This window comes from Equus asinus, chromosome 13 (assembly GCF_041296235.1).
Source record: "Equus asinus isolate D_3611 breed Donkey chromosome 13, EquAss-T2T_v2, whole genome shotgun sequence".
NCBI lineage: Eukaryota > Metazoa > Chordata > Mammalia > Perissodactyla > Equidae > Equus > Equus asinus.
The window spans coordinates 42,221,811-42,467,851 of NC_091802.1; the positions used below are offsets into that span (position 1 = coordinate 42,221,811).

Below are 246,041 nucleotides of genomic sequence, written 5' to 3' on the forward strand. Positions count from 1 at the left end.
CTCCCTCTGCACCTCCCCATAGGAGCTGGCTGTCTCCAGTTCTCCTTAATTTTCTATTTGCCCAGATTCATTTCTTTAATTTTCTCCTTGTTACAGGCAGATTTACAGGCAGTTTGAGGGAGCTGAGCATCAGTGAAGTGCGGTAAAGGGGCCTCAGCCATTTTACAGTTTTTGATAAGCAAGCCCCATTCTCTCGTGTTTCTGTGGGCAGACCTGCAATCCCCCCTCACCCTGCCCTTCTCTCTGCTGCCTGCCTCTGGGGCTGCCCTTATCTGCTCCTCGCAGCCTTCACAGGATACATTCGGGGCAGCTTGACTCCTTCCGCTCCAACTACCCCAACACTGATTCCTTTCTTTTCCTCCTGCATGTTTTTCAGCTGATACTTTGTTGATGATTCTGGTAGCATTTTTTAGGAGGGAGATAATCTACTGAGTTCTTCCTTAGGCCCCCTCCCTGTGCCTGCATGATAATCCCTCCTCTTCTCCTTCCTTTCCAGTTCCTTTGCAGAAGTTCAATTTGTGAAATAAGATAAAGACAGCACAGGAATAGTTCCCAAAATGCTGCTGTGCCCCGAGAGGGCTGAAGATTGTGGGATGGAAAAGTGGGAGGACATTTTAGAGCTAGAGGTCAAAGGAACAAGTAGATTTACTCCATCATCAGATAAGACTCTTAAACGCGGCCAAGGATCATGAGGCCAGGGCCAGAAGTTGACTTGGGGGAAAGGCTATGCAGAGCTTGAAAAACAGATGGCGTGGACATTTGTTGGGAGACCTTGAAAGACAATTACAGAAAACTTTTTCATGTGTTTTCGTCATCTCTGCTTTCACCCAGGATTACTAGGAAGGCAGGCTGTACTAGATGACTCTTGCTTTTTCTATTAGCCCATCAGTGATGGGGGCAGCAGGCTGAGGCCTGGCTCACTCCCAGGATCCAGTAAGCCATAGCTTGTCACTGGAAGTGAGACACTGGCACTGAAGACCAGGCCAGCAGTACTTCTCCTTGCTTCCTGCCTGCCTTTACTGCTAAGAGGGAGACCCACTGACTCCCTGCGAGGTAGACAGGGAGCTGGCACAAACTCTAAAGAGGTCATGTTGTAGGCGAGGCTGAACTGGAAGGTTCTGACAACTGAAAGATAAGCAATCATAAACTGGGAGGCGGGATGGGAGTGGTAACAGGAGTAGCCACGATTTAATCCTGAAAATCTTTTGCCTAGGCCTGCTTTCCCATAAAAGAAGCTAGAGAGTGCTAGTTCCCCTCACAACCCATTCTTCTCCCGAATTCCCTTGATGCTAGAACTGGGGCCTTCTGACCTAGGGCCAGTGACTGATGCAGATAGAAAGCTAAATGATGGGATGGAAAAGGGCATGGGTTCAGACTTCTGGGTTGTCATTTACTAGCTGTGCAAACTCTGAGCAAAATCTTATATTTTCAGTTCCCATTCTTCAAATGAGGTGACAAATACCCACTTCATCGGGCTGTGATAAAGACCAAATAAGAAAAAAGTGTAATAATGGCAATTAGTTCAGTTTTCTCTACTCTTCCCTCACCCACCCACCCTCTTTACAGAAAGGGCAATACTGAATTGTGTGAGGATTTCATTCTCTTTGCTTCAAAGAGGATTCTAATCTCCAAACAGTGCGAAGACCAAGAAATGATGATACAGACCATTATCTGTGGATTAACCATGTTAAACAGGAGTGGTTGTCAGAATTCTAAAGATGTCCTCCCTCGATTTCTGTCCCCTGGTCATTCAATTAAACGCTAATCTAGGTACTGCTGTGAAGGGACTTTGCAGCTCTAATTAAGGCTATGGACCTTAGGATAGGGAGATTACCCTGGATTATTATCTGGTGGGCACCTCTAATCACTTGAGCCCTTAAAAACAGAAATTTCTCTGGCAGGAGTTAGAGATGCAGCAGTCAGAGAAATGAGGCAGAAGGGGAAGTCAGAGAGATTCCAAGTGTGAGTGAGAAAGACTTGACTAGCCTATGCTGGCTTTGAAGATGGAGGTGGGGGATCATGAGCCTAGGAATGTGGGTGGCCTCTAGAAGCTAAGAATGACCTCTTGGCCAAGAGCCAGCAAGGAAATTGGGATCTTAGTCCTACAATTGTAAGGAACAATTTGGCCAACAACATGAATTGAACTCAGAAGTGTATTCATCCCAGAGCCTGTAGAAAGGAACACAGCCCGGCTGACACCTTGATTTTGGCCTTGTGAAACCCGAAACAAAGAAATCTGTTGAGCCAACTTGGACTTCTAACCTACAGAACTGAGATAATAAATGGGGGTTGTTTTAAGCCATGAGGTTTGTGACAATTTGTTATGGCAACAATAGAAAATGAATACAACAGGTACTGAAGTCACCTCAATCACCCTAGGAGGTAGGTACTATTATACATAACCCCATTTTACAGATGAGACTGAAGTACACTGAAAAGGCTCTGAGAAAGTCTGCAGGTGTGAGCCTTAAGAACAGCCATACTCGGCAGAAGTGTTTGCTACTGAGTTTATTTGCAGACAAACAGCACAACACTTACAAAATGTATTCTGTACAATCATGTCTTCACTGCCCTCACACCCAGGGGGCTAAAGAAGACCTAGCCCTTCCGACAGCAATCAACAGTCCTGGATAATGAGTTTATGAAAAACACTTTCTCTTCCTTCAGCAAACAAAATTATTTATGAAACTGTGCAGTTCAGCAATAGGGAGCAAGGGGAGAAGAATTACCTCAAGGAAAGCAACAGCTCCTTTCCTGGTGGGATCCGTCATTTTGCAGACATGAAATATTCATATCAGAGATCTTATATTTCAAGAGGAATGGGTTACATACTAGAGCTACAGCACTAAACATTTTATTTATTACTAATAGAGAACTGGAAGACTCTCTTTGGACATTAGCTCTTGAAAAGATTCTGCTGTTTCAGAGCACGTCAGTGCTAAAAATTCTTTAAAAAAATTTTTTTTTTAATTAAAAAAAAATTCTTTAGAAATCTAGCAACTATAGCCCAGACTTTTGGAGATCAGGGTCAGCATGACTCCCATCTCCTCTAATGAACCCTCGAGTTTCATATTTATATCCATTTCCTGCCTCTGAATTCCCTCCCTAAGGCTCCACTCCAGCATTTGAGCACTGCCCAAGAACTGTTTTGATTTGAAGCCACATCACAGATCCCCAAGTACTCGCCTTCCATTGAAGGGTCTGACTTTTGGCCCTTGTGAACACGGGGTTTTAGAGAAACCAACTTAGGGAAAGCAGCTATTCTCCTGAGGCCCGTGACTTTGTGCCTCCAGCTCCAAGCCAACAGCCCCAGTACGAGGAATAGGGCTGATAAATAATGAATCAGCATCTTGCTCAGTTGGTGGAGTTTAAATGGCTTTCAATTCTTTCAGGTGAAAAATTACCACAATTTTGTGCTCATTGCCGATTTCAAAGGGACACGAAGCAGAAAATCTTTAAAGGACCCTTGCATTAGCCAGTTCTTTTCAGGCTGATATACATAAAATATTTAGTAATCGGGACTGTGGAAGGACTGAAGAGGAGCTTCCAGAAAAAAGGCCATTTCTTAAGCTCATTCTTGGGGTCCTGAGGAGACAGGCCCTATACCTATGGCTGGCTGGAATCAGCAGCAGTTCTAGGGAACCTGGGGTATGAGGTAGGTGTCCAGCTCCTGGCACTGGTAGAGGGCTACGCTGTCCAACACCCACTCTCGGGTCACCACAGGTGCCTCACACATCTGCCCAGTCACTGGGGACAGAGAACACAAACAGAGATTAGTGTCAATTCCCGTTTCTCCAGACCAGATTCTAATCAATCTATTCTGGGGTCCTGGTTGTAAGAGTTCTTAGGGTTACTCAGGTAGGAGCAAAATTGTTGATCTTAAGCAATGCTTCAGGACATAGGACCTTACTCAGGAGCCTGAGGAGTGACTGCTGGTGAAAGCCTACAGCCTCCGGCAACTTTATTAACATGACCTCCAATCTGTTAAAGGAAAAGTCACCAGAGAGAGCAAAACAGTATTGCAATTTCATGATGTGGTAAAATGTTTGCAATATCTTAAATGAAAAAGCAAAACACTATGATAAGCCTGATCACATTTGTGTAAAATACATATGTGTACATATATACACACACATGCCTGGAAGAATTTTATGGTAATCATCTCCAACTGGTGGGATCACTGGGGTTAGTGTATTGTGTTTGTGCTCATTTATATTTTATGTGATGAACATTCATATTTAATCCCTCCCCTCAATGGAAACAGTTCATTCATTACTTTTATAATGCAAAACAAACAAAAAAACAAACAACTCATCCCGCAGGACATCATATGACACAGGCACATGCTTGTGGCCTTCTGAAGCCCCACACAGGTGCACCATGCCCTCCAGTTGATCTAAAAGGGCATTTAAACCTAAAATCAGCAGAGCAATCTGCACACCTAACCTGGGCCCTCTATCCCATACTCCTCTGGACGAAGGCTTACAGCAAGACTTACTATGGAAGCCACTGTCCTCTGTCCAGGCGTCCGGTTGCACGACCACAACTGGGTGAGTACCCTGAATCCCCAGGAAGGAAACAGCATTGAGGATAACAGAGCAGGACTTTTGGAACAGTCACTTCACCATTTCTCAAAGGTTTGCTCAAGTAAACTACTCTGGGGGCAACCACAGAAAAGAGCGGGAAGGGCACATACAAAAAGGAAGGGTTAGGGGGCCGGCCCCGTGGCTGAGTGGTTAAGTTTGCGCGCTCCACCGCGGCGGCCCCGGGTTTCACCAGTTCGAATCCTGAGCGCGGATGTGGCACCGCTTGTCAGGCCACGCTGAGGCGGCACCCCACATGCCACAACTAGAAGGACCCGCAACTAAAAATACACAACTATGTACCAGGGGGCTTTGGGGAGAAAAAGAAAAAATAAAATCTTTAAAAAAAGGAAGGGTTAGAGCGAAAGAGCCTTCCCTCAGTATATTAATACTTGTAGCTCTCAAGTCCTTACTCAGCTCTTACAGATGGAGTCTTCTGGCACAGGTACATGGTCAGGGAAGGCTTGGGGTCAAGAGAGGCTTCTGAGGCCACAGTGAGGGGGCTCATAGGGACTGATGGGTACTGCCTTGCTCAGTCACAGGAGAGAATATTGCGTCCTCTCCCGCTGACAGGGCATCAAATGCTTACCTCACTGAAGGTGAACGATGAAGGCTCCTTCACCACAGAAGCCCCACAGAGGCGCACCATCCACTCTAGTTGATCTAAATAGGACATTTAGAACTAAAAATCACCACAGTAAACTGCACATTGGACCTGGGCCCTCGACCTCATACTCCTCCGCCTGAAAGCTCACAGCAAGACTTTTCAGTGAGACTCCCTGTCTCTCTGCTCCAAAGAGACAGAAAGGCTTTAAACTAGAATCTATACTAAGGGTATGGATTCTAAGTCAATTTGCCACTGATATGCTACCTACTGTGGTTATCAGTTCCCACAAGGCCACGTGGTAGATAAGGTTTGATAGTCTTTCAAACAGAACACTTAGAAAGAAAAAAAAATCCAAGATCTAATTTCTATTAATTTGCTAAATTGTTGGCTAAGATGCTGTGAAAAAACACCCAGCTGCCTCCCTCCCTCCCTGCCCAATTCTGTGTTGGTAATTGATAATCAAGGCCACTGAGAGCACCATACTTGGTGGTAATTACTGTAAATGTCAAGAGATGGGAAGATAATTCATTCAGTAAAAAAATACACATCCTCCTGGACAGAGACTCAGCACATCAGCGGGGAAGGGCTACATGCTGAGCTGGAATCAGCACACTCAGGGGAATAGAAATCAGACGGGATGGTAGAGATGTTCCACTCGCACCCAGAAAATCAGCTGAACTGACCAGTGGGTGGCTTCTGGGCCCCTCGGGGTGCTCTATTCCATTGGCCTACTTCTGGGGATTGCTGAGGCGCTCCTGTTTGTCTGAGTGAACTGAGGTCAACTGACTCGCCTCCAAATGATTCCTGCTAGAGACCCTGGGTCTCTGCACACCACAGTACAAAACACTGAGAAATCCTTCAGTGGCAACTGGAAATTTCATAGAAATCCAATCAAGAACTAATAAAGAAGACAGAGCAAAATTACTTTGCCAGGCTCCCTTGCTGCCACTCATCTGTCCCTGACCAGATGCCAAGGCCATCTTCAGAGGAGTACAGTGTCTTCTCCCTAATTTATTTCTCCCCTTTCTTAGACCAAAGGGCAGTAAGAGCAGCTCGACCGCATCTCTGCATAGAACATACTGTGTCCTAGATCCCAGCTCTTCACTGCCTTCTTGCTCTTGAGAAGGGGCACAGGGCTAGTTTTTTGCTATACGGTAACATTTAGGTGCAGTTTTGTCTGATGGACAGTAAAGAAACAGAATAACTTCTAGAACATCTCACCAATTTGAGGGACCCCCATGAGAAGATCTCTCCTATAACACTCCACAATGTAAGGGAAAGGCTGGTCCTGGACTCCGCACTGCTCCCAGCCTCTTACCTGTGGGCATGTTGGTAAATGGCCCATAGCAACAGATTTCTAGGCCCCTGAAGATCTGGGAAAAGAGAGGGACAGAGCAACAGAGAAACAAACATTAGTTATAAAAGCGTATAGGTTTTATTAAAAAACAATATAAAGAGACTCTCAAAAATGAAGAACTTCCCTTTTTCTTTTCTTTACCCCCACCAAGTTCTGCTGTCACTTCCCAGAGACAATCAGGCCAATGTTCAGAACACTGATGGATTTTAGAAGACTTCTTTAGAAGTACGTATGTAGTTGATCTACTCTACAGTCATTCTTTGTCATTCAAGGGCTGAGCATCCACCTTGCCACCAATCAGGCCCAGGCTCCTCCCTGATAACTTCTGCAGGTGACTTCACTTCTTGTTAGAGACAAGAAGAAAGAAATTGGTCCTTCTTTATGTTTAATAAAAGGCTGGCATGGCACAAAGTTCAAGCTGTTAGCTGAAGTTTGATATTTATCCAGACTCGGTACATCAATACTAACCATGACTCTGGGTGGCAGAGAGTCCTATGTTTATTCTACGTGTACATGCTCCTTTTCTCCTGATTTTCTTCTGGTCCCCGAACCTGTTTCTGCCTTCACACTGCTCTGGGAATGGCCGTTGTTCCTTTAGGCAACCTAAGTAGTTTTAAATCTAGAAGTGAAGCCTGGTTCTGCCTCTCCTCATGGAGCTGATCTGACTGCCTGGTTTCCAGGAGATACGGATCACACCACACCTCCTAGGGGCCTCTTCCGCTTCCTGTGCTCAATAGAACGGTCTAAAAGAGCTTTCTGTGGTGATGGAAATGTTCTATATTTGCATTAATAAGGTAGTCATGAGTCACATGTAGGTACTGAGCACTTGAAATGTGGTTAGGGTGAGTGAAGAACTAAATTTCATATTTTATTGAATTGTAGTTATTTAAAATTTAAAAAGCCCCCTATGGCTGGTGGCTACTGTGTTGAACAGGCAAATTCTTACACATGCATTGGCACAGGTTCTTAGCAAAGGACTAGGGTATCATTTAAAAGAAGAAATCTAAATTTTTGTCAGTTGGCTGGATATATATCATTTGGGTAACCATTGTTCTCTTGACCCTCTTTCTCCCCATTCTACTATAAAGAAAAATGCCTGGGCCTAGAAACTCCCCTCGCTTCAAATAAGAGACTGGATAGAGAAAAATCAGGAAGCTAAGAACACATGGTGGCCTTTTAGGAAATGGCCCCTCACCCCCTACACATTTCAACTACAGTCAGAGGAATAAGAAAGGACAGCAGGATAAGTCTGTTTCTGTTTTAAGTGACAGCCTCCATCTGTGCCATTCTCATTATGTGTATGAATAAACTACATCCCCAACCTGTTGACAGGACCTAGATGCTCATAATGCTAAAACTTCTCCCCAGGCAGTCAGCTGGAGTCAAATATTGCTGTGAAAAGTACAAAAAATAAGAAATTTTTACATCCAGGCTGATACTCACTGTTGAGGATGTCTAGTTATAAGATAAGAAATTTGAAGTTTTACCTCTACAAATACAATTCTCTTCCACAGGAAAATATTACGGTGACATTTAGTATCTTCAGAATGTCATTACTTTGACCAGGCACTTTCCATCATTGCCACCCCAAGTATAGGAAAAACCCCCAAACACTGGAATTTCCTTTGAAGGAGGGAAGAATCTGGTGCTTATTCTGCCTTGCATACAGTGGAATAAAAGCAAATGGCTGGCTCACACAGAACTCCCCTGGGGTGAAGGTGGAAGCAGAAATAGAGCTAGCAGCTTTTCTTGGCACCTGGAAGTTACTTGACAGGCTCAGCGGGTGAGGGTGGTGGACCCCAAGGGTTCAGAGGGCCAGGGCTTGATTTGTGATCATCTCCCAAAGCTGTTTTCCTTAGAAAATCACTGCTGCTGGTTCTCTCTCAAGTTCTATAAAGGGACAGAAGGTGCTCCATATGGGGATGTTCTGAAATCCTCAGCAGTGCACACGTGAAAAAGGAAGAAATGTAGACCAGGAAACTAAGCACTTGTCAGCGACCTGAGAAAGCAGCCAGCTCAGGCCTGACAGGCAGGTAGGAAATCTTGCCTGGACTTTTTTCCCTGAAAGAAGGACAGTTTTGGCTGTATCATCTGCTACAGTATGATCTGGGGAAAGTCACTGAGTCTTCCTGGGCTTCTCATCCTTCATTTGTAAAGTTGTTAGAATAATCTATTTTTCTCCTTTGTGAAATCTCCTATAACTTTCCAAGAAACTATGGTATTGTCATTAAGAGCTCAGATTCAAGGGGGCCAGCCCAGTGGCGCAACGGTTAAGTTTCCCATGCTCTGCTTTGGTGGCCTGGGTTTTGCCAGTTCAGACCCTGGGTGCAGACCTATGCACTGCTTGTCAAGCCATGCTGTGACAGTGTCCCACATATAAAAAAGTAGGGGAAGGGGGCTGAGCTTGTGGCTCAGCAGTTAAGTGTGCACGTTCCACTTTGGCGGCCTGGGGTTCGCCGGTTCGGATCCCAGGTGGGGACATGGCACCGCTTGGCAAGCCATGCTGTGGCAGGCATATAAAGCAGTGGAAGATGGGCACGGATGTTAGCTCAGGGCCAGTCTTCCTCAGCAAAAAGAGGATTGGCAGCAGATGTTAGCTCAGGGCTAATCTTCCTCAAAAAAAAAAAAGCTCAGATTCTGGAGTTAGACAGCCTGGGTTTAATTTCTAGCTGTGGGTTCAGAAGTAGCTGTGTGAGCTTGGGCAACTTACTCTCAGTCTCTCTGAGCCTTAATTTTTTCAACTATAAAATTGGCATAATTATAGGACATCCCTCATAGGGTTGCTATAAAATTGTTAATTAGTTAAAATATGGTTGAGTGCTTAGGGCGGTCCCTGGCATATCGTGAACATCAGATAGATGTTAGCTATTGACTATCAATCACATTCTCTTCTGTGCTTCCACAGGCAGCAGTGTGTACATCCTCCTCACAGCACTTACCACACTGCTTTAGAGAAAGATATCACAATGCAGTGGAAAGAGCAAAGGCTTTAGATTCACGTTTGTCTCAAATCCCAGCTCTGCCACTTAACAGCTGAGATTTGAACCCTAGAGTAGAAATTATATGGATTCTCTAAACCTCTAAGTTCCTTCATTCATAAAATGGAGATAATACTTATTTACCTTGTTGGGCTAGGAGAACTAAAAAAGAACCTATAAGGAAGGACCTAGCTAGCGCTCTAGCAACGAGTATGTAATGCCCCTTACAAGATGAATGAGACCATCTCCACGAAGAGGGCAGGAATGCAAAGGGGTGGGTGGGTGTTTGTCAGCATCGGGTAAAAGGGCTTTACCTTTCTGTCCTGGGATTCTCTTGCTCGCTTTGGCCCTTGGTGGTTTCTTCCATTCACAACATCTCCTCTGACTTCAAAATCATGCTGAAAGAAACCAAATCCAAACCACAGGGGTCAGAGAAAGGGAAGACCCCTTCAATGGAAGCAGAGTAGATACGTCGTATTTAAGGAATTCAGCATTGCCAGGCAGAGTTTTGACCCCTCCCTCCAAAAAAATCATTCTTTTTGGTGGACTGGATGAAATGACCAGCATCTCAGCTGCTGAAATCAATTCACTGAAGCACATCATTGTGGGCAGAAATTAAGAATTGGCTTTTCACCTCACTGGGACTCAATGTATTTTAATTTTCAACATCTCCTCTCAAAACATTCACTTAGCATTTAGATTAAACTGCTAATACTGTGCTGTTTGAAAGATAACCGGAGAATTCCTGATCTCTTAAACCAATTGTGCATTACCATCTAAAGAAATAAGGGCTTCTCAGATTTCCATTGAGAGATTTACAGTTAAGGAAACCAAAATGATAAAATATACATTTAATAAACTAAAGAAAGTTAGATGTTTTTCATAATCACTATTTTGACTGGTCAAGGACAAGGGAATAAAGAAGAATGAGATTGTAGAGGTTAGAGCTTTTGGGACAATTTTTGGGAAGAATGCTTAGAAACAATTCTGACTGAAACTCAGATTGTAGGAAAGACCACCTTTGTTTGCCAAGAGTATTATGAAGGAAAATAGTCACGAGTATAACCACAGGCTGTTATAAGGAGAAAGAACACTTAACATTTCCTAGACACGCGAGTGACAAGAATCTAGTGATAAATATGTCATCTATTTGAAGATGACCCTCAAATTCATAGTCCTGATTGCACCCCACTGCCTACTTAACCTCTCTGCCCAGATGTCTAATATAAATCCCCAAATTCATGCATCTAAAACACAGCTCTTCATTCTATTCCTATCTCCCACTCCCCTAACCCCAGAATGTGCCTCCTCCGTATCTTCCTTATCTTATTTAATATTACTGACATCCATTCAATTGTTCACGCCAAAAACCTACGCGTTACCCCTTCAATTCCTCTCTTTACCTCATCCTCAACATTTAACCTATTAGTAAGTCCTATCTCCACATAGATCTCAAACCACCCTCCTCTTGCCATCTCTATGCCTCTAATTACCCTACAAATACAATTCAAATTCCTTACCAGGACTTACACCAAATCCTACCTGATCTGGCCCTTGTCTATGACCTTATCCACCCCCTTGTCTAACTTCTGCTCCCTACATATGATTCACTAATTACTACTCTCCAGCTACACTGGCCTATTTTTCTTTAGTAAACCAAGCTCATTCCCACCTCAAGATCTTTATGTTTGCTGTTCCTCTGCCTATAACATTTGTTCCCTACATTTTTCAAGGCCAATTCTTTCTTATCTTTTAGATCTCAGCTCAAGCTTTTCAGAAAGCCTTCCGTGGTCTCCTTAACTAAAGCAGTCAACTTCTCTCCCCAGTGAATTGCTGGTCTGTTGTTCTATACATTTCTTCATAGTATTTATTGGTATCTTACATACACCTTTATTTACTGTGTGTCTCCCCTCAATAGAACACAAATCCCACCAGAACAGAGAACTGTCCGTCTTGTTTACCACTTTATTCCTGGTGCCCAGCACAGAGTAGGCTCCCAATAATATAAGTCACTGAATGAAAGTTAAAACCAACAAAACATCATTTAATTAATTATGAATATCAGCATATTCATAGTAGTGCATAATAGTCTAGAACTGCTTTCACTAATTTTATTTTGCCTGATTTGTTGTTATCAGCAGCTCTTAGCTGGCTCTGTTCTAAAATTATTCCTCCTCCTACACTCTATCTTATTTACCTCTCACTGTTCTCAGTATCATAAAGATTCCTCTTTGAAGGAATCTGATTTCTAAACAGAAACATTTGCATATTAATATGAAGGATTTTTGTTCAACAACAGTGAACAACCAGCTTCCTACAAAGGTGTATGCGTGTAAAATTTAGGTGGGCCTGTTTCTCATGCTTATGAATCTTGTCTTCCGCTTTATAAATTCCTTTTCCTTCCTCTGAGGAAACGATTGTTTCTACTGAACTTAAATAAACAAGTGAGAACACAGAATTTCTTTTTTTTTTTAAACATTGGGACCTTAGCTAACATCTGTTGCCAATCTTTTTTTTTCCTTCTTCTTCTTCTCCCCAAAGCTCCCCAGTACATAGTTGTATATTTTAGTTGTGAGTGCCTCTGGTTGAGCCATGTAGGTTGCCGCCTCAGCATAGCTTGATGAGCGTGCCATGTCTGTGCCCAGAATCCGAAATGGTGAAACCCTGAGCCGCCGAAGCAGAGCGTGTGAAGTTAACCACTCGGCCATGGGGCCGGCCCAGAGAACACAGAATTTCTTGATTTGCTCTGCATAACTCTTGATGACCCACATTTTCAAGGAAAATCTTTGGAAAGTAGTACAAGGAAGGAAGCAGATAACTTTTCAGTGCCTATGTGACTCAACAGCACCAAGTCTTTCTGATTAGTTTATAACATCAAGTACCTACCTCATCCAGCACCTTTCTTTCTTTAATAGACTGGGTCACCCCTAAAGAGATCACAGAAAAGAGAGGTCATACAAGAACAGAAGAACATGCTCTTTTCCTGGAGGAGGATGGTGAAGTGATTCACACAAAAACACAGGAGGAATAACACTAAGTAGAGACCCTCTCTCTATAAAGCCACAGCTCCTTAACAGATTTCCCTCTGGAGACACAGTTGATGCTTAATTGAAACATTATAAAAGTGACTGCTGCACATGCATTTCTGCCCACTATTAAATAAATCCCTAGTTCATAAGCTAACATTGCTAGGAGGACGATTAGGTCCTATTAGTTATAAAAAGAAATCCATTTCCCCCAACATCACCAGCTTATCTGAACAAAGAGATATGCATTAAAGATAAAGCTAGCTTAGTGTTACCATTAAAGACCTTTCAGTAATTCAGATTCAGCATCAGCAAAAATGTTAGGTGTTAAAATGTTAGGTGTAAAAATGCAATTCTGAAGTGTTAAAGGGAAGAGAGGGGGAAATTATACTGTACTTACAGAAATAGCTAACTACCCATTTTCCTCCTGCAATTCCCAGAAAATATTTCAGTGTCCGTTCACACACAAATTCAGCATCTGCAGAATGAGGAACATCCGAAGGATTAGTAGAAGCTGAAAACAAAATCAGGAAGTGATGCCGTAAGAAGTAAAAAAGCCCCAGCTCCTCATGCTACTTGAGACCAACCTGGATTGATGTTTCCAATACCCCTGGTGGTAGAATCAGAGGTTGCACCCCTAATTATAGCCAGCTGGTGTGGATCTTGGAAGCCTGGAAAAGGCTGATACGAAGTTAAGACCATAGGAAATGTCCGCTCTATCTTCTAGACGCCAAGGCTACCTAAGGATGTCTGTCAGTGTGTTCAAGGAATTATCCATGTCAGTAGTTCTGATATATGTGGACGGGGACAATCTATTTTACTGAATGGCAACATGTGAAAGAAGAAAACAGTATTGTCGAAATCCTAAATCTGAAATGTCAATGTAAGTGACAAATTTTCACCCTGAGAACTTCTACCTGGGGAATCCTAACCCCCTAATTCCTAATTCCCCTGAGAAGGACAGGAAAATAGAGTATTTTCATAGCTTTTCTCTTTTCTACATAGGTATTTCAGAAAGCAGTAGCTGAATAATCACTTTTGTTTATTTCCTAGTGTTTCAAAGGCCCCTCTGAAGAACTATGCAAACTGAGGAACGAACACTTAGTTTTAAACAGAGAAATGTATTTAACTAAACCCTAAACACAGCAGGCCATCTGCCAGTAGTAGCAACAGCTATTCTCCCTCACAGAATTCTTGACAAATTTTAAAGCTTTTTGTTTAACTGCTGTGAAAACTGATTTAATAATATGCTTTAAACTCAGAAATTTTAGCTCATTTTTAGTTTAAAAGTAGCAAATGTTGTATTGCCCTTGAGTTTAAAGACTAAATTACTTTAGATTTAATTTGCATTTTAAAGTTTTCTTTTCACCATTCAGCAACTTTGACCCAAACCTACAGCTTAAGACATATTAAATTTTAATGACATTCATCTCTAAAATAGTACCCAGCTCATGGTAACTTGTTCCTGGTTCCTGTGAGCATCATCCCCTGACCCTGTGTGGTATGACCTTTATGTTGTAGAAACCTAAGATCTTAGATGTTCTAAGGCAATATGTCCCTGTCAAGAAGTCTGGACTATGTGTTTAAGCATCTGCAGCTGTGTGAACAGAAACATCCTGGAGAAGACCACTATACTTCCAAAGAGTCAATTTTGTTAGAAAGGTTTTAAGGCTTGAGCTACAATCTGCATCTTCTGTGTGCTGCATGTACCAGCCTTTGCTTTCTGGAGCCCATGAGTGAGACTAACTCCTCTTCCAGATAACAACTCTTCAGATATTTGAAGACAGTTGTCTTGTTCCCATAAGTCTTCTCATTCCTTCATCTGTTCATTAAATTACATTGCTTTGAATTCCTTTTCCTCATCCTCATCGTCTAATCCTGGATGAGCGCTCTCTAGTTTGTCAGTGACCAGCTTAAAGAGAAAGCATGGTGCTCCAGACAGAGCACTTATCTTCCAGGCCTATCACTCCAGCAGAGAATGTAGTGGGGGGTCAGAATCTCCACTTCACTTGCTCTGGATGTTACACTTGTATTAATGAGGCCGAATTCAAATGAGCTTTTTTAGCAGCCCTGAAATATTTACTCAGCTTATAGTCAACTAAAAGCCTCTGAGATTTCCGTTATCATGCAAGTCATAATTAAGATTTAAAAAGGGGAAAGTGTAGGACAAATGAATTTTCCCCTTCTCTTTTTCCTTTTTAATATGCTAGGCTATCTCAGAGCTGATATTAGACTTGTTTCCTGAAAAACAACTCAAACACATAGTTTGAGTGGAGCTAGGACATGGAGCTAGGGTTTCCAACTGCCCAGATTTTGAGCGAAGACTCACTTCCTCTCATTCCACCTCTTTGCCCTATTTGTTGCTCCAGGACTTGGGCTCTGCCTTACCAGAAAGCCCTTCACACAGTGTAGTCCAGGCAGGGTAGACTAGAAGTGGGTCATCATTCTGGCTCACCACTCTCCAAATCTTAACCCAAAACAAAAGAGGGTCAGGAAGCAGCAACACTATTACTTTTCTTTCACAAAGTAGTAAGTGATTGATTGTTGGAAGACTATCATCCATGCTATGCTTAACAAATACTCCCATTTCTTTGTGTAGTTTTATGCAACAGATGCAACATATTCTGTAAAGGGTCTTGGTATACCTGTTTTCATAATGACATGAGTAGTCTCTTCAGTAACTAGATTAGTTAAAGTGATGTGGTGTTTTCTGGCAAACTTGTGCACAAGCATCTGAAATCAAATCAAATATTACATTATAATAAATTACTTCTAGTACACAGTTTAGAATATTAGTTATCCTAGCTTTGAGTCTCTATTTTTCTCACAAAAGCTATACATCCTTTTAATTCTAACAAGCCTGAAGTCTCAAAATAAATACTAATTTAATAAAAATTATGTACAAATTAGAGGAAGAAATTCTAAAATAGTCAATGCTGGCAGACATGAAATTAAACCAAAGATTCAAAATAATATTTCTTTTCCCTTTAATAGCAGATATCATTTGATTCCCTAAGACAGTTTCTTTGCAGAGTGACACTCTACTATACTATAGTTTAGATTTATCAGCCTACAATTTATATACTGAGAGGTAATTAGCCTATACAGAAAGCTATGCTACAGATATGTGGCTTAAAAACAAGATTCAACACTGATTATTACAAAACATTCAAGTCAAGATGCTTCTTAAAGGTCAGTGCAAAAACTATCAATTCCTCTTAAGGAAAAAGATTGGAAGAGACTCATATTCTTCCCAAAAGAAATCTAGAGCCTTCTAGCTATTTTCTATCAACTAAATAAAAATCAATAGGCAGTAAAAGAAATTAACCAGACCCTTTATAGACATAGTTGACATAATTAATAGCTACTGTTTGGTAAATAACTTTCTTTACCAAGGGCCATCATCTACTAGCCATCACCACCCATGCCAATATTTCCGTGGTGCACAATATTGCACTGGAGATCAGGCCATCTTTCTTTCATGCTGCCTCACTCCATACTGCCACAGGGTACTGAAAAAGGCGGGCTGGAGAAGCTAATGACATCCTCCCCCTTTTGCCACTGCCCTCTGCCAGGATCATTAGCAATTCTGAACTGATTAATTGCTGAAATCCCAGCCTTGAAACAGTGTTCAGTTAGAAGAGCAACTGCTGAAAAGATCATCTTAATATGGGCTTCAGAATTAATTATGTGTAATACAGTCAGCAACTTTCATAATAAATTTACCGCACTTCAGCAAGTCTGAACAGAGCTGAAAAGTTTTCCTCTTTGCTTGTTTAAAGACAACATGTACCCAAGCCACTTATGGTCTAATCTGCAGCTTAGAATTGCCCACAGCAAGAAAGACTAGATCATTTTAGCCTTCTCCAAAAAGCTGAACTCACAAAACAAAGGAGTAAGGAATGCTCATTTTCAATGAATAAATGGGAATTCTAGATGTATAGGCAAATAATCAAGAGCAATATAAACAGAGAGGTATGAAATTTCAGAGCAAATAGCTGATCTGGGCACATGGCTGTGAGATGAGAATTCTAGTATTATTGATGAGAAGTTATTCATTGTATCTACTAGGGTAGACACAGTTTACTTTGCCCTTTTAGTAGTGGGACACGTCTGGCCACACAGAATGTTATGCTGAGCCACTACCTACAGAGAAGTTAGGATGAGAAATGGTTCTTATCCTAGGAAGGATATATTAAGAAATATACGTAAGAAAGACTGGGTCATCTCTCACTGTCAATAAATGGCACTCACTACTGAATCCATTCACTACTCTGGTGTGTTATCTTATCATGGTTTAAAGAAATATTCATTCAACTATCTAATCTATCTATCTATCTATCTATCTAGTCTATCTATCTATCATCTATCTATCTACCTATCTAATCTATCTATCATCTATCTATCTGTCTACCTATCTACCTACCTACCTATCTATCTATGGAAGATTAGCCTTGAGCTAACAACTGCTGCCAACCCTCCTCTTTTTGTTGAGGAAGAATGGCCCTGAGCTAACAACATCCGTGCCCATCTTCCTCTACTTTATATGTGGGATGCCTGCCACAGCATGGCTTGATAAGTATTGCATAGATCTGCATCTGGAATCCGAACAGGGAAACCCCGGGCCACCAAAGCGGAACATTTGAACTTAACTGCTGCGCCACGAGGCTGGCCCCCAATGAATTGTTTTATTATGAAGTGATACCATTGGTGATTAATTACAGAAGAGGTAAATTTCCCAGGACGTCTGAACCTGCAAACTCAGGCTGCTGAAGCAGAGTGTGCAAACTTAACCACTATGCCACCAAGCCGGCCCCAACTAGGATATCTGAAATCTACACTCAGCCCAAGTAGAATCAAGGTTTCAGCGGTCTTAATATCTTAATGGGTATTTTCCCACAATGTAAAATAATTCCTATTTCTGGCATAAGGGCCCCAAGGAGATATAAAAAATCCTAACAGGGAGGGGGTCTTCTAGGGCAGAAATGATAGGACAAGCTACTGAATAACTATGTTATAAGCCAGGATAAGGATAAATAAACACCAGAGAAATGCCACTATCTGGCAATATGCTTGGAACCAGTTTGGATTTAGTTACTCATGCTGGTGAGTTCACTCCGATGTGAACCAACGTGGGGAAAACATGCCTTTTGGGGAGTAGAGCTACACCTACTTGCTTTTTAAGCTAAAAAGAAAATTAAAATTAAAAAGCTCTATATGACACCCAAAACTATAACTTTTCTGCCAAAATTTAATAATTATTTTCTTAAGTAAATATATGCAAAATAATCCATGCTATAGCTTTATCTAGCTCCAAATTTTAAGAAATTAGTAATGGAAATTAAATTACATGGAATTGTGCTTATTTCCTAGATTTATTCCTATAGGTTGTTCATGACTAGTACCTATTTAAAATTATTTGAAGTATGTTAATGAAGTCTGTCATTAGGGAGATAACATATGTATACACTCACAAATTCTTTTGGGGTCAAGCCTGAGGCCACCATGGATATTCTTCTGATGACTCTTTTGGTCGAAGATATCATTTCTGGCTTCTCCCTGCTCACACTGTCTTCCTTCACATTAGACCCAACAATATTAGTAGTATGAGCAGCAGCTGGACTCTTGGCAGATTCTTCAACTCGAAATTGGAGTGATTTCATCGCAGAGGTTGAAGCCGGCATGCTGCAAACATGAGCTGCCTCTAGAGCTCTCTCTTCAGAGGGATCAGACTCAGGCTCATGAGAGAACAGGCTAATTCCAGATTCCAGGTAAGGGGTTGCCTCTGAAAGAAATGAGGGAAGAAGTTAAATCCATATGACAATGTATCTTTAATTACAATGTCTATTTTCTGCTAAGAATCAAAAAGATCAAGTTAGATTAAGAGAAAAAGGGGTACATTAATACACTGTTGGTGGAAGTGCAAAGTGGCTTAACTTTTCTAAAGGACAGTTTGGCATTATGTTCCAAAAGCCTTCTGTGTTCACACTTTTGGGCAATAATTCTAGTTTTAGAAATGTATCCTAAGAAAATAAAAGGTGTATGCAAAAGTTTAGTCAGAGGAATGTTCACTGCAACACTGTTTATAACAGTTAAGTTTTAGAAACAACCTAAATGTACAATAGGAGATTAAATAAATTATGACATATCCATTCCAGTGGAGTAGTCTTCACCTATTACATTTAATTACAATAAAATGGAGAAATGCACACACCCATATTCATTGCAGCATTATTCATATAGCCAAGAGGTGGAATGTCTATCAATCAAATGTCTATCAATGGATGAATGGATAAAGAAAATGTGGTATATACGTACAATGGTTTTTTTTGTTTGTTTGTTTTTTTAAAGATTTTTTTATTATTTCCTTTTTCTCCCCAAAGCCCCCTGGTACATAGTTGTATATTCTTCGTTGTGGGTCCTTCTGCTTGTGGTATGTGGGATGCTGCCTCAGCGTGGTTCAATGAGCAGTGTCATGTCCGCGCCCAGGATTCGAACTGACGAAACACTGGGCCACCACAGCGGAGCGTGCGAACTTAACCACTCGGCCACGGGGCCAGCCCCCGTACAACGGTTTTTAAAAAGCTACTCAGCCTTTTTTTTTGAAGAAGAAGATTAGCCCGCAGCTAACTGCTGCCAATCCTCTTCTTTTTGCTGAGGAAGACTGGCCCTGAGCCAACATCCGTGCCCATCTTCCTCTACTTTCTATGTGGGATGCCTACCACAGCATGGCTTCAAGCAGTGCCATATCTGCACCTGGGATCCAAACCGGCGAACCCCGGGCTGCCAAACCGGAATGTGCACACTTAACTGCTGCACCACTGGGCCGGTCCCAAGCAATATTTTATTGCTGATGACAGAAACACAGGTAATTTTAAATATTCCTTTTTATTACCTATATTTTCCAACTGTTTGGCACTGAACATACAGTACGTTTGTAAGGAAGGAAAAAAAGTTGAAAAATGAGACAAATACTGGAGTTTTGGTTCTTCATCCAGGATGATATCATTACCTTTTTCACAATAAATCATCAGATATCATTACCAAATTAAAAATAGGAGATCAACTCTGAAATATTTCAAAAAATGTAACTCCATCAGGAAGCAAAGCCCAGCTAAGTAGAACGCATGAGATTCCTAAAATGACCCTAATGAAGATGGCCAAATCCCACAGTTAGATGCTAAAGAGCACCTTTTATGATAATGTGTTTTTGAGGATTAATTTAAAACTTTCTTTACTGATTAAAACTTTGATTTACAAGCCATAAAACACACTATTCATTTAAAATGATTTATTAGGCATAAAATATATAGTCATTTATATTCATTAATTCATAAAATAAAAGCTTACTTTGGAGATTTGACTCAGTTTTCAACAAAGGACAGGCCTAAACCTTTACTCTAGGAGCCTAAAACTCTTAACAGCTGAAGTAAAATATTACAGCGCACCAGGACTCACCCACCCTCAAAACTGTTAGAGTTAAACCAACATAGACAGACTAACAGCTGCAATAATTTTCAAGTAAACTTGGATTAACAGTCAAGCTATTTTTCTAAAATGGGTTTACATACAACAGATGCATTCATGATAGACTAGTACATATAAAGGTGATTAACCAGAATATCTTTAGGTAAATTTCAGAGTGAAATAAAAGCGTTCTCTCTATCAGAGCAGATGAAATATTACCTAGATCTTGTCTTGGCAAATAAGACTGCTCCATTAAATCTTGGGCCTCAGATTTTGTCAGTTGCTGCTCCTCCGCATCAACAACCTTAATGAGCTCCTTTTGAGATGGGCAGTTTCTGTTCTGAAGACTCCTTGAGTGACTGTGCACACACCACCTATTATCTAACAACTGGGATTTAGAAGGGGAAGACCTAGAAAGGAGGATGAAAAAAGAAAATCATCACCACAGCTTGTGAAAGGACTAATCATACTTCCCAGGCAGCCAAAGTGGAAGTGAAACAGCTCACTGTGAGATTGGGAATGACCAGTAAAAGACAACCCAAGTAACGGCCTAGAAGTCTGGATTCATGATGCCTGCCAACCTGTCAGGGCTGACAGATAACATCTCCCCTTAGGGTCTGGTCTGAAGCAGTATATCTCCTAGCTGTTTAAAAGCATGTCAGTAAATTTCACCGAATTATCTATTGCCACTCACTCAAATTCTATACACTATTCCACTTGAGTCCAAATGGATTTTAGAATCAGATCTCTCATGAAGAGAGACAGTTGATTAATTGTGACATCACTACACTCATTCTTCCTACTCAGTTTTGGCAAAATTCACAGAATGATCCCTACCTCCTGCCTTTTCAATGTCCAAAGTCATTCTAAACACAAACATCAGCTATAAAACATTGTTAGAAGAGCAAATGCACCCATAATTGTTCTACTCATTCAGGTGTTTAGAATTTTGCTGAATAAGATATTTATTAACAGATTTAAAGGACCTCAGAGATAGCTAATAAATTCAAACAATTATTAGGTGTTTACTATGAGTCAGTCAGGCACTGAAGATAGGCCCTGAGGATTAAAGATGAGCAAGACCAGAAGTGCTGCTCTCAAGTAGTCTAGTAGATGGAGGAAGTTCAACGAATGAGTAGGTTCTCTAATAGAAGTCTCTATAGGGTACAGTGGGGAGGGGGAGGAGCAGGAATATTTAGTCTGAATATTAAATGGATGGTTAGCTCAATTGGTTAAAGCATGGCAATAAGGTCATTACCTCTAAACATGGGTCTAGTGCCTGTGGAGGCCAGATCTTTCCATTCTCTGTCACAGCCACAATGCCAGTACCCCAGCCTTAAAAAATATATCCTCAGTCTAGTCCAAGAGGCTTGGAAAAGATGATGTGATTAAATTATTGACAACTTGTCACTACTCCCAGAAAGATAAGTAAAAAATGTACACACACTCAGTAGGAACTCAATAAATATGAATTCCTTTTCCTTCCTAGAGTGTGAGATGTGTGACTCTAACGGCTCTGAGACTCTTTCCTGAACTATCAAATAGGAATAATAGTCCAGGACTCATCCTTCTACGCTCACTGCTGTTGTAAAGAGCCAATGAGGAAGTAGGTAAAGTATTTTTGAAAATATAAAGTGTTATACAGTCTTATTTCAATAGTGACTTGAAAAGACATCTCTGAAAGATATTCTGAATATTTCCTGGGGTAAATCAAGTTAAACTTTTTCTAGAAAGGCAAAAACTTCAATTAGGGCAAGGACTGCCTTGGAGGAGTCAACTGTCAGCCTCCAGCCTTGTTTAGCTTTCAGTTCTGTATTTTATTCTGACCTCCAGAAGGAACAGATCTACTGAGCATTTCTCATGTTGTAGCTCATGCCTTATTACGTCCAAAAAGCCATATGCAATTAAACGAAGTGTCCTAGAGCATTGAGAGGTTAGAAATGTCTGAGTACAGAAAACTAGAGAAAGTAGGGTAAAAAAATTTAACACTAAGAGTTCAATATAAGTAAAGGTATTACTTAGATACTACAACTTGACGTTTATTACTTCTTACCTTTCCATTTCTGGTTCTCTATTTTTACTGGTGGAACTATCCAGAGATATTTGAAACTTGTCAGCAGAAAGGTTTTCTGGATTCTGGCTTATAGGATATTCACTACTTTTCTCTGAAGTTAATACTGCTTTAAATGGAATAAGAAAACAAAAAATCAATTTTACTGCCTTCTCCTAATGGTGATAATTCAGGTGAAGATAGCGATTTTTTCAAAAGCGGCAATCTGTGACAATCAAATTGGTTTTTAAATAAGTATGTCCTACGGAATTTTACAAACACAAGTGATGTAGCACCAACTGGAACTAAATAACTGAAAAATAATAATGACAACAAAAAGGAACACTTTAAGACTGAGTAAATGCAGATACCTAGCTGAGATAAGGTTGAAAAAACCCTATATTTATATTTTTTGGCCCTGAATAAGGAAACAAGAATAGGAAATGAATTTTTATCTTTGCAGCAAAATAAATTATACTCAGATCGCTTTAGATAATAGGAAAGAGAAAGTACTGGAAAACGCAAAGGCACATTTCCTTTTCCATCTCTATTGCCTCCACATCAAAGACTGGATAGGACAGGGGTTTGATCTTTTGCACATGGGGGGATACAAGAGGGGCAGAGTCAGATGAGAAAGAAAAAACAGGTGACGTTTTTCTTCACATTTTCAATTACTAGGAAAAAAGCCAAGAAACCAATACACACAAAAAAACCAAAGTGCCAACTGATAAGAAACCTTGAAGTAATACATGGAAATAATGATAAAACAGCACAAAAAAGGAAAACACACAAAACAGACCCAAGGCAAAGTTCTGGCATGTTAGTACATCCTTTTTATTTATTAATTCCTCCAAATGTATTATTGTGCCACTGCTTTCTAGGAAGTGGGTTAAAGACAGAAATACTTAAAGAGCAAAAACAAGTACTTAAAAATTACAAATGTCATCTATCCATTAAAAAGTCATTGATGACTAATTTATTTTGAGCTTTTATTAGAAAAGCTAAAATCCATAAATTGAGGCAGAAAATTTTAAACAAATGGCTAGCTTAATTAAACTGTTTTTTAAGACACTGGGTAGCTTGGGGGAAATAATCATTGATTTCCTGAGTTAATCCTCAAATGCATTATTTGTAGTTTCCTTTATGCTCATCTTTTCTGGACCTGAGTTTCTAGGAACACAAGAACTCTGCCTGGAGCTACCAGCTGCTGAAAGGAAGCAGGGTCTAACCCTGAACCAGCAGATTTTTCTTTCAACAGGGTATGTAAAGCCTTCTAATATAGGCACCATTTCCCCCCAAATATAGGGTGATAACTCATAAAAGGTAATGTGCAGTCTCTGAGGAATCACACCAAAAAGAATTAACCACTGGAAAGGGTTTAAACAAAAAGTGAAAGAGTCGGGGGAAGCCTCAGACAAAGATATTAAAAAGTCATTCGATCAGAGGCTGGCCCTATGGCCGAGTGGTGAAGTTTGCGCGTTCCGCTCCAGGCAGCCCAGTGTTTCGTTGGTTCGAATCCTGGGCGCCGACATGGCACTGCTCAGCAAACCACACTGAGGCAGCGTCCCACATACCACAACGAAGAATATACAACTATGTACCGGGGGGCTTTGGGGAGAAAAAGGAAAAAAATAAAATCTTAAAAAAAAAAAGTCATTCGATCACCTGAATGCTTAGCAGATGAGTTCCCCTTTTCACTACAGTGGGGTTCAAGCTACTTCCAGGAAGAAGATAAGATAAGCTGAGTTAGGATTCAGTAACTCAATAGCACCTAAAAAACACAGGGCAAAACTTTTCTGCTCTTCTTTTTCCTTAATCCTTATTTCATAGATGCAGGGATCTGGAGCCCCAGTACTGGAACAGTACCATAGTCCCCCTTAAATCATTCTCTCAGCTGGTGGTCTTAACATGTTATGTTCTTCATGGGTAGGGAATATGGGCCAGACCAAACATTTGATAACTCTTCTGCCTATTAGCTGCTAAGCACTGTGCAAAGTATTCGGAAGAATCAAAGGAAAAGACACTGGGGATGAAGGAAGGAGATATTAAGAAATGAAAAACTATAAAATACAGAACCCATAATGAAATTCAGCTTTAAAAAGTGCATAACTCCCCCACCCCAACTGATTCCGAATTTCCAGGGGAGGAGCCTAGGAATTTTTAACAAGTGCTTCCAGGAATGAGCATACTGCAGAACAGAAAAGCTCGGCTGTTTGCAAATCACTTCCACTTAACAGGCTATGATCTTACAAATGCTAATGTTTGCTTTATGAATGACAGGTAATCCAGGAGAAAGAAAACAACAAAGTGCCTGATGTGAAATAGCTTTACCTGCAGAAAGAGGTACACATAATTTATAACAGGTAAGTATATACATTTGCACAAAAGTATTATGCAGGCTTGGGAATGACCCTTAGATAAACAGTAGGGCAGATCTATGCTGAGGGCAAGACATTGATGTAAAGACCCTAAAAAAAGGGACTTTTGTCATCTTTAAGAATACTGGATCTTAAAAAATAAACATTAGTCAACTATGACTTAGCCTCGAGTTTCACTCGTTACTAGTAATGTACCAATGTTGGTTTCTGCTGACACAAGTGCCACGGTAACCAAGATGACAACATTAGGGGAGACTGAAACTAGGTAGGGGGTAGAGTCCCTGTAGGAACTCTCTGTACTATCATTGCTCCTTTTCTGTAAATCTAAACTTATTCAAAAATAAAAAGTTTATTAAAAATATATGTCATTAGTACAGCTGAAGGTAAACAAAACTCCTTTTCCAAAGATTAAGAAGTTTGCTTGAGGGGCCGGCCTGGTGGCACAGTGGTTAAGTGCGCACGTTCTGCTTCGGCAGCCCGGGGTTTGCCGGTTCAGATCCCAGGTGCGGACATGGCACCACTTGGCAAACCATGCCGTGGCAGGCGTCCCACATAGAAAGCAGAGGAAGATGGGCATGGATGTTAGCACAGGGCCAGTCTTCCTCAGCAAAAAGAGGAGGATTGGCAGCAGTTAGCTGAGGGTTAATCTTCCTCAAAAAAAAAAAAAGGAAGTTTGCTTGAATTTCAGTTAGACTCACACCAATTTAAGAGGGAAAAATGCACAAAACTTAAGTTGGTATTAAGTTGATGCTCAAAACATTTCAGAAATAAAGCCACAAAATTCCACAATCCATACCCAGAAATTTCCTTTCCGTAAGTCTGGGGTGGGTTTCAGAGTTTTAATCATGCGAATTAAAACATTCATTGAGCACCTACTGTGTTCCAGGGCCAGGGCTAAGGGTTCTCTGCCCTCATGGGCCTACATTCTAGTAGGAGGTAAAGAGGAACTCTAAACAATACAGAAAACAAATTACAGATTGTTAAAAGTTAATAAGGGCTGTGAAAAAAATAACAGTATAACAGAGTAAAGTAGGGCTGGAAAAGTCAGAGAGGTAAAAGTTACAACAAAAAACACAGCAGTTATGGTAGATCTCATTAAGAAGTAGCATTTGAACACATGTTCAAGTTATGCAAATACGAGTGGTCATGGAAGACACTCTCTATGGAGTTGCGAGAGGAGAACTTCTTTTTTTTAACCAGGAAATTCTCATAAGCCTCTCCTCCCTCCTCTCAGCATTTACCCACCTATCTCAGAACTCTGAGGATGTGACAATTTCATGAGAAAGTAGACCAATGAATAAGTGTACTACAAAGGATAGAGTAACAGCTCCTAACAAAAATGTTTTATATAGAGATTCAGAAGAAATTTTCAAAAAGGTTTTCAAATCCATAGCAAAATAGAATACATAAAAATAAGCACTTATGAAATTTAAAATTAAAAAGCAAGCAAGCCACAAAGAAACACTTTGTCTACAGATCTTCAGGAAAAAATAAACATATACACACCCCCAAAGATGAGACAGTAGATTTACACACACGTTCAAAACCAGACAATAACATTTTATAGCTCGTGCGTTAAAATCGAAAGACTAGTCTGCTTTTAGACTGAAGATGGTGAAAGCACCCCAAAGAAAAGAATTGTCTGAGGATGAGACTTTGGACTTCATTATTTGGGAGATGAATTAAATGAAGATATAGTTACAAAGAAAGCATTTAAGGAAATACATTTTTAATCACTGCCATAGCAACAGAGTTCCCAGCTTCTCATGCATGAGCTACTGTTTCTCGCTGAACATAAAAATACTGCAAGGCACACTCTGGGACCAAGGCCACTATTCTGAATAATTAAGACTTGAATTCCTAGAAAGACTCAAAGGAAGGCCCCATGGCCCCCAGTAGGACTGGGGAAGGGAGTGATGAAGAAAAGAAATTTAACACTAAGTTGTCTGAGTAGGCATCACTGAGAAGGTAGTGAAGAACACTTTGGGAGGGCTCACCAGACTTACCTGTTACTAAGCACCAGCTCCCCCTCTGGAAGCCATGCCTGTGCCTGGCCTCTCAACTACGTGCCTACGTATTTGCACCTATTTAAAAACCTGTCTGATGTGCTGCCTTTCACAAGGCAGCAATTAAAAACTCAATTAAAAACTCAAATTTCCATCTCACTTTCCTTCATTTATGCCATGTTATTCCTCAGCTCAGTGCTCACTTCTTATAGGAAGACAGTTCTGATCAACTCCACCTGCCTGACTACTCCAAATGCCTCCTCTCAGAGGTACATGTGACGTGTTGATAACTATAATGTTGTTATAGAGCACCTGGCTACCGCACAGTTGGGCTTTCTGTGGATCGAGGTGCGGTTCCTAAAGTATAGGACAACTCTCCCTATAAACCAGAAAGCGCATTAAATAGGGCTTTGTGATCTAACACCAGTGTTATAAGGAATATGTCTGAGTGTTTTTTTATAAGCTTTCTAATATGATAGGGTTACCTATTTCCAATCTCCCCCATTACACTCAGCTTCCTATAGCTCTCCATGGCATCTCCTCACTGTAGGTACTCAGTCAATGATACTTAATGACTGTCTTCGTCCGTCTGAATGGTAAATTAGCTGTGAGCAGGGACTAGAACCAAGGCTCTAAAATTACCCACGGAGTGACTCAGCAAATACATGCTGAGCAAAGATCATAAAATGTTGGCGTTAGGTCCACACTTTTCAGGAGGAGAAAGGCTTAGGGAGGGAAGAATTTTGCTTAAGATAACATTGTTTGGCCAATATTACAAACCTCTTTCTGATGTGTTTTGTTCTGGATTTAGCAGGTCCTCAGAGGCACAAGAATCAGCTATGAGGGAAGGGGAGCGGTTAGAAGGCTGGCTCCCGTGCTGCTCTAACACAGCTTCCAGCTCGGCCATCTTCTGCTGAAGCTTTATCAGGTTATCTTGCATGGTATCCCTCTGCTGCAAACACAAGAAATGACACCAAGAAAGTTGCACTCTTTTAGAAACTTGCCAGAAAGCAAGAATATGTCACAACAATTAATTTTAGTATGGGAATTAAAATCATCTAGTATGGAATTATGAGTTCTGGTTGAACACCTTTTAATCCAAGCATATTCATGCAATTAATGCCCATGGAATTATTTCAGAATGTTAGAGGAGGAAAAAAAATTCCTCAAACTCTCCCAAATAGACTTGCTTTATTGTGATGTCCTTTTGAAAATAGTTATTTTCTTTTAAAGCTAAGGAGTGAAAAAGAATTATGGTACTTAAACACTTTTGATATTTAAAATTAGCATGATTCTGTTAACATTTCACACAGGCTGTGTTTCAAAGATTTGGTATTGTGGAACTCACAAGAGACTTTGGTTAGTCTATATAAAAATGTCTGATTTCTGGTTTGTGAGGACTCTTCCTTTTCTGGGAGTCTCTGAACATTTAGTTTCTAACGGAAACAGTAAAGAGCTAATTCATTAATTTATCTATTTGTTCATTCAACAGCTACTTGTTGACCATCTCTTAGATGCCAGGCACTGTCCTAGTGTTGGGCATACAGTTCTCATGGTTCTGCCTTTCTGGATGGGGACAGGGTACCTGGAGATCACAGAGCAGGACCTGCTAGAGGGAAGGATCCAACAGAAAGAGCCCTAGGAAAGCCTGTGAGAGCAGCTGTTGTTTTCAATTCAAGATAACGGGCTCTTCTAGCTTATGGGGCTCCTGAGGTTTATTTCTCCATTTTAAGAAAAACTCTGCTAAATCTAAGGGTTTTGATAAGCAAAGTATTTGGTAAGTAAGGAGCTTTCCAAAACATACACTTCTTCATTACTTTTAGAAGGAGCATCAGTGGTTGCCAGCAAACCCAGGGGAAACACAGATTGTTTCACCCTCCGTTTCTTCTTCTTCTGATCCTTGAAAATGACTTTGCCCACTACTAAAAACACCACGTACTTTCTCCTGCTACACTGAGTTCAGTTTTCAGGAGGTTTTTATGAGCAGAAAACGTATTCCCAGTTTCACAAAGGCTTCCACTGCTACCCTGAGACTGCTTTGCTGCCAAAGTCTGCAGCAGCGCCATTGCCACCACGTGGTGCTTGTGAGTAGTTCCTTCACTGATCAAACCCTAGCCAAAGGCTTGCCTCAGTAAATCTGGAATGACACCACACAGATTTCCAATAAGCTTCAGAAGCTGTTTTAGGCACTACTGTCAGGAACATCACATCTAACCTCTACATAGCTGTTCAACAGGTTAGAAAATCCAAAAATAGTAATGGGAGAATTATAGTTAGATAACTTTCCTTTGGGTTTCCCAGAGGAATTACTTTATAACTTAGACAAATTCCCCTGTAGGCAATCGGCCAGATACACTTGGGAGACCAAACCCAAATTGGTGACCAAGTTTTCTTGATTCTAATTCTTAAGTCTTTCTTGAATTAGCCCTCCTCTTCTTTTCTATTCCCACCATGCTACTCTGATCTCTACTTTTAATACAGCTACATTACTGTGGAAGTTCCCTAAAAGCCATGTTTATCATGTCTCTTTCTTCCATAAGGACCTTGGCGGTATGCCACTGCTCAGATAATAAGTTAATACTTTCTGAACACTATATAATTAGCACTCATTATTGCCCTCAGGATAAAGTCCAAATTCCTAAGCATAGCATTCAAAAAGCCCTTCATAGCCCCATCTTATCTCTTATTTCTCCCCAAAACTACCCATATGCTCTGTTTTCCAGTCACTCAGGACAACTCTGTGCTTTGTGGGCATTTCATGCCTCTGTGCCTTTGCCTCGATTGCTGCCTCCCTTCTCTTTCCAACTTGGAAAAATTCTTCTCATCTTTCAAAGCCCAGCTCGAATGTCTCCTTTGGAAGTCCTCACCAATACATCCCGTCAGAACAGGGGATCCCTCACTACTTCATTTATACTGCTCATGCGTTAGTATACTAAAGTGGAATATATGACCCTCCTTGATGGGAGGAATCTTTCCTTAATCATTTTTGTATCCCCAATACCTAGCAGACAGTAAGTACTCAGTAAATGTTTAATGCAGAAATGAGTTACCAAATGAATATAGTTAATCAGTCTTTGATAAAAAACAGATGCTAATGATACCAAATTAGGATTTCTCTGTCTCTTATATATACTTCTCCTCAGTTCTGTATAACAGAGAGGGAAAGATCCCACTTCATTCTGCCTGTCTGTGCTACTCTAGATTCAAGTTAGCCCTAATATCTGACTAGCTCTGTTTTGAGTAGATGCTTGATAAAAACACTTTGCAAAATGAATCTTGAACAAATAGACATATCTCTGGGAATAAGATCAGGAATATAAAAAACAAGGAGGTAGTTTATTGAATGTTAAATATAACAGAATATGGCTAAGGCAGATGGAATCAGAAACTGCTGATCAGGAACACTCCAACCTACTTTAAAACACAAAGGACAAAAAGGTGAAAGGCATATTGACAGAGCCCCAAATCCATTCCCAGAAAGAATCATAGGAATTGCAAACAGAGAAAAGGCCTCCTAAGTCTTTTCATTAATTTAGTCACCATGGCAATCCTGCAGAAGTGGAGAATACTGGTGAGAACTCAGGTACAGAACAGGCAGTCATCTCAAAGGTTTTCTCCTGACTCCAGCAGGCTAGAGGGATTTGCTCTGCATAGAAAATGGGCAGTAGAAGACAAGCCCTCTCTCTTTGTAGTCCTCATAGCAATGCCAAGATTTAGAATATTTTAAAACTGGATACCACCCAGTGTGGGCAAAGGTACAGGAAAATGGGAACTACCAAGTACCAGAGAGGCTGAAAGAGCACAGATTGGTTCAGGGTTCGTCAGTTAGGATCCCAAGTGCGGACACGGCACTGCTTGGCAACCCATGCTGTGGTAGGCGTCCCATATATAAAGTAGAGGAAGATGGGCACGGATGTTAGCTCAGGGCCAGGCTTCCTCAGCAAAAAGAGGAGGATTGGCAGGAGATGTTAGCTCAGGGCTAATCTTCCTCAAAAAAAAAAAAGACCAAAAATTCCAGTCCCAGGAATTTATACTAAGGAAATCATTGGGGATGTGGGCAAATTTTTAGCTATCAATATACTACTCCAGTGCTGTGCAAAATAGCAAACTGTGTCTCTGACTCTGATTGAATAAATCATGGTATATCCTAAAAATAAACTCATTGAAGAAAATTTAATGACATAGCAAAAACTACATTACAATGTAAGTATGTAGAGTATTATCTGAATATCTTTAAAGATAAGGTATACACATATACCCCAGTGCACATACAGGAAGAGTGGAAGAATATATACCAATAAGTTAATAGGAATTTTGTCTAGATAACTCATAGAATTTAATTTTTTAAATAGTTAATATAAGCGCTTGGTATAAAATTCAAGGTGCAAAAGGATATTCAGAGAAAAGTAAGGCTTCCTTCTTCCTCTTCTCTTCAGTCATCTATTTCCCCACCTGAAGGCCAATTATTACCCGTCTTCTGTGTATCTTTCCAGAAATAAATGCTAAAATTTACCAAACTATCCTCTTTGGATGACTTTATAAATTGTGATAAAATTTACCATTTTTAAGTATATAGTCAGTGGCATTAAATATTTTCACATTGTTGCCAACCATCATCACTGTCTCTCTCCAGAACTTTTTCATCATCCCAAACTGAAATTCTGTCCCCAATAAACAGTAACTCCCCATCTCGTCCCCCCGACCCAAGTACTATTCTACTTTCTATCTCTACGGATTTGACTATTCTAGGTACCTCTTATAAGTGGAATCATATAATATTTGTCCTGTAGTGTCTGGCTTATTTCACTTAACAAGGTTTTCAAGATTCATCCATGGATAATTTTTCTTTATCTGTATTTTCTAAGTTTTCTATGATGCACATGTATAACTTTAGAAGACTATCAGGCCTTTCTCAGTTTTATCTATCCTGGCACTTCAGGAAGTTCAGAAAAAATGTCATTCACTTGCTGGCAGCTGAAGATGCATTTAAGATTTAGATGAGAAAAAGAAGTCGTGGCAGGATGATTCAAGGCAGTCCAGGATTCTTCACTTTAAGAATGTGCCTATTACAGTTCAGAGAAGATAAGTAAATTGCCTAGAGTAACACGGCCAGGTATAGAGCTCTCACCACTATTACCACCAGCAATCACTGTGTGCACATTCTGAAAAAAATAAGCTGACATGGGCCAGAATTTTTGAATATGAGAACTTGGAAAATTTTGGTGCCACTTCTACAATATAAAAATTAGGAGACAGAGCCAGGTTCTACAAGGAGGTAACGTTAATTTTTAAATGTTATGATAGAGAACACTTTTTCTGGTAGACTATTCTCCCTAGAGTGATGAAACATTCATGTTACCAAATGTTGTAGATATGACAAAACTGCAATCCCCTTCAAAAGTCACCAAAACATTGGTCTTGACCAATGGGTACAGGAAATAAAATTGTGTACATTCCTTCTGAAGAAAAAAGAGGACTTATAGGCACTAAAGAACAAACAACCAGCAGATTCAAAAAGAAAAGATGGAAAGAAATATCAACAAAACAGTGAAAGGCTACAAAGTCTCTAATAGGAAGAGAACTCTGTAGGCTCCAATTTGGCACTGAGAATAAACACACCTCTCTCTTTGATACAGTAGTGCTTTTGTATATGTTTTTGCTATAGGGCAAATGGGTTTTGAAGATTTAGCTTATTCATTAAATTCAGTATTTTGTGTTCTGCAGTGAGCTACGTGGTATATGTATATGTATATGTGTGTGTGTGTGTGTACGCAATAAAAAGTAGCATAAGTTCCATCCAGATGCTTACAATCTAATTTGAGGAGACAAGGTACCACACACAACTGTTACACCATTAATTCTAAAGGATGATATAAGCAAATGTAAGAATGCGGAATGCATATTACTGAATGCAGAGGACACCAGAAGCACACATCCACACATGCTTTTTACCTGAGTGGTTAAAATATCACTCTGAGAGGAGAGCCCTGAACAGTCTTCCGAGAGATTTGTTTCACTCACATACCCGGACGCTACTTCATCTGAAATGATAATAAAGATGGATTCTGATGTAAAAACAGACAGCAAATACTGCAACTTGCTGCATCTGTTTCTTCCCATTGGCAGGACAAATTTCACTTTCATGTCACATAAAATGATTACCATCCTTGTTTTGGGACACCTGGATTTCTTAGAAATCATAACAATGAAAACCAGAAGCAAGTCCACCAAGAATCCGGGCATTAAATCTCATTCAAATAGAAAAGGTGTTCTAAATGAATGAAGGACTTTTGAGGAAAAGCACCTTAGGAGGAAAATGTTTAAAGTTTAAGAAGCAGTTACTTTACTTGTACTTGGAAAATCGTAAAACGTGCTGCTCCCCAAAAGGTATAAACATTTAGCTCATTTCTATAAAATAGACGGGGGCAAACATGAAAACCTGGTTCCAATACCTAAGATTGAATCCACACTCTGCTCTTCGTGGTGACTATCCTCTTCCAGGCCAGGTTCCCGTTCATCATCATCTGAAACCAATTCCTTGTCACTCACAACTTCGTGGTTTTCAGATTGTTCCCTCACTTGTTTGGAAGGAGGATCAAACATCAAGACAGGCTCCTGGGTGTTCGTATTAGCGGGCAAGTCTTCCAACGCACTGCACTGGGAAGAAAATAAGCTACCGGAACATCTCGCTTCCTCACTCAGGTGATGTTCCTGGCATGCCTCTGCCAACGCCACCTGGTGACTGCAGTCATCTAAGCTATTCTGCAATGATACTAGGCTCTCCTCTGTTTTCTTAGACAGACCTTCCGTGGCAGCAGCATGGCTGGTAGATTGAGAAGGTAGATTGGTTACTTTACCAAATAGTAAGTGTTGGAAGCAGGGAAGCTCTTCATCCTCACTAGACGTGTTCTCTTCTGAGGACTCTAATTTCCTGGCCCGTCTTTGGTGACCCTGAGCCAAACACGTACGGCCTATAGGGCTAGGACTCCTTCTGAACTTTCCTTTCTGGACGCTTTTGCTAAAAACGGCAGATCTTTCCTTAACGCCACTTTCAGCAAAGCTGATATTTTCCTTTATTTCGTCATCATTTAACAGGTCATCAGGTGTCTCAGAACAAACCTGAGAAGCACAACTACTTCCCATAGGTTGTTCTAGGTTATCTGAAATTAGACACGGAGAAAAGTCTGCGTTAACAGCCTGAACTACTTCATTTTCTCCTTGCCTTTTTATTTCCGGATGTTTACAATTACTTATAGGAAGACTTTGCTTATAGACTTCAGGTTGCATAAGACCTAATCTGAGAATAGCATTTAATTTAGGTCCTCTGTTTCTGCCTAGTTCTGCTTGAATGTGTTCACCACTGGAACCTACTTCATTAATACTAGAGCCTACTTCATTAATACTGCTTGAGCTGACTTCTTTCAATGTGCTTTCTCTAATGTTATTTTGGCTAATTGTGCTCACTGTACTTTGAACAATGCTCTCATTTCCCATTGCTCTTTCAGGTGACAGTGACTGTTCCTCAAGCTTTCCCTCTGGCAGGTTTTTCTGACATACAGTTTTAACAGATGACCTGATGGGAGAAAGTGATGGTATATAATATGGGTTTTGTGAAATTCCATGTTTATTTGCAGTAATAAGTTCAGTTTCGTTGCCTCTGAACTGAGATGACTGACAAAGCCTAGAGGCTTCTTTTGTGCTACATTTGACATAGTCACCTGGCTTCTTATCTTTCTGACAAATCACAGGAAAGCCCACAGTTGTGTGAACTGACTGCACATTCTTGATTTTAGACTCTTTCTTTCCCTCCTTTCCTTCTTTTTGTCCACATTTAAGAGTGACTTTTGGACTTCGTTTCCTTAAGGACCTGGAGTGGGCACTGACTGTTGCACACTTCTTTTCTGGACTTCCTGGATTTGAAAACAGAGCAAATGACTGACGCTTTGAAACCTTGAACATATTCTGTAGATACTGCGTATCAAATTCACTCTCTTCCATTTCTATGCTTGTCTCCTGAGTGTGGTTAACTTCACGTCTCAATGGATCCTTAACGCCCTGTGTATCATTTCTAGTATCCTTAGAACAATCATGGGTAAGTTCCTTGGGGTTTTCAATTGCTGCGCATAGATTTGCACATTGATTTGGTGCTGTTTTTGCCTTCCCTAGGGTGTCAGCTTCCAGCAGTGAGATACTATCCTGAGTCCCATAATCAGTATCAGGTACCAATGAAATACCGGAACTCTCTACAGATCTTTCAGCTTGCAAACATTTTCCTCCACTTAATATCAGATCTTTGGGGTCTTTGGCACTATTAGACAGTTGATTTGCTCCTAGGTTCTGTTCTATTTCTTCTCTTTGAAGGCTAGGATTGACAAACTCATGAAGTTTATTAGAACTTGAACAGTTAGTAAAAAAACCAGGTATGTTTGTTAATTTTAGCTCTGGAAAAGCATCACTGGCAAGTCTTTTATTTATTTGTTCATTTGGCTTGTTACTCTTTTCGGCTCCAGTGGCAGGTTCTTTATCTTCCATGAGTTGAAGCTTTTTGCTGTGTCTGACCGGCATTTGGTCAGAATTTTTTTTCTTCATCTCTTCACTACTAGAACAACTATCGATTTGTAGTTCAGTATGATTAGGTGGGCTTGGATTTTTACTGACTACTAGTTCAAGTGCATGAATCTGCTTGGTACAAGACTTCCTCCTCAGCCTATTCTTCTTAGGTGCTTTTGAACTGTGGATATTTAATTCCAGTTCCAGATTGCCTATGCTGCTGCTTATAGGTTCAGCTTTAGTTCTGAAAGCAGATTCTGTCTCCAATGATTCTGTTAGGTTAGCGTTTTTCTCGTTCTGAACATAATCGCCTTTTGTTTCATTCCCATGACCATTAGGAGTAATATGCATCACATGACTGTTCTGCTCTATTTGGTCAGTTCCCTCAATTATCTTTTCAGGAGTCTTTTGGACAACTGCCAAATCTACTTTCTTGATAAAATCCTCAGGATGAAGGCCTGATGACGTTCTCCTTTTATGCTTCAGTCTATTTGTGAGTGGACGCTCTTGTGTAATCTGAGGTTCTATAGCAGATGCCCCTATAATTAGATCTTCAGTTATGTGGCTCAAGTTAGGGAAGCTTGCCTTCCTCCGATAGGTTTTCCCAAATATTCTATCTTCAATATTATTCTCTACCGGTTTGGAGCGGACTCTTTCACTTTCACATATTAAAGCACTAGAAGGATCACCGGCCATTAAGTCTATTTTCTCTGAAGAACCAGAATATCCACGTACTTCATTTGGAACTTCTACTGCACCAGCTACTTCTGTATTTGATTCAGGCCCTCTGTCACATGAGTCATCAGAAGTTAACATTTCCTCACTTCTGGAAAACCACTCATTAACTTTCTGTATGCTACTATTCAGTGTTATCCAAGGAACATCTTGGGAGTCTCTAGGACTGTCAGAGCGTGGAGGTTTCTGCTTATTCAGTTCTTCTCTCCCATACAGCGGATCAGCATTCAGAACTAGCTTTTCCTCTGAGTTGGGGGCCTGCCTATCATTACATGTTTCCTTACTTTCAGCCCATCTGCTCTGTTGGCTCTTTGCTAAGCCAGGCTGTTTGCTTTTATTACAGAATTCAGCCTTTTCTACATTCATTCTGTCTTTAGTGAGTAATAAACTGCTGTTCTCATGCTGCAATGAGCTGGCATGAGTATTTGTGCCACATGGCTCCACATGCAAGTTTGAAACAGAAATACCCTGATACTTTTCTGGATGCTTCTCAGCTGCATGCTTCTCAGTGGTGGTCAAATCTTTATTACTGGATTGATGATGTTCAATATTTGTTATGGCCTTCTCAGAAAACTCACAAGCAGCTGAAAGTATACAAAAACAACAAGGTGCTTAAAAAGTGAATTATCATTGAAAAATATGAACTTAATACAACTTAAGGGTGGAAATGAAGCAACTCACTATTTTTAGAGAAACTAACCTCATAAACTACCAAGTATACTGAAGATGTAGCTCACACTCTTTCGCTTAATTCCTATTTATCTAGATTCTCATTATTTCCACTCAAGATAATTAAAATTTTAACTTCAGAATTCTCCCTACTCATAAACCACATCTCTTACTTTCCTAACCTCTAACAGTGAATTAAAAGCAAACTGTTTGGGCATCAGATATGCAGTACTCTGTTCTATCTTCACACTCATCCTCCCTATATTTAAATACCAGTATGCAAAAGATGAAGCACAAACATATCAATTAAAAATAAAAGGCAACAACCAGTCACACAGGGTACTATTATAATCACATCAGTCTAGTGCCATTGAAATAGATCAGGCTGTACCATGACATCTGAGAAAGAATGATATTCTAGCTCTGCCAAGAGATGTGAATTATAAATGTCCCAAATGGTCTTCAGAATAATCTAATTACAGTACTGCAACTAACCATTCTTTCTTCACTACCTGTTAAGTTGAGAAGATTTGCCATTACCCTTTTTTGTAGGATTCAAACTGGCTTCAGCCCTGGCTCCTTGAGGAGTGATTTGTAACAATTCGTGGTCTCCCAAACTATGGAGAAAAGACAGAAGCCTTAATGAGAAACACTAGTTATATGCCCACAGAGTTGTCAAATGAGCAAGATGAAGCATTCTAGGGCTGCAATAAGCGGATCAATTTGATTCACTTTTTGAAATCTATTCTCTCCTTTAGTAACTTCTAGTCAAAATGGAATGGTCAAAGACTCAGGACACACAGTCACAAAAATCACAGCAGTAGTGTAGAACATTGCTTTATGGACACACAAATGAGAACCAAAATTTAAATGACAGCTAGAAGACAAAGACAAAAGACAGTAAAGAAAAACCCAACAAAACTTAAAAGTATATCTAAATAAAGGGAACACTGGGATGGAGGAGACATTCCAGTGGAGGCAAAGAATGCACCACTTGCCAACACTGCCTTCTGCGCTTCTTTTCAGGCTAAAAACCATTTCCTTCTAATTCAAAGATTAGGAAAAAGCCATCTGCAAATAAAATCTGATTGGCAATGACACCATCATTGTTCAGATAAACCATCACAGATCTCAGGGTCAAACGATAATCCTATGGAAAGTAATTTGACAGGTAACCCAGCTGAGAGTTGTTTGTAGATTATCGTATAATTTATATAGACAAAGTTTGAAGGATAGATGGAATTAAGGAACAGAGGAAGGAAAGAAGTGAAAATAAGAGTCCTCTAATGTTTTCACCTGCCACAATTCCCACTGTGTCAATATTACTGTACATGAGGAACTAAGCTAGAGCACAACCTGCTACTAGAAGCAAGTCTGTGTGGAGTTCTACTGATATTTTAAGCTCTTACAGACTCTTTAAGAAATCAAATGGGCCAGCCCCATGGCGGAGTGGTTAAGTTCACATGCTCTGCTTCAGCAGCCCAGGGTTAGCCAGTTAGGATCCTGGGCACAGACCTATTCACCACTCATCAAGTCATGCTGTGGTGGCATCCCACATAGAAGAACTAGGATGACCTACAACTAGGATATACAACTATGTACTGGGGCTTTGGGGAGGAAAAAAAAAAAAAGAGGAAGACTGGCAACAGATGTTAGCTCATGGACAATCTTCCTCACCAAAAAAAAAAAAAAGGAACGAAAGAAAGAAATCAAACAAAAAGGGTGTTTTCTCAGCTATAAAATGAGCAGATGATCTTTAAGGTCTACTCCAATGCCATGATTCTAACCTAAAGAAATACCAATCCTTAATATTAACTAAATACAAAAATGCCAGCTTCATAGACAAAAGTCCTCTTTGACTCACCTGCAATAACTTGCCTTATTAACTGTATCTTCAGAAGAATCAGATCCTAAAAAAATTCCCCCAATACCCCCAAATAATAAATCAATAAAAGGATTTTTATTGAAAAGGTTAAATTAAAAAAATGTACTTTTTGCAAAACAGATATTCATTCAAGAAATATTTACTGAGCACCCACTCTATGGCAGTAGTGATACACATGTCAGGCAATACAGAGAAGTGGTTACAAGCACAGACTCTGAAGTCAGAATTCCTAGAAATTTCTTAACCTCTCTGTGCCTTAATTTCCTCATCTGTAAAATAAGTATAACAGTAACAAACTCAGTAGTTTGTCATGCGCCGTAAACGAATTAAAAAGTAAAGCACAACAGCGCATGGATTACAGTTAAGTGCTCCTAAATATTCACCCTTAATTATTTTGATTATTTTTATGACACAACATGTGTCATCTATGAACTTAGGATCTTAAGAGGAGAAAAGACATACAGATAAGTTCAAGAGAATCCAGTAAGTGCTGTAGAAAACATATAGTGGTACTTGGGAGCCCAAAAGAAGGGCACTATTTTCAATTATAAATATATTGTATAAGATAAGACAATTAGAAAGACTTATTTGAACGGAGCTCAGCTCTTCTTTTTTTTCTTTCCTTCAAAGATTTTATTTTTTTCCTTTTTCTCTCCAAAACCCCCCAGTACATAGTCATATACTCTTCGTTGTGGGTCCCTCCAGTTTTGGCATGTGGGACGCTGCCTCAGCGTGGTCCAACGAGCAGTGCCATGTCCGCACCCAGGACTGGAACCAACGAAACACTGGGCCGCCTGCAGCGGAGTGCGCGAACTTAACCACTCGGCCACGGGGCCAGCCCCTCAGCTCTTCTTAAAAGTCTTTCTAGAGGCTGGCCTGGTGGCGCAGCGGTTAAGTGCACACATTCTGCTTCGGTGGCCCGGGGTTTGCCGGTTCGGATCCCGGGTGTGGACATGGCACCGCTTGGCAAAAGCCATGCTGTGGTAGGTGTGCCACATATAAAGGAGAGGAAGATGGACATAGATGTTAGCTCAGGGCCAGTCTTCCTCAGCAAAACGAGGAGGATTGGCAGAAGATGTTAGCTCAGGACTAATCTTCCTAAAAAAATAAAATAAAAAAGTCTTTCTAGTCTAGGGACCGGCACCGTGGCCGAGTGGTTAGGTTTGTGTGCTCTGCTTCGGCAGCCCAGGGTTTCTCTGGTTCGGATCCTGGGCGCGGACATGGCACTGTACTTCAACTACCGCACGTCAAGCCATGCTGAGGCGGCGTACCACATGCCACAACTAGAAGGACCTACAACTAAAAATATACAACTATGTACCAGGGGACTTTGGGGGAGAAAAAGGGAAAAAAAAAATCTCAAAAAAAAAAAAGTCTTTCTAGTCTAGTACAATTTATCTTGGATCCTGCCAAATGCTGTAGCCAAGTCATCATGTTCTTTCCTATCCCTACTCTCCATCTTTCCAAAATATATTTACACATACTTAAAACCAGACAGCCTTCCTTTTGCTCTCTTTATAAAGTAAGGTTCTTCAAGGTGATAGCTGCATCTTTTACGTTATTTATAACACATCATAAGGCTAGTAAAATTATTTTATTTTCACTCTCCAAAGCTTCCTGCTGTTGTATAAATTACGACCAAGGTTTTTGGTAAAACTGTAAGACAAAGAATCCAGCAACCATTATTCTAAACTTACAAAATCTGAGACTCTTACCCAATTCAATGTAGATAGACTTATTCTGAGGTTGTATCTGTTGCTTTGTCCTCAGAGATCTCACAATTCCAAGGTTAGAGAGGTGGACACTAAGACTGGTTTCCTGCTAAGCAGTAAAGAATGATCAACTAAGTGTTAGCCAGTTCTGTGCTTTTTTTTTTTCCTGAAGGGAAACTTGAGGTCATGGACAAAACAAATAGACCATAATCAATTAGCTAAAATTTATGACACCTGGAAAAAACACTTGGCAAACTACACACCAAAATGTATGAGTTACGTGTGGTTTGAATATTTTTTCCTCTCTCTGTTGTTTTAAATTTTCCTAAACTGAACAGGTATTATCTGTAATTTTTTGAAGTATGAGAAAAGCATATTTGGAAGCTAATACTTGATGTCACAGTATAAAAAGGGAATGAGATTCATTTAGTACACATTTCCAATCACATGATAACAGGGTTGGCAACTAAGAGAAAATAAATTTTAAAAAAGGATGAATGAAAAGAATAAAAACCCAGCAATCTTGAGAATGTTCAATACGAGAAAGAATATTTTAAAACCCAACATTACTCTGATGAAGCTTTCCTTCTTCTTTTTGAGCACTTCAACATCTACTGAAAAATGAATGCTGGTTCCAAGAAAACTATTATTTTTAAGATCTCCATTATTCATTTATATACGAGTAACAACTGAACAAATAACTGCATTTTCTTTGACAATTATACCTTTTAAGTTGAAGCAATTTTCAAACATTAAAAACTGATTTTTCTTTTCCTCAGACAACTTTTCACAGGAAATTAGAAGATACTTCCTTATGCCTGGAGAATTGCCAGAAGATTGTTATTTTAAAAACTAGCAAGCTTAAAACCGTCAGTGACCAGGTGGCTATTTTAGACACACATCAGAATGGGGGAAGCAGGGGAAGGGCCTGCGAGGTCTCTCACCCACGTTAGGTACACGGACCCTCTCTCAACTCCTCTAACTCTTGCTCATTACAACACTTGCCTAACCACTTTATTTACCACCTCACCTTGTTTAGCGACTTTTTACATACACCCATCAGTATCTACCACATTCACTAATTCACAATGCTCAATGAAGAGATGTTACCAGAATAAACGAAAATGGCTTTACCAAGGTAGGATTTTCAGGTTCACTCTGTCGATGTCTTTTGGCACGGTTTCGGTAGCCCATACTTTGGATGATAGAAACTTCCTCCTTTAGACGCTCAGGAGAGTCATTTTCCTTTTTTGAAAAGCTATAACTATGTGCAACTATGAATTACAAGGGAAAACATTATTTTTGTCGTTAGAAAAAAAATGTGTTAATTGTAATCAAAGAACCAAGAGAAATCCTGTGTATGCTCTTTGTTGTATTAAGACAAAGCATTAAAGGTTTTTAAAAATCAACTTTGGAAATTCTACTTCTAGGAACAAACACACAGACTGCCAAAGTTATTTCTACTCCTTTGTTTCCACCTCAATACTAACAAATTTGCCTATTAATACCATATTTCACTGAATCTAAGATATCAATGATGTCAGATGGACTATCATTTTCTCTATCACTAAGAAAGAAAACATACAATTAAACAATGACACACCACTGATAGTAAATTGCTCCCAATTTTGGAGATGTTAAAATGTGAAAAATGTGCATCTTAGGATTGATAAAGTAAGATGTGAGACCAGTGAGAATGATTTAAAAAATAGATTACAGATTAAAGAACTAAAATTAACCTAGACCAAAAGTTCTTATCACCTATTCATAGAAAATAACTGCACAAACTTCCTGAGTTTTAATGGAAAGTCACTTGAGTATTGGCCCCTGGGGCTATGCAACACTTACACTGCAGTCCTGTGTCAAGTTCAAAAGCATGAATGATTCTCAACAGCTCTTCAACAAGTTGACTAAATCTTGTACTTTCTTGGAGGCTTCTGAAATTAAATTGTTTGAGAGACACTTAGCAAGTGATTATCAGCTTTTTAAGAATACTAAAATAAAGAAAGACATGTAAACAAATTTTTTAAAAGATACAGCAACAGAAAAACCATATTCAAAGAACAGAGCCATTAGTGACATTACACTATAATCAAAACATCATTGACATCAGAATAAACTGTGTGGCAGTATTGATTGCTTTTATAATTTTTTCTGCCATTTGAGTCTACCAAAAGCCTACAACTATCTAAAATACAATAGTACTCTGAATCCCTAGTAGATATAAATCCATTGCACAGAGAACTTACAATTCTTAACATTTGAACCCCATCCACCCAACCTCTCACTTTAACCTCTCAGTGATTTCTGTCAAACCACGATTATATTATTTTGAAAACACAGATAGATAACAATGTCCAAAGAGAGATTTCACTTAGGAAAGTTGTGATACAATATAATCCCTTTATTCCTTTAAATATCTGAGTGACTATTATGTGCCAAACACTGGAAAAACAATATTGACTGAGGCAAAGTCAGTGCCCTAATAGAGCTTACATCCTGGCCAGAGGGTCTCACAACATACATTGTATGTGTGTAAACAATTAAGTAGAAATAAATGCAAAGAAGAAAAATAAAAGCAGAATCAGGAGACAATGGGGGCAGGGTGGTACGGTTCTACTTTACACAGGACTGCAAGTGCTTGCACCATCCAGAAGCATTAGAAAAACGCAATGAATTGCCATATCTATATAAGGCAGACATACCATAAAACTTGCATAAAAATGACTTTAGAAATAATTTACCCTGTCAGCTAAAGACCCTTTTATACATTTTTCTGCTGATGAATAGTTTGATAGGAAAAGCAGCTGTCTTATTAAGGAATTTCTACTTTTTCCCGCTGTTGTTGCTTCCAACCTCCCATCACTACCCAAATTATATACCTTTTGGTTATATCATTCTTACACAAAGGACACTGTGAAGGCCCTTTCTTCTGGTTGAGAAGTTTCAGCATACAAAATCTATAAATCACACAGAATGAAAAGAACAATTCAAGTTACTTTTTTTTGTAGACAGAATATTCAAAAGGCAAGTAGCCATGAAAAGATAATCTCACAACTGCCCTTATGAGACACTTTAAAGGTAATGGCAGGTGAATTACAACCAATGTCTTCCTTTAATTGTTTTTAGATGCTGCATAAGCATAAAACCAAACTACATAAGGCATGATCTATGAAAACTGAACTTACATGCATATGGCTTACTGTTACGACCAAATAAAACTTATTAAAAAGTTAATATGGCACATTTAATGATATATTCATAATTATTTCATGCTGCATAATCAGACATGAATGGTAAGTAGTTCAATTACTTTAAAAACTCAGCGCCTCACTACAAACCTACAGTAATCAAGGCAATGTGCTACTGTCATAGGATAGACAAAGACATCGACGGAATAGAATTGAGAGTACAGAAATAAACCCATACGTCTGTGCTCAATTGATTTTCAACAATGGCAGCAAGACAATAAAATGGAAAAAGAATAGTCTTATCAACAAATAGTGACAGGACAACTAGATATCCACATGCAAAAAAATGAAGCTAGATTCCTACCTCACACAATACAGAAAATTAACTCAAAATGGATCACAGAACCAAATGTAAGAACTAAAACTATAAATCTTTGTGACTTTGGGTTAAGCAATGATTTTTTTTTTTTAAAGATTTTATTTTTCCTTTTTCTCCCAAAGCCCCCCGGTACATAGCCGTGTATTTTTAGTTGTGGGTCTTTCTAGCTGTGGCATGTTGGATGCTGCCTCAGTGTGGCTTGACGAGCAGTGCCATGTCCACGCCCAGGATTCGAGCTGGTGAAACCCTGGGCCGCCAGAGCATAGTGCACAAACTTAACCTCTTGGCCACAGGGCCGGCCCCAAGCGATGATTTCTTAAATAAATAAACACCAAAAGCACAAGCAACCAAAGAAAAAAATAGATACGTTGAACTATATCAAAAAACTTTTGTGCTACAAATAACACTATGAAGAAAGTGAAAAGACAATCCACAGAATGAGAGAAAATACTTGCAAATCACTTGATTCGGAACTTACATCCAGAATATATAAAGAACTCTTTTTTTTAATAAAGATTGGCACCTGAGCTAACATCTGTTGCCAATCTTCTTTTTTTTCCTTCCTCTTCTTCTCAAAGTCCCTCAGTACATAGTTGTATATTCTAGTTGTAGGTCCTTCTGGCTCTGCTATGTGGGATGCTGCCTCAGTATGGCTTGATGAGTGGTGCTACGCCCACACTCAGGATCTGAACCAGTGAAACCCTGGGCCGCCAATGTGGAGCACAGAAACTAACCATGGGACCGGTCCTATATAAAGAACTCTTATAACTCAATAATAAAGAGAGAAATAACTCAAAAAATGGGCAAAGGATTTGAATAGGCATTTTATCCAAAGGAGATATACATATTGTCAGCAAGTACATGAAAAGATGCTCAAGATCATTATTCATCAGAAAAATGCAAATCAAAGCCATAATGGGGTGTCACTTTATACTCACTAGGATGGCTATAGACAAAAGACAGATAAGTATTGGAGAAGATGTGAAGAAAGTGAAATTCTCACTCACTGCTGGTGGAAATATAAAATGATGCAGTCACTTTGGAAAACAGTTTGGTAGTTCCTCAAAATGTTAAACATAGAGCTACCATATGATTCTGTAATTGTACTCCTAGGTTTCTTCCCAGGAGAAACAAAAACTTAAGTCCATGCAAAACTTGTACACAAATGTTCACAGCAGCATTATTCATAATAGCCAATAGCCAAAAAGCAGAAACAATCCAAGTGTGCATCCACTGATGAACAGATAGACAAAATGTGGTATATCCACACAACAGAATATTATTCAGCCATAAAAAAGAATAAAGTACTGATACAAGCTACAATATGGATGACCCTTGAAAACATTGTGCTAAGTGAAACACGTCAGACGCAAAAGGCCACATATTGTATGAGTCTATTTATATGAAATGTCCCAAACAGGCAAATCTATAGAGATAGAAAGTAGATTTGTGGTTGCCTAAGAAGAGGTGGGAGGTGGGACTGGAGGGTAGATGCTAATGGGTACAGGGGTTCTCTTGGGGGTGATGAAAATGTTCTAAACTTAGATTGTAGTGATGGTTGCAAACTCTGTTAATACACTAAAAAAACCTGCATTGTACATTTTAAGAGTCTCATGCTCTACTGACTGAGCTAGCTGGGCACACATGAATTGTACAATTTAAATGAGTGAATTTTATAGCATGTAAATTACATCTCAATAAAAATGTAAAAAACAAAAAGCCTCAAGGCAGGAAGAAAACGTGTTCATTTTTATATTCACAATGCCTGATACAGTGTCTGGCATAACCACACTGCTCACTAGAAGCTTAAGGATGAAGAAGGCTACAGCCTTCTGAGATACTCGGGCTTTTAGAACAGCTCTGAATGTAGAACAATTTTGTTGGTTGTCTCAGACAATAGGTATGGCTAAGACTTGAAGAACATATGCAACATATTCTAAGTCAGTTTCCTTAACAAAGGAAAACACTGTTCCCATTGGCTTGTGATGTCTATAAAGATCCATGTTCCCTTAGGAAGAAGACAAAAGAAGACTGAAGAGAAAAGAAAGGTAGAAAGGAAAAAAGGGAAGAGAGCAGTAGAGAGTGCTGTGGTGATGATAATTAAACGCAGTGATTCACTCATACAACCACTATTTACTACACGTCCGTACTGTTGTAGATGCAGGGGATACAGTGGAAAAGCAAAACAAAATCCCCGCCATTATAAAGGACATAATATTCTGGTGAGGGAGGTAACTGGCGAAGGGAGTAGAGAGCAGACACTGACACTGAAGAGAGCCAGGAAGGAAAAGATTAAGGGAGCTGAAAAGAGAGTGGAAACGGTGAGTCAACAGACACTTACAGACTCCTTTTTACTGGCCATGCATTGCCTCTCTTAATCCACATAACAATTACCTGCATTTTACTGTAGAGACTTGTCTCAGATCACACAGTAATCAAGAGGTGAAGGTGCTACTGGATCTGGGGTTGAATTGCAGCAAAGCCCATGGTCTTTCTACAGAAAAAGTGAATGTAGGCAGGTATGGCCAAGGAGACTCAGGGGTCCTTCTTGTCCTATACGGATGCTTTAACTGCCACCTTGCACTCAACAACAACTCTGTAGTTTCGGGGACAGGAGTGTTAAAAAGCTACCTGCGCTGCGCTCCGCTGCAGGCGGCCCAGTGTTTCGTTGGTTGGAGTCCTGGGCGCGGACATGGCACTGCTCATCAAACCACACTGAGGCAGCGTCCCACATGCCACAACTACAAGGACCCACAACGAAGAATATACAACTATGTACTGGGGGGCTTTGGGGAGAAAAAGGAAAAAAATAAAATCTTTAAAAAAAAAAAAAAGCTACCTGCACTGTTTATAAATTCCCTTTAAAGATCCACAGAACAGAGGCTACCACTCCTTGAGAAGATGCAAATACCACCTGTACTCTATCATAATGGCTCTAGGAGGCATCAATGCATTACACTGGCAAATTCAACAGTTCAGAGTAGGGGTAGGGAGGGGATTCCCTGAACACAGTACTGCAGAATACAGTAGCTAAACTACAGCGACAAGCTAAGCTATCAAATGTTGTAGCCTGCGCAATGATTAGATAAATAACGCAGAGGAACTAGGTATGTAGAAATCAACCAGGATATGGATTCCAATCTTTCTTTATGCTAGAAAAAGAAGAGATGCATAAAAGCTGTTAACTAAATTCAAAAGAGAAAATGAACTTGTACATGACTTGAAAAGACTGAGTTAAGGAAAATATTGACAGATCAACAGAACACTGGCATATCTTTCAGGACTCAGAAGAATTTATTAAATTCTGTTTTAGAGCTCTGGGAAATCTATGTGATACGCTAATTAAATGAGAACATTTATAGATTATAGATTATAAGTTCTATACGAGGTTATCAGTGAAAAGGTCTGAGACAAGTTTTGGGCTTCTTGGATTTCTAAAGCCCAGACACTAAGGACAGGCAATACAGTTTTTAAACAAATGTAGTATGTTTTCTGAAGGGTGGCTCCAGCTTTTTAAGAAAAAGCTGATGGAAAATAGTAAAATCACAGTGCCACAAACTAATTTGGAGGAGTTTTCAGAGTACTCATTTTGAGCACATCTATACCCTGAGCGACTTAACAATGTTATGGAAACTCATCTAATTTTGAGTTGCTTGTTCAAGTCTATCCTGGCAGGAAGCAATAAATTAATAGTTCTGGGGCCGGCCCCGTGGCCGAGTGGTTAAGTTTGCTCGTTCTGCTGCAGCAGCCCAGGGTTTTGCTGGTTCGGATCCTGGGCGTGCACATGGCACCACTGGTCAGGCCACGCTGAGGCGACATCCCACGTGCCACAACTAGAAGGACCCACAACTAAAATATACAACTATGTACTGGAGGGATTTGGGGAGAAAAAGCAGAAAGACAAAAAAAAACGATTGGCAACAGTTGTTAGCTCAGGTGCCAAGCTCTAAAAAAAAAAAAAGTTCTAAGTCTAGCCAAAATAAAAGCAAGGTGACTTTTGGCTGGCTTCGCTTATATTGGGTACCCTGGATTCCTGTCAACAGAGCTAAGATTATGGACCAATATATGGTCCTAGTTAAAGGAAATAAAGGGAGCCAGCCTGGTAGTGCAGCTGTTAAGTGTGCACGTTTCGCTCTGGCAGCCCGGGGTTCACCAGTTTGGATCCCGGGTGCAGACATGGAACTGCTTGGCAAGCCATGCTGTGGTAAGCATCCCACATATAGAAAGTAGAGGAAGATGGGCATGGATGTTAGCTCAGGGCCTATCTTCTTCAGCAAAAAGAGGAGGATGGCAGCAGATGTTAGCTCAGGGGAAATCTTCCTCAAAAAAAAAAAAAAAAAAAGGAAATAAAGATCCCGAGAGCTCCACAGCTTACCATCTCAACATTCACTTAATGTTACTGGTCCCACTAAACCTTGTCAGTTTCTATAATAAAGCTCTGTTTTCTTGATCAAACCTCGTCTTACTTTAGATCCAACAATTAAGAATCTATCTCAAACTCTTCATCTGGGAGATTCTGCCTAGGTTCCTTGCCCAGTATCCCAGTCCCATGGGTCAAGGCTCCTGTCTCCTAGGGAAAAGAATCTTACCCCTAACCCTCAGCCTCCTATGGCTGGATCCCTACTACTTTTCTTCCCTTATAACCACCACTCTAAACTTCTGTTCATTTCTGCTGCTAGCCTCCTGAGAGACTATATTCAACCTACTTGCTAGATTATCCATCTCTTGCCTATTTCTAGATCTCTGACATACCGACTCATGGCAAGGGTCCAGAATTCCCAGATATCATGATCTAATGTATCTGGCCATCAAACCTCCCTGACACTGACTTACCAACTTATCTGGATCTCCTCAGTTAGCTGACTCCAAGACTTGCCTTACTGGGTCTATCTAGTCTTTAGACCTCAGCCATCCCCGGTCTGGTCCCTCTTAGTATCCTTCTAGTAAGTATATAGGAAAGTTATCATTCCAGAACACTGCTTCGCAAACTTTAATGTGCATAAGAATCTCCTGAGGATCTTGTTAAAATGCGGATTCTGATTCAGTAGGTTTGGGGTAGGGCTGGGATTCTAGCAAGTTCCCATGTGATGTAGTTGCTTCAGGCCCATGAGTCCCTCTCTGAGTAGTATGTTCCTAGAGCTGTGTTGTCCAATACAGCAGCCACTAGCCACACGTGGCTATTGAGAACTCAAAATGTGGCTAGTCTGAACTAAGGTGTACTGTAAGTATGGAAAAACACAGGCTGTTGCAGACTTACCACAAAAAAAGAATGTCAAGTATCTCATTAATATTTTTTATATCGATTATATTTTGAAATGATAAAATGGTCATAATTGGGTTAAAATATATAACTATAATTTCACTTTTTTTTTAGTAATCTATTAGAAAATTGAGGGGCTGGCCCTGTGGCCAAGTGGTTAAGTTCACGTGCTCCGCTGCAGGCGGCCCAGTGTTTCGTTGGTTCGAATCCTGGGTGCAGACATGGTACTGCTCATCAAACCACGCTAAGGCAGCGTCCCACATGCCACAACTAGAAGGACCCACAACGAAGAATATACAACTATGTACCGGGCGGCTTTGGGGAGAAAAAGAAAAAAAAAAAAAAGAAAAGAAAATTGAAGTTACATTTATGGCTCATATTATATCTCTTTGGACAATGTGGTTCTAGATCTTCCAAAAAGTATTACACATTTCATCAGTTGTTTGGAAACTGCAAGCTAATGCATGGAAAGCCTAAGTAATTTTTTTCTAGACAAGTACTATTATCTTTTCGTACATCTCATGAAAGATTTCAGAACTATAGGCTCAGCCTGGTCAGTAAAACAGTTTTATCATTAGCAATTAGAATTCATCCTGAGAAAACAGAATTAATACAATTTATGCTTGGGGTTTTTTTCCCCAGCTTTCTTATCATGTAGATCAAGGTGTTATTCAGGTTATAAAGGTTTTACAAAAGAGATATCATGAAAAAGTTGATCTATCACATGGGCACTATACTAAACTTGTAATTCTAATGTATCATTTAAACTATGGCTGGTTCTTCTGCTTAGGAGTTGCAAGCTTTTCTCACTCTCCCCCAGCTGTCAACTTTAACCTTCTCAAACTCAACAGATGTCTTCACCTCCAACTTCACCGAGCTCAAACCACTTCACCTACCCCCTGCCCTACCTCAAAACCTTTCTGTAGAATTACTCTCCTTTTCCTTCATGACTGTTTATAAATAACTATTTCTCTTTCCTGCATCCATCTTCTATTTCCAACCCTTCCACCTCCTCCTGGACCTTCTCTCTCTTGCGAATATCATCCTCTCTGAGGGCTCCTCCCTCTTCTAACACAACTCCTATGCACACATGCAAAGTTAGTTTCTTTTTGCTGGACATATTCTACTTTCTTCTCTTTGCACCTTTGCTCATATTATTTCCTCTGCCTGTAAATTCCTTCTTCCACAAGCTCTCAAAGTAATGAATGTTCATAATCTAATCTATTCTTTACTCACTATAATACTGAGTATTAATTACTCAAGGTGACAGGAAAGCATACAGTACATTTCAGAATGATTCTCATCAAGAAACAGTGAAGTCCCAGGATTTAAAAGGTTAATCTTCAGCTCTCTATAATTTTTTAAATACTGAGACTTTTACATTTTGTTTAACAAAAGTATTGATCTACAAAGAAATTGGTCTTACACGTTTAAGAAGCTTCCCACTAGAGGCCACAGAACTAAAAATTCTCCAAGCAGAGAGACAAAGCTATGCTGCCCTGGCACCTGACCAGAGAGAAAGGCCTGAGAAATCAGAAAGAAACTGTTGGGAACAGATCTAGGCCACTGGGGTGACATAGGAAAGGGGCAAGAGACAGTGGAAATGGGCTCTGGACCCTTGCTGGGACCGATGAATGGGAAGAATAAGGTAGAATTCTGAGGAAGGAAAGGGCCAGTCAGCTGGCAGACTTGTGCTCAGAGGATATGCCCTCAAAGGGAACAGGTTTCCTTCAGCTTCAGCCAGCCCTCATTATCTTTAACACAGAAGCTCTTCACATTTTTTAGATTATGGGAATATTCGCAGAATCTGATGAAAATTATAGATTGTCTTCCTAGAAAACTGCACATTTTTTAATACAACTGAATTTAAATTCAATATAATTCCAGGAAATTCATGAAAACCATTCACAAATCCTAAGTTAAGAACTCTTAAATTCAAAAATTTCTGAGAGGATAGATAAGAAATTGATAACTGTGGTTGTTTCTGGGGCGGGAAGGGAGAGACAAAGGTTTTGGGGTGGGAGGGAAACATGCTTTGCATTATATTAACCTTTTGTGCTAGTAAACTCATTACTATGGACATTGCTTGCTTTTTCAATTAAAAAAGAAAAAATACTTAAAAACAAATAAGTTGGCTTTCAGGGCAAGTCTTAATCTTAGCTTAACATCAGGAAAGGAGAAAACCCCCTTGTTTCACTAAATCACCTAACAAACTTTTTCTGAAATTCTTCCATCAAGAAACACTTTCTATGCAGAAGTCAAATTATAATATTGTACACCTGAAATTTATATAATGTTATAAACCAATGTTACCTCTATTAAAAAAAGAAACATTTTCATTTCAATGGGCAAGATTCTTAAAAATGTAAATACAATCTGAATCATTGGTATGAATGAATTTCAGCTTAAATATAAACCAATATCAGATCCTTTCCTATCTTCACAAGGATTATGAACCAGGCAAACACTGAATCTTAGAAAGGGGAAAGCAAAAGGACATGCAGAAATGAACAGGAAGGATGAAACAATTTGCTTGTTTCACAATTGTTTGCAATCTGCTTTCACCCATGGACACAAAAAGCAAATAGCTGTTCAAAGTGATTTCATACCCCACTAGATAAATGCGCCCATATTTTACAAGGAACTATGGCTACAACCAACTTAAGATGACTTTCTAAGTACTCTGTGAGGCAGAATGAAATAGTTAGATTTTTCTTTTTCACTTAATTGAAGAAGCTAAAGCTTTTACAAAGTTAGGTGTTTCCTCTGCTATGAATAAGCACAAAAGATAATAATGGAGCCACATAAAACATTCAAACTTACTTGCAAAATATGTGGTCACATTTTGTGGAAACGGGCTCTTTGATCAACTCCAGACTAGAAGGACAGGAAAAGAAAATAAATGAGGTTCAATAATTCATTCAAAAATAAATATATTCTTAGTAAATAAGTTCATCTTTAAACTGCTATAAAGGAGTCAAGATAAGGCTTTAAGTTTCTTCAGTAAATATTTATTAAATGTCTGCTGTGCTAGGAGCCAAAAATACAATATGATCCTTATCCTCACTGAGCTTTCAGACATCAAAACAGAATATATCAATTTTTAATACTCTATACTATCTTTAACATCTCAAAGATTAGCTGATATTACTCATATTAATTAGTTTTCACAGACACAGTTTTGTGCGCTATCATTGTAGATGCACATCCTATCTTAACTAAACTTTAAGCTCCACAAAGACAAAAACTTCTTGTATTTCTTTTGGATTCCTTACAGCAGTTTTCTGCATGTGATTGCCTTTTTATTTTTAATTTCTTAATATAAAAAATTAAGCACTTACACAAATAAAAGAGTAAAATGAACTCCATGTACCATCACCCCATTTCAAGAATTATCAACTCACAGTAACTTTATTTCATACATAATAACACCCAAAGTCCAGATTATTTTAAAATAAATCCAAGCCATCATATCATTTCATCTATAAATATTTCAGAACACATCTTTAAAAGATAAAGACTTTTTTAGCATAACCATGAAACCATCATTACTCCTAAAAAGTAATTTCCTGGGGGCCGGCCCCATGGCCTAGTGGTTAAGTTCAGTGTGCTCCACTTTAGTGGCCCACGTTCGGTTCCCAGATGTGGACCTACACCACTCATCGGCAGCCATGGTGTGGCAGCAACCCACATACAAAATACAGGAAAACTGACACAGATGTTAACTCAGGCAAATCTTCCTCAAACAAACAGAGAAAAATTGGCAACAGATGTCAGCTCAGGGCAAATCTTCCTCAGCAAAAAATAAATAAATAATAATTTCCTTAATATCATCTAATATGTGATTAATGTTCCAATTTCCCTGTCTCACAAAAATTTAATAATTAAATCTATTTAAATCAGGATTCGAACAAGATCCACACATTGCATTTGGTTGATATGTCTCAAGTTTCTTTTAATCTATAGATTTCCCCTCCTTTTTTCTCCTTCGTCATTTATTTTAAAAATACAGAATTTCCCACATTCTGGATTTTGCTAATTGCAACCCTATGATGAGGTTTAACATGTTCCTCCAGCCTCTGTTTCCTGTAAACTAGACCTACACGCTTGATCAAATTCAGGTTCAATGTTTTGACAAGAACACTTTACAGGTAGTACTGTGTACTTTCATTACATCACTTCAGGAGGTACATGATGTTTGGTTTATGATTACTTTGTAAAAACAATCTAACAAATACTCACAGAAGAAAATTTAGAAAATAGAAAATAGAAAAATTTGGAGAAAACACATCATGCAAATTCCCATCCCCACCCGTCTATCCACAAAATCCCAAGGCCTTCCTGAAATTCATTCATTTACTAATATAACAAGTATTTATTGAGTATTTACTAAATGCAAGCACTGTTCTTGGAGAAGGAAATAGAGTAGTGAACAAAACTGCCTTCACAGAACTTACATTCTAGTTGTGGGAGACAGTTGATTGAGAAATAAACAAGAACATATGGGAATAGTGCTAAAAAGAAGAATAAAGCAGGGTAAGGAGGATAGGGAGTGCAATGTGTGTGTGTATGCGGGGAAGCGTATACAGGATAGTCAGGAAAGGCCTCACCGAGAAGGTGACATTGGCAGACAGCTGAATAATGTGAGGAAACAAGCTGTGCAACAACTGGGGGAAGAATATTCCAGCAGAGGGAGCAGAGAAGACAGACTCTGAGCAGGACCATGCCTGGTGTTTCTGAAGGTTAGACTGACAGGATGGAAAGATCAAGGGGGAAGCAGTGGTAGAAGAGGTCAGGGAGGTCGCGGGAAGGCTGAGCAGGCAGGAACCTATGGGCTATTTTAAGCCTTTAGCTTTTATTCTGCATGAGAGCTTTAGAAACTGATTTTTAGTAAAGTTCAGGCAGGACATCAAAGAACAGGTAACCTGTGTGACAGGAATGTGGTTCTTTTCATTAAATGTTTAACTTTTTAGAAAAGGATCACAAGAAAAGCTGGGGACAACAGCCTCTTTGTGAAGGGCTTGGTAACACAACTCTTGTAATCATGTGGTTTCTGATGCAGCACAGCGCACCGAAAAGAAAAACACCAGAGTGAGTCAAAAGGCTGGATTTCTACTACCAGGTCTCTTTATTAGCAGAGTGACCTCAGGCCAAGCACTCTACCTCAACCTCAGTTTCCTTCTCTGTCACCCACTCTACCAGTCTCTTCAGGCTATTGTGAGAATAAAATTAAATGCTACTTGGGAAACTGTTCACAACTTGAGATGACTTGTACCAACGTCAGTATTATTATTGGGACTGAATGTGATTTTAAAAAGAAAAACAACCTGACAAAGAGAACTCTCATTTGTTACTAAGTCACTATTCCTGAGACAAGATAGACACCAAGGAAATTCTCAGTAAAAGAGAAACTGGATTTAGCTGTGATACCAGATGGCTTCCATTCTCACCACTGACTCACTTCTGAAATAATTATATTTCAGTATGGTAATTATAAGCCAAGCTATACAAACATACTGTAAACACAAATTTCAAACACATGAAAACTCCAAAACGTAAAAAGGTAATGACTGTTGAAGGAAAAGCTTGAAGAAGAAATGGGAATGCAGAGAAAAAAATTAAAATACTCCTCTTCCAGGTCCTGATGACAGGATATGTTTACCACAAAAGTGATTCAAATATTTTAAACACTTTTCAAACCAGGCAATATTTTAGGCTCACCGCATATCTGCATTTTGAGCTTCCAACATGGATAAGAGATTAGAAAAAGCAGCTTAAGTCAGGTTGGAAAAACAACCACCACCCACCAGGATGCACACTGTAGCAAATTCTTCTGAAACTCAAAAATTTTACGTCATGTAAAAAGTTAAAAGGAACCAACTACCAGAAATAAATGCCAATAGTGACTTAGAGGCCGGTAGAATGAATTTTAGCTTCAGAGACCTCAAAGAAGCTGGAAACCTATCTTACAGCTACCATATGCAACAGTGTTTCCAGTCACAATCAGGAATCATTTATTAGACATAAGTGCAAACTGTACTGTTCTGGGCATTGTAAAAAAAAAAAAAAAAAAAGTGAAGTAGGTATGATTCCCATCCTAGAATAACCTATTTAAATGAATTTAAGGTTTAATAATGACTAAGATGAACAGCTTTAGCTAAAAAACCTGTCTTTTTAATAGAAAACTGATACCAAAAAAACAGCTAGAAAACACACAATAGTTGACTGAAAATGAAGATTTAACATTAACTTTTATTCTTGTATCTTTAATTTTTATGTATCTGAGTTTTTTAATTGATGGTTTAATTTGCCAGAATGAAAAAGAACATTACGTTTTTATGACTAAGTCCCATGGAAATGTAAAATAAATGGACCCAAATCCCACACTATTGAGGAGTTTTTGATTATTCTTTGTAATTATCTTAAGTTTTATGCTTTTCCAAAAGCAATTTTTTTTCCCACATTGTTATTTCCTGCTTCTCTGGCTCTGATGTTTTAGGCTGTAAATCCGTTTAGCTCTTATTTTTGTTTAGCTGAAATGCTGAGGGGCAAGGGAGAGGGGAGTTACTTATAAATCTTGTATCTCTCTGAAAACACAACCTATATTTTCTGCGATGCTATTTACTTGATTTCAAATATGAAAAACAACTTTCATGAAACACAAAGGAAAATTTATGGAAATTTTTTTTCATGAAAAATTTCCTTGCATTTACTCTTCTGTTTTGAAGGCAAGGGCATACGGGCAGCTTTCCAATTTATTTTTTGAATGTTACCGACCACTAACCATCACCATATTAAAAACCACTAAACTATCAAAGAAGCAATTTAGTTTATTATTTAATACCTTCAACAAATGTTTACTGAGTGACTTCTATATCCCAGGTACCTTTCTAACTACTGAGGTTATGGAAGTAAACAAAACAAATAAAAATTTCCACCCCCGTACAGTTTATATTCTGTGGGAGTAGAGAAAAGGACAAATAAATTATATAGAAGGTCAGATAGTAACAAGAGTTATGGAGAAAAATAAAACAGGAAAGGTAGATAAAAAGTGTGTTGGGGTGGAAGTGTTACAATTTTAAATAGGGTTGTCTGGAAATGCCTCTTGGAAAAGGTAGTATTTCAACGAAGATTTGTCAGGGGAAGAACATTCCAGGCAGAGGGAGGAGGAAGCATTTCAACGAAGATTTGTCAGGGGAAGAACATTCCAGGCAGAGGGAGGAGGAAGCATAAAAGTTCAGAGGCAGCAGAACGTCGCATACCTGAAGAATAGCGAAGAGGCCAGAATGAGCAGAGTAAAGAGAGTAAGAGAGGAGAGATAAGGCAATAATTCTTCTAAACTTCCTTTCCGGCTTTTCACCAAGAGATTCTGAGCTATGGTTTTTAATTGATTTTGTGGATGTAAGATATACCATAGAGATCTAGTGTCTGCTTAGGGTTCATAACCTTTGTTGTGCCATGAACTCCCTTTGGCAGCTAATGAAGCTCATGAACCCCCTTTCCAGAGTAATGATTTTAAATGCATAAAATCAAAAATATGAAATTATATAAGAAACTAATTACAATGAAATACAGTTCTAGCCACAGGCCTCCAAGGGTTAAGAACTCCTGAATACAAGCAAGAGAACTTTCTTGGGTGACGGAAATGTTCTATATCTTGACTGGGTTACACAGATATATATACTTGTCAAAACTCACTGACTTGTACCCTTAAGATCTCTGCATTTCACTGTATGGAAATTATACCTCAATTTAAAAAAACCTTGAATATTCTAGTCCCCTCTTTATTTTATAGAGGAAGAAAACAAAAGGCTCACTCAAAAAGTCAGAAGGACTTGCCAAACGCTTTGATGACTTGCAGTATTCTTATTTAAATATATAGGGTTAGTTTCAGCCAAAGGTTCTCCCAAAGACCTACCCAATCAGAGACACCAATCATTTGTGATTTTATTTTGCCATTGTTAACTATGTCCATTCCAAGTGATCAAGCTGGTTTTAGAGCTGTATGAAAAGCCCACGTGCATTTAATTCAAACCAGATCCCTGCCGCATGGTGGAACCAATCAGGACAGTCTGTGGACTAGGAAAGATAGGGGGCTGTGCGTTTTGAGGCGGTAGAGAGCGAAGGGGAGAGGCAGAGTGGAGAAAAGGGAGTAATTTCCTATATTCCTAAAGCTCTTCAGTTAAGAAAAGCAGCAACTTTAATAGTCTAGTCTTAATACACATTATAACTTTTTCTTCTTACTGTGTGATGTCAATTCTATTCATTTGCATAGGATATAACCATATAAAGAATCTCAAATCAATAAACTCTTCTGTTGACTTACCAGATCGGACACTCTAAGATTTTCTGCATAGCATTGAGAACATTTTGTACTTCTTCAACGCGATCCGCAGATACATCCATGTCTTCCTGTTCCAATAAACTTTAACACATAAACTTCAATATACACATAAATAATTCACTTCAAAAGATTTATGAAAACAACAGCTTAGTTCCATTGTCATTTTCAAATAAGAGAAATGTAAGAGTGGAGTGCTTTAGAATTATAGCAACCACAGAACTAACGAAACAAGCTTTATTTTTAAAAATTCCAAAAGTTGTTTTCTGTAATTAAGACCACATAAATTCTGTTTTTTCAAATATAGCCTCCAAGCCACAGTGGGGTGACTTGACTTGGTGAGTGGTGGCAGCCTCAGATTGCTCCAATTAAAACCAAAATAAACAAAAACAGTGTCAACACCAACCAACGCTCCCCGCCAACCCCCGCCCTTTCCAAGTGTTTCCCACCGGCCTGCACTCATCTCGGGATCCTCCTCAGGCACATCCATGCCAAGAGCATCTGTGACTACTGACGCCCCTCTACTTCCCTCTTGTCCCTTCTCAGGAACGCATATAAATCCAGTTCCTAATGGCTCTCACTCCCACAAAATCCTGTCTCCTCTTCCCAAACCCATTCCTGCTCCCTTTTCTTCCTTGGGGTCCCCTTATCATATACACCAACTTGTCTTTTTATACTATGGTGTCCCCCTCAAGACACATTCCAGTTCCTATCATCAGGATTTCCCCTCGGACACACCCTGGCCCCTCCTCTATCCTCAGTGCCTCCCTGCTCGCGACCCACAATGTACCCCCCTCCCCAGGATTTCCCTAGACTCAACGTCTTAGACTTCTCAGGTTCCATCCTCCGCCCGCCCTTACCCGACGACAGCCGTCTTGGCTCTCCTTCAGGAGCTCCCTCTCCCCTATTTTCTCAACACTTATTTCCCGTCTGTCCCCCAGAGCGCCCCTTGCGCCCCCCTCCCTTCCCTAGGGCTCTCTCACCTTTACCCAGAGCAAAGCGTCCAGGCTTCCCGGCCTCAGAGGCCCAGCTACCTGAAAAACCTCCCAAGACCGTCCTCAGTCCAGAAAGCCTCAGCGCGCTCACGCCGCGCAGTCGCAGTTTCAACTTATCCGTAATTCCCGCGCTTTTCTGTTGCCACGGAAACCGGCCGCCACCACTGAACGAGAGCCTCTCAGAATGCGGGATCAAAACACGTTACCGAAGGGCGGGGCAGAAAGAGCAGAAAGTCTCTCGGGGCTCCCTATTGGTCATCCAGTCCTCCCCGCGTTACGTAATTAGAAAGAGACGGAAGCAAAAGAATTCTCCCGGAGTTTTCCATTAAGCGCCCACCTCCCTCAAGTTGCGGCTTATTACGTCATAGTGATTGCTGGCCTAGGGTCGGAATCGCTACCTGAGGCCGGAATGTGAGCGCAAGATAGTGCCTAAAACAGTCGCAAGAAGAGGCCCGTTCCCTCACCCTTTCCGCCGCAATGGAAGTCTCCAGTTTAGGTAAATAAAAGGATTGTGGGGGAAAAAACTACGATTTCCAGCATGCATTGCGGATCAAAGGGCCTTCGCCACAGAGCTCCTTGGAAACTGTAGTCATATGGAGAGGAGCTCCCCACACCGGAAGTGGGCACGATTCTCACGGCAACCAAGTTGATAAATTGAAGAGCTTCATGCGCTTGTCCACATCAACAGATATGGATTGGAGTGTAATGTTTTCGTATCTTGAGAGCGGAGAATAGGCTAAAGAACCAACAAGTCCTAGGAAGACTACAATTCCCATCCAGCCCTGGGAGTCTCGGGAAAGTCGTCTTCTAAGGTCAGTGACCTAAGGGAACACAGTGGGCGGCCGATTTACTCGGGAAGGGGAAATCGACACCGGCCCACGGCTGCGCACTCGTGGTTCCGCCCCTCTGCCCCAGTGTTTGTTTTTGTTGTGCGGGTCAGCCTGCTCTTGCCCCGCCCCCGCCAGTGCATCCTCGACCAATTAATGGGGGTGATAGTTTTGAGGGACAAGTAGTAAGAGCCAATCATCTTGGCGGAAACTCAAGACACAGGGGACTAGGCCCTGACTCTGTCCGCCATGATAGATTCACCCCGAAGGGGTAGCAGCAGAGCGGGCAGCGAACGGTCCTAGCACTGGTCTCCGGCGGCGCCCCCCGGGGGCGGGAAGCTGGTAAGGAAGCAGCTGCGGTTACCTAGGGGTGGGGTCACGTCGCCCTCAGAGGGCTTGGGGAAGTTCAACTGAGGGCTCCTGCAAAGAAGAAGGGAGACTTTTTCGTGTCTGGGCGCAGCCGATCTTTTCAGTGACCGGTTGAGAGAGCCGTTCATGTTCTTAGGGACCGAGGGGGCGGATACTGCCGGAGGCATGGAGCGTCCGTGGCTCAGAACGGCCGGCTTCTGCTTATGGAAGGCCGAGACTCCTCGGCACAAAGAGGGCCTAGGCAAAGAAAAGGGAAGCGAGTCCTCCGGAGGTGGTTAACACTGTCCTGGGGACATGGAGTGTTAGGAAACGATACCTGGAAGACTAGGATGAAGTCTGCTAGAAAGAAAAAATGACGCTACCCACACAGCCTCACCCCATCCGCCTGCGCTTTTTGAGAACCTCGTAAGGAAGTCTCCTTGGTCAGGGACCTCTCGTATTGGAAAGGCAACGTTTTTCCTTTTTGTCAAACACCCAGCTTTCAGATCACACATTTTAACGCCTGGATAGCTTGTACAGGCCGCTGGTGGAAACAGTAAGTAATCAAAGCTCAGGTTCCCAGATCAGCTTCATTAAAGGGACTTTTGATATCCTGAAAAAATCGACATAGACGAAAAGTTGACTTGTGCTAAGCAAAAGTGAGTAATGACATGAACTTATAATAGTTTCAGTTATGAAAGCTGAAGGCCTAAGCTCTAGCTGCCTGCCTCTACTGGCTTTAAACCCACAGGGACAGATGGCGCTGACCATACTTTGGCGTTTCCACAAGTTCAAGATTAATACTCTTGGTGAAAGAATTTTCACATATAAACCAAACAAAAGTAGGCCATTCTTTATGGAGACCTGGATATGGTCCAGCTAAGCTAGAATCCCCCACTTCCTCTTCTCTCCTCAGCTGACCGTGTACTCAATACATTAAACTAATTTCCATTTGTGTAATTTGAGAAAAGAGAAGGAAGATTGGTTTTCTTCTGGACTCTCAAAAGTGTGGAAGTGGGTTTCTCAGAAGTTGAAAAGTGTGAATGTGTTTCAGAATACCCACTTTTGGCAGACTGAATCAGTCACTTCATTTCCATCAGTTTTTGCTCAAGATTCTGGGAAGTTGACAGGAATTCTGTGCAAATTCTAAAGACCTCAAGAATTGAATTCCAAGTGAGTGAATACTCCATGTCAACAGGATTGGTGCTAGAAACTGTTATTATTTTGGTGGTGCACTTGGCTCTAGGTGGAAACAAAGAATGGAAAAAGGGGGACGGATAATTGTCTTTGGATTTAAAAAAATCTGTGATCCTCAGAGAGTTCAAGCTCCTTTTTAACGACAGTCTGTTTTTTTTGTTTCACAGAGCAGTGCATTATACAGTGGAAAAGAGGACTATTTTAGTTTCTAAATACCAATTATAATTTTATATTGAGTGATATTTTCAAAGAACTTGCACGCACTTTTTTAAAAAATTTTTTGGTGAGGAAGATTAGATTGGCCCTGAGCTAACATCTGTTGCCAGTCCTCCTCTATTTTGTATGTGGGATGCTGCCACAGCATGGCGTGATGAGGGCTGGACTTGCACACACATTGTTATTTGATCCTTATGATAACATTGTGATGTAGGCAAAGCAGAGAGATTAGACCTGTTTTACAGATTAAGAAACTGAAGCTCAGAGGTTGAATGACTTGCTCACAGTTAAATGGCTAGTAATGTGCCAGAGCTGTGTCTGGAACCCAACTCTTCTAAACTCTTGTGCTCCTTCCCCCATTAAACTCTAAACTCCTCGGGGTTTTTTTTCCAACTTGTGGTTTTATTGATTCTATTGTTTTTGTTTTTGTTTGAGGAAGATTAGCCCTGAGCTAACATCTGCTGCCAATCCTCCTCTTTTTGCTGAGGAAGACTGGCCCTGAGCTAACATCCGTGCCCATCTTTTTCTACTTTATATATGGGACACCCACCACAGCGTGGCGTGCCAAGCGGTGCCATGTCCGCACCGGGATCTGAACCGCAAACCCAGGGCCACAGAAGGGAGCGTGTGAATTTAACTGCTGTGCCACTGGGCCGGCCCCTAAATTCCTCGGATTTAATCTTGTTCATCTCCTGTCTCCTGTGCCTGAGAGCAGAGCAGAATGTGGCTATTTGTAGATGCTTATTAAAGATTTGTTGATGGATATATTTAAAAGCTGACCTTTTTCATCACAACTTACGTTTAAATTTAAACAAAATATTTTTTCATAAAGTCAGAGAAACCAGCTTAACCCATTGGTAAACAAAATCCTTAATTAAAAACAACTAACTGACCAGAATGGACGTTCAGTTAAGGAATTGTTAACTTCTTAGGCATGATAATGGTATCATGGTTATGTTTTCTAAAATTTTACCTTTTAAAGGTACAGACTCAATTTTATGGATGAAATGATGGCCGTCTGTTTTGATAATCCAGTAGGGAAGGAGTTTTGCTGTAGCAAGATTAGTCCTGAGTTGATGATAATTGTGGAAGATAGTTGATGGGTCCATCCATAGGAGTTCGTTGTATATGAACCTCTCAATCTCTCTTTTGTGTAAGTTTAGCTTTTCCCATAATAATGTTTTTAATTAGATTACTGTAGTTCAATTAAAACATTGACTACGGTCAATCCATATGGGGGGCTTTGGGGGATGCAGGGGTATGGATGAAATGAGGGTAGCCTTGAGTTGATTGTTGTAGTTAGATGTTCATTACTGTCCACTTTTGTGTATGAAATTCTCCCTAAAAGAAAAAAGACTACAGAAAAAAACACATAAACTTGGATGAAGGATGTTGAATGCTACCCCTGTGTAGTTTCTTGGCTAGTGTTTCCACCTGTAAATTGTTAAAATTGATCTAGTAGAGAACCTGGGTTGCTCAATTTCAGAAAAGGCTGCTTTTCTAAGAAAAATATGGAATGTTGCTTTCAGGTTATAAGAATGTCCCTGAGGGGGCTGGCCCCTGGTGGAATGGCTCAAGTTCCACATGTGGCCCAGAGTTCGGATCCTGGGTGTGGACCTATACCATTCATCAGCCATGCTGTGGAGGCATCCGACATACAAAAAAGTAGAGGAAGCTTGGCACAGATGTTAGCTCACATCTTCCTCAAGCACAAAAAGAGGAGGATTGGCAACGAATGTTAGCTCAGGGTGCATCTTCCTCATAGGAAAAAAAAATGTCCCTGAAGGTAGAAAGCTAATGTGTCTTGTTCATCTTGGTATCCTGCTATTAGCAGATATTCAGTAGGTATCTGTTTGATTAACTAATCATTATAAAGTTCCATAAAATCCTAAAGGGTTTTATAAATGTTAGATGATTTCTGTGGGTGTGGTGAAAATTTACATTCTCTCAGCAAACATTAACAAATTCGTTTTACTTTTTTATTTTTCCTCCTTCTACCTAAAGCCCCCCAGTACATAGTTGTATATTTTAGTTGTGGGTCCTTCTAGCTGTGGCATGTGGGACGCTGCCTCAGCATGGCTTGATGAATGGTGCAAGGTCCCCACCAAGGATCCAAACCGGTGAAACCTTAGGCTGCCAAAACAGAGTGCACAAACTTAACCACTCCACCATAGAGCCAGCCCCTACAGATTTGTTTTAACTGCCCATTAGATTATAAATAGCAGAAGAGCAGGGACATTATCTTCTCATTCATTGCCGTGTCCTCCTAACCTAGCCCATAATAGGTCCTCACGAATATTTGTTGATTGAATGTTTATGCAATTTTTTTTTAAAGATTCTATTTTTCCTTTTTCTCCCCAAAGTCCCCCTGTACATAGTTGTGTGTTTTTAGTTGTGCGTCCTTCTAGTTGTGGCATGTGGGATGCTGCCTCAGCATGGCTTGATGAGCAGTGCCATGTCCACGCCCAGGATTCGAACTGGTGAAACCCTGGGCCACCAAAGCGAAGAGCTTGAACTTAACCACTTGGCCACGGGGCCAGTCCCAGCAATTTTTTTTAAATTATTCCTTTTAATATTTCCAATTTTCTGTTTCATTTTATTTTATTTTAATTTTTTTGAGGAAGATTAGCCCTGAGCTAACTACTGCCAATCCTCCTCTTTTTGCTGAGGAAGACTGGCCCTGAGCTGCCCATCTTCCTTCACTTCATATGTGGGATGCCTACCATAGCATGGCTTTGGCCAAGTGGTGCCGTGTCCACACCCAAGATCCGAACCGGCGAACCCCAGGCTGCCAAGAAGCGGAACTGGTGAACTTAACCTCTGCACTACCAGGCCGGCCCCTGTTTATGCAATTTATAGAACCGTTTCTGATGTGTTTTCTCTCTCTCACCCATCCTCTCAACTCTAGCCCCGCAGGATGGAACCACAGGTTACTCTAAATGTGACTTTTAAAAATGAACCTCAAAGCTTTCTGGTTTCTCATCCAGAAAATACAACTTGGGCTGATGTCGAAGCTATGGTGAGTGTTACTTTGTTTTGTTTCTCCATCTTTCAAGCATATTTTTTCCAAAGGTAGCTATTTTTTAGCAGTGTTGTTTCATAGCAGTAAAATCTGTCATATTTACTGTTTCTGGGTCTTTTGGAAAATTACTATTTTTTTATTTTTTGCTGAGGAAGATTTGCTCTGAGCTAACATCTCTGCCGGTCTTCCTCTATTTTTTTGTGTGTGGGATGCCTCCACAGTGTGGCTTGTGAGTGGAGTAGGTCTGTACCTGGGATCCAAACCAGCAAACCTGGGCCTCCAAAGTGGAGCATGCAGAACTTTAGCCACTCATCCGTGGGGCCGGGCCCTGGAAAATTATTTTTGGCAAGGGTTCAGTATTCATATAGGAGATGTGCCCTGGTAAAGGGAACAAACAAATAAATTCCTTTTGAAGAGTTTAGAAAAGTGAATTCATTTTTTTAGGTGAGATAGGACTTAGAAAACCTGTTAATTTTAGAAACAGTCTGAGGAATGAATTGGTGTGGGCCCCACCCTAACCAGGCCCCAGGGGAATGTTCTCTTGCCTGAGAGCAGGTAGGTTGCTGTGGTTTGTGAACCACCAAGGATATAACTTGTGTTTTGCAAGAGCTGATTGATTGCTTTTATTGCTAGGTCAGAGGTTAAGTATCTCAGAGTTGGAAAAAAAAGAACCCCAGGTGCTTAGACAGCAGCTCATCCGTTCCTTTTTGTCGTTGTTGCTAATGCTTTTCCTCCTCTTGGTTTGCCCTTTGTACTTTTCTGGTTTTGTTTGGTTTGCAGTAGTGAATGTTTTACTTGCTGTGTGGCTGTCTAGCTAGCAAAACCCTTTGGTAAAAATCTACTTTTACCTCATTGATAAAAACCTACTTTTATCTGATTATGTGTTATGGTAACTATAAAGGAAAAGAAATGGCGTAGAGACCTCAAAAGATGATCTGATATAGTCCTGTCTTCCAGCAAATCTTTCTTTATACTGTCATAGACAGATGGTTATCCAGAAAGTTGCGTCTTTCTTGTCAAATGATCTGAAAATCAATCACAGTTATCTTTCTTTTCCTAGGAGTTAAATGAGCTGACAGCTTGTCTTTTTTCTTTATTGTAAATTTTAAATTATAAATGTGTAATACACACTCATTATAAGAAGTGAAACAGTCCAAAAATATATTAAAAAATATTAATATCCCTCTACTCCTGCCTCCCTCCATCCACTATTCCCACCTCTTGAGGGTAACCCATGTTAACAGCCCTGTATGTACTTACTCACATTTTCCATGTTCATACAGATATCATATTATAAACGTTATTCTGCAGCTTGCTTTTTTAACCCAACAGTATATTATAGGTGTAATTCTCACTGGATAGATAAGGATCCAAGCCTTTTTTTTTTTTTTTTAAAGATTGGCACCTGAGCTAACATTTGTTGCCAGTCTTCTTTTTTTTCCTCTTCTTCTCTCCAAAGCCTCCCAGTACATAGTTGTGTATTCTAGTTATAGGTCCTTCTGGTTGTGCTATGTGAAACATCACCGCAGCATGGCTTGATGAGCGGTGCCATGTCCGCACCCAGGATCCGAACCCGCAAGACCCTGGGCCGCCTAATTGGAGAGCGCAAACTTAACCGCTCGGCCACGGCCACGGGGCCAGCCCCAGGCTCATTCTTTTTAAAGCTATAGATTTTCTACAGTATTATTGGTATTGTTGTACCATAATTTAATCATCTCCTATTAAAAGATTGTTTCTAGTTTTATTTTAATTGAGACGTAGTTGACATATAACATATTAGTTTCAGGTGTACAACATAATGATTCTGTATTTGCTTATGTTGTGAAATGATCACCACAATAAGTCTAGTTAACATCCATCAGCACATAGTTACAATTTTTTTTCTTTCTTATGATGAGAACTTTTGAGATCCACTCTCTTAGCAGCTTTCAAATATACAGTACAGTATTATTAAATATAGTCACCATGTTGTACGTTACATCCCTAGGACTTACTTATTTTATAACTTTGTACCTTTTGAACACCTTCACCCATTCCACCCAGCTTCTGACCCCTGCCTCTGGCAACCATCAATGTGTTCTCTGTATCCTGAGTTCATTGTTTGTTGGTTTGTTTTTAAGATTCCACATGTAAGTGAGATCATACAGTATTTATCTTTCTCTGATTTATTTCATTTCACTTAACATAATGCCCTCAAGGTCAAAAGAGGGTTTTTTTACCATTATAAAATACTACAGGAGATATCTCTTTGTATATATAACTTATGATGCACTGTTCTATAGATAAAGTTTCTCAAAGAGAGATTAATGAGTCACAAGGCATGTGATTTTAAATTTTAATAGATACTGCCAGGTGCTTTGCAGAGCACTTGTAGCACCTCACAGAAATATATGACAATGCCCTGAATTTTTAACAACATAGGATGTTATGGCTTTAAAATGTTTTTGCCGTTCTGTTGAGATGACATGTCATTGCTTTAATTTGCATTGTTCTGACTGCCATTAAGGTTGAACATCTTTTCATATATTTGTTAGACGTATCTGATTTCTTCTTCTATGAAATTTCTTTACATTTTTGCCCACTTTGACCTGGGTTGTTAAGCTTATGATTAGTAGTTTTGCAGATGCTCTTTGTGTATTGCAGATATTAACCCTTCATCTGTTATGAGTTGCAAATATTTTTCCCAGTCTATCTTTTGACTTTGTTTATGGTGGGCTTTTCCTGTTACCATATAAAATGCTTAATTTTTATGTAGTGAAATAGTCTCTTCCTTTCTTTTATGACTTCTGGGTTTCTGTTACACCTGCCTGTTTGATATCTTGATCTTATAATGTGTACATTTCATTTGCAGGTAAAAGTTTTATTTGATCTGAACACTATTCAAATAAAATACCTGGATGAGGAAAATGAAGAGGTAAAGTATATTATGATACCCATAGCCAGGTATCCCATATAGGGATCTTATTTCTCAAGAGCAATGTAGGCCTTGAAAAGTTCAGAGTAGTGTTTCTCTCATGAGGAAGACTAGCCCTGAGCTAACATCTGCTGCCAGTCTTCCTCTGTTTTGCTGAGGAAGACTGGCCCTGAGCTAACATCTGTGCCCATCTTCCTCTACTTTATATGTGGTACGCCCACCACAGCATGGCTTGCCAAGCCGTGCCATGTCCGCACCCGGGATCCAAACTGGCGAATCCCAGGCTGCCGAAGCAGAACGTGCAAACTTAACTGCTGCGCTACCGGGCCAGCCCCTGAAAGATAACTTCTAAAACTATATAGTGATCTTCTTTTTCTTTTATATAGGATTATCTGACTATTTAAGTTTTTAATTTTTTTTAAGATTTTATTTTTCCTTTTTCTCCCCAAAGCCCCCCAGTACATAGTTGCATATATATTTTAGTTGTGAGTCCTTCTAGCTGTGGTACATGGGACGTTGCCTCAGCATGGCTTGATGAGCAGTGCCATGACCATGCCCAGGATTTGACCCAGCGAAACCCTGGGCTGCCGAAACGGAGCGTGTGAACCTAACCATTCAGCCATGGGGCTGGCCCCCTAATTCTTTTTTTTAAATCATCCCTTTCGCCCTGGTCTCTTCCCCCTTCCTCTCTGGTGACCACCAATCCAGTCTTTCTATGTCATTGTTTGTTGTTTTTATCTTCTACTTATGAGTGAGATCATATAGTATTCGACTTTTCCCCTCTAACTTATTTCATGTAGCAAAATACCCTCAAGGTCCATCCATGTTGTCACAAATGGACGGATTTCATCATTTCCTATGGCTGAATAGTATTCCATTGTGTATATATACCACATCTTGTTTATCTGTTCGTCCCTTGATGGGCACCTAGGTTGCTTCCATATAGAGTGATCTTTAGTTCAAATATATCACAAGCTGCCATTTAGTTTATAATAAAAATAATAATGGCAAACCTTTATTGGGTGGTTACAGTGTGTCAGACTAACAACAATACTATGTGTTAAGTACATTATTATCATCTGTTTTACCCACGAGGAAACTGAGGCACAGAGAGGTTAAGTAACTTCCCCAAAGGCACAAAAGCTTAGAAGTAGTAGAGTAGTGGTTCAGTCCATACCCTCTGGCTCCTGAGCCCACGCTCCTAACCACTTATTATGCTGCCTCTTCATGTACCTGAAATAAAGGAGGCTGTAGTAGTTAAGCAATAAAATTCCTTAATTATTATTCATAACTAGTTTATGATACTGGAAAAGCTGAACCCATGACCTGAGATTTTGCGTCTGTCCTGTGAGGCTGGTCCTAGTAACAGAAATGCTCAATTGCTGAGAGGTTTATAATTCACTGTTGCTTTTTTCCTTTTCTAGGTATCCATCAACAGTCAAGGTAAGTCCTGAGAGAACCTATTCAGCTTTATTTGAAAACCTTACTCTATTCATGGGTGTATGCATTTCCATTTACTCAACTCTTGTTGCGATATTCATTTTAGAATAGAATTTGGTATACAATAAATTGACGTTGCACTCACTCATCCATGGACCTTAGTTACATAGCACGTTTTTATTTTATAGCAGTTTTTTGTATATAGGTTGGTGCCTTTCATTGGACCCTAAGGACAGCTTTAATGGGAGGTTCTCTTATGTTTAAGGCTAATCATCTGAAAATATGCCTCCCAGTTCAAGACATATAACTTGTTCTCCTGGTGGTTGCATTTGTCCCTGAACTGTTATGTATGTTAATGTCAACTTATAAACAGGTGGTATTCCAGGAGCTTATTTGTAAGATGGTTGGTTGTTCAGAGCTTGGAGTGCATTTTCGTGCAGGAACAATGTTATATTTGAAGGTTAGGTTCCCAGGCTAGCCCCTAAAAGCTTATGTTAACCAGCTGAAATGACAGTGTTATCACTATCCATGATCTCCCTTGAGTACTGAGCTTTGCTAAGCCTAGCGTGAGGGGCTGGGTTGAGGTTTCATAACTAGAAGGCTCCAGTAGCACAGAGAGAGGGTTTAACGGGGAGAATTAATCTGTAAATAGCTTCTGTCTGCAGTGGGATGAGAAGGGAGTTTGTCAGCAGATAGGCTGTTGATGTATAAAGATTGTGAACTACGAATTCTTAAAAATAATGATTGACTGTATTTAATAGAATCTTTTGGGCTGGTGAAGAAATATCACAGTGTGTATTTTTTGTCGTTTTAGGAGAGTATGAAGAAGCGCTTAAGGTAATGTTTATTTCATCTTACTTTCAAATAATTTTTAAAATATTTATTGACTAAAACTTGAACCTGAATTGCATTAGCCATGGGGAGAAAGTAATGAGTATAAACACAGCAAAACCTATTTCTAGGGAGATCTTGATGAGTTGGGCATACCACTCAGCAAAAGGCAGCTCCTAATATAAAGAAAGGTTCTTTCCAGTTATTGTCCCATCTCATTGCTAGTCTTGGTGCCATCATCCTAGCATTTAAAAATACAAAGAACTCTCTGGAATGATGCTTCCTGGTTTACATTTTTCATCTCCTTCCTTTACCTTATTCCCCTATAGAATGTTACAGTACAGTATGGGAGAATTTTAAGTGTAAACCATCCAGTTACAAACCATCTCTTGTTTGTCAGTGATGAATTAGAGCATTCCTTGAGGCCACTTCTTTAACGTGTACCAAACTATCCTTTCATTACCACTTTTGTTATTAAAATGTTTCTTTAAAGTTTGACTATCCTTTATGAACTTCTAGTCCAAGACTAAGTTATTTTCCATGATCACTTTTGGTCTAGGGAAGGAAAGGCAAGATTTTTTAAATCACAAGCTGGATTTACTGTTTTTGGTTTCTGATCAAAATTGTTGTTCTGGGTGCCACTTGTTTCAGCAGTTTAGCCAGTGTCGTCTTGGTTTTTGCTCAGAAATCCTTGTTTACCAGCTAGTCTCTTGATTTTGGACATTCAGGCCCTTTCCTGGTTTCTCTTAGTGAGATGCCCTTCTCTGTTAATAATTTCTCATGCTTCGTAATTTCCCTCTGCTCCAGTTTTCATGTGGTCTCCTGTTTCCTCTTTGCTTTTATGCTGTTCTAACATGCTGTCCCCCCCACACCCCTTCACCCTTGTCCAACTCAGTGCCTTTTCGCTTTCCCTGTTCTCCCAAAGCTACAGTAATTTCACTGAAAAAGTCTTCTAAGATCTTCAGAATTCTTCTGCCTTTCCTACAGCCTCTATTAGTTTACCTATTCAGTCAGAAATCTCGGGCCTCAGGAGCCTAGAGTTTCAAGTCTATCTTGCCCCAGGAAGCAAGGCTTTTTATACATTCTTTAATGTAGTACCATATAATACTTAAGATTCCGTGTTTACGTTTTGACACATTTTATTATAGCCATTTCATGAGCAATTTTCTCCACAGACTCTACCAAACATTTTATGAAAAGCTTCTTGGTTTGTGGTCTCCAATAGGGATTGGCAAACTATAGCCAGTGGGCTGGCCATATGTTTTTATGAATAAAGTTTTATTGGAACACAGCCACACCCATTCATTACTATTGTCTGTGGCTGTTTTTGTGCTACAACAGCAGAGTTGAGTAGTTGTGACAGAAACTGTATGGCCTGCAAGCCTAAAATATTCTGTGACCCTTTAAGAAAGTTTGCTGATCCCTAATCTAAAATAATAGGCTTCAGACTTTTTGGTCATGGAACGCTATTTTTAAATGGAATTTTAAGAAGTCTAATATGGGGCTGGCCCAGTGGCATGGCAGTTAAGTTCGCACATTCCACTTCAGTGGCCTGGGGTTCACTGGTTCAGATTCCGGGTGTGGACATGGCACCACTTGGCAAGCCATGCTGTGGTAGGCGTCCCACACGTAAAGTGGAGGAAGATGGGCACAGATGTTAGCTCAGGGCTATCTTCCTCAAAAAAAAAAAAAAAGCCTAATATGTAAAAATAGATGAAAGGAAAACAGTTCTTGTCACTGGGTCACAAGGAGGGTAGCTAGAACCCCATGGACTTGACCCCTAATCTCTTCTTGGACACTGGCGTTCCTTTGTGGAACCTCAAATGCCCCTTGAAGTAGAGTTTTTTGTTTTTGTTTTTTTAAGATTTTATTTATTTTATTTTTTATTTTTCCTTCTATCCAAAGCCCTCCAGTACATAGTTGTGTATTTTAGTTGTGATCCTTCTAGTTGTGGCATGTGGGATGCTGCCTCAGCATGGCTTGATGAACAGTGCCCTGTCCACACCCAGGATCCAAACCGGTGAAACCCTGGGCCGCTGAAGTGGAGTGTGCGAACCTAACCACTCAGCCATGGGGCCAGCCCCTGAAGTAGACTTTTCTAAATAGAATTTTTAAGAAGATGCTCTTCAGAAAGAGGTGACCAATTAGGAGGCATCTTTCCAAAATACTATTCTTAGTGGAAAAGTAAACGCTTAAGTATAGGACATAGCTTTAGGTTTCTTGGGTTCTGGTAGTCTGGGATTAACTTTTTCTGAAAAATTGAAATCAGAATCCATAAGTGGAATCCTACATAAAAAACAGTTAAACAGAAAAGTGGTAACCCAGTTAATGAAAACATCTCACCTAGTAAAGTGCTACACTAAAATCCTCCTTTCCCCGATTTTAATAAAACCATTCCTAGTTAATATTCTTGGCAAAGAAACAGCAGGTTGAGTATTAACGTGGTATATGTTGTTTGATTTAATAAAATAAACATAAATTCTGATATTTTCCAGCATAATTCACCACACCTCTTCTGTTTAGGTGTCTTTGAAATTTCATTTGGGAAAGGAGAGTCACACAGTATGTTTTTATTTCATAATACATGCTCTCAGATGGCACTTAAGCAGGGGAACCAACTGCAGATGCAAGTTCATGAAGGCTGCGGCATTGATGATGAAGCCTCGCCCCCAGTTGTAGCAGAACAACGACCAGTTGTGAGGGCAGGGAAGAAGCCACTTGCACATTATTCTTCACTCGTACGAGTCTTGGGATCAGACATGAAGACCCCAGAGGAGCCTACAGCACAAGTATGAAGGGAATGGCCCTGTCTCTACAATTTTTCTAACCTTATGTCTCATTGTCTGTGGTCTGAGATTTGAGTATTCATCAAAGATTTGGGAGTTGTTATCTGGCTTTTTGAACTGGTAACTTAACTGTGGTTACTTTTGGAGAGGGGACAAAAAGGCTGACATAGAGACTTTGTTTTCCTTTTATACTCATTCATACTTTTTTTTGAGGGGGAGGATTAGCCCTGAACTTACATCTGCTGTCAATCCTCCTCTTTTTGCTGAGGAAGACTGGCCCTGAGCTAACATCCATGCCCATCTTCCTCTACTTTATATGTGGGACGCCTACCACAGCATGGCTTGCCAAGCAGTGCCATGTCCACACCCGGGATCTGAACCAGTGAACCCCGGGCCGCCAAAGCGGAACGTGCGCACTTAACTGCTGCACCACCGGGCAGGCCCCCCCCCCCATTTTTTTTTTAACCATGTATTTATATTATTTGACAAAAGGACCCTCTAATATGTTTCAGGAAAATTATTTTAAATAGAAAAAGCATAACCTTCAAGACCTTGGTTGTATTCTCTTGCAGCAGTGTCCACTTGCTCCATGTGATGCAGACCAACCTCAAGACAAGCCCCCAGACTGGTTCACCAGCTACCTGGAGACAGTGAGTATTCTCTGTGGCTTGGGTTATAGCAGCACTGTTAGCCCAGGTGGAATGTGGAAGAAATAGAAAGCTGCACCTGGATGGCTGCTGTCTCTGGTGTAGGTAACTGAAGAGTGGCAGCTAATAATTTCCAAATTAGAGCAGTTCCAGTCAAGGAAGTTCCTGACTTTTGCAATGATGTACCAGTAAAAGAGGGAGTTTAATTCTAAGGATGTAAGGGAAAGGGACAAATCTCTCTGCTTGAGAAGGAAAAAGTTAGAAATTTACTCCTCAAAAGGATTTCTTGTTATTTTCTTTGAACCAGTTTAGCTGTGGAAGGAATAGACCTTCCTTCGCCGCGTTTCTGTCCATTTGTTCAGTAGCTGTCAGCTATTTATTACGTTCTTCTGTTGTACCAGAGACTGTGAGGCTTCAGCTCTATTTGATATCTTTGTGCCTTTTCCAGTAGTGGAGCTCAGGGGGTTTTTTCCTCTTTTCCTCTCCATTCTAGTTCAGAGAGCAAGTGGTTAAAGAAACAGTGGAAAAGCTTGAACAGAAATTACATGAGAAGCTTGTCCTCCAGAACCCATCCTTGGGCTCCTGTCCCTCAGAAGTCTCAATGCCTACTTCAGAGGAAATGCTGTTTTTGCCAGAAAACCAGTTCAACTGGCATATTGCTTGTAGCAGCTGCCAAAGGAGGCTCGTTGGTGTGCGCTACCAGTGCAGGTAAGCAGTAGCGTGGGAATGAAGAGCTGTTCGTAGACCTTAGAGCAGGCCTTCTTGGCATTCTGGGTAGGTAAAGGGAAAGTGGGTGTTCTCTGTCTCTGAGCATCAGACATAGCAGCTCTGGATTGGAAACAAGCCGCTCTTAACTCACAAGAAAAAATTACTATTTGATGGATAACTATTCAGATTGTTGTGTTCATGTATACGTTTGAATTAACAGAGCCAGACAAAATTATGTTTCCTAAAATAAAATTAGATCACCAAGGATTGTCTCCATGTTGTTCCACATGCTTTCATGTCTTGCCTCCTCCCATATTGCCCTTTGAAATAGACATAGGTTAAGTGTTATTATCCTCATCTTATTAATGAGGAAAATTGAGACGTGGCATGGTCGGGTGCCTTGTTCAGGTTACCACCTAGCTGGTAATAGAGCAAATAGGGAAGTCTGCTCTCATATCTCCCTACCTCAGGTACTCCCACTGTGCCATTCTTTTCCCCATAGCCTATGCCCATCCTACAATATCTGTGAAGATTGTGAATCGGGGCCATATGCCCATGACTCCAACCATGTCCTGCTGAAGTTGCGGAGACCTGTCGCAGGTTCCTCTGAACCGTTTTGTCACTCAAGGTTCTCTACTCCTCGTCTTCCTGCTGCTCTGGAACAAGCCAGGTAAAAGCATGTATACATGGGATGCTTGTTCTCTGGTTGGCTTCTTGGTTCTCATGACAGGGCGTGAATCACAAAAGTGCAAAGCCTCTTTAGTTCCTGCTCATTCCGCTTAACGTGCAATGATGAGGACAGTAATCCAAAGCTGATGAAGTAGAAGTGAGAACTATAGAAAGAAGTTAAGAAGCTAAACTAGAGGCTAACACTGATGGAGACTACAGGTGGCTCAAAATAGCTTCTAGATTTGTTTGTAAGGCTAATTTTTTAAGACTTTGATTTGTTATCTCACAGGCTCCAGAAACAGGTTGACAAGAACTTTCTTAAAGCAGAAAAGCAAAGGTTGCGAGCTGAGAAGAAACAACGTAAAGCAGAGGTCAAGGAACTTAAAAAGCAGCTTAAACTCCATAGGAAGATTCATCTGTGGAATTCGATCCATGGACTCCAGAGCCCCAAGTCTCCTTTGGGTCGACCTGAGAGCCTGCTGCAGTCTAACACCCTAATGTAAGCCCAGGGCCAGGGTGGGAGCCAAGCCCTCAAAACCTGGAACTTCATCCTGTCCTATTGATTGGCAGCTGCTAACACTCACACTTCCCATTCTGTGATCCTAGTGTTTTGTTTATTCGTTTGTTTCTCTTTTTTTCACTGAGGAAGATTCGCCCTAAGCTAACATCCACTGCCAATCTTCCTCTTTTGGTATGTGAGCTGCCGCCACAGCATGGCCACTGACAGATAAGTGATGTGGGTCGGTGCCCAGGAACCAAACCTGGGCCACCGAAGTGGAGCATGCCGAACTTAACCACTAGGCCACTGTGGCTGGCCCTGATCCAAGTGTTCTTAAAGAGTGTTTGGTAGTTACTTCTGACCCTTGCTTTGTTGCCTTCTTCAGAAAGATGGAAACCAGTCAAGTTCAGAACTGGGTGGTATGAGCTCTCTTCACTTGAGTCAGTCTGGATTTGAAGCAAAAAGAGCAGATGTTTTAAGAGCCTGACTCCCAAGTTGTTTTATTTATGGACTCTTTTAGTTATCCTCCATAATGGCTTTTTAGCTCAGGAGTCAGATCTGTCCTCTGTTTTTACAAAATGTTTATTAGTAGTGTTTTTAAGGCAAATGCATTAGTACATCCTCAGGAGTCCCAATCAGTCTTCAAACCACAGTGTTGGATATTCAGAAGCCATTACACCCAACAGCAAGTAAGTATCTGAATTTCTGTTCAGGCTCCCTTTGCAGCCCTGTGCCACAGTTATGCCAACCCTCAGTGCAGCATTTGTGGATGAGAATTTGCCTGATGGGACTCACCTTCAGCCAGGAACCAAGTTTATCAAACACTGGAGGATGAAAAATACAGGAAATGTAAAGTGGAGTGCAGACACAAAGGTACTTTTTCCCACAAACTGTAAAGATGAAGTGATTTGAAGTGGCAGAGTGCTCAGCTGACAACTTACTTTCTCTTGTCACTGTTCTTTTCAGCTCAAGTTCATGTGGGGAAACCTGACTTTGGCTTCTGCAGAAAAGAAGGATGTTTTGGTTCCCTGCCTAAAGGCCGGCCATGTGGGAGTTGTGTCTGTGGAGTTCATTGCCCCAGCCTTGGAAGGAACATACACTTCCCACTGGCGTCTTTCTCACAAAGGCCAACAGTTTGGGCCTCGGGTCTGGTGCAGCATCATAGTGGATCCTTTCCCCTCTACAGAGAGCCCTGATAACATTGAAAAGGGTGCGATCAGCTCAAGCAAAGCTGATGATCTCACCTGCCAGCAAGAGGTGAGCATTGGAAAGGGTGACTGAAACTAAGAGAGTCCACTCACAGCTGATCATCCTCCCAGAAATTCTCCCAGAAATCTGGAAAGTCTTGCTTCTCCCCCCCAACACATCGATAGGCTGATATGGGGCCTAGTGCTTAGGGGCTGGTTTGCGTGTCCTTAGCATCTTGGTGTAAGCGTCCCTGAATGCTTTTATATCTCTCTGGGATGATGACCAGCCCCTTTGCTACACGAGGGAAAGCAGGGTGGCCTGGCCTGGCCTGTGGAACTGCTGGACTGATGGCCTTGCTTCTCAACATTCATGTCCCCTGTATATCTCTTATGTGTGTTCCCTAAATACTAATGAAGTCTTGCCCTGGTTGTTACTTGCTGCACACTTTTTTTAGTCAACTTCCCTGTATTAGTGAGGCGCTTTTTTAGAATGTTGACTGCTTACCCAATGTTAATGTCCTGGTTTTGACTTTTATTACTGTGGTAATCTAAGTTGTTGTTAGAGGAAGCTAGGCGAAGGGGGTAATGGGAACTCTACCATTTTCGCAACTTTTCTGTAAGTCTAAAATTATATCAAAACCAAAAGTTTTAAAATATGTAGTGGTGCAGCAATGTTTTTGTTCTATAGGAGGCAGTTGTCAGCTTGCCTTTGAGTTCTGTTGAGGGCTTAAAATTTGTCCCAATGGTTTGTCTCTACAGGAAGCTCTTCTTCTGGCTAAAGAAGAAATTCAGCGTGGTGAAGCAACTGAGCCGACCGAAGGGACAGAAACTGGCATCCCACAGAAGACAAAACATGTTGCCAGCGAGAGGGAGCTCTACATCCCATCCGTGGACCTTCTCACTGCCCAGGTGGGAAATCGAGCACTTAGAGGGGCAGGGGACAGAGAACGTTGGGAAGAGTTCTTACCTTATTGAAGAGAAAGTGGTATAGACATCGGTGTTGCCTAGGAAGTTAGAGAAATGCTCACTTTTAAACCAGTCAGATGCATTTAAAGCCCAGGAGATCATCTGTGGAAGCAAGTTTCTAAACTAAATGTTTCCTCATTGAACTGAGAACTCGATCTCGTGCTTCCCCACAACTTCCCTATAGTTGCCTCTTCATTTCTGCAATCTGGTTCACGTCCACCCCCACTGCATTTTGTCTTTTTCCTGATATTTGCTTATTTGAATGTCTAGTTCCCATTTAACTCTTTTTGTCTTCACTCAACTGGGGTGAGGCCTGAATTTGAACAGAGCTGAATCTAGGATGATGAGGAACTTAATGGCCTGCAAGTCCCAGCAAGACAAAACATGGGGGACTGGCCCTGTGGCCGAGTGGTTAAGTTTGTGCGCTCCGCTTCGGCAGCCCAGGGTTTCACCGGTTCGGATCCTGGGCCGAGGACATGGCACCGCTCATCAAGCCATGCTGAGGCGACGTCCCACATGCCACAGCTAGATGGACCCACAACTAAAAATATGCAACTATGTACTCAAGGGGCTTTGGAGAGAAACAGGAAAAAAATAAAATCTTTAAAAAAGACAAAACATGGCTTCAGCGTGCACCGCAGGTAGCCTAACATTGCCTTTTTTTTTTTTACAGGACCTGCTGTCCTTTGAGCTGTTGGATATAAACATTGTCCAAGAGTTGGAGAGAGTACCCCATAATACTCCTGTGGGTAAGAATGTCACTCAGCCCACCTTGTTTGTTTCATCAACAGGCACAAAAGGACTGCAGCCTAGACTGTGGTGGTTAGTATTTTATTCTGAGGAGATAGATGGCAAAGGTTGCTCCACAATGTGATATTAAGACTGCATCCATAGGTCTATTTTCCTTCTTTTCCCTGTTGTCTGTCAGAGGCAACAATACAAGTTTGTGCAAGGCTTCCCCACCGTAAAGGGACCCTCTTCTCCATTTTTCTCTGGACAGGTGTATCCCTTTGTTCCTTTACACTCATGATTCTGTGTCTTGGCCATGGCCTTCCAGGCCAAACAACTTTTCATGATCCTTCCTGTGTTGATTGATCTGTCCAAGATACTTTGCACCTAATGTTCTGGAGAATTTCTTTACAACAAGGCTTGAAGCACACCTGGGTTTATTTTAGGCCTCCAGGAGGCAAGAAGCCTGTGAGCTGCTGCTTCTGGACACTACCTGTTGCTGATGGGGTGCTTTTTCTTGGTTGATGGTTCTCCTGTCTTCATTCTCCAGATATGACTCCCTGCATGTCTCCTCTGCCACATGACAGTCCTTTAATAGAGAAGCCAGGCTTGGGGCAGATACAGGAAGAGAGTGAAGGGCCAAGATTTAAAGCACTTCCTGGTAAGGGGTTAAATATTTGTGAAGTATTTGCATCCTCCCCTTCCATACCACACCCTGGTTGTACACTACCCTTTACTAACCTTACCTTAGCGTGTGAATAGGTTTTCTGTAGTATCTCATTTTTTGAAGTTTCCTCACTTTCACAGGGCACAGATAGCAGCTATTCTTTGGCATAGTATCAGCATGGGGACATAACTGGAGAAAGCTCCTCAACACTTTAAACAGTAAGTGCAGACAAGGTTCGTGTCTTTCAGGTTCCACAGCATCAGTGAAGAGGAGGGCTGAGAACATTGCTTCAGTGGAGGAAGCAGAAGATGACCTGAGTGGAACCCAGTTCGTGTGTGAGACTGTAATCCGATCCCTTACCTTGGATGCTGCCCCAGATCACAACCCACCTTGCAGACAGAAGTCCCTGCACAGTGAGTGTCCCTGAATTCCCCCACCTAGCAGGGTGTGCCAGAATTGTGATTGCCAGCTCAAACAGGTGGAAGTGCTCCTCTTTCCTGAGAGTGGAGGGCAGGTGATCTTTGTTAGAATTCAGATCATGGTTATTTCTTTAGTCCCTCCGTACTCTATTTTAATTCTAGCATCAGGAGCAGAGCAGCCACCATAACTCCCTTGTGCACTTCCTCAGGGGCGGAATTACAGCTGCACGCCACAGAGGAACAGCAGCCGGTGGTGCTGCCTGGATTCTGCAGTAAGGAGTCTACGGGTAAGTTGACAGAGCTTCTCAATAGAGACCGCCATCGGCAGCTGAGTTGTCTCCTTTCTCCAAGGGCAATAGTCCAGGAAATGGTGGGCAGAAGCAGGAGTTCCAAACTAAGTTTCTTACAGTGAAATTCTGCTGTAATGAAGTTCTTTATACAGAAATTTCTAGCTATTAGGTAGAACCAATACCATGTATTTCAAGAACTATCCAAAAATTCAATTTCTAGTGCATCAAAATAATATGGGGGAAATCTCTTATATTTATTATAATGAAATTTGACCTATTTAAATATGACTTGTCTCACTTTTAAAATATACACATATATATTTATTTTTTCACATTTGTGTACAAATGCATAACAAAGTCTGGAGTGACTTACACCAAAATGTTCACAGTAGTTATGTCTGATAGGATTTTAAGTACATTTTTTATTTCCTTTTTTTCCCTCTCATCCATGTTTGGCCAATTTTCTACTGTGACTCCTCACTACTGTGCAAGGAAGAGGTGGAAAGTAGCATAGTACTGCAGCACTCACCACCTAACATTTTCTCTTTGTGCAGCACTGTTAGCTAGAATATCAGTTTTAATTTGAACCCTGTCTCAGTATATTAACCATCACATGAAGAGGAAAAGGGGTGGGGCCTCCTTGTTTTACAATTCATAGTGCTTCTCAGAAGCCTGGATGTTTCTGCTACCTTGTTTTTTTTTGGTGAGGAAGATTTGCCCTGAGCTAACACCTGTGCCAATCTTCCTCTATTTTTTGTGTGTGGGATGCCACCACAGCATGGCTTGATGAGCAGTGTGTAGGTCTGCACCCGGGATCTGAACCCATGAACCACAGGCCACTGAAGTGGAGCACACGAACTCAACCACTCCACCACTGGGCCGGCCCCTCTGCCTACTTTGTTTTTGTGTGCTTCAGTTCTAGCCAGCTTTGCACAGACTTCAAGAGACTTAGAATATGGCCATGACTATGGGTTCAGCAGCAGCCCTTCCCTCTGATTTGTCCCTCTCCTCTGGCTTTCATAATTGTAGCTCATGACCCACAAGGCTTTACTGAGTAAGGGTAGCACCAGGGGCTGCTTTTAGCTTATACCTTAAAATTGGTTGCTTTCATCCTTCAGTGAAATTTGCCTCGCCTGGAGAGGGACCACTTGGAGATGAGAGGGAGGAGATTGTCCATATTGCTGAGGAAGAAACTGTCGTGGAGGAGGAGGAGGATGAGCTCAAAGATGAAGTTCAGAGTCAGTCATCTGCTTCTTCAGAGGATTACATCATCATCCTGCCTGAGTGCTTTGACACCAGCCGCCCCCTGGGGGACTCCATGTACAGCTCTGCGCTCTCACAGCCAGGCCTGGAGCAAGGGGCTGAAGGCGAGCCTGGGGTTGAGGCTGGGCACGAACCAGTCGAGGCTGGGGAGAGACGCCCTGGAGAGGAGAACCAGCTGCAAGGGCACAGCATCAATGACATCCTCATGACCTCGCAGACTCTGGACACAGTACCCCTAACCCCAGAGGTGGTGGGGCCTCCACTACAGCTGCCCAGGTACCATCCACAGCCCTCTCAGCTGGTCTGTTCTTCAGAAATACAATAAAGAGAGGAATCAACTTGATCTCAAAACCTGTTTTCTTGTCAGCAAGGGAAGAGACTATTTCCCATAGTAAAGTCTGAATTTAGATGAATAGAAGTTGAACTTCCCATTATTTATGAATTCTGGATTTAAAGAAATACTTGTTTTAGTTAACCTTAATTATCTAATATAATCTGTCTACCTAAGTTTTGATCATTGAGAGCCAGTTTTTAAATACAACATCAGGACCTTCCCTCCCTGTTCTATTAATTCATGGGAAGTCAGTAAAAACTCATTCTCCTATTAACTCAAGCAGAGTATAATTAGGAAGTTTAATCCATTATGGGAAAAAATATAAAACCAGATAGAAATTATTTTTGATTCTCTACTAGATCTGTCTCTGTCATTTCTCTCTCATAGTGTGGAAAATAGCAGAGCCTTCACCATACTTTAAACCTTCTCCCAGGGAACTAGATGTTTCCCTTTATCAGCACCCCTTGATGTGGGGGTAAGTAACAATGCTGAAGCCAGTTTTTGTAGCTTGACTGTGGCTGAAGAGGAAAACCAGAAGTAGAATGAGCCCTTCTCACCTGGTCCCTAAATTCAAACATGTGATTTGGATCAGAAATGTGAAGCCTCTGTAGAGAATTTGGCACTGCCATGCTGTGTTTTCTATTTCCCCGCCGATCCATAGGTTCCTTTTCAACTTACTTTCAATGTTATGTCTTTCTGAAAGGAGCCCTCCTTGTGCACAGCATCATGGTTCCCCAGGAGTGGATGTACCAGTTACCATGCCAGAAGTTTCTTCAGTCCCTGATCAGATCAGAGGTAACGACCAGCCTCTCTTTTTCTATGCTCCTTTCTAATGGAAACCAGTTATAAACAGGCACTCTATCTTTGTGATTCTTGGCAGTTTTTAGAAACTTGCCCTTTCACTCACTCTCTACTCTTCCCTCATACTCTTTTTGCTATTCTCTAGGTTAATATTTATTTATTTTATTTATTTATTTATTTTCCTTTTCTCTCCCCAAAGCCCCTTGGTATACATAGTTTTATATTCTAGCTGTGGGTCCTTCTAGTTGTGGCATGTGGGATGCCACCTCAGCATGGCCTGATGAGCGGTGCCATGTCCGTGCCCAGGATCTGAACCAGCGAAACCCTGGGCTGCCACAGCAGAGTGCACAAACTTAACCACTCGGCCACGGGGCTGGTCCCTAGGTTAATATTTATTAAATGAGACCTCATAGAGGTCGGCATTGTGCTGTAGTGGAAAGAACACAGGCTTTGGAGCTGGACCAGCGTGGGTTCCAGCTCCAGCTTTCCTCCCTGTGTGAGCTTGCAGTGAGTCCGCAGGTTTATAACACCTGCAGGTCTGTTTCCTTAGCTACAAAATAAGGCGAATAGCACCTTCAAGTTATGAGTATACCCTCAAAGTCACTTCCCACTCTTCCTCAAAAAACAAAACCTAAAAGTACTTAAGAACTAATAAATCAGGGTGATAGGATTATAGAGTTAACTTTTCTGATTCAATAAATAGTCACCTTGCATTGCATTCTGGACAGTTTTTCCTTATCACTTACTTAAACTACCTACAAAATTTCCCAACTATTAAAAAAAAGACTTTAAACACTGTAATCAGATTGCCACTTGCCTCAAAAATAGCCTTGCTGTGAGTTAGGAAAGTCTAGGCGCTTACGGATGCTGTATCTAACCAACAGCTCTTTTGCTTTTAGAGCCCAGAGGCTCATCAGGACTTGTAAACAGCAGACAGAAGAGCTATGACCACTCAAGGTAACTGGACCTTGTGCAGCCTCTTCTTCAGAAGCAGATGGATATCCTAGTATTGCTTCTGCTTAAATGAGCCTCTCAGAGCATGTGCCACTTCCAGAGAACAGAGGAGAGCCGTCATTCCTTCTTGTTCCTATTTCTCCTAAAGCTTGTGAGCAACACTGAACAGAGGGCCAAAGTTGATGTTTAAGTGTTCACATTCCAAACCAGAAAGAAGTGCGTTCAAATTCAACTCACCCTTAGTACCAGAGGAGAAGGCAGGAAGGTCAAGCCCACTAAGTGCATCTTAGGAACTTTTTCTTAGACACATCCGCCTCTCTGCTCCCAGCCATCTCAGAGCTCTGTCAAGGTGGGCTTCCTCCTACAGTGTCCAGAAAATCACATTTCCTTTGGGAGATGTTTTCCTCTGAGATAATAATCGTGGAGCAGATAGACTGCCAATCCCCCACTGTGCCCTTGACCACATGAATTTTCAGCTGGGACTGAAAGCTGGCATGCTAACCTGAGTGGTGTCTTCTCTGCAATGCCCATATCTTGCAGCACTAGAGCTGGCCCTACTTCAAACCAAGATTTCTAGCTGTAAAACTGATATGAAAACAGTCACATTCTCTTTTTATATCTGACTTTTTTCTCGAGGAAATCTCATTTTCTTTCACAGATTAGAGCCCAGATTGTCTTGTAGGAAAATAATGGTTTATGTTTCTTTAGGAAGATAATTTGGTTTTCCTCCACAGGTTCCACCACCATGGGAGCGGCATTGCGGGAGGACTGGTGAAGGGGGCTTTGTCTGTTGCTGCCTCTGCGTATAAGGCCTTGTTTGCTGGGCCACCAGTCACTACACAGGTGAGTGTATGTTTTATTTTCCTGAACCAAATCCAAGTCACCCATAAAAACGATAGCATCTAAGTTGGAGAGTAGCGTGGCATTGTAGAAAGCATGAGCTCTAGGTTTAGTGTTTGGTTAAAGCACAACTCCTCCACTTTCTTGCTGTATGACTTTGGCCAAGTTACTTAAGGGAAGAAAGGGAAAAGACCTAATGTTTGTTGAGGACCTACTGTTTGCGGGGAGTCCTTCCAGGTGCCGGCACTATAAGATGAATAAGACACCAGTTCCTACCCAGAGACATGGGAAACAAGTGAGGTAAACAGACGTTTACAGTACAGTGTCAGATAATGTGCCAGTATTCTCAGACAGATGGAACACTGCAGCCTGGCGTGGGCCCCTAGGTGGGTCAGGGAAGGCTTCCTTGTACATGATGCCTGAACTGAGTCCTAAAGGACACAAGAAATGTTTGCCAGGAAAGAGGGATGGGAAGGGCATTGCAGACAGAGAGTAGCCAGTAGAAAGACTTGGAAATGTGAGCCTGGAAGGTGAATTTGGGCTGAGAAGAGTAAGAGAAAAGACCGCCTATGTAGTGGAGAAGCTGTGTTAAGTGGTTTGGATTTTATTTTAAGGCTAGTGGGAGGAGCCATTGAAGGGTTTTACGGAAGTAATTAACATGATCAGATTTGTTTTTAGTACAATAACTCCACTATAGTGTGGAGGCTGATGAAGCCAGTAAAGAAATCCTTTTGAGACTCTATATCTAGGTGGAAAAGAAGGGTAGAAGAGAAGTAAAGAGAGAGAAAGGACACAACTTGAAGACCACAATTAAGGGGTTAGAAACAAGTCAAGGATAAATCCCAGGTTTCTTGCTTAGACAGTCGATAATACCAATAATTAAGAGAGGCTCTGGGGCCGGCCCCATGGCTGAGTGGTTAAGTTCGCACACTCTGCTTCCTCGGCCCAGGGTTTCGCCAGTTCGGATCCCGGGCGTGGACATGGCACCACTCATCAGGCCATGCTGAGGCAGCATCCCACATAGCACAACCAGAGGCACTCAGAACCAGAATGTACAGCTATGTACTGGGGGGCTTTGGGGAGACGAAGGAGGAGGGAAAAAAAAAATTGGCAAGAGTTGTTAGCTCAGGTGCCAATCTTAAAAAAAAAAGAGGGGCTGGCCCGGTGGTGCAGCAGTTAAGTTCGCACGTTCTGCTTTGGCGGCGTGGGGTCCCCCAGTTCGGATCCCAGGTGCAGACATGGCACCGCTCATCAAGCCATGCTGTGGTAGGTGTCTCACATATAAAGTAGAGGAAGATGGGCACGGATGTTAGCTCAGGGCTAGTCTTCCTCAGCAGAAAGAGGAGGATTGGCAAATGTTAACTCAGGGCTGATCTTCCTCAAAAAAAAAAAAAGAGAGAGAGGCTCTGCAGGAAGGAGGATATATTTGGGCAGGAGGTCAGTTTTGCATAGTGGTGAATTTGAGGCACATCCAGGTAAAGTTATCCAGAGTGCAGTTGGATACATACATCTGGATCACAGGGGAGAGATTTGGCCTGGAGATAACATCACTTATGTACAGGCTATAGCAGGAGCCATGTGATTGGATGAAATTTTCCAGGAGGGAATGAGTAAAGCAAGAAGCAGCCTTTAAAGATCATGGAAAGAAGGAGGGCCTTGCAAAAAAAGACTGAGAACTAGGAGGAAAATGAAGAGAGAGTTCCGTGCTGGAGCTTAGGGAAGGGACTTTTAATGAGGACATGGTGAACAGTGTCAGATGCTGCAGAGAAGTATGAACAGGTGGAGAGGACTTTGAGAGTGCAAGTATGCCTCACTTTGAAACAGCTGGACTACAGAGAGAAAAAGAGCAAAAGCTAAGATGCATAAGGTAGAGGGGGACATTTGTAAAGATGGGCAAGCCAGTAGTGAAGGAGGGTAACAATCAAGATGAGAGAGCATAATACATAGGAAAGTATTTCTGAGGTGGTAAGAGGTGATGAGATACAAAGCAAAGAACATGTGGAAGGATTCATCTAGAAAGGAAGATGGAGATGTTTATTCTGAAATAAGAGGGAAGATGGGAACAGTGGAATTAGCTGTAGAGGGAAATGCCAGAGACTGCTCAACACGTTTACATACTTTCTCATCTTAATCCTCTCAACAACCCTGCAAGATAGGAGGTATTCTGTATCTCAATTTTCATAAATAAGGGAATTGATAGTCAACCCAATTGGTAAGTAAATGGTAAGAGTTAGGGTATTCCAAGGATTAGGAGGATTTAGGAAGGTTATGTGTCGGCCACAGGGCTTGGCCCAAAGAGGGAGGTAAATGAACGTTAGCTCCCTCTTCCCTGGATAATGTGCATTCTTTAAAAAAAAAAAAAAAAAGCCAAGAAGGTCACCCAGGATGTAATTTCCCAAGCAGTTTTTTCCAGCTCCTTCGCGTATCTGACTAGATTTCCCATCCTATCGTCCTGTAACGTCTCTTGTCTTGCTTATACTTGCCCCATCACGATTACCTATATCTTCACAGGGTTTCCAGACTATATTTGCATCTTTTCCTTCCAAGAATGCTTCCTTCTGACAGTCCCCTCTGAAGCATTCTCCTCCTAGTTCTAAGGACAGTTCATTAGTTGCCAGTTTTGAGTACAACACACTTAATCCACAGCAGAGCCTTCCCAGTCCTTCTTACCCCCTCGGAAGACCCATTAGTGTCAGGTGGACAGGAGTGCCATACTCTTGCATCTCATTACTGTCTATTTTGAATAAATCTGGAAAGATTAGTATGACTTACAAGATGATAAAAATTTACAAGATAAACACATAAATTATACAGAAAATGTTGTTCTGCTTTTCTTGACTCTACACAGCCAATAGTTTCTGAAGATCAGACAGCAACCCTGATGGCCCATCTCTTTGAAATGGGATTCTGTGACAGGCAGCTAAACCTAAGGCTGCTGAAGAAACACAATTACAACATCCTACAGGTTGTAACAGAACTCCTTCAAGTCAACAACAACGACTGGTACAGCCACCGCTACTGAGGAGTCACCTTGTATTAAATAACTTTGCCTGCTGCTCAGAGATGACATTTATTCTGTCGTTGGGGTATGGGGTAGAAGCCCTTGCTTATTTTTTAATCTGATGAATCTGTATAGAGCCCATCACTGAATTAAGAGAATATCTGCATTACAGTATTTTTTGGAGCAAATCAAAGACCAGAACCTAAAGTTTTACTTTAGACGTTGAATGAATATTAGGAAGACGGTTTTTCAATTGATTTGGATAAAACTCTTTTCTCCTTTTTAGTGCTTTGAAGAGTATAACTAACTTCTTTTAGAACCCTTTTTCTTTCTGCTTGTATTGAGGTTAAGTATTTTTCTTTGGTTAATGTGGATGTTTCTATGAGGATATCTGTTGTCAGTTTTTAAAAGAAATTAACCTTGGAAGTTGTTTTCAAGAATTATTCTCATAATTTCTCTAACTTACCCCAAGCCTCATAGCTATATGGTACTGAAATGACACCCAGAGCGTGATAGGAATGTTGTTACTCTTCCTTTCTCAAGGAGAAAGTCATTTCTCTGCACGACTTAGTAATGGCACTGTCTTCAAAAGACCCCATTGATGCATTTAAGAATATCCACCTGCTGGGTCTCTGCACTTCAGTGAAAGGACTAGGGAGTGTGCTCATTAACCCACCAGCACCTATTGAGCAGTAGCTATTGTAGTAATTTTTGCATACATTTTTCTTTTATTTAAGGGAAAATTTTTAAGTAGGTAGTGTGGAATATTTTGCTAATCCTATAGAGAAGGAAAAAAAACTTCTATTAAAGGGAAAGTAAATGAAACAGTTACCTTTTGTGCTTAATGTCAGAGCAGATCTTATTTACAGTAGAGTGGGAGAACATAGAAACGTGGAAAGTGAAAGGCAGGCTCCTGTGTTAATCCCAAAGTTCAGGGGCGGGCAAATGAGAATGTGAGAGGCAAAGGAAATCTGAATGACTTCTTGAATGTTTCAAATCTGTTCAAAGGCATCTAGCCCTAGAGAGCCTAGGACAGGAAGAAGAGGCTGGTGTTTGTATGGCACAAACTCACTGACAAAGTTTGGGTTTAACCCCAGCATGAGTGGGAAAGAGCTTGCTTCCAGGGGCCCAGATCCTCACTCTGTTTTGTATCCAAGACTCCCTTGGGTACAACTGGTGAAGGAAGAGGTAACAAAAAACACTAAAAGATATTATTCATGAAAATGACTTACAGAGAAAGAAGAATCACCCCCAGCCAGAAGGGGGAGGGATTGTAAAATAGTATTATTTAACCTGGTTGGTATTTATAATGAACGGTGATTTTAATTATTAGCCATAATGATGTTTATTTACAGTATAACTCTTGAATGCTATTAAATAAATAAGCCAGAATTCAGACTGCAAGCCAGCCAGGCTGTTCATTATTTAAAACGTTTTTATCGGGGCTTCTGGGTAGAGGCTGAGCGGCAGAGTGTGTTTAATTAATTGGGTTGATTTCAGGCGGGACATGTCTCCACCGTCTAGGTCGCATTGTAGGGGTCCAGTCGTCCGTCCTGTTGTACTTGTAAAGAATGGTGAAATAAAGGTTCTTTCAAACTCCTACCTGGGTTGGCTGGTCCTTGAGGAAGCAGCGTGCGGGACCTCGGGTGACCTTTGAAGAGCCAAGAGCTTCTCTGGCTCCTAGGAGGGAGGGCAGGGGGCGGGTCCCTGGAAGGCGGGGGCGGGCCAGGAGGAGCTGGGGCGGAGCTTCGCAAAGCCGGGAGTCAAAGCTTGGGGCGAGCCCCGGCCTCAGACACTTTCGGTTTCTCTGGCGGCCGTTCGTCTTTCCGTCGCCTGCGGGTAAGGCGCTCCCGGGACCCTCTTTCCCTTTCCCTTTGAGAGGCAAGAGCCAAGGCGCCTTCTGTGCCTCTTCCTAGCCCAACACACAGGCACGCGGGGACCAAGCTCGACCAACGGCCTGTCGGGGTGTTTGGTGGGACTTGAAATCCTCCCGCAGTGAAGTCCCAGCCTCTGCGTTCGCTCTCGCCCACTGGCCCATGGCCGAGCCCCAGAGGAGGGCGGGAAGCAGCTTGGACCTCCGGGAGGCCAGGGTCGCTGCTCCGCACTTCTCCAGCGCGGCGCGTTCGCTTCCCCAGGACTCCGCTGAAGGGGCCAGTGGCCCCTCGGGCCACCTTGCCCTACAGGCCCTTCTCCCCAAAGACGAGCTCCAGAAATCTCGCCCTCTTGCAACTGAAAGGAGCCCGGGAATCCCAGACCCGACCCAGGTGAGCCTCCCTTCACGTTAGCCCGGGAAGGTCTGAGTGCGGCTCACCTGCCCACTCTTTCCTCCACCACGCTTGAGCCTTTGAGGAAGAATCTGGATATAGCCTTCACCCTTCCTAGTGAAGGACCCTGACATTTCTGCCACCCTCCCCTAGGCGTTCTTTCCTACTCTACCTCAGAAAGCAGCGAGGAAGAGGTTTATGCTCCCTTCCAGAACTATCTTAAGGTTCTTAGCCACACCTGTGACCAGTCTAGCCTCCATTCTTATTTCAAAGGATCTCTGCCTTCCTGTTAAGCCAGCACCTGCCTGGGCTCAGGAATGGAAGCTTTCCTTCCACACCCACGTTGGGAGACCTCAGGCATTTCTGCCACAGATCCTCTAGAGACCTCTTCAGAGCCATCTTCTTGCAGAGAATGAAGGGACTCTCCGGACTGCTGCCCTCCCAGCTCTGTCCAACTTCCTTCCCCTGAAGTAAATGACAGCTCAGCAACTTTTTCAGAAAAAAATAAGGGCTCTGCCATTCACTTATGGTAGGCCCTTGTAATGAAAGAATTTGTTTTTCTTTTCCCTCTCGTAGGCAGATTGAGCTCTCCTACAATAAGGAAAGGAGTTGAAATGAATTGAGATTTCTGACCTGCGAGTCCTGGGTAACCGTGATTTTTCTATAACCTAGCTTCGTTAGGCTTGAACTGCCTGAAATTGTGGTGGGGCTCCTTGCCAATCTTGAGGACCTAAAACCAGAGTGACATTCTGTGTCAGTGCGAACAAGCTTAGCACTGAACTTTGTTCTTTTCTCATTAGTGAAAAATCCCCCTGAACGATGGGTAAGACGTTCTCCCTGCTGGGCTCTCAGGAGGAGGAGAACAAGCTGATTCCGCCCCACCACCCAGCCATTGGCAGCAAGGCTGCCAGCTACTCCAGCACCGGTAGCAGGAAGTCTTTTTGTTCTGGTGTGCCTTGTGAAGGGGCTGCTGGTGCCAGCTTTGTGACTTGTCCCACCTGCCGGGGCAGTGGGGAGATCCCTCGAGGTGAGTGGCCGAAGCCTCCGGAAATAGACTGGAATCCAGGAAAAGATGTTAGCAGGCAATCCGCCCAGGGCCAGACCCCTCTGAGTCTCTTTGAATGGGGTCTGGTCTCCCAGCTCTTGGTCCCCCAGTTTCAGGCTGGCCAGGGAGGTACTGATGCCCTCGGCTCACTGCAGAGACCCCCTTCTGCCCTAGGGGGTTTCCAGCCTCTCTGCTTCCTTAGCAACACTGTGCCTTAGCATTCAGGAAGTTATAACTGACCTCTCCAAGGAAGCTAGGCTTCTCTGATTTGCTGCTGACTTGCAGAGATTCTTCACACCTGTTAATGAAAATTGCACTTGCATTCTAGAGATGGCAAAGCTGTGCTGCCAACTGCAGCAGCACAGCCCAGGGCTCCCAGTCCTGCTCTGGGCAGAGGTGGCATGCTTCTGACATTGCTCTGTGGGGTGGAGGGGTTCTTCTAGGAAGCAGGCACAGGAAGCATTTGTCACACACTTTGTGGCCCTCCCTCTCACCTTCTTTCTCTCTACAGAGCTAGAGAAGCAGCTGGTGGCCCTCATCCCCTATGGGGACCAAAGGCTGAAGCCCAGGCACACGTAAGCCCTTCTTCCTACCCCAGCTCCACAGGACGTCACCCCTGGGGGCTGTCCCTCCAGTTTTTCTCCATTGGTTCTCCCCCAGAAAACCTGAACCTCACCAGGCTCATATGTACCAGCTCCTTGTTTCCAAGGATTTTCTTGTTTCCAGTCTTAAGAAGCCCAAGGCCCAACAGATGCCACCTGAGGCCACTGGTGTCCTCCTCCTGAGTACCACTGCTTCCAAGAGGCATGGTTCCCTTTCGAAACAGAGGGGGCCTCTTGACTCTACAAGTCCTTCCAGGAGGGAGGGAGTGGCCTGGCCACAATTGGTTGGGGGAAGTTATTTTTCCGAAGAGCTCTCCTTGCTGTGGCAGTTCAGACCTGCTTGTACTCTTCCCAGTAGAGATGGATAAACCAGCTGCTCCCTGTTCTGAGACACGTCAGAACCTCAGATGCAGCCCTGAGTTTTACCGGGGGCCCATGACCCTGTTTGTCATCTGGGTCCATTAGACGTGGATCCCTACAGCTTCCTCCCAAGGTCCTCAGCTTCAGTCTGGGAGCTACCACTGCCCTCCCCCAGCACTACACCAGAATCTGCATCTGGCAGTGCCCCTCATAAGATACTGACAAGGTGCTGTCTCTTTAATGCCTATCACAATTTTCAATTAGATGGACAGGTGATGTCCTGTTCTGAATATTATTAAAATTCAGAACTCTCAAAATTCACGTGGACTGACTTCTTCCAGTGGTAATGGCATTTGTTGAGCATTTGCTAAGTGCCAGGACCTGAAATTAGTGCTTTTTCTTACATTAACCCATAACAAATTCTATGACATAGGTACAATTATCTCCATTTTACAGACAAGGAAACTGAGGCTTAGGGAGGTTAGGTGCATTGCTCAGAGTTACTGGGCAGGTGGGTACAGAGAGCTGGGAGTGGAAGCCAGGCTGCCTACCTCCCAATCCTGTGTGTTGTGTGGTCTGAGCCTAGGCTGGTCCTCCACATCTGGGGAGTTAAGGGTACAGATATGAGGGGTGTACAGAGGAGAGCCTTGTATATGGAGGGGGTGTCTGGGTGCCCCATGCCCAGGTTTCCTTGGTGTTCGGATATCTCTACTGCTCTGCCCCGGGTCTGCTTTCCCACAGGAAGCGCTCCGTGTTCCTGGCGGTGCTCATCTGCCTGGTGACCTCCTCCCTCATGGTCTTTTTCCTGTTTCCCCGGTCCATTGCTGTGCAGCCTGCTGGCGTCAACTCCTCCACAGTGGCCTTTGACGAGGCTGATGTCCATATCAACATAACGGTGGGTGGGTGCCCATGCCCCTGAGCTCCAACCCCCACCTTCCCAGCAGCACTTCTCTGTAGCCCTTGTCCAGTGTCGTGCCCCTGGGTGTAGGTAGCCAGGATCTTATGGCAGAGGGTGTCAGAAGCCTGGGGAGAGGCAGGGGCAACCATGAGCCCCACAACAGATTGTGTAGGATTGGGAGTCTACATGGTGAGGGGTCAGAATCGGGGCTAGAGGACTAAACCCCAGGGTGCAGTGGGGGTGGTGTGACTGAGACTGCCTGGGTGGGGGCAGGACTGAATGGAGAGAAGCCTTGCAGGGTGAGACTGGATCCTGAGCCAGCTTCATATCTGAGTCAAAGGTGACCCCTTGCCATTACGAGCCCCTCTGAGGGGCTCCTGGCACTGGTCCTCAGCAGCTGAGGCCCCTAATGGAGGTAGGGCGCAGTCAGGCCTGGGTTTTTATAACTGATGGTCTTCTCCTTTCCAAGGATGGCCACCCTCACCCCTCCCTTTCCTTGTCTTCGTCCCCAGAACATCTTGAACATCTCCAATAGCAACTACTACCCCATCACGGTGACACAGCTGACCATCGAGGTGCTGCACCTGTCCCTCGTGGTGGGGCAGGTCTCGGAGAGCCTCCTCCTAAACATTGGCCCTTTGGCCAGTGAACAGGTGACTCCCTTTCCCTGGCCAGCCCTGCCCACAGGTGTTTGGAGGCGTGTGGTTGTGGGAAGGGGGCGGCTGGAGGTGGGCTAACCTATACCCACTTGGTTGACAGATGTTTTATGCAGTAGCCAACCGAATATGTGATGAAAACACATAGTGAGTATCCCTTGATCTCTTCTCCCTTAGCCTCTTTCCTGGTTGGAAACCCAGTTTTAATCCCCATCAGATTTCTTGATTGCTTAGCAAACTCTGCAGCCAGCATTTTGCCTGTATTCTCGCGGCCAAGACAGCAATATGCAAGAGTTCAGGGTCCCCAGCCTCTGCCTGTTTGGACCTAGATTGGAACGAAAAACAGGCTAGAATTTGGTTAGTCCTTATATGTGACCTTGGGCTCTTCAGCCTGAATCGCTGGAGAAGGAGGGGCCAGCATGTGCCTGGGTCAAGCTGGTGGGGGTTGGAGGAATATTGCAGCAAGAGTGACATGCTCACCTGAGGGAGAGGGAAGCGGTGGGAGAGTGGCATTTGGGGCCCCTGATGGAAAGGAGGCGAGGAGGCTGGGACCCGCAGGTCTCTTCCAAGCTTTCTGACAGGCTGCTCAGTGTGAAATGTGGCCCCATGTTCTCTCTCTCTCTCTGTCTCTCAGCAAAATCTGTACCTGGCTAGAAGTCAGTGTCCACCATGTGCTGCTGCACATCCAGTAAGTAGGGCTTGGAGCCCTGTATCCCCTCTCCCACTTCTGACTCCAGTCTTACCTCAGCCCCACCTCGCGGGAGGAGAGTCGTCTAAGCTGACCCCATGAATCTTTGTTGGCTCCTGGAAATAGTAGGCCCGGCCCCTTCTCTATGCCCCACCTTGCTTGTAAGCTATTGGTGTGACAGCCAGAGAGCTATCTGGAACACAGGTGGGGCAGCTGTCCCAGGTGCTTTGGCAGGGTCGGGAGTAGAAGGCAGGGCAGGGTGTCTGATGGAGCCAACCTTCCCCAGACAGCAGGGCAGGACCAGAGCTTTCCTCTTCCTCCCAGACACAACAGCAAAGCCTGCTTCCTCTCCAGGGGCACCCTGACCTGCTCCTACCTGAGCCATTCAGAGCAGCTCGTCTTCCAGAGCTATGAATACGTGGACTGCCGGGGAAACAAGTCAGTGCCCCACTTGCGAGGCCCTCACCCACCGTGACCTGTCTGCCGTCCTCGAACTCCAGGCACCTGCCAGCCTGGTCTGTATCTCCCACAACTCCATGGTGCCCAAGGAAGGACTGTGGTGACTTTGCCAGAGGAAAAGCCCTACTTTTCATACCCTCCCCCACACCCTCAGCACAGGAAGCTTTCTGTGGAAGTTAGCTTCATACACACACACACGCTCGCACATTCTTGGATTTCCACAGGAGCAGAAGCCTGGTTCTTCTAGGTGCTGGCGCCACATTTTCCCCTCGGGCGGTCTTGAGGAAAGTCTGACCCGACGTTTCCTCAGAGCTGCCTGAGAGGCCCTGGAGTGGCCCCTGCCCTTTCTGCGCTGAGCACCCTGGTTGCCCAGCTCCTCTGGGGCGACCTTCCTCCTGCCTGAATGTGGAGACAGCTTTCATCTTATCTGGCTTTTAAAACATGGATCCTTTTCAAGTTCTGCACCCAGTGACGGGCAAGTGATTTGTGGGACATCCAGTGCTGTCTCCAGGGCCTTTTAAAGGTCCATGGATGCTCTCCTGTGCCTCCCTGCTTTGGTTGTGTGACAAAGTAATGGTGATGGTCTGCTTCTCTCCTGGTAACTTGTCACCTGCCCACCTGACAGCAAGATTGGCCAAGGCCCTTTGGCTCCACGTAGTTCCTGGTTAAAGGCTGTCCCTGTTCCTGGGAAGACAGACCTGTTCTCCAGCTAAAACTTCTCCTCTCCATAAAGCAGTTGTATTCTCTTCACAGCATGAGCCAAAGTAGTAGGAGAGGTGAGGAAGGCACCTGGCACCTCCTGGGCCTACACAGGAGAAACAGACAAAGCCAGAATCATTTTAAAAGGTAGGTATTAAAGGATGGCTTCTGGCTGGTGGTGGGCCCGCAACCCCGAGCCCATGTGAGTGGACACAGGCAGGTCAAAGGGTGGGCCCAGCCACTCTTACCCTGCAAGTCTGCAGAAGGGAAGCTGTCAGTATTCAGCCACTTTGCTGGGCTCTGCTGCACCCCCAGCTTAGCACCTGAGCCCACCGTCTGCTCCAGAGGCCTCCGCTTTCCTTCAGGCATTGACATTGTAGAGCTGCCTGTCAGTGGAGGCTGGTCTAGACGCTCTCCTCTTTGCTGTCACTCAGATGAAGCTAAGCCCCAGATAACCCCCAGGTTCCCACTAGGCTCCACGGTTTCTATTCTTCAGCGGACCAAGAATGGTATTTGCTCACTAAAGGTGGCTATGGTTTTTATCACTCAGACAGGCAGAAAGATGAGCTTAGGTGGAGAGAAAGCTGAATTTGAAGTAGAAAGGATGGAGGACGGGAAGTGGTGAGAGAACCTGGCGACTAGCTGGCTGGGGGAAGGAGGAGAAGGAGGGAGTTCGTGCTGTCTCCATGCTTTCTTGCCTCCGTAACTGGGGTCAAGGTGGTGCTGGCAAGAGCACAGACGTCCAGGAAGGCGGGGCCCGGGCTTCTGCTGTGTGTAGGTCACCAAATGTAAAGGATTTATATTCTAGTCAATAAACTATACTTAACGTTAAAACAAACAAACAAAAAGTCTCCTGTGAGTGGGAAGGGAGCTGGTGGACACTCCCCATCTCACAGCCTGTTTCTCAGTGTCTGAGTAAACATCGAGGTCTCTTCCCCGGGGCCTTGAGCCCCTTGATAACAATGTCCTGCTTTTCTGGCTTCTGAGAGATTGCTCCCAGGAGCTGGCGCTCTTCCTTTTGCTCATTGTGTATCTGTAAGATCCCTACAAACTTTAATATTCCTGTTCTGTGCCCCCCACCCCCGCATCCCTCCCCCAGCTCCCCCCTCAGGAAACACTGCATTGAGGACCTCTTTTAGACCGACCCAAAGGTGATGCTGTGTGGGCTACAATGAAAGGCCCCAGGCATCCCCCTCCCCAGTCCAAGGTAGAAGAAAGGGCAGGGAGACCCCAGGTGTCAGCTTCAGGAAGTGGGGAGGTGGATTGCCTGGGGCCTTTGTAGCCTCTTGGCTGCCTCTGCTATAGGGAAAGGCTGAGACCCAGGAAGGAAGAGGCCTGTGGATCTTTGTGGGCAAGTCACCCTCTCCTTCCCAGGGTCAGGTGTCTTGTGCCTGAGGTTACAGCTTCCCTTTCTTCTGAGCTCTTTCTCTCCATCCCTGCCCCTCATCATCCATTCAAAGCTGAGTGCCCACTGTGGGCCAGGCATTACACTGGACTCGGCGGGTCCCTGCCTGCCACCTCTTCCTACTGCTGCCTCTGGCCTGCTCTGGGGTACTGCAACTCCTCGTTCCCCAGCTGTATCTCACTAAGCATCGGCCAGCAGGGAGCAGTGATGGCTCCACTGAGAGTCATAAACCTGAAGCTACCAACAGACCTGTCATTGCTAAACAAGGGCCAGTAGTGGAGCTGTAGACTTGGGGGACCCAAGGCCAAGGTCTCCCATTGGCTTTTCCTAGAGAAGCCTGGAATTGTCTTCCATTTTCTTCTCCCACGCACTCCATCCCCTTCATGGGTCCTCCTGACCCTTCCCCTCCTCCTTGTCTTATAGAGCTGACCAGTCTCTTGATTCTTTCCAGGAAGAAATCACACTTTATTCTCAGCTAGGCTCCTCTTCTAGAGTGGATCAAGAGAGAGGGGCTTTGGAGGCAAGATGTGGCTGGGTGGGCAGAAGGTGGGGTTGCTCATCTGTTTTTTGCTGACGGCCTGTGGGATCTTGGGGTCTATCTCTGGATCACCACTGCTGTGTGTAATTCGTTGACTGAGAAGAGAGAGAGAGAGAGAGGAGACAAAACAGGTTAGGTAGCAGTTTCTGGGCCTGCTGGTTTCAGAACCTTGTATTAAGCCCTTTGAGGCCTAATCTTGTACTGTTTTATGTAATCCTCATGGAGAGTTACCATCCTGGGTTTGATGGCCTCCAATGAGCCAGGCTCAGGCTCTCAGCTAAGTGCTTTTGATTCCCTCTCTTTTAATTGCCACATTCAGTCCTCATGACACCTCTATTAAGGAGATGGTATTATCATTCTCGTTTTATGGATGGGTAGCTGAGGCTCAGAGATTAAATCACACCACCAGGGAGGGGTGATCCTGACTGAGACCAACAACCTCTGACTTCAGGTCTTGCCTTTCTCCTGCTCTAGCTGACTCTACCCCAGTCAGCACTTAAAACAGCCCCTTGGGGCCGACCCCGTGGCCGAGTGGTTAAGTTCGTGCGCTCTGCTTCAGCGACCCAGGGTTTCGCTGGTTCGGATCCTGGGCGTGGACGTGGCACTGTTCATCAGGCCATGCTGAGGTGGTGTCCCACACAGCACAACCAGAGGCACTCACAACTAGAATATACAACTATGTACTGGGGGCGCTTTGGGGAGAAGAAAAAAAAAATTGGCAGCAGTTGTTAGCTCAGGTGCCAATCTTAAAAAACAAAACAGCTGCTTTATTTTGCTTCTCTGGCACCTTTCCTATCTTTCCAAATAGATTGTCAACCCCTCCACTTAGTGCTGACCAACAGGCCCTACCTAGACATTTTCATGGAGGCAACACATGGAGGAATGGACCATCCAGAAGTGACTCTGTAGTTGCAGCCCCTCCCCCCTTTCCTGCCAAGGAAGCCTCTAGACTCCGCATGCACTTACACACAAGCACACTCGCAGCCACTCAGCCAGAGTCTGCTTTTCACACTCTATGTCTTACCGTGAATCGTGAGGTCCCAGTGTATTTATTTGGGCTAGATTGGTAGGATTTCCTAAAACCTGGTGATGAAACAAAGCACACATTACTCATCTGGCACTTTCTGAGAAGAGAACGTGACAGAGCTGGACTCGACTATGTGCTGGGCAGGCAGGAGGCAGCCGCTACCTGAGGCCAGGTGCAGACGGAGCCTAGCCTGAAAATTAGCAACTAGGAAGCCACGCTGTGATTCCCTGTTCCAGACCTTACAGAGCTTAGTATATCTGTTGTTAAGCTTTCAACTCATATCCCACCCTCTGACCATCCCCACGTGCTGTGTCACCCTCACCCTGGAGGAGGAGTTGACAACTTCTCAGCCACCCTCTGCAGAAGTTGGCAGCCTTCTTTGCAGCCCTAGGTTGGCACAAACATACCCAGAGGGAGTGCCCCTCAAGTAAAGGCCAAGGGTACTGGGGATATTCAGAGAGGGCGGGGTGACAGATGTGGAATCTAGACTAAAGGGCCGGAATGGGAGCAAAGAACTCTCCTACCCACCTCCCCGCTCCCAGGGGTCTCACCAGGGCCTTGAGGGAGTTTCTTCTCTCCTTGGAATCTGTTGTTGTTAAAGTAGGTGGATTGCCCTCCAGTTTGATCGGTCCCCAGTAAGCCAAGCTGAGGACCTGGCCTTTGGGAATCCTGGATAATGTACTTGGAGGTGCGCTGAATAAGAGGGTCTTGGACATTTTGTTGCCTTAGCCGAGCTGGTAGCTGTGCTGGCGGTGGAGGCTGCGGTGGTGATGTTAATGGCGGTGGTGATGGTGATGGTGATGGTGGTGGCGGCTGCAGCCGTGTTGGTGAGGGTGGTGGCTGCTCCTCCTGTAGCTGCGGTGGGGGCGGCTGCTGCGACATCTGAGGTGGCTGGGTTTTTTTCTCAGATTGGCGTTCCTCCTCTTGGAGTTTCTTTAGTTCCTGGCAAGAAGCCCCCGGCAAGTGGCATCCTCCTCCCTCCCCACCCAGTCACACATTTGCCAGAGACACTGTGGGGAGCAAGGCAAGAGATTCGAGAAGGGAAAGGTGGAGGTGGCCAGAGTCTCCATTCCCTGGAGTTGGAGGCTGAGGCTAGAGCCTGGGCTATCTCCCTTCACCCACAACACCAAGAATTATTTCTATGCTGCCAGTGCCCCCGGCACAGCCCCTACCCAGGAAACAGCAGTCTCTGAACACCTAGCTTAGGAGACGTGCACTGAAAACATTTTGCAGTGCCAGAGGATAAAGAATAATTTCTTGCAAATGCTTTGAAACAGCACTGTCCAATAGAAACATAATGCGTGCCATGTGTAACTCTAAATTTTCTAGTAGGCACATAAAACGAGTAAGAAGAAACAGGTGAAACTAATTTTAATAATTTAACCCAATACATCCAAAACTTAATCAATATGAAAATTTTTTTTTTTTTTTGAGGAAGATTAGCCCTGAGCTAACATCTGCTGCCAATCCTCCTCTTTTTGCTGAGGAAGACTGGCCCTGAGCTAACATCTGTGCCCATCTTCCTTTACTTTATATGTGGGACGACTGCCACAGCATGGCTTGCCAAGCAGTGCCATGTCCGCACCGGGGATCTGAACTGGTGAACCCCAGGCCGCTGAAGCAGAACGTGCGAACTTAATGCTGTGCCACCGGGCCGGCCCCTCAATTTGAAAATCTGATTGAGATAGTTTATATTCTTTGTTTTTGTACTAAGTCCTCAAACCCCAGCATGCATTTTACACTTAACAGCACATCTTAATTTGAACACTATGTTTTCATCAAAAATATTTGATCTATATTTAGAGTTCATAAAACTTACAGTTGAAAAAGTAGATTCACATACCAAAGTTGTTCCAAACAGACTTAAAAGATTTCCAAGATGTAGAGTATTTGTTTTTAAATTCATTATTTAAATGAATTAAATGTATATAAAATTTAAAATTCAGTTCCTCCATCTCACTAGCCACATTTCAAGGGCTCAATAGCACACAGGCTGGTGGCCACCCTATTGGACAGCATAGCTTTAAAACTTCCCAGGCCGACCCCCTCCACCCCCTACTAAGCCTCAGCCTGGCACAACAGCAAAGCTGAGTCCCCCAGTACACACACACATACACACACAGTCCATCCAAGAGAACATCAGAGGACCTTGCTTTCCTCCTACCCCCAGCAAAGCAACATCCACTAAATAGTAGACAGCTTCCTAAGGGTTGTCTTTCCTCCCCAGTCCCTTCCTGCCCCTGGAAGGACCCCGATGAACCTGGCCCCTCTCATGCACCTGCTCTTGCTGCTGTTGCTGCTCTTGCTGCTGGGCCATCAGCCATCTCCTCCTGTCCAAAGCCATCTGCCTGCGACGGGCCTCCCAGTGATAAGCGCTGCCCATGATGGTGGTGGTGGCAGAAGCCCCCAGGCAGGGGGCGGGGGCAGGCAGAGCCCAGGATGCTGCCACTGCCCCCACCACCTCTGTCTCCTCTCACCCCAACCCCACAGCCTGTGCCCAGAACCACCTCACAATGTGGCCACTCCCAGGGCAACTGGGTGCCCCCCATCTCCCCTCTCTCCCTGCCCCCTCCCCCCAACCTTGGAGAGCTTGGAGGTGTTCCTCCCAAGCCTCCTAGGGAATGTCTGTAAAGTACCTTTCTCTCCAGGGCCCTGAGCAAGTAGAAGACACCTTCCCGCCTTAACTTTGAGTCTCAGTGGGCCCCGAGGACAATTTCAGAATCAGCTCAGTTTTCTCTCTGGTTCCTTTCTCCTACCCTCCCCAGGACTGCAGCATCCTCATCCAGCCCTCCGCTGACCCCCTTCCCCACAGAGGTCTCTGCAGTTACCTTCCTCTCAGCCCTCCATCTCCTCTCCCTATGCTGAATTGAGAGAAAATTAAAAAAACACAAAATTCAATTAACCCTCACTGCGGTCTGAGCCCGGTGAATACTTATTAGAGAGTGCCCTAGTCCTGGGGATTTATAATGCTGGGCTCAAGCCTAGTGTCTGCCTCTTCCTCTGACCCTGAAGACCCTACCTAACCTCTCAGGTCCTCGGTTTCCTTGCCTGTAGAACAAGAAGGGTACTTTCTACCTTCTTCACAGGGCTGGTATCAGGACCAAATGGATTAATGGATGAGAAATGTACGATGAAGTATAAAATTGTTCAGCTATAGTTTAGTATTATTTATCATCCTACCTGACTTGCATCCCCAGTAGATGGAGTGGCCAGGGAAAAGGATCATTTCCTGCAGCCCAGGAAGGCTTCGGTGGGCAGGGACTGGGTAGGCTATTTTTTTTTTTTAAGGATTGGCACCTGGGCTAACAACTGTTGCCAATCTTTTTTTTTTTTCTGCTTTTATCTCCCCAACCCCTCCCCGTACACAGTTGTATATCTTAGTTGCAGGTCCTTCTAGTTGTGGCATGTGGGATGCCGCCTCAACGTGGCCTGACGAGCAGTGCCATGTCCCCGCCCAGGATTCGAACCCTGGGCCACCGCAGCGGAGCACGCAAACTTAACCACTCGGCCACGGAGCCGGCCCCTGGGTAGGCTATTGACCTACCTCCTACAGATACACATCTCTGCCCACAGATATAAATCTTCCTGGAAATGGCAGAGCCTGGGTCCAGCTTCATGGCTGGGGGCAGAGGAATAGTATAAGTGAAAAAGGCACTTCAAACCCAGCCCCAGCCTCAAACACTGTGGTGGTGGAGAGCAAGGGAGGGGAGGGGGTTGTGGGGAGCAGTGCTTGAAACAGAGAACAGGTTCCTGGAGATCCTGTCAATTCAGGCAGCCTGGGTAGTAAAGTCAGCTTGGGCTTAGGAGTCAAACAGACTTAAGTTCAATCCTGGCTGTGTCACCTACTAGCTGGGAGGGACTGAGGCAGGTCACTCAGTGTCTCTGAGCCTTTCCTATGAGGGTTGTTGGAAGACCTCATGGAATGCTTGGAAAGTGCCTGCCCTCACAGTGGGTACCCAGCTATGGCTGGTGGGGATGCCCCAGCTCTGCCGAGGGGATGGTGTAGCACTAAGCCTTGCTGGATCTCTTTTCTCCTTTGTAAAAGAGGGTGCTAGTTCCTTCTCCTCCTAGCACCCAGGGGTGTCATCTGCAACAATAGATACACAAGGGTTTCCAGGTGCAAAAGATGAAATTGAGGCTTGTCACTGGACATTGATAATTGTTGCCAAACCAGGCTCATTTTCCTGCCGCATGGTATGCCAATCACTAAGACAATGAGTTTGCAATAGAGAAAGGGTTTATTCACAAGGCAGCCAAGCAAGGAGACAGGAGAATAAATCTCAAATCTGCCTCTCTGAAAATGGGGATTAGAGATATTGGTGGGATAGATGGGTAGGGTTGTCTGCAGTGTGGGAACAGATGATTGTAGGTAAGGAGAAGTGAGGTAATTGATCTGTGCAAGCGTAGTGAAGCTTCATGGCTCTTCATAGGACTCGTGTTCACAAAATGGTGGTGTTAGCATGATCTGAGGGGGAAGTTTTCCGCCCGCCCTCTGATGTCAAGGTGTCACCTACTGGGCATTTGCACAGGCCCAGTTGATGAGTCAGTGGTCTTTTTTTTTTTTAAAGATTAGCACGTGAGCTAACAACTGCTGCCAATCTTTTTTTTTTTTCCGGTACAAAGCTGTATATCCTAGCTGCACGTCCTTCTAGTTGTGGCATGTGGGATGCCGCTTCAATGTGGCCCTAGGAGCAGTGCCATGTCCACGCCCAGGATCTGAACCAGTGAAAACCTGGGCCGCCGCAGCGGAGCGCGCAGACTTAACCGCTCAGCCACAGGGCGGGCCCCTGAGTCAGTGGTCTTAACCGACCTCAACTGGACAAGGAGTTCTCAGTTCCTGAAAAACTTAAGCACCCATTACCATGGTGACCCAAGCATCAGAAATGTTATCTATAGGGTGGGCTTGAGTAAGGCATTATCTAACTACTGTTGCAGACACACAACTGAGTATAGTTAAAGCAGGTTGGCCCCTGGTTTCATCTTCACAGCACATTTATCTTCATATAAACTAATTCTAAAAATATTTTGATGGAAAACAATAATAAGAGGAAGAAAAAGGTGCTCGACTGTCTCAGTAATTAAATGCAAGAAGGAGGAAGTGAGTTCTTGTTTGTATCTCTTCCTCTCTCACTTTCCCTTTTACTCTCTTCCTGGCCTAGAAAGAACGGGGATCAGATGGGGAGATGCTTGGGGTGGGGGACAGGGACTGGGCTGAATTTGCAGAGATGTTTCCAAACTTCAGAGCTAGTCCTCATGCCAGAGGAGGGATTTTCAGGGTGAGTTTGTCAAGATTGTGCCCTCTTCTTTCTCATCTCCCTTTCCAAGCCCCTCTCCTGCCTCCTCGGCATACTGCCTCTCCCAACCCACCTCTGACCTCAGACTTCCCTCTGTTCTAGGATTCTCGTCCACATCCCACTCTACCCCTTCCAGTCTGGATTTTAACTCATATTGGCCCTCAGGGAACTTTCCATGCTGTTACCTGATTGTAGCCACTTGCACATTTGCATTTTTTAATGAAGCTTGTTATCATTCAAGACCCAGAATCTTTTGTTGTGGAAGGAACAAAGTATTATTTATTAGGTGTGCAAATGTGGTCTAGTTGCTCTCTCTCTCTGTTTCCTCACCTGCAAAGTAGAGGTAATAATACCTCCATCCTAGAGTTGCGATGATTAAAGGAAATAATCCATGTCACACACACAGTTCAATAAAGAGGCTTTTACTAGTATAGCATTTCACGAATTTAAGATGTCATCGATTGTGAGAGGCACCATTATTTTATGTATTCCTAAGAAAGAAAGGAAGAAAGAATAAAAGACGCACTGCCATGTAAACAACGGCAGTACTTTCTCCTGGCATCGATGTAAAATACATTTTGGTTTGAGATGCAAAGATATGAAAAAAAATGTGCGTCTTGGAATGGATGAAATCGGGCACCATCATGGAGTATGACTACTTGAGATGCTATCAGCAGGAAGCCTGGGCTCTAAGCCTGGGTCTGTCTGATACCTGGATGACCTTGAACTTGCCCTCTCGGAATCTTGGGTTCCCTGACGGCCAGGTAAGCGCAGGATGGACGGCTTCCGGGCTGCTGGGCCGTGCTGACACACAGAGGCGGGACTGCCTTTGCTGCCCTCTGCTGCCCGCAAAGAAAACATCAGGTCTTGGCTCAGACGGTAACACAGCGCCCCTAGGGGTGGCGCAGCGCAGGTAAAGGAGCGAGGTGGCCCCCAACTGGGTTTGCATCTTAAACGCCGGGTCAGTCCGCCCACATTGCGCTCCATTAGCCAGGTTTCCGGCTTCTTATATCAGACTCCCCTAAACACTTGAGTCTGTCTGGGAAAGATTTGGTTAGCTCAAATCGTCTTTCTGAAGCTCAGTTTTCTCCTCTGTTAAATGGGGATGGTAAACCCTGACACACTTTCCTCACAAAGTAGATGAGAATAAGGATCCACCAATAATAAAGACATAAAACTGCCAGCCAGGAGTAAGCGTCGCTTTAGTGCTGTGGGAGGAGGATGAGGAAGAAAGGTGAGGATCTTGGGAAGCCAGCCTCAGTTTCTTCAGATGTAAAATAGGATAAATAACATTCCACGTTCGGGATTGTTGAAAGACCAAAAAGAAAATGTGGGGATTTGCTGGCACACAGTGGATGATCAAGAATGACAGCCAAGTGTTGAAACCCAGCTCTTGGTTGAGTCTAACTAGTTCTATGGCTCCAGTCTAGCTGGAGCAATAAACTTGCTCTCCAGTGCACAAACTCAAGCTTTAGCCCCAGGATCCTGAGCACATTCCGGGTGGGGGTGGGGGTGGGGGTGGGGGTGGGGGTGGGGGTGGGGCTGGGGGTGGAGGGCAGGCGCTCTGCTGGCCCATGCATACCCCTGGTCATGTGTAACTCTCAGAAGTCATACATCCTGGGTTTTCAGGCCTGGAGCAACACTGCCTGTCAAAGAAATACTATAGTATAATAGCCCCAAACCTCTGTTAAAAAAGAATCCATTCTTTGCTCATGTCTTTCAAAGAACATTAAAGAGAATCAGTTAATAACCCTCAGTAACCACGTTTCTCCTGTGCTTTTTATTATCCCATCCACGGCTCCTCTCCCATCCCATAGTTCTAGGACGCCCCGCCCTGGTCACTAACAACTCAGAAAGGAAAAACAAAAATTTAGCCCACGTGTAATGGGCACCTTCCATTTCTCTGTCTTTCATCACCAGAAGATTCTGGAAACTGCTTTGCAGACTCTCCTCAGAGACTTGGAAGGTAAAGTGAGAGGAGAATGGTGAGAAATTGAGTTTCAGGTGTTGGTGGTCAGTGTTGAGATCCCGAAAAATAGAACATTTGTGCTTCTCTCTCCCCCAGTCTCTCCCCCTTCAGTCATCTGGTCTCGTAGCAGAACGCTTCCCAAACTTTAATGTGCACATGCATTCCGGCACATTCTGATTCACTAGGTCTCAGGCCTGTGGTTCTGTAGTTCTAACATGCTCCCAGGTGATGCCAATGCTGCTGGTCTGGGGACCACACTTTGAGCAGCAAGGCTGTGGCAAAATGCCCCGCCTCGAATCCTTTTAAAAACAGGGCCTGTGTAACCCTGACTTTGCCGGCTGTTGCTAGAACAATCTCCCCTCCCACTGCGAAGTCAGACAGACTGACCCAGTTCTGTTGGTAGTCATGGGAGTGAAAGCTTTTGTTTTGTAACTGGAGAAAAGGAGAAGGAAGGAGAGAGGAGAATTGAGGGGAAGACGGAGGGGTCAGAGAGAAGGGAGAGGAGGTCAGAGGAAACAAAACTGTGTGTCTCTCCAAACAGGTCTCTTCAGCTGTGAAAGCTGACGTGATGAAATGAGCCAAATGGAGCTATCTAAGAGGACAGGGCCGCTGCAGCGCCGTGAAAAACAGATCCGGGAGGGCCTGGGCTTGATGAGGCTGTCCTTCCCAGCTAGCAAGGGACCAGGCAGCCCTCTGACGCCTGAGGACAGAACACTTAGGAGCACGTGGAGTTGGCAGACTTGGCATGGGCAGACATTCTCTGGTTGTGCACAGCCTCCCCTGGCAGCTTTGTGAGCAGTGGATGTGGTTGAGTGGCAGCCAGAGGAGGAATGGAGGAGCACGACAGATGCCCCTTGCGGACCACAGGGACTAAGCATGTTCATCTAGGTGATCCCAGGCCCCACAGAGTGATAGGCGGAGTAGGTGTGATACTGAAGAATCCATTGTATCAAAAATTTTAAAAAGTCAGGATATCAGGAGATTTTTTTAAGTCCAGAAATAAACTTAAATAGATATATGAACACTTTTTTTATATGTTAAAGGTAGCATCTGAAACCGATGATTATATGGGCTATTCCATATATGATATTGGGACAACTGGGTGGCAATGCAGAAAAAATAAAGTCAGATCTGTATCCGAACTCATATACTAGGACAAATACGAAGTGGGTTAGAGATAGAAATGCAAAAAGATCAACAATTCAGAGGACAATGGCAAAGGATAGGAACACTCAGTTCACAGAAAAGAAAATAATAGTGGATCTTAAGCACACGAAAAGATGCACAACCTTGCTCACAGTAAGAGACATCACTGGATATTGTGCTAATGTTTGATAACATGATGGTCAGGCAAGGCTGTGGGGAGCAGGCACTGGCTGAGAAGGTTAGCTGTGCCCTTCAAGTCACTGTCCCTGGCCTACCACTCCCAGCGCCTTTGCAGCGATGGTAACTGGGTCCACAGCGAAAGTGTAGGACCCTCGGGCCAGAGCGCACCAGACAGCCATGCCCTGGGGTTGCCCTAACTTTTGCAAGCACTTTGGTCTGTGCACATTGATGTGAGCCGGCTGAGGGGGGCTGACTCACATTAACCAAACTCACAAGAAGCTGGTGCATGAACTAGGGATGCTAAATCATTAATTTACAATGGGAGATATTCCTTTGCGATGACAGAACATGTATGTCTGCAATCCAAGGCACCTTGTTCTAAAGATAATATACCTGGGAAACTATATTAGTGAGCACAAGATGGCCCGATAAATGTGGAAGTGAGCAGAAACGTAGTGAAATACAGTGAGAGTCATAATAATTATTACAAGCCACGTGGGTTGCTAATCACTTTCTATTTGTACAAATCATATTATTTAATATTTATTCATTCATTTATTCAATCAAAATATACTAAGTGTCTAGTATATGCCAGGCACTGTTTTCAGGAGCTATAAATGTCGACAAAAGAGACAAAGATCCTTGCTCTAGAGCTTACATGCTATTAGGCTGAAAGGCAATAAATAGATAAATGTACAAAATGGGGTTGGCCCGGTGGCGCAGCAATTAAGTGCGCACATTCTGCTTCGGCGGCCCAGGGTTCACTGGTTCGGATCCCGGGTGCGGACATGGCACCACCTGGCAAGCCATGGCACCACCTGGCAAGCATCCCACATATAAAGTAGAGGAATATGGGCATGGATGTTAGCACAGGGCCAGTCTTCCTCAGCAAAAAGAGGAGGATTGGCAGCAGTTAGCTCAGGGCTAATCTTCCTCAAAAAAAAAAAAAAAGGTACAAAATGTGCTATGGAGTAAAACAAAGCCAGGTAAGAGAGAATGGGGGTTCTGGGTGGGGGTGGGGGTGAGGGAAGACTAAGTACAGGACTATATGCCAGCTGTTAATATTCTCATTTTCTAGATGAAGACACTGAGCTACAGAGAAGTGACTTGCCTGAGATATTTTCCCTTGTGTTTGGTTCTTAAGGTATTCTATATGCGTGGGGCCGGCCCAGTCGCATAGTGGTTAAATTCGCTCCCTCGGCTTCAGCGGCCTCGGGTTCACAGGTTTGGATCCTGGGTGCGGGTCTGCACACCGCTCATCAAGCCATGCTGTGGTGGCATCCGACATAGAAGAACTAGAATGACATACAACTAGGATATACAACTATGTACTGGGGCTTTGGGGAGAAAAAAAAAGAGGAAGATTGGCAACAGATGTTAGCTCAGGGCCAATCTTCCTCACCAAAAAAAGAAAGAAAGAAAAAGACATACTATACGCCAGACATATCTCATGCCTAATAATTATGTCTAATAATTTCTTATCATTATCTTCAATGTACAGATAAACATATCAAAGGCAGAGGGGTTAAGCAAGGAGGCCAAGTCATGCACTAGATCACATGGTTATTAAGAAGTAAACAGGGGGTAGAGTCCAGGTCTTCCAAGTCTAGCTCCTGCACCAGATGGCTGTGTTCTTGCCTCTCTGTGGACAAAAGACCTGTGTGTCAGGCTCAGCAACATTTGGTCTCATAGTGGGCTGGACACAAGAAAACTGCTCTTTCTTTAAAGATTTTTGAAGATTTTATTTTTTTCTTTTTCTCCCCCAAGCTCCCTAGTACATAGTTGTATATTTTAGTTGTGGGTCCTTCTAGATGTGGCATGTGGGAGGCTGCCTCAACGTGGCCTGATTAGCGGTGCCATGTCCGCACCCAGAATCTGAACTGGCGAAATCCTGGGCCACCGAAGCAGAGCATGCGAACTTAACCACTCAGCCACCGGGCCAGCCCCAAAACTGCTCTTTCTTTTGGTGCCCTTTTCTAGGCCCCATGCTCTGGGCTTCATAGGCAGGTCCGGCCCCTTTGACTAACTAAGCTGTGTGGTCTTGGGCAAGTTGCTTAACCTCTCTGTCTCAGCTGCTGCATCTGTAGGTAAACTCTGCAAGTTTGACAAGAGGAGAGCACATAGTACAAAGCCTGGCCCAAACAATCAGTGTTTCCTATTGTACTCTCTATAGGCAATACAGTTACTCAGTTGTTTCTAGGTCACAGCCATGCCCCTTCACCGGAAACTCGTCGGACACCAGAACCCGCATTCTAGACTACTAAACCAAGGTTGCCTCATTAGTTCCCTTTATGCTCCCTCAACCCCACAAGGTAGGCATCAAGGTTTCCACTTCTCAGCTAGGGAAACTGAGGCTCGGGAGGTTAAGGAGTTTGCCCAAGGGCCCTGCCAAAAGGGCAAGGCGGGGGTCCTGATGACCAGGGAGGCAGCCCTCCCAGGGCTCGACCTAGGCTCCAACTGCTCTCTGCAGCCCCTGACAGGCGACTCCAGACGGGCCCTTCTAGGCTCCCAGCCCTTCGGCCTGGAGCGAGCCAGCTCATGGGACCCTGCTGTCCTCATAGTGATGACCACGGGGCTTTCTCCGGAACTCGGAGCTCGCTGCTCCAACTCCCTCTCGCTCCGCCCATCTCTCCATTCACCGCCCCGCAACTCCCTTTGGTTCTGTCTTTCCCCGAGAATTTGTACCCAGAAAGAGCTGGCCCCAGCTAGCTTCCGCCTCTGCGCGCGGAGGGCGGCCGCACCGGGGGAGGAGGACCCGCGCGGGGAGGGCGGGGCATGCAAATTACACATGGCGCTTCAAACAAGCGGCAAAAGCAGATATAAAAATTCACTTAAAGTTTTTTCACTTAAAAAAGTAAAGAATTTAAAATTCGTCACAAGAGACTAATGTATGAGTGTCAAGATACTAAGGAAATGACATCTTTATTGAGGGTGACATGGCTCACCGTGAGTTGACTATTAATGTGAGGAGGGCGGCGGCGGGGAGGGGACGGGCGACAGGCATCGCTTCTCGGCCTTTTGGCTAAGATCAAGTGTAGTATCTGTTCTTATCAGCTTAATATCTGATACGTCCTCTATTCGAGGACAAAATATTAAATGGATTTTTGGAGCAGGGAGAATGGAATAGGAGCTTGCTCCGTCCACTCCGCGCATCGACCTGGTATTGCAGTATTTCTAGGAACGGTGCACCCCCTCGGGGGAAATAATTTGAGTTTAACAACAGACTATTATCTCTTTTATCAGGAAAGCCGGTGATCAGTAGAATGTTTCCATAGAAAATATGTCTTTGTTTCTTTAAAAGAGGCTTTTTAGCCAAATAGTTTCAAACGTGGATGATTTTCTAACCCATGGTGTTACCAATAGGAAACAATCCAAAAGGTCGCTGCTTAGGTGAGTGTCTAATTTTCTCTTATAGGACTTGTTTTTTTTCTTAAGCCATCTAAGAATGTAGTTTACAGTCACTGCTAATGAGCAGTGTTTTGAGGGTAGTTTCATGGAACCTTACAACTCTTATGGACTTGATTCTTGCTTAGCACCGGAAGCTGACACAGACCAATCTCATATTTTATCAATCACTTTTTTCTGTTACCACGAACTCTAAGGTGTCTTCATCCCATGCCTTGTCCCCATCACCTTTTCAGATCTTTCACTTCTTCCCAATTCCTAAAATCCTGTCCATTCTCCAAGAATTCTCTCTCCTCTAATCTCTGAATGCTCTTCATGTTGTTGTGCAAACGTGGCCTCTCTGTGGAGGACATGGTTCCCCTACAGCCTTCTCAGGGGGTGTGTCTCCAACATACTAGAATGGGAGTGGGTGTCCTTGCTCCTTCTTGCTGCTTCCAAGACAGCATCCTTGAAACGGAATAAAAACACTAGCTTTGAATCTCATGTCTTCAGTCTCTATTCCCCATGTCCCTCCTTGCTGCACTCATTGGCCCCCCAGGACATTCCATTAGTTCCTTAAAGATGTTAACTCCTGGCTTACTCTTCATTTCTCTAACATTACTCCTGTTTGCTGATTTCAATATCTCACACACAAAAGACGATTGTACCGGGCAGCTCCCGCTGAGAGCCACAAAGATCCTCCTGGAATCGAGGCAAAAATTATGGGCTTCTCACTTCCTTGCATGTTGACTGTGCCCGGGATTTCACTTATACAGGTGACTGAGTGACAACAAGGAGAGGTCAGCACCGTTGAAGGAAGTGTCATTACTTATAGTTCCCAAGACAGGGGGGCGTGCCCGTGCCACCCCACACAGAGCCACATGGGGAAGCGCCCGGGAGGCAGGAGAGGAGAAAGCATGGCCTGTATTGAGGAGGGCCGGGGAGGACAGGCCGAGGCAGGGGAGGCAAGTCTGAGCCAGCTTCCGACTGGATGGCTGGGATGTAGCCGGGTGGGCTCTGGGCTCTAGGGGTGGTCTCTCTGTCGGGTACCTGGCTCTGGGGGGACAGCGGGCAGGGGCAAGATGGGCCAGAAGTGTGAGAGTAAATAAAGGAGGGGGTGCGGGCACGGGCTCTGGACTGGTGCGTTTGCACATGAGAGGCGGGCTCGCAGGCAAGTAGGTTACCGTCCCTGGGGGTCAGCTAGCCCCGGAGGGGCAGTCTCCTCCAGGCTGGCAGGCCCTCAAGATGCCAAAGCATCCTGAAATATAGAAAACTTAAAAACATGATGAATGCAGTTGATAATAACCGTATTTGACCTTTCCTTCTTTCTTCTCTTTGGGTTTTTTTTTTTTTTTTTTTTTTGGTGAGAAAGAGTGACCCTGAGCTAACATCTGGGCCAGTCTTCCTCTATTTCGCATGCAGGATGCCACCACAGCCTGGCTTGATGAGGGGTGTGTAAGTCCCTGCACAGGATCTGGGCCTGTGAACCCTGGGCCACCAAAGCAGAGTGTAGGAACTTAACTACTATGCTTCTGGGCTGGCACCATATTTGACCTTTCTAATTCAGGGATTACGTAGGTGTAGAGGGTAGAAAGGCACAGAGGGTCCGGGTGGAAGCTTTCGACTTGAGAAGAGAGTGGGACATACACCTCTACAGCCAAGGCATCCACTGATGAGATCAAATTCCTGAATGAAGGGTATAAATTAGGGTTCATCCATTCGAGGAATATTTATTGAGTGATGACTATGTGCTAAGACCGGGGAACAGGGGCCATAGGCATGACAAAGACAGGGCCCTGATCTGAGAAAGTTTCTAGTCTCCAAGGGAGAAAACAGGTTAGTCAGTCATCATGGATCCACAATAATTTCCTAATCTGGAATTCCTGAAAACCATTCCTTTTCATGAGTTTCCCACACTTGTTTGTCAGCATAATATACCCTTAACGGAGGCAAGGCATTAGTTTCTATTTATCCTGCCCAATGATAGAAAGCCTAGAAATTGATGAGAAACAGCTGAACACCCAACAGAAAATAGGCAAAAAATAGATAATAGATAATTGTATAAGTTCGGTGTTGGGGAAGGCCTTCTAACCGTGACTCAAAATCCAAAAGCCCAATGTTTAGGAAAGATTGATAGACCTGAGTTACAGAAAATCTAAATTCTCTGCAGAACACAAGACATAAGCAAAGCAAAAGAATGAAAAACTGAGGAAAAAAGTACATATACTACAGAAAAGCACACTCACCAATTATATAATGAGATCCTAGAAACTGACAAAGAAACAGCTGAACACCCCGTAGGAAACGGTCAAAGTATCAAGAGTTGACAGGGTAAAAGAAACACAAAGGTACAGGGGCCAGTCCGGTGGCGCAGCGGTTAAGTGCCCACGTTCCGCTTTGGAGGCCTGGGGTTCGCTGGTTGGGATCCCGGGTGTGGACATGCCACCATGTGTCAAGCCATGCTGTGGCAGGCATCCCACATATAAAGTAGAGGAAGATGGGCACTAATGTTAGCTCAGGGCCAGTCTTCCTCAGCAAAAAGAGGAGGATTGGCAGCAGATGTTAGCTCAGGGCTAATCTTCCTCAAAACAAAAACAAAATCAAAAAAACACCACAAAGGTATATGCTGACATTTTTCCCCCCAGACAACCTTACCACTCCAGGCCCCTCTCTGTCCCCTGAACTCTCTGGACCTGGGCCACCTGTGCGTCCCATAGACCCTGATGGAGTCACTCTATGGCATCCTAAGGATGGGGCAGGATGAGCTGGGGGGGGGGGGGCTGACACACCAGGGACCTCCATGAGACACACATTCCCTTGCCCCAAAGTCAGAGAGGGAAGTAAAGCCTTCAGTGAAACAGGGGTTCCAGTTATCCAGGCTGGGGGGCGGGGGGACAACTGGGATGATGACGACGGACGGGACATTCCTTCCAAAGCAAAGGCAAATTGCTTCCTCTTCCTTCCCCTTGACCATTGAGAAGGAAGCCCAGGGCCCAGTGAAACTCTTTGGGTTCTGGAAGCAACACATTTCACACCTGGAAGTACTGCTTGGGCTCATACACAGGGTGAAGCAAAAGACCTTCAGTCTTCTTCCTCTTGAGGATCATCTCATACAGGCACTCAAGGCCGGGCTGCAGGCCGAGCCGTCCACAGCGCTGTAGGCCGGCACATGGGCCTGGAAGTGGGGCAAGAAGGAGGAGGCAGTGGGCGCCATCTCGGTCAAGTGGTTCCCCATGGTGAGCTCCGGCTGAAGTGCAGGTCTTGGGGCTCACGGTAGAGGCTGGGTGATCTGAACAGGGAAAGGTCACGGGAGAAAAAAGGAGGAGACGTTTAATAATAAACATGAAACGTGCAACTTCTTGATCCTTTCCTAAATCAGTCGGCATTGCTTCCTTTTTAAAATTCCTTTTCTTTTTTTTGAAGCAGCCGCAGGTGTAACAGAGGCGCTCCCCGCTGCCTGGGGGCCCTGACAGGGGCGATGAGACCTAGAGAAACCCCCAGGTCCCGGGACACGGAGGTGGGGGCGAGGCCTCGATCCGGCGGATGGTCAGCTTCCAGCGTCCCCTCGCCGAGGGTGTGGAGCGGCCGCAGACGCCGCGACCCCTATCTCCCGGGCGACAATCCTCGCGGGAAGGGGCAGGTCGGGCAGCATCCCCAATTAAGAGTTAGGGTGCAGGTGCTGAGACCGGAGAGCGAGGCCCGCTCCCAGCCGCCCTCCACGTCCCCAGGCTGTTGACACGCCCCTCCGTACACCGCGACCCCCTCCCGACCGCCCCGCGACACTCTCTGCCCGCTTTCCTCCCATCGCCGACGGCAGCTCGCCAGGCCCCGCGCCGAGGCCGCCTCTTTGCCTCCCGCCTGCCGCGCTCACCCCACGCCGCTCCGGGCCGGACGACCGAGCCGCCAGGACAGCCTCCAGCTCGGCCTGCAGCGCGCCGGCACTGCGGGGCGCTCCCGGGCGGCCGCCTTAAAGCCCGCGCGTGACGTCACGCGACGCGGGCCAATCAGCGGCCCCGAGGCGGAGGGGCGGGGCGGGGCGTGGAGATGTGCGCGCGGCAGCCCAGCAGCACCGTGATGGAGGTCTGCTCAATCGGTGGCCGTTTTATTTGACCTTTTCTACCATATTCTAACATTTGGAATTCAAGTCGGCATTAATGGTAGGAAGGGCAAAAGGAACATGCGTGGCAGCGTTGACTCAGGAGGAGAGGTGACCACCCCGCACACACACTCCCGCCGCCGGGGTCTACTCAAGAGATGCGGACGAGTCTTCCTCCTTTATCTTTCCTAATTCAGGGTTCAAACCTGTGTGAACCTGGAGCCCCATAAAATAGCCTCAACCCATTACCCTTCTTGATCCTCACAACAGCTGTGAGTTAGGGCCTGGTGTAGTCTGCGTTTTATGGGTGAAGAAAGCTTCAAAGGATTCAATGACTTGTCTAAGGTCACACGTAGCTAGTAAGTGGCTGAGCAAGGATCCGTCTGAATCCAGTGCCTGGGCCCCTCACCACTTAGCCATCATCCCTCCTCTGTCATCAGGGAGGCATCCTCAGCAGAAATCCCTCAGTTGCTGGTCAGAGTGCCAGCCAGGAGGACACACACCCCCTACACACACCACCACCACCACCACCAGGACCTCCCTTGCTCAAATAGATAAAGACAGAATTCTTCACTCCATAGGGTGTTTACTGACCACATTCATACCGTGGGCCATATCTCTGAGCCAGAGAGCCTGTGGGGATATAGAGGATGTGCAGGCCACAGGGCCTGGCCTCAGAGGGCTTACACTCTAGCGAGAGACAAGACTCGCCAGTGACCCGGAACGTTGGGCCCTCGTAAATCGTAAGATAGCCACTTGTAGGACTTCAGAGGAGGGAGAGAAAGTGCCAACTAGAAGCTTCTGGAAAGGTTTCTAGAAGTTAATTAGTCCCATATAGGATCGGTTAAGAGGGGGACAGGACTGGGTGGCATCTCCCCAGTCACTGCAGCCTGATACAGTCTGGGCAGCCCTGAAGAGGAGGAGATGTCACAAAGGGGCGGTGTGACCCAAAGGATAACAGTGATACCCTCCCTTCAGGGAGGTGGGTAAAATTGAAGGAGGGGCGGGGGATCAAAGGAGAATGAAATGGTAACTAATATTTCCATCTTTACCTGGAGGCTGCATTCTTGCATTTATTATGTGGTTAACCTTTTAAAGGCTATATATGAGGGGGATTGGAAAAAGGGGAGGGGAAGTCATTGGCAGGCAGGAGGGCCAAGCTCCTGCCCACCAGCTTCCCATCCGTTTAGCAGCAGCCCGCCTTGCCACCTCCTTCTTCCCCTCCCTGCTACAAGCCCAGCCACCTGGTTTCCCCAGCCATGCAGGGAGCCTCCCGGAATCCCCGAAGAGATCAAGACCTTAGGAAATTAGTTTGTTACACCGCCATGGGGGCGGGGGAGGGTAGCTTGCAGCAGGAGCTGAGGCACGGAGGTGGAGCTGAGCACAGTGAGTTAGGAGAGGGGAAGACAGAGCAGGCCAAGGGGTTGGGAACCATCACCCTGTTGAGTGGCCACTGCATGCCAGGCTCTGGTCTAGGAACTTTGCATACTTTAACACACAACTCAACCCAGGAAGTAAGTATGGTTATTCTTTTTTGTTGTTGTTAAGATTTTATTTTTTATTTTTTCTCCCAAAAGCCCCCCGATACATAGTGGTGTATTTTTAGTTGTGGGTCCTTCTAGTTGTGGCATGTGGGACGCCGCCTCAGCATGGCCTGATGAGCAGTGCCATGTCCGTGCCTGGGATTCGAACGGGCGAAACCCTGGGGCGCAGAAGCGGAGTGCGCGAACTTAACCACTCGGCCACGGGGCCGGCCCAGTGTGGTTATTCTAAAGAGAAGAAACCAAGCGCAGAAAGGCTGGGTAATCTGTCCGAGGTCACCCAGCTAGAAATTGGCCAAACTTGGCTTTGAAAAAGTGTTAGAATGTCTGTGAAACTAAAAACACACAGAAACTGAAAACACCCAGATTGTCCCGTGTTTCTTCCACAATCTTTGAAACTTCTTTAACATTTCTCCTATATCTCCTGAGCCTCACACCCAAGACGGAAATTGTCACTAGATCATCTGATAAAGGAGATGAAACTGGCAATCCCACCCCCTCCTGCATCTTTTGTGTCTGCCAGGGAAGGTGTTGATGAACAAATGGGGAGGAGGAGCAGGGCAGGGAGGGGTGAAGGAAGGGGCCCAGCTTGTCAGGGCGGCACCAGGCTGTGGGCCTACCCCAAGGCATCTCCTGTAAATGGGAACTCCAGTCCCCACCCCAGCCCACCCCAGCCCCGGCCCCAGGGAGCCTTCCTCCAAACGGCCGTTTTCTTTCCTGGCAGCCTCACCTCTGCAGCCCTTTCTCTCCACAAGATCACAGCCCGGGACCTGGCGCTGGGGTGGGGGTGGGGGGATTCCCTGAGGAGAACATTGGAGCATTCACACACTGAGCCATCATACGTGGAGTGCATGCTAGGCGCCAGGCACCGCCCTAAGTTCTGAGCCTACAGCCCCGAGGGAGATGGATAAGGACTTGGCCCCGTGGAGTGTACATTATAGGGGGGAGTGGGGAGAGACAGGCGGTGAATAAAGACGGTAATTTCAGAGGGCGGTGCATGCCATCAAGGAAAATAAGGCAGGGAGGTGTGCTGGAGAGCGACGGGGGCGAGGGAACTACTTCAGATTGGAGGGGGGGGTGCTCAGGAAGCCCTCTCCAGTTGGTGACATGAGAGCCAAGGTTCAAGTGACAAGCATTCAGGGAAGTATTCCAGACAGAAGGACAGACCAGCTGGGACTACCGGCTTCCTCCTGTTGGCTCCCCAGCCGGATGAGACTGCAGCTGCTGTGTCATGGTTCCTCACCGGAGCCTTCTCCCCTCCAGCCTCAGCCCTGAGCCCTGAGCCCAGGAGCTGCTTCTTCTCGCCTGCATCTCTGCAGGGCCCAGCCCCGGGCCTGCACACAGAGGGCAGTCGGGAAATCTTGTGTGAATTGCTGAGTGCAGGGTGGAAGGATTAAAGGTCCTCGGAGTTCCCGGAGCATGGGAACCAAACGTCCACCGGAGCCTGGCTTGCCCTGCTCTGCGGGCCTTGAGCCCTGGGCGGTTGTGTGAATGCGCCGTTGCCCAGGAATGCCTATAAAGCTCTGCGTTTCTAGGCAAGGTCTGGTAGTATTGAACTCTCAGGGGAAGGAGGGACTTCTTGGAGGAGAAAGACAGAAGCCAGCGGTGGGGATGACACTGGAGAGAGAGGCCCCCTCAAGGCCTGGCGGGCTCAGCCCTGGGCTGAGAGTCATCAGGAGTCCTGTCCCTCACTGTCGACTGCTTGGAAAAGTCACTTCCCCTGGAGCCTGGTGTCCTCAGTTCCTAACAAGAGGCTTAGATGTTTCCAGGTCCCGTCCCCCGCAACAGCTCACGCTATGGAGTAGCGGAGGGGAGGGGACGGAGGGAGCTCACCTAGGAAGTGGTTGAGGATGTCCTTGTCTCCACAGCATCCTAACCAGGTACCTGTCTGGGCGCCCAAAGGAAGGGAGGCGAGGAGTCTGCAGGAGAGGGGGTCGGGGGAGTGGATGCCAAGGAGCAGCTTCCGCTTAGGAAACACAGAGACCCATTTGGCAAACCCACTTTGTTGCCTCAAGAATAAAACGGAGAAGACACAACCTACTTCTGAGAAGGGGTGTGCAAGAAAGGCGTGTGTGTGAAAGGGTCCCATGGGTGCCTTCTCCTCTACCAGGGGCCCTTTCCGAGGCAGCCCTCCCCAAACCGAGTCCAGGGCCCAGCCAGGGGCTGGAAAGAAGCCGATGCCGCCCCCTGGTGGCCGTGCTTGTCACTGCCTGATTCCTGAAGAAAAGTGCAGGGGCAGGGGCTTCAGTGATACAGGCGCCTTGGCCTCCTTCTGGAGTCTTCCTTTCAGACGGGGCCTTTCCTACAGTTCGGGGTTCTGAATGCAAAATCCAGCCTCTTCAAGCGGAGGTGAGATCAGATTTAAATGAACATCATTTGAGCAGAAAATCTAAATTCACTTACATTTCCCACACTTTTACGGAGAGCCTGCCGATCGGTGCTGGGAACACGGAGGCAGGCGGAGCGGCAGGGCCAGGAAGGTCAGGAAGGGCGCAGGTGCTGCCGCGTTGCGGTGTCTGTGGGCACAGATCCACGTGGGGACGGATGTCCGGCGTCCGTCTGCACGAGAGCCTGGCGCCGAGGGGCGGCCTTGGCTGCAGGAGGACTTGGGTGGTCAGCGAGAAGCAGCAGCAGGAGCCCCGGCAGGGACACAATGCCCGGGGAGCAATGGCGAGGGGGGAGGAACAACCGAAGCAGAGCGAGGCAAAGAGGTGAAGCCAGGGGAGAGGGCCAGGCCAGGCTCCTCAGGGAACAGGAGGACCGCCCCGGTGTCCACGCTGATGGGCTCCTCAGAGCCTTCACAACAGGGGCAGTCCCCAGTGACCTTCAATATCCTATTCGGACTGTTTTGTTTGATAGGAGGTTTCTCTGCCAAGTCACCCATCTTGTCTCGCATACGCTGAGAGGGAATACAGCTTCGAATAGTGGTCCCGAAATTTGAGAGTACATCAGAGTCATCCGGAGGACTTGATGAAACCCAGATTTCTGGGCCCCACTTCCAGAATTTCTAATTCAGTCGGTCTCGGGCTCATGGGCCCGAGATTGTGCATTTCTAACAAGTTCTCAGGGGATACCGATGCTGCTGGTCCGGGGACCACGCTGAGGACCACTGGCTTGGCAGATGAGTTCCCATGCCGGCTTTAACATTTCTCGGTGAGCCCTTGGGCCAGTTACTTTCCTCTCCCAGCCTCAAGCTCTTCATCGGTAAAAACGGGATGGTAACATTTATCTCATGGGGGTATTATGAGAATTAAATAAGGCAAAACGTGTGAAGTACTCAGCAAAGGCCTTGACCTGTGCCAAGTCCTCTATGCGTGGCAGCTGTACTAACGGTGGGCACTGAGTTTATCGCAACCAATGACAAAAAACGTTGGCCCAAGAAGCCCGTTTAATGTGGAATATCTTCCTCAGATAGCATACAGAGGGACACGTACGAATTGACCCCCGACTGCCGCTTCTCTTCCAACGTATGTGCCTTCCGGCACTGCCTCTCCAGCTCGAATGTGCACGCGAATCCTCCGTGACCTTATCAGGAGGCAGTTTCAGGTTGAGTGGGTGTGAGGGACTGAACCGTGTCCCCCAAAGTTCGTACGCTGAAGCCCTAACCCTACCCTGACGGTATTTGGAGGTGAGGCCTTTGGGAGGTGTTAGGTTTAGACGAGGTCTTGAGGGCGGGGCCGTCGGGCTGGGATTAGTCCCCATAGAAGCAGAGGCCCCAGAGAACTTGTTCCATCTGCATCACACGAGGACAGCATGTACCGGGGGGCTTTGGGGAGAAATAGGAAAAATAAAACCTTTTAACGTTGTGTTTCGTTTTGTTTTGAGGAAGATTAGCCCTGAACGAACATCTGCTGCCAATCCTCCTCTTTTTGGCTGAGGAAGACTGGCCCTGAGCTAACATCTGTGCCCATCTTCCTCTCCTTTTTTATATGTGGGACACCTGGCACAGCATGGCTTGACAAGCGGTGCGTAGGTCCACACCCGGGATCCAAACCGGCGAACCCCAGGCCACCAAAGCAGAACGTGTGAACTTCACCACTGTGCCACCAGGCCGCCCTGAAAAATAAAATCTTGGGGAAAAAAGAAGAACCACTTTTTCTTTTCATGAACTGTCCGTGCCTGGCCTTTCCTCATTTCTTCTCTACTGTACAGTTGGTCTTTTATACTTGTCTCCGGGAGCTCTTTACGTGTTAGGAAGAAAAGTGCTTTTTCCGTGCTTTGGGTTGCAAGTATTCCTTTTCTTTTTCTTTTTTTTGATTTTATTTTTCCTTTTTCTCCCCAAAGCCCCCCGGCACATAGTTGTACTTTTTTTTTTAGTTGTGGGTCCTCCTAGTTGCGACACATGGGACGCCGCCTCAGCACGGTTTGATGAGCGGTGCCATGTCCGTGCCCAGGATCCGAACCGGCGAAACCCTGGGCTGCCCAAGCGGAGCGCGCGAACTCAACCACTCGGCCACGGGGCCGGCCCCGCGAGTATTCTTTTTCCTTTTTCAAGATTTTATTTTTTCCCTTTTTCTCCCCAAAGCCCCCCGGTACATAGCTGTATATTCTTAGTTGTGGGTCCTTCTAGTTGTGGCACGTGACGCCGTCTCAGCGTGGCTCGATGAGCGGTGCTATGTCCCCGCCCAGGATTCGAACCGACCAAACACTGGGCCGCCTGCAGCGGAGCATGAGAACTCAACCACTGGGCCATGGGGCGCCCCCCCTCCCCCCGACCCCGCAAGTATTCTTGTTTTGTCACTGATCACCTGTAACGTGATGTGACACACCTGGGTGGGAGCTGGGAGCAGAGACGGGCCAGACACCGTTCCTGCCCTCGGGGAGTTGCCGACCCAGGCTTGAGACTAAGACACCTGCCCCAACGGCCAGGAGAACAGGCAGGACAAGGAGGAGGCCCGCGAGAGATGAACAGGGTAGCGGGGTTCAGACCGCAGCAACCCCCTTCTCAGGGAAACCAAAGTCTGAGCAGAAGATGGTCTGAGACACGCAGAGCTGAACAGGGATCCTGGGATGGGGAGGCCCGAAGAGTCGTGTCAGGTGCAGGCTGAGCACGTGAGATGTCGTCTCATTTGACCCTCCTCCTTTCCTTCCACAAATATTCCTCAAGCGCCAAGGCCGGGCCGAGCACCGTCCCAGGTGCTGGGGACGGAGGAGCAAACAGAGTCTCTGCCGTCGAGGCGAGAAGCAGATAGGCCAACACCGTCGGTACAGTTGCGAATCTAACTGTGCGCCTGTGTGCCCGCACGGCCGTGTCTGTAGTCCTCTCTGTGCCGTGGGATGATCGCGGGCGTCCGGAACGACTCGGCAGCTGGCAGGAAAATAAAGCCAGGGAAAGTGGGACGGGAAGCAGGGATGCCCGGGGCGGGCAGGGGAAGACTCTTCACAACACCGTAAAACGGATGTTCTCTCCATGTGACCGACGGGCGGGGACTTTTCCTAGAGCGCACTTATCACGAGATTCCCATATGCCTGTCGTTTCCACGGGTAGCTTCACAAGTCCCCGAAGCGGAGAGCTGTTATCATGATCCCCTTTCTGTAGTTTAAAAAAAAGGAGGGCCAAAGCGGTTAACGGGCTGCTCGAGTTCCACTCCTGCCCTCGCCTCGAATTAGCTGTGTGACCTTAGGCAAGTTGCTCAGCCTCTATGAGCTTCAGTCTGGAACCGTGCTTTCCCCTAGAAACATGGCAGTGACGGGAGTAATTTTAAATTTTCTGTGTGGCCACGTTAAAACATAAAATAAAGAGAAACAGGTGAATTACGTTGAATATTTTATTGAACTCAATACATCCAAATATCACTTCAATATGTAACCAATATTTTTTTTTTTTTTTTTGAGGAAGATTAGCCCTGAGCTAACATCCGTGCCCATCTTCCTGTACTTTATACATGGGACGCCTACCACAGCACGGCGTGCCAAGCAGTGCCATGTCCACACCCGGGATCCCAACCAGCGAACCCCAGGTCGCCGAGAAGTGGAACGTGTGAACTTAACCACTGCGCCACCGGGCCGGCCCCTGTAACCAACATTTTTAAAATTGAGATTTTAAACGTGTTTACAACGTGTATGCTAAGTCTTCGAAATCCCATGTGTATTTTACACTTCCAGCCATCTCCAGGAATCACATTTATAGGACCGACCCCATTTCCAGTGCTCCAGAGCTACACGTGGCTGTGACAGTTCAGGTCAATAGGACGGGGGGGGGGGGTGGATAATAACAAGGCGGGGATCAGAGTGGAGTAAAACGAGTGAGGCACCCGCCTTGGCAACAAGATTTAAGGGAGCGCCAAAGACCCAGTAGTCAAGATAAATATCTCGATTATCTTATAATCAAGAGAAGATTTATTTATCAAGAGAAATAAATATTATTAAAAGAGAAGTAAAACATGACTTATCTTGCTTACTGAAGATTGGGGCGGGGGCACTCCCGTCAATCCCTCCCTCCCCCAAGGAGAGTGCCTCCCCGGCCTCCCCCTACTCCTGGCCCTAGATACTGACAACAATACCCACCTCACCGGCCCTCGGCCCTCGAGGGAATTAACTGCGCTAATACACGGAGAGCCCTCAGCCCAGGGGCTGGCATCCGGAGGGCTCGGGCAGCACCTGCCATCAGGCTTCCCGTGCTGCAGAGTGAAACGACCGACGGGGCTTCAGTCTTACACCCACGATACCGCCTAGCTCTTCTGAGACCAGATGAAAGCAACATCAACTCCCCCGCTACACGGAACCTCTCTTAGGAGGGCGGACGGGAAAGGCTGAGCGGGCAGCCGGCGGTCTTCGCCACAGGGGGAACCTTTACCCCAACTTGGCCAGAGGCCTTAACGCATCGACGGGCCTTGATGCCCGCCCAGAGCATCCCCGGCAGTCGCCTCTCCTCTCTGGTGTCCTGCCGCCCCTGGCCAGATCTTCCCTTCTTCACCCCCGCATCGGGCCAGCAGCCTCCTAACTTCTTCTCTGATTCAGTCCCTCTTGCGCATCTTTAATTCAGCGAGCAAACCTTTGCGGAGCATCTCCTACCCGCGGGGCGCCGGACCGGTGCTGGGATACAGAGAGAAGCACTGATGAGGGTCATCGCACTCGATGATCTCCGATTTCCGCGGCAGGGACAAAGGATTGCCAGAAAGGGTGGTGAACGGTGCCCTCGAAATGAATTACCGGGTGGGATGAAATACGTAGGAAGGCCGCTACCGAGACTGGGGGCGGGGGCGGCAGGGCCCTTAAGGCAGGCTTTCTGCAAGAAGTGACAGCCAAGCAGGGTGCAGAGTATCTGCCAGGTGAGGAAGAGCTGTAGGGAAACCATGTCCCAGGCACGGGGAGCTCGAGGGACGCAGCCCAGGACACGGTTCCTCCCCAGAAGCACCCAGAGACGCAGGTGCCGGAGGCGGAGAGAATCCATGCGGCCGCCCCGCCCCCAGACACGCCTCCCCGCCCCTCCCCACCGCCGGCCCTGCGCCCTCCGCCCTCCGCCCTCCGTCCTCCGCCCTCCGCCCTGCGCCCTGCGCCCTGCGCCCTCCGCCCGGCGCGCAGGCTGGCCCCGCCGCTCGGGGGGACGCCCCCAAGACCTTCGGCTCCCTGAATCGGTGAGCCCCTCCTCCGCCGCCTCCCAAGCTCGTCTTTCCGCCCGCGGACACCCGATGTAACACGATACAGTCCGGGCGTTTCCGGTGAAGCCGTCTCGCGACCCCGTGTGCCTTCGGGAAACTGTCCGCCGCCAGCTGCCTTCCTCAGGCCCTCTTGCCGCCCGGCCTTCGCGGCCGCGGTGCTGACTTTTCTCTCCGTTGGCACGAAAGAGAAGCCCAGCTCCCGCTGAGGGCGCGCGGAGGCGGCCCGGGAGGTACGGCGGACCCGCCGTAGCCACGCCTCCTCGGGCGGGAAAGGGCGGGGCATGCAGATTCAGAATGGCGTTTCCGTCCCAGAACGACGGGGCAACAACAGGTAGGTAAGTTCTCTTTAAAAATCCGGAGGATTGAAAATCTGCACCAGAGCCGACTGTGTGGTGAATTCTCAGAGGATTGTCGCAGAAGCAAAGGAAGTGAGACGTGGGCTGAGCGTCCGGCGACTCACCGTGAGTTGAAAGTGCGTGGTAGGAGGCCGGCGGCGGGGAGGCCTGGGCGGGGAGTATCGCTTCTCGGCCTTTTGGCTAAGATCAAGTGTAGTATCTGTTCTTATCAGTTTAATATCTGATACGTCCTCTATCCGAGGACAATATATTAAATGGATTTTTGGAGCAGGGAGATGGAATAGGAGCTTGCTCCGTCCACTCCGCGCATCGACCTGGTATTGCAGTACCTCCAGGAACGGTGCACCCCCACGGGGGAATAACAGGGTTTATAAAGAAAGATTGTGAGCGTTTCCGTTTTTCTATTCTGCGAGAGACGTAAGCGTACGCCACGGCTGTGTTTTTGCTTTCTTGTTGTGCGTATGGAACGACGGAAGAAATTTGTTTTTAGAGACTTACCGAGGCTCGAGCTCTGTGTGTGTGTGTGGGTAGTCCCGCAGCTTAATTGTGCACTTTGTTTTGTGCTGCTGTTCGGCGGTCTTCACGAACAGCGCCATACTGAGCGAGGCTCAGTGCAGTGCTTTGTCGGCTCAGCGCAAAACCTAAGGGATGTCACTTCCTCCTGCCTTAGACCTTGGTCTTCTCTGCCCTTTTCCTTCACCTCTCCCCGAATGCTGAAATCCTGCATTTTCTGCAAGAATTTCTTCTCTCTTCTGTCTCCATGCTCTTCCTGTACTCGTTAAAATGCTGCGGGCAGGGTTTTGACGGGGTTCAAGACAGGCTGCCCCAGGACGTGGCGCTCTGGTATCCGAGCTGAAGACGGACAAAGGCTCGGAAGACTCAGGAAGAACATTTGACCTTCCCCCCAAGCTGCTTAAAAGAATTTAACGGAGAAGGCTGTTGATGAACATAATCCGTAACCAATCTGTAAATGACAATGTGGGTGAGTATATTCTGAGCTAAAATGTGAGGACCGTGGCCCAGAGCCTTCCCGAAGGAAGAAAGGGCGCCGAAGAAGTGGGGTGTACAGAGTCGTTGTATACCCCCAAAGAGGATGTTTCACGTGTGATTGAAATGTCCCTTTTACAATAGTCGTGAGGCTGCTCTGTGGGCACAGCGATTGATGGACACAGCCGGTAGGTCTGCTGTCTCGGTGGACACAGCAGGGTGGCAGGTCTGTAGTCTCTAGCTGGGTGGTCACTGGTGAGCTGGGTGCTCAAAGGTGAGCGCAACAGTCAGTTCCTAGCCTAGGGAGAGATGCTTATCCTTAAGGAAATGCCAGTGTGGGCGGAAGTTGCACCTTTATCTTAAGGGCCTTCGTTCTTGCCGTGTTTAAAGCAGATCTACAATGCATGCTCAATGGCCACGTCAGGCCCTTTTGGAAAAACCAAAGTCAGGCCGAATTAAGTTTACACCAAATGGCTTCCTCGTATACTCCACTATATCCTATTGCTTACCATCTCTATTTGTCAAGGCCTGTTCCAGGAAGGAGCTAGAACCATAAGATAGCTATAGTATAATGAAAAATAGGTGTGGTAGAAAGGCAACAAGCAGCCCATTTGGGGCCCAGCAAAAACTTGGTTGACAAACGTTTGCATTGCCATCTCCAAGGAAATTGTCTTCCTCCCCTCTGAAATCCCAAACCACTACCCCCATCCTCCTCCTTTGTCTTTAGCTCAAGATGCGTACTAAGGTGGCAGCTTCGCCCATTCTGGCGAGCTGCTCAGGTTGCCTGGGTTTCTCCCAAGTATACATGTTAATTAACCTTTGATTTCCTCCTGGTAACCTGCCTTTTAAAAAATTTGACCAGCCACGAGAACCGTAGGGAAAAGAAGAGGGCGGGGAGTGGAATTCTTCCTCTTCCGCCGCCATTTCCCGACTGCCCTTCCAGGGGATGTCTCTCCCACATCCATCATTCAGTAGGAACTAGAAAGGGACGGGTGTCCTTGCTCCCTCTTGCTGCTTCCAAGACCGTTCTCACACCAGCCTCAGAACGGAACAGTGGGGCCCGCCCGGTGGCGCAGGGGTTAAGTGCGCACGTTCCGCTTCGGCGGCCCCGGCCCGGGGTTCGCCGGTTCGGATCCTGGGCGCGGACATGGCACTGCTTGTCGAGCCATGCTGTGGCAGGCGTCCCACCTATAAAGCAGAGGAAAATGGGCACGAATGTTAGCTCAGGGCCAGTCTTCCTCGGCAGAAAGAGGAGGCTTGGCAGCAGATATTAGATCAGGGCTAATCTTCCTTAAAAAAAAAAAAAGGAACAGAAACAGGAGCTTCAGTCTCACGTCTTCCGTCTCTACTCCCCGTGTCCCTCCTTGTTGCACTCGCTGGCCTCCACAGCACTCCAATTAATTCCTTCAAGATGTTAATTCCTGGCTTCTCTTGATTTCTCTAACGTTGCTCCTGTCCCAATGTTTCCTGATCTCAATGTCCCACCCCCAAAAGACGATCGTTACCGAGCAGCTCCCGCTGAGAGCCACAAAGATCCAACCTGGAACCGAGGCAAAAATTATGGGCTTCTCACTTCCTTGCGTGTTGACTGTGCCCGGGATTTCGTTTATACAGGTGACTGAGTGACAACAAGGAGAGGTCAGCACCGTTGAAGGAAGTGTCATTACTTATAGTTCCCAAGACAGGGGGGCGTGCCCGTGCCACCCCACACAGAGCCACATGGGGAAGCGCCCGGGAGGCAGGAGAGGAGAAAGCATGGCCTGTATTGAGGAGGGCCGGGGAGGACAGGCCGAGGCAGGGGAGGCAAGTCTGAGCCAGCTTCCGACTGGATGGCTGGGATGTAGCCGGGTGGGCTCTGGGCTCTAGGGGTGGTCTCTCTGTCGGGTACCTGGCTCTGGGGGGACAGCGGGCAGGGGCAAGATGGGCCAGAAGTGTGAGAGTAAATAAAGGAGGGGGTGCGGGCACGGGCTCTGGACTGGTGCGTTTGCACATGAGAGGCGGGCTCGCAGGCAAGTGGGTTACCGTCCCTGGGGATCAGCGAGCCCCGGAGGGGCAGTCTCCTCCAGGCTGGCAGGCCCTCAAGATGCCAAAGCATCCTGAAATATAGAAAGCTTAAAAACATGATGCATACATACAGTTGATAATGATTGCATGGTTTTGTTTGTTTCTTTGCTTTTGAGGAAGATTAACCCTGAGCTAACATCTGCTGCCTATCTTCCTCTTTTTGCTGAGGAAGGCTGGCCCTGAGCTAACATCTGTGCCCATCTTCCTCTCCTTTATACCTGGGACGCCTGCCACAGCATGGCTTGCTGAGCGGTGCCGTGTCTGCACCTGGGATCCCAACCGCCAAACCCCAGGCCGGGAGCGGAACGTGCGCACTCCACCGCTGCGCCACAGGGCCGGCCCCTGTATTGTTTTTTCTAAAGATTGGCACTTGAGCTAACAACTGCTGCCAATCTTCTCTTTTTTTGTTTCTCCTTCCTTTTCTCCCCAAAGCCCCAGTACATAGTTGTATATTCTAGTTGTGAGTGCCTCTGGTTGTGCCATGTGAGACGCCGTCTCAGCGTGGCATGACGAGCGGTGCCACGTCCGTGCCGAGGATTCGAACCCTCAAAACCCTGGGCCGCCGAAGCGGAGCGAGCGAACTCAACCGCTCGGCCATGGGGCCGGCCCCCGATGATAACTGTATTTTGATCTGTCTGATCCAGGGATTACCTAGGGGTGGAGAGTGGAAAGGCACAGAGGGTCCGGGTGGAAGCTTTCCACTCGAGAAGAGAGTGGGACATACACCTCTACTACCAAGGCATCCGCCGCGAGCTCAGGTTCCCGGATGAAGAGCGTAAATTAGGGTTCATCCATTCCAGGAATATTTGTTGAGTGACGACTGTGTGCTAAGACCGGGGAACGGGGCCATAGGCGTGACAAAGACAGACCCCTGCTCTGAGAAAGTTTCTAGTCTCCGAGAGAAAGAAAACAGAACAGTCAGTCATCCTGGATCCACAATCATTTCCTAATCTGGAATCCCTGAAAACCATTTCTTCTCACGAGTTGCCCACGCTCGTTTGTCGGCAAAAGATCCCCTCAAGGGAGGCAAGGCGTCGGTTTCTGTGTATCCTGCCCAATGATAGAAAGAGAGCCTAGAAGTTGATGAGAAGCAGCTGAACGCCCCATCGAAAAGGGGCAAAAAATAGACGGATGATAGATCGTCGGATAAGTTTGGCGTTGGGGAAGGCCATCTAACTGTGACTCAAAATCCAGAAGCCCAACTTTTAGGAAAGATTGATGTACTTGAGTTACAGAAAACCTAAATTCTCTGCAGAACACAAAACATCATACGCGAAGCAAAAGACAAATGAAAAACTGAGGAAAAAATCGCCAATAGATCACAGAAAAGCATAATCACCAATGATATGAGGAGATCCTAGAAACTGACGAGAAACAGCTGAACACCCAGCAGGAAACGGGCAAAGATCGAGAGGTGACAGGGGAAAAGAAACACGGGTATACGCTGGCATCTTCCCCCGGGCTGACCTTACCTCTCCGCGCCCCTGTCTGTCCTCTCCAGTCTGTGGCGCCCGCGCATCCCGCAGACGATCCGTAGGAGTATCGATCCGCTCCCTCCGTGGCATCCTGTACGTGACCAAAAGTGAGGCCATTTCGTTACGCTGAGTGGCCCCCGCCCCTCCGCTGGGTGACTAGTCGCTGCTCTGCACGTACTCTCAAAACGGCCCCGTGCTCTCCCGGTGGATGGGCTCCGCTTACTATGGACTCCCGCATAGCTCGATAAATTAAAACTTTGTTCTGTGAGTTTCTCTCCAGGAACAGGCTGACCACAGGTCACACCTACACAGTATCCATCACAGCTGACAGGAAAATGGAACAGTGTCGTGCCTGCATCCCGTCACGGCCATTTCTGAACCCCCTCCTTACTGCTCATTTCCCCTGTGTAACTGCCTCAAGATTCTGTAATTCTGGAAGAGGGGTTTTTGAGACATGACTCACCCGTCTTCCGATTGGCCGGCTAATCCCATTAAACTTCCTTTCTCCATCTCTAACTCGTTGTGATTAATTGGCTCAGAGGGCGGCGAGCAGAGCGAGCCCATTGCTCGGTACGGGCGCCACGGATGGGGCGGGAAGCTGGGGGCCCGGCACGCCAGGGGCGGCCATGAGACTCTCGGGCTCCCGGGCCCCCCAGTCAGGGAGGGAGGTGAAGCCTCCGGTGAAACGGGGCAGCAGAGTGTTTAGGGGCTCCTGTTGTCCGGGGCGGGCGGGGCGTCCCCTCCAAAGCAGAGGGAAGTTGCTGCCTCTTTGTCCCCCGACCACTGGGAAGGAAGCCCAGGGCCCCGGGAGCCTCTTCCGGTTCTGGAAGCATCACGTTCCACCCCTGCAAGTACACACACCGGTGACGCAAAGGACCTTCAGCTTGGACGCCGGCCCGGAGCGCAGAGGGGCTGTGAAGCCCTCCCAGTGCGTGGGCGGCGGCCCCCCTGCTTGGGCCGCACCACCCGGTGGACCCTGTCATGTTGGGGACAGGGGGCAGGTCAGCCAGGAAGAAATGCTGTGTGGAGTTTATGGCCATCCAGCCACAGTGGAGGATCACAGCGTGGGCCTTCGGGTTCCCAGAGCCAGGCCAGGCCAGGCCAGGCCACCTACAGCGGAGACTTCTCTCCCTTCTGAAGAGCAGCTCCCTGCACGCTACTGGGCCTTGGGAGAGACGGATGTGGACCGCGGGTCCGGGACTGTCCATCAGGCCTCCAGGTCGTGACGTCCGGGGCGGGGCGGGGCCAGCAGCAGCGGCCGAGGCCGCAGCAGGGCCATCAGAAGGTGGACGTGGTAGACCAGGATCCAGCCTGAGCAGGAGGAGGGGCCTGAATAAGAGGCCCTGGACGGGCCGGCCCGGGGGCGCAGCCGTTAAGTGCGCACGTTAGGCTTCTCGGGGGCCCAGAGTTTGCCGGCCCGGAGCCCAGGTGCGGACGTGGCACCGCTTGGCAAAAACCATGCTGTGGTAGGCGTCCCACATATAAAGGAGAGGAAGATGGGCACGGGTGTTAGCTCAGGGCCAGTCTTCCTCAGCAAAAAGAGGAGGATTGGCAGTAGTTAGCTCAGGGCTAATCTTCCTCCAAAAATATATATAAATAAATAAAGAGGCCCTGGACAAGCCACCGACAGGCAGAGTGACCCTGCCAGCCTTTGTGGTTGGCCACCCCAGGCCTGGCACGATGGGCACGTGAACAGTGGGGCCACGATAGTGGCCATGGAGGCCACACGCGGCTGGACACCCCTTCCGGGGGACCTCAATCCCGAGCACGGTGGGGGTGCGAGGGCCCAGCCATTTCACCCCGGGGCCGCGGGGCTCCTCTAGGGGCCGGGGGCGTTTCAGAGCCTCCCTTTGAGCGGCCCAGCCTTGGTCGGGCCGCATGGGTGCCGAGGCTCTCCCCCTGCAGAAACCTGCCTCCGCCCTTCTCCGTCTTTCAAAGCAGTGAGCTCCCCAGCCCCAGTCAGCCGTTCACACCCCTCGCTCCGGCTCGACGGCTTCTTCCCAGACGACCCAACCCTTCCTTCCTCTGTGACTCCGACTCCAAAAGTCAACCTTCTACCAAAACCCAACCGCTCAGTAAGACACGGGCAAAGCTCACACAGCTCACGGGACTAGTAATGAACGTGGTTCTGTAGAGGGAGACGTGCATATTAAAATGGCACTGAGAGAGAACCTATTTTTCTTTCTTTATTTTTGAGGACGATCAGCCCTGAGCTAACACCTGCCACCAATCCTCCTCTTCTTGCTGAGGAAGACTGGCCCCGAGCTAACACCTGTGCCCATCTTCCTCCACTTTTATACGTGGGACGCCTGCCACCGCACGGCCCAACAAGCAGTGCCGAAGTCCACACCGGGGATCCGGACCAGCGAACCGGGGCTGCAGAGGCGGAATGTGCGAACTTAACCACTGGGCCACCAGGCCGGCCCCTGAGAGATTACTTATGACCTGTGAGTTTGGCCCAAACCCAAGAGTCTGATAGCACCGTGGGTTCGGTTAGCCAGGCTGCAGAAACAGGAACAGCTTGAGAACTCTCTGGGTGCTCCTGGAGTCCCCGTCTCTGAGCCGTGGCTCCCCAGTCCTTTGGGGCGCCGGTACCAGGGACCATGAGGGTGCAGCGCCTTAGCGAAGCCCATGGCGCCTGGACGAGGCCCGGTGCCAACCGCAGCTGGGCGGGCCCGGCTGTCTGTGCACGCGGCTCTGAGCAGGCTGGGGGCCTGCCGGCGAACGGGTCCCGGCTGGAGGGAACCAGGCTCCCAGGAGGCCCCTGCGCGCACTAGACGGTGAGGTGAGCAACGTCGACGGGAGCCGCTTCTCCGCCAGGAACGCGATTGTCTGAGGGTCCAAATACCTGGGACAACGTTGACAAAGTGACCACCGAAGAACGCGGGCCCGAGCAGAGGGGGTCTTGGATCCGGGAGGCCCGAGGAGCCGCCGTCCTTAACCACGTGCCAGGCACCGGGTGGGCGAGATTGATGGACTGTCTCGTTCAATCCCGATCCATTCGCTCGTCCATTCGGCAAACAGTCAGGGGCTGAGCGGGCGCCGGTGGAGGTGGAAGTGCAGGAGACAGAGCGGTGGAGGAAGGAGTCCGGGTGGGATCTGCCCGGGGGGTGGCCGGGCTAAGGACAAAGCCCCAGGGTAACGTGTCAGGAGCGGGTCAAGGGGCCCAAAGCTCCGCCTATAAAACGGAGAAGTCCTGGGGATGCGATGGACGGCCCGGTGGCTAGAGTCCATCTCACCGTATTGCATGTTAGAAGGTTGCTAAGAGAGTAAATCTTAAAAGTTCTCATCCGGGCGGTTGAGCTCGCGCACTCCGCTTGGCGGCCCGGGATTGGCCGCTTCGGATCCCCGTGCGGACCCACCGCTTGTTAAGCCACGCTGTGGCCCCCGGCGCGCATATAAAGTGGAGGAATATGGTCACGGATGTTAGCTCAGGGCCAGTCTTCCTCAGCAAAAAGAGGAGGGTCGGCGGTAGATGTTAGCTCAGGGCTGATCTTCCTGAAAAAAGAATGAAAGATGAAGTACGTTCTCATCGCAAGAAAAAAAATCTGTAACTTTGTATGGTGACAGATGGTAATTAGGCTTACGGCGGTATCATTTCGCACTGCGTACAGCTACCGAATGGTTACGGCGTACACCCGACACTAATGTAATCTTATATGTCAGTTATACCTCAAGTTGTTAAAAAACCCATATTTTGATTGACCTCTGACATAATCTCCTTGTACCCAATTCGAGTCAACAAATTTCCTCCACGGGCAAGAAAAAAATAACAAAAACAAAAGACCACCAGGGGCTGGTGCGAGCGACTGGGAAACTCAAAGCCCTCGCTTTGGGTTTTGGGGCGCGAGGGGCACCTGGGGTGGGGGTGGGGGTGTGGCGCGGTGGCTCCCACGGGCCCCACGGGAGGTTTCCTGAGGGCCTGGTGCCGGCCAGAAGTGAGCGGCAGAGACGTCTGCGGCCGCAGGGAGGGCCAGGGCCGACCCACGCCGGGCATTTCCGCAGGGGCCTCGGAGCTGACCTGTCCAGAAGGGGAGCAACGTCCTGGGGGTCCCGCGGCCCCTGGCGCGGCGCTGAGAACCGGGGAGAGGGCGATCGTCCGCTCCCCACGCGAGAGGGGGAAAGCCCAGGAGTCACAGAGCCGAGAGCCCGGGCACGGTCGGGCAGGGACGTGACCGGGGATGTCCCCTGCCCCTAGCAAAACCACCGCGTTCCAGGCCTCGCGCCGGCCGACCCGCGCGTGTCCGACCAGCAACCCTCCTCCCCTCCTGCGCTTAGGGCTTCCCTCTCGTAGACTCCGTCGGTTTAGCGGGACCTGGGCTCCAGACGCGGGCGGTGGTCTTGGGACAGGGTGAGGCCCGCAGGTCAGCCGCCTGGGCTCAAATCCTGACTCGGCTGCCTGCTCGCTGTGTGGCAGCGGACACGTTTCTCAACCTCTCTGGTCTCGGTTATCCCGTCTGCGAAAGGAGCTGATAATAGCTTCAGCCCGCTCTAGGGTCTCGAGGATGCAAGCAGGTTAAGACGTACGAGGGAGTGCAGCGCAGCGCCGGGCGCGAGGCCCCGGTGGGGTGAGGGTTCGTGCCCCGCAGGGCCGACGGAACGGAGGAGTCAGGGAGGTTGGGGCCGCCCGTGGAGCCTCCCAGGCCCTGCAGCTCACCGCAGGCTTCGCGGAGAACCGAGGGAAGAAACGGGCGCCCGCCTGGCGGAGCGGGGGCTCTGGGTCGCGGAGGCTGGGCGCGGGGCCGGGGCGGAGACCGGCGCCCTCGCTCCCGCCCGAGTTCGCTCCCGCCCCAGGTCGGGGCCCCGGCTGGCGGCGCCGGGAGGACGCTCCTGTACCGGACGCACCGCGACGACGCCGCGGCTTGTCTTCGGGAGCGCGCGGACCGCCGTCGTCCCACAGCTCCCTTCCGCGGACGCCCTCCCGCCGCCCGACCCCAATGGCCCCGCCTCCGTCCGGGAGCGGGGCGGCGGGCGGCAGGCGCGGCGGCCTCCAGCGCCCGCGCGGGCTTCCGCGGAAGCCGGGGTGGTGCCGGGCCGACGGGGCCCGGGCGGAGCGCGACCCTGGCGGCCACGCCTCCCCGGGCGGGGCATGCAAAGAGCGCCGGGGCCTCCCGGGGAGGACCGGAGGGCTCGGAACCGGGTGGGAACGTGGACCGGGAGTGCCGAGGACAAGGCGGCGGCGCCGCGGCCGGAGGGAAGCGCCGGCGGGCGAGCCGAGGGTGTGGCCCGAGGGCGATGCGGCTCGCCGTGACTTGAATATGGATGACAGTGCGACGGCGACGGCGAGGGGACAGGCTACGGGCATCGCTTCTCGGCCTTTTGGCTAAGATCAAGTGTAGTATCTGTTCTTATCAGTTTAATATCTGATACGTCCTGTATCCGAGGACAAAATATTAAATGGATTTTTGGAGCAGGGAGATGGAATAGGAGCTTGCTCCGTCCACTCCGCGCATCGACCTGGTATTGCAGTACCTCCAGGAACGGTGCACCCCCTCGGGGGCAGAAAGCAGTGTTGGCAACGACAGGCTGGTTGGGCTCTGGGGCGGTTACAACTGTTTCTCTGGTTTTTGCGACTGGTTACCAAGCGTAGTCTTTTTGCTGGTTCGGTTGCTTTCTGCTTCCTGTGTGCGCTTGGGGGTTTCCGGCTCTCTCATGTAGAAGATGGTGTCTTGAGTCTTAATCTGTTGCTTAGGGTGTGGACGGAAACCTCGGCAACACGGCCCCGGCGGTAGACGTCCGTCTAAGGTTAAATTCCTTTGTTTCGGGGCCGCCCCGTGGCCAAGTGGGTAAGATCGCGCGCTCTGCTTCGGCCACCCAGGGTGTCGCCGGTCCAGGTCGTGGGCGCGGACATGGCGCTGCTCATCAGGCCACGCTGAGGCGGCGTCCCACACGCCCCAGCTAGGAGGACCCGCAACGAAAATATACAACTATGTACCGGGGGGGCTTTGGGGAGAAAAAGCACTTAAAAAAAAAAATTTCTCTGTGTGTTTCGAATCATGCGAGAGAACCAGCGAACTTCTGTCCAGCTCTCTTGTTAGTGACGTCTAGCCCCCCGGGCTCTCCCTCGCGGGACTCCGGGCACCTGCCGCGCGGTGCCGCGACCCGGCGGAGCGAGGCCCCGGGAGCGGAGGTCACGCGCCGCGGGTCGAGCGGTGAGTCGCCTTTGCCGGCAGTCGCACCGCAGGGGCCGGGCCTGGAGCCGAGTGGTCGGGCTCCAGAGTCCCCGAGGGGCGCGTCTGAGGCGTCCCTTCCACGGGGGACCGCCCGTGGTCGCCGTCATGTGTCTGCCGCCCCCTGTGCAGCCGCCAGGATCAATCCCGTCACACTCTGTCCCGGGGTGTGTCGGCCACCACAGGGAGGTGCGGGGCTCCCCCTCAGCTCTCGTCGGCGCCTCCCCCACCCCGGCCTCCTGAAACTCTCTCAGCCGCCTGCCACCTCTCCCGTGTATTCGCCGCCTCTTCTCTCGAGTGTTGTCTTCATCCGCCTGCTTGACCTCGCCCTCCGGCCCCTGAGGTTGGCCCAGGCCGACAGGGTGGGGACGAACAGTTTCTGGTAGAAATACATCAGGCGGATGCGTTGTGAATAGGTGGGCGCCGCCTCCCATTTAGGTGACTTAAATCCCGTTCCTTCCTGTAGCCCTAGAATCTCTCTGCCGGACCCCTACCGCCCAGAAGAGACGACAGGCCGATGGGGTCACGCCTCCAAAGGCCTTCCCTGAGAGGGAGGGAAATTCGGCCGGGGAGCTGTGTGGCGGTGTTGATGCCCTTTGGCTGCACGGCGGGCTCTCCTGGGGGCTCGATGAAATCAGACGCCGTCCCAGCAGCACCATACGGCAACGGGATTGGGATCTCTGGGGTGGGGGCCCGAGGGTTTCCGGCGCACGGTGTGCCTCCGGGAAGCACTCCTTGGAGCCTCCGGTGAAGACTCTGCCGGTCAGCTTCCTGCGAAACAACGGATTTTCCACGACGGTGAAAGCGTTCGGCGCGCTCCTGCAAAGCCAGTCACGAGTGGGTTTCCGACAGTCCCAGGCCGGCTTCGCGTTTAACACACCGGAGGCGCTTGGCAAGCGGTGTGGGAACGAGGCCATAGTGAATTCCCTGGTTCTGTCACAGGCAGAGGACCACCCGGCCCTAGCAGGTGTGAAGGAAACGGGGACCCCTCTCCCTGGTCTGACGGGCGAATCTAGCCAGCGAGCTGCAGAGGCTTAAAGTCAGTAGGCCGGAAAGCCAAGCTGTCCTGTGAGGCAGCCGTGCAGGCCTGGCAAGCCTGTGTCTAGACGACCTTGCAACCCCTCCCCCCGTGACTGAAGACGCCAGCGGGATGCATCAGCAGCGGAAGAGATGGCGGGTACCTCCCTCTCACGTTGCCCGGCTGCGGTTCCCAGAGACTGAGGGAAAGAGTGAGGACCCTGGTCCTTGCCCCCTGCCCACGCATAGATAGCACTGACCTTACAGGCCCCGTGTCACGTATCACCAGAAAGTTCTCGTTGTCCTTGCAAGATGACTATCAGATGTGTAGGCCCTTTCCTGCACCTACCCTGCTTTGTTAACAGGCGTGTGAACTGCGCTCAGACCTGGAGACCTCAGAGTCCTCTGGTGGACCGTTTCCTAGGCTTCGACCTCCTCGCTTTGGTTACCGAATAAGCTCCTTTAATTCACCTTCCCCCAGACTCTCTAGTTCAGTCCACACGGGGAGGCCTTGGGACCCGTGTGGGAATACGTTGAGAGCCAGTCCCGTAGCTTCTGTGTTGAGCTGCCCTCTGCGGGACCGGATGCACCTCCTCCCGCCCCCCACCACCGAATTTGTTTTGGATGTTGAGACGGATGACACCACACACGAACCAAGAGGGTATGAAAAGGTTTATAACTCACACGATGAGGCTTTCCGGGGAGAGCCGGGTGGCTCCCAGGCAGATTTGGAACCCAAGGAAAGGAGACCGGGCTGGTGTTTTTATGGTGGGGAGCGGACGGAGGACCCGGGGTAAGGCTTTCACATCAGCTTGCCCGGCCGGGCGCAGGGCGGGAGGGGCAGAGGGAGTGGCGGGGCTCGAAAGCTGGCGGCCCTCAAACATCAAAACGAAGTCAGACTAGTGCTCGCTGCTTTCTGCTCCATGAAATGGGCGTGGAAAGCCGCCTTCCACGGGCACCGTACAGATGAAAGGGGACCTTCGTGACCCCGCCTTCCACAGCAGACAGTCAACAAACGTCCGTGGGATCAGAGTCTGATGGCCAGCCAGCAGCCTCTTGGCATCTGCAGACGATGGTTCCCCAACTGAACGGCCTCGGTCTCATCTAAGGAGGGCCCCAGCCAGAGCCAGGGTGGGGCGAGGCGGGGGTGTGGGCTCCCGTGAGAGGCTGAACCAGCTGGCCTAGTCTGGGATGTGAATGAGTCTGCGAGGGGACCGACCTGGGGGTGGGGGTCGATTACGGTAGGAAAGAGCCCACGAGAAGCAAGCTTTCCCTGAGGCAGTTCCGAGAGGCCCAGATCATAACCTCGAGGTGGCTGGGCAGGCCGGCGGGGTGCGCACCGGTCCCCTCATTTGCCCACGCTCTTGCCTCAGGCTCCAGTGCCCAGCTTCCCTCCTCATGTCAACATGCACCCCCCCGCCCCCCCCCCCTTGGTAATTCTGACTTGTCCTATGAGCCCTCTCGGATGTCAGGAAGGCCTTCCAGATCCAGCTGGCTTCCTGATCCGTCCCACCTTCTCATTTATTGGGGGTGTGTCGCATGCTCCCGCCTGTAGGGAGAGACACAGAGCCAAACGGGAGAGGCCTCGGGCCTCAAGGGGGTCACGACCAGCGTGGGAGCCACAACCACGTGTTCATCTGTCACGGTCCCCGCCTCCTCATCGAACCTCGAGTTCTGGCCATTGGGGCAAGCGTCGTAGTCCCGGTCCTGGGCCGGCCGGTCCTCGGAGTCAGGAACGGCGTCTGGCCCATCTCTACTTCCAGGACCAAGCGCAGGCCCTGGCGGGTCAAGGGTCAAGTCACAGGTGATCGATGACCGTTCGTTAGGTTGAAACCGGCGGTGATGGCAGGAGGCCCAGAGTCTGGTGGGGTCAGACCCCGGACCCCAGCTCCGACACTCGTAGCTGTGTCTTCCTGAGCAAATCCGTTTCCCCAGGGTAGAGACAGGAGCTTTATCACTCGGCCTCCTGTTTGGTGGGAGGGTCCGTCCACTCCGTGGTGCCTGTCCCTTCCGGAACCGGCACGCATCCCTTCTCCCGAGAGAATTGTTAACCCTACCCGCGCCCCCCACTTGACCGCGAACGCCCAGGGGGCAGGGATCGGAGCACAGTCACCTCTCAGTGTCGGGCTCTGTCTGATGGGTGCGCAGCCGTCATCTGCCTGGAGGGGATGGGTCAGTCCGCGGGTGGACTCCCCGAATCAGAGGTGGTTAGGTCAGTGTGTTCTGCTACTTTTTAAAGGAGTCTTACAGAAATGTGTGTGCGACACAGTTTAGGACGAAAGGTGGCAAGTCAAATGGGTGCAGGGGAAATTCACTCATTTACACTGTACTCCGGAGTAAATACCGACCGGCTCGAAGACTTCGAAGTTCAGGAAGAGGAAGAAAACGAGCCAGAGGAAGACTTAGGACATCATTTTATAACCTCATGGGTGAAGTCCTCTCTAACTGTGACTCAAAATCTGAAAGCGACTTTTTAAAAGTTGACAAATATGATGATATAAAAAAAAACCACACAACTTTCGATGGAACCTTAAGCAAATGGAATCATCACCTTAAGTAAAGCCAACAGCCAGATGTCCGATGGGAGAAAATATTCACCGCTTCTTACATGACCTACGAAGGGCCGGCCCTCTTAATGCGTAAATTGTGGCTCCAAGCCCTTCTGATGGAGCCCGACCGACCGACCGACGGACGAGCCGGCAAAGCCCCGCAACAGGGAGTCCACAGAAGGAAAGTAAACGCGTCCCTCCAGCACGGGAGAGGACGCTCAATCTTACCCCTGATTAGGGAACTGCCGACCAAAACTGCGCCCAGGGACCATTTCCACCTGTAAGAGCGAACCCTCCCGCTGGCCCCCACCCATTCCAAGGAACGTAATCCAGGACGTCCCCTTCTCAGGACGAAACCACCCGGGGAGGGGCCCGCCCCGCGGCGTAGTGGTCAAGTTCGCGTGCTCGGCTTTGGCGGCCCGGGGTTCACAGGTTCGGATCCCGGGCGTGGACCTAGCACTGCTCGCCAAGCCATGCTGTGGTGGCGTCCCACATAAAATAGAGAAAGACTGCATAGATGTTAGCTCAGCGACAATCTTCCTCAAGCAAAAAGAGGAAGATTGGCAACAGATGTTAGCTCAGGGCCAATCTTCCTCAAAAAAGGAAAGAGGGAAGGAAGGAAGGAAGGAGAAGAAACCACCCGGGGAGTCGAGCAGAAGACGGCTCAAAGAACAGGGACGCGAGCAGAGAGGTCCTGAGTAGGGAGGAGTGGGGGTGGGGGTGGGGGTGGGGGTGGCTGAAGAGCCGTCACCATCGCGCCGTGCCCGGGCACTGGCTGAGCGAGTCGGAGGCAAGATCTCATTCACTGAACGGTTGTTGGGGGTGCAGTACGTGCGGGGAGGTGGAGAGGTGGGGAGGTGGGCAGCGGACTAAACCAAGCTCGCCGTGCCAGCTCTTGCTTCCCGGTCTTCCTTCCCCGCAGCCGCCCCTCCTCTCCGGTCTTTGCGCCCCGGGGACGCGCCAGCCGGGCTTGGGCTCCCCGCGCGCACAGGCGGTCCGGAGGGTGGAGTCGGCCCGCGGTAGCCGCGTCTCCTCGGCGGGCAAAAGGCGGGGCATGCAGATTAGAAGCGGCTGTTCAGCGCGAGAACGACGGAGCAACCAGGGATCCAGAATTTCCCGTTAAAACTGTAGAGAATGAAAAATCTGCACAAGAGCCGACTGCCTAGCGATTCCCACGGTGCTGTCAAAGGAGCAAAGGAAGGGAGACCCGGACTGAGTGGGCGGCGACTCGCCGTGAGCTGAAGGTGCGTGCTAGGCGGGCGGCGGCGGGGAGGGGACGGGCGACAGGCATCGCTTCTCGGCCTTTTGGCTAAGATCAAGTGTAGTATCTGTTCTTATCAGTTTAATATCTGATACGTCCTCTATCCGAGGACAAAGTATTAAATGGATTTTTGGAGCAGGGAGATGGAATAGGAGCTTGCTCCGTCCACTCCGCGCATCGACCTGGTATTGCAGTACCTCCAGGAACGGTGCACCTTCTCTCCCTATTGTTCGTGTACTAAGTATAGACTGCAGCCTCCCGGTTCTCACTTCTTTTTCCAGGCTGGCTTTTATTTCGCTTGCACGTGTAGCTTTTTTTCCCTTTGCTTTCTGCTACTTGTGTAAACGGCCTGCGTCCTTCCGCGCTTCTCTGTTTTTCCTCGTCGTTCCCGCGAGATTTCGCGTTTCTTTGCGACGCCGCGTCCGGGGCCGGTGAGTAGATCACGCTGCCTCCGCCGGCGCTCGCTTTTCCCAGGCTGCGGTTTGGCTGCTCTTGGCTCTCGCGTTCTTTAACCAAGTAACGGGCGAGTGTCTCCGGTACCCATTCGTACTGGGTGTCGTTGGCGGCCGAGAGACTGAAATTGCGTGAGCTCCTGTAATCGCCGCAACCCCAAATCCGGACATCGGTATCCTCCGACGGGGGGAGGCGGTGTCTCCGGGGAACACACTTGAGTGACTGGCAGGGCCAAGGCTGCAGCTGGCTCGGAGGCTCCACGCCCCTCGCCGTTCAAGCCCGCCTGTCAGGAGGTGCGTACACCTTTCGTGGTCGGCCGCTGCAGTCCTGCTCTCCGAGAGGACCCCCTATGCCCGTCTGTCACAAGAAGCCTGCGCCTCCCAGCTCTTCCCCGTTTCCAGTCTCTTACCCCATTAGGCTCTCTGCGTCCTTTCGGACCTCTTCTCCAACCCCGCTCCCGTTCCTGAAACCTTGTGCTTCTCGCTGTCGTCCACCCCGCCACCCACCCCCCACCCCCACCCCCACCACCCCCAATTCTCAGTCTCCCTTCGCTGCTTGCTCTAACCTTCCCCTGAGGACATGCGTTCCTGGAGCCTGCTCACCCGGTGGCTGTTTGCTCTCTCCACCCCTCATTCCACTGGGCCTTGCTTCACGTCCCTTAGAGACCACCCTCCTCTTCCCTCACTGCCCCCCAGACAAGCGTTGAGTCGCACACCACCAGAATATACCCTCCACTGCCTCTCCTTGTTCCTGTCGTCTGTCCAGCCGCCGGTCACTCCCCTGGAGATTTTAGCTCCTGGCTCCCTGTCTCTGCCCAACACACTCCTGTCGTCATTCTCGGTGTTCTCAAAGGCGCGCAGATGATCCTGCCGAAGCCCTGGCCTCTCAGTTCCTTGCCCTCGCCTCTACCCAAGCCACTCATTCTCCTGGCCCGACCCGCGATCTTGTCATTACCAACGGCTATAACCCCGTCCACTTCCAGCATCGCACTCTCCAGTCACCCTCTTCGACCTCCCTCTGCTACCCTTTGGTACCTGCCACCTTTCACTGTCCCTTCTCCCCCACCCCCCACCCCCAATGTCCCTGCATCCCCGTTGACCCAGATGAATTTCCTTGCACGTACCCTCAGCTCCCTTGCCACGTCCCTGCTCTGTCATACTCACGTGGCCAACCTCCACCTCTCTAACTACCCTGGGCTGCACCTGTGCCACTGAACGTCGCTGGCCCCAAAGCATACAACCGGGTGGAGCCGGCTCACCTTAACTCTCGGTATGCGCGGGGAGCGGGGGGTACTGACAAGGACATCAACATTTGCTATCCGGGATCCCACGGGCCCTTATGCAAGACGGGCCTTTTTTCCTTTCTCTCTCTCTTTTTTTTTTTTTTTAAGATTTTTATCTTTTTCCTTTTTCTCCCCAAAGCCCCCTGGTACATAGTTGTATATTCTTTGTTGTGGGTCCTTCTAGTTGTGGCATGTGGGACGCTGCCTCAGCGTGGTGTGATGAGCAGTGCCATGTCCGCGCCCAGGATTCGAACAAACGAAACACTGGGCCGCCTGCAGCGGAGCGCGAGAATTTAACCACTCGGCCACCGGGCCAGCCCCAAGAAGGGCCTATTTTTATATTTGCGTCTTTTTGTGAATGACTTATAGAAGTAAAAATAACGGATAGTGGGAAACGACTTTGTTGAAAATTGACGTAAGAATTTAAACATAGCAAACCCACATCTTCCCCTCATATTTTCCAGGTTTTGAAGGTCTAAATACGTGAATCCGGCGACATCCTCCAAATGCCATGAACTGCTCATGGACCGTCAGGCCCAGCCCCGTGAAATACTGCTTCCCGATTGCAAATGCATCACTGATAGGTTCTAGCTTATCCCTACTTCTGGTTCTTCTTGCACTTACATGGTCAAAACACAATAGTCGAGGAATTTTTTTAAACCCTTGGTCGCTCATAATTCTGTCGAATTGCAAATTCTGGACTTTGGGAAAATTCATCTAGGATATTGCCATTTGAAGACGTGCAGCCTGAGATTTCACTTATATATAATCCCTGTCACCACCCTCATTAGAGTCCAGTCCTTTGCTTTCATCTTCTGATTCGTCTAATAGTCTAATAATTCATCTGCTAGAAACACGCTCCTCTGTCAGTTTTCTTTCCTTTGCCATTATGGCCGGGGGTGGGGCAGATTTCCGAATTCTCGGCTGTGTTCAGAGAAAGCAAAAATCAGACTACAAAGAGCTGTCTCCCATCTGCTTGTTTACCTTCCTGAAAGAGGATTTGATCGATACCTTTTCTTAGCGACACAAGAAGAAAACTGAAGGATCACGCCATAGGGACGACTCGCTCCACTGTTGCATCAATCCTGTAAGGGACTCCTTCATTCCTCCATTTCGTTAGTCTTGTAGACTTTTCCGTTATAGTTGGGGGTTGGTGAATAGCTGCAGAAAAAAAATATTCCTAGGATGATGAAACAGTAAGTTTTTTCGAGAGAGAGGGAAACTAAGATCGCTAAGATCCTGTGATGCATCTTAGATTTTGCGAGAGACAAAAGCAGCCCCGGGAGCTGGCCTGCCACCCACAGCTAGGCCGTGGTGGTCTCCCGGTGAATGTAAACGATCTCACAGAACGTCACCGTCAGACAAGGCCGCTATGTGACCGTGATGGATCAAGACAGAAATAAGACCACTCCGTAGTCACGTCCGAACTCAGACAAAGAAGAAGAATATAGTGTCCAAACGAGAAAATTGACCAAACACCCCCCCCCCCATCCTCGATGCTCTAATATGGGTAACTGCTGCTACTTTACCAGTTACAGCTTTGGCTATGGCCCTATTCTTCCCTCCTTCTGGGTAAGATTTGTTCAGCTACCCAGTCACAGAATTACCCCCAACTTCCTGAGAACATCTGTAGGGGAGGAAAAAAGTCTTTTCCCTTCTACCCTTCTATGTTCTCCACGGTTAGGGCTTTGTAACAAAAGACAGATCAATGAGAGAAAAATAAACAGAAGTTTATTAGCATGTGTATCTCATATATACGTGGGAGCAACTCAGGGATGAGTAACTCAAAGGGGTGGCTAGAACTTGGGCTTATATAGCTGATAAAAGAAAGAGAAAAGAACGAGGCCAGAGTCGACGTGATGATTACCATGACCGCCTCAAGGCTGAACTATGGGCAGAAATAAAAACCTACATTTTAACCTTCACTGTCACCAGATGGCCGGAGAACAACTTGGTAGTATTTCCCTGCAGTTAGAACATTTAGAAAGCCCCGGACACAAGATAAACTGTAGCTGAAAAGGGTGACCAATCAGAACTGGACTCAGCCTTAACCTTGCGTACTCTGCACCTTTTACCTTTAAAACCTGGCCACCCCAAGACCGAGGCAGCACAGGTGTTAGCTCAGGGCTAATCTTCCTCAGCAAAAAATAAAAAATAAAAGATAATTGTATTTCCAACTTGGGGCATGCCTTCCACAGTCTCCAGTGATCAAGGCACCTGCGTCACTGAGCAAACCGTGCAAACTTTAATGAAAATCCTTTAAACTTCTTGGACTTTTAAACTTCTTGGCTCCTATCATCCTCAATCATCAGGCAAAGTTAAGAAAGTTAATGGAAAAACTGGATTCAGGCAGAAGAAATCTTAAATTGCATGGGGCTATGTGAATTGAGGAAGACGTTCTAATGTTTTGCTTTTCCAGATTTAAAGAAATCTTTTCTCTTAAGCTAAATATGACTTATAGCAATTTGTAAGCAGAATTGAAGCGTTGATCTTTTTCTCCCTACCTGATCCCTCCAGAATTTGGAAACTCTTGATAAGTGAGTGTTCTTATTTTTCATGGCAATATGATTGTTTGCATAAGTTCGAATAGAATCTGTTATCCTGATAGCAGCACACGGCTGGAAACACTGGTTATATTACCAAGGCTTTGACTGGAATGTCATGTTAAACAAACAAACAAGAAACCCCCAAAACATGCATAGACTCGGATATGACCAAACAGCTTTAAGGAACAAGGATTGACTTTATGGAACAAATAAAGCCACTTGGAAATATTGGCCTGGTACCTTGCTTATAGGGTTCCCAGCAACCTTACCAGGTGAGTAAAGAAGGTCACTTCCCTGGCAGGTGCAGGAACCTCAGGCTATTTGGGGGACCTCGAAAAGAGAGGGCTTCACCCAAACGTGTAGGCATTGCAGGTGAGGTCTAATGACAAGTCCTTGACTTGGCTTTCCTGGCCTCGAGAGGCTTTTAAAGTTCAATCTGAGATTCCTTATGAAAGGTTCCAGCAAAGCAGATTTAAAAGAGCCCGTATTAGGGCCGGCCCGGTGGCACAGCGGTTAAGTTCGCACGTTCCGCTTCAGTGGCCCGGGGTTCGCCGGTTCGGATCCCGGGTGCAGACATGGCACCGCTTGGCAAGCCATGCTGTGGTAGGCGTCCCACATATAAAGTGGAGGAAGACGGGCACGGATGTTAGCTCAGGGCCAGTCTTCCTCAGCAACAAAGAGGAGGATTGGCAGCAGATGTTAGCTCAGGGCTGATCTTCCTCAAAAAAAAAAAAAAAAGAGCCCATATGATCCATTGCTATTCTTGCTGTACTTGTGTGAATAATTGGGCCAAGTTTATTAAAACTAGACTTATTTTGCAAACCAATGAGTCTTAATGTCACTATCTTTGGTAAAAAAAAAAAAAAAAAAAGAGGGTGATTTTAGAGAGAAAAATTATGTTCCGGTAAAAACTATAACACACATTTGTGGATAATAGATTCTAGCTCTGTTAATTGTCTTTGAGCTTTTTGTTTCCTGCCTGTAAACCGGACTGGATCCTGAATCCTTCTAGTTTCCTCCAATATCTGATACACATCAAACTAACGTTTTCCGTTTTTTCCATCCTTTTCACTTGAAGTCATTAAAAACTGAAGCCACCCTTTTTTCCCGAGGCCCTGAAAACTGAAACTGGACGGCTTGGTGTAAACTTAAGAGAGATCACCACGATGGCCCATGTTTAGAGACTCTTCATGTGTGTTGCTGTATAGGCCACTTAAAAGCTTTATCTGAACACCCAATGACATCATCAGAGACATTGCAAAATGCAAAGGCTGTTTCGACCCTGACATCTGGAAATCTTTTTGACTGGCCATCCCCTGGGCTGAGAAATTAACTTGTAATTGGCTCCAACCATTAACCTTGTTTTTCTTTTGTTCGTCAGATTTCACTTGAGTTTCCAGGCCCAACCTTGATTGGTTTACAGGCCTCTTCTCTTGGATTCCCCAAGGATTGAGATCCATTATGGAGGGGATACTAAAATTTGGGCTGTGGGCTGGCCCGGTGGCACAGCGGTTAAGTTCGCACGTTCCGCTTCAGTGGCCCGGGGTTCGCCGGTTCGGATCCCGGGTGCAGACATGGCACCGCTTGGCAAGCCATGCTGTGGTAGGCGTCCCACATATAAAGGAGAGGAAGACGGGCACGGATGTTAGCTCAGGGCCAGTCTTCCTCAGCAAAAAGAGGAGGATTGGCAGCAGTTAGCTCAGCGCTAATCTTCCTCGAAAAAAAAATTAAATTTGGGCCGTCTAAGATGTGTGGTCGTCTATGTAATTATAAAATATGAACTTAAGTGTTGTTCCAAAGCCCTTGATCAGGGCACTAAAATGTTAGTCATGCAGAGCATTCCCCGCTCTCCCCACCTAGCAACCCAAAATATTTTAAAGTAAAGGTGAAAGGATTTCATTTCTCTGACCCTGATCTTTGCCCTTGCACAGCAGGAAGTAGCTGGCACGGTCTTCGCCCCCATTCCGCAAGATTGAGGAGTGATCATAAGACAGTGGGGATTGAAACCGAGAATGACAGAGTTAAAATTTTCCCTGGATTAGGGTGAAACCATGCCTGTTACCCACAAGGCTGACGTGGGAAACAAAGTAACCAAAGTTTCTGGGCTTGTTTTGCAGAACAACAGGAGGACTGCTGCTAAGAGAGCAACTTGCTGACAGCCTCCCTCACCTGACTAAGGATTGCACAGCGGTGTCTGGACGCCACCCTGCCACTGGCAAGCCACATGATGCTGACTCAAGCCACCACCTACGTTCAGCCCATGCTGCACTCTGATGCCTCCTACACGGGACTGGATGGGGCCCAAACAGCCGAGGGGGCACCTGGGCATCAAGGGACCTGAATACTCCCCAAATTGATCAAAGGTGTCGCCCTGGCAAACCTATGATTAAGAGGGGGAAATGACAAAAGAAAGAGATAAGAACGAGGCCAGAGTCAACGTGACCCCCTCAAGGCTGAACTATGGGCAGAAATAAAAGATTACATTTTAACCTCCACTGTCACCAGGACGGCCGGAGAACGATGCGGTCGTTTTTCCCTGCAGTTAGAACACTTAGAAAGCCCCGGGCACAAGACAAACTGTAGCTGGAAAGGGTGGCCGATCAGAGCGGGACTCAGCCCTAACGTTGCATACTCTGCACATTTTTGCCTTTCCAACCTGGCCACCCCGAGACCGGGGGGGTGGGAGGCGGGGGGTGCTCACCTATCAACTTGCGAGTTGAGGCATACTTCCCTGGTTTGCAAACGTTTAATAAAGCTTCTCTTTTCTTTAAAACTTATCTTTGCCTCATCAAGCTGCTCATTTGGGTTAACACAGCCTCTTAAAACAAAAGAAACAAAGAAGCAAAAAAACCCAGTAAGTTTCCAGACAAGTGACAAGACAAAGGGAAAGGACTTTGAGTTTCTGGGGTGGCAAACCGTGGAAAGGTAAATATGTGGGGAATGATGGAAGATAAGGGCTAGTCACCAACGTTTGTTGTGCAGAGCCCTCTGGTGCCAGTCTCTGGGCTGATAAGGGTCTAGAGTTGTCGGTGATTAACTTCTGTACAAATTTGTGTCCTGCTTTTAGGCAAATAGGGGGAGGGCAGAGAGCTTTTCTCCTGTCTGCTTCAGCTCAAAGTAATCCTTATGCCAATCCTTATGGCATGTTTTGGGGGGGGGGAGCGGGGGCGGAGGGGGCGGGCAAATCCTGCTACCCTTCACATCCCATCCAGAGGAAGGGCTCGCTTACTTAAACTCTCCCCAAACCCCCATATAATAAGCCATTCCCGACACCCTCTTACTGAGATGCCCCACGGTTCCCCGCGGCGTGTGTCCTCTCTCGTTCTGCTACAAGAAATAAACCCAACTCGGTTCACTACGGGTGTGTTCCTGGTGGTCTTTGGCTGGGTGGTGTAGACAAGTTATTACAAGGGTCCGCCAATGGACCCTCGTGGTAATTCCAAGATGGAATGAGTTTTATTCTGTTTAAAAAGCAAAGCAAAGTCTCCCCTCTTTTCGTTGGAAGACCTATAAAAGAGAATGTAAGTCACGAAATATCAGTATTTACGAACAGAACCGCTCAAAAAAGAAACTTAAAAAAGAGAGAGCCAGAGAGAAAAGGTTGTTGATCTCATGTCTTGAAAAAAAAAAAAGAACACCTCCCAGGGGTGGGGCCGGCCCAGTGGCGCAGTGGGTAAGTGCGCATGTTCCACTTCAGCGGCCCGAGGTTCGCTGGTTCGGATCCGGGTGTGGACATGGCACTGCTTGGCAAGCCATGCATGCTGTGGTAGGCGTCCCACATATAAAGTGGAGGAAGATGGGCACGGATGTTAGCTCAGGGGCCAGTCTTCCTCAGCAAAAAGAGGGGGATTGGCAGCAGATGTTAGCTCAGGGCTACTCTTCCTCAAAAGAAAAAAACGAAAAGCAAAACTCCCAGGGCAAGACAGGTTGGTAAAAGCCTAGAGGGATAGATAGATTTGTATCTGCATCTGTACATGTGTACGTGTATACAACACACAACAGTAAGAGGATGTCAGGTGGTGGGTGTTCACTGTAAAATTGTTTCAACGTAGCTGTGTGTTTGAAAAAAAGAAAAAGAAAAGAAAAAAGTGTCAGCGAAAATAATCCATAACCAATCTATAAATCAGAATTGGGGTGAGTTTATTATGAGCCAGATCTGAGGACTAGCTCAGCCAGGGGGTCTTCCTTCCCCAAGAAAGGAAGGGCACCAAAGAAGTGAGGGTGTACAGAGAGGTTATATACCCTCAAAGAGCATGTATCACATGTAGTTGTTTTACAAATGTCGCGAGATTGCCCTGTTGGCACAGGGATTGATGGACACAGCAGGTAGTAGGTCTGCCGTCTGGTGGACACAGCAGGGTAGCAGATCTGTTTTCTCGAGCTGGGTGGTCACAGTGTGGGCGCAGCAACCAATTCCTAGCCTAGGGAGTGATGCTCGTCCTTAAGGAAATGCCAGTGTGGGGGAAGTTGCATCTTTATCTTAAGGCCATTTGTTCTTGTCTCTGGGGCATAGCAAATGCTTAAAGCAGATATGCAATGCGTGCTCAAAGGCCACGTCAGGCCCTTTTGGAAAAATAAGGTCAGGCCGAACTAGGTTTACCCCAAATGGCTTCCTCATGTACTCCAATATATCCTATTGCTTGCCATTTGTTTATCAAAGGAAAGAAAGCGGTGTGGAAAAGAAAAGCCTCACAGAGCTGTTTGCGTCTTTCTGGATCTGGGCTTTTCCAGGGAAAGGAGGCTGAAGGAGGCTTCCGCCAGCTGGCGAGTTCCTGTTCCAAGGTGACAGGGCCCCGGAGCAAGGCAGGAAACGGCGCGTGTGTGGGCGGGGCATGCAAATTTAAAACGGCTGTTTTTGCCCGGGAGCTATGCGAGCAAAAAAATAGAAATCGTAAAAGCCCCAAATAAGTTAAACAGTCCGACAAACTATGTATGTCTGACAAGTTGTGACAATGACACACTGTCAAGTCCAGTGAAGAGTGTGGGCTTTCGTTCGAGGGTGGCTTTTCTCACCGTGACCACAAAGAGGTGTGAGAGGAAGGGTGTCGCCGGGCAGGAGTAGGGGTGGTTATCGCTTCTCGGCCTTTTGGCTAAGATCAAGTGTAGTATCTGTTCTTATCAGTTTAATATCTGATACGTCCTCTATCCGAGGACAATATATTAAATGGATTTTTGGAGCAGGGAGATGGAATAGGAGCTTGCTCCGTCCACTCCGCGCATCGACCTGGTATTGCAGTACCTCCAGGAACGGTGCACCCCCACGGGGGAGTATACTCGTTGTCTCAAAGTCAGCGTGGTTCCTGGGGAGCGCGGTGTTCTCTCTGCGACGATGGCAGAGAGCGCCTTGGTCAGGGCTTTCTCTCTGTGGCCCTGAGAGTGGTGTTCTGGAGAGGAAGCCTAGCACGGTCCTGTGTAAGCGGGGCAGCTGCACGCTGAAGCCTACCAGCGCCATCAAGAGAGAGGAAAGAGAGAGAGAGAGGAAGCGCGGGAGTATCTGTCAAGGGCCCCCTTACCCCTGTGAGTGGTAGAAGGCTGCTTGGGCGTAGGGCTGATGAGCGCGTGCGCCATAAGCCTTATCCTCCAGAAATGAGATGTGACAGACAGGAATACAGTGAGGGGAGGCCCAAAGGGGCGCTTATGTAAGGTGACAGATAAGAACTAGCTTCTCGGTGGTGAACGTGAATCCACTCTGTACAGAGACTGATGTCTAATAATGTACACCTCAACTGTACACAGTGTTGCAAGCCAATATGATGTCAATAAAATAATTTACTTTTTTAAAAAAGTACAAGGCAGTAGTGAAAATGGCTTTTTAATTTTTTTCTATTTTTTAAGTTTAACTTTTTAAAGATTGTCACCTGAGCTAATGTCTGTTGCCAATCTTTTTTTGGTTCTCTTTCTCCCCAAAGCCCCCCAGTGCCTAGTTGTATACTTTAGTTGTGAGTCCTAGTTGTGGCATGTGGGACGCCACCTCAGCATATCTTGATGAGTGGTGCCATGTCTGCGCCCAGGAGCCGAACCAGTGAAACCCTGGGCCGCCGAGGCAGAGCGCGTGAACTTAACCACTCAGCCATGGGGCCGGTCCCCTATTTTTTAAATTTCAGTGATTTACTCTCTACGTTTTATTTTCTAGTGCTTTTGTCTCCCCCAATTTCTCGAGTTCCTTAGCAGGAAGGTTATTTGATCACGTCTTCCCTCCCTTAGTGAAGGAGGGATTCCTGATCGAGGGTTATGGGAATGACCGAACACGCAGCACGCTACACTGGAGAGACGAGATCGGCAGCGGTTTATTCCCCACGTATAGTCACAGTCTGGGCGAGGAGGACGTGGTTCACCAGGCAGGCCCACAACAAGGGCTGCTCTCTGGAACGACGTGTAAGCAGGAGCTGTGGTCAGCAGACTTTGTAGTAACAAGGGGGTGGGGTGGGGTGGGGTGGGGTGGGGTGGGGGTGGGGTGGGGGTGGGGGGGGGGGCTCGGGTAAACCTGGTTCCTGCAGGAGGATGTGATTGTCTTGTTTGAGGAATTCTACTTGCCAACAGGGAACAAAACTTGCTGCTCTAAAATGAGCAGGCACTGTCCGGAGCACTTTCTTCCTCTGTGGAAACTGCCTTCCCGGGTTATCATCCCCAGCTTGGCTCAGGTAAAACTCACCTTCTCTCTCTTATCTATAGAATGGTTATTGGTTATTTTGCGTCAACATCTCTTGGCATAGTGTGGCAGGATTTCAGAGAAACCCACCGGAGACCGCCTGGAATCTACTTTGAACCAGCACTTGGTACCACACAGGCCCATTGAGTCGTCGTTGTCGCCCCCTCCCCCCGCCCCTGCCTTCCCCTGCCCCACCCCTTCCCAGACTCTTCAGGTGCCCGGGGGAGTTCTGAAAACTGGACCTCCTTATTTAAGTCGTAGGTCCTGATTTTTACCTGAGCTGTTTCAAGTCTTAAGACGAGGTGTCTTAAGGGGGTACCAGTACATATCCTAGGTAAGAGGAACCTAGGGGGAATCTCCTAGGCCGGGGAGCCTAGGGGAAACTTCAGAGTGAACGAGGAAGGCTGATCTTTTTAATTTGGCTCTAAATTGGAAAGAATTGTGTGTTTAATAGCAAAATGAGAAACTGAACTCCTTCAGCTCTGAAGAGAAGGGACACCGGCTCCTTCCAGCCGTAAGGCGTTCTCAGGCAACTGAGAACCTAGTGGGAGTGTCTGAGGTTGAGCCTCCTGACATGCAGGGGTCCTATAGGGAATTCCATCGTGATCATCCACTTTAGCTAACTGACAGCTCATCTGGGGACACACACATAAGGATTTGTCATCCAGCACTCCGGGCCCCCGCAGTAGGTTCTTTTGCTTGTTTCTTTGGTTTTGTTTGTTTGTTTGTCTTTTGGGTTTTTTTTTTTTTTAGGAATATTAGCCCTGAGCTAATTATCTTATTGTTGTGGCAATATAGTTATTTGCATAAGTTCAATAAGAATCTCTTTGCCTTATAACAGGACACAATTGGAAACGGCTATATTACCAAGGCTTTGACTGGAATGTCACATTTGAGAGAGAAATGCGTAGACTCAGAGATGACAAAACAGCATTAAGGAACGAAGGTTGATTCTGTGGAACAAATAAGGCCACTAGGAAATATTGGCCTGGTACCTTGCTTACAGGGTTCCCAACAACCTTACCAGGTGAGTAAAGAAGGTCACTTCCTGGCAGGTACAAGAACATCAGGCTATTTTGGGCAACTTCGAAGAGAGAAATTCACCCAAATCTATAGGTATTCCAGGTGGAGTCTGATGACAAGTTCTTGGTCTCTCTTTCGTGGCCTTGAGAGGCTTCAAAGTATAATACCGGATAATAGACTGTCTAATAGGACTCATCTATAAACCAATTATACAATTCAATGCAGTAGTGGTTTTTTTCATCCTGTCGTTCTGTTAAGATAGTGACTAGAATTATAAACAAGAAGAGTTCAGGATCCAGTCTAGGTTATAAGTTCAAAACAAAAACCTCAAAGATAATTAACAGAACAAGAGTCTATTATCCACAAATATGTATTACATTTTCTACAGAAACATAAATTTTCTCCTTAAAAGCACCCTCATTTTTACGAAAGATAGCCGAATAAAGGCTGCCAAATTATTTACATAATTAGAGCAAGAGTAGAAATTCATCATATACACAATTTTGAACCTGCTTTGGTGGAACTTTTCATAAGGAATCTCTGCTTAAACTTGAAAGTCTACTATCATCAGACTCCACCTGGAATACCTATAGATTTGGGTGAATTTCTCTCTTCGAAGTTGCCCAAAATAGCCTGATGTTCTTGTACCTGCCAGGAAGTGACCTTCTTTACTCACCTGGTAAGGTTGTTGGGAACCCTGTAAGCAAGGTACCAGGCCAATATTTCCTAGTGGCCTTATTTGTTCCACAGAATCAACCTTCGTTCCTTAATGCTGTTTTGTCATCTCTGAGTCTACGCATTTCTCTCTCAAATGTGACATTCCAGTCAAAGCCTTGGTAATATAGCCGTTTCCAATTGTGTCCTGTTATAAGGCAAAGAGATTCTTATTGAACTTATGCAAATAACTATATTGCCACAACAATAAGATAATTAGCTCAGGGCTAATATTCCTAAAAAAAAAAAAAAACCCAAAAGACAAACAAACAAACAAAACCAAAGAAACAAGCAAAAGAACCTACTGCGGGGGCCCGGAGTGCTGGATGACAAATCCTTATGTGTGTGTCCCCAGATGAGCTGTCAGTTAGCTAAAGTGGATGATCACGATGGAATTCCCTATAGGACCCCTGCATGTCAGGAGGCTCAACCTCAGACACTCCCACTAGGTTCTCAGTTGCCTGAGAACGCCTTACAGCTGGAAGGAGCCGGTGTCCCTTCTCTTCAGAGCTGAAGGAGTTCAGTTTCTCATTTTGCTATTAAACACACAATTCTTTCCAATTTAGAGCCAAATTAAAAAGATCAGCCTTCCTCGTTCACTCTGAAGTTTCCCCTAGGCTCCCCGGCCTAGGAGATTCCCCCTAGGTTCCTCTTACCTAGGATATGTACTGGTACCCCCTTAAGACACCTCGTCTTAAGACTTGAAACAGCTCAGGTAAAAATCAGGACCTACGACTTAAATAAGGAGGTCCAGTTTTCAGAACTCCCCCGGGCACCTGAAGAGTCTGGGAAGGGGTGGGGCAGGGGAAGGCAGGGGCGGGGGGAGGGGGCGACAACGACGACTCAATGGGCCTGTGTGGTACCAAGTGCTGGTTCAAAGTAGATTCCAGGCGGTCTCCGGTGGGTTTCTCTGAAATCCTGCCACACTATGCCAAGAGATGTTGACGCAAAATAACCAATAACCATTCTATAGATAGAAGAGAGAAGGTGAGTTTTACCTGAGCCAAGCTGGGGATGATAACCCGGGAAGGCAGTTTCCACAGAGGAAGAAAGTGCTCCGGACAGTGCCTGCTCATTTTAGAGCAGCAAGTTTTGTTCCCTGTTGGCAAGTAGAATTCCTCAAACAAGACAATCACATCCTCCTGCAGGAACCAGGTTTACCCGAGCCCCCCCCCCACCCCCACCCCACCCCCACCCCACCCCACCCCACCCCCTTGTTACTACAAAGTCTGCTGACCACAGCTCCTGCTTACACGTCGTTCCAGAGAGCAGCCCTTGTTGTGGGCCTGCCTGGTGAACCACGTCCTCCTCGCCCAGACTGTGACTATACGTGGGGAATAAACCGCTGCCGATCTCGTCTCTCCAGTGTAGCGTGCTGCGTGTTCGGTCATTCCCATAACCCTCGATCAGGAATCCCTCCTTCACTAAGGGAGGGAAGACGTGATCAAATAACCTTCCTGCTAAGGAACTCGAGAAATTGGGGGAGACAAAAGCACTAGAAAATAAAACGTAGAGAGTAAATCACTGAAATTTAAAAAATAGGGGACCGGCCCCATGGCTGAGTGGTTAAGTTCACGCGCTCTGCCTCGGCGGCCCAGGGTTTCACTGGTTCGGCTCCTGGGCGCAGACATGGCACCACTCATCAAGATATGCTGAGGTGGCGTCCCACATGCCACAACTAGGACTCACAACTAAAGTATACAACTAGGCACTGGGGGGCTTTGGGGAGAAAGAGAACCAAAAAAAGATTGGCAACAGACATTAGCTCAGGTGACAATCTTTAAAAAGTTAAACTTAAAAAATAGAAAAAAATTAAAAAGCCATTTTCACTACTGCCTTGTACTTTTTTAAAAAAGTAAATTATTTTATTGACATCATATTGGCTTGCAACACTGTGTACAGTTGAGGTGTACATTATTAGACATCAGTCTCTGTACAGAGTGGATTCACGTTCACCACCGAGAAGCTAGTTCTTATCTGTCACCTTACATAAGCGCCCCTTTGGGCCTCCCCTCACTGTATTCCTGTCTGTCACATCTCATTTCTGGAGGATAAGGCTTATGGCGCACGCGCTCATCAGCCCTACGCCCAAGCAGCCTTCTACCACTCACAGGGGTAAGGGGGCCCTTGACAGATACTCCCGCGCTTCCTCTCTCTCTCTCTTTCCTCTCTCTTGATGGCGCTGGTAGGCTTCAGCGTGCAGCTGCCCCGCTTACACAGGACCGTGCTAGGCTTCCTCTCCAGAACACCACTCTCAGGGCCACAGAGAGAAAGCCCTGACCAAGGCGCTCTCTGCCATCGTCGCAGAGAGAACACCGCGCTCCCCAGGAACCACGCTGACTTTGAGACAACGAGTATACTCCCCCGTGGGGGTGCACCGTTCCTGGAGGTACTGCAATACCAGGTCGATGCGCGGAGTGGACGGAGCAAGCTCCTATTCCATCTCCCTGCTCCAAAAATCCATTTAATATATTGTCCTCGGATAGAGGACGTATCAGATATTAAACTGATAAGAACAGATACTACACTTGATCTTAGCCAAAAGGCCGAGAAGCGATAACCACCCCTACTCCTGCCCGGCGACACCCTTCCTCTCACACCTCTTTGTGGTCACGGTGAGAAAAGCCACCCTCGAACGAAAGCCCACACTCTTCACTGGACTTGACAGTGTGTCATTGTCACAACTTGTCAGACATACATAGTTTGTCGGACTGTTTAACTTATTTGGGGCTTTTACGATTTCTATTTTTTTGCTCGCATAGCTCCCGGGCAAAAACAGCCGTTTTAAATTTGCATGCCCCGCCCACACACGCGCCGTTTCCTGCCTTGCTCCGGGGCCCTGTCACCTTGGAACAGGAACTCGCCAGCTGGCGGAAGCCTCCTTCAGCCTCCTTTCCCTGGAAAAGCCCAGATCCAGAAAGACGCAAACAGCTCTGTGAGGCTTTTCTTTTCCACACCGCTTTCTTTCCTTTGATAAACAAATGGCAAGCAATAGGATATATTGGAGTACATGAGGAAGCCATTTGGGGTAAACCTAGTTCGGCCTGACCTTATTTTTCCAAAAGGGCCTGACGTGGCCTTTGAGCACGCATTGCATATCTGCTTTAAGCATTTGCTATGCCCCAGAGACAAGAACAAATGGCCTTAAGATAAAGATGCAACTTCCCCCACACTGGCATTTCCTTAAGGACGAGCATCACTCCCTAGGCTAGGAATTGGTTGCTGCGCCCACACTGTGACCACCCAGCTCGAGAAAACAGATCTGCTACCCTGCTGTGTCCACCAGACGGCAGACCTACTACCTGCTGTGTCCATCAATCCCTGTGCCAACAGGGCAATCTCGCGACATTTGTAAAACAACTACATGTGATACATGCTCTTTGAGGGTATATAACCTCTCTGTACACCCTCACTTCTTTGGTGCCCTTCCTTTCTTGGGGAAGGAAGACCCCTGGCTGAGCTAGTCCTCAGATCTGGCTCATAATAAACTCACCCCAATTCTGATTTATAGATTGGTTATGGATTATTTTCGCTGACACTTTTTTCTTTTCTTTTTCTTTTTTTCAAACACACAGCTACGTTGAAACAATTTTACAGTGAACACCCACCACCTGACATCCTCTTACTGTTGTGTGTTGTATACACGTACACATGTACAGATGCAGATACAAATCTATCTATCCCTCTAGGCTTTTACCAACCTGTCTTGCCCTGGGAGTTTTGCTTTTCGTTTTTTTCTTTTGAGGAAGAGTAGCCCTGAGCTAACATCTGCTGCCAATCCCCCTCTTTTTGCTGAGGAAGACTGGCCCCTGAGCTAACATCCGTGCCCATCTTCCTCCACTTTATATGTGGGACGCCTACCACAGCATGCATGGCTTGCCAAGCAGTGCCATGTCCACACCCGGATCCGAACCAGCGAACCTCGGGCCGCTGAAGTGGAACATGCGCACTTACCCACTGCGCCACTGGGCCGGCCCCACCCCTGGGAGGTGTTCTTTTTTTTTTTTTTTTTTTTTTTCAAGACATGAGATCAACAACCTTTTCTCTCTGGCTCTCTCTTTTTTAAGTTTCCTTTTTGAGCGGTTCTGTTCGTAAATACTGATATTTCGTGACTTACATTCTCTTTTATAGGTCTTCCAACGAAAAGAGGGGAGACTTTGCTTTGCTTTTTAAACAGAATAAAACTCATTCCATCTTGGAATTACCACGAGGGTCCATTGGCGGACCCTTGTAATAACTTGTCTACACCACCCAGCCAAAGACCACCAGGAACACACCCGTAGTGAACCGAGTTGGGTTTATTTCTTGTAGCAGAACGAGAGAGGACACACGCCGCGGGGAACCGTGGGGCATCTCAGTAAGAGGGTGTCGGGAATGGCTTATTATATGGGGGTTTGGGGAGAGTTTAAGTAAGCGAGCCCTTCCTCTGGATGGGATGTGAAGGGTAGCAGGATTTGCCCGCCCCCTCCGCCCCCGCTCCCCCCCCCCCAAAACATGCCATAAGGATTGGCATAAGGATTACTTTGAGCTGAAGCAGACAGGAGAAAAGCTCTCTGCCCTCCCCCTATTTGCCTAAAAGCAGGACACAAATTTGTACAGAAGTTAATCACCGACAACTCTAGACCCTTATCAGCCCAGAGACTGGCACCAGAGGGCTCTGCACAACAAACGTTGGTGACTAGCCCTTATCTTCCATCATTCCCCACATATTTACCTTTCCACGGTTTGCCACCCCAGAAACTCAAAGTCCTTTCCCTTTGTCTTGTCACTTGTCTGGAAACTTACTGGGTTTTTTTGCTTCTTTGTTTCTTTTGTTTTAAGAGGCTGTGTTAACCCAAATGAGCAGCTTGATGAGGCAAAGATAAGTTTTAAAGAAAAGAGAAGCTTTATTAAACGTTTGCAAACCAGGGAAGTATGCCTCAACTCGCAAGTTGATAGGTGAGCACCCCCCGCCTCCCACCCCCCCGGTCTCGGGGTGGCCAGGTTGGAAAGGCAAAAATGTGCAGAGTATGCAACGTTAGGGCTGAGTCCCGCTCTGATCGGCCACCCTTTCCAGCTACAGTTTGTCTTGTGCCCGGGGCTTTCTAAGTGTTCTAACTGCAGGGAAAAACGACCGCATCGTTCTCCGGCCGTCCTGGTGACAGTGGAGGTTAAAATGTAATCTTTTATTTCTGCCCATAGTTCAGCCTTGAGGGGGTCACGTTGACTCTGGCCTCGTTCTTATCTCTTTCTTTTGTCATTTCCCCCTCTTAATCATAGGTTTGCCAGGGCGACACCTTTGATCAATTTGGGGAGTATTCAGGTCCCTTGATGCCCAAGTGCCCCCTCGGCTGTTTGGGCCCCATCCAGTCCCGTGTAGGAGGCATCAGAGTGCAGCATGGGCTGAACGTAGGTGGTGGCTTGAGTCAGCATCATGTGGCTTGCCAGTGGCAGGGTGGCGTCCAGACACCGCTGTGCAATCCTTAGTCAGGTGAGGGAGGCTGTCAGCAAGTTGCTCTCTTAGCAGCAGTCCTCCTGTTGTTCTGCAAAACAAGCCCAGAAACTTTGGTTACTTTGTTTCCCACGTCAGCCTTGTGGGTAACAGGCATGGTTTCACCCTAATCCAGGGAAAATTTTAACTCTGTCATTCTCGGTTTCAATCCCCACTGTCTTATGATCACTCCTCAATCTTGCGGAATGGGGGCGAAGACCGTGCCAGCTACTTCCTGCTGTGCAAGGGCAAAGATCAGGGTCAGAGAAATGAAATCCTTTTACCTTTACTTTAAAATATTTTGGGTTGCTAGGTGGGGAGAGCGGGGAATGCTCTGCATGACTAACATTTTAGTGCCCTGATCAAGGGCTTTGGAACAACACTTAAGTTCATATTTTATAATTACATAGACGACCACACATCTTAGACGGCCCAAATTTAATTTTTTTTTCGAGGAAGATTAGCGCTGAGCTAACTGCTGCCAATCCTCCTCTTTTTGCTGAGGAAGACTGGCCCTGAGCTAACATCCGTGCCCGTCTTCCTCTCCTTTATATGTGGGACGCCTACCACAGCATGGCTTGCCAAGCGGTGCCATGTCTGCACCCGGGATCCAAACCGGCGAACCCCGGGCCACTGAAGCGGAACGTGCGAACTTAACCGCTGTGCCACCGGGCCAGCCCACAGCCCAAATTTTAGTATCCCCTCCATAATGGATCTCAATCCTTAGGGAATCCAAGAGAAGAGGCCTGTAAACCAATCAAGGTTGGGCCTGGAAACTCAAGTGAAATCTGACGAACAAAAGAAAAACAAGGTTAATGGTTGGAGCCAATTACAAGTTAATTTCTCAGCCCAGGGGATGGCCAGTCAAAAAGATTTCCAGATGTCAGGGTCGAAACAGCCTTTGCATTTTGCAATGTCTCTGATGATGTCATTGGGTGTTCAGATAAAGCTTTTAAGTGGCCTATACAGCAACACACATGAAGAGTCTCTAAACATGGGCCAGCGTGGTGATCTCTCTTAAGTTTACACCAAGCCGTCCAGTTTCAGTTTTCAGGGCCTCGGGAAAAAAGGGTGGCTTCAGTTTTTAATGACTTCAAGTGAAAAGGATGGAAAAAACGGAAAACGTTAGTTTGATGTGTATCAGATATTGGAGGAAACTAGAAGGATTCAGGATCCAGTCCGGTTTACAGGCAGGAAACAAAAAGCTCAAAGACAATTAACAGAGCTAGAATCTATTATCCACAAATGTGTGTTATAGTTTTTACCGGAACATAATTTTTCTCTCTAAAATCACCCTCTTTTTTTTTTTTTTTTTTTTACCAAAGATAGTGACATTAAGACTCATTGGTTTGCAAAATAAGTCTAGTTTTAATAAACTTGGCCCAATTATTCACACAAGTACAGCAAGAATAGCAATGGATCATATGGGCTCTTTTTTTTTTTTTTTTTTGAGGAAGATCAGCCCTGAGCTAACATCTGCTGCCAATCCTCCTCTTTGTTGCTGAGGAAGACTGGCCCTGAGCTAACATCCGTGCCCGTCTTCCTCCACTTTATATGTGGGACGCCTACCACAGCATGGCTTGCCAAGCGGTGCCATGTCTGCACCCGGGATCCGAACCGGCGAACCCCGGGCCACTGAAGCGGAACGTGCGAACTTAACCGCTGTGCCACCGGGCCGGCCCTAATACGGGCTCTTTTAAATCTGCTTTGCTGGAACCTTTCATAAGGAATCTCAGATTGAACTTTAAAAGCCTCTCGAGGCCAGGAAAGCCAAGTCAAGGACTTGTCATTAGACCTCACCTGCAATGCCTACACGTTTGGGTGAAGCCCTCTCTTTTCGAGGTCCCCCAAATAGCCTGAGGTTCCTGCACCTGCCAGGGAAGTGACCTTCTTTACTCACCTGGTAAGGTTGCTGGGAACCCTATAAGCAAGGTACCAGGCCAATATTTCCAAGTGGCTTTATTTGTTCCATAAAGTCAATCCTTGTTCCTTAAAGCTGTTTGGTCATATCCGAGTCTATGCATGTTTTGGGGGTTTCTTGTTTGTTTGTTTAACATGACATTCCAGTCAAAGCCTTGGTAATATAACCAGTGTTTCCAGCCGTGTGCTGCTATCAGGATAACAGATTCTATTCGAACTTATGCAAACAATCATATTGCCATGAAAAATAAGAACACTCACTTATCAAGAGTTTCCAAATTCTGGAGGGATCAGGTAGGGAGAAAAAGATCAACGCTTCAATTCTGCTTACAAATTGCTATAAGTCATATTTAGCTTAAGAGAAAAGATTTCTTTAAATCTGGAAAAGCAAAACATTAGAACGTCTTCCTCAATTCACATAGCCCCATGCAATTTAAGATTTCTTCTGCTTGAATCCAGTTTTTCCATTAACTTTCTTAACTTTGCCTGATGATTGAGGATGATAGGAGCCAAGAAGTTTAAAAGTCCAAGAAGTTTAAAGGATTTTCATTAAAGTTTGCACGGTTTGCTCAGTGACGCAGGTGCCTTGATCACTGGAGACTGTGGAAGGCATGCCCCAAGTTGGAAATACAATTATCTTTTATTTTTTATTTTTTGCTGAGGAAGATTAGCCCTGAGCTAACACCTGTGCTGCCTCGGTCTTGGGGTGGCCAGGTTTTAAAGGTAAAAGGTGCAGAGTACGCAAGGTTAAGGCTGAGTCCAGTTCTGATTGGTCACCCTTTTCAGCTACAGTTTATCTTGTGTCCGGGGCTTTCTAAATGTTCTAACTGCAGGGAAATACTACCGAGTTGTTCTCCGGCCATCTGGTGACAGTGAAGGTTAAAATGTAGGTTTTTATTTCTGCCCATAGTTCAGCCTTGAGGCGGTCATGGTAATCATCACGTCGACTCTGGCCTCGTTCTTTTCTCTTTCTTTTATCAGCTATATAAGCCCAAGTTCTAGCCACCCCTTTGAGTTACTCATCCCTGAGTTGCTCCCACGTATATATGAGATACACATGCTAATAAACTTCTGTTTATTTTTCTCTCATTGATCTGTCTTTTGTTACAAAGCCCTAACCGTGGAGAACATAGAAGGGTAGAAGGGAAAAGACTTTTTTCCTCCCCTACAGATGTTCTCAGGAAGTTGGGGGTAATTCTGTGACTGGGTAGCTGAACAAATCTTACCCAGAAGGAGGGAAGAATAGGGCCATAGCCAAAGCTGTAACTGGTAAAGTAGCAGCAGTTACCCATATTAGAGCATCGAGGATGGGGGGGGGGGTGTTTGGTCAATTTTCTCGTTTGGACACTATATTCTTCTTCTTTGTCTGAGTTCGGACGTGACTACGGAGTGGTCTTATTTCTGTCTTGATCCATCACGGTCACATAGCGGCCTTGTCTGACGGTGACGTTCTGTGAGATCGTTTACATTCACCGGGAGACCACCACGGCCTAGCTGTGGGTGGCAGGCCAGCTCCCGGGGCTGCTTTTGTCTCTCGCAAAATCTAAGATGCATCACAGGATCTTAGCGATCTTAGTTTCCCTCTCTCTCGAAAAAACTTACTGTTTCATCATCCTAGGAATATTTTTTTTCTGCAGCTATTCACCAACCCCCAACTATAACGGAAAAGTCTACAAGACTAACGAAATGGAGGAATGAAGGAGTCCCTTACAGGATTGATGCAACAGTGGAGCGAGTCGTCCCTATGGCGTGATCCTTCAGTTTTCTTCTTGTGTCGCTAAGAAAAGGTATCGATCAAATCCTCTTTCAGGAAGGTAAACAAGCAGATGGGAGACAGCTCTTTGTAGTCTGATTTTTGCTTTCTCTGAACACAGCCGAGAATTCGGAAATCTGCCCCACCCCCGGCCATAATGGCAAAGGAAAGAAAACTGACAGAGGAGCGTGTTTCTAGCAGATGAATTATTAGACTATTAGACGAATCAGAAGATGAAAGCAAAGGACTGGACTCTAATGAGGGTGGTGACAGGGATTATATATAAGTGAAATCTCAGGCTGCACGTCTTCAAATGGCAATATCCTAGATGAATTTTCCCAAAGTCCAGAATTTGCAATTCGACAGAATTATGAGCGACCAAGGGTTTAAAAAAATTCCTCGACTATTGTGTTTTGACCATGTAAGTGCAAGAAGAACCAGAAGTAGGGATAAGCTAGAACCTATCAGTGATGCATTTGCAATCGGGAAGCAGTATTTCACGGGGCTGGGCCTGACGGTCCATGAGCAGTTCATGGCATTTGGAGGATGTCGCCGGATTCACGTATTTAGACCTTCAAAACCTGGAAAATATGAGGGGAAGATGTGGGTTTGCTATGTTTAAATTCTTACGTCAATTTTCAACAAAGTCGTTTCCCACTATCCGTTATTTTTACTTCTATAAGTCATTCACAAAAAGACGCAAATATAAAAATAGGCCCTTCTTGGGGCTGGCCCGGTGGCCGAGTGGTTAAGTTCTCGCGCTCCGCTGCAGGCGGCCCAGTGTTTCGTTTGTTCGAATCCTGGGCGCGGACATGGCACTGCTCATCACACCACGCTGAGGCAGCGTCCCACATGCCACAACTAGAAGGACCCACAACAAAGAATATACAACTATGTACCAGGGGGCTTTGGGGAGAAAAAGGAAAAAGATAAAAATCTTAAAAAAAAAAAAAAAAAAGAGAGAGAGAAAGGAAAAAAGGCCCGTCTTGCATAAGGGCCCGTGGGATCCCGGATAGCAAATGTTGATGTCCTTGTCAGTACCCCCCGCTCCCCGCGCATACCGAGAGTTAAGGTGAGCCGGCTCCACCCGGTTGTATGCTTTGGGGCCAGCGACGTTCAGTGGCACAGGTGCAGCCCAGGGTAGTTAGAGAGGTGGAGGTTGGCCACGTGAGTATGACAGAGCAGGGACGTGGCAAGGGAGCTGAGGGTACGTGCAAGGAAATTCATCTGGGTCAACGGGGATGCAGGGACATTGGGGGTGGGGGGTGGGGGAGAAGGGACAGTGAAAGGTGGCAGGTACCAAAGGGTAGCAGAGGGAGGTCGAAGAGGGTGACTGGAGAGTGCGATGCTGGAAGTGGACGGGGTTATAGCCGTTGGTAATGACAAGATCGCGGGTCGGGCCAGGAGAATGAGTGGCTTGGGTAGAGGCGAGGGCAAGGAACTGAGAGGCCAGGGCTTCGGCAGGATCATCTTGCGCGCCTTTGAGAACACCGAGAATGACGACAGGAGTGTGTTGGGCAGAGACAGGGAACCAGGAGCTAAAATCTCCAGGGGAGTGACCGGCGGCTGGACAGACGACAGGAACAAGGAGAGGCAGTGGAGGGTATATTCTGGTGGTGTGCGACTCAACGCTTGTCTGGGGGGCAGTGAGGGAAGAGGAGGGTGGTCTCTAAGGGACGTGAAGCAAGGCCCAGTGGAATGAGGGGTGGAGAGAGCAAACAGCCACCGGGTGAGCAGGCTCCAGGAACGCATGTCCTCAGGGGAAGGTTAGAGCAAGCAGCGAAGGGAGCCTGAGAATTGGGGGTGGTGGGGGTGGGGGTGGGGGGTGGGTGGCGGGGTGGACGACAGCGAGAAGCACAAGGTTTCAGGAACGGGAGCGGGGTTGGAGAAGAGGTCCGAAAGGACGCAGAGAGCCTAATGGGGTAAGAGACTGGAAACGGGGAAGAGCTGGGAGGCGCAGGCTTCTTGTGACAGACGGGCATAGGGGGTCCTCTCGGAGAGCAGGACTGCAGCGGCCGACCACGAAAGGTGTACGCACCTCCTGACAGGCGGGCTTGAACGGCGAGGGGCGTGGAGCCTCCGAGCCAGCTGCAGCCTTGGCCCTGCCAGTCACTCAAGTGTGTTCCCCGGAGACACCGCCTCCCCCCGTCGGAGGATACCGATGTCCGGATTTGGGGTTGCGGCGATTACAGGAGCTCACGCAATTTCAGTCTCTCGGCCGCCAACGACACCCAGTACGAATGGGTACCGGAGACACTCGCCCGTTACTTGGTTAAAGAACGCGAGAGCCAAGAGCAGCCAAACCGCAGCCTGGGAAAAGCGAGCGCCGGCGGAGGCAGCGTGATCTACTCACCGGCCCCGGACGCGGCGTCGCAAAGAAACGCGAAATCTCGCGGGAACGACGAGGAAAAACAGAGAAGCGCGGAAGGACGCAGGCCGTTTACACAAGTAGCAGAAAGCAAAGGGAAAAAAAGCTACACGTGCAAACGAAATAAAAGCCAGCCTGGAAAAAGAAGTGAGAACCGGGAGGCTGCAGTCTATACTTAGTACACGAATAATAGGGAGAGAAGGTGCACCGTTCCTGGAGGTACTGCAATACCAGGTCGATGCGCGGAGTGGACGGAGCAAGCTCCTATTCCATCTCCCTGCTCCAAAAATCCACTTAATATTTTGTCCTCGGATAGAGGACGTATCAGATATTAAACTGATAAGAACAGATACTACACTTGATCTTAGCCAAAAGGCCGAGAAGCGATGCCTGTCGCCCGTCCCCTCCCCGCCGCCGCCCGCCTAGCACGCACCTTCAGCTCACGGCGAGTCGCCGCCCGCTCAGTCCGGGTCTCCCTTCCTTTGCTCCTTTGACAGCACCGTGGGAATCGCTAGGCAGTCGGCTCTTGTGCAGATTTTTCATTCTCTACAGTTTTAACGGGAAATTCTGGATCCCTGGTTGCTCCGTCGTTCTCGCGCTGAACAGCCGCTTCTAATCTGCATGCCCCGCCTTTTGCCCGCCGAGGAGACGCGGCTACCGCGGGCCGACTCCACCCTCCGGACCGCCTGTGCGCGCGGGGAGCCCAAGCCCGGCTGGCGCGTCCCCGGGGCGCAAAGACCGGAGAGGAGGGGCGGCTGCGGGGAAGGAAGACCGGGAAGCAAGAGCTGGCACGGCGAACTTGGTTTAGTCCGCTGCCCACCTCCCCACCTCTCCACCTCCCCGCACGTACTGCACCCCCAACAACCGTTCAGTGAATGAGATCTTGCCTCCGACTCGCTCAGCCAGTGCCCCGGCACGGCGCGATGGTGACGGCTCTTCAGCCACCCCCACCCCCACCCCCACCCCCACTCCTCCCTACTCAGGACCTCTCTGCTCGCGTCCCTGTTCTTTGAGCCGTCTTCTGCTCGACTCCCCGGGTGGTTTCTTCTCCTTCCTTCCTTCCTTCCCTCTTTCCTTTTTTGAGGAAGATTGGCCCTGAGCTAACATCTGTTGCCAATCTTCCTCTTTTTGCTTGAGGAAGATTGTCGCTGAGCTAACATCTATGCAGTCTTTCTCTATTTTATGTGGGACGCCACCACAGCATGGCTTGGCGAGCAGTGCTAGGTCCACGCCCGGGATCCGAACCTGTGAACCCCGGGCCGCCAAAGCCGAGCACGCGAACTTGACCACTACGCCGCGGGGCGGGCCCCTCCCCGGGTGGTTTCGTCCTGAGAAGGGGACGTCCTGGATTACGTTCCTTGGAATGGGTGGGGGCCAGCGGGAGGGTTCGCTCTTACAGGTGGAAATGGTCCCTGGGCGCAGTTTTGGTCGGCAGTTCCCTAATCAGGGGTAAGATTGAGCGTCCTCTCCCGTGCTGGAGGGACGCGTTTACTTTCCTTCTGTGGACTCCCTGTTGCGGGGCTTTGCCGGCTCGTCCGTCGGTTGGTCGGTCGGGCTCCATCAGAAGGGCTTGGAGCCACAATTTACGCATTAAGAGGGCCGGCCCTTCGTAGGTCATGTAAGAAGCGGTGAATATTTTCTCCCATCGGACATCTGGCTGTTGGCTTTACTTAAGGTGATGATTCCATTTGCTTAAGGTTCCATCGAAAGTTGTGTGGTTTTTTTTTATATCATCATATTTGTCAACTTTTAAAAAGTCGCTTTCAGATTTTGAGTCACAGTTAGAGAGGACTTCACCCATGAGGTTATAAAATGATGTCCTAAGTCTTCCTCTGGCTCGTTTTCTTCCTCTTCCTGAACTTCGAAGTCTTCGAGCCGGTCGGTATTTACTCCGGAGTACAGTGTAAATGAGTGAATTTCCCCTGCACCCATTTGACTTGCCACCTTTCGTCCTAAACTGTGTCGCACACACATTTCTGTAAGACTCCTTTAAAAAGTAGCAGAACACACTGACCTAACCACCTCTGATTCGGGGAGTCCACCCGCGGACTGACCCATCCCCTCCAGGCAGATGACGGCTGCGCACCCATCAGACAGAGCCCGACACTGAGAGGTGACTGTGCCCCGATCCCTGCCCCCTGGGCGTTCGCGGTCAAGTGGGGGGCGCGGGTAGGGTTAACAATTCTCTCGGGAGAAGGGATGCGTGCCGGTTCCGGAAGGGACAGGCACCACGGAGTGGACGGACCCTCCCACCAAACAGGAGGCCGAGTGATAAAGCTCCTGTCTCTACCCTGGGGAAACGGATTTGCTCAGGAAGACACAGCTACGAGTGTCGGAGCTGGGGTCCGGGGTCTGACCCCACCAGACTCTGGGCCTCCTGCCATCACCGCCGGTTTCAACCTAACGAACGGTCATCGATCACCTGTGACTTGACCCTTGACCCGCCAGGGCCTGCGCTTGGTCCTGGAAGTAGAGATGGGCCAGACGCCGTTCCTGACTCCGAGGACCGGCCGGCCCAGGACCGGGACTACGACGCTTGCCCCAATGGCCAGAACTCGAGGTTCGATGAGGAGGCGGGGACCGTGACAGATGAACACGTGGTTGTGGCTCCCACGCTGGTCGTGACCCCCTTGAGGCCCGAGGCCTCTCCCGTTTGGCTCTGTGTCTCTCCCTACAGGCGGGAGCATGCGACACACCCCCAATAAATGAGAAGGTGGGACGGATCAGGAAGCCAGCTGGATCTGGAAGGCCTTCCTGACATCCGAGAGGGCTCATAGGACAAGTCAGAATTACCAAGGGGGGGGGGGGCGGGGGGGTGCATGTTGACATGAGGAGGGAAGCTGGGCACTGGAGCCTGAGGCAAGAGCGTGGGCAAATGAGGGGACCGGTGCGCACCCCGCCGGCCTGCCCAGCCACCTCGAGGTTATGATCTGGGCCTCTCGGAACTGCCTCAGGGAAAGCTTGCTTCTCGTGGGCTCTTTCCTACCGTAATCGACCCCCACCCCCAGGTCGGTCCCCTCGCAGACTCATTCACATCCCAGACTAGGCCAGCTGGTTCAGCCTCTCACGGGAGCCCACACCCCCGCCTCGCCCCACCCTGGCTCTGGCTGGGGCCCTCCTTAGATGAGACCGAGGCCGTTCAGTTGGGGAACCATCGTCTGCAGATGCCAAGAGGCTGCTGGCTGGCCATCAGACTCTGATCCCACGGACGTTTGTTGACTGTCTGCTGTGGAAGGCGGGGTCACGAAGGTCCCCTTTCATCTGTACGGTGCCCGTGGAAGGCGGCTTTCCACGCCCATTTCATGGAGCAGAAAGCAGCGAGCACTAGTCTGACTTCGTTTTGATGTTTGAGGGCCGCCAGCTTTCGAGCCCCGCCACTCCCTCTGCCCCTCCCGCCCTGCGCCCGGCCGGGCAAGCTGATGTGAAAGCCTTACCCCGGGTCCTCCGTCCGCTCCCCACCATAAAAACACCAGCCCGGTCTCCTTTCCTTGGGTTCCAAATCTGCCTGGGAGCCACCCGGCTCTCCCCGGAAAGCCTCATCGTGTGAGTTATAAACCTTTTCATACCCTCTTGGTTCGTGTGTGGTGTCATCCGTCTCAACATCCAAAACAAATTCGGTGGTGGGGGGCGGGAGGAGGTGCATCCGGTCCCGCAGAGGGCAGCTCAACACAGAAGCTACGGGACTGGCTCTCAACGTATTCCCACACGGGTCCCAAGGCCTCCCCGTGTGGACTGAACTAGAGAGTCTGGGGGAAGGTGAATTAAAGGAGCTTATTCGGTAACCAAAGCGAGGAGGTCGAAGCCTAGGAAACGGTCCACCAGAGGACTCTGAGGTCTCCAGGTCTGAGCGCAGTTCACACGCCTGTTAACAAAGCAGGGTAGGTGCAGGAAAGGGCCTACACATCTGATAGTCATCTTGCAAGGACAACGAGAACTTTCTGGTGATACGTGACACGGGGCCTGTAAGGTCAGTGCTATCTATGCGTGGGCAGGGGGCAAGGACCAGGGTCCTCACTCTTTCCCTCAGTCTCTGGGAACCGCAGCCGGGCAACGTGAGAGGGAGGTACCCGCCATCTCTTCCGCTGCTGATGCATCCCGCTGGCGTCTTCAGTCACGGGGGGAGGGGTTGCAAGGTCGTCTAGACACAGGCTTGCCAGGCCTGCACGGCTGCCTCACAGGACAGCTTGGCTTTCCGGCCTACTGACTTTAAGCCTCTGCAGCTCGCTGGCTAGATTCGCCCGTCAGACCAGGGAGAGGGGTCCCCGTTTCCTTCACACCTGCTAGGGCCGGGTGGTCCTCTGCCTGTGACAGAACCAGGGAATTCACTATGGCCTCGTTCCCACACCGCTTGCCAAGCGCCTCCGGTGTGTTAAACGCGAAGCCGGCCTGGGACTGTCGGAAACCCACTCGTGACTGGCTTTGCAGGAGCGCGCCGAACGCTTTCACCGTCGTGGAAAATCCGTTGTTTCGCAGGAAGCTGACCGGCAGAGTCTTCACCGGAGGCTCCAAGGAGTGCTTCCCGGAGGCACACCGTGCGCCGGAAACCCTCGGGCCCCCACCCCAGAGATCCCAATCCCGTTGCCGTATGGTGCTGCTGGGACGGCGTCTGATTTCATCGAGCCCCCAGGAGAGCCCGCCGTGCAGCCAAAGGGCATCAACACCGCCACACAGCTCCCCGGCCGAATTTCCCTCCCTCTCAGGGAAGGCCTTTGGAGGCGTGACCCCATCGGCCTGTCGTCTCTTCTGGGCGGTAGGGGTCCGGCAGAGAGATTCTAGGGCTACAGGAAGGAACGGGATTTAAGTCACCTAAATGGGAGGCGGCGCCCACCTATTCACAACGCATCCGCCTGATGTATTTCTACCAGAAACTGTTCGTCCCCACCCTGTCGGCCTGGGCCAACCTCAGGGGCCGGAGGGCGAGGTCAAGCAGGCGGATGAAGACAACACTCGAGAGAAGAGGCGGCGAATACACGGGAGAGGTGGCAGGCGGCTGAGAGAGTTTCAGGAGGCCGGGGTGGGGGAGGCGCCGACGAGAGCTGAGGGGGAGCCCCGCACCTCCCTGTGGTGGCCGACACACCCCGGGACAGAGTGTGACGGGATTGATCCTGGCGGCTGCACAGGGGGCGGCAGACACATGACGGCGACCACGGGCGGTCCCCCGTGGAAGGGACGCCTCAGACGCGCCCCTCGGGGACTCTGGAGCCCGACCACTCGGCTCCAGGCCCGGCCCCTGCGGTGCGACTGCCGGCAAAGGCGACTCACCGCTCGACCCGCGGCGCGTGACCTCCGCTCCCGGGGCCTCGCTCCGCCGGGTCGCGGCACCGCGCGGCAGGTGCCCGGAGTCCCGCGAGGGAGAGCCCGGGGGGCTAGACGTCACTAACAAGAGAGCTGGACAGAAGTTCGCTGGTTCTCTCGCATGATTCGAAACACACAGAGAAATTTTTTTTTTAAGTGCTTTTTCTCCCCAAAGCCCCCCCGGTACATAGTTGTATATTTTCGTTGCGGGTCCTCCTAGCTGGGGCGTGTGGGACGCCGCCTCAGCGGGGCCTGATGAGCAGCGCCATGTCCGCGCCCACGACCTGGACCGGCGACACCCTGGGTGGCCGAAGCAGAGCGCGCGATCTTACCCACTTGGCCACGGGGCGGCCCCGAAACAAAGGAATTTAACCTTAGACGGACGTCTACCGCCGGGGCCGTGTTGCCGAGGTTTCCGTCCACACCCTAAGCAACAGATTAAGACTCAAGACACCATCTTCTACATGAGAGAGCCGGAAACCCCCAAGCGCACACAGGGAGCAGAAAGCAACCGAACCAGCAAAAAGACTACGCTTGGTAACCAGTCGCAAAAACCAGAGAAACAGTTGTAACCGCCCCAGAGCCCAACCAGCCTGTCGTTGCCAACACTGCTTTCTGCCCCCGAGGGGGTGCACCGTTCCTGGAGGTACTGCAATACCAGGTCGATGCGCGGAGTGGACGGAGCAAGCTCCTATTCCATCTCCCTGCTCCAAAAATCCATTTAATATTTTGTCCTCGGATACAGGACGTATCAGATATTAAACTGATAAGAACAGATACTACACTTGATCTTAGCCAAAAGGCCGAGAAGCGATGCCCGTAGCCCGTCCCCTCGCCGTCGCCGTCGCACTGTCATCCATATTCAAGTCACGGTGAGCCGCATCGCCCTCGGGCCACACCCTCGGCTCGCCCGCCGGCGCTTCCCTCCGGCCGCGGCGCCGCCGCCTTGTCCTCGGCACTCCCGGTCCACGTTCCCACCCGGTTCCGAGCCCTCCGGTCCTCCCCGGGAGGCCCCGGCGCTCTTTGCATGCCCCGCCCGGGGAGGCGTGGCCGCCAGGGTCGCGCTCCGCCCGGGCCCCGTCGGCCCGGCACCACCCCGGCTTCCGCGGAAGCCCGCGCGGGCGCTGGAGGCCGCCGCGCCTGCCGCCCGCCGCCCCGCTCCCGGACGGAGGCGGGGCCATTGGGGTCGGGCGGCGGGAGGGCGTCCGCGGAAGGGAGCTGTGGGACGACGGCGGTCCGCGCGCTCCCGAAGACAAGCCGCGGCGTCGTCGCGGTGCGTCCGGTACAGGAGCGTCCTCCCGGCGCCGCCAGCCGGGGCCCCGACCTGGGGCGGGAGCGAACTCGGGCGGGAGCGAGGGCGCCGGTCTCCGCCCCGGCCCCGCGCCCAGCCTCCGCGACCCAGAGCCCCCGCTCCGCCAGGCGGGCGCCCGTTTCTTCCCTCGGTTCTCCGCGAAGCCTGCGGTGAGCTGCAGGGCCTGGGAGGCTCCACGGGCGGCCCCAACCTCCCTGACTCCTCCGTTCCGTCGGCCCTGCGGGGCACGAACCCTCACCCCACCGGGGCCTCGCGCCCGGCGCTGCGCTGCACTCCCTCGTACGTCTTAACCTGCTTGCATCCTCGAGACCCTAGAGCGGGCTGAAGCTATTATCAGCTCCTTTCGCAGACGGGATAACCGAGACCAGAGAGGTTGAGAAACGTGTCCGCTGCCACACAGCGAGCAGGCAGCCGAGTCAGGATTTGAGCCCAGGCGGCTGACCTGCGGGCCTCACCCTGTCCCAAGACCACCGCCCGCGTCTGGAGCCCAGGTCCCGCTAAACCGACGGAGTCTACGAGAGGGAAGCCCTAAGCGCAGGAGGGGAGGAGGGTTGCTGGTCGGACACGCGCGGGTCGGCCGGCGCGAGGCCTGGAACGCGGTGGTTTTGCTAGGGGCAGGGGACATCCCCGGTCACGTCCCTGCCCGACCGTGCCCGGGCTCTCGGCTCTGTGACTCCTGGGCTTTCCCCCTCTCGCGTGGGGAGCGGACGATCGCCCTCTCCCCGGTTCTCAGCGCCGCGCCAGGGGCCGCGGGACCCCCAGGACGTTGCTCCCCTTCTGGACAGGTCAGCTCCGAGGCCCCTGCGGAAATGCCCGGCGTGGGTCGGCCCTGGCCCTCCCTGCGGCCGCAGACGTCTCTGCCGCTCACTTCTGGCCGGCACCAGGCCCTCAGGAAACCTCCCGTGGGGCCCGTGGGAGCCACCGCGCCACACCCCCACCCCCACCCCAGGTGCCCCTCGCGCCCCAAAACCCAAAGCGAGGGCTTTGAGTTTCCCAGTCGCTCGCACCAGCCCCTGGTGGTCTTTTGTTTTTGTTATTTTTTTCTTGCCCGTGGAGGAAATTTGTTGACTCGAATTGGGTACAAGGAGATTATGTCAGAGGTCAATCAAAATATGGGTTTTTTAACAACTTGAGGTATAACTGACATATAAGATTACATTAGTGTCGGGTGTACGCCGTAACCATTCGGTAGCTGTACACAGTGCGAAATGATACCGCCGTAAGCCTAATTACCATCTGTCACCATACAAAGTTACAGATTTTTTTTCTTGCGATGAGAACGTACTTCATCTTTCATTTTTTTTTCAGGAAGATCAGCCCTGAGCTAACATCTACCGCCGACCCTCCTCTTTTTGCTGAGGAAGACTGGCCCTGAGCTAACATCCGTGACCATATTCCTCCACTTTATATGCGCGCCGGGGGCCACAGCGTGGCTTAACAAGCGGTGGGTCCGCACGGGGATCCGAAGCGGCCAATCCCGGGCCGCCAAGCGGAGTGCGCGAGCTCAACCGCCCGGATGAGAACTTTTAAGATTTACTCTCTTAGCAACCTTCTAACATGCAATACGGTGAGATGGACTCTAGCCACCGGGCCGTCCATCGCATCCCCAGGACTTCTCCGTTTTATAGCCGGAGCTTTGGGCCCCTTGACCCGCTCCTGACACGTTACCCTGGGGCTTTGTCCTTAGCCCGGCCACCCCCCGGGCAGATCCCACCCGGACTCCTTCCTCCACCGCTCTGTCTCCTGCACTTCCACCTCCACCGGCGCCCGCTCAGCCCCTGACTGTTTGCCGAATGGACGAGCGAATGGATCGGGATTGAACGAGACAGTCCATCAATCTCGCCCACCCGGTGCCTGGCACGTGGTTAAGGACGGCGGCTCTTCGGGCCTCCCGGATCCAAGACCCCCTCTGCTCGGGCCCGCGTTCTTCGGTGGTCACTTTGTCAACGTTGTCCCAGGTATTTGGACCCTCAGACAATCGCGTTCCTGGCGGAGAAGCGGCTCCCGTCGACGTTGCTCACCTCACCGTCTAGTGCGCGCAGGGGCCTCCTGGGAGCCTGGTTCCCTCCAGCCGGGACCCGGTCGCCGGCAGGCCCCCAGCCTGCTCAGAGCCGCGTGCACAGACAGCCGGGCCCGCCCAGCTGCGGTTGGCACCGGGCCTCGTCCAGGCGCCATGGGCTTCGCTAAGGCGCTGCACCCTCATGGTCCCTGGTACCGGCGCCCCAAAGGACTGGGGAGCCACGGCTCAGAGACGGGGACTCCAGGAGCACCCAGAGAGTTCTCAAGCTGTTCCTGTTTCTGCAGCCTGGCTAACCGAACCCACGGTGTTATCAGACTCTTGGGTTTGGGCCAAACTCACAGGTCATAAGTAATCTCTCAGGGGCCGGCCTGGTGGCCCAGTGGTTAAGTTCGCACATTCCGCCTCTGCAGCCCCGGTTCGCTGGTCCGGATCCCCGGTGTGGACTTCGGCACTGCTTGTTGGGCCGTGCGGTGGCAGGCGTCCCACGTATAAAAGTGGAGGAAGATGGGCACAGGTGTTAGCTCAGGGCCAGTCTTCCTCAGCAAGAAGAGGAGGATTGGTGGCAGGTGTTAGCTCAGGGCTGATCGTCCTCAAAAATAAAGAAAGAAAAATAGGTTCTCTCTCAGTGCCATTTTAATATGCACGTCTCCCTCTACAGAACCACGTTCATTACTAGTCCCGTGAGCTGTGTGAGCTTTGCCCGTGTCTTACTGAGCGGTTGGGTTTTGGTAGAAGGTTGACTTTTGGAGTCGGAGTCACAGAGGAAGGAAGGGTTGGGTCGTCTGGGAAGAAGCCGTCGAGCCGGAGCGAGGGGTGTGAACGGCTGACTGGGGCTGGGGAGCTCACTGCTTTGAAAGACGGAGAAGGGCGGAGGCAGGTTTCTGCAGGGGGAGAGCCTCGGCACCCATGCGGCCCGACCAAGGCTGGGCCGCTCAAAGGGAGGCTCTGAAACGCCCCCGGCCCCTAGAGGAGCCCCGCGGCCCCGGGGTGAAATGGCTGGGCCCTCGCACCCCCACCGTGCTCGGGATTGAGGTCCCCCGGAAGGGGTGTCCAGCCGCGTGTGGCCTCCATGGCCACTATCGTGGCCCCACTGTTCACGTGCCCATCGTGCCAGGCCTGGGGTGGCCAACCACAAAGGCTGGCAGGGTCACTCTGCCTGTCGGTGGCTTGTCCAGGGCCTCTTTATTTATTTATATATATTTTTGGAGGAAGATTAGCCCTGAGCTAACTACTGCCAATCCTCCTCTTTTTGCTGAGGAAGACTGGCCCTGAGCTAACACCCGTGCCCATCTTCCTCTCCTTTATATGTGGGACGCCTACCACAGCATGGTTTTTGCCAAGCGGTGCCACGTCCGCACCTGGGCTCCGGGCCGGCAAACTCTGGGCCCCCGAGAAGCCTAACGTGCGCACTTAACGGCTGCGCCCCCGGGCCGGCCCGTCCAGGGCCTCTTATTCAGGCCCCTCCTCCTGCTCAGGCTGGATCCTGGTCTACCACGTCCACCTTCTGATGGCCCTGCTGCGGCCTCGGCCGCTGCTGCTGGCCCCGCCCCGCCCCGCCCCGGACGTCACGACCTGGAGGCCTGATGGACAGTCCGGGACCCGCGGTCCACGTCCGTCTCTCCCAAGGCCCAGTAGCGTGCAGGGAGCTGCTCTTCAGAAGGGAGAGAAGTCTCCGCTGTAGGTGGCCTGGCCTGGCCTGGCCTGGCTCTGGGAACCCGAAGGCCCACGCTGTGATCCTCCACTGTGGCTGGATGGCCATAAACTCCACACAGCATTTCTTCCTGGCTGACCTGCCCCCTGTCCCCAACATGACAGGGTCCACCGGGTCGTGCGGCCCAAGCAGGGGGGCCGCCGCCCACGCACTGGGAGGGCTTCACAGCCCCTCTGCGCTCCGGGCCGGCGTCCAAGCTGAAGGTCCTTTGCGTCACCGGTGTGTGTACTTGCAGGGGTGGAACGTGATGCTTCCAGAACCGGAAGAGGCTCCCGGGGCCCTGGGCTTCCTTCCCAGTGGTCGGGGGACAAAGAGGCAGCAACTTCCCTCTGCTTTGGAGGGGACGCCCCGCCCGCCCCGGACAACAGGAGCCCCTAAACACTCTGCTGCCCCGTTTCACCGGAGGCTTCACCTCCCTCCCTGACTGGGGGGCCCGGGAGCCCGAGAGTCTCATGGCCGCCCCTGGCGTGCCGGGCCCCCAGCTTCCCGCCCCATCCGTGGCGCCCGTACCGAGCAATGGGCTCGCTCTGCTCGCCGCCCTCTGAGCCAATTAATCACAACGAGTTAGAGATGGAGAAAGGAAGTTTAATGGGATTAGCCGGCCAATCGGAAGACGGGTGAGTCATGTCTCAAAAACCCCTCTTCCAGAATTACAGAATCTTGAGGCAGTTACACAGGGGAAATGAGCAGTAAGGAGGGGGTTCAGAAATGGCCGTGACGGGATGCAGGCACGACACTGTTCCATTTTCCTGTCAGCTGTGATGGATACTGTGTAGGTGTGACCTGTGGTCAGCCTGTTCCTGGAGAGAAACTCACAGAACAAAGTTTTAATTTATCGAGCTATGCGGGAGTCCATAGTAAGCGGAGCCCATCCACCGGGAGAGCACGGGGCCGTTTTGAGAGTACGTGCAGAGCAGCGACTAGTCACCCAGCGGAGGGGCGGGGGCCACTCAGCGTAACGAAATGGCCTCACTTTTGGTCACGTACAGGATGCCACGGAGGGAGCGGATCGATACTCCTACGGATCGTCTGCGGGATGCGCGGGCGCCACAGACTGGAGAGGACAGACAGGGGCGCGGAGAGGTAAGGTCAGCCCGGGGGAAGATGCCAGCGTATACCCGTGTTTCTTTTCCCCTGTCACCTCTCGATCTTTGCCCGTTTCCTGCTGGGTGTTCAGCTGTTTCTCGTCAGTTTCTAGGATCTCCTCATATCATTGGTGATTATGCTTTTCTGTGATCTATTGGCGATTTTTTCCTCAGTTTTTCATTTGTCTTTTGCTTCGCGTATGATGTTTTGTGTTCTGCAGAGAATTTAGGTTTTCTGTAACTCAAGTACATCAATCTTTCCTAAAAGTTGGGCTTCTGGATTTTGAGTCACAGTTAGATGGCCTTCCCCAACGCCAAACTTATCCGACGATCTATCATCCGTCTATTTTTTGCCCCTTTTCGATGGGGCGTTCAGCTGCTTCTCATCAACTTCTAGGCTCTCTTTCTATCATTGGGCAGGATACACAGAAACCGACGCCTTGCCTCCCTTGAGGGGATCTTTTGCCGACAAACGAGCGTGGGCAACTCGTGAGAAGAAATGGTTTTCAGGGATTCCAGATTAGGAAATGATTGTGGATCCAGGATGACTGACTGTTCTGTTTTCTTTCTCTCGGAGACTAGAAACTTTCTCAGAGCAGGGGTCTGTCTTTGTCACGCCTATGGCCCCGTTCCCCGGTCTTAGCACACAGTCGTCACTCAACAAATATTCCTGGAATGGATGAACCCTAATTTACGCTCTTCATCCGGGAACCTGAGCTCGCGGCGGATGCCTTGGTAGTAGAGGTGTATGTCCCACTCTCTTCTCGAGTGGAAAGCTTCCACCCGGACCCTCTGTGCCTTTCCACTCTCCACCCCTAGGTAATCCCTGGATCAGACAGATCAAAATACAGTTATCATCGGGGGCCGGCCCCATGGCCGAGCGGTTGAGTTCGCTCGCTCCGCTTCGGCGGCCCAGGGTTTTGAGGGTTCGAATCCTCGGCACGGACGTGGCACCGCTCGTCATGCCACGCTGAGACGGCGTCTCACATGGCACAACCAGAGGCACTCACAACTAGAATATACAACTATGTACTGGGGCTTTGGGGAGAAAAGGAAGGAGAAACAAAAAAAGAGAAGATTGGCAGCAGTTGTTAGCTCAAGTGCCAATCTTTAGAAAAAACAATACAGGGGCCGGCCCTGTGGCGCAGCGGTGGAGTGCGCACGTTCCGCTCCCGGCCTGGGGTTTGGCGGTTGGGATCCCAGGTGCAGACACGGCACCGCTCAGCAAGCCATGCTGTGGCAGGCGTCCCAGGTATAAAGGAGAGGAAGATGGGCACAGATGTTAGCTCAGGGCCAGCCTTCCTCAGCAAAAAGAGGAAGATAGGCAGCAGATGTTAGCTCAGGGTTAATCTTCCTCAAAAGCAAAGAAACAAACAAAACCATGCAATCATTATCAACTGTATGTATGCATCATGTTTTTAAGCTTTCTATATTTCAGGATGCTTTGGCATCTTGAGGGCCTGCCAGCCTGGAGGAGACTGCCCCTCCGGGGCTCGCTGACCCCCAGGGACGGTAACCCACTTGCCTGCGAGCCCGCCTCTCATGTGCAAACGCACCAGTCCAGAGCCCGTGCCCGCACCCCCTCCTTTATTTACTCTCACACTTCTGGCCCATCTTGCCCCTGCCCGCTGTCCCCCCAGAGCCAGGTACCCGACAGAGAGACCACCCCTAGAGCCCAGAGCCCACCCGGCTACATCCCAGCCATCCAGTCGGAAGCTGGCTCAGACTTGCCTCCCCTGCCTCGGCCTGTCCTCCCCGGCCCTCCTCAATACAGGCCATGCTTTCTCCTCTCCTGCCTCCCGGGCGCTTCCCCATGTGGCTCTGTGTGGGGTGGCACGGGCACGCCCCCCTGTCTTGGGAACTATAAGTAATGACACTTCCTTCAACGGTGCTGACCTCTCCTTGTTGTCACTCAGTCACCTGTATAAACGAAATCCCGGGCACAGTCAACACGCAAGGAAGTGAGAAGCCCATAATTTTTGCCTCGGTTCCAGGTTGGATCTTTGTGGCTCTCAGCGGGAGCTGCTCGGTAACGATCGTCTTTTGGGGGTGGGACATTGAGATCAGGAAACATTGGGACAGGAGCAACGTTAGAGAAATCAAGAGAAGCCAGGAATTAACATCTTGAAGGAATTAATTGGAGTGCTGTGGAGGCCAGCGAGTGCAACAAGGAGGGACACGGGGAGTAGAGACGGAAGACGTGAGACCGAAGCTCCTGTTTCTGTTCCTTTTTTTTTTTTTAAGGAAGATTAGCCCTGATCTAATATCTGCTGCCAAGCCTCCTCTTTCTGCCGAGGAAGACTGGCCCTGAGCTAACATTCGTGCCCATTTTCCTCTGCTTTATAGGTGGGACGCCTGCCACAGCATGGCTCGACAAGCAGTGCCATGTCCGCGCCCAGGATCCGAACCGGCGAACCCCGGGCCGGGGCCGCCGAAGCGGAACGTGCGCACTTAACCCCTGCGCCACCGGGCGGGCCCCACTGTTCCGTTCTGAGGCTGGTGTGAGAACGGTCTTGGAAGCAGCAAGAGGGAGCAAGGACACCCGTCCCTTTCTAGTTCCTACTGAATGATGGATGTGGGAGAGACATCCCCTGGAAGGGCAGTCGGGAAATGGCGGCGGAAGAGGAAGAATTCCACTCCCCGCCCTCTTCTTTTCCCTACGGTTCTCGTGGCTGGTCAAATTTTTTAAAAGGCAGGTTACCAGGAGGAAATCAAAGGTTAATTAACATGTATACTTGGGAGAAACCCAGGCAACCTGAGCAGCTCGCCAGAATGGGCGAAGCTGCCACCTTAGTATGCATCTTGAGCTAAAGACAAAGGAGGAGGATGGGGGTAGTGGTTTGGGATTTCAGAGGGGAGGAAGACAATTTCCTTGGAGATGGCAATGCAAACGTTTGTCAACCAAGTTTTTGCTGGGCCCCAAATGGGCTGCTTGTTGCCTTTCTACCACACCTATTTTTCATTATACTATAGCTATCTTATGGTTCTAGCTCCTTCCTGGAACAGGCCTTGACAAATAGAGATGGTAAGCAATAGGATATAGTGGAGTATACGAGGAAGCCATTTGGTGTAAACCTAATTCGGCCTGACTTTGGTTTTTCCAAAAGGGCCTGACGTGGCCATTGAGCATGCATTGTAGATCTGCTTTAAACACGGCAAGAACGAAGGCCCTTAAGATAAAGGTGCAACTTCCGCCCACACTGGCATTTCCTTAAGGATAAGCATCTCTCCCTAGGCTAGGAACTGACTGTTGCGCTCACCTTTGAGCACCCAGCTCACCAGTGACCACCCAGCTAGAGACTACAGACCTGCCACCCTGCTGTGTCCACCGAGACAGCAGACCTACCGGCTGTGTCCATCAATCGCTGTGCCCACAGAGCAGCCTCACGACTATTGTAAAAGGGACATTTCAATCACACGTGAAACATCCTCTTTGGGGGTATACAACGACTCTGTACACCCCACTTCTTCGGCGCCCTTTCTTCCTTCGGGAAGGCTCTGGGCCACGGTCCTCACATTTTAGCTCAGAATATACTCACCCACATTGTCATTTACAGATTGGTTACGGATTATGTTCATCAACAGCCTTCTCCGTTAAATTCTTTTAAGCAGCTTGGGGGGAAGGTCAAATGTTCTTCCTGAGTCTTCCGAGCCTTTGTCCGTCTTCAGCTCGGATACCAGAGCGCCACGTCCTGGGGCAGCCTGTCTTGAACCCCGTCAAAACCCTGCCCGCAGCATTTTAACGAGTACAGGAAGAGCATGGAGACAGAAGAGAGAAGAAATTCTTGCAGAAAATGCAGGATTTCAGCATTCGGGGAGAGGTGAAGGAAAAGGGCAGAGAAGACCAAGGTCTAAGGCAGGAGGAAGTGACATCCCTTAGGTTTTGCGCTGAGCCGACAAAGCACTGCACTGAGCCTCGCTCAGTATGGCGCTGTTCGTGAAGACCGCCGAACAGCAGCACAAAACAAAGTGCACAATTAAGCTGCGGGACTACCCACACACACACACAGAGCTCGAGCCTCGGTAAGTCTCTAAAAACAAATTTCTTCCGTCGTTCCATACGCACAACAAGAAAGCAAAAACACAGCCGTGGCGTACGCTTACGTCTCTCGCAGAATAGAAAAACGGAAACGCTCACAATCTTTCTTTATAAACCCTGTTATTCCCCCGTGGGGGTGCACCGTTCCTGGAGGTACTGCAATACCAGGTCGATGCGCGGAGTGGACGGAGCAAGCTCCTATTCCATCTCCCTGCTCCAAAAATCCATTTAATATATTGTCCTCGGATAGAGGACGTATCAGATATTAAACTGATAAGAACAGATACTACACTTGATCTTAGCCAAAAGGCCGAGAAGCGATACTCCCCGCCCAGGCCTCCCCGCCGCCGGCCTCCTACCACGCACTTTCAACTCACGGTGAGTCGCCGGACGCTCAGCCCAGGTCTCACTTCCTTTGCTTCTGCGACAATCCTCTGAGAATTCACCACACAGTCGGCTCTGGTGCAGATTTTCAATCCTCCGGATTTTTAAAGAGAACTTACCTACCTGTTGTTGCCCCGTCGTTCTGGGACGGAAACGCCATTCTGAATCTGCATGCCCCGCCCTTTCCCGCCCGAGGAGGCGTGGCTACGGCGGGTCCGCCGTACCTCCCGGGCCGCCTCCGCGCGCCCTCAGCGGGAGCTGGGCTTCTCTTTCGTGCCAACGGAGAGAAAAGTCAGCACCGCGGCCGCGAAGGCCGGGCGGCAAGAGGGCCTGAGGAAGGCAGCTGGCGGCGGACAGTTTCCCGAAGGCACACGGGGTCGCGAGACGGCTTCACCGGAAACGCCCGGACTGTATCGTGTTACATCGGGTGTCCGCGGGCGGAAAGACGAGCTTGGGAGGCGGCGGAGGAGGGGCTCACCGATTCAGGGAGCCGAAGGTCTTGGGGGCGTCCCCCCGAGCGGCGGGGCCAGCCTGCGCGCCGGGCGGAGGGCGCAGGGCGCAGGGCGGAGGGCGGAGGGCGGAGGGCGCAGGGCCGGCGGTGGGGAGGGGCGGGGAGGCGTGTCTGGGGGCGGGGCGGCCGCATGGATTCTCTCCGCCTCCGGCACCTGCGTCTCTGGGTGCTTCTGGGGAGGAACCGTGTCCTGGGCTGCGTCCCTCGAGCTCCCCGTGCCTGGGACATGGTTTCCCTACAGCTCTTCCTCACCTGGCAGATACTCTGCACCCTGCTTGGCTGTCACTTCTTGCAGAAAGCCTGCCTTAAGGGCCCTGCCGCCCCCGCCCCCAGTCTCGGTAGCGGCCTTCCTACGTATTTCATCCCACCCGGTAATTCATTTCGAGGGCACCGTTCACCACCCTTTCTGGCAATCCTTTGTCCCTGCCGCGGAAATCGGAGATCATCGAGTGCGATGACCCTCATCAGTGCTTCTCTCTGTATCCCAGCACCGGTCCGGCGCCCCGCGGGTAGGAGATGCTCCGCAAAGGTTTGCTCGCTGAATTAAAGATGCGCAAGAGGGACTGAATCAGAGAAGAAGTTAGGAGGCTGCTGGCCCGATGCGGGGGTGAAGAAGGGAAGATCTGGCCAGGGGCGGCAGGACACCAGAGAGGAGAGGCGACTGCCGGGGATGCTCTGGGCGGGCATCAAGGCCCGTCGATGCGTTAAGGCCTCTGGCCAAGTTGGGGTAAAGGTTCCCCCTGTGGCGAAGACCGCCGGCTGCCCGCTCAGCCTTTCCCGTCCGCCCTCCTAAGAGAGGTTCCGTGTAGCGGGGGAGTTGATGTTGCTTTCATCTGGTCTCAGAAGAGCTAGGCGGTATCGTGGGTGTAAGACTGAAGCCCCGTCGGTCGTTTCACTCTGCAGCACGGGAAGCCTGATGGCAGGTGCTGCCCGAGCCCTCCGGATGCCAGCCCCTGGGCTGAGGGCTCTCCGTGTATTAGCGCAGTTAATTCCCTCGAGGGCCGAGGGCCGGTGAGGTGGGTATTGTTGTTGTCAGTATCTAGGGCCAGGAGTAGGGGGAGGCCGGGGAGGCACTCTCCTTGGGGGAGGGAGGGATTGACGGGAGTGCCCCCGCCCCAATCTTCAGTAAGCAAGATAAGTCATGTTTTACTTCTCTTTTAATAATATTTATTTCTCTTGATAAATAAATCTTCTCTTGATTATAAGATAATCGAGATATTTATCTTGACTACTGGGTCTTTGGCGCTCCCTTAAATCTTGTTGCCAAGGCGGGTGCCTCACTCGTTTTACTCCACTCTGATCCCCGCCTTGTTATTATCCACCCCCCCGTCCTATTGACCTGAACTGTCACAGCCACGTGTAGCTCTGGAGCACTGGAAATGGGGTCGGTCCTATAAATGTGATTCCTGGAGATGGCTGGAAGTGTAAAATACACATGGGATTTCGAAGACTTAGCATACACGTTGTAAACACGTTTAAAATCTCAATTTTAAAAATGTTGGTTACAGGGGCCGGCCCGGTGGCGCAGTGGTTAAGTTCACACGTTCCACTTCTCGGCGACCTGGGGTTCGCTGGTTGGGATCCCGGGTGTGGACATGGCACTGCTTGGCACGCCGTGCTGTGGTAGGCGTCCCATGTATAAAGTACAGGAAGATGGGCACGGATGTTAGCTCAGGGCCAGGCTTCCTCAGCAAAAAGAGGAGGATTGGCAGTAGTTAGCTCAGGGCTAATCTTCCTCAAAAAAAAAAAAAAAATATTGGTTACATATTGAAGTGATATTTGGATGTATTGAGTTCAATAAAATATTCAACGTAATTCACCTGTTTCTCTTTATTTTATGTTTTAACGTGGCCACACAGAAAATTTAAAATTACTCCCGTCACTGCCATGTTTCTAGGGGAAAGCACGGTTCCAGACTGAAGCTCATAGAGGCTGAGCAACTTGCCTAAGGTCACACAGCTAATTCGAGGCGAGGGCAGGAGTGGAACTCGAGCAGCCCGTTAACCGCTTTGGCCCTCCTTTTTTTTAAACTACAGAAAGGGGATCATGATAACAGCTCTCCGCTTCGGGGACTTGTGAAGCTACCCGTGGAAACGACAGGCATATGGGAATCTCGTGATAAGTGCGCTCTAGGAAAAGTCCCCGCCCGTCGGTCACATGGAGAGAACATCCGTTTTACGGTGTTGTGAAGAGTCTTCCCCTGCCCGCCCCGGGCATCCCTGCTTCCCGTCCCACTTTCCCTGGCTTTATTTTCCTGCCAGCTGCCGAGTCGTTCCGGACGCCCGCGAGCATCCCACGGCACAGAGAGGACTACAGACACGGCCGTGCGGGCACACAGGCGCACAGTTAGATTCGCAACTGTACCGACGGTGTTGGCCTATCTGCTTCTCGCCTCGACGGCAGAGACTCTGTTTGCTCCTCCGTCCCCAGCACCTGGGACGGTGCTCGGCACGGCCTTGGCGCTTGAGGAATATTTGTGGAAGGAAAGGAGGAGGGTCAAATGAGACGACATCTCACGTGCTCAGCCTGCACCTGACACGACTCTTCGGGCCTCCCCATCCCAGGATCCCTGTTCAGCTCTGCGTGTCTCAGACCATCTTCTGCTCAGACTTTGGTTTCCCTGAGAAGGGGGTTGCTGCGGTCTGAACCCCGCTACCCTGTTCATCTCTCGCGGGCCTCCTCCTTGTCCTGCCTGTTCTCCTGGCCGTTGGGGCAGGTGTCTTAGTCTCAAGCCTGGGTCGGCAACTCCCCGAGGGCAGGAACGGTGTCTGGCCCGTCTCTGCTCCCAGCTCCCACCCAGGTGTGTCACATCACGTTACAGGTGATCAGTGACAAAACAAGAATACTTGCGGGGTCGGGGGGAGGGGGGGGGCGCCCCATGGCCCAGTGGTTGAGTTCTCATGCTCCGCTGCAGGCGGCCCAGTGTTTGGTCGGTTCGAATCCTGGGCGGGGACATAGCACCGCTCATCGAGCCACGCTGAGACGGCGTCACGTGCCACAACTAGAAGGACCCACAACTAAGAATATACAGCTATGTACCGGGGGGCTTTGGGGAGAAAAAGGGAAAAAATAAAATCTTGAAAAAGGAAAAAGAATACTCGCGGGGCCGGCCCCGTGGCCGAGTGGTTGAGTTCGCGCGCTCCGCTTGGGCAGCCCAGGGTTTCGCCGGTTCGGATCCTGGGCACGGACATGGCACCGCTCATCAAACCGTGCTGAGGCGGCGTCCCATGTGTCGCAACTAGGAGGACCCACAACTAAAAAAAAAAGTACAACTATGTGCCGGGGGGCTTTGGGGAGAAAAAGGAAAAATAAAATCAAAAAAAAGAAAAAGAAAAGGAATACTTGCAACCCAAAGCACGGAAAAAGCACTTTTCTTCCTAACACGTAAAGAGCTCCCGGAGACAAGTATAAAAGACCAACTGTACAGTAGAGAAGAAATGAGGAAAGGCCAGGCACGGACAGTTCATGAAAAGAAAAAGTGGTTCTTCTTTTTTCCCCAAGATTTTATTTTTCAGGGCGGCCTGGTGGCACAGTGGTGAAGTTCACACGTTCTGCTTTGGTGGCCTGGGGTTCGCCGGTTTGGATCCCGGGTGTGGACCTACGCACCGCTTGTCAAGCCATGCTGTGCCAGGTGTCCCACATATAAAAAAGGAGAGGAAGATGGGCACAGATGTTAGCTCAGGGCCAGTCTTCCTCAGCCAAAAAGAGGAGGATTGGCAGCAGATGTTCGTTCAGGGCTAATCTTCCTCAAAACAAAACGAAACACAACGTTAAAAGGTTTTATTTTTCCTATTTCTCCCCAAAGCCCCCCGGTACATGCTGTCCTCGTGTGATGCAGATGGAACAAGTTCTCTGGGGCCTCTGCTTCTATGGGGACTAATCCCAGCCCGACGGCCCCGCCCTCAAGACCTCGTCTAAACCTAACACCTCCCAAAGGCCTCACCTCCAAATACCGTCAGGGTAGGGTTAGGGCTTCAGCGTACGAACTTTGGGGGACACGGTTCAGTCCCTCACACCCACTCAACCTGAAACTGCCTCCTGATAAGGTCACGGAGGATTCGCGTGCACATTCGAGCTGGAGAGGCAGTGCCGGAAGGCACATACGTTGGAAGAGAAGCGGCAGTCGGGGGTCAATTCGTACGTGTCCCTCTGTATGCTATCTGAGGAAGATATTCCACATTAAACGGGCTTCGTGGGCCAACGTTTTTTGTCATTGGTTGCGATAAACTCAGTGCCCACCGTTAGTACAGCTGCCACGCATAGAGGACTTGGCACAGGTCAAGGCCTTTGCTGAGTACTTCACACGTTTTGCCTTATTTAATTCTCATAATACCCCCATGAGATAAATGTTACCATCCCGTTTTTACCGATGAAGAGCTTGAGGCTGGGAGAGGAAAGTAACTGGCCCAAGGGCTCACCGAGAAATGTTAAAGCCGGCATGGGAACTCATCTGCCAAGCCAGTGGTCCTCAGCGTGGTCCCCGGACCAGCAGCATCGGTATCCCCTGAGAACTTGTTAGAAATGCACAATCTCGGGCCCATGAGCCCGAGACCGACTGAATTAGAAATTCTGGAAGTGGGGCCCAGAAATCTGGGTTTCATCAAGTCCTCCGGATGACTCTGATGTACTCTCAAATTTCGGGACCACTATTCGAAGCTGTATTCCCTCTCAGCGTATGCGAGACAAGATGGGTGACTTGGCAGAGAAACCTCCTATCAAACAAAACAGTCCGAATAGGATATTGAAGGTCACTGGGGACTGCCCCCGTTGTGAAGGCTCTGAGGAGCCCATCAGCGTGGACACCGGGGCGGTCCTCCTGTTCCCTGAGGAGCCTGGCCTGGCCCTCTCCCCTGGCTTCACCTCTTTGCCTCGCTCTGCTTCGGTTGTTCCTCCCCCCTCGCCATTGCTCCCCGGGCATTGTGTCCCTGCCGGGGCTCCTGCTGCTGCTTCTCGCTGACCACCCAAGTCCTCCTGCAGCCAAGGCCGCCCCTCGGCGCCAGGCTCTCGTGCAGACGGACGCCGGACATCCGTCCCCACGTGGATCTGTGCCCACAGACACCGCAACGCGGCAGCACCTGCGCCCTTCCTGACCTTCCTGGCCCTGCCGCTCCGCCTGCCTCCGTGTTCCCAGCACCGATCGGCAGGCTCTCCGTAAAAGTGTGGGAAATGTAAGTGAATTTAGATTTTCTGCTCAAATGATGTTCATTTAAATCTGATCTCACCTCCGCTTGAAGAGGCTGGATTTTGCATTCAGAACCCCGAACTGTAGGAAAGGCCCCGTCTGAAAGGAAGACTCCAGAAGGAGGCCAAGGCGCCTGTATCACTGAAGCCCCTGCCCCTGCACTTTTCTTCAGGAATCAGGCAGTGACAAGCACGGCCACCAGGGGGCGGCATCGGCTTCTTTCCAGCCCCTGGCTGGGCCCTGGACTCGGTTTGGGGAGGGCTGCCTCGGAAAGGGCCCCTGGTAGAGGAGAAGGCACCCATGGGACCCTTTCACACACACGCCTTTCTTGCACACCCCTTCTCAGAAGTAGGTTGTGTCTTCTCCGTTTTATTCTTGAGGCAACAAAGTGGGTTTGCCAAATGGGTCTCTGTGTTTCCTAAGCGGAAGCTGCTCCTTGGCATCCACTCCCCCGACCCCCTCTCCTGCAGACTCCTCGCCTCCCTTCCTTTGGGCGCCCAGACAGGTACCTGGTTAGGATGCTGTGGAGACAAGGACATCCTCAACCACTTCCTAGGTGAGCTCCCTCCGTCCCCTCCCCTCCGCTACTCCATAGCGTGAGCTGTTGCGGGGGACGGGACCTGGAAACATCTAAGCCTCTTGTTAGGAACTGAGGACACCAGGCTCCAGGGGAAGTGACTTTTCCAAGCAGTCGACAGTGAGGGACAGGACTCCTGATGACTCTCAGCCCAGGGCTGAGCCCGCCAGGCCTTGAGGGGGCCTCTCTCTCCAGTGTCATCCCCACCGCTGGCTTCTGTCTTTCTCCTCCAAGAAGTCCCTCCTTCCCCTGAGAGTTCAATACTACCAGACCTTGCCTAGAAACGCAGAGCTTTATAGGCATTCCTGGGCAACGGCGCATTCACACAACCGCCCAGGGCTCAAGGCCCGCAGAGCAGGGCAAGCCAGGCTCCGGTGGACGTTTGGTTCCCATGCTCCGGGAACTCCGAGGACCTTTAATCCTTCCACCCTGCACTCAGCAATTCACACAAGATTTCCCGACTGCCCTCTGTGTGCAGGCCCGGGGCTGGGCCCTGCAGAGATGCAGGCGAGAAGAAGCAGCTCCTGGGCTCAGGGCTCAGGGCTGAGGCTGGAGGGGAGAAGGCTCCGGTGAGGAACCATGACACAGCAGCTGCAGTCTCATCCGGCTGGGGAGCCAACAGGAGGAAGCCGGTAGTCCCAGCTGGTCTGTCCTTCTGTCTGGAATACTTCCCTGAATGCTTGTCACTTGAACCTTGGCTCTCATGTCACCAACTGGAGAGGGCTTCCTGAGCACCCCCCCTCCAATCTGAAGTAGTTCCCTCGCCCCCGTCGCTCTCCAGCACACCTCCCTGCCTTATTTTCCTTGATGGCATGCACCGCCCTCTGAAATTACCGTCTTTATTCACCGCCTGTCTCTCCCCACTCCCCCCTATAATGTACACTCCACGGGGCCAAGTCCTTATCCATCTCCCTCGGGGCTGTAGGCTCAGAACTTAGGGCGGTGCCTGGCGCCTAGCATGCACTCCACGTATGATGGCTCAGTGTGTGAATGCTCCAATGTTCTCCTCAGGGAATCCCCCCACCCCCACCCCAGCGCCAGGTCCCGGGCTGTGATCTTGTGGAGAGAAAGGGCTGCAGAGGTGAGGCTGCCAGGAAAGAAAACGGCCGTTTGGAGGAAGGCTCCCTGGGGCCGGGGCTGGGGTGGGCTGGGGTGGGGACTGGAGTTCCCATTTACAGGAGATGCCTTGGGGTAGGCCCACAGCCTGGTGCCGCCCTGACAAGCTGGGCCCCTTCCTTCACCCCTCCCTGCCCTGCTCCTCCTCCCCATTTGTTCATCAACACCTTCCCTGGCAGACACAAAAGATGCAGGAGGGGGTGGGATTGCCAGTTTCATCTCCTTTATCAGATGATCTAGTGACAATTTCCGTCTTGGGTGTGAGGCTCAGGAGATATAGGAGAAATGTTAAAGAAGTTTCAAAGATTGTGGAAGAAACACGGGACAATCTGGGTGTTTTCAGTTTCTGTGTGTTTTTAGTTTCACAGACATTCTAACACTTTTTCAAAGCCAAGTTTGGCCAATTTCTAGCTGGGTGACCTCGGACAGATTACCCAGCCTTTCTGCGCTTGGTTTCTTCTCTTTAGAATAACCACACTGGGCCGGCCCCGTGGCCGAGTGGTTAAGTTCGCGCACTCCGCTTCTGCGCCCCAGGGTTTCGCCCGTTCGAATCCCAGGCACGGACATGGCACTGCTCATCAGGCCATGCTGAGGCGGCGTCCCACATGCCACAACTAGAAGGACCCACAACTAAAAATACACCACTATGTATCGGGGGGCTTTTGGGAGAAAAAATAAAAAATAAAATCTTAACAACAACAAAAAAGAATAACCATACTTACTTCCTGGGTTGAGTTGTGTGTTAAAGTATGCAAAGTTCCTAGACCAGAGCCTGGCATGCAGTGGCCACTCAACAGGGTGATGGTTCCCAACCCCTTGGCCTGCTCTGTCTTCCCCTCTCCTAACTCACTGTGCTCAGCTCCACCTCCGTGCCTCAGCTCCTGCTGCAAGCTACCCTCCCCCGCCCCCATGGCGGTGTAACAAACTAATTTCCTAAGGTCTTGATCTCTTCGGGGATTCCGGGAGGCTCCCTGCATGGCTGGGGAAACCAGGTGGCTGGGCTTGTAGCAGGGAGGGGAAGAAGGAGGTGGCAAGGCGGGCTGCTGCTAAACGGATGGGAAGCTGGTGGGCAGGAGCTTGGCCCTCCTGCCTGCCAATGACTTCCCCTCCCCTTTTTCCAATCCCCCTCATATATAGCCTTTAAAAGGTTAACCACATAATAAATGCAAGAATGCAGCCTCCAGGTAAAGATGGAAATATTAGTTACCATTTCATTCTCCTTTGATCCCCCGCCCCTCCTTCAATTTTACCCACCTCCCTGAAGGGAGGGTATCACTGTTATCCTTTGGGTCACACCGCCCCTTTGTGACATCTCCTCCTCTTCAGGGCTGCCCAGACTGTATCAGGCTGCAGTGACTGGGGAGATGCCACCCAGTCCTGTCCCCCTCTTAACCGATCCTATATGGGACTAATTAACTTCTAGAAACCTTTCCAGAAGCTTCTAGTTGGCACTTTCTCTCCCTCCTCTGAAGTCCTACAAGTGGCTATCTTACGATTTACGAGGGCCCAACGTTCCGGGTCACTGGCGAGTCTTGTCTCTCGCTAGAGTGTAAGCCCTCTGAGGCCAGGCCCTGTGGCCTGCACATCCTCTATATCCCCACAGGCTCTCTGGCTCAGAGATATGGCCCACGGTATGAATGTGGTCAGTAAACACCCTATGGAGTGAAGAATTCTGTCTTTATCTATTTGAGCAAGGGAGGTCCTGGTGGTGGTGGTGGTGGTGTGTGTAGGGGGTGTGTGTCCTCCTGGCTGGCACTCTGACCAGCAACTGAGGGATTTCTGCTGAGGATGCCTCCCTGATGACAGAGGAGGGATGATGGCTAAGTGGTGAGGGGCCCAGGCACTGGATTCAGACGGATCCTTGCTCAGCCACTTACTAGCTACGTGTGACCTTAGACAAGTCATTGAATCCTTTGAAGCTTTCTTCACCCATAAAACGCAGACTACACCAGGCCCTAACTCACAGCTGTTGTGAGGATCAAGAAGGGTAATGGGTTGAGGCTATTTTATGGGGCTCCAGGTTCACACAGGTTTGAACCCTGAATTAGGAAAGATAAAGGAGGAAGACTCGTCCGCATCTCTTGAGTAGACCCCGGCGGCGGGAGTGTGTGTGCGGGGTGGTCACCTCTCCTCCTGAGTCAACGCTGCCACGCATGTTCCTTTTGCCCTTCCTACCATTAATGCCGACTTGAATTCCAAATGTTAGAATATGGTAGAAAAGGTCAAATAAAACGGCCACCGATTGAGCAGACCTCCATCACGGTGCTGCTGGGCTGCCGCGCGCACATCTCCACGCCCCGCCCCGCCCCTCCGCCTCGGGGCCGCTGATTGGCCCGCGTCGCGTGACGTCACGCGCGGGCTTTAAGGCGGCCGCCCGGGAGCGCCCCGCAGTGCCGGCGCGCTGCAGGCCGAGCTGGAGGCTGTCCTGGCGGCTCGGTCGTCCGGCCCGGAGCGGCGTGGGGTGAGCGCGGCAGGCGGGAGGCAAAGAGGCGGCCTCGGCGCGGGGCCTGGCGAGCTGCCGTCGGCGATGGGAGGAAAGCGGGCAGAGAGTGTCGCGGGGCGGTCGGGAGGGGGTCGCGGTGTACGGAGGGGCGTGTCAACAGCCTGGGGATGTGGAGGGCGGCTGGGAGCGGGCCTCGCTCTCCGGTCTCAGCACCTGCACCCTAACTCTTAATTGGGGATGCTGCCCGACCTGCCCCTTCCCGCGAGGATTGTCGCCCGGGAGATAGGGGTCGCGGCGTCTGCGGCCGCTCCACACCCTCGGCGAGGGGACGCTGGAAGCTGACCATCCGCCGGATCGAGGCCTCGCCCCCACCTCCGTGTCCCGGGACCTGGGGGTTTCTCTAGGTCTCATCGCCCCTGTCAGGGCCCCCAGGCAGCGGGGAGCGCCTCTGTTACACCTGCGGCTGCTTCAAAAAAAAGAAAAGGAATTTTAAAAAGGAAGCAATGCCGACTGATTTAGGAAAGGATCAAGAAGTTGCACGTTTCATGTTTATTATTAAACGTCTCCTCCTTTTTTCTCCCGTGACCTTTCCCTGTTCAGATCACCCAGCCTCTACCGTGAGCCCCAAGACCTGCACTTCAGCCGGAGCTCACCATGGGGAACCACTTGACCGAGATGGCGCCCACTGCCTCCTCCTTCTTGCCCCACTTCCAGGCCCTGCACGTAGTGGTCGTCGGGCTGGACTCAGCTGGAAAGACCTCCCTCCTCTACCGCCTCAAGTTCAAAGAGTTTGTGCAGAGTGTCCCCACTAAAGGCTTTAACACAGAGAAGATCCGGGTGCCCCTGGGGGGCTCCCGTGGCATCACCTTCCAAGTGTGGGATGTCGGGGGACAGGAGAAGCTGCGACCACTGTGGCGCTCCTACACACGCCGGACAGATGGGCTGGTGTTTGTGGTGGATGCTGCAGAGGTGGAGCGCCTGGAGGAGGCCAAGGTGGAGCTACACCGAATCAGCCGGGCCTCGGACAACCAGGGTGTGCCTGTGCTGGTGCTGGCCAACAAGCAGGATCAGCCTGGGGCACTGAGCGCAGCCGAGGTGGAGAAGAGACTGGCAGTCCGAGAGCTGGCTGCTGCCACACTCACCCACGTGCAGGGCTGCAGTGCTGTGAATGGGCTGGGCCTGCAGCCTGGCCTTGAGCGCCTGTATGAGATGATCCTCAAGAGGAAGAAGGCGGCCAGGGTAGGCAAGAAGAGACGGTGACCTGAGGCCGCCCTCCTCACCAGTAGGGGTCTGCACACTTGGACAGCCAGGCAGAGCTCGTGGCCCCTCGCTCAGCCCCTGGTGCAGGACCTGTCCACCTCAATGAAGGACTGAGGGGCACACTGGGGGTCCTGTTTTGGTGCAGCGTTGGGGAGGGGGATGGGAGAAGGGATGGCGTCTGACCTCTCCCTCCTGACCTCCGGAGGAGCGGGGCCTGCAGCTGTGGAGGCTTAAATGTAAACTGTCACTCTACCTCGACCCTGTTTCTTATTTTGCTTCTCTGGCTTTTTGATTAGATGTGTTTTGGGGCAAAGAAAAGTTGCTTGGAGAATGCATTTGGGATGAATGAGGATTATCTCTGTCCCACCCCCTCCTCCAACTGGGGAGTCTCCCCAGGCTGCTTTTCTAGGGGTGCCAGTCACAATAGTCTTTCTTTTTGTGTCTGTGTGAAAGTGCCAAGAATCCCTCCCCACATTTGTACATCCGCAACTGTTTTTATAAACTGTGTGTGTGTCCTCTCTATTATTATTACCTATTTTTTAGCATTTACTTATAAGTTATTAAAGACTGATGATACTGTAGCTCTAACTCTGGCTGGCATTTTCCTCTCCTTACCTCGCCCCAGGGATGGTCCAAGATTTCGGTATGGGTGGGTGGGAGGAGACAGGGGACGTACCTTGAAGCTGAGTTTGCAAAGTAGCTCTCTTCTAAAAATTAGTTTGTGTGTTTATGGGATGGCTGGTGGAAATTATGGAAGGAGTTGAACCCTCAGCTGTTGCCTGATCTCTGCCATTTTTTGCGGGGGGGGGGGTCCCTTCTCCTCCTACTCTCCTCCCCTCCTCTCATCCTCTGGCTCTTACTTGCCCGTGATACCAGCTGGTCCTTGCAGATTTAATTTCAAATTTTGCTAGTCTGAGCTGCAACTAGGTCCTTGCCCTTGGGGTCACTTCCTAGGTCTGTATAGGTGAGTCCTCAAAGAGCCTTGTCTGTCCCCAACCTCCTGCTCTCCCCAGTACTTGTTAGTCTGGGTTTTTTTTTTTTTTTCTGCCTTGGGGCATCTGGTGAGAATGGAAAGTAATTCCTTCCTGGCTTTAATCCACTTCTGTGTGCTCAGTCTTGCTGACTACAGCTCATTGGCAGCAATGGCAGCGGCTGGAGCTGGGGAGGCCTGGGCTGGATCGAGCCAGCCTGGCCCCAGTGACTAAGCCATGAGTTGTCCAGCTCTGGGAATGGTAGCTATTCCCACGAGAGGGGCAGTAGTAGTAGCTGTTTGGGTCAGGTGGGACTGTGGACTGCTGGACCCTCAGGGAGAGGAGGGGGAAGCTGTTGCCCACCAATGCCAGCAGTGATAAAAGTAAAATGCTACTGTTGTGAGGGCCTGAATGCCCCTGCCCAGACTTTCAGGGGCATCCCCTCCTCACCAGCACCAGGGCCAACTGTCTGAGATAACGCAGAACAATCAGATCCTCCTAATCTGGGTGGGAATAGAGAGTAAAAACCAAGCACAATTCTTTCCAGCTCCCAAATCCCACCCCCATCCTCTGTGCAAACATGGGATCCCCAGAGTAGGTTCAGAGTTCCCGCTCCAGAATCAGATAAAAAGACTTGGGGAGGGAGACAAGGTGCTGGCAACACTGACGGTGGCGGGGCGTGGGGGGGCTGCGGCGCGGCAGGGAAGCCAAGTTTTGCTACAGAGTCTGTGCCAGTTCAGACATCCGCCCCGTGCCCCCCCCCCACCCTCCCCAGCACCCCCCTACCCTGCGAGGCTGGCAGGATGGGGGTGGGTGTGCATTGATCCGGAAGGGTGCCCAGCTGTGCGTCAGTGCCGAAGCCGGCTTGACAGGGCTGCTGGGCTGGTTCTGCTGGGGACACGTGCTACCTGGCCCCGCTCTACACACACCTGTGATTCATCTCTCTTAGTCGTCAGGGCAGAGTCCTCTTCTGCAGCCCAGGAACAAGCTGGGGAGGACCTGGCTAGAAGGATCCTCTGTCCTGCAGGGAGATTTTCCCTCCTCATTCCACCCAATTCTGCTCTTTTGTCAAAATCTCCAAGGACAAGTTTTTTTCATTTTGGGTCACCTGAGGCACCGAGGCCTCTGAATTTGGGGAAAGGCAGAGGTGCTCCCCCATCCCTTGCAGAAAGGCCTCCACGGTGCCAGCTCCTGGTTCTGGCTCTGCCAAACACTCTCCCTCCCTAGCTGGTTAGAACTGTCTTCTGCTCCCCCTGGCTCCAGCCCTGGACAGGGACCATGGTCCACAGGAGACTTAGGAATGTCCCAGCTCTTCCTGACATCCCTCAAGAGGGACTGGGGAATTCTGATTAGAAAGCTACAATCTGGCTGGGAGGGGGTTGGGAGCTTTGAAATAATCCTCCTGCCTTGGTGCATCAAAGGGATGCAGAACTGGAAGGGAGGGGGTCACCTTCCTGTCTGCTGGTGGAAGGGGGGCTGGTTTGGACAGGAGCAATAGGATCTCCTAGCTTTCCGGTCCCACCCAGGGATCCTGCATGTTGAGTTCTGGGCCACTGGCCTGGAATGGGGGTGGGATCAGGGTTGGGGTAGGTTGTAGTTTTCTTGTCTCAGCTTCTTTATTAAGCAGAATTTCTTTGATGGGTGCTGAGGGAGAGGCTCCCTGAGAGCAGAGGGTCTCTGGGGGCCAGCAGTGGTGGGCAGGGGCTGGATACCTGTGAGCTGGGCCCAGAGGTGGGGCTCCCTTCTGGGCTGCCCTCCCCCCACCAGTCACCTCCTCTCCTTGCACAGGTTGGATGGTAAAATCCAGATGGAGGGCACTTTCCCTGGGTGCCCTGCTGTTCCGCAAGCCCCTCCTCATGAGGGCAAAGATGGCAGTGGTTCCTCACCTTCCATGCCCTCTCTAGTCCTCCTATGCTGCATGTGTTCAAGGAAGAGAAAAAGCAAAGAGGAAGGAAAGAAATTCCTAAGGCCCAGAGCAGGCAGCAACTTGCCCAAGGACACACAGCTACTTAGTGGTACATCCAGATCCTTCCTCCCAGGCTGGCTCTTTGTACTCCTGAGGCAGGCAGCAAGTCCAGCATCTCAGAGCTCTGACCTCCTTCTCCTTCCCTCCCTCCCTCCCTGCCTTGATTAGATTAAGGGCCAGCCTTCCGCTCCCCTACTCCCCTTCCTGAAGAGTGGGAGCTTTATCTGCAAAGCTCAGCAGAGCTCTGGCCTCAAATCTGGCCAGAAGTCCCCACCCTCCTTTCGCACTGACCATGTGTCATTCCAAGTCTTTCTTGAGATGGCCACCTCCACCAGGGCCTGGGAAACACTGAATTGCGCTGAAGCACTAGGAGCACACAGGACAGCTGTGCTCCACCACAGGCCTTTTCTGAATGGAGGCCGGTCGGAGGGGAGGGAGTGGAGGCAGTACGGGAGGCCGGGCCCTCACTGGGCTGTAGGGGGTGGGCAGTCTGTAGCCACACATTTCCAAGGCCATCTGCAGGACCACGGCTGGGGAGTTTGTGGGTGGGTGTCAGGGGACCTCCTCCCCCAGCTAAGCCAGAGGATAGTATTTGTTCTTCCTTCCTTCCTTTTTAAAAAAAGTTTTTCACCGTTTCCCCTCTCCTCCAACTGGTTACAAAAGGAATAGATCTTTGTTGTGAAAGAAGCTTAGAAAATGGAGAACCCCATAATCTAAACTTCAGAGCTAGTTAAATATTGTGAATGGGTTTTTACATACAATCTTCCAGATATTTTTTTCTCTATACATGTACAAAAAAGGTATGTACCTATAACACACATGGGATTATGTAAGGCATGTTGTACAGTTTTGCTTTTCTCATTTATATTTTGGGCATTATTCAATGTCAGGACGTGTGGATTTTTCTCATTCTTTTCGATGACTGCATGAGATTCCATTGTATGAATGGACCATCATTTATTAAATCCACAGAGTGTCCCCAGCAATGAACTTCCTTGTTCATATTTCTTTGTACACTTGGGGGAGAGTCCTACAAGAGGAATTCCTAGAAGTGTAATTGTTGTGTGTATTTCAAGTTTTCATAGACGGTGCCAACGTGTGTGCCATAGAGGTGGCTTGGGTGCGGAGGGAAATTTAATCCAGGCTCCTCCTCCTCAATCCTCAGATTTAAATCCTCTTCAAACTGAAGGGGGGGGGGGTGGCGGTGTGGAGCAGACATAGTGCCCTTGCTTTTTGGGAGGTAAGAAATAATATCACCAGCAACTTGGCAGAGGATTCGCAGGCGGAGGCGGGGCGGGGGGCGGGGAGTGAGCTTGGGCTGACTTTCTGGGCCTGGGGATTGGGCCCCGCCCGGGACTGCCTGGCTGATGGCGGCGGTGGGCAGATGGCGAGGACCCCCTAAGCCCCCAGCTTCTCACAGACGTCAGGCTCAGTGGGCGAAACAACTCCTAAAATAAGGACTTGGCTCAGGGAGGGAGAGGCTGAGACTGGCAGTGCATGATCTGCAGGGAACGTGGAGAACAGACCTTGAGCCCCAAGGAGGGCAGCCGAGACCCCGGACGTCCCCCACGCCTCTAGTGGGGAGACCCGCCAACTTCTCTAGCTCGTGGACTCCCGGAACAGGTGGCGGAAACCGGAAGTACCAGATCCCTCGGCCACTCGGGGCTGTTTGAGGCTCCCCTCTCTGTTGAGTTCACTCAGGCCCATGGGCTAATCCTGGGTCTCTGGCCCTCCTGCAAGGAGCAGGGAGGTGGGGAGGCCGGAGGGTTTATCTCTTTAGCACCCCCCGCCCCCATAAATCTGGTGAAAAGATTGGCGGAGGAGGGTAGGGCTGCCAGCTGGGTTTTAAGAATTGCCGAAAGTGAGGTTTTGTGCTTTTGATTGTGTTTGTTTTTATGAGATTATCCATTGCTTTTCTTTCCAGATGCTGACTCTTATCCTTAGAGAAAGAGAAGGCAGAACTGCTTACTCAGTCTCTGGAACTCTCCCAGTCTGATGGGGGAGGAACAGAGCCTCCAGTCTGACCAGCCAGCACCTCAGAAAAGAACCTACAAAGCAAGACGTGGCTCTGCCACCAACTTCTGTGACCTTGACCAAGCCATTCCTAGTCTCCTGGCCTCAGTTTACCCATTTGTAAAGTGAGGAGGTGGAGTAGACAATATCGGGTCTTTTCTGGCTCACTTTCAGGGTTCTTGTACAAGGTGGGCATGGGGCCTCCTTAGGATCTTTCTGCCTTCATCTATCACTCTCTGAAATTCCCTTGTTTGTTTTGTCTTTGAGGTTGTGTATTGTCTGCCTTCATCTCCAGGCTAATCGTTCTAGGAGGATGGCCATCGTCCATTTTGCTCACCGTCGTGTCCCCAAGACAGTGGCAGGTACACAGTGGGTACTCAGCTCATCTCTGTGGAATGTGGGGTGTCCACTCAAGGGTTCAGGAAAGAAGCTATCAAGTAAGGTTGGAGAATTTATCTGGGAAGCCTTCCTGAAGGAAGTGAGGAAAAGACGCAGATTTGGAACTTGAATTAAGTATTCTGATTAACGAGGGACTGGAGAACTGTGGCCTTGGGAATGCTTTCTTGGCCCTACTTACTGCTCAGGAGGAAAGACCTGAGTCTGAGGTTTAATAGGCACAGTTTCATTCCTCCCTTCCCAGTAATTAATTACCTGGCCCAGGATGCTCCCTAGAGTCTGTCGCCACTGCTGTCTTCCAGCTCCTCCCAGGGTCACCCCAGGATAGTCAGGCTGTATCTAGATTGCCATTCTCCACCTCCCTCCCCAGAGGAGCCGCATGTGGGGCAGGTGTAGGGGAAGGGACTCCCAAGGTGTAGATCTGTGCTGTGCAGTATGGCAGCCCCCAGCCACATGTGGCAGCTGAGCAGGGGAATTGTGGCCGAGACATGCTGTATACATGAAATACACAGACTTTGAAGACTTAGTATGAAAAAAGAATGTAGAATATTTCACTAATACTATTTTATATAGATAGGTTGAAATGATAATTTTTGATATATTGAGTTAAATAAGATACTTCATTAAAATTAGTTTCATCTGCTTTTTTTTTGGTGAGGAAGATTGGCCCCAAGCTAACATCTGTGCCAATCTTCCTCTATTTTGTATGTGGGATGCTGCCACAGCATGGCTTGGTGAGTGGTGTGCAAGTCCATGCCCAGGATCTGAACCAGTGAACCCCAGGCTGCTGTAGTGGATCCTGTGAAGTTAACCACTATGCCATCGGGCTGACCCCCTCGTCTGCTTCTTTTTATGTTTACAAAATGTGGCTAGCAGAGATTCTAAAATTTCATACGTGGTTCGCATTCTATTTCTATTGACACTGTAGCTCTAGGTATTTGGTTGATGGAGCATTATGGGTAAAAGAATGGGAGATCCCTTGTTCTTCTTTCTCCTGAAATCAGAAGAGAAGCAGACCAAACTGCAGCAGTCTGGCAGGAGGGCAGATAACAGGAAGGCCTTCTTGACAGGGACTAACACACCTGAGGGATCTGCATACCCTCCTTCCTGGAAAGCTTTCAGGTTAGGTGAAGACAGTGCATATTCTTGAATTATTTTAAGACATCTTATGAAACTATGATTCTCAATGATCCAAACCTGGTTACTTGCAGGAGATTTTCCTACCTTCATTCAGAGTATTTTCACTCTCTAAATGGCTCTTTAACTGCCTATTTGATGATGAGCCTTGATACCTGGAATCCATAGAAAATTCATAACATGGTTTTACCCAATAGTTTCTGACCTTTCATCACATTGCTGCGATAGTAGCAACAGGGTTGATGGACTGAGGTTCCATCAACTTGCCCTCCCCTGCTGCCTTCCTCTGCCCAACCCTCCCCACCCAAAGGTGCTGGAACAGAGAGAGGGCTCAGGCAGGCCATACTGAAGGGGAAGATGCCAGCTGGGGGTCTGGATAATCCACAAACGGGATTATCTGCCCCTGAGTTTGCACACACATAAGCAGGTGGCCTTTATGCAGACAGGATGTACTGGGATGAGCCAGGGAGACGAGGTTAACACCGTGTGTGTGGGGGTGTGTGTGTGTGGGGGGAGGGAAGTCCTACAGTAAACCTCCCCACCCACTTATCTCTCATCCAGAGCATTAATTCAACCAATCACTCATTCTTTCAATCAACCACATGTAATATAATGTTTAGCATTACTGTACACTGACACACCATCCCAGGCACTGGAGCTAAGGTGCGATCTGTACACAAAAGCATCCTAGATCTGATTTCCTTGCTGCAGAGCCTGAGACAGGGATTAAGGGGGCATACGGTTTATTGAGGGCAAACTCTCAGAAGGGGAGGGAGGGAAGCAGGATGGGGCAGAGGAGGCGCTAAGCAAGGCCACACTCTCACAGCTGGAGTCTGATTGTGGTGTGATCCTGTGGGGAAGCTCTGGATGAAGAATGAACCACAGAAAGAATTCCACCCCCCAACCCCCACCCCGGTCCTCCCAGGCAGGGAGCTGGTTGCCCAAGTCTCCGGAGAAGGGGCAGCCAGGAGCCATTGCAGGCAAGGCTCACAGCCAGTAGAGCGGATCTGGGTGCGGCATCAGGGGCATCCACTCAGGGTGTAGCCCAAGAAGAGAAGAGCAGCTGACCTGGGCGAGCCACGCGTCCTGATTGCTGTCCTTGTTTGGCAATCCAGTGTGCTTTCTACTCTCGCTCTCGGCCTCAGCTTCAGCCCTTATCTGCCCTGGTCCCGCCTTGTTTCTCCTTCCAACTGTTTCTTTGTCTCCCTCCTCCCCCCACCGTCCTTGGTTCCTGCCTCTGATCTTGCCCTCTCTCCTCTGGAGGTTTATCTGAAACTCGGGATGGAAGGCTGAGTTTCTTCTAGATCCTCAGGGTGCCGGGGCTACCAAGTCATCCCTGTTGACCTCTTCCCTTGCCAATAGGTCAGTTGAGCCCCACTGCTCCCCAAGGCAGAAAGCTTTGGTGTCCCCGGGGACGTTTGACCCAAGCCCCTTCTCTTGTGCTCTCCCTTTACTGGGTGTATCCATCCCCACTTCCTCTTGTGGAGAAAGGACAGTTCAGGAGAAATTTGTGCTCAAGGCTTGACTCCTACCTAAACATCACAGGACACATTCTCTGGAAGGGAAGGGTGGGAGCCGGGCTGGCTTCCTTAGAAACTTCCAAACAGAAAAGACGCCGCCTTTCCCTGTCCCCTCCCAAATTCCTACAGGGACTGGGAGAGAGGGTTGTTTCCACCCAAAGGCTGGGGATGGATGGACTGACCTCTGAATCTTCCTTTTCTCTGGCACAGCCCTGTTTGTAGAGGTGCCAGAATCCTGAGGCAGAAAGCAAGAGAAAAAAAGAATGTTCTCTGAGGGCATTTGGCTGCCCTTTTACACCCCAAATCACACAGAGGGGGTCCAGTGTCATGCCCTCCACGTCTTCCCGCCCCTAGCATGTGGATTTCCCGTGGCATGTCTCATGCACATAGATACACACACCCTCACACTGTTGAAACCAGAGCGGCTCCCGGGAGGGGAGTGCGGAAGCAGCTGTGGACAAGTGTGGGTGGCCACATGCTTCTCCTTCTGGGAGGTGACACTTCTATTACACCTCCACAGGTTTCATCTGAACCTCACCCTGGCCTTGACCCTGTGTTGTCAGGGTGGGCAGGAGGGATGGAGGAGTTGAGCTGGCCCGGTGCTGAGAAGGAAAGCATTCTTAACAGGCCCTTGAACTGTCAGGAAATCAATTCTTCCCAAGAACCAAATTTGGAGGAAACACAGCTTAATGAACAGCAGCGGGAATTGGGCCTAGATGGCTGGGTAAACTTCAGTGATGGTTGAGTGAAGCGCCCTGGAACGGTTGGGAGCACCCATCCTCCCTGATGTATTGGCTGAAGGCAGGGTGTGAGGCCGGGATAAAGTGTGGGATCTGCACTGGGGATAGTGACCCTGACAGCCCAAAGCATTTGGCATCTCTGAATCGGAGGAATGGACTGCCTGACTGGCTGTGTCACCCCTATTAGGCTGGGGCTGGGGTTGTAATTGCTATAATTCATTGATGAATGCAATTTGCAGCTGGCTTCTCTCCCTGTGACAGGCCTCAATTAGAGCCGCCAGAGGGATCTGGGGTGGGAGGGGGAGCTGGGATGTTGTTTCCAACCGCTTCTCCTGGTCCCCTCTCAGCTCTCTGCCCTGCCCTGAAATAGGAGGGAGTTCATTGGGCCAAGTTATTGTTCCCCTCGCCCCAAACTTGCCCCCAGAGATATAATTTCAGAACAAATGGTGCTGCAGGGGGGAGGGAGAAGGGTGTAAGATGAAGGATGCCTTCCTGCAGGCTAGTCTGGGATGCCATGGATTTTAAAACTCAACCATGTTTCGTTTAGTTGAGCATTTTCTCATTTATTTTAGAGCTTCTAAAAGTCCTATAGGAAGGATGACTTTAGAGGCAAAATACTTATTTCTATCTTATATCCCCTCTCCATCTCACCAGATAAAGGAAAAAATATGAGGCAGAATGATGAAAAGGAGAGAGAGAAAAATTGGCTCTACATAGATATCTAATTTTAATTTCAAAATACTGTAAGTACACCAGGGATCATTTAGTTCAATGGTTTTCAAACTCTTTTTAAAAAAGCAATGGGAATGCTTCTTCCAATGAAATCTAACATGGAAGCTCAAGGTGTAAAATAAGCCATTACTGGTCCAGTTAAAGTGGAAGTGGGGGCTCTGAGCGCCCTGGACTATCCTCCTCGCCAAGTCCTGCCTCCTACCTCCTGCTCCATGGCCTCCCTGTGACATCTGTAAGGTTCACTTAGGGGGACCAACTCATCCTGGTTTGCCCAGTCTTAGCATTGAAAGTCCCACAACCCAAGAAAGCCCTTGAATCTGGGACAGTTGGTTGCCCTACATTCCATAGAGCATAGATAGAAAAGCACTGATCCAACCCCTTTGACCTATTGATGAAGGCATTGAGCCCAAGAGAAGAGAAGTGGTTTGAAGTCCCATAGATAAAGTCCCCATGCCCAAGAGTTGCCTATATTTTGGGGAGTAAATCTTGCCCTTCTGCCCTGTGTCCCTGTGAGAGGTGAAACTGTCCACCTCCAAATTTCTTTCCTCCCAAAATGCTCTCTTGTGAAGCCTCCCATGATCCCCCTAAAAAGAGAGCTGTCCTCTCTTCTGATTCTTCTGTCAGAGCACTTAGATGGTAGAGTCATCTTTTATCCAGGGTCTTTCTCTTCATTTGGACTGGAAGATCCTTGGTTCCGTGTCTCATTTATTTTTGTATCCCTCATCACCCAGTGCAGTGTCTGGCATACAGAAGGTATTCAAACTGTTTTTCGATAGATGCATGGTGGATGGGTGGATTTGGAGGATGGATGGGTGGATGGATGGATAGATGAATGGATAAATTGGGAGATGGATAGATGGAATGGATGGGTTGATAGAAAGATGGATGAATAGATGGCTTGGTGCCATGTTGAAGACCTTGGGATGGAACAGTTGGGCAGTTTCTAGACAAGTTTCCTCCTGCATCAATTCTCCCTAATATGGCCATTTTGCTTAAGTTTGATTTTTTGGAATATCGAACATACCTACATTCAGATGCAAGGTCAAAGCAGCTTTCCAACTCAATTAGAAGTCGTTTAAATTGACTATTTTTGGATTATTTGTGCTATTGCTTTTCCCTACAGAAAGTTATGGTTTAACTACGCAAATAATATTTGATGAAAATACCTCCAATAGGCAGCTGATGGCAGTGACGAATAGTGTCTGAAAATAAAACAGTTTAAAAATATCAGAAAAGGGAGCGTGTGGGAGGCAGGGAGAGACAGTGAGCAGTTGGTGAACATAGCGAGCAAGATGATCAGGGCTTGAGGACTAGAAAGGCTGGAATCCTGAGAGGAGGAATGTGAGGTGCACATGAGAAGGACTTCCCAATTATCAGGACCGAGAGAGAATAGGATAGAAAGTTTTGAAAGAAAGAGGGGCATGATGTTGATCCTGTTTGGAAGCAAACAAGTAGTCTAAATGATTATTCATGATTCTTTCTTGACCTACTACTTGTTCAGCTACAATCTGTTGAGTATCCTTTCTGACCCACGCCGTCTCAGCCCATCACACCTGGGGGCAGGAAGACGGAGTCTGCACTCTCTCAGATGTGCACATTCTTCTTGGACAATCTCATCCACACCCGTGGCTTTAACCACAGCAGCTACACTGATTCCCAAGTGTTCGTCTCTAGTCCAGACCTCTCCTTGTGTCCCACACCTACTGCCACCCCACTGCTGAATACCTCCCCCTGGATGTCTGCAGATGCCTTGAACTCAAGAAACCCCATGCTGAACTCATCTGTTTCTCCTCTAAACTTGCTTCTCTGCCCAGATTCTCCATCTATATTCATAACACCCTCATCTGACCCACTCGACACCCAAGTCAGAACCTGGGCATCATCCTCTTCTCCCTGTCTCCCCCACTGCCAATGCTGGTCACCACGTCCAGTAATTCCACTTCCTAAATACCTCACAGATCCGTGTCTCTCTCTTCCTCCCCATAGGAACTGCACTGTGTTCAGGTCCTCACCATTTCTCACCGGGTGCCTACCCTAGTTTTCTTAGTGGTCTCCCACTCTCCCATCTTGCACTCTGGGAATCTATTCCCCACTTGGTTGCCAGACTCTTTTTTCCAAAATGCAAATCTGATCAGTTACTGCCTCCTCCTAAAGCCTTTTGACGAAAGCCCAAATGTCTTTAAAATAGTGTCCAAATTCCTTACCATCTGTGACTAAGGCTTTCATACTCTGACCACTCCTCCGCTTCACTCCTCACTCGGCTTCGCCTAATCAGGGCCCTTGCTGGCCGAGCTCTCTCTGTCAGCCCCAGGTCTCTGCACAGGATCTTCCTGCTGCCTCAGATGCCTCTCCTCCCATTTGCACTGGCCTAATTCTTCCTCGTTCTCCACGACTCAGCATGTTGGGTGTCACCTCTGCCAGGCAGACTCTCTGACTGCCTCTTCATTCCTGAATCTGGAGGAGGTGTCCTTCCTCTGACCTCTTATTGTGTCCAGCGCCTGTCTCTTCCTTACTTCTGATTGCACTGTAGTGCGGCTGCCTGTTTACTTATCTGTCTCTCCCTCCAGTGTGAGATTTCCCAGGACAGGTATGATGTCTTTCCCATCTGTATTCCTCGTGTTGCTTGGCACACGTGGTGCCCAATAAATGTTTGTCAAATGAATGTATGACCTCTTGTAGTTCTCTATCTTGTATGGGCCTTTGTTCTCATCCTTCCTTTTGGGGAGGCCAGTTCAGGACAGATTATGACAGGACTCAGGATGTGCTGTAGAAATCAGTACATTTTTCTCCCTCCCCCTTGCCTGTCTCTCTCAGATTTTGCCAGTGGCCACGCCCTTGGCACAGACACACGCGGCTCAGTCTGCAGAACGTCAGCTGGCAGCGAACAGCCCTTCCCTTCCTCCCTGGCTCCGTCTTCGCTCAGCACAAATCGTTTTCCTTTTTGGGTGTTCACAGCTCTGATAGCAGAGGGCTGGATGGGAGGGTGGCAGCATTGGGCTGTCTGCAGGGAGGCAGAAAAGGGGGGTGTGGGAGAGCCAAGAAGTGGGTGGAAGCATTGCTATGTTGGCCCTTTTGAGGGAGAAAGAACATTTAGCTCTTTGGGGTTGCCTGGGGTGGAGCAGCTGGGATGCTCTTGGCCGCTTTCACTCTCTGGGAGCTGATATTTAGCCTCCTAAATATTGGTGGACTTTCTGAGGGAGGGAGAGAGAGAGTTTGGATTTTCTTTCTTTTTTTTTGAGGAAGATTAGCCCTGAGCTAACATCTGTGCTCATCTCCCTATATTTTTTATATGTGGGATGCCTGCCACAGCATGGCTGGATAAGCGGTGCGTATGTCCATGCCCGGGATCCGAACCTGTGAACCCCGGGCCGCCAAAGTGGAGCATGTGGAGAATGTAGGAAAAGAGAATCTGCCACATACCTCATTCATTCATTACCTGGGTGACGCCAGAGGCTGGGGACACAGAGGTGAATAAGGCTCAGTGCTCCTGGAGCTCACAGTCTAAGCAGGGCTGAGGCCCGTGGGTAGACATGTTACAACCCAGCACCCAGCGTGCTCTGAGATGGCAGCGAGAGCAAGGGCTCGGTGGGCTCGGAGGGCAGGTCACTCTGTTCTTGGAAAGGTTTCAGCTAAGAAGGTGACGTTGGCCCTCCAGGAGACATTTCTACACAATGTTGTTCTCACAACTGCCTCCAACTTCAGTTCCTCAGAGGAGACTCTGTTGAACTCTTCACAAGGAGAGCAGTATCATACATGGTAGAAGGAGTACTGAGTTCAGAGAAGATCACATGGTTTCAGATCCTGGCTCACCAACTCATTCATTCATTCAGTCAATGCTCTTGATCAGCTATGAGACCTTGAAAATTGACCTTAATTCTCTGAGCTTCAGCTTTCTCATTTATATAATTGGGATAATGGTGACACTCACCTCATCATTCTTTCAGAAAGATTACATGAACCGATGTACATGACAACGCTTTGTAAGCTGTAAAGTGCTTTGCAAATGTGATCTGTTATTTATTCTTTCACTTATGCATTCATTCAGTCAGCCAATAACTATTGAGTGCCCACTTCTAAGGTCTGGGAAGCCCCTCTTTGAGGCAGGAGCCTGTTTTGTGCACATGGGTGTGTGTGTGTGTGTGTGAGGGTCTGCGAGTGACTGTAGTGTGCTTCATCAAGCAGCAACCATCTGCTCTGTCTGAAGGGAAGTCCTAGCTTCCCCAGCCCCCAGCCCTCGCTCCCGGGCGCAGATGGGCAGGGACACATTCTCCTGTCTCTCCCTCAGCTGATGGATGCTGGTGCACGGAGGAGGCCGGCAGGGTGCATGACTCACCAGCCTTAGTCACTCTGCCTACAGGACTTCTTCGGCAGGGTGATGACCCAAACTAAAAACATGGCTGAAGAGCGAGGTAATGTTCTAGGCTGGGTCTCTGCGGGGCATCTAAAACCAGGAAGGGAGCCAAATGCATCATTTTGCACATCCCCCAGCCCCCAACCACTCACATCAGAAGGGTCCTGGAGAGCCCCAAAGCTGAAGGGTGGCAGAGAAAGAGGTCCTGGCTAGTGGTGAGTGGGAGACCAAAGGTCATTTTTCCACCACAGTTGTTGTCTCAGCAGATCCTGGCCAGCCACATCATCAGCTTCAATGTGTGTACAGAGCTTTACAGTTTGTAACATGCTTTCATGCACTTTCTCTCATCTGATCCTCACAAGAACCTTGTGAAGCCATTACTGGAGAGGGGGAATAGCAAGGAGGTGGAGTGTGCAACCTACGGAGCCAAACGGCCTGCCTTTGAGTCTGTCCTGTTGCTTATCAGCTGTGAGACTGCACAACTCCTTTAATCTCTCTGTGCCTCAGTTTCCTAATTTAAGAAATGAGGATAATAATAGTACCTTCTCCTTACAGTTTTTGTAAGGACTGATAGTTTACTGATTGTCTGTCTCTCCGAATTAGACTGTAAACCGTAGAAAGGAGAGATCTTTGTTTTGTTTGCTGGGTGTCCGGAGTGTTTAGGACAGTGCCCCACACAGGGAGGTTTGCAAAAAATATTTGTGCAATGAATGAAGACGACTAGAACAAGCCAGGCGCATTACTCTATGTATTAGCTATTGTGGTCAGTTCAGGTTGCTATTACAAAAATACCATAGACTGGGTGGCTTAGACACAGAATTCTCTTCTTCGCAGTTCAGGAGCCTGGCAAGTCCAAGATCAAGGTGCCGGCTGATTTGATTTCTGGTGAGATCCCTCTTCCTGTTTTGTGGAAGGATACCTTCTGATTGTATTCTTTCTTGTTGAAAGAGAGATCCTGTGTGTCTTCCTTTTCATAAGGACGCTAATCCTATCATGGGGGCTCCACCCTCATGACCTAAACTAACCCTAATTACTTCCCAAAGGCCCCACCTCCAAATACCATCACACTGGGGATTAAGATTTGACATGAATTTTAGGGGAGACACAAACATTCAGTCCATAGCAGCTATTATTACAGGATTCTCCCTATTTGGGGGAAAATGTAGAAACTGAAGTTTAGAGCATTTAGTGAATTTCCTGAAGTCACAAAGCCAAGACATGGCAGACATGGAGCTTAAAATGGGGCTGCCTGGGCCAGCCCTGGCACACTCCACTTCAGCGGTCTGGGTTCGGTTCCTGGGCTCTGACGTACACCACTCATCTGTCACCATTCATGCCGTGGCGGTGACCTACATCCAAAAAGAGGAAGATTGGCAACAGATGTTAGTTCAGGGCGAATCTTCCTAAACAAACAAACAAACAAAAAACAAAACCAAAAAATCCCAGCCAAACAAATAAAATTGGGCTGCTTACTCTAAATCAAGGCCCCTTTTCCCCACCATGACTACCCCAATTCCTCTTCCCGGTTCCTCTCTTTGATCTCTCTCCTCCACCTCTCCAGGTAAATCCTCATTAAAGTTGGGTTGATAGACTTAATCCAGTTCCTTTTCGGCAGCAGAGAGAGCTGGAGCACTTTGAGCAAATCACTCAACTGCTGTGCAAATAGTTCCTTCATCTTTTAAATGGACATCATAGTAGAACCTTTGTAGGTTCAGCTTTGCGAAGATTAAATGGCAGGTAATGTACGGAAAACGATAGACACAGAGTAACAGCTCATACACAGAAACGCTTAATCATCATCTTCATTATCTCTTGGGGGCCACTAGGCAAGATGTAAAATAGATTTAGACTCATAGAATGTTAGAGTTGGAAGGGATCTTAGCAAATATAGTTCACTCTTTTTATTTTATAAATGAGCAAATAAACCCAGAATCATTTGACTTCCCCAAGGATACAATACTTGTTTAAAAAAATATCACCTGGAGGAAACTGGGTGAAGTTTTACAGGAACTCTTTCTGCTATCTTTTACAGCTCTTTTCTAAGTCTAAAATTGTTTCAAAATAAAAATAACAACAAGAATGGCTGTTGCAACTACTCCTAAAAAATAATTACCTAAATTATAAGGCAGGGAGGGGATGAGGGTGCGTGGGGGTTGGGAGGAGAGGTGGGGAGATGTTTAGGAGTATTCTTCTCCAATTACCTTGTTCCTCTTGATGCGGGGTCGGTGAGCCGAGGAGTTGAAAGAAAGATTTCTTGGACTCTCAAGATCTGGCGGTAGTGCTCTTTTATTTAGAGAATAGTGTGGAATAGCATGGGGACAGGACCCATGGGCAGTCAGGCTGCTGCGTGGGAACAGGGCCCACGGGCAGGAGGAGGTGTTGCTGCCGCCGCTTCTACTGCAAACATGGCTGGAGAGTAAGGCTAAATTTAAGGCATAGGTATGTGAGCCATCTCTTTACAAGACAAAGGAAAGAACATGGAAAAAAGTTAAAATGGTATCAGTGCAGGTGCAGTCTGGCCATTGTGTGGTCCCACAACTTTTAGATAAGAATCAAATCAGATTAAGTAAAGGCCGGAAGCCACCACCCTAAATCAGTTACATGAGGTTGCCGGAAAGTAACCAACTTAAGTTCTTGCCTTCCCCATTAAGAGTTTCCAGAGACAAGGCCATCCCCCTTCCCCCTGGCACAGAGAGGGAGGCATCTCCACAGATGGAGCTTCTCCCCACAAATGCAAATGCCTCCCAACAAAGGGCAAGCAAATTCCACTGCTCGGAGCCTGCTTCTCATCTGCAGTTTTAAAATTAACCAACCTAAAATTCTCATCACTCTCAGAAGAAATATTGACTTGTATTTCAGCGCATTTGTCCTGTCGCTGCCACTGCCAGTCTCTTAAACCCATCCATTGATTTCTCATTTTCAGTGTCCATCTGATTTTTTTGTTGTTGTTACCAGATAACTATTTGATGTTTTAAATTCCTAGTCTTGGGGCCGGCCCTGTGGCCGAGTTGTTAAGTTCACCCGCTCTGCTTCAGTGCAGCCCAGGGTTTTGCAGGTTTGAATCCTGGGTGAGGACATAGTACCACTGGTCAGGCCACGCTGAGGCGGCGTCCCACATGCCACAACTAGAAGGACCCACAACTAAAAAAAATACACAACTATGTACCAGGGGGCTTTGGGAGAAAAAGGAAAAATTAAATAAATAAATAAATAAATTCCTAGTCTGTTGAAATTCTCCATTTTTCATCTATTTTGGACATCTTTTCCTCTATTTTCTGAGCATATTAATAATAATTATTTAAAAATTCTTGGGGCCAGCCCCATGGCCAAGTGGTTAAGTTTGCTCGCTCTGCTTTAGCAGCCCAGGGTTTCATCTGTTCGGATCCTGGGCGCGGACATGGCACCGCTCATCAGGCCATGTTGAGGTGGCGTCCCACATGCCACAACTAGAAGGGCCCACCACTAAAATATACAACTATGTACTGGGGGGATTTGGGGAGAAAAAGCAGGGGAAAAAAAAATTCTTGTCTTCTGAGCCAGCCCTGGCAGTCTAGTGGTTAAGATTTGGTGCTGTGGCCTGGGTTCATTTCCTGGTGGTGGAACCAGGAGGCTTACATAAAGAATTAAATTAACAACCAGGATACACAACCATGCACTGAATCTTAAAAAAAAAAACCCCTAACAATCCATGTCCTCTAACTCCAATGTCTTTGCCACCTGTGGATCTACTTCTATTGTGTATTTTTTTCATTTGCTTATTTCCTGTCTCTTCACATACTTAGTAATTTTTGATTGAATGTTAGAAATTATGTATAAAAGCCAGGGAGAGGCTCCACAAGATGGTTATTTTCAACCAGAGACTGTTCACGCTGTCCTCTGCAAGACAGGAAGTGTGGCCGAACCCCTTACTCCAATCAGGATCTCAGCTGGCTCGAGGCTGTGTTTTGGGTTTATGAGACTCAGCGCAGTGGGAGTTTGCAGCTGATCTTGGGATGTGACCCTCCTCAGCTTCTAGCTGAGGGCCTGGCAGATTGTGTCCTCAATAACAGGAGAAATGCTCGGGTTTCTGCTCTGCGTTTCAGAAGTTTGTCAATCTCTCTTTAGCTTTCCTCCCTGTGTAGTTTCGGATTTGGCAGATGTTTGGAGGGGAGACTGGCTGTGTATTTGAGGTCCCTCAAGTCTCCCATTTTGGTTTTCCAGTCCCCGTGTGACTGTCAGAAGTTCTACTGGATTCTCTGCCCTGTAGCAACGTCCTCTGTTTAGGACACGCCCAGATTATCAGTCTCTAGTCCCACCCAGAATTAGAAAATGCTTCCAGGGAAAAGGGGGCTGTAGACCTCCAATTGTCTCTGAACAGCCTCCTCACCCCTCAGCATGTTACTCTCTCGAGAACTTCTGTAGCTGTCTGATGCTTTTGTAAATATTCGTTCTGCAGTTTACCTGGCTTGTCTAGTTCCCAGAGGAAGTGTTGACTTGCTGTGAACTATTCCAACCTATCCAGAAGCACTCAGCACTCCCAAAAGAGACTGGGAGTGAAGGATTGAAAACTTGGGATAATACCTATTGTCAAATCGTTTTTTCCTCCTGTTTTTTCCCAGTAGCCCTTTAGGTGTGGGTATAGAGGAGAAAGCGGGGCCTTGGGGTCAATTCCAGATCTGCTACTTAGATACTGTGTGACATTAGAAAATTAAGTTAGAGGAAATTAAGTGAGGTAATACCATTTGGATGGCACCCAGCACAAAGCCTGGCTCACGGATTTAAGTACCAAGCTTTCTCCTACATGGTGGCGGGGGACTTTTCCCACAAAGGGATCAGAGTTTGTGGTTTAAAGGTGGTTTAAGATGATGAACAAGCTTGGCCTCAGGTCCAGTTGATGTGAAAGGAGATGAAGCAAGGTCTTTATTCACAGCTTGTGGCCCTTGGAAATTATAGTTTCGGGGCTTGAGGATAATAGTAATTTAGGAGAGGTGATGGGGTGTCCTAGGAGCCCCGCATTCACAGCGGCCTGAGTCTATGCCCAAAGTCATTTGGAGGTACAGGACATCCACAGAACAGAGCTGCTCAAATCCAACATTCTTCAATCACCTTCCACAGCTCCCCATGCCAGACACTTATGCTTGCTCACATTTAAATCTTGCGTCGACCCTAAGCAAATGCAGTGGTGTGCTAGAGCCAGCTCATACCATCTTGGCTGGTGAGAGCCAATTTTCAGGAATTTTGTGAGCTGGTTGACATCATGTTGATAACTTGAAATCTATAATTCCTGTGGTGGGCATATTTACACCATGGAAATTAGCAAACACTACAAGACAGGGCTTTTCTTTTCTTCCAGAGAGCCAGTTGTTAAACGTTTAACAGCATGCCATTGCACGTGAGTGTTATGACCATTTTACAGTTAGGTAAACTGAGACTTTGAGACCCCAGTTCTTAGAGCAAGTAAGCAGCACAGCCGGGATTCAAACCCAGATCTGTTTGGGTCTAAAGCCCTTGAGTGCTTTCCCCTGGGGATAACAACTGTCTTTTTGTTTCCAGCATGGTCACATACAACCCCAGTTTAGGAAGAAATAAAGTGGGCTGGCATGCAATCTGTGCCCAATAATTCGGAGATTGCAGGCACACCAAATGGACATTTTTGGACAAATGTCAAATCAGTATTTGGCTGAGACTGGTGACAAGTATTACCATAGAATTTTCAGGACCAAGAGTAAACCTTAAATTTTTTAAAGATTTAGTTACTGTTGCAATTTTGTTATTTTAAAAATTTAGTAGGCAAATTTCTAAAGTTTGTCATAATGCAGAAATAATACTTTCTCAGCATGTTCAACAGCCATGTTGCTCCTGCGGCCACTACATGGCACATGTGGGATACGAAATAGCAGCTCACTTTCATCTGGGGTTGGCGGAGGGGCAACGCATTTTTTGGATACCTCATTTTTCTCTAATATTTTCTTTTTTTCTTTCTCTTCTTTATGACGACCGGATTGAATGTGACATATCATGGATGTTGTATATCTCCTCTTCCTGAAATTTTGAGGCGGCAAAGTTGACATTCTGCTTTTAATGCATCCTCACAAAATAAGAAAATTCTGAGTCTTTTCTTGAGAGACTCCTGGACTAAAAGGCATTAAATGAGGATTACAGTTCTCTGAATTTATTTTATTTAAGGTTACAAATGCTAGTTCACCAAGTAATTCTGCAAGACTAGATTTATGATATAATAACGATCATTTTAACTTATATTATCATTTAAATTTTCATAAATGTTTCATGGCCCAAAAAGGCTGTAATGTTTTCCCTGAAGTTTTCTAGCTCCGTGTAACTCATTGTGGGTCCTCAGACCAGCAGCATCTTTATTCCCTTGGAGCTTGTTAGAAAGGCAAATTCTCGGGCCAGTCCAGAGACCTATTAAATCAGAATGTCTGGAAAACAAACCCCTTAGAATCTGTATTTTAATCAACTCTCCAGAAGATTCCAATAGTCCCCGAGTTTGAGAAGCACTGATGTAGCCAACAATCTCCTGATATTTACCTAGTTGTCCATCTGCTTCTTTATATCAACATTGGAAAGTTCTACAGTGTTTTACATAGAACTGCCAGCTTTCACGTTCGTCATTAATTATTAGGGCATTTTAACCTTGAGACAATAATTTCTACATATAGAGCACACAAGGAAACTTTCATTCCAAGTTACATGGGGAATGCTTACAAAATAGAAATGGAATAGTCACATGAACCAATACATTGAAATGACACACCCTGTTTGTATTACAGATGTTGTCATGCTGGCAAGATATGATGGTAAAATATGTTGCCACGTGATCACCGGTCATGTAGAAGTTCAGAATTGCCATTGAGGGACACATTTCACAATTCAGTCCAAAGGCCACAGAGGAAGCCAAAACGGAAGAGCAAATTTTTGTCATATGCGGAGATCAAAGCTGAACTTTGAGGCATCTCTAGTAGCTATTATTAGCTATCAAGGTGACACTGTGATATTGAGCGTCCTGGAGAGGTTCAGTCTTCTTAGTACACCCCTCCTCCCATCCCCAATCCCACGAAATGAGGGAGCTCAGGTTCTGTATATGTGTCACTTTCATCTACTTAGGTGCCCAAACCAAAACCCTCTAATTTGACACCAAATCCTATCAATTCCGTATCTTGACTTTCTTTCTGCTGCATCCACCCCCTCCCTGACCCCAGCCGAGGGTATTTCTTGCAGCTTTCACTCTTACCACTCTGTAATCCTCTTTTCACACAGCAGCCAGAGTGATTAAGTATATATAAACCAGATCCCGTTATTCCCCTGCCGAAAACTCTCCCTTGGCTTTCCATCACTTTGAACATGAACTTCCACCTCCTCACTCTAGCCTGTTGGGCTCTCCTGGCTCCCGCCTGCCTTATCAACCTCATTCAGGACTACCCTCCCTCTGAATCATAGGCAGCTAGCCAAAAGGGACTCATTTCTGTTCCCTGAATACTTCCAGGGCCTTCCTGCTCTGAGATTTTGCATATGCTCTCTCTATCTGAATGCTCCCCACTGCTACTCTTCTCCTTGCTGTCTCCTTTCATCCTTCAACTCTTTGTTACATGTCACTCCCTTAGACAGGCCTTTTCTGATTACCCAGTTTCATGTAGGTCCCTCCTCCTCTCCCTAGCTCATCCCTTACAGCCCTTAACAAATGTATATTTATATAGCCGTGGGTTTGTTTGTTTAATATCTGTCTTTCCACTGGGCAATAAGTGCTGTGAGGAAAGGAACCACTTCTGTTTTGTGCTTCACTGTCACTCCAGTGCTCAGCACTTAGCAGAAGTTCAATAAATACTTGCTAAATGTTGGACAAGCCCTCGTCTTGAGCCTGAGCTCTGGGACACTGTGGGGCAGTACCAGGCTCTCTGTGGAAACAGCACCCAGCAGGTCTTCTTTGGCTGTTGGAGTAACATCTGAGTCTGTTTCAGTTCAAATGTCACCTCCTTCAAGAGGCCTTCCTTGATCCCCCTATCTACTTGTCCCCTACCCCCATTATTCTCTGATATACTATCCTGTTTCTTGAAAGCTCTTACCACAATCTGAAATTTTCTTGTTCATTTATTGATGTATCTACTTGTCTTTCTCCCCTGACTGGAAGGAAACGCTTGGCTCAACTTTGCACCCCAAGCATCTAAAATATAGTAGGCACACATACATATCTGCTAGTTTCTGCACTGTCTGACCTTCCTAGGTTTTATTAGCTATGTGTAGTCCTAAGAGGAAGTGCTTTTTTTTAAAGATAGGCACCTAAGCTAACAACTTGCCAATCTCTCTTTTTTTCTTCCCTCCATAAATCCCCCCCAGTAGATAGTTGTATACTTTTAGTTGTGGGTCCTTCTAGTTGTGGCATGTGGGACGCCACCTCACTATGGCCTGATGAGTGATACCATGTCTGCGCCCAGGATCCGAACCGGTGAAACCCTGGGCCGCTGAAGTGGAGCCCGCAAACTTAACCACTTGGCCACGGGGCCGGCCCTGAACTGCTTTTATTATAATAAAAATCAACAAAGTGGTTCTGTTTCAGCAAAACTGTACATATAACACACTGTCAACCATGTAACAAATGCACAGAAAAAAGACTGGAAGGAAATATGCTAAAATGTTAATAGTGGTTTTCTCTGGGTGGTAGGTTATAGGTGATTGCTGCTTTTTTTTTTTGAGGAAGATTAGCCCTGAGCTAACATCTGCTGCCAATCCTCCTCTTTTTTTTTTTTTTTTTTTTGCTGAGGAAGACTGGCCCTGAGCTAACATCTGTGCCCATCTTCCTCTACTTTTATATGTGGGACGCCTACCACAGCATGGCTTGCCAAGCGGTGCCATGTCCACACCCAGGATCCGCACCGGGGAACCCCGGGCCACTGAAGCAGAACGTAGGCACTTAAGCACTGCATCACCGGGCTGGCCCTGCTTTTTTTTTTTTTTTTAATGCCTTCTTATATTTTTCCAAATGTCCCCCAATAGTTAAGGTTTATTTTTATAAGAAAAAAATTTAAAGTAGGTAGATAAAGCTAGAAAGAAAAATGGAACACAGTGGCAAGTGCCAAGGCCTCTCCAGGGGACGTGCAGCTGTGTCTGCCCAAGGAGGCTTGGGCCCTAGGAGCTCATTTCCCTTGCTCTTCAGTGGTGCCTGAACTGACTCCACTGCCCCCAGATGGAGTGTCTCCTGGGAGGATGGGCCAATGTGACATCTGGAAGCCTGAGGCCAGATACGGGCTCTATTCCGAATGCCTGGCAGGTGGGAGCTGGGAATAAAGGAACCTAGGCAGAGCAATTGGTTGGCCTGGGGATGAATTCAAACTCCCTTTCCAGCAGCTCTGCTCCTCCTTGGGCTGCGCTGCCCTTTCAGAGGGGAAGATGCCCTTGCTAACTGTTTAACCCGCTGTGTGAGGGCGGTGAGGGGCAGGCAGAGGGGCAAGGCAGCAGAGCGTCAAGAGGGTTGGGCTTGGCTTGGGTTCCAGTGCTGGCTTTTCTATTGACTTGCTGTGAGAACACCAGTAGGTACTTTGTTTCTTTGAGCTGGGTTGTTGTTTTTTTGATCTGTAAAATGGGAAATATAATCCCTGATGTGGGGTTAATTAATCCCAAGTGGGAAAGGAATTCTGCCTAATAGCATCCCTGACAGAGGCAAGAGGGGCCCTACTGAGTCTGTTTTTAGGATTTCACTTGCCTCATTTCCTCTTCTTTCCCAGCCTATCAAGGTGGTTGGGAATATTGCACAAGTTACCAGATGTGAAGGCGCTCCATGATCCAAAGGGGACAGGAGAGGAGCCCAACCAGTTACCTTCCTGTCGGAAGGCATGATCCCGGTGACAAGCGTTGCCCCAGAAACGCATGGTTGTTCCTGTTTCTTCAAAGCGCAGAGTCTTTTGTGGTCAGAGTATGTTCTCTGCACTGAACTTTCTTTCCTTCATTTGTTTGTTTGTTCACGTGGCCAACACTCCTTGAGTACTGCTCTGTGGCAGTCCCTATTCTGGGCCCTGGGCACAGGGTGGTGTGAACAAGGCAGATCTGGTCCTTGTCCACAAGCAGCGAACAGTCTACAGGACAGAGAGAGTCCTGGAGGATTCCAATGCTGTGTGATTGGTGCCAGGATAGAGGGACACGCAGGGGCTCCAGGATCACAGAATCCTTGTATTGGTCCTTCCCAAGTACGGGGGAGCTCTGCCCAGCACAGACTCCCCCACCCAGCTGGAGATATCCCTTTGTTCTAGCTCATGGGCCCAGGGTGGACAGCAGATGGGGCAGCTCTGGGAAGGCTCCCGGGGAGGATCCCAGGCTGGGCACATTCCTGCTGTCATCCTACTGCCCAGACGCTGTGTCTCCCGGGAAGATGTCTGCAGGGCCGGTTGCGCCGTTTTGGCTTCCTCCAATTAAGCATCACGAAGGTGGGGAGACTTGGAGTGTAGCCCGGCCAAGGGGTTATTTATTCCATCACCTCAATCACAATAGATCTGCAAACTTCCCTTGATCTGGTGAATTCAAGAGATTAAGGCCCAGATGTGATGGGGACAGAGTTGCCTCTAAGTGTTACAAACCTCTCATTTTGTACCAACTGATGGGAGACCGTAATTGCCCAGATGGTGAGAGAGCACGATTAATCCTTCTTTCATGCCAAGCCCCAAGAGAGATGGGAATTAATCATGGAGCTAGGGTGGGAGGGGCTCTTCTGTCTCATCCTCTCCTTCAAGTTGGCAAGCAGGTCCCTGATGAATATGGGGGAGAGGAAGCTGGTCAGTCTTCCTGCTTGGCTCCAATCAGGTCCAGCTACACCTTTGGACTCTGGCGGCCTTTCCCTCCAAGTCCTCTCCATCTGTTGTATATTTTGTTTCCCCCCCTTTCCTACACACTGTACTTCCTCAGCTCCCACTCACCCTTTTCAGTATGTTTTTATGTTCTTGGCAACACTCCCACCAAGGGCAAGGGTGATCTCCTACTCACCAAGACTAATGGCCACCAGGCCTGTTCTCATCTGTTTGACCTCCCTATAACGTTTGAAGCTGTTGGCCACTTCCTTCTGGAAACTCTCTTTCCTTGTCTTCTGGGACTCCCTCCTCCTGCTTTTCTGATTATTTCTTCTCCATCTCTGTCTTCCTCCTCTCATCCTGAGAATGTTGATCTCTGTTTTAGGCCTTTTTCTATTCTCTTGGCTCCCTCAGGGAGAGGCAGATACTGTTGGTTACCCATTCAGCATCATTCTCTTTTTCTTCTTTTTTTTGGTGAGGAAGATTGTCACTGAGCTAACATCTGTGCCAATCTTCCTCTATTTTGTATGTGGGATGCCACCACAGCATGGCTTAATAAGCAGTGTGTAGGTCCACACCTGGATCTGAACCCCTGGCCGCCGAAGTGGAGTGCGCCAACTTAACCTCTACGCTACCAGGCTGGCCCCCTCTTTTCTTCTTGTTCAGGGAACATGACCCCTTTGTGCCTGGGGATGAATCATGATTGGTCCAAGAAATCCCGGTGAGCAGTTTATGTTTGCCTGTGATTTGTTTAAGGGTGGATATAGTCCTGGCCGATGCATCAGGAGTAGAAGTTTGAGTGGGAGGGATTTGAGGGAACAAATGCGTGAGGAGAGGCAGCCCTTCGTGCCTTTAACAAGATGCGAGGATTCGGTGCCCGAAGCTGCCGCTGTGGCATACACCTTGTGAGCCTGGGGAGCAGGCCTGCGATCAATCATAGCGAGGCTGCCCTGCAGCTTTGATGTTGTTAAGCCAATGAATGCACCCGTCCTGGCCTGGCCCTGCGGTCTCACGTTTAAGCTGCTGGAAGCATCCCTCATCAATAGAGTGGGAGATACACACGTCTCCCATGGCTTCAGCTACCAACTCTCCACCGATGCCTCCCAAGTTTATATAGTTCAGACCTCTTGCCCACAGCATCAGACATCCTCACCTGGATATCCCTCAAACCTAATGTCCAAAACAAAACCCCATCTGTATATCCTCTTATTCTCAGACAAAGCCAATTTGTTCTCTGTCATCCTGCAGTGCTTTATTCATGCCTCTGCTATAGCACTGGTCCCATGGGTTTGTTTGCTTTAACTGTTTTCCTTTCTGGAATTGAAACTTACAGAGGGCTGGAAACTTATCCATCTTTAAATCTCTAGTATCAAGTAGGAGCTCATTAGGTTCTTGTTTGGGCAAATTAATTTGTGGATATTCAGATGTGTTCAGTCGCAAGTAATACGATACCTTAAAGAACAGTAACTTAAAGTGTAAAGGTGTTTAATTTATCTTACAAAACATGAAGTCTGGAGGTAGGTGGTTCCAGGATTAGTTAAGCAGTTCAGCAAGGCCAAGACGCTGAGTCAGAATCTTTGAAATTCTCTTGGCTCAGGATCTCTGAGAATCTCTGAGATTCTTCATGGTTGTAAAGTAGCTGCCACAGCTCGAACATCACATCCTCACAAAACAGCCTTCCAAATAGGAACCAAGGATGGAGGGTTGTGGTGGCACGAAAAGGGCTTCCACCTCACATACTTTTCTTTTTTGGGGGAGGCAAATCCTCTTATCATTGGTAGTTAGAACTGTGGTGTGCTCCCTTGCACCAATCGCTGGCAGACAGAACAGCAATTACCAGGAGTGGCTTAGACCAATCCTGAGTCATGCTTGGTGCTGGGCACGTTGCTGTGTGACAAAAGCAGGGTTCTGAATTAAGGCAGACAAGGGAGTATCTACTGGATAGGTGATCAAGGATGCTTGTCCCTTATGCTCTGCCCTGGTCCAACTTCTTCCAGAACCCTCACTGCTTTCTTGGGCACTTCCAAGAAACATGTAGCCCTGGGTGAACCTGGCTCGGTGCAGGAAAAACCCCTAAATGCTTCATGTTTAATGCTCCATAGCTGAGGCTGATGATGGGTAGCCCTACGACTTTGTGAACTTGCCGTCTAGCAGGGCTGCTGCAGACGATTGTGGTGGTTGTTTGTTGCATATGGGGGCCAGTGTCAAGGGGAGCAAGATGGGGCTGAAAATCCAGCTTCAACTCTGCTTGCCAAGCCATGCACTGTGGCAAGGGGCTGTGTCTACTTGGCGGTGGTGGCATCTTGTTCCAGTTATCACAAAGGCACTCTAAGGGCTGGAGCTGCAGTACCTTCCAGAAAGGCTGTGTCAATTTATATACCCACCAGCAGTATGTGAGAATGTGTTTCTCTCTGTACCCTCGCCATGATTTGGTATTATCTCGTTAGAAAATCTTTAATAATCTCTTCTTTGGTCCCCCTGGCTCCAGCCTATCTCATACTTGCTATCTGTTCCCAGATTTATCTTCTCCCAAATCTTAAATCAGTCACTTCCTTGCTCAAAATCCTCTATGACTCCCTCTTATGTATAAGTTAAACCCCTTACTTGGCATTCTGGACCCCTCAGGATCTGGCCCCACCCATGCTCCCAGCCTTATTTCTCATTATGAAACTTTTGCCTAAGCCAAATATTTGCTTATGCTGCTCTCCACCCTCAAGTTCCTTTCTTCTTTTCTGCTCATTCTTGAAGCCATGGCACACATCCCATCTCCAGCAGAAACATTCCTTGGCCACTCTAGGCTGCGCTCTTATCACCTCTGAATTCCTTCAGTTCAGTGGTCTCAACCTTGGCTGCACACTGGGTGTCAGCCGGGAGCTTTAGAAAATACTAATGCCTGGGTCCCCTGACAGGCATCTGATTTAATCGGTTTGGGTGCCAGACTGGGCTCTGTGATTTTTAGACCCTCCAGGTGATTCTAAAGTGCAGCCAAGTTCCAGAACAACCTATTGAAATCACTTGGATTTATTGCCTTGCATATGGGAGGGCTTGCTCGGGGAGCTTTAAAGATCACTGGGCCTCATCCTCGGAGCTTCTGACATCTGTATTTTTTCAAGCTCCCCGGGAGATTCTGATGTGCAATGTGATTGCGGGCCACTGTGCTATGCTTATATTTTTTACACTTCCCATGGGACGATGTGCAGAGGAGGTGCTTATGATGTCTAATTGTTTATACATTGACTAAGGAGAAATAGAATGACATAAGCATATAAAAGAGATTTAGCAACTGTAATGTGCTGTGCAAGTATAAGAGTTTATTATTAAGAGGTTATTATTACTATTTTCAAGTTCCAAGCTTGTTCTTGAGGTAGGACTATGTTTGGGACCAGTGAAGGCTCTCAGGAATGGGTACGTGAAGGAGGTCCCTCACAGTATTGTAATGCTGCACTGTACTTGGGTTTGCAACCTTGGCACAGGGGCTTACCAGTGTGCTAGACTGTGGCAACGCTCAGGAATTCTTGGTTTGGAGAATGGCCTAGGGCCTTGAATGCCTATGTTATTAAGGCTTGTCTTTTTAATTCAGAGGCAAAGTCAGTAAAAAAACCACATCCCCCTCTTCCCCCTGCTTCTTTCCCCTTGTCCCTCTCCCCAAGCCCGTGTCCCCACTTGCAAATGCTCGTGTGGCCCTTGCCTAGAATAATCCTCTCCTTTTTTTTTTGAGTGAGGACTTTACCGAGCAAGGCAAGATTGGGGTGGGGGTGGGGGAAGGAGGGACTTGGGGGAGGGATAGTGATGGGAGTGGGAGTTGGGATGGGGTCGGGAGAGGACAGCGGAACGTGGCACTGAAACCAGCCCCATGTGTGATGCAATGCGCAGTTACTCTTAGTTTTTCCTCCTCCCTCTTGCCAATTATAGAAGCGATACGTGTTCAGTATGGACAACGTGAAAAACAGAAAAGCCTGTCAGAAACATCCAGACGCATCTGATCACCCATAAGCCCAGCACTCAGAGAGAACCATTGTTATTTGAGTTTATTTCAGTCTTATTTCTATACATAACAAAAATGGTATCATGCAGTGACCTGATTTTTTATTTTCACTTAGCAATATATCATAAACATTTTTAGATATTCCTCTATAGCAGAGCTTGGCAAACTTTTTCTTTAGTGGTCCGGATAGTATATATTTTAGGCTTTGCAGGCCTTAAGGTCTATTATAATTACTATTTCATGTAGCATGAAAGCAGCCACAGATAATACATAAACAAATGGGCATGGCTGTATTCCAATAAAACTTTATTTATAAAAGCAAAAGCCAGGTCCATTTGGCTTGTGGGGGCGGTTTGCCAACTCCTATTATATAGTATTATTTTTTACAAGCTTCCTGAGATCCCACTGTGTGTCAATTCTACAATTTCCATTCCCTTACTCTGGAACATTAAGTCATTTCCATTTTTAAATATTACAAATATCACTGCAAGTAACATCTGTGCGCTTTTGCTTTTTTTTCTTGGGATAAATTCCTAGAATTGTGATTGCTGGGGCATGAGGTTTGTCTAATTTTTAGGGCTTGTGACACAAATTGCCCCATTGACCTCCAGGAAGTACAGAAGAGAGGGCTCCCCACTTCTTGCATCCTCGCCAACACTGGCTATTAGAATTTCTTTTAATCTTTGTCAATTTGATATATATATTTTTTTACCGTGATTGTAATCCCACGGTGTCTACATTTCATGGCTTTTGCCACCTCAGAAGCAATGTTTGCGTGTAGTGACGTAGGGATGCACTGTGGTTTCACTAGCCCTTTGTCTCCAGGGCTGTCGGCTTCCGACATGCTGCGAATCTGCAACAAGGAGAGTTAGATACACTAGTGACTTGGTCTGGGCTGAGACCTCAGATTCTTGCTCTTGGATTGATGGAGAGTGACACAGGGAGATTGCTGAAAGTGTGAAGTTAACTATCCTTCCTCCTCACCTCCAATAAAGGGAGAAATATTTTGGAACTTATGTAAAAACATCTTTGTGATTTTGCCGAAGCAGATCAAGCTGACTCCTTGTTTTAAGTCCGGGGGCTGGTGGACCACCCTCAGGGTGGTGTCCTGTCCCCGTCACAGAGGAAGCGGTGCCTTTGTGTGGCTCCCAGGCTCTGCTGGCTCTTTCGGAGTTTGATTTGGGAAAGGAAAAAAAAAAGCAACTTAAGCTGCTGCCATCAATTCCCAGGATGAATGGCTAAGTGATGATGCTGATGAACAATTTGCATCTAAGAGGCGGTTTGGGAGTTTGGTGAATAGCCCGTGATTGCAGATAAACACCACCTGCCACGCTGTCCTGTCCGCGCAGCCCCCTTCTGCTGGGAGGGAGAGTTCTCTCCTGGGCAGAAAGCTGGTCTCCTTTCCCTTCCCTCTCCAATGCTTTTATGCTAATGCTTTGAGCTAGATGAGAAAACTGGATTTACAGGAAGTCTAGCTGGTTATCAGGGAAGAAGGAAGACATTTCCAATTGAGGCTTGTCTATGTTTTGATTAAACTGGAAAAGCAGTGGCTGCAGGGGCCCTTTCACAATCCCCAAAGGTCCCCTTTTTGAATGCTCTGTGGATGTTGTGCCTGTTGGAATGGAAATTCCGTGGCCCTACACCAGACCCAAGGTAGGCTGGGAATCTGTGTTTTTAGCAAGCACCCTGCGTGATCTTATGAACTCTCAGGCAGTGGGTTCTAAACCTAGAAATGGGCCTAGTAATGATCTGGAGGGGGCAAAAACTAGATGCTCAGGCCTCAGCCCTGGGAGAGTCTGATTCCGTAGGCCAGGAATCTGTGCCTGGGAAGTGGGAAGGGTTCTCCCAAGGGATTTTGGGAAGCAGCCAGGTCTGGGAATCACTACCTAAGGAATTTATCAGAGGTGAAGTACTGGGAGATCCCCTATTGCTTCTATAAGACCTGGAGAAGAAGCGGCAAGGAAAGAGGCCCAGGTGTGGGGATCCCTCCCAGGGGGCTGCCTTCTGTGCCTCTTTTGACTCAGGCGATTACCTGGAGGCAGACGGGTATTAACCACAGAGCTCAGAGGCCCTTTGACCCAGCTCCTCATTTGCTCCTGGGCAGGAACTGTATCCCACAAGCTGATTTCAGCACTGAGAGTGTCTGAGCTGGGGGAAGCTACGGCGTGGGGTGGAAACAGCACCGGACTAAGCGTTCTAAACTTTTACAAGTTTGACCAACTCGGTGAACTTGGGCAACTTTACCTAATCTCTCTGAGTGCGGTTTTGATGTGTAAAATAAGGATAATAATTCCCATTCTAGATACTATGTACAATTTATTAATGTAAGGAGGAATACAAATACTAAACAGCACCAGGAAAATGCATGAAATCACAGAAGCGCAAATTTAAGTCAACTTGAAATACCACCATTTCACATATGTGGATGGAGTAGTTGTTTTTTTGTTAAAGATTGGCACCTGAGCTAACAACTGTTGCCAATCTTCTTCTTTTTTCTGCTTTTTCTCCCCCAATTCCCCCCAGTACATTGTATATTTTAGTTGTATATTTTAGTTGTAGATCCTTCTAGTTGTGGCACATGGGACGCTGCCTCAGCATGGCCTGACAAGTGGTGCCATACTCACACCCAGGATCCGAACCAGTGAAACCCTGGGCTGCTGAAGCGGAGTGCGCGAACTTAACCATTCAGTCACAGGACTGGCCCCATGGATAAATTTTTGAAATGAGAGCCCTAATGCTGGTGAAGTTGTAGTGAAATTGGCACCCTCAGAGGCTACTGGAAACATCGTACGTAAACACCCCTTGGAATGTGATATGGAACTGTGCGCTGCAGAGGCCCATAAAGATGTCCACACCCATTGACTCAATAAGCTCATTTCTTGGAATTATCTGAATGATTAAAACAGAAGCATATTTACATGCATAAAAATGTGTATTCCAGCGGCCGGCTTGGTGGCGTAATGGTTAAGTTCGCATGCTCCACTTTGGCAGCCTGGGGTTCACAGTTTCGGATCCAGGCGTGGACCCAAGCACAGCTTGTCAAGCCACACTGTGGCAGTATCCCACATAAAACAGAGGATGACTGGAACAGGTGTTAGCTCAGTGACAAGCTTCCTCAAGCAAAAAGAAGAAGATTGGCAATAGATGTTAGCTCAGGGCCAATCTTACACACACACACACACACACACACACACACACAAATGTGTATTGTGATTGAAAGCCCAGAAATAAAACTACACATCTATGGACAGCTAATCTTCAACAAAGGAACCACGAACATACAATGGAGAAAGGAAAGTGTCTTCAGTAAATGGTGTTGGGAAAACTGGACAGCCACATGCAGAAGAATGAAAGTAGACCATTATCTTACACCATACACAAAAATTAACTCAAAATGGATTAAGACTTGAATGTAAAACCTGAAACCATAAAACTCCTAGCAGAAAATATAGGCAGTACACTCTTTGACATCGGTCTTAGCAGCATCTTTTTGAATACCATGTCTACTCAGGCAAGGGAAACGAAAGAAAAAAAAAAAAATTGGGACTGCATCAGACTAAAAAGCTTCTGCAAGGCAACCCACCAACTGGGAGACAATATTTGCAAATCATATATCCGACAAGGGGTTAATTTCCAAAATATATAAAGAACTCATACAACTCAACAACAAAAAGACAAACAACCCAGTCAAAAAATGGGCAGAGGATATGAACAGGCATTTTTCCAAAGAAGATATACAGATGGCCAACAGGCTCATGAAAAGATGTTCAATGTCACTAATTATTAGGGAAGTGCAAATCAAAATTACAAGGAGATATCACCTTACACCCATCAGAATGGCTATAATTAACAAGATGAGAAATAACAAGTATTGGAGAGGATGTGGAGAAAAGGGGACCCTCATACACTGCTGGTGGGAATGCAAACTGCTGCAGCCACTATGGAAAATGGTATAGAGATTTCTCAAAAAATTGAAAATAGAAATACAATCCAGCTATCCCACTACTGGATATTTATCCAAAGAACATGAAATCGACAATACGGAGAGATCTATTCATCCTATGTTCATTGCAGCATTATTCACAATAGCCAAGATGTGGAAGTAACCCAAGTGCCCATCAACTGATGATTGGATAAAGAAGATGTCGTATATAAATAAATAGAACACTACTCAGCCAAAAAAAAAAAGACAAAATCGTCCCATTTTCAACAACATGGATGGACCTTGAGGGTATTATGTTAAGCAAAATAAGCCAGACAGAGAACAACAAACGCTATATGATTTCACTCACATGTGGAAGATTAACAAACACATCAATAAAGAGAACAGCTTACTGGTTACCAGAGGGGAAGGGGGTGGGAGGGAGGACGAAAGGGGTAATGTGTATGGTGACGGACAAAAACTAGACTATTGGTGGTGAGCACAACGCAGTCTGTACAGAGACTGATATATAATAATGTACACCTGGGGCCGGCCCAGTGGTGCAGCGGTTAAGTGCGCACGTTCCCACTTCAGCGGCCCGGGGTTCCCCGGTTCAGATCCCCAGTGTGGACATGGTACCGCTTGGCAAGCCATGCTATGGTAGGCGTCCCATATATAAAGTGGAGGAAGATGGGCACGGATGTTAGCTCAGGGCCAGTCTTCCTCAGCAAAAAGAGGAGGATTGGCAGCAGATGTTAGGGCTAATCTTCTTCAAAAACATAAATAAATAAAAATAAATAAATAAACAAATAAAAATAATGTACACCTGAAATTACACAACGTTATAAACTGATATGACCTCAATAAAATTTAAACATTTTAAAAATTTTAAAATTTTTTAAAAATTAAAAATATGTATTGCTGTGTTACTGATAAAGCAAAAAACCAAAAAACAATAAACCTGGAAATTAGCCAAACATTTAACACTTGGGAGATTGGTTAAAATTAAAGTAGATCTGTGCAATGGAACACTATGCAGGCGTTAAAAAAATCACTCATTATGAAGACCACGAAGCAACATGGAAAACATTTATAAGTGTCAAGTGAAGCTAGCAGAACCCCAGAGAGTGCACTTTTTTTTTTTTTTTTTGAGAAAGACTAGCCCTGAGCTAACATCTGCTGCCAATCCTCCTCTTTTTTGCTGAGGAAGACTGGCCCTGAGGTAACATCCACGCCCATCTTCCTCTACTTTTATATGTGGGACGCCTGCCACAGCATGGCTTGATGAGAGGTACATAGGTCCACACCTGGGATCCGCACCAGTGAAACCCGGGCTGCAGAAGCAGAACGTGCGAACTTAACCACTGCGCCACCTGGCCGGCCCCGAGAGCACACTCTGACTGTAACTGCGTACACTGTGCGAGTGAGTGTAGACGAGGGACGGAGGTAAAAGTGCAAAACTGAGAGTAGTTATGCGGGGGATAGGATTATAATAGGTCCTTCTCTCTTTTCCAAAATTAAAAAAAAATTACTGTTGTATCTTTTTTTCATAACAAAAACTACAAATTCCTAAGCCGTGAAAACTGTCGTACCCTCGAGAAAGCTTGTTGGAGGTGAATCTACTGGGTATGACTCATATTTTCATCCCTATCATCCCAGGGAGATAAAAACAGATGCCCACTTCATTCGATGCCCAGCCAAATCCTGGGGAGGGGGCACTGCGTGGGCGAGGACGCTGGGCACCTTCAGGTTGTAGGGACAGTGCGCGTCCTACGCTGGTGAAGTGAGTACATGCACAGTTTCCTGGGCCAACTGTGGGGGAGGAGGAAAAGAAGGCACATAGGTATTATGTCTCAAGGGGCTCCCAGCATAGAGAGGTAGACACCTTTTGGGGGTGTCCATTTATCCCAGTGGTTCTCAGCTGAAGCCGGTATTCTCCCCTAGAGAGCATTTTGATTGTCATGACTGGGGGTTTACTATTACTGGCATTAAGTAAATGGAGTTGAGATAGTCCTGCCTTACAAATTATCTGGTCCGCAACGCCCATAGTGCCCCTGTTGAGAAACACTGACCTAGTTCATATGCTATCGTTAGGGCCGCCATGTATGGGTGTACAGGTTGCCCGCTGCACAGCTCTTGAGTGCACCATTCACCTGGTGGTTAAATATGTGGATTCTGAAACCAGACTTCTTGAATTCAAATGCCATTTGCAAGACCTTGGACATGTTGCTCATCTTCTGTGTACCTCAGTTTCCTCATTTGTAAAACAGGAAGAGTAATAGTAACATACTTCATGATAGTAATAATGTAAGAATAACTTCATGGGGTTATTCTTAGGATTAAATGAGTTAATATATGTAGAATTTAGAAAAATGCCCGGCACATAGTAAATGTTCAATTAATGTTAGATGCTTATTATTCTCTGAGATCTAATTTCCCCAACCACTGGGGTCGGGCCCTAGTTTCTACTGCCTGATCTTGACCTGCTCCGCCCAGATTCCTGCTCTCCCTGAGGCTTAACTTTTCCTGGTCCCACCTATAATCTTATTGCAAACACCTTGTTTTTTAAGCTTGCTTGAGGTGGTTTCTGTAATCTGCAACCAAAAGTCTTAATAACTAAGCCAAGGAGAAAGACTCACCTGCATGAAACCACACAAAAGGGCTTTCAGATAAGTGTGAGATTGCCTGACCTGCAAAGACCATAAACACCACGGACAATACAGTACCTAATCACAGCCTAATGAAATTTCCATTCAAACCACATGTCAGTAAGTGAATGGAATGCTGTTCCTAGGATCTCATTCTCTGTTCTAAGAAAACAGCCAGCCAGACAATCAGGGCCAGTCTAGACACGTGCCTGAGAAGTCAAGGGAAGAGACCCTCTCCCTCAAAAGCACCCGTCCTAGCATCGGAAATTCCATCAGGAGCCATTCAGGCCTTTGTTTAGCAGGGGATCTTCTTTGAAAACATGAGTGTCTCTGGGATGGTAACACGGAAAGCCTGCTACAGCCGACCGAGGGGGTGCTTGCTAAGTGGCTTCCCCCCTCCTCCTCCCCTCCCCATCCCGGCTCCAATGGGGGCAGCCAGAGAGAGCCTGAGAAGGATGGAGGCGGCAGAGCCTTGCAGAACAGATCCTCCTTCCGAATTGCGGATGGTCTCATCAACCACCAGTTTACAGAGAGCCCACTGGCCCTTAAGGAAGCGGAAAGAACGTTTTGATTTGGTTTCTGTCTGGCATGGTGAACAGCGGGAATGATTGTAGTTGTTTTCTTTGCCAAGGACAAGTCTGATCTAATTGCTCTGAGGTGAAGGAGCAGAAGGGGGCCCAGCTTTTGGCTCCCTGGAATGGTGGCTCATCAACCATGTGCTAAGCCAGTGGTTCTCAAATTTTGCTGCACCTTAGAATCACCTTAGAAGCTTAAAAAATCTCAATACCCAGGTTGCACCCCAGACCAATTAAGTCACAATGTCTGAGGGTGGTTGTCAGGCATCAGAAGTTTTTTTTTTTTGAGGAAGATTAGCCCTTAGCTAACATCTGCTGCCAATCCTCCTCTTTTTTGCTGTGAAGACTGGCCCTGAGCTCACATCCATGCCCACCTTCCTCTATATGTGGGACGCCCACCACAGCATGGCTTTTGCCAAGTGGTGCCGTGTCCGCACCCGGGATTCGAACTGGTGAACCCCGGAATGCCAAATCGGAACGTGTGAACTTAACTCCTGTGCCACTGGGCTGGCCCCATCAGAAGTTTTTAAAGACCCTGAGGTGGTTCCAATATGTAGCCAAGTTTCGAAACACTGCCCTGAGCATTTAGTGCGGGAGGCAGCTGAGGCAACACAAGGCGGGCGAGGAGCTGGCTCCCGCCCTCTAGACACAATACTTAATCGTGTTAAATTTAATTTTTTTAATCTATTTTTTCTGCTCATGTACAGTTCTATGAATTTTTTGTTGATATAATTTACATGCCATAAAATTCACCCTTTTAAAGTGCACAATCCAGTGGCTTTTAGTATATTCACAAAGCTGTACGACCACCACCACTAATTCCACAACATTTTCATCACTCCCAAAAGAAATCCTGTACCCGTTAGTGTTACTCGCCGTGCACCCCTCCCGCAAACTCCTGGCAGACGTGACTCTGCTCTCTGTCTCTATGCATTTGCCTGTTGTTGACATTGCAGATAAATGGAATTGCACACTATGTGGCCTTTTGTGTGGGGTTTCTCTCACTTAGCACAGTGTTTTCAGGATTCGTTTGTGTTGTAGCGTGTGTCGGTACTTCATTCCTTTTTGTTGCCGAATAGTGTTCGTTGTATGGGTGTGCCACGTTTTGTTTACCCATTGCTCAGTCACATGGACATTTGGGTTGTTTCCGCTTTTTGGCTGCTATGAATAAGGCCGCCATGAAGATTTGTGTACAAATTTCTGTGTGGGTGTACGTTTTGATTCTCCTGGCCACATATCCAGCAGTGGAATTACTGGACCGTATGGTAACTCTAAGTTTAATTTTTGAGGGACTGCCAGACTGTTTTCCGTAGTGGCTGCACCATGTCATTCCCACCAGCAGTGTGTGAGAGTTCCAATTTCTCCACAGCCTCGCCAACACTGGTTATTATCTGTTCTATGAATTTTGACACATATATAGATTTATATAACCACCACCATCAGGATACAGGATTTTCCGTCACCCCAGAAGACTCCCTGCTGCTTTCCCGCTATTACCCCTCTTCCCCAGCCCTAACCCTTGACAACCACTCATGTGTTCTCCATCCCTGTAGTTTTATCATTTGAGCATGGCATGTAAATGACATCATACGGCACGTAACCTTTTGAGACTGGCCTTTTTCAAGCAGCGTAAATGCCTTTGAGATTCATCCCAGTTGTGTGTCCCAAAACTTTCTTCCTTTTATTGCTGAGTAGTATTCCATTGCCTGGATGTACTGCAGTTTATCCATTCACTCACTAAAAGACGCTTGAGCTATTTCCAATTTTCATCAATTGTGACTAGAGATGCTATAAATATACATGAGCAGGTTTTTGTGTGGACATAAATATTCATTTCTTCAAGGTAAATGCCCAGGAGTAGGACTACTGGGTCATAGGGTAAATATATGCATGTTTAACTTGAAAAGAAACTGCCAAACTATCTTCCAGAGTGGCTATTCCATTTTGCGTTCTCACCAGCAATGGATGAGTTCCAGTTGTCTTTCTCATTGCCAGAATTTGGTATTGTCAGTAGTTTTTATTTTAGTCATTCTAATAGGAGTGTAGTGATATTTCATTGTGGCTTTTTTGTTTTTTTCCCAAGGAAGATTGGCCCTGAGCTAACATCTGCCAATCCTCCTCTTTTTGCTGAGGAAGACTGGCCCTGAGCTAACATCCGTGCCCATCTTCCTCCACTTTATATGTGGGACGCCTGCCACAGCATGGCCTGACAAGTGGTGTGTAGGTCCACACCCAGGATCTGAACCGGTGAACCCCGGGCCGCTGAAGTGAAGTGTGTGAACTTAACTGCTGTGCTACTGGGCTGGCCCGTTGGGAATTACTATTTTTTAAGTAGCTGCTATGTGCTAGACACTGTATTGCATTGCTGGAGGAACAGGGAGATGAGTAAGACATAGTCCCTGTGCTGAATGGAGCTTTGCCAGGGGTGGGGGTGGAGAAGTGAAGCTTGAACACCACTGTCCACACCATAAGAAGAAAAGTCTGACCCTCTTGAGGGCACACAGTGAGGCAGAAGGAGGAAATGGCAGCACTGAGAAGCTAAAAGTAAGGGCTCTTCAGTCAGACTGTCTGGCCCCAGCTGCACCACTTGCCACCTGTGTGACCTTGGGCAGATTACTAAACCTCTCTGTACCTCACTTTCTTCATCTGAAAAATTGGGGCGGAAGTAATGTCCACCTGAAAGAATTGGGGGGACTAAATAGGGTCGTGTAGGTGGCACATGTAAAACTCTCTGCCAATGTTAGCTATTATGATTTCTTTGTGTAGCACTGTTGTTCTGCTGCAATCTGTGAAAGCCGCCTGGAGGAAATGTCCTTTGAGCTGAGCCTCAAGGACCGGAAGGACTTCCAGGGGCTGAGCTGGGGGTGGTAAAGAGGTGGAAGCTGCTCTTCGAGATCATATACTTTGTCCCAAAGCTGATATTTCTTCTCTCTTCTTCGTTCCACCCCCTCTCCCTTCAGCCTGTGCTCTCTTCTCACACGGAGCCTCTTTCGCACCAGAGGCCACTGTGGGCTCCCCTGGTGCCTCGGCCTTACCAGGTTGCTCACTCCTGGGTTACGGACCGCTTCTCTGAGGCTGCAGGGCCACCGTTGGCCCCTCCATGGGTACTCTGCGCCCCGCTCCCGAAAGGAGCAGCACGCTGTACGGAGGCTTCTTGGCCCGCAGCCGGGTACTGCTCAGGGAGAGCGAGATTGAACACTGGGTCACTTCAAGGACAAATTATTGAGCAGTTTCTGTGTGGATGTCAGGCCTGTGTTGGGAACAGCTGTACCAGCTCGAGCTTGTTCAGTTAATAATTTACTGCTGGGGAAACGGGAGCTCAATGAGCCAGGAGGCATATTTTATGTGAACTTTGGGATACCTCTGACAGCAATTTGAGTAATTTGTCCAGGAAGATACTAAAGCTGTCTGAATTCTAATGTCCTGCCTGCCACACTGACCCTTCGGATCCATTTCATTAACATGGTTGGCTTTGATTTATGTTTATTTTATTGCTGTGGTTTCTCTTCTGAGCTCACGACCAGAGCAATGGTGAGCGTGGAGAATGACTCTGTGAGGGATTATGTTCCTGGGGTGTCCTGATTCAAGGAAACCTGTGGCACCCTAGTTTTCTTGTTCCCCTTCTGCAGAAGCAAGCGCTGTTATCCATCTCTGGGCACCTTCCAAGAGAGTCTATGCTGTGATGAACGTTTACGTACATATCTCCATATTTCTTTTTCTTTCCCAGATGGTGGAATAACTTCTATACTATTTTGGACCTTCCTCTTTTCGCTTAACTATGCATCCTAGAAATAATTCCAAATCATTATATACATCTACCTTATTATTTTTTTGGTAACAATTTCCCATTGTTTGGATTTACTATAATTTACTTAACAAGTCCCCTAATGATGGACACTTAGGTTGTTTCTGAACTTTTGCTCCTACGAGCAACGTTCTTAGAATAGGGTTGCCAGTGTTAGCAAATTAAAATAATCTTTCCAGTTAAATGTGAATTTCAGATAAACAATGAGTAATTTTTTGGTGTAAATATGTCCCATACTTATAGCCCAAGAGGGCAGGTCATTTGATTCATAGTTATACTAAAAAAATATTGTGTTTATCTGAAATTCACATTTAACTGGGCAGCCTGTATGTTTTTGGCAACTGTATCCTAGAACACTGCCTGGCACATAGTGGGGGCTCAGTAAAGATTTAATGAATAGATGTTTCCTTTCTAGAATGAAAGCTCATGAGGGCAGCTACGTCGGCGTATTTCCTGCTATCTGCAGTGTTTAACAGACATTTGTTCAACCCATGGACAAATGCTGCAATGGATGCCTCTGTGAATGCTTCATTTGACCCATGAGAGAATATATTTGCAGGATAAATTCATTCATTGAAAGTCTGAAAGAGTCTGCCAAATTGCCCTCCACAGGCCTCTGACGCTTCCTGGCCGAGTTGCCTAATTGTATTCCTGCTCAGCACCTAAAGTCATTTACCCTTTGGGCAACCCCTCCCCGGAGGCTGCCCTAAATGGGGTCAGAAAGGAAGTGAAAGTGCCAACCCCATTACATCCCCTCTTTGTGCCTCCTCCATCAATTCATGCCAAAAAATGAGGAATTTTAGATGCAAATGGCAGGAGATAATGTCTGGCTCATCAGGGCCCCTGGCTGTCTAGTCCCCAGAGGTGCTGGAGGAGCCCATCCGGGTGCTGCCAGCTCCCCGTGATGGATGGCTCCCAGTGGTTGGGCTGTCCCACAGGTGCTCTCGGGTTCATAGTCCACCTGCCTCCCAATCTTCCAATCTGTCATGGACACAGGATGATTTAATCATTGTAACAAGGCTGTCACTGACAGCACAGCACTGCCACCTCCGGTGGGAAAGCTAGTTCCCCGTCTTCCCTGGCCGACCCAAGCACGTGTGGTCTCCGTTTGCCAACCACTGAGATCCAGGTGGATCTGAGGTGACTTGGAGCAGGGGGTAAGAGGTGTTAAGCCTTTTGAATTAAGAATCCTAATGCTCAGATCTGGGTCTGTATTTCACCGCTTCCTGTATTAGCTGGGTGACCTTAGCCAAGTTACCTAATCTCTCTGAGCATCAGTTTCCTCTGAAGTAAAAAGGGGCTAATCACCCCTACCTATTACCTCAAAAGTTTGTCATGAAATTGAAATCAATAATTTATGGGGAAAGAGGTGTGTAAATTGTGAAGTGTTCTATAAATGTAAAACATTTTGAACTTATGAGTATGGACGGCAGAAGGTCTTGAGCGGGTTTTGTCACTGACTAGTTGCCCCGAGGAACTCAAGGGTGGGTTTGGAAGCATTTAACTGTTTTTCCAAACTGTTTTTTCCTTTTGTTATGTTAAGGAGATGCAATCACCAACCACCCTGAACCAGACCAAGCCTCGCTAGAGAGCTAGAACTCTGCCTACGACCTTTGCCTTGCTTTTAATGCTAAGATCTCTCCAGGAGGAGCTCAGGCCTTGTTACTGTAACCTGCATGGTGCGTGGAAGCATGTTTTCCAACTGAGCCTGTGCAAGCAATTACCCACCTCTCCATTTTGAACATTCATCCCCATCTGAAATAAACGTTCCTGCTTCCCTTTGTTCGGCGATGCCGTGACTCTAGAAATGATTCCGCATGGTCTCCTATTTGCTGCAAATGTACTTTACTCTGTGAGAGAACTACTTCTGATGGGAAGTCTGATTTAACTCTCCAGAAGGAGCCCCCTTTGGTTTCAATAACAGGTTCTGAGTTATTATTATTATTATTTTTTTTACCAGCGTGGCTTCAAAATTTCTATCCAAGAGGGCTTAAAGGATGACCACATGGAAGGTGGAAGTGCGATCGTGCCCTTTAGAAAAGATTGGGAAACAGTCAATATAAGTCAATCGTCCCCATCACAGCTCGCGAGGCTGGTTAGAGGGACAGGTGAAGCTTCTCTAAGCCACCCGTTGGTGACCTCACTGTCTCCTCCCAGGACCACGAACTGGGGCCTCTGCTCCACTGGATTCCCTGTTTCTCTATAGAAGACCCTGTCAGGGTTGTTCATCAGGACAATATTGATTCCACCAGCTTCTGGAAACTTGATATTTCCAAAAAGGCAACTGTCCAACCTCGTTTAAGATTGGGTTTCCTCCAAGTTCTCACCTGGCACCTCTCTATCCCCAGCCCTGCTCTTGCAGTTCAAGAAAGGAGCCAATTTCTCAGCACTCTGAGGGTAGGAGAGCCTTCCCAGAAGTGGCTTCGGAGCAGAGGAAGTGCCGAGCCCTGGGGCGAGGGAGGATGGCTCATTCTTACACGCAATGAGTGTCAGGACTGTTGAAGTGAAGGTCCTCACCCGCCCTGTCCCTGCCTGCCAGCTCTGGGTTTGTGGCTCCAAACTCCCTTTTGTCCTCTGAAGTTTTTAAAAGGAAAGGTGGCAAATCATAGTGTGTGTGTGAGAGAGACACAGAGAGACAGAGATGCAAAAGCAATACTGACCTGGCCCCATACCATGAGGACCAGTGAGTTTTGTCACTGTGTGAAATGCCAGTCAGCTGCAAATTAAGGATAACTTCCGACATCTACTTCCAGTGTCAATTACCCTGAAAAGCATCCTGTTACACCTTGGCAGCCAGGCCGCCCTTGGAGAGGCCTTTCTCTGCCAGTTGCTGCCCTGACAGCCTCACACCTGGAGGTGGGAAATACACAAAAATGAAAGTGGGTTTGTCTAGGCTGCTTGGGGGTGGAGGGAGTTCCCTAGGTGGAGAAAACAAACAGACCTAAAAAGCAGAAGATCAAAATGCAGTTCCTCTCACATGGTTCTGCACCTGGGGGCAGACGGAAATTCTGAGCTCTAAGGAAGCTGAGAAGTGAGAGGTGGTTGGAACTTGGGGGCAGGAAAGATCTGGTGTAACCGTCATAGCATGTTGCCCTGGGTGCCTCCGCTCTCTTCAGCAAGGGGGAGAGAATGCATCTGGCAGAGGAAGCCTCCAGAGTTTGGAGAGGGGAGACTGGCTCCTGGCCTGGTCGGTGGTGGCCCCCCAGTGCTTCCTCACTTGCCTGGAAAGCTGGATGAGTCCCTTTCAGGGTTCTGTTCCAGGCACTGGAAAAATGGGTGAGTGGAGAATGGAAGTGAAAACCATCCCCTCTCCATTCCCACTCCTATGTCCAGTGTCCCAGGGCTCCTCTGCCTCACTGCAGTTTGGAAGTTTGAGAACCTTTGGATATTTCCAGAAAGTGTCAGTTCCCTCCTGCTTTGCTTTGGCTCCACTGGCCTCCCTTCCGTTTCTGGAAGCCACCTTCCCGCCCCAGGGCCTTTGCATCTGTGATTTGCCTCCCAGGTTCTTGGAGAGACTTCCTCTTCAGCTCAAAATTCTCTTCCTCAAAGAGGCTTCCTCTGACCACTGCTTCTGAAATAGAATCCCTCCCTCTACCCCTACACTCTCTATCACCTCTAGGAGCTGGAACATAAGGTCCAGTGGGCAGGGATCTCTGTCAGGTTTTGCTCGTTGACGTATCTCTAGCACCTAGCACAGTGCCTGGCCCATTGCAGATGCTCCTACATCTTGTTGCGTAAACAGTGAATGAATTAATCACCCTGCTTTCTATTTTCCATAGTCCTTATTGCTATCAGCCATCCTCCTGCTTACTCATTGATCTGTTTCCTTGTTTGTTGTCTGGCTCTCTGGCTACATTGGAACCTCCACAAGAGCAGAGACATTTCTGTCTTGTTTCCAGTGTCCATCATCAGTGCCTGCAATGGTGCCTGATACTTAAAAGATTGTCGATAAGCATTTGTTTAATGAATGAACAGGGCATCATGTTTCTCACAGACAGACATATCCAGCTTAAAGAGAGCACCCTCTTTAGCAAAAAAGGAGGAAAAGTCTGATGCTCAGATAGCTTGAGGTCGTGGTAGTGATGTGGGCTCAGTGAGCCGAGGAGTTGAAAGAAAGATTCTTGGACTCTCAAGGTCTGGCAGCAGTGCTCTTTTATTCAGAGAATAGCAGGGAGTAGCATAGGGATAGGACTCATGGGCAATGAAGAGCTGCAATGGGTTGAGGGTAGGGCTAAATTTATAAGGCATGGGTATGCGAGCTATTTCTTTACAAGACAAAGGAAAGATCATGAAAAAAATCGTGAGAAGTATCAGCGCAGGTGGGGTCTGGTTATTGGGTGGTCCTATAACTTTGGATATGAATCAGGTGAGGACGTCCTATGCTTCCTGGAGGATGATGTAGATCAGTATGTAGGCCAGGAAGCCTTGGGCCTCTCTCCCTGGGGCAGCCTCGATGCTCATCAGCAGGACTACTTCCATTCCTCCAGAATCATTTCCTGTCCTGAAGCATGGGTTGGAGGGTTTCTTTCACTAACACTTAAAAACATTAGCTTATATATCTACCGATCACCTACTGTGTGTGCCAAGCACTGTGAGCTTTCACATATGTTGTGCCTCAATAGAGAAATTCTATCCGATACATTAATATCACTTAAAACTTTGCATCTTTCTTTTTTTTAAAAAAGCATAGAAACAAAATAAACATCCTTTTTTTTTTTTTAATTTTATTTTTCCCTTTTCTCCCCAAAGCCCCCTGGTACACAGTTGTGTATTTTTAGTTGTGGGTCCTTCTAGTTGTGGCATGTGGGACGCCGCCTCAGCGTGACTTGATGAGCAGTGCTGTGTCCATGCCCAGGATTTGAACTGGCGAAACCCTGGGCTGCTGAAGCGGAGGGCGAAAACTTAACCACTAGGCCACGGGGCCAGCCCCTAAGCATCTGTTTTGAGGGCTCCAGGTAGTTGGGTTCTGGTTTATTGGCTCTTTACTGTTTGCTTGGCATTCACTGCCCTGGAGGATTGACTCCCAATCTACTTTCCAATTGTCTGTCCCACCAGTTCCGTTCAGGGAGGCTAGGCCTCAGCAAATTCCAACTGCTCACAGTGCCTGTTCTTTCCATCGTGTCTCACGCGCCTGCCTGTTCTGTTCCTGCCCATGGATTATTCCTATTCTCCTCTCCACTGATCCATATCTTCTTACTTATCATTCAAGGTCCATCTCCTCCAGGAAGCCTTCCCTGATACCACCTGGGTATCTAAGCCTTATCTTTCCTTTCCTCGTGGTGCCCGGCATGGAGTTCTGCACATAATAGGAGATGATATGAAGATAAAGTGCTTGGCATGTGGTAGGTACTGAAAGATTTTATTCACTTTTGTATTAGTTTGCTAGCATTGCCGCAACAAAGTACCACAGACCGAGTGGCTTGAACAACAGAAATGTATTGTCTCACAGTTCTTGAGGCTGGAAGTCCAAGAGCAAAGTGTCAGCAGGGTTGATTTCTTCTGAGGGCAATGAAGGAGAATCTTCCATGCGTCTCCCCAGCTTTTGGTGGTTTGCTAATACTCTTTGGTGTTTCGTGGCTTGTAGATGCACCATCTTGATCCCTGCCTTCATCTTGACTTGGAGTTCTCCCTGTGTGTGCCTGCTTTTGTGTCCAAATTTCCCTTTTTATAAGGACACCAGTCATATTGGACTAAGGCCCATTCTAATGGCCTTAACTTGATTGTTTGCAAAGACCCTATTTCCAAATAAGGTCACATGCACAGTACTGGGGGTTAAGACTACTGTGATATTGTGATTTTTAATAAGAAATATAGGGGCCGGCCCTGTGGCACAGTGGTTAAGTTTGCACGTTCTGCTTCGGCAGCCTGGGGTTCACTGGTTCAGATCCCTGGTGCGGATATGGCACTGCTTGGCAAGCCATGCTGTGGTAGGCATCCCACGTATAAAGTAGAGGAAGATGGGCACAGATGTTAGCTCAGAGCCAGTCTTCCTCAGCAAAAAGAGGAGGATTGGAGGCAGATGTTAGCTCAGGGCTAATCTTCCTCAAAAAAAAAAAAAAAATAGAAAGAAATATATACAGTATTTGGCCTTCATTCCCATTTCTGGTACAGAGCCCCTAAAACCCTTGGGCATTTCCTAAGTGATGAGAGCGACAAGGATGTCTTTTGTGAAGGTAATAAGGTGAATTTTGGATCACACCTAAGGATCAGGGCTGGTTGCTAAGGGGAGCCAACCATGTGATTAGAGGATTGTAACTTTCAACCCCCACCCCCGGGGGGCCCCCCCACACCCCCTCCCCCGCCACCTCCAGGGAGGGGAGAGGGGCTAGAGATTGAGTTCAATTGCTAATACTCAATGATTTAGTCAGTCGTGCCTATGTAATGAAACCTCGATTAAACCCCAAAGGATTGGGGTTCAGAGAGCTTCTGGGCTGGTGAGCACACGGAGATTCAGGGAGAGTGGTGTGCTCAGAGCAAGGAAACTCCTCTCTCCTTCCCACATACCTTGCCCTGTGTATCTCTTCCATCTGGCTGTTCTTGAGTTATAGCCTTTTAAAATGAACCAGAAATCTAGCAAGTAAAACGTTTCTCTGAGTTCTGGGAGCCACTCTAGCAAATTAATCGAACCCAAGGAGGGGTCATTGGAACCTCTGATCTCTAGCTGGTCAGTCTATAGCTAATTGGTCAGAAGCGCAGGGAACAGCCTGGACTTGCCATTGGTGTCTGCAGTGTTGGGAGAGGCGACTGTCTTATAGGACTGAGACTTTATCTGTGGGATCCAACGCTATCTGCAGGTAGACAGTGCTAGAATTGAGTTAAGCTGTAGGACACCCAGCGGGTATTGGAGAACTGTTTGGTGGTGTGGCGAAAAACCCACACGCTGTAACAGGCTGCAGAATCCTCACCACGGTATCTTTTGGAGGGACGCATTTCAACCCATAGCAACTATCTGTTACCTTTGTGATGTAAATACATCTCTAGGACTGGCTTGTTTAGTACAGAAATATCTTGATAAACTAGCATGTTTGGGAGGAGAGGAGGTTCTGAATAATGGAGTTTTCTGGTTAAAGGAGGGCTACATTGTCCTGGTCTGTGATTCTAGAAGAGTGTGTAAAGGTGATTGGATGTTTCTTGATCCAGGAACAAGGGCCTTGCTTGGGAGTAGTTATGATCACCATTAGCAGTGATGGCTCCTGGCCAGCAACGGCAGATACGTACAGCAGATGTATGTAGGGCATTTAGGCTAAAACTGACATGACACCAAAGATGGGGCCTGGACTTTACATTTGGGGGGAGCAAAGTATTGTTCTGCTTTCGTATCTTCCAGTCAAAAGAGAAGTGCTGAAACAAACAAACTTCGTTAAAGATCCGGATTAGATTGTGTCTGGTCAGCAGACATTTTATTGTCCATTTGGATTATGCGTTGATGTTACACAACTTTGACTCACTAATAGTAGGTGACAAGTATCACGCAATTACTATGTGCCAGGCCCTATCCTGAGCTGTTTACATTATTAACTCATTTAATCCTCACGACAGTCCCATGTAGATACTTTTACTATCTCCATTCCACAGAAGAGAAAACTAAGGGTCAGAGAGGTTAAGTCACTTGTCCAAAGCTACACAGCTAGGAAGTGGCAGGATCAGAATTGAATCTAGCCTCCAGAGCCTACATTCTGCTCTTCTGCCCATGGTGATCAATTTGTCCTCATTTGCCTAGAACTTTCCAGATTTGGCACCCAAAGTCCCACATTCTGGGAGCCCTCTCAGTCCCAGACAACCCAGGATGGTTGGGCAACTTACTTCTGCCTCTCAACTACAGCTTTTCAAGGTCAGCTATTTTGTAGGTAAAGCCATAATTACCTCTAGCCCGTGTGGCATCCAGTTCGCTGATCACTAATGAGATAGGGGGATTGTGAAAATGACCTTGTCAGGCTCTTGCTGGTAAAGTAAACTGGGTAACACATGGGGAAATCTGTAGAGAGGACAAAAAACAGGGCCAAGGAAAATATTTCCAAATCAACAATAAATAATGACTAAGAGAGAGTGGGATTGGCAAAGAGCTGGCTGCGACTGAGGCAAGGACACAGTTGGGAACACCTGAAATAACACAGGTGGTGATGGTGACGGTGGCGTTATCTCTAACACTGCTTGAGTGCCATGTGTCGGGTTCTGTGCTGATCGCTGTGCCAGTGTTAGCTCGTTTAATCCTAACCACTACCACGTGAAGTAGGCACTGCTATCACCCCACTTTACAGATGACAAAATTGAGGCTGAAGAAGGGAAGTTGAGAGAATTCTTGCAGCAGCAAATGAAGCAGTCGGCCTCTGGGTGGCAAAGTGGATGTGGACCTGTGCCATTTCTTGGCTCAAAAGATTTTTCAAAATATTTCCTACTTATAATTTTTCCAGAATCTCTGAGAAGAGAAGCATTTTTTCCAGACCTGTGGTCTGCTCAGATTTAAACTGGAAATCAGGAAAAGGACCAAGGGCCAGCCTGTCCTTTCCACTCACCAGATAGATTACTATCCTGCAACAGTAAACTTCTTTTACGTGCAGAACTTGCCACACGTTCCCGGTTTTTCTGAGTTGGCACATCTCCTCTGTGACTTGGCCGGATGACTGGATGTTAATGAGTGACTGACGAGAAAACACGGATGCAGTGACCTGCAGGAGAAGCTCCTGGGATGTCTGCTCGGGCCCCTCGGGAAGGGCCACTGTTTCGTTTTATGCATCTTGGCGCATTATTTGTCTGTCACCCTCAAGGGCTTACAATTAATTTTCATTTGTCCTGGTCTTTTACAAGAAGGTTACAAATGGCTCCCTTCTTAGTGTCCTACAAAAATCTTTCCTTTTAAAAATAACATCCTGTAATAGGGAGAAAAAGATCTCTTTAGAGTTGGGTCATATAATGAAAGACTTTTGTTTTGAGGAGGGAGTGGGCCTAGTTTGCCAAAATCCCAGTGGCTGTCCTTGGTTCTGCTTTCAGATAGAATGCATTAAAAAAAGGGTAGGGGTTGGGGCCAGCCGGTGGCACAGAGTTTAAGTTCGCGTGTTCCACTTTGGCGGCCGGGGGTTCACCAGTTCGGATCCCGGGTGTGCACCTATGCACCGCTTGTCAAGCCATGCTGTGGCAGGCATCCCACATATAAAGTAGAGGAAGATGGTCATGGATGTTAGCTTGGGGCCAGTTTTCCTTAGCTAAGGGCTAATCTTCCTCAAAAAAAAAAAAAAAAAGTGTAGAGGTTGAGCTGGCCATGTGGCATAGTGGTTAAGTTCAGGTGCTCCACTTTGGCGGCCTGGGGTTCACTGACCTGGATCCTGGGCATGGGCCTATGCACCTCTTATCAAGCCATGCTGCAGCATGCCTCCCACATATAAAATAGAGGAAGATGGACATGGATGTTAGCTCAGGGCCAATCTTCCTCAAGCAAAAAGAGGAGGGCTGGCACTGGATGGTGGCTCCGGGCCAATCTTCCTCACACACAAAAAAGGGGTAGAGGATTTGTTTTTGTTTTATTTTCTTGTTATCTTTTAAAAAAATAAACTGTGATTTAACGGATGTGTGAAGTGTGATTTAGTAAGTGAAGTTGAATGGAAGAGTGGCTATCTGCATGCATTTTTTTAAATTGTGGTAAAATGCACATCACGTAAAACTTACCCTCCTAACCATTTTTTTTTTAAAGATTGACAACTGAGATACCATCTGTTGCCAATCTTTATTTATTTATTTTTATTTTCTTCTTCTTCTCCCCAAAGCCCCCCAGTACATAGTTGTATATTCTTGTTGTGGGTCCTTCTAGTTGTGGGATGTGGGACGCCGCCTCAGCGTGGCCTGATGAGCAGTGCCATGTCCGCGCCCAGGATCCGACCCTGGTGAGTCCCTGGGCGGCGGAAGCGGAGTGCGCGAACTTACCCACTCGGCCGCAGGGAGGCCCCCTCCTAACCGTTTTTAGGTGCACATTCAGTGGTATTGAGTACATTCCTTGTTGTGCAACCATCACCACCATCTTTCCAGGGAACTCTTTTTCATCTTGCAAAACTGAAACTCTGTAACCATTAAACAATAACTCCACATCCTTTGTTTTGACAGCATGTTCTAAGATGATTAGAAGGAGCATTAATAATGTGGCTTTGTCCCGCTTAACTGACCCAGGTCTCTGCTCATCACTGTTTCTAGGAAGAAGTGATTATACGGCCATGTGAATCACCGGCCTATAACGGGGTCGACTGATTGAATCCTCCCCCTCTGCATCTGCCGGCCGGGAAGGTGCCTCGGAGTCACAGGTCACTGGGGCCTGCCAAGCTCAAGGGCAAGCTCACTGGGCAACTAGTGATCCAGACAACTGTCAGGTGGGACAGGTGCTGGGCTGACAGCATTCTGAAAAAAGATTGAAGGATAGAATTTGTTTAAAAAAATTTAAAGATAATAGATGCTCCGTTATAAAGATGTTAAACTGAATAAAAGGATATCAAGAGAAAATTAATTGTTCCTCCTTAGTTCTCTCTCATGTTTCTTGTACTTCTTTCCAGCTTAAACATGTCTAAAAGCATATGTTTCCAAGTATGTTTATATCTGTATAATCTATTCTTTAAAAAAGAAACAACAATGGAATCTTACTGTTTATACCACTCTGCCACTTTCTGGCTGCCTGTGTTCACTGTATGGATGTACCATGATTCATTTAACCATTTCCCTGGGGATGGAGTGTTTGAGATTTAAAAATTGGATAATGTTGCGAAATAGGGAAAGATAAAATTTTAAGACAACTGCTGCCCTTTGAGAAGCTTGCTCAGGGCCTTATGACTCTACACACTGAAGAGACCCCCATCCAGTAAGTCAGCTAGGACTGTTCAGCTGATGAAAGTGCCATGTGGTCCTGGTGCCTGCACGATTCCAGGCTGGGGTACCACCACTGGGAAGCTTCATCCTCATTATAAATGGTCAACTTGGCCTCCTGATTTCTAAGTCAGTCTCTTGATGACTTTGGCGAGTATCAGTAAATTCTCCAGAGACCACTCACCAACCTGGGGGGACCGATGCAGTTTACAATCCAGTTTGTTGGCTTGAGGTTTGAGGCGATCAACCATGGGATAGCCACACTACTAAAGCATTTAGCTCAGCTGCTCTGCTGGATTGCTGGCATGAGTTACCTATTGCCCAGAGCCACCCCGAGACCTGGGACAAGTCTGAGTTCTCATTTTCTCCAAAGCCCAGGGGGATCCCAGGTTGCTCGTGGCTGGCCCCGAAGAGTCTGCCCTAAGGAGCAAATCATCTTCCCAAGATGATTTCCTCAAGATTGGGTCTGGTTGGAATCTAGCCAGGAACTCTGAGGTCCAAGATGGATCTGAGTTAGAGAGTCACACTCTGCTGATTCTGCCTGCCAGGGGAAGAGAAGCATCTGTCAAGTACCGGGGGAGTCGGGGACAGATGCCTCCCAGGCAATGCAGGAAGAGCTTCTGCAACCTCAGCTGGGGGAGATTCCCCAAGTGACAGCAACGCCTTCGCCCCCATTTAAGTTTTGATCTAATTTCTGCATATGACTTCTGAACTGATATTTTTCTGGTGACAAGGGAATAAAGCAATGACAGGCCTCAATCATCTTCGTGTGCTCAGCAGAAGAAATCACATTTTCTGCCGCTGGGATTGCCTACCATAAAAGGGCAGGTCTTCACTTCCACGGGATTTCGGCAATGGAATGTCCTCCTGCCTCCTCGAACTAGCTGCCTATGCCATTGAGAGTAGCGAAAAGAGGATTGAGATGGCGTGTCTGATCCATAAATCATCCCCAGGAATCATTCTTCTTTTCCTGAGTATTTTTGTGCTGGAGTGTGGGTTTCTGAAACAGCTTGCTGGAGAAGCAAGACCTTTCAGTGCCAGAAGATGTAATAATTTCTAGGGGCAGGAAGCATTTATTTGAAGAAGTTTCTGCAGGGCTGGCAGGCATGAGAAGTTCCTCTCTCATCAAGTGGGGAATTCAGGTCTCTGAACTTGTAATACATGAATTCATGAAGGGGATAGAAACGCACACCGTTTTGGATGTGGCATTGTTGGAGTGAAGTGCAGAGCGAGACAACCCAAGTTTAAGTGCTTTCTCTGCCTCTTCTTAGCTGTGCCTAAGCCTTGGACAAGTCACTTCATGCCTCTGAGCTACATTTGTTCATTCATCAAATGGGCACTGGGCATTGGTAGCACATGGAAGGGATGAATAAATGAATGAATGAATTTAGTGAGCTATGCTATGCTCCTGACACGCTCATAGGTGTCTTTTCAGTTTTCTTCTCTATAAAGTGTAGTGAATACTGTACCTGCTCTCTGTCCCTCCAGGGTTGCCATGGGACCCAAAACAAGATGTGTGGGAAAATACTCTGGAAGCAGCAAAGCATATAACCGTATGGAGACCTGTTGCCGTTGCCTTTAATTCAGATTTTCCACTTCCTCTGTTTTCCCTTCCCATGCTTCCAAGTCTGTACGAGTTTGCCTGGGTGTGGCTTCGTGGGGCTGATTATTCACCATGCCACCCAAGTCCAGTGTAGACACATAGCTGGGAGTGTTGCATTTCCTCCCGAACCCATGCCCTTCGGTGCACGTGTCATTTGAAATGTACAACACCAGTGGGAACACCAGCTTCCCACATGCTGTGAGAGATCGAGGCTGAATATGTGTGTGAATCACGTGAAGTTGAAGGGCTGGGTTCTGTGCCTTAGCGCTGTTCACTCCCACGTTGTCAGAGACAAGATCTGAGTGATCAGGTGAACTTGATCTCCTGCAGCAGAAAGAGCATGTGCTAGGGAGTCAGACCCTCCGATCCAGGCCTCTCTGCTCTGCCAGTTACTAATTGCACAAAGACAGCTAGACCCAGTTTAGGCAAAAACAGGGATCCAGGAGAAGGATCCTAGGGAACTGAGAATCAGGGATAACTGAAGTCAGGAATTTTATTTTATTTTATTTTTTTCCTTTTTCTCTCCAAAGCCCCCTGATAGATAGTTGTATCTTCTTAGTTGTGGGTCCTTCTAGTTGTGGCATGTGGGATGCTGCCTCAGCGTGGCTCGATGAGCAGTGCCATGTCTGCGCCCAGGATTCGCAAAACGACGAAACACTGGGCCACCTGCAGCGGAGCGCGCGAACTTAACCACTCAGCCACGGGCCGGCCCCTGAAGTCAGGGATTTTAATGCCCCCAGGACATTCTTCCCTCTCTGGGATTTTTTTTTCTCCCTGTGTGTTGGCTTTATTCTTTCTGTCTAGCTTTCTCCTCAGAGAGGGGATCATAGCTTCTGGTAGCTCTTGTGTCTCACGGATCATAACTTTATCTTTAGAGAAGGCGTGGTCTCTTCTCTCAATTCCAATTTCAGAAATCCTGGAGCAGAAGTCTGATTGGTCTGGCTTCCCTCAAGTGTCTGGTCATAGACCAATCAACTGTGATAAGGGGCGGGGTTGGGGGGGTTGTCAAGCGGTGGAGACAAAACCATTCCCAGAGATTGGGAAATTCACTGAGTCAGGCAGCTAACCCACCCATGCAGTTACTTCACCTCTCTGAGCCTCAGTTTTCTCCTGTGTAAAATGGGACTAATAATACCGTCCAATGCCACAACGAGGTATACAACCCTCACATTTTGACACCTTCATCTAGCCTTTAGATTTAGCTAGTACTGGGGGCTAAAAAATAATGAGACAAACCAGAAAAACTTTAATGTATTAGTACAAAGAAATTTGGTGACCTGCAATACCTACTTCCACATACCAAACGTGTGTAAAGCAGTTACTTTTAAACCTAAATTATTTCCTAGGCAAGACTTAAATTCTGGAATTCAGTGTCTAATTAAATAATACCTTTAAAAATGTTAAATGAAACTGTGAATATTAAAAAAAGCAAACTGATCTGAAGGCTATTATTACAGAACTGACAAAAAGACAAAAAACACTAGTGTAGGCATAAAAGAACGTAATTGAATGTGAAACCTTTCTGTTTTATGTAAGCCAGCTTTAAAACCAGCAGAGAGAAAGGTAAAATTTAGAAAATTATAAGGAATAGATTTTTTTATAAATCAGAAATTTAAAACTGTAATAAAAATACGTTAATAATATGTCATTTTGTGCGCAATTTATAACACCAAGAGCATGTGCAATACATCAGTCTTTCTTTTATATTTACTGAAATAACTGAATGACACCCAAAGAGCATGTTCCCTTGTGCTCTGGAGGAAGAAAGCTTTCCTCGTGAGCAGGAGTGATAATAACCTGAGCACCTTCTCCTACATGGCCAAAGGGACAGTTTCTTGATCACAGACCCAGCTGGAATTCACAGGCAGCTGTGAGTGACTAACCCGGTCAAGACAGTTGGGTGCTACGTGGCACTCAGAAAGAGTCGGAGGCTTAAACCAACCCTGCTCAGATTGGCTTCTGAAAAGCAATCAAAACTGGAGGCCCCATCATTTGAGGCCTGGCCAAATGGCCTTTCTGCCTGTCTCCCTCCTTCCTCGTATCTTGCAGTTCCTCCCTGCCTCCTAGGGTTGCGATGATAATGACTCAAGTATCCAGCCCCGTGCCTAAGTAGGTGCCCAATAAACACTGACTCTCTTTCTTTTTCCTGTGGCTCAAAAATCTTTAAAAAAACATGGCCATATAAATAGGTTGGCTGAAGACATTTAATTGTTCTTACAGAACAAGAGCGGGCCACATGGCTCAGATACTGACCTTGGTACCCTCTGATTTGTTTAAAACAGTCCCAGAGGATCCCACAGTGATTTTCAATTTGAAAAATCTCTCCGTATTCTAAATGCTTCCTGGCCAATAAGGAACCAGGCATGCTGGCACAGGTTTGGAAGATTCACATCTAGTCCCCAAAAATACAGAAATTGCTTATGTTTTATCTTGTATTACACAGACGCATGAAAATAATTACAGTGCATGATGTGCCAAAGGCTCAGAATAGCAGGACACTTATTTAAATTGCAGTTTAGATTTTCTCAAATCACTACCTTTTCCTAAGAAGCCCACGTCCTCGTGACCTTGTCAGCCCAATAAGAAAAGCAGGAAACGTAGGTTATCATCTGAATGTGCAATCTCCATCACATAGCAGAACATTTCTAACTAGTCATGTGGCTTTGGGCAAGCAATTTGATCTCTTCAATTTGAAAAACATTTTCATGACTACCACGTGCGAGGCTTTGGGATGGACTTCTGTGGGATGGCTCAGACATGTCTTTAAGGAGAAGGGAATGCTGGGTAGAGGTAAGTAGAGAATCTGCAATAGTTCCGGAAGCATAGGGCATATTTAGGACTAGGGACTAGCAAGTGGCTTAGTTTGGTTGAAGTGCGTGGGACCTGTAGAGGAGAAGGGGGAGCTCAGGTTGTTGGGGAGCTAGTCACTGGATATAGGGGTCATCAGGGCAGCCAGCGTCTCAGATCTGGAGCCTGGGTGACTTGGAGAAGGGGATGTCTCTTAAGCAGTATTAGGGAAAATAGCGGGGAGAGTAGCGTGGGAAAAAGAAAGATAATTACTTAGTGTGGGGAAAAGAATGATGGTTTTGGTTTTAAATATACTAAGTTTATGATCCTAGTTGGATACGCGGCGGGAGCTTCTAATACACAACTGAAATGTAAGATTAGAGCTTGGGAGAATTGTAGGGGCTGGAGACAGAGGTCTGAGAGCAGCCAGAAGTGATAGTTGAATTTGATTGGATCTGTATCGATTAGGATGTAGGTTCAGCTGATATAATAATGACACCCAAATAATGGTAGTTTAAACCACACAGATGTGTATTTCTTTCTTTCTCACACAATAATTCAAGAGTAAGCAGTCTAGGGCTGGTATGGTGGCCCTGAGAGATCAGACTTTGACTCCTATCTTTTTGCTTCACAAACCCATGGACCTTGTTCATAGGGTCCAAGATGACAACACTACCCCGTCTGCACTTCCAGCCACTGGGAAGGGGGGAAAATGGGAAAAAGACATGACCTGAAAGTACCATAGGACCAGAACCCCAGTCTTACCTACACACATGACTGCCCACAATAAAGGTTACATTTCTCATTCTCCCTTGCAGAAAAGCGGCCAATAGGAGGCGAGCAGAAGGCATTGAGCAACTTCTAGGTCCGCTCTATAAACATGTTTTGAATATCAATACATCCTTGCCTACTGAGTCAGAGAGTGCCGTGCTGTGAAAGCTGAATTAAGGAGAGTCTTCTGAAGGAGGGGTTTCACAATGCTACCTACAGGTCAAGGAGGATGAGAGCTGAAGACTGAGGGAGTGGCCCTCTGCCAGGCCGATTTTGTTCCCCCAGGAACTTTTGGCAATCTCTGGAGATATTTTTCACATGTGTGACAACTGGAGGGAGGGGATGCTATTGGCATCCAGTAGGTAGAGGTCAGGGATGCTGCTAAACACCCCACAATGCACAGGAAAACCCCCAACAACAAAGAATGATGGTGGCCCAAGTGTCAGCGGTGCTGAGTTTGAGAAAGCCTGTCTTAGGGGATCAGGGCAATGCTTCCCAAGCTCTGCTACACGTGAGAATCACCTGTGAAGCTTTTAAAAACTGATGCCCAGGTCACACCCCGACCAATTGACTCATAATATCTTGGAGTGAATTTGATTATGTTACCTCTTAAATCCCTTCTAACTCTAAAACTTTATGAGAAATGGGAGTGATTGAATACTGCATTTAAATCCAGATTTCCGAGCAGCTGAGAGAGTGACCCCAATCAATGCTTGTTACACGTGAAGTCCCGTTAGGTCTAAGTCCATGGGGATAAGCAGAATGTGGATTTCCACCTGTGCTCAGTGGCGAGGACGAACAAGCAATGTTTCATCTCTTTTTCAAAAATTTTTGTATAAATTCTACTCACACCAATGTTTGAGAGTGGGCTGTGGGAGTTAGGGAAGATCAGAGTCTTTCTGGGTCATGTAACAGCAAATATATGACTAAGAAGAAAAATATCTTTGCCTCACACATCCCCATGTGATGGAGGCCCATCCTCACTTCCCCCTTCCCTCCCTCAGCCAATTTGCAACAAAAGAGGGTAAAATGCTGCCCTGGAACAAACGACCTCCTTTGAAAGGTGAAACCACTTGCTGGTGTTTGTGGGAGGGAGCACTGTTGAGAGGCAGAGGGGATGCTCGTTAGGAATTGTGATCCTTACTGAACCAGGCGTGGGACCCCGGGCCTCTGAACTGTCTCTTTCTGCTGGGCTCTGAAATTGGGAGCTTGGCTCCCTAATTGCCCCCTATGCTGGTTTTATTTGGTGGCTCAGCTGGGTGGAGTGAACTCTAGGAAGAGATGCGTTCATTTTTAGTTACCTCACCAGATTGCTGATTTTCACTCTGGAGGCATAAATCACCATAATCACTGTAATCCCAAAACGGAGAGGCAGCTCTTCTGGCACCAGAGCAGCAGCTGTTGCTGCCACCAAAACTCTCCCACCTGAGGTTCGGGGCCGGGGGAGCTGGGGGAGGGGCCCCACGAGGCTTGCTCTGCCAGGCGCTTCAGATTTGGGATGGAGGGCATGCTGGAATCTCATCCTCCTTCACTTGGGGAAGAAATGGAGTTTCCCGAGGAGCAGTTTCTTTGGAGTTAGTGGCAAGAGTGTGCAGATTAAGGAGACCTTTGGCCCGGGGGAACTGGACAGCTGTTTACATACTTGATTCAGCTTGTTTTTTGCATCTGTCCTAATGCAAAAATTAAAAATTCCTAAAGAATTACCTCAAACAGAAACCAGAAGCTACAAAAATACCCCCCCCCAGAGGTGGGGGCTAAATATCACTAGAGAAAAAAGAAGCCCAATGTAACTTGTCACTTTGTCACCTACACTTATAATATTGATTTGAAAATACTTCTTTTTAAAGAAAACCAACCTAAGCTAAGTCTAAGAAATACTAGATCCTGAAGCAAGGTCCCTTAAAGGATGATTAACTCGTTAATAAATATGTGAAAATTCCTTA

The 246,041-nt window shown here is 47.6% G+C and overlaps 4 protein-coding genes, 7 long non-coding RNA genes and 10 other non-coding genes across 55 annotated transcripts; 13 read left to right on the forward strand and 8 right to left on the reverse strand.

Annotated features, from left to right (window-relative positions):
- Positions 1-2,490: 2,490 nt before the first annotated feature.
- BRCA1 (BRCA1 DNA repair associated) lies at positions 2,491-58,355 on the reverse strand. 9 transcript variants are annotated; one of them, XM_070483373.1, is made up of 24 exons: positions 58,158-58,296; positions 57,160-57,258; positions 51,657-51,710; positions 42,886-42,963; positions 41,852-41,940; positions 41,138-41,277; positions 40,007-40,109; positions 38,271-38,316; positions 36,947-37,023; positions 36,205-36,321; positions 32,905-33,612; positions 32,405-32,493; positions 27,233-27,404; positions 22,072-22,198; positions 20,238-20,428; positions 18,026-18,336; positions 15,197-15,284; positions 12,952-13,029; positions 12,412-12,452; positions 9,840-9,923; positions 6,509-6,563; positions 5,173-5,246; positions 4,499-4,559; positions 2,491-3,747 (listed from the first exon to the last, which is right to left on the reverse strand). In XM_070483373.1, exons 2-24 carry the CDS (start codon positions 57,237-57,239, stop codon positions 3,635-3,637), a joined length of 2,976 nt encoding a protein of 991 aa, XP_070339474.1. In that variant the 5' UTR covers positions 57,240-57,258; positions 58,158-58,296; the 3' UTR covers positions 2,491-3,634. The 9 variants fall into 9 exon arrangements, with proteins under 9 accessions (XP_070339474.1, XP_070339473.1, XP_070339475.1 ...); XM_070483372.1 differs by having other exon boundaries at positions 40,007-40,112; XM_070483374.1 differs by having other exon boundaries at positions 57,160-57,245; positions 58,158-58,291.
- Positions 58,356-58,839: 484 nt separating this feature from the next.
- On the forward strand, positions 58,840-87,326 carry NBR1 (NBR1 autophagy cargo receptor). Of its 4 annotated transcripts, none has more exons than XM_014833648.3 (22): positions 58,840-58,981; positions 63,666-63,776; positions 66,631-66,693; positions 68,118-68,136; positions 68,948-68,970; positions 71,559-71,753; positions 72,323-72,400; positions 72,891-73,105; positions 73,608-73,775; positions 74,064-74,273; positions 74,987-75,146; positions 75,240-75,530; positions 76,220-76,369; positions 77,100-77,175; positions 77,706-77,816; positions 78,071-78,235; positions 78,451-78,528; positions 79,650-80,070; positions 80,832-80,923; positions 81,829-81,886; positions 82,618-82,726; positions 85,572-87,326. In XM_014833648.3, the coding sequence occupies exons 2-22, from the start codon at positions 63,675-63,677 to the stop codon at positions 85,743-85,745; spliced, it is 2,958 nt and encodes a 985-aa protein (XP_014689134.2). In that variant the 5' UTR covers positions 58,840-58,981; positions 63,666-63,674; the 3' UTR covers positions 85,746-87,326. The 4 variants fall into 4 exon arrangements, with proteins under 4 accessions (XP_014689134.2, XP_014689133.2, XP_014689135.2 ...); XM_014833647.3 differs by lacking the exon at positions 58,840-58,981 and adding an exon at positions 59,200-59,338; XM_014833649.3 differs by lacking the exon at positions 58,840-58,981 and adding an exon at positions 59,200-59,338 and having other exon boundaries at positions 72,326-72,400.
- Positions 87,327-87,453: 127 nt separating this feature from the next.
- On the forward strand, positions 87,454-94,243 carry TMEM106A (transmembrane protein 106A). Of its 4 annotated transcripts, XM_014833807.3 has the most exons (10): positions 87,454-87,563; positions 87,860-87,988; positions 88,565-88,634; positions 88,789-89,015; positions 89,545-89,608; positions 90,737-90,890; positions 91,406-91,546; positions 91,653-91,696; positions 92,184-92,237; positions 92,592-94,243. In XM_014833807.3, exons 4-10 carry the CDS (start codon positions 88,808-88,810, stop codon positions 92,710-92,712), a joined length of 786 nt encoding a protein of 261 aa, XP_014689293.1. In that variant the 5' UTR covers positions 87,454-87,563; positions 87,860-87,988; positions 88,565-88,634; positions 88,789-88,807; the 3' UTR covers positions 92,713-94,243. The 4 variants fall into 4 exon arrangements, with proteins under 4 accessions (XP_014689293.1, XP_070339406.1, XP_070339407.1 ...); XM_070483305.1 differs by lacking the exon at positions 91,653-91,696 and having other exon boundaries at positions 87,456-87,563; XM_070483306.1 differs by lacking the exons at positions 88,565-88,634; positions 91,653-91,696 and having other exon boundaries at positions 87,465-87,563.
- A 1,066-nt stretch (positions 94,244-95,309) lies between these two features.
- On the reverse strand, positions 95,310-97,052 carry LOC106826571 (uncharacterized). Its single transcript, XR_011493852.1, has 3 exons — positions 96,917-97,052; positions 96,363-96,421; positions 95,310-95,433 (listed from the first exon to the last, which is right to left on the reverse strand). It is a non-coding gene; the product is annotated as an uncharacterized protein (transcript).
- A 10,904-nt stretch (positions 97,053-107,956) lies between these two features.
- LOC123276531 (U2 spliceosomal RNA) lies at positions 107,957-108,148 on the forward strand. The gene has a single exon (XR_006513036.2). It is a non-coding gene; the product is annotated as a U2 spliceosomal RNA (small nuclear RNA).
- Positions 108,149-120,291: 12,143 nt separating this feature from the next.
- Positions 120,292-121,398, reverse strand: LOC106836430 (uncharacterized). The gene is made up of 2 exons (XR_011493870.1): positions 121,128-121,398; positions 120,292-121,010 (listed from the first exon to the last, which is right to left on the reverse strand). It is a non-coding gene; the product is annotated as an uncharacterized lncRNA (long non-coding RNA).
- A 52-nt stretch (positions 121,399-121,450) lies between these two features.
- Positions 121,451-144,513, forward strand: LOC123276481 (uncharacterized). 11 transcript variants are annotated; one of them, XR_011493875.1, is made up of 5 exons: positions 121,451-122,048; positions 122,729-122,914; positions 137,117-137,438; positions 139,655-142,008; positions 143,854-144,513. It is a non-coding gene; the product is annotated as an uncharacterized lncRNA (long non-coding RNA). The 11 variants fall into 11 exon arrangements; XR_011493872.1 differs by having other exon boundaries at positions 121,451-121,911; XR_011493874.1 differs by having other exon boundaries at positions 121,451-121,907.
- On the forward strand, positions 122,093-122,283 carry LOC123276523 (U2 spliceosomal RNA). The gene has a single exon (XR_006513028.1). It is a non-coding gene; the product is annotated as a U2 spliceosomal RNA (small nuclear RNA).
- On the forward strand, positions 131,762-131,952 carry LOC123276522 (U2 spliceosomal RNA). The gene has a single exon (XR_006513027.2). It is a non-coding gene; the product is annotated as a U2 spliceosomal RNA (small nuclear RNA).
- LOC139040105 (U2 spliceosomal RNA) lies at positions 137,484-137,674 on the forward strand. The gene has a single exon (XR_011493997.1). It is a non-coding gene; the product is annotated as a U2 spliceosomal RNA (small nuclear RNA).
- A 2,293-nt stretch (positions 144,514-146,806) lies between the features above and the next one.
- Positions 146,807-146,997, forward strand: LOC123276521 (U2 spliceosomal RNA). The gene has a single exon (XR_006513026.2). It is a non-coding gene; the product is annotated as a U2 spliceosomal RNA (small nuclear RNA).
- Positions 146,998-152,489: 5,492 nt separating this feature from the next.
- Positions 152,490-152,680, reverse strand: LOC123276524 (U2 spliceosomal RNA). Its single transcript, XR_006513029.1, has one exon. It is a non-coding gene; the product is annotated as a U2 spliceosomal RNA (small nuclear RNA).
- Positions 152,681-154,984: 2,304 nt separating this feature from the next.
- On the reverse strand, positions 154,985-178,048 carry LOC106836429 (uncharacterized). 10 transcript variants are annotated; one of them, XR_011493856.1, is made up of 5 exons: positions 177,603-178,048; positions 176,596-176,781; positions 162,067-162,388; positions 157,493-159,846; positions 154,985-155,644 (listed from the first exon to the last, which is right to left on the reverse strand). It is a non-coding gene; the product is annotated as an uncharacterized lncRNA (long non-coding RNA). The 10 variants fall into 10 exon arrangements; XR_006512962.2 differs by having other exon boundaries at positions 177,599-178,048; XR_006512966.2 differs by having other exon boundaries at positions 177,473-177,612.
- Positions 161,831-162,021, reverse strand: LOC123276528 (U2 spliceosomal RNA). The gene has a single exon (XR_006513033.1). It is a non-coding gene; the product is annotated as a U2 spliceosomal RNA (small nuclear RNA).
- LOC139040054 (uncharacterized) lies at positions 162,395-170,873 on the forward strand. Its single transcript, XR_011493860.1, has 2 exons — positions 162,395-169,025; positions 169,549-170,873. It is a non-coding gene; the product is annotated as an uncharacterized lncRNA (long non-coding RNA).
- On the reverse strand, positions 167,553-167,743 carry LOC139040106 (U2 spliceosomal RNA). Its single transcript, XR_011493998.1, has one exon. It is a non-coding gene; the product is annotated as a U2 spliceosomal RNA (small nuclear RNA).
- On the reverse strand, positions 177,227-177,417 carry LOC123276525 (U2 spliceosomal RNA). Its single transcript, XR_006513030.1, has one exon. It is a non-coding gene; the product is annotated as a U2 spliceosomal RNA (small nuclear RNA).
- Positions 178,049-178,094: 46 nt separating the features above from the next.
- On the forward strand, positions 178,095-182,161 carry LOC123276478 (uncharacterized). 2 transcript variants are annotated; one of them, XR_011493858.1, is made up of 3 exons: positions 178,095-178,361; positions 178,479-179,006; positions 180,027-182,161. It is a non-coding gene; the product is annotated as an uncharacterized lncRNA (long non-coding RNA). The 2 variants fall into 2 exon arrangements; XR_011493859.1 differs by lacking the exon at positions 180,027-182,161 and adding an exon at positions 179,850-180,002.
- A 5,076-nt stretch (positions 182,162-187,237) lies between these two features.
- Positions 187,238-189,156, forward strand: ARL4D (ARF like GTPase 4D). The gene is made up of 2 exons (XM_014849305.3): positions 187,238-187,326; positions 187,909-189,156. Exon 2 carries the CDS (start codon positions 187,963-187,965, stop codon positions 188,566-188,568), a length of 606 nt encoding a protein of 201 aa, XP_014704791.1. The 5' UTR covers positions 187,238-187,326; positions 187,909-187,962; the 3' UTR covers positions 188,569-189,156.
- Positions 189,157-192,852: 3,696 nt separating this feature from the next.
- On the forward strand, positions 192,853-194,809 carry LOC123276485 (uncharacterized). The gene is made up of 4 exons (XR_006512977.2): positions 192,853-193,128; positions 193,430-193,643; positions 193,786-193,880; positions 194,640-194,809. It is a non-coding gene; the product is annotated as an uncharacterized lncRNA (long non-coding RNA).
- A 34,291-nt stretch (positions 194,810-229,100) lies between these two features.
- LOC123276491 (uncharacterized) lies at positions 229,101-238,570 on the forward strand. The gene is made up of 3 exons (XR_011493520.1): positions 229,101-229,255; positions 233,308-233,440; positions 238,278-238,570. It is a non-coding gene; the product is annotated as an uncharacterized lncRNA (long non-coding RNA).
- The last annotated feature ends 7,471 nt before the right edge of the window (positions 238,571-246,041 follow it).

Excerpts from the sequence above, each read along its gene's own strand:
- NBR1 (XM_014833648.3), top strand. The coding sequence starts at position 63,675 with ATGGAACCACAGGTTACTCTAAATGTGACTTTTAAAAATGAACCTCAA. Across the intron at positions 75,531-76,219 it reads ATCTCACCTGCCAGCAAGAG|GAAGCTCTTCTTCTGGCTAA; the intron begins GTGAGCATTGGA and ends TTGTCTCTACAG. Across the intron at positions 80,924-81,828 it reads AGTCCCTGATCAGATCAGAG|AGCCCAGAGGCTCATCAGGA; the intron begins GTAACGACCAGC and ends TTTTGCTTTTAG.
- BRCA1 (XM_014833644.3), bottom strand. The coding sequence starts at position 57,239 with ATGGATGTATCTGCGGATCGCGTTGAAGAAGTACAAAATGTTCTCAAT. Across the intron at positions 41,278-41,851 it reads ACTTGACACAGGACTGCAGT|TTGCACATAGTTATAGCTTT; the intron begins GTAAGTGTTGCA and ends TGTAATTCATAG. Across the intron at positions 22,199-27,232 it reads ACAAAACACATCAGAAAGAG|CAGTATTAACTTCAGAGAAA; the intron begins GTTTGTAATATT and ends TTCCATTTAAAG.
- ARL4D (XM_014849305.3), top strand. The coding sequence starts at position 187,963 with ATGGGGAACCACTTGACCGAGATGGCGCCCACTGCCTCCTCCTTCTTG.
- TMEM106A (XM_014833807.3), top strand. The coding sequence starts at position 88,808 with ATGGGTAAGACGTTCTCCCTGCTGGGCTCTCAGGAGGAGGAGAACAAG. Across the intron at positions 91,547-91,652 it reads GCCCTTTGGCCAGTGAACAG|ATGTTTTATGCAGTAGCCAA; the intron begins GTGACTCCCTTT and ends CTTGGTTGACAG. Across the intron at positions 91,697-92,183 it reads ATATGTGATGAAAACACATA|CAAAATCTGTACCTGGCTAG; the intron begins GTGAGTATCCCT and ends TCTGTCTCTCAG.